This window comes from Diprion similis, chromosome 13, assembly GCF_021155765.1.
Source record: "Diprion similis isolate iyDipSimi1 chromosome 13, iyDipSimi1.1, whole genome shotgun sequence".
NCBI classification, from domain to species: domain Eukaryota; kingdom Metazoa; phylum Arthropoda; class Insecta; order Hymenoptera; family Diprionidae; genus Diprion; species Diprion similis.
In genome coordinates, this window is record NC_060117.1 from 6039309 (window position 1) to 6291570 (window position 252262).

The 252262-nt window shown below is 37.9% G+C and overlaps 13 protein-coding genes and 1 long non-coding RNA gene across 25 annotated transcripts; 4 read left to right on the forward strand and 10 right to left on the reverse strand.

Annotated features, from left to right (window-relative positions):
- Window positions 1-26244: 26244 nt before the first annotated feature.
- Window positions 26245-34716, reverse strand: LOC124413966 (kinase suppressor of Ras 2). Its single transcript, XM_046894789.1, has 16 exons — window positions 34396-34716; window positions 32499-32639; window positions 32203-32350; window positions 31798-32058; window positions 30882-31035; window positions 30523-30707; window positions 30099-30362; window positions 29514-29644; window positions 28887-29010; window positions 28594-28805; window positions 28326-28502; window positions 27912-28097; window positions 27623-27756; window positions 27371-27508; window positions 26819-26948; window positions 26245-26611 (listed from the first exon to the last, which is right to left on the reverse strand). Exons 1-16 carry the CDS (start codon window positions 34546-34548, stop codon window positions 26459-26461), a joined length of 2691 nt encoding a protein of 896 aa, XP_046750745.1. The 5' UTR covers window positions 34549-34716; the 3' UTR covers window positions 26245-26458.
- Window positions 34717-35614: 898 nt separating this feature from the next.
- Window positions 35615-60544, reverse strand: LOC124413988 (peptide transporter family 1). 2 transcript variants are annotated; one of them, XM_046894823.1, is made up of 10 exons: window positions 60411-60544; window positions 58790-58836; window positions 39834-39912; window positions 39317-39545; window positions 38896-39170; window positions 38618-38700; window positions 38060-38479; window positions 37676-37907; window positions 36466-37055; window positions 35615-36182 (listed from the first exon to the last, which is right to left on the reverse strand). In XM_046894823.1, the coding sequence occupies exons 1-10, from the start codon at window positions 60448-60450 to the stop codon at window positions 35994-35996; spliced, it is 2184 nt and encodes a 727-aa protein (XP_046750779.1). In that variant the 5' UTR covers window positions 60451-60544; the 3' UTR covers window positions 35615-35993. The 2 variants fall into 2 exon arrangements, with proteins under 2 accessions (XP_046750779.1, XP_046750780.1); XM_046894824.1 differs by lacking the exons at window positions 58790-58836; window positions 60411-60544 and adding an exon at window positions 44891-45132.
- A 3620-nt stretch (window positions 60545-64164) lies between these two features.
- LOC124413826 (solute carrier family 15 member 1-like) lies at window positions 64165-71391 on the reverse strand. Its single transcript, XM_046894614.1, is given in 15 exon segments — window positions 64165-64410; window positions 65283-65390; window positions 65453-65639; window positions 65641-65781; window positions 66028-66168; window positions 67251-67603; window positions 67936-68106; window positions 69062-69139; window positions 69816-69989; window positions 70063-70145; window positions 70234-70508; window positions 70650-70736; window positions 70893-71034; window positions 71130-71211; window positions 71344-71391. Coding segments are annotated over 15 exon segments (2316 nt in total).
- A 1302-nt stretch (window positions 71392-72693) lies between these two features.
- LOC124414063 (E3 ubiquitin-protein ligase NRDP1) lies at window positions 72694-76452 on the forward strand. 3 transcript variants are annotated; one of them, XM_046894941.1, is made up of 4 exons: window positions 72694-72811; window positions 72908-73048; window positions 74167-74760; window positions 74933-76452. In XM_046894941.1, the coding sequence occupies exons 2-4, from the start codon at window positions 72959-72961 to the stop codon at window positions 75200-75202; spliced, it is 954 nt and encodes a 317-aa protein (XP_046750897.1). In that variant the 5' UTR covers window positions 72694-72811; window positions 72908-72958; the 3' UTR covers window positions 75203-76452. The 3 variants fall into 3 exon arrangements, with proteins under 3 accessions (XP_046750897.1, XP_046750896.1, XP_046750898.1); XM_046894940.1 differs by lacking the exon at window positions 72694-72811 and having other exon boundaries at window positions 72833-73048; XM_046894942.1 differs by lacking the exon at window positions 72694-72811 and having other exon boundaries at window positions 72836-73048; window positions 74167-74754.
- Window positions 76453-77542: 1090 nt separating this feature from the next.
- LOC124413936 (laminin subunit alpha) lies at window positions 77543-102546 on the reverse strand. The gene is made up of 22 exons (XM_046894747.1): window positions 102302-102546; window positions 99502-99648; window positions 96466-96873; window positions 96156-96369; window positions 95409-95618; window positions 95020-95292; window positions 90147-94811; window positions 88769-88995; window positions 86759-87518; window positions 86373-86650; window positions 84805-84992; window positions 84078-84618; window positions 83637-83767; window positions 82709-83546; window positions 82048-82591; window positions 81678-81767; window positions 80782-80985; window positions 80520-80686; window positions 80158-80400; window positions 79852-80011; window positions 79443-79670; window positions 77543-78326 (listed from the first exon to the last, which is right to left on the reverse strand). The coding sequence occupies exons 1-22, from the start codon at window positions 102515-102517 to the stop codon at window positions 78061-78063; spliced, it is 10998 nt and encodes a 3665-aa protein (XP_046750703.1). The 5' UTR covers window positions 102518-102546; the 3' UTR covers window positions 77543-78060.
- A 3739-nt stretch (window positions 102547-106285) lies between these two features.
- Window positions 106286-111569, reverse strand: LOC124413971 (solute carrier family 66 member 3). Of its 3 annotated transcripts, none has more exons than XM_046894801.1 (5): window positions 111527-111569; window positions 108610-108865; window positions 108055-108277; window positions 107312-107432; window positions 106286-106559 (listed from the first exon to the last, which is right to left on the reverse strand). In XM_046894801.1, the coding sequence occupies exons 2-5, from the start codon at window positions 108753-108755 to the stop codon at window positions 106426-106428; spliced, it is 624 nt and encodes a 207-aa protein (XP_046750757.1). In that variant the 5' UTR covers window positions 108756-108865; window positions 111527-111569; the 3' UTR covers window positions 106286-106425. The 3 variants fall into 3 exon arrangements, with proteins under 3 accessions (XP_046750757.1, XP_046750759.1, XP_046750758.1); XM_046894803.1 differs by lacking the exon at window positions 111527-111569 and adding an exon at window positions 109530-109569 and having other exon boundaries at window positions 108610-108857; XM_046894802.1 differs by lacking the exon at window positions 111527-111569 and adding an exon at window positions 109411-109525 and having other exon boundaries at window positions 108610-108864.
- LOC124413970 lies at window positions 111085-118711 on the forward strand. 3 transcript variants are annotated; one of them, XM_046894799.1, is made up of 7 exons: window positions 111085-111281; window positions 113187-113311; window positions 114262-114471; window positions 115126-116904; window positions 117535-117703; window positions 117912-118307; window positions 118574-118711. In XM_046894799.1, exons 3-6 carry the CDS (start codon window positions 114355-114357, stop codon window positions 118304-118306), a joined length of 2460 nt encoding a protein of 819 aa, XP_046750755.1. In that variant the 5' UTR covers window positions 111085-111281; window positions 113187-113311; window positions 114262-114354; the 3' UTR covers window position 118307; window positions 118574-118711. The 3 variants fall into 3 exon arrangements, with proteins under 3 accessions (XP_046750755.1, XP_046750754.1, XP_046750756.1); XM_046894798.1 differs by lacking the exon at window positions 111085-111281 and adding an exon at window positions 111481-111639; XM_046894800.1 differs by lacking the exon at window positions 111085-111281 and adding an exon at window positions 111754-111884.
- A 2583-nt stretch (window positions 118712-121294) lies between these two features.
- Window positions 121295-123670, reverse strand: LOC124414265 (ubiquitin-conjugating enzyme E2 G2). The gene is made up of 4 exons (XM_046895274.1): window positions 123420-123670; window positions 123244-123325; window positions 122492-122610; window positions 121295-122408 (listed from the first exon to the last, which is right to left on the reverse strand). The coding sequence occupies exons 1-4, from the start codon at window positions 123460-123462 to the stop codon at window positions 122149-122151; spliced, it is 504 nt and encodes a 167-aa protein (XP_046751230.1). The 5' UTR covers window positions 123463-123670; the 3' UTR covers window positions 121295-122148.
- Window positions 123671-124414: 744 nt separating this feature from the next.
- LOC124414264 (dnaJ homolog subfamily B member 6) lies at window positions 124415-148024 on the forward strand. 4 transcript variants are annotated; one of them, XM_046895270.1, is made up of 8 exons: window positions 124415-124837; window positions 139976-140067; window positions 142909-143018; window positions 144452-144562; window positions 145766-145945; window positions 146189-146447; window positions 146607-146696; window positions 147208-148024. In XM_046895270.1, the coding sequence occupies exons 2-8, from the start codon at window positions 140003-140005 to the stop codon at window positions 147374-147376; spliced, it is 984 nt and encodes a 327-aa protein (XP_046751226.1). In that variant the 5' UTR covers window positions 124415-124837; window positions 139976-140002; the 3' UTR covers window positions 147377-148024. The 4 variants fall into 4 exon arrangements, with proteins under 4 accessions (XP_046751226.1, XP_046751228.1, XP_046751229.1 ...); XM_046895271.1 differs by lacking the exon at window positions 124415-124837 and adding an exon at window positions 125250-125362; XM_046895272.1 differs by lacking the exon at window positions 144452-144562 and having other exon boundaries at window positions 124426-124837.
- An 86-nt stretch (window positions 148025-148110) lies between these two features.
- On the reverse strand, window positions 148111-151686 carry LOC124414266 (acyl-CoA-binding protein homolog). 2 transcript variants are annotated; one of them, XM_046895276.1, is made up of 4 exons: window positions 151533-151686; window positions 151369-151428; window positions 150460-150574; window positions 148111-149464 (listed from the first exon to the last, which is right to left on the reverse strand). In XM_046895276.1, the coding sequence occupies exons 2-4, from the start codon at window positions 151381-151383 to the stop codon at window positions 149325-149327; spliced, it is 270 nt and encodes an 89-aa protein (XP_046751232.1). In that variant the 5' UTR covers window positions 151384-151428; window positions 151533-151686; the 3' UTR covers window positions 148111-149324. The 2 variants fall into 2 exon arrangements, with proteins under 2 accessions (XP_046751232.1, XP_046751233.1); XM_046895277.1 differs by having other exon boundaries at window positions 151525-151684.
- Window positions 151687-152987: 1301 nt separating this feature from the next.
- On the reverse strand, window positions 152988-155443 carry LOC124413881 (acyl-CoA-binding protein homolog). The gene is made up of 3 exons (XM_046894671.1): window positions 155312-155443; window positions 154164-154278; window positions 152988-153149 (listed from the first exon to the last, which is right to left on the reverse strand). Exons 1-3 carry the CDS (start codon window positions 155324-155326, stop codon window positions 153016-153018), a joined length of 264 nt encoding a protein of 87 aa, XP_046750627.1. The 5' UTR covers window positions 155327-155443; the 3' UTR covers window positions 152988-153015.
- Window positions 155444-159878: 4435 nt separating this feature from the next.
- Window positions 159879-242943, forward strand: LOC124413791. The gene is made up of 13 exons (XM_046894563.1): window positions 159879-160254; window positions 162407-163822; window positions 164685-165193; window positions 165639-165790; window positions 238666-239223; window positions 239308-239405; window positions 239504-239606; window positions 239696-240047; window positions 240130-240243; window positions 240332-240493; window positions 240647-240841; window positions 241400-241716; window positions 242241-242943. Exons 1-13 carry the CDS (start codon window positions 159991-159993, stop codon window positions 242450-242452), a joined length of 4452 nt encoding a protein of 1483 aa, XP_046750519.1. The 5' UTR covers window positions 159879-159990; the 3' UTR covers window positions 242453-242943.
- Window positions 234723-236994, reverse strand: LOC124413792. The gene is made up of 4 exons (XR_006929904.1): window positions 236984-236994; window positions 236655-236953; window positions 235437-235568; window positions 234723-234933 (listed from the first exon to the last, which is right to left on the reverse strand). It is a non-coding gene; the product is annotated as an uncharacterized LOC124413792 (long non-coding RNA).
- Window positions 242944-244257: 1314 nt separating the features above from the next.
- On the reverse strand, window positions 244258-246456 carry LOC124413784 (transmembrane emp24 domain-containing protein 5). Its single transcript, XM_046894555.1, has 4 exons — window positions 246077-246456; window positions 245056-245252; window positions 244630-244696; window positions 244258-244498 (listed from the first exon to the last, which is right to left on the reverse strand). The coding sequence occupies exons 1-4, from the start codon at window positions 246272-246274 to the stop codon at window positions 244268-244270; spliced, it is 693 nt and encodes a 230-aa protein (XP_046750511.1). The 5' UTR covers window positions 246275-246456; the 3' UTR covers window positions 244258-244267.
- Window positions 246457-252262: the final 5806 nt, after the last annotated feature.

The window sequence follows — 252262 nt, forward strand, 5'->3', positions numbered from 1 at the left end:
GTCATACGGATCGATTCCGAGACAAAAGATTTTTCGGCCAAAAAAAATCCAAGGCTAACCCCTTTGCATTTTTGGCGAAAATTTCGACGACTTTGAAAAGTGCTGCAATTGATTCTTTAGGGTACTATTCCGACGTGATTTTGCGAGAGGAATCGATCAATCGCAGTCCCGATACGCTGCGAGCAACACCTGCAAAGTTACAGCCGAAAAACTGCAGATTTTCATCGTCATTTCTCTGCTGCTGGTCCTAGGCTATTTTTCATGTGTTTTCTGAGTTCCTGGGCGTCGAATTAGTCTAAAAAGCGTCATACGGATCGATTCCGAGACAAAAGATTTTTCGGCCAAAAAAAATCCAAGGCTAACCCCTTTGCATTTTTGGCGAAAATTTCGACGACTTTGAAAAGTGCTGCAATTAATTCTATAGGGTACTATTCCGACGTGATTTTGCGAGAGGAATCGATTAATCGCAGTCCCGATACGCTGCGAGCAACACCTGCAAAGTTACAGCCGAAAAACTGCAGATTTTCATCGTCATTTCTCTGCTGCTGGTCCTAGGCTATTTTTCATGTGTTTTCTGAGTTCCTGGGCGTCGGATTAGTCTAAAAAGCGTCATACGGATCGATTCCGAGACAAAAGATTTTTCGGCCAAAAAAAATCCAAGGCTAACCCCTTTGCATTTTTGGCGAAAATTTCGACGACTTTGAAAAGTGCTGCAATTAATTCTTTAGGGTACTATTCCGACGTGATTTTGCGAGAGGAATCGATTAATCGCAGTCCCGATACGCTGCGAGCAACACCTGCAAAGTTACAGCCGAAAAACTGCAGATTTTCATCGTCATTTCTCTGCTGCTGGTCCTAGGCTATTTTTCATGTGCTTTCTGAGTTCCTGGGCGTCGAATTAGTCTAAAAAGCGTCATACGGATCGATTCCGAGACAAAAGATTTTTCGGCCAAAAAAAATCCAAGGCTAACCCCTTTGCATTTTTGGCGAAAATTTCGACGACTTTGAAAAGTGCTGCAATTAATTCTTTAGGGTACTATTCCGACGTGATTTTGCGAGAGGAATCGATTAATCGCAGTCCCGATACGCTGCGAGCAACACCTGCAAAGTTACAGCCGAAAAACTGCAGATTTTCATCGTCATTTCTCTGCTGCTGGTCCTAGGCTATTTTTCATGTGTTTTCTGAGTTCCTGGGCGTCGAATTAGTCTTAAAAGCGTCATACGGATCGATTCCGAGACAAAAGATTTTTCGGCCAAAAAAAATCCAAGGCTAACCCCTTTGCATTTTTGGCGAAAATTTCGACGACTTTGAAAAGTGCTGCAATTCATTCTTTAGGGTACTGTTCCGACGTGATTTTGCGAGAGGAATTGATTAATCGCAGTCCCGATACGCTGCGAGCAACACCTGCAAAGTTACAGCCGAAAAACTGCAGATTTTCATCGTCATTTCTCTGCTGCTGGTCCTAGGCTATTTTTCATGTGTTTTCTGAGTTCCTGGGCGTCGAATTAGTCTAAAAAGCGTCATACGGATCGATTCCGAGACAGAAGATTTTTCGGCCAAAAAAAATCCAAGGCTAACCCCTTTGCATTTTTGGCGAAAATTTCGACGACTTTGAAAAGTGCTGCAATTAATTCTTTAGGGTACTATTCCGACGTGATTTTGCGAGAGGAATCGATTAATCGCAGTCCCGATACGCTGCGAGCAACACCTGCAAAGTTACAGCCGAAAAACTGCAGATTTTCATCGTCATTTCTCTGCTGCTGGTCCTAGGCTATTTTTCATGTGTTTTCTGAGTTCCTGGGCGTCGAATTAGTCTTAAAAGCGTCATACGGATCGATTCCGAGACAAAAGATTTTTCGGCCAAAAAAAATCCAAGGCTAACCCCTTTGCATTTTTGGCGAAAATTTCGACGACTTTGAAAAGTGCTGCAATTGATTCTTTAGGGTACTATTCCGACGTGATTTTGCGAGAGGAATCGATCAATCGCAGTCCCGATACGCTGCGAGCAACACCTGCAAAGTTACAGCCGAAAAACTGCAGATTTTCATCGTCATTTCTCTGCTGCTGGTCCTAGGCTATTTTTCATGTGTTTTCTGAGTTCCTGGGCGTCGAATTAGTCTAAAAAGCGTCATACGGATCGATTCCGAGACAAAAGATTTTTCGGCCAAAAAAAATCCAAGGCTAACCCCTTTGCATTTTTGGCGAAAATTTCGACGACTTTGAAAAGTGCTGCAATTAATTCTATAGGGTACTATTCCGACGTGATTTTGCGAGAGGAATCGATTAATCGCAGTCCCGATACGCTGCGAGCAACACCTGCAAAGTTACAGCCGAAAAACTGCAGATTTTCATCGTCATTTCTCTGCTGCTGGTCCTAGGCTATTTTTCATGTGTTTTCTGAGTTCCTGGGCGTCGAATTAGTCTAAAAAGCGTCATACGGATCGATTCCGAGGCAAAAGATTTTTCGGCCAAAAAAAATCCAAGGCTAACCCCTTTGCATTTTTGGCGAAAATTTCGACGACTTTGAAAAGTGCTGCAATTAATTCTTTAGGGTACTATTCCGACGTGATTTTGCGAGAGGAATCGATTAATCGCAGTCCCGATACGCTGCGAGCAACACCTGCAAAGGTACAGCCGAAAAACTGCAGATTTTCATCGTCATTTCTCTGCTGCTGGTCCTAGGCTATTTTTCATGTGTTTTCTGAGTTCCTGGGCGTCGAATTAGTCTGAAAAGCGTCATACGGATCGATTCCGAGACAAAAGATTTTTCGGCCAAAAAAAATCCAAGGCTAACCCCTTTGCATTTTTGGCGAAAATTTCGACGACTTTGAAAAGTGCTGCAATTAATTCTTTAGGGTACTATTCCGACGTGATTTTGCGAGAGGAATCGATTAATCGCAGTCCCGATACGCTGCGAGCAACACCTGCAAAGTTACAGCCGAAAAACTGCAGATTTTCATCGTCATTTCTCTGCTGCTGGTCCTAGGCTATTTTTCATGTGTTTTCTGAGTTCCTGGGCGTCGAATTAGTCTAAAAAGCGTCATACGGATCGATTCCGAGACAAAAGATTTTTCGGCCAAAAAAAATCCAAGGCTAACCCCTTTGCATTTTTGGCGAAAATTTCGACGACTTTGAAAAGTGCTGCAATTAATTCTTTAGGGTACTATTCCGACGTGATTTTGCGAGAGGAATCGATTAATCGCAGTCCCGATACGCTGCGAGCAACACCTGCAAAGTTACAGCCGAAAAACTGCAGATTTTCATCGTCATTTCTCTGCTGCTGGTCCTAGGCTATTTTTCATGTGTTTTCTGAGTTCCTGGGCGTCGAATTAGTCTAAAAAGCGTCATACGGATCGATTCCGAGACAAAAGATTTTTCGGCCAAAAAAAATCCAAGGCTAACCCCTTTGCATTTTTGGCGAAAATTTCGACGACTTTGAAAAGTGCTGCAATTAATTCTTTAGGGTACTATTCCGACGTGATTTTGCGAGAGGAATCGATTAATCGCAGTCCCGATACGCTGCGAGCAACACCTGCAAAGTTACAGCCGAAAAACTGCAGATTTTCATCGTCATTTCTCTGCTGCTGGTCCTAGGCTATTTTTCATGTGTTTTCTGAGTTCCTGGGCGTCGAATTAGTCTAAAAAGCGTCATACGGATCGATTCCGAGACAAAAGATTTTTCGGCCAAAAAAAATCCAAGGCTAACCCCTTTGCATTTTTGGCGAAAATTTCGACGACTTTGAAAAGTGCTGCAATTAATTCTTTAGGGTACTATTCCGACGTGATTTTGCGAGAGGAATCGATTAATCGCAGTCCCGATACGCTGCGAGCAACACCTGCAAAGTTACAGCCGAAAAACTGCAGATTTTCATCGTCATTTCTCTGCTGCTGGTCCTAGGCTATTTTTCATGTGCTTTCTGAGTTCCTGGGCGTCGAATTAGTCTAAAAAGCGTCATACGGATCGATTCCGAGACAAAAGATTTTTCGGACAAAAAAAATCCAAGGCTAACCCCTTTGCATTTTTGGCGAAAATTTCGACGACTTTGAAAAGTGCTGCAATTAATTCTTTAGGGTACTATTCCGACGTGATTTTGCGAGAGGAATCGATTAATCGCAGTCCCGATACGCTGCGAGCAACACCTGCAAAGTTACAGCCGAAAAACTGCAGATTTTCATCGTCATTTCTCTGCTGCTGGTCCTTGGCTATTTTTCATGTGTTTTCTGAGTTCCTGGGCGTCGAATTAGTCTAAAAAGCGTCATACGGATCGATTCCGAGACAAAAGATTTTTCGGCCAAAAAAAATCCAAGGCTAACCCCTTTGCATTTTTGGCGAAAATTTCGACGACTTTGAAAAGTGCTGCAATTAATTCTTTAGGGTACTATTCCGACGTGATTTTGCGAGAGGAATCGATTAATCGCAGTCCCGATACGCTGCGAGCAACACCTGCAAAGTTACAGCCGAAAAACTGCAGATTTTCATCGTCATTTCTCTGCTGCTGGTCCTAGGCTATTTTTCATGTGCTTTCTGAGTTCCTGGGCGTCGAATTAGTCTAAAAAGCGTCATACGGATCGATTCCGAGACAAAAGATTTTTCGGCCAAAAAAAATCCAAGGCTAACCCCTTTGCATTTTTGGCGAAAATTTCGACGACTTTGAAAAGTGCTGCAATTAATTCTTTAGGGTACTATTCCGACGTGATTTTGCGAGAGGAATCGATTAATCGCAGTCCCGATACGCTGCGAGCAACACCTGCAAAGTTACAGCCGAAAAACTGCAGATTTTCATCGTCATTTCTCTGCTGCTGGTCCTAGGCTATTTTTCATGTGTTTTCTGAGTTCCTGGGCGTCGAATTAGTCTAAAAAGCGTCATACGGATCGATTCCGAGACAAAAGATTTTTCGGCCAAAAAAAATCCAAGGCTAACCCCTTTGCATTTTTGGCGAAAATTTCGACGACTTTGAAAAGTGCTGCAATTAATTCTTTAGGGTACTATTCCGACGTGATTTTGCGAGAGGAATCGATTAATCGCAGTCCCGATACGCTGCGAGCAACACCTGCAAAGTTACAGCCGAAAAACTGCAGATTTTCATCGTCATTTCTCTGCTGCTGGTCCTAGGCTATTTTTCATGTGCTTTCTGAGTTCCTGGGCGTCGAATTAGTCTAAAAAGCGTCATACGGATCGATTCCGAGACAAAAGATTTTTCGGCCAAAAAAAATCCAAGGCTAACCCCTTTGCATTTTTGGCGAAAATTTCGACGACTTTGAAAAGTGCTGCAATTAATTCTTTAGGGTACTATTCCGACGTGATTTTGCGAGAGGAATCGATTAATCGCAGTCCCGATACGCTGCGAGCAACACCTGCAAAGTTACAGCCGAAAAACTGCAGATTTTCATCGTCATTTCTCTGCTGCTGGTCCTAGGCTATTTTTCATGTGTTTTCTGAGTTCCTGGGCGTCGAATTAGTCTAAAAAGCGTCATACGGATCGATTCCGAGACAAAAGATTTTTCGGCCAAAAAAAATCCAAGGCTAACCCCTTTGCATTTTTGGCGAAAATTTCGACGACTTTGAAAAGTGCTGCAATTAATTCTTTAGGGTACTATTCCGACGTGATTTTGCGAGAGGAATCGATTAATCGCAGTCCCGATACGCTGCGAGCAACACCTGCAAAGTTACAGCCGAAAAACTGCAGATTTTCATCGTCATTTCTCTGCTGCTGGTCCTAGGCTATTTTTCATGTGTTTTCTGAGTTCCTGGGCGTCGAATTAGTCTAAAAAGCGTCATACGGATCGATTCCGAGACAAAAGATTTTTCGGCCAAAAAAAATCCAAGGCTAACCCCTTTGCATTTTTGGCGAAAATTTCGACGACTTTGAAAAGTGCTGCAATTAATTCTTTAGGGTACTATTCCGACGTGATTTTGCGAGAGGAATCGATTAATCGCAGTCCCGATACGCTGCGAGCAACACCTGCAAAGTTACAGCCGAAAAACTGCAGATTTTCATCGTCATTTCTCTGCTGCTGGTCCTAGGCTATTTTTCATGTGTTTTCTGAGTTCCTGGGCGTCGAATTAGTCTAAAAAGCGTCATACGGATCGATTCCGAGACAAAAGATTTTTCGGCCAAAAAAAATCCAAGGCTAACCCCTTTGCATTTTTGGCGAAAATTCCGACGACTTTGAAAAGTGCTGCAATTAATTCTTTAGGGTACTATTCCGACGTGATTTTGCGAGAGGAATCGATTAATCGCAGTCCCGATACGCTGCGAGCAACACCTGCAAAGTTACAGCCGAAAAACTGCAGATTTTCATCGTCATTTCTCTGCTGCTGGTCCTAGGCTATTTTTCATGTGCTTTCTGAGTTCCTGGGCGTCGAATTAGTCTAAAAAGCGTCATAAGGATCGATTCCGAGACAAAAGATTTTTCGGCCAAAAAAAATCCAAGGCTAACCCCTTTGCATTTTTGGCGAAAATTTCGACGACTTTGAAAAGTGCTGCAATTAATTCTTTAGGGTACTATTCCGACGTGATTTTGCGAGAGGAATCGATTAATCGCAGTCCCGATACGCTGCGAGCAACACCTGCAAAGTTACAGCCGAAAAACTGCAGATTTTCATCGTCATTTCTCTGCTGCTGGTCCTTGGCTATTTTTCATGTGTTTTCTGAGTTCCTGGGCGTCGAATTAGTCTAAAAAGCGTCATACGGATCGATTCCGAGACAAAAGATTTTTCGGCCAAAAAAAATCCAAGGCTAACCCCTTTGCATTTTTGGCGAAAATTTCGACGACTTTGAAAAGTGCTGCAATTAATTCTTTAGGGTACTATTCCGACGTGATTTTGCGAGAGGAATCGATTAATCGCAGTCCCGATACGCTGCGAGCAACACCTGCAAAGTTACAGCCGAAAAACTGCAGATTTTCATCGTCATTTCTCTGCTGCTGGTCCTAGGCTATTTTTCATGTGCTTTCTGAGTTCCTGGGCGTCGAATTAGTCTAAAAAGCGTCATACGGATCGATTCCGAGACAAAAGATTTTTCGGCCAAAAAAAATCCAAGGCTAACCCCTTTGCATTTTTGGCGAAAATTTCGACGACTTTGAAAAGTGCTGCAATTAATTCTTTAGGGTACTATTCCGACGTGATTTTGCGAGAGAAATCGATTAATCGCAGTCCCGATACGCTGCGAGCAACACCTGCAAAGTTACAGCCGAAAAACTGCAGATTTTCATCGTCATTTCTCTGCTGCTGGTCCTAGGCTATTTTTCATGTGTTTTCTGAGTTCCTGGGCGTCGAATTAGTCTAAAAAGCGTCATACGGATCGATTCCGAGACAAAAGATTTTTCGGCCAAAAAAAATCCAAGGCTAACCCCTTTGCATTTTTGGCGAAAATTTCGACGACTTTGAAAAGTGCTGCAATTAATTCTTTAGGGTACTATTCCGACGTGATTTTGCGAGAGGAATCGATTATTCGCAGTCCCGATACGCTGCGAGCAACACCTGCAAAGTTACAGCCGAAAAACTGCAGATTTTCATCGTCATTTCTCTGCTGCTGGTCCTAGGCTATTTTTCATGTGTTTTCTGAGTTCCTGGGCGTCGAATTAGTCTAAAAAGCGTCATACGGATCGATTCCGAGACAAAAGATTTTTCGGCCAAAAAAAATCCAAGGCTAACCCCTTTCTCCTTACTAGCCAGGACCCCGCCGCTATACCTAGTGGCCGACGCGTACGCGCGTACATTTGGTAGGGTGCGGGAACTGCTATCAACCGGAACGTGGTCTCCGGGCACGCACAAGGCGGTTAGAGATGAAGAACTGCGCGTCGTCCACGAAAGATGGAAGACGTACCTCGGAAGCGCAGTGCTCCCCAGCGAGGGGTTGAGGTTGGCAATTTTAGCCAACTGGTCGGGATGGTTCGAGCGGGCGCACGGAAGCGCGACATTCCGTGTGACCCAAGTCCTAACAGGCCACGGCTACTTCGCTGAGTTCCTCCACAGGATAGGGAAGGCGGAGCGGTCGACTTGCTGGTACTGCGGGCGGGAGGAGGATACGACGCGACACACAGTTGAGGTCTGCCCAGCGTGGGAAATCGAGAGGGAGGCCCTACGGCGTGCCGTTGGGGAAGACCTAACCCCACCTGGCCTGATAAGGGCTATGGTGAAGTCAGGGGAGGAATGGGCGGCGGTAGCCAGATTCGCGGAACGGGTTATGACGGCCAAAGAGAAGCGGGAACGGGAACGCCAGCGGGCACCGCGTGACTAGGGCTAAAAGCGAGTAGGCACACGCATGAGGCAGGTCAAGACCTGAACGGGTAGGGGTCCAGACGGGCTGGCGGGACGGGGCACCGGCCGGCCTCCACCCCGTCCCTCGGTAACGGGGCCCTGAGGCGGGTGAGGGGAGGGGGGAAGCGCGGGGCGACATAGATGGTGTCAGGATAGAGAGTGTCACGCTGTCAGTCGATAGGAGTAGGATAGGGTCGCCCCGGCCATGCTTCCTCTTCTTCTTCCTCTTCCTCTCCTTCTTCTTCGGCCTCCGACGCCCTGGGACGGTGGATGGAACGGCCGCGCCGGACCCATTACTACCTCGTACTCGCGTGGGCGGGGTGCTCGGTCAAAGCAACACGAGCACTAAGTGGGGGTCACCATACGCTGAGCGGCTCCGCTGAGCGGAGCCCGGGCTACAGCGCTGAACAGGGACCATCCACCATCGGGCAGGGACGCATTCACCGATGTTTTATCGGTGGATTGGGGAAGGCGAAAATATATTAGGATATGAAATACGTATGTGAGCGTGTGTGTGTGTGTATGTGTGTGAATGTATGAATGTATGTATGTGTATGAACGTGTACTATATGTATATATATATATACATAGTGGGGTGGGACGGGAGGCGCAACTCCCAATTAGGCGTTAGAGGTAGGTCCGCACGAATGCGGAAGGTGCCGGGGGGCTCCCCGAGGTTATGCCTCGTGCGGTTCCGGGGAGTCCCCTACCCGTACCAGGGTGGCCGCTGGTTTTTTAGTGGGTGCGAGTCCCACACTACCCTGGAGTTTCTTGCGCGAAACTCCAGGGTGTGCATAAAGCATTTTTACCAGCGATAACAAAAAAAAAAAAAAAAAAAGGCTAACCCCTTTGCATTTTTGGCGAAAATTTCGACGACTTTGAAAAGTGCTGCAATTAATTCTTTAGGGTACTATTCCGACGTGATTTTGCGAGAGGAATCGATTAATCGCAGTCCCGATACGCTGCGAGCAACACCTGCAAAGTTACAGCCGAAAAACTGCAGATTTTCATCGTCATTTCTCTGCTGCTGGTCCTAGGCTATTTTTCATGTGTTTTCTGAGTTCCTGGGCGTCGAATTAGTCTAAAAAGCGTCATACGGATCGATTCCGAGACAAAAGATTTTTCGGCCAAAAAAAATCCAAGGCTAACCCCTTTGCATTTTTGGCGAAAATTTCGACGACTTTGAAAAGTGCTGCAATTAATTCTTTAGGGTACTATTCCGACGTGATTTTGCGAGAGGAATCGATTAATCGCAGTCCCGATACGCTGCGAGCAACACCTGCAAAGTTACAGCCGAAAAACTGCAGATTTTCATCGTCATTTCTCTGCTGCTGGTCCTAGGCTATTTTTCATGTGTTTTCTGAGTTCCTGGGCGTCGAATTAGTCTAAAAAGCGTCATACGGATCGATTGCGAGACAAAAGATTTTTCGGCCAAAAAAAATCCACGGCTAACCCCTTTGCATTTTTGGCGAAAATTTCGACGACTTTGAAAAGTGCTGCAATTAATTCTTTAGGGTACTATTCCGACGTGATTTTGCGAGAGGAATCGATTAATCGCAGTCCCGATACGCTGCGAGCAACACCTGCAAAGTTACAGCCGAAAAACTGCAGATTTTTATCGTCATTTCTCTGCTGCTGGTCCTAGGCTATTTTTCATGTGTTTTCTGAGTTCCTGGGCGTCGAATTAGTCTAAAAAGCGTCATACGGATCGATTCCGAGACAAAAGATTTTTCGGCCAACAAAAATCCAAGGCTAACCCCTTTGCATTTTTGGCGAAAATTTCGACGACTTTGAAAAGTGCTGCAATTAATTCTTTAGGGTACTATTCCGACGTGATTTTGCGAGAGGAATCGATTAATCGCAGTCCCGATACGCTGCGAGCAACACCTGCAAAGTTACAGCCGAAAAACTGCAGATTTTCATCGTCATTTCTCTGCTGCTGGTCCTAGGCTATTTTTCATGTGTTTTCTGAGTTCCTGGGCGTCGAATTAGTCTAAAAAGCGTCATACGGATCGATTCCGAGACAAAAGATTTTTCGGCCAAAAAAAATCCAAGGCTAACCCCTTTGCATTTTTGGCGAAAATTTCGACGACTTTGAAAAGTGCTGCAATTAATTCTTTAGGGTACAATTCCGACGTGATTTTGCGAGAGGAATCGATTAATCGCAGTCCCGATACGCTGCGAGCAACACCTGCAAAGTTACAGCCGAAAAACTGCAGATTTTCATCGTCATTTCTCTGCTGCTGGTCCTAGGCTATTTTTCATGTGTTTTCTGAGTTCCTAGGCGTCGAATTAGTCTAAAAAGCGTCATACGGATCGATTCCGAGACAAAAGATTTTTCGGCCAAAAAAAATCCAAGGCTAACCCCTTTGCATTTTTGGCGAAAATTTCGACGACTTTGAAAAGTGCTGCAATTAATTCTTCAGGGTACTATTCCGACGTGATTTTGCGAGAGGAATCGATTAATCGCAGTCCCGATACGCTGCGAGCAACACCTGCAAAGTTACAGCCGAAAAACTGCAGATTTTCATCGTCATTTCTCTGCTGCTGGTCCTAGGCTATTTTTCATGTGTTTTCTGAGTTCCTGGGCGTCGAATTAGTCTAAAAAGCGTCATACGGATCGATTCCGAGACAAAAGATTTTTCGGCCAAAAAAAATCCAAGGCTAACCCCTTTGCATTTTTGGCGAAAATTTCGACGACTTTGAAAAGTGCTGCAATTAATTCTTTAGGGTACTATTCCGACGTGATTTTGCGAGAGGAATCGATTAATCGCAGTCCCGATACGCTGCGAGCAACACCTGCAAAGTTACAGCCGAAAACCTGCAGATTTTCATCGTCATTTCTCTGCTGCTGGTCCTAGGCTATTTTTCATGTGTTTTCTGAGTTCCTGGGCGTCGAATTAGTCTAAAAAGCGTCATACGGATCGATTCCGAGACAAAAGATTTTTCGGCCAAAAAAAATCCAAGGCTAACCCCTTTGCATTTTTGGCGAAAATTTCGACGACTTTGAAAAGTGCTGCAATTAATTCTTTAGGGTACTATTCCGACGTGATTTTGCGAGAGGAATCGATTAATCGCAGTCCCGATACGCTGCGAGCAACACCTGCAAAGTTACAGCCGAAAAACTGCAGATTTTCATCGTCATTTCTCTGCTGCTGGTCCTAGGCTATTTTTGATGTGTTTTCTGAGTTCCTGGGCGTCGAATTAGTCTAAAAAGCGTCATACGGATCGATTCCGAGACAAAAGATTTTTCGGCCAAAAAAAATCCAAGGCTAACCCCTTTGCATTTTTGGCGAAAATTTCGACGACTTTGAAAAGTGCTGCAATTAATTCTTTAGGGTACTATTCCGACGTGATTTTGCGAGAGGAATCGATTAAACGCAGTCCCGATACGCTGCGAGCAACACCTGCAAAGTTACAGCCGAAAAACTGCAGATTTTCATCGTCATTTCTCTGCTGCTGGTCCTAGGCTATTTTTCATGTGTTTTCTGAGTTCCTGGGCGTCGAATTAGTCTAAAAAGCGTCATACGGATCGATTCCGAGACAAAAGATTTTTCGGCCAAAAAAAATCCAAGGCTAACCCCTTTGCATGTTTGGCGAAAATTTCGACGACTTTGAAAAGTGCTGCAATTAATTCTTTAGGGTACTATTCCGACGTGATTTTGCGAGAGGAATCGATTAATCGCAGTCCCGATACGCTGCGAGCAACACCTGCAAAGTTACAGCCGAAAAACTGCAGATTTCCATCGTCATTTCTCTGCTGCTGGTCCTAGGCTATTTTTCATGTGTTTTCTGAGTTCCTGGGCGTCGAATTAGTCTAAAAAGCGTCATACGGATCGATTCCGAGACAAAAGATTTTTCGGCCATAAAAAATCCAAGGCTAACCCCTTTGCATTTTTGGCGAAAATTTCGACGACTTTGAAAAGTGCTGCAATTAATTCTTTAGGGTACCATTCCGACGTGATTTTGCGGGAGGAATCGATTAATCGCAGTCCCGATACGCTGCGAGCAACACCTGCAAAGTTACAGCCGAAAAACTGCAGATTTTCATCGTCATTTCTCTGCTGCTGGTCCTAGGCTATTTTTCATGTGTTTTCTGAGTTCCTGGGCGTCGAATTAGTCTAAAATGCGTCATACGGATCAATTCCGAGACAAAAGATTTTTCGGCCAAAAAAAATCCAAGGCTTACCCCTTTGCATTTTTGGCGAAACTTTCGACAACTTTGAAAAGTGCTGCAATTAATTCTTTAGGGTACTATTCCGACGTGATTTTGCGAGAGGAATCGATTAATCGCAGTCCCGATACGCTGCGAGCAACACCTGCAAAGTTACAGCCGAAAAACTGCAGATTTTCATCGTCATTTCTCTGCTGCTGGTCCTAGGCTATTTTTCATGTGTTTTCTGAGTTCCTGGGCGTCGAATTAGTCTAAAAAGCGTCATACGGATCGATTCCGAGACAAAAGATTTTTCGGCCAAAAAAAATCCAAGGCTAACCCCTTTGCATTTTTAACGAAAATTTCGACGACTTTGAAAAGTGCTGCAATTAATTCTTTAGGGTACTATTCCGACGTGATTTTGCGAGAGGAATCGATTAATCGCAGTCCCGATACGCTGCGAGCAACACCTGCAAAGTTACAGCCGAAAAACTGCAGATTTTCATCGTCATTTCTCTGCTGCTGGTCCTAGGCTATTTTTCATGTGTTTTCTGAGTTCCTGGGCGTCGAATTAGTCTAAAATGCGTCATACGGATCGATTCCGAGACAAAAGATTTTTCGGCCAAAAAAAATCCAAGGCTAACCCCTTTGCATTTTTGGCGAAAATTTCGACGACTTTGAAAAGTGCTGCAATTAATTCTTTAGGGTACTATTCCGACGTGATTTTGCGAGAGGAATCGATTAATCGCAGTCCCGATACGCTGCGAGCAACACCTGCAAAGTTACAGCCGAAAAACTGCAGATTTTCATCGTCATTTCTCTGCTGCTGGTCCTAGGCTATTTTTCATGTGTTTTCTGAGTTCCTGGGCGTCGAATTAGTCTAAAAAGCGTCATACGGATCGATTCCGAGACAAAAGATTTTTCGGCCAAAAAAAATCCAAGGCTAACCCCTTTGCATTTTTGGCGAAAATTTCGACGACTTTGAAAAGTGCTGCAATTAATTCTTTAGGGTACTATTCCGACGTGATTTTGCGAGAGGAATCGATTAATCGCAGTCCCGATACGCTGCGAGCAACACCTGCAAAGTTACAGCCGAAAAACTGCAGATTCTCATCGTCATTTCTCTGCTGCTGGTCCTAGGCTATTTTTCATGTGTTTTCTGAGTTCCTGGGCGTCGAATTAGTCTGAAAAGCGCCATACGGATCGATTCCGAGACAAAAGATTTTTCGGCCAAAAAAAATCCAAGGCTAACCCCTTTGAATTTTCGCGAAAATTTCGACGACTTTGAAAAGTGCTGCAATTAATTCTTTAGGGTACTATTCCGACGTGATTTTGCGAGAGGAATCGATTAATCGCAGTCCCGATACGCTGCGAGCAACACCTGCAAAGTTACAGCCGAAAAACTGCAGATTTTCATCGTCATTTCTCTGCTGCTGGTCCTAGGCTATTTTTCATGTGTTTTCTGAGTTCCTGGGCGTCGAATTAGTCTAAAAAGCGTCATACGGATCGATTCCGAGACAAAAGATTTTTCGGCCAAAAAACATCCAAGGCTAACCCCTTTGCATTTTTGGCGAAAATTTCGACGACTTTGAAAAGTGCTGCAATTAATTCTTTAGGGTACTATTCCGACGTGATTTTGCGAGAGGAATCGATTAATCGCAGTCCCGATACGCTGCGAGCAACACCTGCAAAGTTACAGCCGAAAAACTGCAGATTTTCATCGTCATTTCTCTGCTGCTGGTCCTAGGCTATTTTTCATGTGTTTTCTGAGTTCCTGGGCGTCGAATTAGTCTAAAAAGCGTCATACGGATCGATTCCGAGACAAAAGATTTTTCGGCCCAAAAAAATACAAGGCTAACCTCTTTGCATTTTTGGCGAAAATTTCGACGACTTTGAAAAGTGCTGCAATTAATTCTTTAGGGTACTATTCCGACGTGATTTTGCGAGAGGAATCGATTAATCGCAGTCCCGATACGCTGCGAGCAACACCTGCAAAGTTACAGCCGAAAAACTGCAGATTTTCATCGTCATTTCTCTGCTGCTGGTCCTAGGCTATTTTTCATGTGTTTTCTGAGTTCCTGGGCGTCAAATTAGTCTAAAAAGCGTCATACGGATCGATTCCGAGACAAAAGATTTTTCGGCCAAAAAAAATCCAAGGCTAACCCCTTTGCATTTTTGGCGAAAATTTCGACGACTTTGAAAAGTGCTGCAATTAATTCTTTAGGGTACTATTCCGACGTGATTTTGCGAGAGGAATCGATTAATCGCAGTCCCGATACGCTGCGAGCAACACCTGCAAAGTTACAGCCGAAAAACTGCAGATTTTCATCGTCATTTCTCTGCTGCTGGTCCTAGGCTATTTTTCATGTGTTTTCTGAGTCCCTGGGCGTCGAATTAGTCTAAAATGCGTCATACGGATCGATTCCGAGACAAAAGATTTTTCGGCCAAAAAAAATCCAAGGCTAACCCCTTTGCATTTTTGGCGAAAATTTCGACGACTTTGAAAAGTGCTGCAATTAATTCTTTAGGGTACTATTCCGACGTGATTTTGCGAGAGGAATCGATTAATCACAGTCCCGATACGCTGCGAGCAACACCTGCAAAGTTACAGCCGAAAAACTGCAGATTTTCATCGTCATTTCTCTGCTGCTGGTCCTAGGCTATTTTTCATGTCTTCTCTGAGTTCCTGGGCGTCGAATTAGTCTAAAAAGCGTCATACGGATCGATTCCGAGACAAAAGATTTTTCGGCCAAAAAAAATCCAAGGCTAACCCCTTTGCATTTTTGGCGAAAATTTCGACGACTTTGAAAAGTGCTGCAATTAATTCTTTAGGGTACTATTCCGACGTGATTTTGCGAGAGGAATCGATTAATCGCAGTCCCGATACGCTGCGAGCAACACCTGCAAAGTTACAGCCGAAAAACTGCAGATTTCCATCGTCATTTCTCTGCTGCTGGTCCTAGGCTATTTTTCATGTGTTTTCTGAGTTCCTGGGCGTCGAATTAGTCTTAAAAGCGTCATACGGATCGATTCCGAGACAAAAGATTTTTCGGCCAAAAAAAATCCAAGGCTCACCCCTTTGCATTTTTGGCGAAAATTTCGACGACTTTGAAAAGTGCTGCAATTAATTCTTTAGGGTACTATTCCGACGTGATTTTGCGAGAGGAATCGATTAATCGCAGTCCCGATACGCTGCGAGCAACACCTGCAAAGTTACAGCCGAAAAACTGCAGATTTTCATCGTCATTTCGCTGCTGCTGGTCCTAGGCTATTTTTCATGTGTTTTCTGAGTTCCTGGGCGTCGAATTAGTCTAAAAAGCGTCATACGGATCGATTCCGAGACAAAAGATTTTTCGGCCAAAAAAAATCCAAGGCTAACCCCTTTGCATTTTTGGCGAAAATTTCGACGACTTTGAAAAGTGCTGCAATCGATTCTTTAGGGTACTCTTCCGACGTGATTTTGCGAGAGGAATCGATTAATCGCAGTCCCGATACGCTGCGAGCAACACCTGCAAAGTTACAGCCGAAAAACTGCAGATTTTCATCGTCATTTCTCTGCTGCTGGTCCTAGGCTATTTTTCATGTGTTTTCTGAGTTCCTGGGCGTCGAATTAGTCTAAAAAGCGTCATACGGATCGATTCCGAGACAAAAGATTTTTCGGCCAAAAAAAATCCAAGGCTAACCCCTTTGCATTTTTGGCGAAAATTTCGACGACTTTGAAAAGTGCTGCAATTAATTCTTTAGGGTACAATTCCGACGTGATTTTGCGAGAGGAATCAATTAATCGCAGTCCCGATACGCTGCGAGCAACACCTGCAAAGTTACAGCCGAAAAACTGCAGATTTTCATCGTCATTTCTCTGCTGCTGGTCCTAGGCTATTTTTCATGTGTTTTCTGAGTTCCTGGGCGTCGAATTAGTCTAAAAAGCGTCATACGGATCGATTCCGAGACAAAAGATTTTTCGGCCAAAAAAAATCCAAGGCTAACCCCTTTGCATTTTTGGCGAAAATTTCGACGACTTTGAAAAGTGCTGCAATTAATTCTTTAGGGTACTATTCCGACGTGATTTTGCGAGAGGAATCGATTAATCGCAGTCCCGATACGCTGCGAGCAACACCTGCAAAGTTACAGCCGAAAAACTGCAGATTTTCATCGTCATTTCTCTGCTGCTGGTCCGAGGCTATTTTTCATGTGTTTTCTGAGTTCCTGGGCGTCGAATTAGTCTAAAAAGCGTCATACGGATCGATTCCGAGACAAAAGATTTTTCGGCCAAAAAAAATCCAAGGCTAACCCCTTTGCATTTTTGGCGAAAATTTCGACGACTTTGAAAAGTGCTGCAATTAATTCTTTAGGGTACTATTCCGACGTGATTTTGCGAGAGGAATCGATTAATCGCAGTCCCGATACGCTGCGAGCAACACCTGCAAAGTTACAGCCGAAAAACTGCAGATTTTCATCGTCATTTCTCTGCTGCTGGTCCTAGGCTATTTTTCATGTGTTTTCTGAGTTCCTGGCCGTCGAATTAGTCTAAAAAGCGTCATACGGATCGATTCCGAGACAAAAGATTTTTCGGCCAAAAAAAATCCAAGGCTAACCCCTTTGCATTTTTGGCGAAAATTTCGACGACTTTGAAAAGTGCTGCAATTAATTCTTTAGGACACTATTCCGACGTGATTTTGCGAGAGGAATCGATTAATCGCAGTCCCGATACGCTGCGAGCAACACCTGCAAAGTTACAGCCGAAAAACTGCAGATTTTCATCGTCATTTCTCTGCTGCTGGTCCTAGGCTATTTTTCATGTGTTTTCTGAGTTCCTGGGCGTCGAATTAGTCTAAAAAGCGTCATACGGATCGATTCCGAGACAAAAGATTTTTCGGCCAAAAAAAATCCAAGGCTAACCCCTTTGCATTTTTGGCGAAAATTTCGACGACTTTGAAAAGTGCTGCAATTAATTCTTTAGGGTACTATTCCGACGTGATTTTGCGAGAGGAATCGATTAATCGCAGTCCCGATACGCTGCGAGCAACACCTGCAAAGTTACAGCCGAAAAACTGCAGATTTTCATCGTCATTTCTCTGCTGCTGGTCCTAGGCTATTTTTCATGTGCTTTCTGAGTTCCTGGGCGTCGAATTAGTCTAAAAAGCGTCATACGGATCGATTCCGAGACAAAAGATTTTTCGGCCAAAAAAAATCCAAGGCTAACCCCTTTGCATTTTTGGCGAAAATTTCGACGACTTTGAAAAGTGCTGCAATTAATTCTTTAGGGTACTATTCCGACGTGATTTTGCGAGAGAAATCGATTAATCGCAGTCCCGATACGCTGCGAGCAACACCTGCAAAGTTACAGCCAAAAAACTGCAGATTTTCATCGTCATTTCTCTGCTGCTGGTCCTAGGCTATTTTTCATGTGTTTTCTGAGTTCCTGGGCGTCGAATTAGTCTAAAAAGCGTCATACGGATCGATTCCGAGACAAAAGATTTTTCGGCCAAAAAAAATCCAAGGCTAACCCCTTTGCATTTTTGGCGAAAATTTCGACGACTTTGAAAAGTGCTGCAATTAATTCTTTAGGGTACTATTCCGACGTGATTTTGCGAGAGGAATCGATTAATCGCAGTCCCGATACGCTGCGAGCAACACCTGCAAAGTTACAGCCGAAAAACTGCAGATTTTCATCGTCATTTCTCTGCTGCTGGTCCTAGGCTATTTTTCATGTGTTTTCTGAGTTCCTGGGCGTCGAATTAGTCTAAAAAGCGTCATACGGATCGATTCCGAGATAAAAGATTTTTCGGCCAAAAAAAATCCAAGGCTAACCCCTTTGCATTTTTGGCGAAAATTTCGACGACTTTGAAAAGTGCTGCAATTAATTCTTTAGGGTACTATTCCGACGTGATTTTGCGAGAGGAATCGATTAATCGCAGTCCCGATACGCTGCGAGCAACACCTGCAAAGTTACAGCCGAAAAACTGCAGATTTTCATCGTCATTTCTCTGCTGCTGGTCCTAGGCTATTTTTCATGTGTTTTCTGAGTTCCTGGGCGTCGAATTAGTCTAAAAAGCGTCATACGGATCGATTCCGAGACAAAAGATTTTTCGGCCAAAAAAAATCCAAGGCTAACCCCTTTGCATTTTTGGCGAAAATTTCGACGACTTTGAAAAGTGCTGCAATTAATTCTTTAGGGTACTATTCCGACGTGATTTTGCGAGAGAAATCGATTAATCGCAGTCCCGATACGCTGCGAGCAACACCTGCAAAGTTACAGCCGAAAAACTGCAAATTTTCATCGTCATTTCTCTGCTGCTGGTCCTAGGCTATTTTTCATGTGTTTTCTGAGTTCCTGGGCGTCGAATTAGTCTATAAAGCGTCATACGGATCGATTCCGAGACAAAAGATTTTTCGGCCAAAAAAAATCCAAGGCTAACCCCTTTGCATTTTTGGCGAAAATTTCGACGACTTTGAAAAGTGCTGCAATTAATTCTTTAGGGTACTATTCCGACGTGATTTTGCGAGAGGAATCGATTAATCGCAGTCCCGATACGTTGCGAGCAACACCTGCAAAGTTACAGCCGAAAAACTGCAGATTTTCATCGTCATTTCTCTGCTGCTGGTCCTAGGCTATTTTTCATGTGCTTTCTGAGTTCCTGGGCGTCGAATTAGTCTAAAAAGCGTCATACGGATCGATTCCGAGACAAAAGATTTTTCGGCCAAAAAAAATCCAAGGCTAACCCCTTTGCATTTTTGGCGAAAATTTCGACGACTTTGAAAAGTGCTGCAATTAATTCTTTAGGGTACTATTCCGACGTGATTTTGCGAGAGGAATCGATTAATCGCAGTCCCGATACGCTGCGAGCAACACCTGCAAAGTTACAGCCGAAAAACTGCAGATTTTCATCGTCATTTCTCTGCTGCTGGTCCTAGGCTATTTTTCATGTGTTTTCTGAGTTCCTGGGCGTCGAATTAGTCTAAAAAGCGTCATACGGATCGATTCCGAGACAAAAGATTTTTCGGCCAAAAAAAATCCAAGGCTAACCCCTTTGCATTTTTGGCGAAAATTTCGACGACTTTGAAAAGTGCTGCAATTAATTCTTTAGGGTACTATTCCGACGTGATTTTGCGAGAGGAATCGATTAATCGCAGTCCCGATACGCTGCGAGCAACACCTGCAAAGTTACAGCCGAAAAACTGCAGATTTTCATCGTCATTTCTCTGCTGCTGGTCCTAGGCTATTTTTCATGTGTTTTCTGAGTTCCTGGGCGTCGAATTAGTCTGAAAAGCGTCATACGGATCGATTGCGAGACAAAAGATTTTTCGGCCAAAAAAAATCCACGGCTAACCCCTTTGCATTTTTGGCGAAAATTTCGACGACTTTGAAAAGTGCTGCAATTAATTCTTTAGGGTACTATTCCGACGTGATTTTGCGAGAGGAATCGATTAATCGCAGTCCCGATACGCTGCGAGCAACACCTGCAAAGTTACAGCCGAAAAACTGCAGATTTTCATCGTCATTTCTCTGCTGCTGGTCCTAGGCTATTTTTCATGTGTTTTCTGAGTTCCTGGGCGTCGAATTAGTCTAAAAAGCGTCATACGGATCGATTCCGAGACAAAAGATTTTTCGGCCAAAAAAAATCCAAGGCTAACCCCTTTGCATTTTTGGCGAAAATTTCGACGACTTTGAAAAGTGCTGCAATTAATTCTTTAGGGTACTATTCCGACGTGATTTTGCGAGAGGAATCGATTAATCGCAGTCCCGATACGCTGCGAGCAACACCTGCAAAGTTACAGCCGAAAAACTGCAGATTTCCATCGTCATTTCTCTGCTGCTGGTCCTAGGCTATTTTTCATGTGTTTTCTGAGTTCCTGGGCGTCGAATTAGTCTAAAAAGCGTCATACGGATCGATTCCGAGACAAAAGATTTTTCGGCCATAAAAAATCCAAGGCTAACCCCTTTGCATTTTTGGCGAAAATTTCGACGACTTTGAAAAGTGCTGCAATTAATTCTTTAGGGTACTATTCCGACGTGATTTTGCGGGAGGAATCGATTAATCGCAGTCCCGATACGCTGCGAGCAACACCTGCAAAGTTACAGCCGAAAAACTGCAGATTTTCATCGTCATTTCTCTGCTGCTGGTCCTAGGCTATTTTTCATGTGTTTTCTGAGTTCCTGGGCGTCGAATTAGTCTAAAATGCGTCATACGGATCAATTCCGAGACAAAAGATTTTTCGGCCAAAAAAAATCCAAGGCTAACCCCTTTGCATTTTTGGCGAAACTTTCGACAACTTTGAAAAGTGCTGCAATTAATTCTTTAGGGTACTATTCCGACGTGATTTTGCGAGAGGAATCGATTAATCGCAGTCCCGATACGCTGCGAGCAACACCTGCAAAGTTACAGCCGAAAAACTGCAGATTTTCATCGTCATTTCTCTGCTGCTGGTCCTAGGCTATTTTTCATGTGTTTTCTGAGTTCCTGGGCGTCGAATTAGTCTAAAAAGCGTCATACGGATCGATTCCGAGACAAAAGATTTTTCGGCCAAAAAAAATCCAAGGCTAACCCCTTTGCATTTTTAACGAAAATTTCGACGACTTTGAAAAGTGCTGCAATTAATTCTTTAGGGTACTATTCCGACGTGATTTTGCGAGAGGAATCGATTAATCGCAGTCCCGATACGCTGCGAGCAACACCTGCAAAGTTACAGCCGAAAACCTGCAGATTTTCATCGTCATTTCTCTGCTGCTGGTCCTAGGCTATTTTTCATGTGTTTTCTGAGTTCCTGGGCGTCGAATTAGTCTAAAAAGCGTCATACGGATCGATTCCGAGACAAAAGATTTTTCGGCCAAAAAAAATCCAAGGCTAACCCCTTTGCATTTTTGGCGAAAATTTCGACGACTTTGAAAAGTGCTGCAATTAATTCTTTAGGGTACTATTCCGACGTGATTTTGCGAGAGGAATCGATTAATCGCAGTCCCGATACGCTGCGAGCAACACCTGCAAAGTTACAGCCGAAAAACTGCAGATTTTCATCGTCATTTCTCTGCTGCTGGTCCTAGGCTATTTTTCATGTGTTTTCTGAGTTCCTGGGCGTCGAATTAGTCTAAAAAGCGTCATACGGATCGATTCCGAGACAAAAGATTTTTCGGCCAAAAAAAATCCAAGGCTAACCCCTTTGCATTTTTGGCGAAAATTTCGACGACTTTGAAAAGTGCTGCAATTAATTCTTTAGGGTACAATTCCGACGTGATTTTGCGAGAGGAATCAATTAATCGCAGTCCCGATACGCTGCGAGCAACACCTGCAAAGTTACAGCCGAAAAACTGCAGATTTTCATCGTCATTTCTCTGCTGCTGGTCCTAGGCTATTTTTCATGTGTTTTCTGAGTTCCTGGGCGTCGAATTAGTCTAAAAAGCGTCATACGGATCGATTCCGAGACAAAAGATTTTTCGGCCAAAAAAAATCCAAGGCTAACCCCTTTGCATTTTTGGCGAAAATTTCGACGACTTTGAAAAGTGCTGCAATTCATTCTTTAGGGTACTATTCCGACGTGATTTTGCGAGAGGAATCGATTAATCGCAGTCCCGATACGCTGCGAGCAACACCTGCAAAGTTACAGCCGAAAAACTGCAGATTTTCATCGTCATTTCTCTGCTGCTGGTCCTAGGCTATTTTTCATGCGCTTTCTGAGTTCCTGGGCGTCGAATTAGTCTAAAAAGCGTCATACGGATCGATTCCGAGACAAAAGATTTTTCGGCCAAAAAAAATCCAAGGCTAACCCCTTTGCATTTTTGGCGAAAATTTCGACGACTTTGAAAAGTGCTGCAATTAATTCTTTAGGGTACTATTCCGACGTGATTTTGCGAGAGGAATCGATTAATCGCAGTCCCGATACGCTGCGAGCAACACCTGCAAAGTTACAGCCGAAAAACTGCAGATTTTCATCGTCATTTCTCTGCTTCTGGTCCTAGGCTATTTTTCATGTGCTTTCTGAGTTCCTGGGCGTCGAATTAGTCTAAAAAGCGTCATACGGATCGATTCCGAGACAAAAGATTTTTCGGCCAAAAAAAATCCAAGGCTAACCCCTTTGCATTTTTGGCGAAAATTTCGACGACTTTGAAAAGTGCTGCAATTAATTCTTTAGGGTACTATTCCGACGTGATTTTGCGAGAGGAATCGATTAATCGCAGTCCCGATACGCTGCGAGCAACACCTGCAAAGTTACAGCCGAAAAACTGCAGATTTTCATCGTCATTTCTCTGCTGCTGGTCCTAGGCTATTTTTCATGTGTTTTCTGAGTTCCTGGGCGTCGAATTAGTCTAAAAAGCGTCATACGGATCGATTCCGAGACAAAAGATTTTTCGGCCAAAAAAAATCCAAGGCTAACCCCTTTGCATTTTTGGCGAAAATTTCGACGACTTTGAAAAGTGCTGCAATTAATTCTTTAGGGTACTATTCCGACGTGATTTTGCGAGAGGAATCGATTAATCGCAGTCCCGATACGCTGCGAGCAACACCTGCAAAGTTACAGCCGAAAAACTGCAGATTTTCATCGTCATTTCTCTGCTGCTGGTCCTAGGCTATTTTTCATGTGTTTTCTGAGTTCCTGGGCGTCGAATTAGTCTAAAAAGCGTCATACGGATCGATTCCGAGACAAAAGATTTTTCGGCCAAAAAAAATCCAAGGCTAACCCCTTTGCATTTTTGGCGAAAATTTCGACGACTTTGAAAAGTGCTGCAATTAATTCTTTAGGGTACTATTCCGACGTGATTTTGCGAGAGGAATCGATTAATCGCAGTCCCGATACGCTGCGAGCAACACCTGCAAAGTTACAGCCGAAAAACTGCAGATTTTCATCGTCATTTCTCTGCTGCTGGTCCTAGGCTATTTTTCATGTGCTTTCTGAGTTCCTGGGCGTCGAATTAGTCTCAAAAGCGTCATACGGATCGATTCCGAGACAAAAGATTTTTCGGCCAAAAAAAATCCAAGGCTGACCCCTTTGCATTTTTGGCGAAAATTTCGACGACTTTGAAAAGTGCTGCAATTAAATCTTTAGGGTACTATTCCGACGTGATTTTGCGAGAGGAATCGATTCATCGCAGTTCCGATACGCTGCGAGCAACACCCGCAAAGTTACAGCCGAAAAACTGCAGATTTTCATCGTCATTGCTCCGCTGCTGGTCCTAGGCTATTTTTCATGTGTTTTCTGAGTTCCTGGGCGTCGAATAAGTCTAGAAAGGGTGATTCTAATCGATTCCGAGTCGAGAAATTTTTTGCACAAAAATTCACTAAAAAAGCAAGGCTAACCCCTTTGGATTTTTGGCAGAAATTTAGACGACTTTGACAAGTGCTGCAATTAATTCTGTGAGGCACTATCTTGACGTAATATCGCGAGAGAAATCGATCGTGCGCAGTATAAATGCGCTGCGAGCAACAGATCAATAGTTACAGCCAAAAAACGAAAGACGCATTTTCTCAATTTTTCAGCTGCCGGTCTTTGCGTCGTCATTCCTCTGCTGTTGGTCCTACGCTCTTTCCTTGTGTTTTCTGAGTTTTCGGGCGTCCAATTAATCCAGAGGGGGTCAGACAAATCGAGTCCGAGGTGAAAAATGCTCGGCTGCAAAAATGACCAAAAAAGTAAGGCTTACCCCTCTGGATTTTTGGCGAAAATTTCGACGATTCTGAAAAGTGCCGCAGTAAATTCTTCCAGGCACTATTCCGACGTAATTTTGCGAGAGAAACCGATTGAGCGCAGTCCGAATGCGCTGTGAGCAGCAGATGATGAGACGCACCCTACAAATTATTATTGCATGAGGAGAACAGCTCGACTGACGAGGTCTTTCAGGAACAGGGATTTCATCAACAGATTGACTGCTTCAGAGGATTATGCCTGCGTTCTCGCGCATTCCTTTTTGCTTTATATGGTTTTGTATTCGGTTGCTCACATGCTACTTTCGATTAGAATGAAGCAAATTTGATACATTCTAGCGTATATCTGCCCCTGGTATCAGGACAACATCTGATCCGAGGAGGTAGGCCAAAAACAGCGACTGATCTATCGATTGCTTGCGAGGTTGAAGCTGTGAGTCTAATATAAATGCATGCCGGTCTACTCAAAAGGGCTTGTGATCGCTTGCTTTCATACTACAATCATTTTTATAATGAGGCGAATCGGAGAAATTTCAGCTTACATCTGCTCCGAGTATCAGGAAAACATCCGAGCCGAGAAGGTGGATCAAAAACACGGACTGAAGGATCGATTGCTCATGATGTTGATTGTTAGCTCTACATGCGTGCCTGTTTGCTTTAAAGGGCATGCGGTCGTTTACTTTCATGCTATTAATTATAATTGAGGAAATCGGAGAAATGTCAGGCTAAAACTGCCCCGGTATCAGGCGAACATCTGTGCCGAGGATATCTCTTGAAACAAGGACTGATTGATCGATTACTCGTGACATTGATGATGTGCGTCCGAAAAAAGGATTGTCGGCATTCAGGTCATATCAATCTCAACTAGAAAGAGTTGTATGTGTTAATATTTTGTTTTATTATATTTTTCTTAGCATTTTACAGAGTTTGGCTTTTCAGATGCAAGTTTTAGATATTTTCGTCGATTGGCATTCGTGGTGGATATATTTGGTGTAATAGAAACGTATAATTATCATAGAGTCGAGGAAGGAGATTTCTCAAACAACACCAAATCAATAAATCACAAATTTGAGCCACCTGAGGGCGCTTTCCATATCTATACATCTTTAAAGCTTATGACAATATTCTCTTTCACAGATGGAATACAAATTTCAATAATGTTCTCGACATTTTTAATGTCCGTGGAAAGTAATTGAGTTACTAATTCAGTTCCGATTATCTGAACAAAATAGGTTTTTATATTTCTTGTCCACATGCCGCAAATCATGATTGTAATGGCTCCAATTTTCGTACTTTGGTTCGATAGTGATTCCAAGAAAGATTACCACATTTAAGCGCGATTTTTATAGATGCTGAAGTGCAGATGAAAAATACACAAGAACACGAAAATCGTGAAATGGAAACTTCAGTGAGTAATAAAATGAAATGAAAACGATGAGAGCAGAAGGCAAAAACGGCTCAGTTGAGAACGGCAATAAAACAATCAGTATGAGGCAATTATGTTTTAATAAAGGTCTTTCATTTCATTTACTGCCATTACAATAAATGAAATGATGAAATAAATGACGAATAAGTCTCTCGTTGAGTCGCAAAAAATGATTTTGCCATGGTTATGCAGATGATAAAAGTAGTCACTATTTTCATAAATGTAACAATTTACAAGATTGTAATGCCACCTACTTAAAAGAATTTAACGTATAATAATTAATAAATGTTTACGTTTAAAAAAATAAATACCTATGTATTGTGATATACCACACTTATATCCACAGGGATCGACTTATGTTTACAATATGACTTACGGTCTGTGCAAAGAAGTTATATTTTTGATTTCATTCATTCATTCAACTAGTTAACATTCCATTCGAATCAACGTCTATCCAACTACAAGCCATGTAATCGTTTATGTAACATTAATATTATACTCTCGACACTTTTCGTACGGTAGCGATAAATTTTTTTTTGGATGATCGTGGCTTGGGTAAGTGGCTGTTTAATTTGTACTTTTGTGAATGTATGTACCATTTAAGCATTCCATTAATCCTTCGTGATAATGCATACTTGTATGAAAAAACACTTTGAAACTGAGGGTACTTACGATATTACTTATCGTAAGTACCAAATTCCACTACTAAAGGAATTCTTTCACACTCCTGTATATCTTTACTATGTAGGGATATGCTATATTTTTTCATTTTCACTGATTTTTTTCTTTCATCAAAAGATCCTGTTCCGTTATTGCACGTTTCGGTAAATTAAAAATATGGAATGAGTAATACATTCTGTTATTTTCACTTTGCATTAAGAAAACGTGAAAAAAAATAAATAAAACTGATTCGGTAATAAGTGCGTAGAGATTTACATACATTGCCGGAATAAATTTCATGCAAATGATAACTAATTGAATTTAAAATACAGATTCCGCAGAGCGAGAAAGATGAATTGGATGAGAGGGGCTTCGAGCCAATCTTTTACGGGGCAGCTTCTCTAGCGTCGTCAGCAATTTTGCAAACTCTGGTCGATTTTCCGAATGATATGACCAACAGAGTATCAAAATGTCCTGAAAAAATACCAAATATGTACAATAAAACTTGATTTGTAATAATTTGAGATTGTTGGTTTTTTCCCTACAAATTACTGATTGATACTCTATTTATGGGTACGGAATTAGAAGTAAGGCAGACGTATGTGAAAAAATGTTGGACTGCTCAGGTCAGGTTCCAGATAATTAGACAATTATTACGATTAGATAAGAATGCAATCACACCTTGACATCACGCGATGCTTGAAGATTGGCTAAGGCTTGCTTCATTCCTTTACCAACTTGCCAAATGATGGCCTCAGGAGGTTGTCCTTTAAACGGCCACTCTCCACACAAAAGTTCATACCAGACGGTTCTAGAGAAATTTGACATCATTCACTGGTGCATAATTATTTCTCAACAACAAAAATAAATTATGATTTTCGGGTGGGTCATTGTCATTAGCAATAGAACAACAGAGGTTTCTCAATTGATCTCTTTAGGGCAAAGGAAAAAAAATTAAAACAACATTCCAGACTGCTAATAACATTATTGAAGTTCGTAACTGAAAAACGAGAACTATTTATCTGGGAAAAAAAAATTGATACATAGCACTTCATTAACCTGAAGGATATTGGGAGATTATTAGTGACTTATAGGTTCAGAAAACGTGTTCAAAGTACTTTTCGATTGGATCAGGATTTCAAACCGGGTCTTTCACTGATCAGGCGAATACTCTAGCCACTTTGACTTGCTTAAAATTTCAATTTGAAAAGCTGAAGTGAGTATAGTACGTACCCAAAAGCATACACGTCAGAAGCGCATGAAAATGGCAATTCTTCTTGGTCTCTGTTCTGCTGCGGTCTCAGTCTGCGAACTACTTCAGGAGCCAAGTAACACAACCAACCTGGTGGTATACTCAATCCATTGCCCTTCCTACGATATAAAGTAGGTATATATATGTAAACAGAAATGAAATTACTAAATTTCAGAAAATTATCACAATCTAATTTACTTTGCGTGATTTGCTGTACAAAAGTATTGCCTTACCTATTCCCATAACATAATTTAGTCACACTAAACAGTCCAAAATCTGTTATAACAACTTTGCCATTTTCTAGGAATATATTTTTGCTTTTCAGATCCTTATGAACAATGCCTCTAGCATGAAGGTACCCCATACCCTGTAACAAGTTGAAATACGTTGATACTTTCATAAACAAAAAAGTTTTCAATTTTTGGTACCCATTTTACTTTTATAATTCAATAAATATTCAACAACTCTTTTGTTTTTTCTTAAGTTAGATAAGCTATAATCATGTTATCTAAGATAACTCACCTGTGAAATCTGCTGGGCAATAATAGTTGTTTTATTCATATTAAATTTATCCTTCCGTAAATGAATATGAGTGTATAGAGTCATGCCTTTGCTCATACTAGTTACTATTGCTAAACGTGGAGGCTTCATACAGGCACCCATAAATAGAACTAGATTTTCATGTCTTGTTTTTCGGAATGTTGCTACCTGCAAAACAGAATTTTTTACATCAATATCAACGTCTGATACAAGGGTGAAATGTTACAGGTTCGTTACAGACAAAAATGAGAACAGCTCTCGGTTTTATCTTAAAATTAGTGTGGAACTTCGCATACTTTCCGATAGGTACTAAATTCTCAGGCCTTCTTCTGATTTTATAATTTTACTCATAGAGAATAGCCAAACTTCGATCCGTTAATACATATAATTTTTTACCTCTAGCTTGAATGCTTCCAGAGTTTTGTCATCATCAAGGTAATAATCCATATTGAGGACTTTGATTGCTACATCTCCGTGCCAGTTTCCTCTGTAAACTGTACCGAATCGTCCAGTCCCAATAGGTTCTCCAATTTTAAGTTCATCATATGGAATGTCCCATTCTCTCATGGAGAGCTAAGCCGATAAAAATTAATGAAAGTTTGCATTTCAGCGCCTAGAGAAAATTTTAATATGAGCTTGCGTTTCTCCACGAGATCAAACTTACACTGTTTTGTCGTGGCCAACGACTATCACCAGGTTCACCGTCAGACACTTGAGAGTCTTGAGAATCAACGCGTACAGGAGTTCTCTCCGAGTCAGTGCTGACACTTCCAGATCCAGAAACACTAACAGTTCTCTCGCTATCGCTCGACACATTTGTACCTTCTAGGCGATGTGTTTCTAGCGTCACGTCTTTTTCGTTGTTCAGAGTGACATCTGCAATTGATGAATAGCATAACATTAATAAAAGTAACAAGGTTTACTGTAATTTTATGAAAATAAATCTCATTCAATTACCTGGAAAGTTGAACTGTTGTTTAACAGGTGCTTGTGGAGTTTGACTAGTATTAGCAGGGTGTAATGCTGGACTAGAAGGTGTCGAGCTATTACAGCTCGAAGTGTTTGAACTAGAATCAGCACCCTGAAGAAAAATTTTCATCTAACTTTTCTCCTCGAAACAACATACCAAAACATACAAATATGCCTGTTTACATAATGACTACAGAAGAGAGAATTTCATTCAAATGGTGGAGTTGAAATTTTAGACAGTAAAAGTTTGCGACTTTTCAATTGCCAATATATAAGTTTCAACATTTGCCGATTAAAGCTTTCATCGCTTGAAACTTCGAACCTACCCTTTACTCAATATCGCGTGACAGTAAACTTTTACAACAGTACAATAATTATTTGAATCGTACGAATTGCATCCACACCATAATTAGAAAGGCAAAATTTACCAAATTTTATTCATAAATATTACTCACGTACGGTGAAATAAATAAAAAAAAAAACAACCTAATATCTCAGTCATTAATTTTGTCACCTAATCGAGCATTTTCACATTCAACTAACGATGGACCGAGTCCTTTGGATATTTTTCACAATTAAGAAAAAATAAAAACAACAGAAACACTAGTTACATACCTGAAAGGGTATATTCATTGAGGAATGAGGATGCGTACGTTTCCGATTGAAAGGAGCAGATATAATTGTATTATGATGGTTTGTAGATGTTATCCCAGGCCTGGTTAGTACTGGAGAAACATTCGTCATAGCTAAAGATATTGTATTTTTTTAATTGCGAATGAATAAATGCGATTCATTTTATAACTATGTTATTAACAGTTTAATAGTACCTATGCTAAATAAGAAGTAGATATGGATAATTTAATACCTTTTTCATCAATTTCACGCACTTGATAGAATATTTTACATTATACCAATAATTACATAAGTCACTGTCGAGTTTACAAAAACTTTGTTAACTCAACACACATTGTTGAACAAGAAACTGAGGATATTTTGATAAAGTATTGATTTTGTATAAACGTGTAATTTATGACGAAGTAGATTTGAAAGTCTGATTTGTAAATGATTCCCATGAGGAATTAGACACGTTTTCAATGCCGGATGTGCTACAACATCTCAATTCATGATTAGGTAAAAGAATCGATTAAACCTGAAACCTATGAGGGACCTGCGCTGATGTAATATTATTCTAATACTTACCATCGGCCTGTATAGTTCGTTTGAATTCATCAAACAGTTTTTGAGGAAGACCGCAAGACGGTGGAACTTTAGACTCACAATCTCTATGGCATTTATATTTGCATTCCTTGCACTTAAGACCCGTGCCAATGAACATTTGTTTATCACAATAATCACAAGTGGTCATCATTTTAAAGGTTTTAGTAAAGCGGTGAGCAATAACATGACCCATGCCACGAGTCACTGTCGGCGTTCGCGGAGACTTTGGCACCTGAAGACTCGTTACTGAAAATAATAAAAGAAAATCTAAAAATCTTAAATGTTTTGAGAAGTATATGAATTCTGGGAATTTATATTTCGACAAACAATCATTCAATTTGATTGGGGATCGTTTTATGAGAAAGTAAGTAGATCAATCTGTAACGAAGGTAGAGAATTATCTAACCTGTAGCCTTAAAGCTGTTATCGTCACTGTTAGCGCTGGAATAGGGTGGCGAGTTTATAGGACTGTCTGTGTTACTGTTACCCAAAAGAATGTCTCCAGTAATATCTGCGCTACTGCTACGAGGACCTGGCTCAGTAGACAATCTTGCTCTAGTAGTACTGCTACCAACGGTTGAATCCGCACCACTGTTACAACATTGGCACGCCAATTAAGAAAATCGAATTAGCAAACAAGTTATAATTATTCTTAGTGTTAACAGTAGAAGTTGTAATTAAAAGTGTATGAAAAGATACATTTGTCTCCAAGATGATCAGTAGATAATTATAATGCTCTACAGTATATTTAAAATAAAGTACAACCTTGACGCTGTTTCCCCATTTTCCAAACGATTAGCCAGCTGTGATTCGTGTGATTTGGATTTAGTTAGCGGAAAGACTTCAGGTTGTGTCACAGTACTTTGTAGCCCAGTTTGGTGTCTCTTGCAGGGAGGAGGCGTCGTCGGAACTCTGGCGTCTGAAAGAACGAGAAATTTTCATAATCACGGAGCGTTTCACATTGCTTAAGGCGGTGTATGCATGAGTAGATAGCTCGTAAGGTGTGTGAATTTGAGGAATTTATTTCTCAACAACCGAGTAAACCGTTCGATCAGGATTTGCTTTGTTTAAAAGTATGCAAATCGAGCTTCGTTTTTATGTATTTTTTTTTATTACACTGAATCCAGAGGGAATATTGTCATCGACAATAACGTCACTTTGCTCACTGATGAGTTTCGTGGTATCTGTGATACCTCAAAAATGTCTGAACCGATATACTCAAATTTTGGAGATAGTATGCTGGGATAGTTTATCCTCTTTGTCCACGATACTTTTTTTTATTTCTTCCAATAGAATAGCGTCCATTTGAAGTTGAATGTCTATTGATTTTTCGTCCGAAGTTAGCGAAATTATATTGAATTACAGGAAAACTATGGTTAGAAAAACTAAGCAATAGCAGTAAAAAGGATAAACAATCCAGAAATGCAATCTCCAAATTAGAAGTAAATTGGTTGCGCACTTTAAGTGAGACATCGTGGGTATTATTGTCAATAACAATGCTTTGAGTACTAATTGAGTACGATACAAAAATGTAGTACACAAAGGTCGATCCACACACTTTTAAATTAAAAAAATTCTGATCGAATTGAATAATTGGTTATCGGGGTAGAAATTGCCGAAATTCAGCGCTTTAGGCGTACGTAGTCCCTTAAAATGACAGAAATTAGTTGAAGCAGCTTACTGCGGCTCTGTCTGTTCAAAAGAGGCGTAGAGGGAGGTGTTGTCATTGACAGAGAACTTATAGACGACGCTTGGCCCAATGTATCGCTGTTGAGATTATTGTTATTGTGATATGGAATGCTATCTTCGGAGGGTACGGAAGAACGCATGGTACGAGAGCGTGCTGAACGAGGAGATGGTCCGCCTCGTAAATGATGTCTGTCCCAGGAATCCCAATACAGAGCCATCTCGCTACTTTCCATATCACCCCGCAAAAGAACGTCTGTAACACAATTGAATTACGTTAAATAAAATGTAAAAAATATATCCTTGTAAGCTAATTATAGTGCAAACGTCGAGTGATTTCATCACTTATACACTGTAGTGTTAAACTTTGTATTAACAACACAAGAACAACGAAGCTCACCCATGTAACGATGCAGATTGTGTAACGCCCTGCAGAGCCTACGAAGTTCTTCTTCGTGACGCACGTTGTTCTCGCCCAGCATACTACCCAATTCATGCTCCGATTTTTCTTTCAGCGCTTCCAGAGAACTCGCTTTCGAACAAACCATCTGTAATTAGATAATTTGTATATTTATCTGTGTAATTTGAACAAGAGTGGGTCAATTTAGCGTTACTTTTGCGTTTATACTAGTAACGATCTATAGTATATTTAATAGAATTGAAAACTGCTGAATATAGTTTTGCAATTAATAATACCTGAATTGATTCTTGCGTTAGGCCAACAACTCGAAGCCATTGTTGTAGAGATGGATATTGCCTCATTTCCACAGGCAAACTCTCGACAGCAAGCTTAGCCTTCCTCACAAGTTGTTTGGAATATAACTTTATCAATTTTCCCTATTGACGAGAAAAGATATCATTAGATTATTTGTTATACTTTTTATTGTATACATATCTTTAAATAATCATGTTTATAACGCAGCTTTAGCCAATTTTATAACACTTTGATCGAATATTTGTGTCTTGTATACTAAATGCGTAGTCATCTTTAAGCTTTTATCTTTCCGAAGAATATTTTGGCTCGAAAATTCGATATAAAAATATTTTAATAATCTAAGAATGAGTTTGGTATCGTAAATATTATTTTACAAAATTATAACGAACATAATCATGAAACTCAATGTTGAATACGAAATTCTTAACGACAGTTGAAATCTGAGGAAAAAGTTGAAAGGTATTAGTATAAATGGATTGAAAAATAAATAAATAAATAAAACAGAATACATAAAAATATGCATTTTCTTTCATTTTTCACTACGCTTAGCTTAGATTAACTGGATGAGAATACCAAACTGATAGCAAGTTTGATGGTTTAATCGTTGTCGAAGTTTGAAGTATTGCATGGAATTCTTTCAGGAGCTTAAAACTTGAACTTGAATACGAAGTAGTGAGTATTACACAATGTGCTTGAAATATGACGAATAACTGGAGTTTTACTCAGTGAATTCTTTGGAGGTGTTCTTAAAAAATAATTTTTATTATATATTAAAGTGTAACATACATTTTTGCACTTGTAACAGTAAAAATCATAATAACTTCCAGGTTTCTTATACTGCGCGATACTTTGTTTGTACCCTTGAATATTATTTTGAAAATTATGTCATCACCGAACGGTAGAATAAAAGGAAATTAAAATGCTTTGAGAAAAATGCTATAGATGGAAATCTTCTGAATTGAAAAAAATCAATTTTTATATGCTGACTCTATTTCGTTGACTTTGTCATCAAAGTTTATGAGGCATAGAAAACATTATATAAATATAATATCAATCTTGTTCTAGATATTTGTAAAATATAGCGAAATCAATTTAAGGACTACAAGAAAAAAACAAACGCAAGATAATTTTTCTGAATATTTTCATGCCACAGTAATTTGATCCTGATTGTAAAATTTTAGGACTTAATTCCGATGAAATGATAACGAAACTTTGCAGTACGTGACTGAATCATTAAACTAATTGAGTCAGGGAAATGTAAATCGCAAAGAATACATTCAACTAATACTCTTTTTAAAATGAAAGAAATTAGTAACTATTAAATAATAGTAGTTTCATCAATTTCCTGTAAGAGGAAAATTGACGGTTCACAAGCTCCTAAGCGTTACTTTTGATATGAATAAATTTTCCGTTACTTAATACATAATTCTATCCTGTGAATAAGGTATACGTTAAGAAATAAAAAGAAATTCAAAACACAGCAAGCGGCGATGTATTTAGAATCACTGAACGCTGTGAGACTTTTGTTTAAATGAAAACAGCGGATCAACAATCACATCTATGTTTATTGACAGTTTGTTTCCAAGAATTAAATGATAAGGCTTGTCATATCATGTTGTCGAGAATTATTGTACCCGCCTGTATTAAAATCAGTGCGATACGATTGATGAATTTCAAATAATTGCAAGTATTTTTTTATTAGAAAATTGGAATATTCGAGGCGTGGAGTAGCAGGAAAAAGGAATAGTTTACACATTTTATATTCCCTGTAACAAGCTGAGCGGATTGGAGCAAGACGGAACATGAATAGGCGAGTAGTTTCGGGAAATTAGAGAGACGAGGGGCGGCCAATTTCATGTGAAAAAACGCATCGGGTACCTCCAGAGTACGTATTTCTTGCTGTGTTAACTCCGCGCTGGTAGAGCACTGAGTCCGTAAGCCTTCGAGCCGATCGGCCCAGATGTCAATCATGGATTGATCGACATCTAGGGCTCGCCGAATGTCCTGTTCGGCCTCCTCGCTGTCCGCCATGAGAAACGGTGACAGCTTCTAGTCTCGGTCACTGAACAACTTGTTATTTCACCAACATAATATCCCCGACGCAAAGCCCCTATCGAATTCAATATCACAGGTATCGTAAGTAACCAAACCACTTATCAACATTGACAGCCATCTTGGCAGCCTATCAGTGACGTCAGAGATGCCCGGCAGTTGTATTTGTCGTATGCCCCCCTCTCCTGCCTTGAGCCTCTTGTCGTCGACGGTCAAAGTCCACTGAATGCGTTCGCAAACTCATCGTTTTCTGACTTCAGGCATAGCGAAAGGCCTTTTTTATCGACCGAGTATACTGTTTCTTGTTTTTTTTTCACTAGTGATCGACTGATGTATGGAATTTGATCGAAAGACTTTCCGATGTTCTGGAAATAACGACGAGTAAAATGAGATGCTGTAAACATAATTTGAAGCGATGTTTAAGTTAGGGAAAGATAATTGCGATTTATGATAATTTCGTGAGTGAAGAACGTTCAGCCAGGCATTTTCATCGTCGCGTGGACGACACAAGACCAATATTAAGTTCACTTGTTAGTTTACTAATGAGTACAAAAAAAAGAAGAATGAGATTTGATTCACTACGTGTTTGCGATGCGTTAAGCATTGTGTTTTTGTTCAGCGTCATTGAACATGGAATCATATTATAAATAATTTTTTTTTTCTGCAAGTGCATTACTACAGTTTTCGTATAGTATACAGTTTTCATGATATACTATAAACACTGTGAACGAGTTCACGTTCATATTTATTACTCTAAGATATGGTTACTATAAAGTATTATTTTAAGGTCCGTAATGTGACGTCTTCTCAATAATTGATAAATATACACGCTTTTCATCTTTCTTCAAAAAATAATATTAAAAGAGGAAAATTTTTGAAGAGCGAGTTTTTCAGACTGGGGTTCATCACGTGGGTTTTCTCGAGTCCCCGGTGATTTGAATTGTGTCGATGAAAATTGGGCCCACCCAGCTTAGAGAGCCTCATAGAAGTATGATAATCTAGGATCCGAGTTGCGCGGAGACCAAAACGAGATTCTGCACATGCGCAATGCGTGCTTTTCAAAAAATTCAAATGGTGGATACCATTCGAGAAAATGAAAAAGTAGCCTTGATATGTAGGCTCTTTAATGCTAATAATATAACAGACGAAACCACATGTATAATTACTGACGATTACTGAAATGTTATAATTAAATAATCGTTGACCTAATGTTAAATAGATAAATTTTATTTACACGATGTAACGAACTGATCACGCGTGTATAAGGATATGTATAAAGGCATAAAATTTATTTACAATTATAGAACGTTAAGTCTAAAATGGGGTGAAAATATACAGCAGCTCTCGTTCATACAGAACACGTTTTGTAAATAAAAGATATCCTCAAGTGTCTCACAACCAGCCTGGCTTGGGGCCAGAACAAATCACTTGCTGTCATCGCCTTTGAATGATGGGTTCGTTGTACCAGACTTTTCGTTAAGAACAATATCTCCATTAGGAAATTCTCCATTCTCATCTTCCGGAATCTCGACGTACTTGTAAAACCAAGCCAAAATACCAAATATTAACATGTCTACAAACATGAGGCCGGCGAATAGGAAGAATTCATATGCCTGTAAAATAAAACGAAAACGGTTGTTATAACGTAAAGGTATTATAGACTTACACATAAAGAAGCTCAAACTCAATTTGAAAAAGAATCAGTAATAGTTTGACCATTCTTGGACACATGGTACAGACTATTGGGTAGTATTATTAATGAAATTGGAACAATGTACAAGTTTATGTGAAAATTTAAACACGATAAACTTTTAAAAGGCCCTTCACGACATTATAAAATGGATGGAAAAAATATCGTGTTCATGGTATTAACGTAAAGTATCCAACTATTCTTACCTGACTATCGAAAAAGGCTATTTCAGCAACGATAACGACGATAAGATTACCAAAGGCAACCGTAAGAAGCCAGCAAGCCTGAAGCAAAGCTTTCATGCTGACCGGCGCTTGTGTGAAGGCAAACTCAAGACCAGTGATAGAGAACATAACTTCTCCGAGAGTGATCACGATGTACTGTGGCAAAAGCCAGAGCATGTGCATGGAGTTTGGTTCGGTGATCGTAGTGGTGTTAGCAGTAGCGGAACTGAGATCATTCACGTAAGCTGTGACGGTGTAGATACCTCCGAGCTTCAACACTACTGAGGATTCTACCAAGGTCTCATTCAAATATATGTCATAGACACCAGGATCAAGTTCGGTAAGATCAGTCGCGTTGAACGACGATGATACCTCCAAAGACAGGGCGGTTTTCGAATTTTCAATAAAGCTTAGATTAGCCTTATCCCCGAGCGACGCGTTGAGATAAACCAAAGCTCGGACAGCCGGATCTCCACTCGTTGTCTTAGACACGCTGTCCACGTAGCTATCACTTATTCCATCTTTCGTTACGACCCATGAAGTGGCAGTAGCTTCAGTTCCAGAAATGGTTCCTGAAACGTTTCATGTACATCAAGTAATCGTATATCAGGTTATTACGTAAAAACATTACATGGCTAATTCATCGCGTGGTAAATTCGCCTGCATTTATGCAAATCAAAGTAATCTTTGTCAATTGAGATTTGTGTCATTGTTCACGATTGGTCGACTCCTCACACCAACCAATCGTAGTCCAAGAGAAACAAATGTCGATCGTTAAAATGTACTCTCAGTTGCCGGAATTCAGGCGGATTTCAGTAGAATGTATCTTGAATTGCAGAAATGCAGGCGGATTACCTTTCCGGGGAATTATTCCGCAAAGATACATGGAGAGAAGAAACAGAGCAGATTTTACCGAAAACTACAGAAGAAGTAAGACACATCGAGCTTTTTGATAAAAAAAAATACCCATACCAATTATATTTTTTACTACAAATGTAGCATTTTTACTCTGCACACGGTGGTTTTCACTGTTTCTGACGTACATTCTGCATTTTACGAAGTATATTTTACCAGAAAAACCTGACGTGTCCCTGTTTTCCTGCAGTTTTTAGTAAAATCTGCTTTTTTCTTATCTTCGTCTACGAAAGGTGATGTGGCTCTTTTATAATATATACAAATAATCTCCACTCACCACTCACGGCTCCGTTTAATGTATCTGTCACGCCGAGACTCGAACATTCAGCGAAATTGGCAGTGTACGCTAGACTAACATTACCGCTGGCCTCAACGTACTTATTTTCCCAAACGCCCAGGTTATCCAGCACAAAAGAATCATCTTCGACTGACATTATGATCGGACAATTCAAGGTGTTGAAAACTCTGATTTGCGCCAGTCCAGACGAAGGAAGCACGGGATACGTTGACTGAAATGTCATAAGCAAATCTGAAATTGTACATTCTTGCACAGTTCTAGAACTGGGTTCATAATTATAATTGACCCAGTACGTAACGTTGTACTGTTAAAACTGATAATAACAAATAGAAATTTTATTGTGGGTAAAGTGTGTAAAATTACCTCTAGCTGTAACTCCACGACGGCAGAAATTATGAATGCAATCCCAGCCAAGAGTCCACCGGTGGTAAGCTTCTGCAGAGGGGTTCGCACCAGACGCAACTTATCAAGACAGGGATAAATTGCGGTTTCGAAAATCGGGATCAATATGATGATAAGCAGTGGATTGACCACTTGCATCTGGTCCGGCTTTAGAAGGAAACTGCCGATCTGGCCGTCCATTCGCGTCGCTTGGATCGTCCATCTTGATCCTTGCTGATCAAATAGGGCCCAGAAAAACGGCAGTGGGAGGAACATTTTTATCACTTGGAGCGCTGACCTAATATCCGAGATGAATTTCGGGTCGTATTTGTCATCAGCGTGATCCAGCCAGTATTCTTTCTCTTCACCTTTCTTCGACCTCCATTTATTGCCAATTCCATGCTGCAGTTAAATTTTGAGAATTCGAAACAGTCAAAATAAAATAATCACAGATCTATTTAAAATTATTGCTTTGGTTTTATGAATTATCAACCGTGTGGTTATATTTTCCACTTTTTAAAAAATATGTCATGTACTCACGCAGATACACTTTCCGACTTCTAATACCACGTTTCCTTGTGGGGATTTGATCTTGTACATTGGTTTACCAAGAAGGAAGATCACTGGAACAGAGAAATGAATATTCAGACAGGCATTTTGGTTTATAGTCTATTAATTTTGAACACTATGTGTTTGGAATACTAAAAAATGTTTTTTGAAAGAAGCTATTAATATGGACGATGTACGAAAAAAAACAGCTAAGATTTTTCTTGACAGTATAGAATCATACCATTTTATCGTTACTAAAATAAACCCACCTATGGAAAAAATCATAAGAACTGCCGGAACGAAAAACGCTAGAGAGTAGCAGGTATTGTCACCGAAGCAGGAAACATCTTCGCGAAGAATAGGAGTGAGGAAAGTCGAGATCAGCGATCCGGTATTGATCGAGAAGTAGAACAAGGAGAAAAAGGTGATCAAATATTTCTCCTGTTGCGGCAACAAAAACTGGTCACCACCAAAGGCTGCAACGCATGGCTTGATTCCTCCTGTTCCAATGGCGATCAACAGCAACCCCAACAGCGCAAATGTTCTATAAAGAAAACAGAAATTCAAGTGTTTTTCTTTATCCAAAATATCATTCGCGTACTTTGCCTATTATATTGTTTTTTCTGTTATTTATCTACCTATTCTTGGCTATTTTATAATTGACAAAAAAAAAAAAAAAACTTCACTTACCGATCGGGTAAATTCAGCGGAGGTGCGGCACTCGCCGTAAGTACCAATTGTCCAATGGCATAGATGATGCTCACGTAGAAAATGGTGCGAAATTTGCCGAGTAAAGAATCGGCCAGCATCGCTCCAATAAGTGGGAAAAAGTATGCCAACATACTGAAGACATGGTAGATCACGGTGGATGTGTCATCGCTGTAGTAAAGTTTGTTTCGTAGGTACAGAACCAGGATCGCTGTAAGGATAGTAAACGTAAAAAAAAGTACCAATCGTGAAGCAAATTGAGAATTGAATCGGTTTTTCTTTATCTTTGAACTAATATCCTACCTGGACTTGGTACCATCGTATTAGAATAGGTAAAACTTACTAATTTGTTTTCAATATAAGTTATAATAGTGTCTGATTAAATTTTAAAACATTGCTAAGAACTGGAGAGTAGGACATTTTTTTTATTTTTATAGTAAAGAAGCACACTTAAACTAATGTTATTCACTTCGTATCAAGGAGTTTTTATTATACTTACTTCGAATACCATAGTAGGAAAACCTCTCACAGAACTCGTTGAGGATGATGAAGAAAACAGACCTTGGGTACTTGAGTTTCTGAGAAAAGAAAAACATTAGAGATTTTCATTAGTTTCATTTCTCTCCTTTTTTGTATAATAAATTTATGTATTTCAACTCTTAAAGATGCTGAAATGTCCTGTTGAATCGTAGTAAACCCGTTTTTATTTGTAACGAAAGAGTTTATCGGTTTTTTGCATATACACGATTACACATTCTTGCCGATAATTATATAATCTAATTCTAAACTGGCCTTCGTTTGTCAAACTAGTTGTCGAATCTGAATATGCGCGTGTGGTAAAGCGGGTTGAAATAACTATGACATATTTTTTTTTTCATTTACATTAATAATAACAATTGAAAATGAGAATTGACCATAAAATTTCATTTGCTTACAGAAATATCTTGGCATGGGTGGCGTCATAACCACGTAGTATTTAATGTGTCGTACAAGCCATAATTTTTTGTTCAATAAATAAATAAATTATCTCAAATTGTGCGCGCGCAAACCGGTTCAATGGTTCGCTGTAATCCTACGGTTCGAATGGATTCCTGCTCACAAAAACTCTGTCTTTAGATAAATCCGTTCCTAAAACAGTTGCAGCTGCAAACCGGTTTTTGAAAGTCAAAGCTTGCTTCCTAGATAATTTTGGGGTTTTTTCTAAATTTTCCGTTTATTTGCGTTTAATCACACTCTGAAGATTACGTGGAAGTTAAAAACAACATGATCTCAAGTTTCACTGCATAGATGTCTCGTTTTTTCTTCTCCTTTATTTCACAATTCCTACATATAATTACAAAGGCTCTTTAGCAGCCTTCACTGAAAACTTTCACTGTCATATTGTGTTGCAAACTATACAAAAGGCCTCGGTGGTATATAAGGAACAACGACCCCGGAGCTGCAATTTTCCATCTAATCACATTAGCGATACGGTTTTTTACTGATCAAAACTAGAACTAGAACTGCATGAATTGGCTCCAGTATAACGCTAGCACTTTTTCTTTATACTATAATCAGTGTTGAACAATTCTGTTCATCGTAGAACAGGTTCTCATTTTTAAATTCTTCACACAGATTAACATATTGCCACTCTTTCTATGACAAAACTTCGAATTACACTTTGGGCCTGTTCGAAGACGAAAACCAAAAAGTAACTAGGAGCAAAACTTACTCACTTTTCAAAGAGAAATAAGAAAATTCAATAAAATATAGGAGGTTCACTTTGAAGAACAGCAGTTGGGCCTAGCAGGAGCCCCAGACCCAAAAACTAGGATACTCATCTGATATCCCTTTTCATATACAACAACTTTTGTTCGAAACATTTTTCAATTTAATGCCTACTTTTCGATATATTTTAGCATCTTTTTTAAATGAAAAACCTCGGACCTGAAATAGTTTGTCAGTTGAAGAGAAGAATTCAAAAAGTAGAAAAAATAATGCGTTCCGAAATTATCTCCCAGTGCTATCAACAATATTTTATTTCTTTTGCGCTACCGAGTTTGTGACTAGCTCTGTCTCTTATCTAGGGAGTTTTTAGCGCTGTCAGGTAGTTTCGGAACGCACACTTAGAAAGACCAATACTTCCAAAAAAATTAAATTTGTTTCCTTTTTGTCGAAACGATTGTCTTTTTTAATTTCCTCTTCTTCAATTGAACTAAAACACGTACCAATCAGCGAAGTTTCCTGCATTTACTAACCTACTAACATAATCGACATTCCATGGTCGAATTTTTGTAAGAATTAAAAACACCGGAGTTGAGGATAATAAATTCAATATATATCCTCCAATAACTAATCCGTTTGTTTCAATGCACGTCGTCTAACAACCGCGGCTAGAGATCGGCTGTTGGTGTCAAGGTTGTATCGTTAAAGTTACGACAGAGATCACGATACAAACTTCATTCAATACGTCATGTCAGCCTTCCATTGTTTTCATCTCGGTTACTGACCATTGCGGTCGCCGAAAACTGTCGACTCTATGTGGTGTCAGTATTCGATGTTTACACAGAAATTCACGATACAATGTTTAGTGACCTCATCTACACGTCGTATACACAAAGAAAAAGGATTTCCTGACTTGTATTGGCAAGGGAAGAATTAACAAGATTCAAATTACGATCGTATAGCAGTCCTACCTTTACCGACCGAGCAAACTTTTTCTTCCGGTATGTTGAAATTTGAACTATTTCCGTTCATTTGTTTATTCAACATGGAAAGAAAAAGGGTAAGGCTGCTCGGTCGGTAAAGGTAGGAGTACTATGTACCCTGAAATTCCTTTTTACGTCGTCGTTTTTCCAAGCGATGATAATATAAAATCTCTGCCTATTATAATAAAAAAATTGCAGAATAATTATTGTGAACTATATATAAGTATACATGTATTGATATAAAATAATATTCCACTTCTGTGACTAAAATGTAGACGTGTGAATAATTTGATCGTGTCTAGAGATTAATTGCTTTCCTTAAAAAAATCTTAGATTTAACTCACAGCGTTTCATTAGCATAATATCTTGACTTGGCTAAAATATTGCGTAACAGTGATTGCGTATAACGGCAATAATTCGCTGAATGTAATACGTTAATTGTGAAGTGTGTCGCCTACGCGATGACAGAAATTATAATACAAGCTTGAAGAACTACAGATTTCAAATAAATCTATATACGCATAGTTTGCACGTAAATTGCAAAACGCTCTTTCGCACGGTAATCCAAATGCAAATGCGTGCAACTTTCACGTTGTGACAATAAGGTCATTTTGCTTTGTGTTTGTCGATAGTATAAATTTTCATTGTATTTGTATACACATGCAGGCAAAGTGGTAAACTATAATCGCTAAAATAATCGCTCACATGCATGCAAATTCCACAAACTGCGTAGCAATTATATTGTATACAGCGTTATCAAAAATAAATCAAGTGGAATGCTCAATTATGAGTGACAATAATTCGACCGTGAAATGTTATTGAACGTATTTCAATACATATTTTTAGTAAAATTCCGTTGTTTTCGCATGTTTTCGCGCAGAGTCTGTGGTTTTATTTAACACTGTCCACAAGGTATGTTGTTTAATTGTTCAATTTTTAACGATATCATACATAGCTCGTTTCGTTCTTTCAATTGCATATTTCGCAAATTCTCTGAAACAAATTGTATTCGTAAGAAAAATAGTAAAGGTCAAGGCACAGATTCATCTTTTGTAAATATAGTTTTTGTTTCATTTTTTAATTTTTTTTTTTTTTCTTCTCCCTTCGTATTACTGAGAAACGAAGGTAAAAATCTTTCGTTTGACGATTTAAAAAGTTTCTTTAGAATTGGATAAACTGAATATTATAAAAAATTCTAATTTCGGCTAAGTCATTAATTCAAATTTGCAATAAAAAGTTTTTATAACCGTAAACGTATGTTTTTCTTCAATTAAAATTCATCTCCGTCAATTTTAATATACTGTTTTATTTGAATTTTCCATTTTTTTATTTACACTTTTTTCACCGTATCAAATAAATACATATCCGAAAAATTTGATGAAAAATCTCCTCAATTCTTATGTTATAGAAAGAATAAGTCATTGACGTTACTTGTAATCACTCAGTTCGCAGTTGGTTGAAAGTTGTACGATTAAAACGAGTCGCTTTCGTGTGACCCAGTTACGGAAGATTCGTGAGAAATAATTATCAACCGTAGTTTCTATCAGCTCATATTAGGTATATACATACATACCGTTACAGTTTACTTAGACATAAATAGCAAAAAAGCTTTTTGCAGTCTGTTTGTTTAGTTAGTTACGTTTTTTTTTTTTTTATTGTTTTTATTTCTTGTATTTATTTCTAAGCAAGATATTATTAAATTTTCTGCTTACAGCTTTGAAACTGACGCGAATATTCATAAACGTCACCTGCAATGTTATCAAGCGTATATAAAGAGAACGTTTTTACAACGTCGACTTTTATTATCTTGAACGGTACGCGTGCTAAGCGTACAGTATGAACAAAGGCAGCGTGTCAAAATATTGTTAAACATTGATAAAACAGCCTTTTCAAAGCTGATCGTGCGATTGAATTTAGTTGGATGAAATTTAAACAGTATTTGCGACGTTAGATTAATATGAAAAAAGAAATTTTTTTCATTAATTGTATATCAGTGATCAATTTTTTCAATAAAACTTCATTCGAAACGATTTGAAAAAATTGAATCAGCCCTTATCGTCTATCAAAATTGGACAAGAACTACGATCTTGGGATTGGAAAAAACGTCAATATAGATAAATTTTATGTTAGTTAGTTTACTCATATTGTGTTAAGAAGTGATTTATTACCTAAAAACAAAAAAAAAATTCCCCCCACATCCAACAATAAAATGTCGCTCACTTCAGTCGAAGGTATAATTTAATAATTTGTTATCTTCTGTTTTATTTCTTACGATATTTTTTCACCGGACTGTACGTCGCATAGAATTAGACGTTGAAGTACATACATAACGTAGATAAATTTTCACGGCTTATTTATTTCGCTCACGTTTAACGCTGCATATGTGTCAATGTGTAAATGTAAGTCAGGATCGAGTCATAACAATAACACTGCATGACGCGTGACACCGGCAGTTTGAATCTCGTGTGCGATCGTCAGGTGTTGAGAAGAATGTCTTTTGTTAAAGTCACCAGAAAATTCTAGTGAAATTTTACGAACGCAATGACGGCAAATTTCTTTCGATGAATATATTTTGATCCGCAGTTTATACAGCCTGCAGATATTACAAGGAGAAACCGATCGTGAATTATATATGTTTTGCAAAAACAATTTTGCAATCTATTTCCCAACGATATTATATACGCACGCGGTATTAACCACCTTTAATACATGGCGCAATGAAAAACCTGTTTCAAAACAACAATCAACCTGCACCGTTCGACCGTATAATTCAACCATTTGCATATTATTACAGGCATACGTTACAGATGTAAATGTGTTATAACAACAAATAGGTCAAAAAACAATATTAAAATATAAGTAACGTTACCTGTTTCGATTGACATTTTTCGATCGCCATATTTGGGCAGTTGACTAAAAAAACTCGGTTAAGAAAATATGCTTGACGAGCGATTCTAATACTTCCGGTAACCCTTTTTAACCCTGCATACTAGTACTTGATTAATTAAATCACAAACTGAGCAATAAAAAAACTTGCAAACTGATTTAAGGATTTTGATTTTCTTCCATAAACTGATTGTATTCTTATGATAAACGGATGTTTTTCGCGCAAGAATTTTTTTACGATTATATGCATTTGGGGTCGATTTATTTATTTGTTTGTTTTAGTTTTTTCTGTTTTTTTTTTTTTTTTTTTTATTGTTCTTTTTCGCGGGTCCGACTGACGCGCGAAGCGTTCCTTCACCGCGAACTCATTCGTCTGAAGTTCTGACGGAACTCTGAAGTCATATGGCACCTATTCTTCTGTCTCCCGGCGTGAGCCCAAAGATTTTTCAGGGGGGGATGTGGGATCGATTGATTCCGCACCGAAAGACGTTCATTCGGAATATAAAATGCGGAGAAGATGTAAGAATGCAGGCTAAAGAATTCCAGGCTGCTTATAAATTTCTATGTTTTGGTGTTGCGTACACGGCTATCGATAACCGGATCATTAATTGATTAATTATTAAACTTTGCTTTCAACTTACAATGATCGTCCGATAGCAGCAATAAATACCGGAATGTTATTGAATTGGATTATTTAAACTCGGCATCTCGAATTGATGAGGAGAATTGAAATTTTTTTTTATAGGTTATTCAAGATTTATATTCAATTTTTGACACATCGCTGTAAGTTGTTGTTGTTGTTGTTGTTGTTGTTGTTGTGGTTGTTGTTGTTGTTTTTTGTATAATTCGATTTCTAAGAAATGTTAATTTTTATGTATAAGGAGGGATTATAGGAGGGGTTTTAGGATCGCTAAAAACGAATCCGGTATCAAGATTTGAAAATTCAAAATAGCGGGTCCAATATGGCGGACTGTAAATATAAAAATTGATCTTATTCGCTGGAAATTTGTTACTCGGGGGTTTTCGGGGTCTTATTTAGTGATCGAAAAAACCGCTGAGAATGCATTTTCGAGCTACGCTGATCACTTTTGTATTTTCAGTCCGCCATATTAGATTCGCAATTTTGATTATTGAAAATTTCTCAGATCTGACCGCAGTTTTGAAACCAGCAACTTCGAGAAATGCTTATATCCTTAGTTTCAAGGAATTTGATCACAAGGAAACATGCATGCTTGACGTTGTGACGTTATTAAGACCTATTTTGTCATATTGATATTGGTATAACGTTATATCGTAACGATTCAAACTGGGGAAAACCCGTTACATCGCGATTTTCGAATTGTCTGAAGTGTAATAAAACCAAACACACTTATACTTCAAACTCTTAGTTCATTAAAAATCATTGTAAAATTAAGAAAATACTGATTTTTCCATCAATGTTTCGTTACGATAAACTTATACTAATTTCAATCCCGTCCTATTTTAGATTCGTAATCGTTCGACTATGCGCACGTATGAAGAATAAGAAGTTATGAGAGGCACTTGCATTGAGGGGTTGAATATTTGCGTGGTATAATAATTGATTTATTGTAAAATATACAGAGAGTACAACGAGAAGATGTGAAAAAAGAAAAACGAAACGGAAAAAAAGTTTAGGAGTAGAGGAAGCTAGAATTCAGCTGATGTGTGGGAAAAGAATCTAAGGTCTGAAGGACGTAACAAAGTGTTAAAATTGGCAAAAAAAAAAAATTTGAGTAGTGAGATGCGCGACAGAGAAGAGAAAACTTTCGATGAAATTGTTGTCTCTCAATGTTATCATCTCTTTTCTTTTTCTTTTTAATCTATTTATATTATCGATAATATTATCATATATATAAATGTCAATTCAGTCAGTGATGAAGCCGGTTAAGGCATGCACTATTTTAATACTTTTTTTCTGCAAGGCCCGAATTCTCGGTTTGATTCTCGACCGACACTTTTATTTTTTATTTTTATTTTCAATTAAAATAACTTGAATGCTAATATTACTTATTCGTAAGTTCATTACAAGAAATAAGCATTGAACATATTTTAATAATAAAAAAACAAAAATAAATAGAAGTGTTGGTTGGGAATCTAGCCGCCGACTCGGTCCGCGCAGCAAAAAAAGTTTATGCTTTTACCATTATCACCACCGCCTCAAGTGAGAATATGAGACAGTCTTGACCAACTCAGCCACTTTTCTTTTATCTTCTCAGATCTGTTTTATAATTGGTTATACAGTAGTACTATTCAAAGGTACTCTCGGAGAATTTTTTCAGATTTTTTAATTTACTCGTTTCGAAAATGGTTTTTTTTAACCCATATATCATGGAAGTTGAAGTTGAACAAAAAAACGTTTGCACAAAAAAGTTTCGTTTTTCCATTACCTATTTAATAAAATATATATTTTCAGCGAAAAAAAATTAATTTTTCTTTCTCTCAATGCGACACCTTGAATTTTACTGTCAATTACACGGTATTTGGCAGTGTATTGAGAACGTATAAAAAAAATTGGCATCTTGGAACTCGACATTCTTGCCGGGTAATAAAAATGTTTTATCGAAAAAGGTGCATTAAGGTACATCTGAGTTCCTTTTTTTCATGAACTATTTAATGGGATATATATATATATATACTTATTTAATTGTGTACCTACTGAAAGTAAAATTTAAAGACTGGGCATTAGATTAAATAACAATGAAAAATTAATTGATTATTTTTAAGGTATTGGCAAAGTTTAATAAATGTCAATATTAACGTGTGATTAAAGCAAAGCAAGTTTCATATTTTGTGTATTACGTGATTATTGATTATTATGTAAACTTTATTTGAAAAGAGCATGATTGTGGACAAAAACAGTTTTTTTGTCAAGCCTGCCCCTCCTAGGCCCCCCCCTCCGCCCCGCCCCCCAGGAAAATGCTGGCTACGCCCCTGATTATATTACGCGTATGAATAAGGAATGCGAGCACAATGAAGAGACCGAGGATAGGAACGCCGTTTATGACGGATTTTGGTTCCCTTTCTCATACAAAAGTTTTCACTTTGGAAATTGAAGAGAATTTTTCAATGGAGAAAACGGTGTATGAAATTTTGTTAATCACCCAAAATTTGAAAGATAAAAATATTCAGTTGAAATTTCCACGTTTTTCATTTTGTCAAGTTTTTTTTACAGTCATCTGAATATAAAAAAACTGCATGAAAAGGAATGTAATTCGGCCACTTAAACGCTTGATGCAATAATTTTTACAAAATGCGTAACACGCGAGAAGAATCGTATATGCAGGAAAAGATTGACGAGAAATTAATGGATCTTTGAAATAATAAATTCTTCATGGAAAATAAGGTTCCGTGTATTTAACGTGTTTCAATTCTTAATCACCATCGGTTATAACTCTCTGCGGATGGAGAAGCAACCTGCTTTCACAATTCCAGGGGTCATGCCTGATTTGGCATTTGAATTTTCTCTGGAATCCAGGTTAGAACAACAGAATCGTCTGCACGACGTTTCTCATACTCGTCAAGCATATTAGGAATGGCTTGTAAAATTCAAGTGACGTCTTAAGTCGTTTTAACCTTGAGCCAACACGGTCCTTATAACTATTTTCATTATTTACTTTATTTCTTTTTTTTCGACTGTTTAAGGTCACTAGTACTATCAAGACTAGGGATTTTCATATAATTTCATATAGTTGGTAAGTGTGAGACGTTGCAGTCAGTAGCCTGGTGTGCCTAGAAGTGCAGCTTCTTTCTCCAAAAATGTTTCTCTCTCGTGGTGGACTGGACTTAAGTAAGATGTGTACCAACGGCGCCAAAATACCCTAGATCGGTGGTGATTAATTGTTGTCACGTTGAATCTGCTTGGGAAAAAAATGAGCGGGACTTTAAATAACTCACATCACAACTACGCATGGTGGTATTACCGAGCAGGGTAGCGTTCACCAGAAAAATAATTCCCTAGCAATATAGGGATTTCTTTAGACAGTTGGTACACGTCTCACTTAAAGGCTTTGACCTCGAAGAAAGAAGCGTGTTGTAGGAGTTCTAGGTACATTTCTGTTCTAGTGCAATATAATATTTCCAATATTTTAGAAACGTTTCAGAAATATTTAAAGATCAAAATAACTTTTCCGGAACTTTTGAAACGTTTTAGAAATCAATGAAGTCAACTGTAACGTAGCATTTTGGATATTTTTGAAATGCTTCGAAAATATGTTAACTGCAAGATAAAACTCGAATATTTCGGAAAAATTCAAATTATTTTAAACAAAGCAACTTCATCGACACAAAAATTTTTCGATGCAATGTCGAACATTTATGAAATACTTTAAACGTTTTTAAAATGCCGGCCAACATTTTTATTACTTTGGAAAAAAATTATTTGAAACCATATATTCCCATACAATATAGCTGTGCCGACAAAATTGAATATTTATAAATAATCAGTTAAATTATTATTAGTTTGATTATTAATGAATTTTTCTTTAGTCCTTCGATAGAAAAGATAATTATATGATAATACAAATACAATATTAAATAATTTGATATAATAATTTTCCTTACAAGTTTGACGATTTCGTTAAAAATCCGTGAAATGTATTTCACAACTTATACTGAAGAAAAATGTGAATTGAAATTGGTTTACCGCAGTATGTTAGGACCTTCATATCGTTACCGTTAACAATGCGCATAATACTTCATCGTCTATTTAATAAATTAACCTTTTTGAATTATTAATTAACTTTATTATCGACACGTGTGTATGGCTGCCGTACGAATCGAAGTATGAAGTTCATTAATTTGCTTGGCTCATTCAGGCATTTGTAAGAACATCTCGAGGCCACCGGCAAGATACAAAGACGCATCGTGTGCCGTACAACAAACATGTATTACAGACATAACAATTCGCGCACTATATTGCCGAGTTCAGGGACAAACTTAAAGGTGTGGAGGCCCTGGGGCGATAGAGAAGTGGGGGGCCCCTAATTATTTTTCAAACAATATAAACAATTTTCATTTTTACACTGTTTCCAAAAATTTCTTCTGGGACAAATACGAAAAATTCCAAATACAGTATTTTTTCAAAAATTTCAACAAAACTAAAAAAAAATAATTTTGCAATATCCGAACCGTTTGACCGATTTCATTCAAATTTTATACCAACTTTACTGTTATAATATTCTTGAAAAAAATCAGTAACATTTTTTAAAATTTGAGAGTTAGAGAAAATCGAAGATTTTTCAAAAAATTCATAATAAAATCTGACAAGTTCGACCTATCATTCCCACATTGAATACCGATCGTCCTTCCATGATACTTTGTTTATAAAAGACAAATTTTTTTTTTTACGAAATCTGAAAATTCGTGGAACATGACTTGGTTACAAAAGTTTTCCGAAAATTTCAAAATTCCGTAAAATTCTTAATTTTAATTAAAGTAATTTCGACAAAATTTGCAGTGAATTTAGAGGTTATATCGATTAATATCTATCCGGCAGAACTTATTTTTTATCAGAAAAATGATTTTTTTCACATTTTGCCTACCATTTGTTAGCAAATTTGGCTTAAAATTTTTTTTTTGTGGAGCCCCTTTTGCCCTTCCCTAAACCGGCCCTGGCCGAGTAGAGTGAGTATCGTCGCAATGCAGTGGCGATAAGATCGCGAGTACATGCATTAATTGCAATTTTCGCGTATGACATATAAATAAAAATTTTCACTCTATCGTACACATAAATATATATATATATAAATTGATATTCGATGTAGATGTATAAAAATTATTATTGCATTTCAATTTGAGATATTAGCAGAATCAACATCTGAATTTTTTTCTCTTCAAATATGATTAGACACGTTAATTATACAATTACGTATAATGTTATAATTATTTATGATTATCGAATAGAGATAAATTTCATGCCAATAATAACAATTAGTTTGCGCGGATAATTAAATAACAATCAATTACATCTTTGAGGTTGGAAATCGAGAAAAAAAATTTTTGGACTTACTTCAATTGGTTTTTTCGTCGTAAAATCGACTTTGTAGTTTATTTCTTGCAGAGGAATCGCTTCATAAAAAATATCCGAAGGATCCTTTGAACCGTTTCCATGCTGTTTCACGCTTCCCCGTTTATCCACGACAACTTTCAGATCGTCTTCCAGATTTGCTTCCGAATAATGGGATTTCATTTTCTTCTTTTAGTTTCTCTAAATTTTTTGATTTTGATTTTTTTTTTTTTTTTTTTTTTTGTTTTTTCTACCATTCTTAACCTCGTGTGCAATATGCATTTAACTGAGATAATGAACGAAGAACTGTTATATGATTGAAACCAAGATTTACGGTGTTTAACGATATATTTAACCTTATATAAGTTACAATTTATTGTAAAGAATTTTCCATTAACGATGAATTATTCTTAGACAAATTGTAGCTAATTAATTTATCCGGTGTTTCGATCATAGCGAATAAATTTAAACATTTTATTCAGATCGGAAGAATTATTGAAATAATAATTAAAAAAAAAAAAAAGGGAATATTTTCACAAAATTGAAGGTATTAAATTTTCGAAAATAATCGGCATAAGCGGTGTTTCCGGAAAATTTATAACGCGCAAATGAAAATCATTTTTTTTTTTCAAATCTCTCGGAAATTTTCTTTTCCAATCCGTATTAAAAAAATAATTACGTAAATACTATACATTTTATATAGTTGTTCAAATTATCCACGTTAATTCGATTATTGATCGAATCTGTTAAAAAAATAACTGCAAGCAGACGAAGATCTCTCCACGATTGATGATATAAGTATAGATATTAAAGCATATAATAAAGAGTTTCTCCGGCTCGTCAGCAGATGTGTTGCAAATTCGATAAATTTGTGATTCGCAATCCAATTAGCATAACCAAAAATGGTTGAACGAGGATAAACCATCACACCTAGATTAACATTTTCGAAAGTAACTGCACTTTTGCAAATGATATATCGCTTAGTGATCTACGAATTCGAATGTTTTGTCAATAATAATTATTAACCCACTTTCTATATTCTTTCACGCTGATTTTAAAATAAAATCCCGCCCACTGATTTTATGCGTAGTTAATTTTGCTGAAAAAATATTGACAATATCTTTATTTTTTATTTCACTCATTAAATTCACCTACCGGTAGTTATTATTTTTATTTACTATTTAACACTATAATTTTCCGATCAAAATGAAAAATTTCTTTTCTTGTAAATATTCTTCAACCTTACCGTTATTTTCGCTAGCTTGTTAAACAAAGACTATTTAATTTATTACTTTTTACACTCGGACAAAATGTTACGCTGCACGGTTAAGAATGGAATAAAAAAAAGAACACATCGATTATAATTGCATAATATGTATATATATATATATAAATAAATATCGCGAGCCCACTGGTTAATCGGTACACACTAAAAATCCAACAACGCGAATCGGAAGCTCGTCGAATATTAAATGAGCCAAATTATTCGTGCAGGTTGATAAATCAGATATTAGAATTGATTTTAGCGATCGCAATTATCTCATTGTAAGATTAAATGAGTTGAGAAGCAAGACATCGTCTGCGACAGTGATGAATGACAAAAAGCAATGTTAATAACTCCGTAACAAGCTGAAAGTGTTTAAAAATCGGAACAGCCGGCAAGGATCAACTTATGATTTATTTACAATAAATTGAAAGCATTTGCACCTCGGCGTCGTCACGGAATCGAAATTTCTTAATTATTCCCGGTGATTTTCGTGCCAATTTTGTACGTCTCGTTGTTTTACTCATCGTGTAAAATTGCCGTAAAAAAATTTTACTGCGTCATTTATACTTGAGACTCAGCTTATCATAATTAATGTGAACGCTCAATTATAAAATATTTCCTATCTTTCCTATCTTTCCTAATGTTGGCCATCGCTAATTACTTCGTTTTTTATCAATTATACTCAAATGATGAATTACCATAAACGTCACTTTCAGGTGAGAATTGTAAATTGTAATTGAACGGAAGACAAAAGAATTAATAATTGTAATTTTCAATTCATAGAATGAACTTCTGATTATAAATCAAAATTTTAACTGCAGTATTCAACGAGATTACAATTACAAATAACAAACGTACGTTGTAGTACGTGTTTTTAGAAAAATTTCCAATTACAAATTACGAATGTGCATACTATTTAAAAAGATTCGTAGAATCAAATGGATCCCCAGTTTGATAAATTTTTAAGGGGGGATTATGATCTAGAGACGATTTGAAAAAAAATTTTGTTTGCGCCCCTGTTTTTTGAGCTTTACCAATTTTTTAGAAATAGTAAAAAATTTTTTTTTTTTCAAATCCGTACTTCCAACCACAGAGAAATGTACACAGAACATTTCCACTAAATTTCAAGTAAATTAGTTCATCAGAACTTCAGATATTATATCAACCCTATCGAAAAAAGTAGTTTCTGAACAATAACTGTTACTCCGAAAATAATTTGAATTTTCAAAAATCCTCTAAGGGTATTATTCTTCAAGGTCTAAACTTTGAAAATATGGAGCAAAAAAAAAAAAAATAGACTGTTTCAAATTTCTAGTCTAGAATATCTCCTTAACCATTTTGAATCAATTTAAAACGCGAAGAATTTTTATTTAAATCTTCCTTTACAATTCCAGTATTTTATATATTCATATTTTCAAAGTGATAGTCGAAGAATATATATAATATTAATGGAAGTAGTGAACAGTATTGATTTTTGACCTACCAACCTCCTTATTTTTTTTTTTTTTTTTTTTTTTTTTTTTTTTTTTTTTTTTTTTTTTTTTTTTTTTTTTTTTTTTTTTGGCCAGCATGGCAAGGCTGTATAGGTATGCTTCATTCACAGAAGACTATTCGTTAGAAACATCAGCAGTAATTTTCTCCAAGATGATGATAATAACCTATTTCATACGGGATCATTGAACTCTCAATTGTTTGTCTCAAGCTCTTCCTCGTGTATGTACATTTAAACAGTGTTGCCAGATGGTCCGTGTGATTTCCCCCTATTTATAGGCACTATTTGGTTCCCCCCCCCCCCCCCCCCCCCCCCTAGAAAATCCCTCGAAAAAATTCCCTAAATAACCTCCATCGCCGTTAGGCTCTTTTACGACAAAAAATCTGCAGAGAGAGATTGATTGATTGATTGATTGGTTATATTTAATGCCGTGGTAATACCATGAGGCAAAGGAAATTTGACATTACAATTGTCTTCGGTAGGGCGTGATATGTCCATCTAAGCGCAGGTTGAAGATGAATCTAATCCATGGATTGATAAGCTTCTGCAGCATGCAGTTTCGTTCTCTCGTTAGATAGATCGTTATAGACCAGGGCAGCAATAGTCCAAAAGTGGAAAAACAATTGATTTGACGAGAGATGCCCTTAATTGTTGCGATAACTCACCCTTATGGTATTTGAGTTTAAACAACGTAAAATTTACTCTGCTGCTCGTAACTGATTTTACTAATAAATGCACTACTGCCTTGGATTAGCAAATTCGATTTAGAGAGGTTCATTCAGTTTGAGACTATTGTCATAGTAGCATAGTTGGAAATTACTCCTACATCATGAATGATTTTTCTAATACCCGCGTTTATCTCAGAAGGTAAGCAAGCTTAGATAAATTTCTGTATCATCAGCGAAAATCATGTGTTATGAATACTTTAAGTCGGTAGCGATGTCATTAATAAATAGTGAAAAGAGAAGGAGACCAAGTATGGATCCCTGATCGAGGCACACCTGTAGAAGTCCTTAGCCAATTTGAGCAATTCCCACAATTCTCAACTACTGCTTGAGTTCTGCCAGTCAGATAAGAAAAAATCCATTTAAACACATTAATCGAAAAACCCAGTGAACGCAGCTTTTTAAGCTTTTTTTAAATGATCAATGGTGTCGAAGGCTTTGCTAAAATCAAATATCACAAGAATGGTTAGGCGCCCCTCGTCGACCGCGCGTCTCACGTCGTGACAGATCCGCATTAAGGCAGATTGAGTACTAAACATAGCTAGTCTGTACGCGGATTGGCGCAAGTCCAGAATGTTGTGGGTGTTAATGAATTCTCTGATTTGAATATGGACCAGCTTCTCAAAAATCTTCCCCAGAGAGAGAGAGAGAGAGAGAGAGCGACATTATTTTTTTAAAGCTCTTTTCAAAATTTATACATTCAACATATAATACTGTTGACTATAGTGATCATCATACTAATAATCTATTTCATCAAGTTATCTCTTACTTTTCAGTGTCGCCACTGCATTTAATGGCGACAGGATTCAGTTTTTCATTAATCGATAGATTAACTTCAGACGATAAGCTTTGATCTCCGATAGATTATTGGTTATTTTAGTTAACGTTACATGAAAATCCGGACGCCATAAGCAGAATGCAGAAGCTACTGGAATTATCGCTTTGCAATACGCCATCTGGTGGAAAAAAATCAAACTAATGCAACCAGGCTGACACAGCTGACCATTGACCGTGTTTTTTTGTGTTTGGATAGTAGAACAGTTATATTATTGTCAGGGGCGTAGCCAGCATTTTTTCCTGGGGGGCCTAGGAGGGGCCGGCGATATATATATATATATATATATATATATATATATATATATATATATATATATATATATATATATATATATATATATATATCGCATTAAATAGTTCATGGAAAAAAGGAACTCAGATGTACCTTAATGCACCTTTTTCGGTAAAACATTTTTATTACCCGGCAAGAATGTCGAGTTCCACGATGCCAATTTTTTTTATACGTTCTCAATACACTGCCAAATACCGTGTAATTGACAGTAAAATTCAAGGTGTCGCATTGAAAGAAAGAAAAATTAATTTTTTTTCGCTGAAAATATATGTTGTATTAAATAGGTTATGGAAAAACGAAACTTTTTTGTGCAAACGTTTTTTTGTTCAACTTCAACTTCCATGATATATGGGTTAAAAAAAACCATTTTCGAAACGAGTAAATTAAAAAATCTGAAAAAATTCTCCGAGAGTACCTTTGAATAGTACTACTGTATAACCAATTATAAAACAGATCTGAGAAGATAAAAGAAAAGTGGCTGAGTTGGTGATTTTTTTTGAACGACTTTTTTTTTCAGTCCATATTGAAAATTTTGTTCTATGTGTCGAACGAAAAATTCCCTAAAAGTTATGGCTCTTAATATTAATATTAAGTACTCGCCCAGGGCGTGAAAAGATTTCCCATATAAAATAAACGTGAATCGTTTTTCTTTTTAAATCTCTACAACAGAGCGGAATTTTATGATATGACATTGGTCTTGGTCGCAAATTACGCAGAATTGAACGATCTTCAAAAGTGTTTAGAACGGCGTAAGTGCAACTTACATTTGTGAGGTGGTACAGGGCACTAAAGTTGATTTTTACCCAAGATTCTCCTTTTTCGTTGTTATCTCCGAAATGATTAACTGTACCAAAAAAATGTAAAAAATAACTTTGTTGGAAATTTGATTTCCTAAAAGAAAGGTCCATTAGACCAAAATGCTCAGATTGATATTTCTTGAGATATCGGAATTCAACTTACTTGACGTATAAAATTTTTATGTTCTATTGAATTAAACGTTTTAATCTAATATAACCAATAAACATTATGGTTTATTGAATCAAACGTTTTGAATTACTAATATTCCAATGAAATAGATCGAATGGATCGAATCGAATCAAAAAAAAATCAAATTCCAATGCAATATCAATAATTTAAAACGTTTGATTCGATAAACCATAAAAATTTTATACGACAAGAAGTTAAAGTTCGATATCTCAAGAAATATCAATCTGAGTAATCAGGTCTACAGAACTTTTTTTGTAGAAAATTGAATTTCCAACAAAGTTCTTCTTCACATTTTTTTAATAAAGTTGATCATTTCGGAGATAACAGCGAAAAATGGAGAATTTTGGGTAAAAATCAACTTTAGTGACCTGTACCATCTCACCAGTGTAAGTTGGACTCACGACGTTTCGGACACTTTTGAAGATCGTTCAATTCTGCGTAAATTGCAACTAAGGCCAATGTGATATCATAAAATTCCACTGAGCTGTAGAGATTTGAAAAAAAAACGCTTCGATTCACGTGTATTTTATATGGGAAATCTTTTCACGCCCTGGGCGAGTACTTAATATTAATATTAAGGGCTATAACTTTTAGGGAATTTTTCGTTCGACATATAGAACAAAATTTTCGATGGGGACTGAAAAAAAGAAATAGTCGTTCAAAAAAAATCACCCTAGTCTATACCTATAAAACCCACGGCAACAAGCCAAAAAAATAAGTGTCGATTATTACTTAATGAGTTTCCGATAGCAAATATCGATAAGATTATTATGTATAGATTGTAGAATGAAAACGAAGAAACACGAAAGAAGAATAAACGGTTGCATGCCGCTCCGTAAATCATCCATATGCATACATCCAGAGATGCTTGTTAGTATTGAATATTTACTGCAAGTCTGCAAGTGCAGAACAATTTTTCATGAATTTCAACCTCCCTGATTCATTATTCACACATCATTTCTCATAGAAAATTTCTGGTGAGTCCAATTTCCAATCAGAGTGAAAGTCGAAAACTTCTTTCATTTTATCAGTAATCAAAGACGATCTTAAATAAACCTGAATTGATACTCTGTCTGATTTTCCTGCTTCTGCCTCACTTGATATTACGTATATCGAATAGAATTTTGATGTACATGATTTATTTGTATTAATTATACAGTAGATAACATCTTTTTTTTATACCCTATTGGATGTACTTCTCACACCAAAAATTAATTCGTTTAAAAAAATATCGTCTGAGGCGGAGGGGATACAATTTTTGGAATCTTATTGCAAAGCCTCATTTTCAAGCGCTTGTAAGTGTTTCCTTATGAAAGAAACAAAATTTTACCTGAAATATTTTTAATTGTTTTTTTTTCTCCAATTTTCAGTCAATTATGATTATTTGAAAGTGTATTAAATGTTTTATAAACACGTCCAATTCACACAACTTACTGGCGAAGACTTTAAAGACTCTACCTACCGGTAACTCTGTAGAACTGTGTTACCGATATTTGTTCACCTTAGTGTTAGGCAACCTAACATACTGCGGTGTTTACTTGAAAACACCCTGCATGTGTGCGAAAGTTAAAATTTCGCAAAGTATATTTATTTTTGACAAGAAAAATAATCATTTTTAAATATAAATCGAGCAACGCATGCTTGCAGATAATTATAGAACAATGCAATCGTTGCATTTGTTCATTGTTTATTCCTCGATACCGAGTTGAGGAGGAATGTATGCATACCTACAAATATCATTTATCCCTGATATCTCATTACCGAGTTTATCGTCACGAAAAGCTCGTTAATCTTTCTCACTGACTTATCTGATAATGAAGTAAAGTTATCAAGCGGATGATTCACGAATCGATTATTTGAGAGAATTAAATATATACTTTGTCAATTGACGCTTTAATCAACCTATTGGCCTGTTTTAGGCAATAGAATTGTTCCAGATCGATGAATTTCGTCTTTTTTACTGTTGGATTTATGTTATCTATTATTTCATCTAACTAATTTTATTAGATACAGTTATACTCTCTGTGTGTTATAAAATATTCTACATGTTACTAGACTTCCGTTTTCACCATATTCGTGATATAAATTACTTGTATCGACAAATAAAAGTGATCCATTCAAATGAATGCGATTAATGTTATTAATTTAGCCTACTCAATCATTTACCCCAAATAAGTTTCCAGTTTTTCGGTTTTCCTATCTTTGTTTGTGAATATTATTTTTCAAATTATATACAGAAAAAATCGATCAAGCTCACCTCTTCGGATGTTTCTGGATCGACGTTTGGATCAGTGGCCACAGCATCTGAAATAAAAACATCGATCTTTGAGAATTATCGAAGACAAATTCCAGCAGTAATTAAAATTTGAAAGAAAATGTTTTCGACTGTCTTAAAATAATTCGAACCGTTGTTTATACCTTAGAAAACGTAGAAAAAAAAAAAAAATTATCTCATTTTTTCATATTTGAAAACAATTCTCACGAGTTTGTAACTAATTGTGAAACAGACAAGCCAACATTGGCGGTTATTTTTAAAAGATCACCTGTGACTCCCGAAAAACCTAATCGATTCGTGTCTATTGCTTGAAATGTTGAATGAACTGTAATGACGAGATCATTTGGGGTCAACGGCAATCTAATACATAAGAAGCCGAAAGAGGATGAATGTCGAATCAATTGTGGCTGAAGAGCATTGCGTGCGTGACGTCTGATCAGGTTATAGGGATGAGAGATTCATCAGCACGTTCCAAGAAAATTTATGCTCTGGAGTACGATTAGAAACTTGACGTTTGTATCTCGTATTTATTGAAAGAATAGTAAGAAAATTTTTTCCTACAAAAAGCAATCATAGAATCTTAAATCTCAATAACTCGTTGATCTCGCTCCAAAAAATGATTTTCGAGTACTTGATCCTACAAATTTTTCATGAAATCTACACAGAACTAATTTTTAATGTTAGTACCTAAAAAATGAATACGAAGATCGAAAAAGTCTAGCTTCCATCGCTGTAGTTATAATATAATTTGCAGTGTTGAACAAGAGTTTAAAAGAATTCAATATCATTCGGTCCAAATGCTTAATAAAGCTTTATATTTCGACTCCAGTTATAAAACTGGGTTACATACCAATCAAGCATTTTATATATATCATATACGACATTCCCAATTTAATAGTTCACAAATTGAATACACGCCTGTTACAATTCTATGTGACCCTAAAAAGCTCTCTCGTTTTTATTCACTTTGTCGCTTAACAGAGTTACCAGTAAAAGAAAAGCAACAACGAAGCAAAAGAAAAAAAAAAAAAAATATGTACATTTCACAATTTATAGTAATTATAATATATAATAATATAGAATAATCTTATACAAGGATTTCGTGTCACTCGATTCAAACGGTTATTGAATTAGTTGACTGATTGTAATAAAAATTTTATGATCATTGTAACTTCTCGATAATAATCAAAGTACCGAATAGTGTTTATACGTTCCGTTGAACTAATATTTGGCCCAGAAATTAATACACTAAACGTTATAATTAAACGTTACTATACGAAGGAAAGTAAATATATATATTTTTCACAAAATCAGGTTTCAATTAATAACCGATAAAAAATATTTCCAAGTTCAATGGGAATTCTATTTGCTGTGACTAAATTTGAAGACTTGTTCCCAATGAACTAAAAAATATTATAACGTATTAAAATCATGCGATTGCTATACTTTGTATTTTTTTTTTATTATTTCTAGTTGTGCTTACTATATAATACAGTCCCAAACTACTTTCGTCTTTTACAATAACCGAAAAACATTAATAAAACTAATTTTATTTTTTGAAATAACAAAAATTAAAATTTATAAAAAAAGTTTTCCGTCGTACCTTGGCTGGGTCCAGGCGGATTTTCCTGTTCTTTACTCATATTCCTCGAGTACTGGTATCGGGGTTTCCTGTCTTCGGTTCCCTAACTTTTCCAGCACTCTCGTCTAGTTGCCAACTAAGTAACTAACTAACCCTATTGTACCTGCGGCCCGTTCATCGTATCGCTTCATTATCTCGGTAATATCTCTATAAATCATACTTCTCGGCCTATCAAAATGACAATAAGACGTTTTTATCAGTAACGAGCCGCTCAAGTTGTGACGGCCAGCTTTTGTTGTAGAGTGAACTGAATGCTACATTCCATCAGAAAAGAAAGCTTCCAAAATTTACTCAGTGAATTCAAATAAACCAGAAAACGTATCTTGATCCTAGATCAGTGCCTTGTCAATGTCACTTTTCAAAAATCGAACAATCTTCAGAGATGGATTTTGTATGCAGAAAAAAATCTACGATCAAATCAGGTAAGCCCGTATTCGAAACTGTCGAGACAATGTTTGTAAGCCAATTTGAGCATTCATACGAAGGTCAAGTAAATACTCACTGGGATTTATCAAATATTGTATTTTTTCGTCATAACGGTTACGAAGAATTCTACAAAATTTTCACATTTCAGTTATTATTCAATTACAGTCTGCAAGATGGCTCAATTATGAATATTGCATACTACGGATTTTTTTTGGAAATGGTACACAGCCAATTTAACTACCGGTATTCGCCAGCATTTATGCAATTCGGAGTACATTTTACCGATTGACATTTGATTTATGGACCATGATTTAAAAAAAAGATAGAGTGAAGAATAAACCGATCGTGGATAAGATTACAAATTTCAATTGGTAATATGTACCTGAAATTGCATAAATACAGGCGAATTTTGTTAAAATGTATCCTGAATTGCATAAATGCAGGCGGATTTTGATAATATGTATCCGAAATTGCATATATGCAGGCGGATTTTGATAAAATTTATCCTAAATTGTATAAATGCAGGCGGATTTTGATAAAACGTATCCTGAATTGCATAAATGCAGGAGGATTTTACACAATAAGTGATTACCCTTGTGAAAAATCGACGAATCAATTCGATACAACTATTATTACAATTGCATAAGGTTTTTGAAATTGAATGCGACAGCTTTGAATCATTTCTTGAGGTAATAACTAAAAATTCATGTTAACGGTGTTGGAAACCGTCTGACATTAGCTTCACGTAGTCATGGAATTCATGATAATGTTTCAAACCATTAATGCGTTCGAGAAATTGGATGAGTTTGATAGTTTAGAGACAGGCACAAAAACGTGAATCTATTATGCGGATAGTTTGCGATAAGACTTACTTTCAGACTTTGTCACAATCCACGTTTCTGCAATACTTTCGAGACGTTTTACTCCACTTTACAAAATTGCGTCACGGTCATATTTACATGGTTGACTACAAAGTTCCGCAGCATTCATGAAACACGCTTATGACCCGTTAATTCCGAGCAATAACCATAAACTTCAATCTCAAACTCGTTTGAAACGTTCCCAAAACTTTGTCGAAACAGATTTCACGTCTATAGAAGATTTTGCACTGAATTTTCTGCAAGATCATCGAACTACACAATATACTCATCAGAAAATGTTGGTCAAATCCGATTGAAAATAAATTGATAACCCTAGTATTCAACACGAATAATACAGATATAATAAGATAAGATTTTGAACAGACGATTTTATCCGCTAAAAATGTCGGGTTAATACAAACGACTACATCTCTATATGGATATATGTATTCGATAAGGCAGGGCAAGACCGGAATACAATTAATCCTATTGGGTAAACCACTCCAAGAAGCAATTAAGTGAACTAGAATGAGCTTGGACTACCGTAAACCCTGAGTAGAATTTTTTTACAATTCCATAGAAGTCATAGAAACTGAAATACTTCATAAAAAACATGAAAATGAAGAATGAAGTCTTTTTCAAATGGGAGGAATTGTGCGAGTTGACTGCATCCAGTCATATTTAACTTATTGGAATGAATAATATTGTTGAACCTGAATTTTTGCACACCGAATCGCGTATTTCGAAAATTGCGTAAGATTTGAAAAAACTGCGAAGTCAGGCTTTACGTGTTTTATTGTTTTTGCTCTTAAATAATCTTAAATAATCGATGAAAGCTCTCGACATCGTATCAAGTCTAAAATTGTTCAAATATTTTTACATGTTTTGGCGAGATAAGATTCGTTTTGTAACATGAAAAGGCGTTACTTTGAAAACTGCAAAGACAAAGAAAAGAAACTTTCTGCTAATAAAGATGGAAAAACATTTGGTTAAAAAATACGTCTACTTGCCGATTGATTTGAAGATGATAAAAAATGAATCCCAAATCGTCGTTATACCCGTTTTGTGCTCCCAAATTTCTAACTAAATCAAAAACTGAAATGACAAGAAAAAAATAGACGCATCGTGTTGTCGTAGGGAAAATTGATTGTCAGACGAAATCATTATTTTTCGATAATTAATCAGATCTTATATTTTCATTCGACTGTTCCAATTGATCGCTTTGCAGATTGTGAGTCGATTTACTTGTGACTATTATAGTTATATTTCAATTATAGTGTGACAGGAAATTTCAGACAAGCTTGGCGTTATTGACTGCAATAAGTCTGCGATTAGATTGATTGACAGGAAGAAAATTTTCAAATCTGTACTTGCACATTCCGCACATCATAATTTTTTTTAAAGTCAACGTATAACTGACGGATGTCAATCAATAAATGATTACACAGCATATCTGCAATGCAACTATCTTCGGTCACTTTGATAAAATACATTCGCGATTATTTGAACCTTGGTCAAATATTAAGTGAAGCTATTGTCGTCAGAATGATAATAATTCTCCAAAATTGAAAAAAAAAAGAGATTATTGTTGTCTTGAAAATGAGAGAATGTAAAAAATGTAAATACTGAGCGTTTTTAAAAAAAGGGGCTATTGATAAACGCCAGATTTTTTTTTTTATCAAACCTAAATTCTACTTACAAGATTTTCTTACGTCTAGTTTTTTATTCTCATCTTCGGCCCTCGGTATATAAATTTTTTTAACAAAGACTAAAAGGTCTATGGCTTATCGGTAAGACAACTGACCACGAAACGATTCCAGGGCACAAAGATATTTATGATGGGTTAATCTGAATGCCAGAAACTTAACTTCTGTTAATCCAAATACGATAAGTAGGTGCATGTGTGTGTATGCATGTGTCTAATAATATGAAGTAACAGCCTTTACTAGATCGATGTAAAATATCCGATTATGTGAAACATAGAAATCGTTGATAAGTGTCAGTTAAATATTAATAATGTCACACACCCACACACGTGACAGCTTCAGATAATCTTCAACTCTTATACACGATATCTTTGTCACTGGTCATTAACTTGTCATTATATACTGTATAAATATTTCTCCTCACGGATATGACGGCTTGCTTGAAATATATAATTGCACAATATCTGGATGTATTATTTGAGTGGGTACATATGCACTTGAGATTGTTGTACTGTGATTAGAATAATCCTACGTTACGGTGAGATGACAAAACTAAAGGTCGACAAAATTTAGCAGATATAATTACAAGTGTAAATTATAATGAAATATTAAAGAACATATTAAATTACAGGTAATTGCAGATCTTTATTCGTTTTAAAAATCGCTTGTATGATCGGTTTTTGTTATTGCACGACTGAGTTCTGTGTTTTAAAATCATCCTGATTACCATTTGCTAGATTTCGAAGTCGACGCTGCGATAGTCGTCAAAGTCACGGAAGGACCACGAATGTACGAAGCTATAAGGGTGGGTTTCAGAAGGGGTAAGACTTCGGGTTTTTCGATAGTTTTGCTGTTCAACGTCGAGCTTGAATCAGTTTCCAGAACGACGAAGTTATATCTTCCCACCATCGCGGTAAACGTCACCATGTTTACGAGGATCAAACCGGCGAACAAAAAGAATTCGTGGGCCTGTTTGTGATTGATAAAAAAGAAGCTTCAGCAGTGTGAAATTTAATTACGGAAAATATGATGTATTATCAACCCTTCACGTGGCTAACGTGGACAAAACCGTTCAACTTATCGGTATCTCGGGAACTTTTCATTGTTTAATAATTTTTACTAATTAATTAATCAATAATTCCGTAATTCTAACTATAGGAATATCAAGTAGACATCTGAAACTGATTACCTGAATTTTTTAGAAATTTTTGAAAAGTCCTAAGTGGATGAAATCGTCTATGTTGGCCGGTAACGTGAGGATAAATAAGTCAAATAGTAAGAATTTTGGCAAACTGTACAAAAAAGCGCTCATTTCGATGTACAGATTAAACAAAGTTGAACGCACTCTAAATTATAATCATCGAAGTACAGGACTTACAGTATGCCAATTAGCGTAACACAAAAATAACTTGAGTACTCATGAGATAACAGTGCGTGTTTTGATTTGGAAGCCTTGTGGCATTCCGATATCGATATAATGTTTTTATAATTCGATAGATCTCGTACTATGATTTGCAAGAATAGTCGAGGATAGTTAGCTCGAAAGGTACAAAATATCTACAAAACGGATGGGCGAGCTAAATTTTTTCAGGATAAGTAGAGGGTCATTAGAGAGGCCCAAAATTTGGCTTGCCCATCAATTTTGTCATTTTCAAACCCTGACTATCTTGGACTAGAAGGTAGCATATCAAGTCCAACATGCTACAGTTATTATACTGACAATATGCGATCGTTCTCGAAGTAATTGAATCAAGTTTTGACTCGTGACCTTTTCTAAACGGTATTAATAAACGAAGAAAGATTGACTCTCGCTTCTCAAATACGTCAGTCAATTAACGTACCTGACTTCTGAATAAGCGTGCCTGCGTGATGATGATTACCATGAAATTACCAAGTGCTACACTGACGTACCAAGCAGCAATGGTGACAGTCTTCATGCTGTTTGGAGCCTGAAGGAAACGTCTTTGTTTACATCCAATCAGTTAAATTGCAAAGTCAGTAAATTCAATACCTGAGTGAAGGAGAATTCTAATCCGGAAATGGCGAACATTACTTCAGCCATGGAGATGAAGAGGTACTGCGGAATCAACCACAACATGTGAATTTTGTTCGGTGGCGTCATTGTGAACAGCTTGTGAAACTGCGAAATCAGAGTCGTGTCAGTATCAATCGACAGTGGGTTTAGGTATCGAGGTTCAGACTGTCAATAAGTAACTCACGACAATGTCATCGAGGTATTCTCTCAGCACCAGCGTATAAACAGCTCCCAGTTCAAGGTCAACGACATCTCCGTCATCCGCGTCAGAAGTATCGTTCCCATAATGGACGGAGTAGTGAAATCTGTAATTTATAAAAGTGGGCAAAAGGATATCAGCTACCACAAAAATTCAGTAACCGTGTTGCTCATATTGTATCAGTCATATTTTTCGACTGGATGATGATCATGAATGTACTTTTACATCGTTAAATTAACTTTCACGTTGTTGCAATCCTTTTGTTTCATGATTGACACAATTTCAATTGTGTGTATTCACGTGATTTCGCTATTGGAAAGGGGGGAACGTGAATTGGAATTGTTGCACTCACGATCCAGGTTCCAACTCGACGTATGCAGACATTGAAAGGGGATCATCGTTCGGTACGAAATACATATCCTCCAATCCACTGTCACTCTTCAATGAGATCGTGACGTTGGTCAAGGTCCTGGATCCTCGCAAGAATATCGTACTGTTGCGTGATGAAGGAAAAAACAACAGAACTGTCACGTTTTTTCTCTCCATTCTTTGACCCGCTTCGACAATTTATTGGCAAAGAGTAGTTCAGTCTTAAGGTGCTTATAAAGATCCGTTGTAACACCTCGAAAACGCGGGGATGCAAAACTCCTATACCGCTCAAGCGATCAGAGTGAAACTTGGGCAGTTAATGCCTTATTTTAGCAAAAAGTGGAGCGTCTTTTTACTTTTTCAAAATTTTGAAAAACATTTGACAGATTAGTTACCACCCACAGAAATTGACCAAATTTTCTCAGTTACACTGAATGGATCGAACTATCCGGTATGATGCCACTCGGCGGTGATGAAACACACATTTTGAGTCCAGTTCCATGAGATTTGATGGTGAAATGACGAAATGGCAGCTGATCTGGTTTTCGATTACGAAGTACACCGAAATCTCATTTTGGCGACATTTGTTACCGACCTTTCATGCCTGCCGGTAATTTTTTACCGATATTACACGCATATATTACCGACATGCGCGTAATGTCGGTAACAAATGTCGCCAAAATGAGATTTCGGTGTACTTCGTAATCGAAAACCAGATCAGCTGCCATTTCGTCATTTCACCATCAAATCTCATGGGACTGGGCTCAAAATGTGTGTTTCATCAGCGCCGAGTGGCATCATACCGGATAGTTTGATCCATTCAGTGTAACTGTGAAACTTTCACCAATTTCTGTGGGTGGTAACCAATCTGTAAATTTTTTTTCCAAATTTTGAAAAAATAAAAGACGCCTCACTTTTTGCCAAAATAAGGCATTAACTGCCCAAGTTTTACTCTGATCGCTTGAGCGGTATAGGAGTTTTGCATCTCCACGTTTTCGAGGTGTACGGCACTTCTTTATAAGCACCTTAACTAGTGCTGTTCGATTGATCGATTAATCGGCAATTTTGATTAATCGACGATTTGGGTTGACCTTTTTTCCGATTAATCGATGAATCGCACAGCACCGGTCTCAACGCAGTCAAATCTCTGTGCGCAGATCCTTAAAATAATCCCGATTTGATAACGGAAATGGATATTCGTTTTACCGAACTTTAGGTCGGCCGCTAAGAGACTTCTTGAACTCATCAGCGTCGGCTTCAAATACTTTCAAGTCTCTTTCTACCAAGCCAATAACGAAAGTATCGACTTGAGACTCCGTGGCAGTGACCACAATCGTTAATGTTGGATTTTCCAATTCAACTCCCCAGCATAGCGGCGGTGCAACCAAGTAAACATCGTATTTGGTTACGTTGTGGGCTGTGACATTGAAGACCTTCCTCTCACCGGCAATCAGAGTTATGTCCGACTCGAAAGAAGCCAAGAAACCGACGTCACACTGAAGCGTGTTTATAAAATTCAATGTCGCTTCGCCTCTGTCCGGTAAAACTGGATAAGTTTCCTGTAGATTAATACGTTAACCATCATTAACCAAAACACACCTACTATACACAATGTAAACATTATAATTGTAGCTTCCGAAACCACAGATAAAACGCTGCAACCGCACGTCCACGTGACGAGGACCTTTGATAAGTGTGATTAATTATCAACGTCGAGTCGTCGTGTAATATATTCAGATTACGCGAGAACAAGATCGCAGATAATTTCTTGGATATTCGTGTCTCGGTCAAAAGTGAGACAGTCGTTGGAGGCTGATTATATAATCTCTCTCTCTATGCCTCAAAAAATGAATAAACAATAAGTTAGTGAATAAACTAAGCTGGAGAGAACCTCTAGTTTTAATTCCAGACAGCCACTGGTTACGAATGCTAAACCAGCGAGTATTCCACCGACGATCATGCGATGTAAAGGGGATGAAAGTAGACCTCTTCCTTCAAACCATGGATAAACGCTCTTATCGAAGAGTGGAATCAGCATTAACACCATTGCCGGATTAATCACCTGTAATCAACATTAGCATTGAATTATAACGACTCTATCCGTATTATTTGTCACGCGACAGATTCAATTTGATCCTTAATCTATACAAACATTCCAAAGCAATTTAGTGTCCACGATATATTCTAATAGTATATTACATTAATATAAATTATCACAGGCAATTGACAGATATTGCTGATAAGTCGGTAGAAAAAAGGGTTTTCAGACGTATCACGTGAAGTTAAGTTATCTTTACACCTGTAATTCAATTGGTCAATGCTACTTTTCTACGTTTATAACGTTTCATCATTATTACAATACGCCAGACGTGTTTCGGTTTTACGTACAGAATATAGAACATATTATTTAGCTTGTATTATTCATAATTCCGTTATCTTGCATCACGCATTATATGCATCTATAATGAAATCCTTATATTGCGTCGTTGAGATATAGCTTCAATAGTTATGTCACGTTGAGTCCACATCGTTTTTTCATCTAATAAATTGACACGGTTACTCATGACTCGACAACAATTAATTAGGTGAGAAACACGTGCTGCATTCCATGTCAACTCAACAAACCGTTAAGAACCTGATTTCTATATTTTCACTCTATCGTATCAAGTCTTAAATTTTTAAAAACTCTAAAAAAATAAACCATAGTTTGAGCAGATTTCAGAAATTAAATAATTTTTCTACTACCTTTACTACCGGAAGAACTTTGTTGAAAAAATTGATGAATTTTATTACGAAATTCAATTACTGTCATTAATTCCTTTCAAAATTTATACTCTTTTTTATCAATACAAACCACTTGCAGAAATGAAATTTAGATAAAAAAAAAAAAAGTTATTCATACCTTTTTCGAAATTAGCTCAAAATTATCGTTTATCGTTTCTCAACGTCTTAATCCTTCGACAAGTTTCAATAATTATATCTATTAATAGGTATGTATATACAAAAGCAAAATTCACCTGCATTTGATCAGGCAGCAGCTGAGTCCCCAGAAATGCACCGTTCATTCGTGAGGCTTGGAAAGTCCACCGAGACCCCTGCAGCCTCAATTTGAATTCAGACTGATCAGTTAGTATTTGTTCAAATTTTCGGTATAAAAAATAAGAAACTGTTAAATTTACCAAATATAGCGATCAAAAACGGTGCCAGAAATGTAGATTGTTAATTTAAATAATGGGATTTTATTTGATAGATCGAATTCTTGTTGTGACCATTTTTTGTTCTCAAATCAATCAATAATATTTCTTCGACCCAAAAATAGCTATTTATGTGGCATGCCCGTAAACCGCCTGTTTTTTGGCAATGATAAAGATTTCAGAACGAGCTGAAGGTGAGCCGGAAGCGATTACTGAAGTTATCCGAACCAAAAACGGTTTACGGGCATGCCACATACAATATTTTTTACGGTATGGGCATTGAAAAGCAAAACGAAGAGTGAGGTTATGTCGCGATCTGTTCAACGAAGCTACTTTATTCGGCAGTTCGGGATGCGCACTTCGAACTGCGCATAAAAACTGCGGAATAAAGACTTTATTCCGCAACTTTGTTCGCTGCCGTATAAAGCGTCACTTTACGGAACGAAAACTGCCACAAAAAGTGGATTTTTCAATGCCCATGCCGTAAAAAAAAACATTTATTTCACTATATTTGATCACCAAGTTTGGTGAATTCAACAAATCTTTTCTCTGTGTATTAAACGGTTTTCATTTTCACCTGTTGATCGAATAAACTCCAAAACAACGGCAGGGGTATGTACAGGAAGAGAATTGCCAGAACTATCTTCACTTCCGCGATAAGTTTCGGTGGAAATTTATCGGCAGCATAATCTAGCCAGTGATTTTCACGCCGGTGGGATTTCCTCTCAACGAATCTTCGCTTCGCTGCAAACTGGATGCAAAAAGTATTTTCGGTTTCAAGTATTCGGTTATAAAGTTATAGTATAGATAATTTCCGAACTCACCGTGACGCAGTTGATGAAATTCAACATGATGTTTTCCTTTGGGTACTTCAATCGGTAAAGTGGTTTACCCAGTAAGAAGAGAACTGTGATCAAAAAGTGATTGAAACAAAATTTTCAAATATACTTTCGAACAGTTTTTTTTTTTTTTTTTTTTTCTAACTTGTCGCTTACAGAGCGCAGTGACCATGAGGGCAGCAGGAAACCCAAATCCTAGAGCATAACACGTGTCATCTCCGAAGCAAGTGAAAGCTTTGCGCAGTATCGGCGTGAGCACCATTCCCATAAAACCGCCAAAGTTTATGGTGAAATAAAATATGGAAAAGAATTGCTGCAGTCTCAATTGCTGCTGAGGGAGGTGAAACTGGTCTCCGCCAAAAGCTGCTACGCATGGTTTAATGCCTCCTGTACCCCATGCGATCAATATCAGCCCAATGTAAGTCATCGCTCTGAAAAATTGAGAACACAATAAAATTATGTTTATTAATTAAAGAGGCTTTGAAAAACTATTGAAAGCATGATGAAACCTCAAATTGGTATTCATTGAAATCCGGAAGAACGAGTTTAGAATAAAGCGAGTAGGAACTTACACTGGACAAATGGCTATTGGCGGTGTCGCAGCAAAGCACATCAAGATATTTCCAATGGCATATATTACCGAAAAGTAAAGAATGGTCCTGAAAAGATTAAATACATTAAATAAAGATAGATTCATAAATTGGATTTAATCTTTAATTACACTCGTTGGCTTGAAGAATTGAGAAATTGCTAAACCCAACCATGGAATAAATTGAACCATGTGACATTACATAGAATATATAAGATTCTGATACCTGAATCGGCCCAAGTAACTATCGGCAAGGATCGCTCCAACAACTGGGACAAAGTAGCACAGCATAATGAATACATGGTAAATGACGGTGGCTCCATTTTCATGAAAAAGTAGTACGTTTCTTAGGTAAAGGGACAAGATGGCTGCGATAGAAAGGAGCGAGAATATTTTCGATTATCAAAACGGCACTGATATGAGCTTGACTATTTACCTATAACGAAATACCTGAAGAACTCACTTCTTAATCCACAGAACGAAAACCTTTCGCAAAATTCCGTTGCGATGATGAGAAAAATGGATCTCGGATACTTCGATGAATCCTGAAATTTTACAATTCATTGTAATGAACAGTAGTCTGTACAAAATAAAAATAAAAAAATCGTGTGACTAGCATTTATATTCGTCTGGTAAAGACTTTTTCAATCATAGGTATGATTTGCGGGGAAACGTACAGGTTCGATGGAGGATTCTTTGGTTTTAGACAATTTTCTGTACAACATTTCTGTAGATACATGTACAGTGCTTTTTGACCGAAGTTTTTTAAGAGCAGTAAATAAAATATATTTACCACCACAATGTCACCTATTCAAAAGATATGAATTACGGGTTATGTGCATTTGAAAAATATCGAGAATCGAACTTCAGTGGTTACGAAAATAAAAGAAAACCGCCACTAGATGCGATTCATTAAGCCAAATTCGTTATGAATCGTCATATTTCAAGTATTTTCAAAATTCTAAAGTTTGGAGAAATGTGGGATTTATAACTCTGCTTTAATACTACTAAATAATTATGTTATGATACTCGAAATTCAATTTCAAAACGTAATATTCAAGATTCGTGTATTACTGTGAGAATCTCACAGTTAATTAATTCCGCAGAAAATGTATAAAATGCTTAACAAATCATCAGAATAACAATTAATAGCACCAAATGTGCGAAACAATGAGTTATATAATAAGATAACTCCAGTACGAATCGACAAGTTTAGAATTGTATACGACGAAAAAATAATACAGTAAAACGATTGAGAATAAAACTGGTGATCTCACCTCAGAGAAACATCAGAATATTTCGATATATAGTTATTATAACAGGATAATAAGTTTAAAATTTACTGAATAGCGTCTGCCGGTCTTACGTCGAGCACGTTTCGCCTAGATCTGCGATCTGATAACGACGCTACGCACCTACAGATTATAAATCAAGGAGGGGGAAATTCGTGACAACATATGTCGTGAAATTGTGAGAAATCCGTTACAAATATACTTACAAAATTAGTCTCGGTGTACATCGGCGGCGTAAATACGTAACGGTCAAATCGTGATCGTCATTTGTTTACCGTTGAAAAAATTTCAGTCGCAGGCATATCGGGTGAAAACGAAACTCTAGGTGGATTTGAACTGTTTACTTGACGATTACTTACCAAAGTCAGCTCTACGGACCGAGTTAATTACGAAAAACCATTGAATTAATTACAAATTTGCTCAAATTCAGGTCCCGAGCACGTTCGAATCGAACTCTTCGACGTCCCAGAATGCCGTGAATACCATGAAAATAACGCTGAAGCGGCGACGTTTGCGCGGTAAAACGATCAGCGACATCTGGATTCGAATTATGGAACTAATTTTCGATAACTAAAGCATGTCGGTAACGTATCCGCAAACGTCGAGCCATGCATCAGTAGTTTTATATACTGCTAGTAATTAAAGTAAGTATTAGAATCGCCGTTTTAGGCAGCTCAAAAATTAGTTCTAAGACCCGTTTTTTTCATCAGTGGATGCATCACCAACTTGGTGTTATGAAAAACGCCTGAAAATTTGTCGTGTGAATGCAGAGGCAGCATGAATTCATACACGTCGAGACTTGAGTACACAACACATGTGAACACACACATACCTTGGAGCTGTCACAATAACGGTAGGCATTATTGCGCTTTCAAAACGTCGCTATCAAACGCTTCTCACCTTTAGAATAATTTTCTTATGGTAATAAATTCGACCCTCTTGTCGACAGAAACAATAAATCGAAGAAGCGAGAGCCGTTGGTGAAGTCGGAAGGTGTGAAATGGGCTTCGAAGTTCATCGGTTTCAAGGCGAGGTCGACGAAGAACTTCTTTGCCCGATCTGCTCCGGCGTTTTGGAGGAACCTGTTCAGGTACTCGTCACTCCGATCGCCCGCATTCAACTCTGATCTTCTAAATATTAAAATATTTTCACAACCGTTCGACTCGTCGTCAAATTTTTACCGAGTTTTCTCACCCGAAAGGCGAAACCTGAATTCAACGAGGTTAAACCTAACCTCAAGTCGCCTATTATTCATACATCACAATATCACAGGGCCTCTAATTCTCAGAAGAAACCTGGAAACGGGGAATCAATTTTGTATAAATTTTGCGTGATTGCTTGCATTTTTTTTTCCTGATCGCTTTCATCAAAGTGATCAAACAGAAATATTCGTTCAGTGTGTTGTTTCTCTATCAGTTTTAAACCGATCGATTCACAAATTATAATTACTTACCTGTATTTTATGCGACTCGTTTTGTTTGGCTATAACATATATTTGACTCAATTAACTTGAAAGTATTCAGCCACTAAACTTCTGAGAATTATGAGGCGATTAGTTATTAAAAGAAATGCAGAAATCTTTTCTAAATCTAATTTTTGGTCAAATAATTTTTCTATAAGTTTCCAACAATTTCTTTGGACAATTGTTTGTAAATATTATTATCAACAATCACAATCAAATATAGTAAAATCTAGAGAGGCGTGATCGCTTTCAAGTTTAATGAAGTTCGTAATTTTGCTGAAGTTGATCAAAACTGAAGAAATTTTCAATCCTAAAATGACAAAAAGAACAAAATAGTTAAAACCTTGGTAAAAACTCATCTCCTTAAAAATCTGCCTAAATAACTGTGAAATAGACTATTTCAGTGTGAATATTTTGAAATTCTTACTCTAAGAAGTTCGAATTCGCAGTCTCAATCAGAATTTCTCACAGATCTGTTGTCGAAGAAAAAATTCTGGGCAAAATCAAGTGCACATATTTTATCAGAAAAATGTTGATCAACTGTTTAAAATGCAAGAAATTTTCTCTACCTAATTTATAACACCTACTTATCGATTTTCTGGTATTTACCATTCTGATAAGATTGATATATTTTCGAAGAAACGTTTGCTAATATTCAGACATTTGATTTTGACCAGAGTTTTCATTCTTACGTAGCGAGCACGTAGAAGGGTTATGGGTTCTGGTAGGTAAGTGATGTGTTACAGGCTCAACTCTGCGAGCATGCATTTTGCCGGGCTTGTATAAACGAGTGGATCAACCGCCAACCGACCTGCCCTGTCGACCGAGCGCCGATAACGTCTGCGCAGCTGAGGCCTGTACCTAGAATCCTAAGAAATTTGCTTGCTCGATTATGCATTGGCTGCGACAATACGATATATGGATGCCAAGTTGTTGTAAAATTGGACTGCCTTGTCGCACACCTTGACGAATGCGAGTACAATCCAAAACGGCCAATGCCATGCGAGCAAGGCTGTGGATTGATAATACCGAAGGACGAGCTGAAGAGTCATCATTGCATACGAGAACTTCGCAGCCTGATACAATCGCAGCAACAAAAGTTGACCGACATGAAAAGAGAACTGGGAGAACAACAGTTTCAGATTAATGAACAAAAACGGGAAATACACTTGCTCAAGGACTTTATGAGAGCCATGAGAGTCTCAAATCCGGCCATGAGAGCTATCGCCGATCAAATGGAACGCGACGAGGTTGTCAGATGGTCCGCCACGCTTCCTCGTGCCAGAGTAACTAGATGGGGGGGTATGATTTCTACACCTGATGAGCTGTTACAGGTAAAAGTAAATCGAAACAATTGACTTATTTTTATACATCGCTTCATTATTTGTTATTCCTAATAAAATTTACTGCCTGCTTTTTAAACTGAGATGAAAAATGTTTATGTTCATCCTAGTTTTATTGCATTAAATGTTCCTCTTCTATGATTATTCAGTCGATATCGTTTCCTTGCAGACAATGATCAAGAGAACACTATCAGAATATAATTGTCCGCCGCATGTGATTGATGAACTGATGGAAAATTGTCACGAAAGAAAATGGCCACCTGGATTAAATTCTTTGGAAACAAGGCAGAGTTCTCGGCGTCAGTATGAAAATTATATTTGCAAAAGAGTACCTGGTAAACAGGCTGTGCTGGTGCTTCATTGTGATAACACGCATATGCCGGAAGACATGATGGTAGAGCCAGGTTTAGTTATGATTTTTGCTCACGGTATTGAATGAACAAACTGAGATAAGAATCTGCGTCGAAATTTTACAAAAACTGTTCAATATGGAAAGGAATTTTAGTTACGAATGAATTTCGAACACAGTTTCCTTTGGTGTAAAAAAATCATTACCAATCAGCTCTTGTCAATGTTAAACAAACTAATGAATCGGAGGTGAACGATACTCTGAAAAAAATTAATCTGTTGTATAAAATGCACAAAAAGCTGCAGGTATCGAAAGTTATTTTCGAGGCGCAAAACTGTTGACTGTACAGAAGTGTTGTACAGATATTCTTGTGAGTTGTTGAGTGATATTTATGCTTTTTTACTTTACCAAATACCTTCTTCATCCGTGAATCCAAGGTACTAAAGGTATAACGAGTAAGACATAATAAAAAAAACAATCGTAAGAATTCTACTACTGAAATAGTGAATATATAAAATACAAGCCATGGTATCGAAGCAATTTCTCAGTGAATGCTGGGGTATTTTGTAAATGTCCTATGAGATGTCGATATACTCGTCGATATGTAGGTAATATTTATCGACAAACTGAAATCGTCGTTAGATCAATTTTTATGAAATCAGTTTAGCCACAAGTTTGAGGTTTAATTTCATTTTTAAATATCTCCACCTACGATTAAATCCTAAATAAAATTTGTATGATAATTTAGTCGTGATCAATGTATTATATATAATTATACTAACGTGACAACCAAATCAAGACTGTATATTTTTATAAATGATTCTATTCATTGTTCAATTCCGCGATAAGTTATTGTTACTGGCAATTAGTTATTATCGCTCTGTCATAATTATTGTCTATACACGGAGTCTGCAGCACAGGCTTTTAACTTATGATGAGAAAAAGTTGCCTTCTAGATTTACTGCTTATTAGAATAGGGCTGACGTATTGCTGTTACATTTGACAAATTGCTCTGTCATTCATTCAAGATCGCAAGCAACATTAAAATACGGACTGTCTATGCATATATAATACATGAGTAATATCCTGGCATTCTTCGATTTTGGTGTAAATTTTTTATGCATAGTTTATGGTCAAGTGGAGTTTCAACTGCAAACAAAGGTGCAGATGTTTAAATTACGACTCTGGATCACATGTCAAATTGCTCCACTGCGCCCTGACGATATAATTTAAAATATTGTAAAGTCAAATTTATATCAAGTTAAGCGTGAGAAATTTGTAAGAAAATCTGACGATCCAAGGACCCCAGCTTAGCAAAACTAACACAGCACGTCTGCAAAGCCTTCGCGTAATAATTTAAAGAGAGTTTGTACAGATGTAAAATTGTTAAAAATAATTAACACGTATTTCTTTACATCGGTCTAGTATGATTTTCTATGAGTATCCAGTTTGTCTTTTATCATTTTCCCCGGAAACCAAATTTCATGCGGATTGATCAATAATTAATGATTTCCAAAGTTTGAGGATTGAAAGTTGATGAAAGATTGTTAAACACCTTGAAACTAGAATAATAATACCGAATAAAAAAATACATTTCAATTATTTCGTTTACTTTACACCTTTGCAAAGTCTCGTCAAAGTCTGGATATGCAGGCCTTGCAGACATTCTTGTAAACTAACATGCCCCATACATTTTTGTACTCTTTTCAATCTTGACCTCGCCAGCTGACTAATTATCAATATCTTCTAACAATGGAAGTCAATATTTCATTACGCTTTATTGCTTTGAGTTTCTTTTGAAGTTCTCTGATCGTAAGTATCGAAAAATTTGTTAAATACATATCCTAACTTGAAGTTGTAATTAAAAGAAATGTGATATACACAAGTTTCACATCACGACTTATTTTAGCAGTAATTTTATATTTTCATTAATGTTGATATATTTAAACTGACAATTCATCAAAAAATTAGGAACCCGTACGTTAAACTTAGTTTTAAATACTAGAGATTTCTGTATGATGATTAAGTGAATATATCATCATTTTTTTGTTACTTATCGTACAATAAAATCAGTAACATTATTTCTCAGCATTCTATTATTTCCTTTATCACTTGAAGTTCTGACCAGGTATTAATTACTAGTACAATGAATATATGATAAGAGCCAAGAATAAATAATCTGTGACACATTAAAACGACAAAATGTAGTATATTGATTGGAATAAAGAAAGACGTGCATTGCATGCACTGCAAAATTATTCATAATATATTGCTCCATGCGTCAAATGAATTTTTTATACCATGTTAAAAAAAAAAATATACCGGCAAATTGGATAATCTGGAATAGAACCAAAACATCGAAAGTTTGTTTTTGGCAAAACAACGAATCATGTTTGATGCAACGTCACCTATATTTATACTTTTGTAATATTCAGTTTGATATAGTAAAAACTATACCCAATACATGTGTAATTTAAAAATTTCTTTCGGTTTGTTTATTTCACAGATATATTATTACGAAGAACATAATAAAAGATTAAAAAAAGAAAAACATTAAAACAAATACAAGTAAAATTCACCAGCCATTATAGCTGGAATTTTAATGGCATTACAATGAAAGTCGAACAATCAACTTGATATCGCCTGTTGAATACAATACACAGATATAAGACTATCAACTGCTCAATGTAAATTGAAATGCTGTCAAAGGTTGTTTCAACAAATCTAAGAATGAGAATTATCGTTCTGGTTGTTTTAAAATCATAGAATTGGATCACTAGTACATTGACTTCATGAAAATTGTTTATAATGACGTAATGACGTTGATTTCAATAAACGAAGCATAATTATGTACTCAAATAATTTCCTACATCATTACCCGAATGTAATTTAATTTTTGGTACTAGCATATAGCGTACGCTCTAATTTACTCCACCATATACAACGACTTAAATGGTTGGACATATGCCTGTAATTACTTGACCATTGGCACGTGATGGGTTCAAGGTAAGAGGTACGTTATTGATTATAACATTGTTGATGCACCCCACGTATTGCTTATGACTTTTCGAACCTCGAGCTATGGATATCCTTGGATGGCCACCAATGAAGATTGGTAGTTTCGATTGAACACCATTTACGTTTCTAGAACCAGTACCAGGCGGTGCGGATTTGTTATCGACCGATAGAAGCACCGCATTCTTTTGTCTCGTAGCTGAAAAACACATAGAAGTTGGATACACAAAATGAAATTGAATGAAAATTAACATTGTCAGAAAAACATGGCTAAAAGGATATCGGCATTAAATCAAGTGTCTAAAAGTGCATTCCGGAGTAAGTTACTGGAACTAAAACATTCACCATGGAACAAAGACAGAGCTGATCCAATTGCTAGTATACACGTTATCACTATATCTGATTTCGAAACGTAGCTAGTATTGGGATTGTCACTTTGCAATGCGGCATCTGCCGGGGAAAAATCAAACTAATGCAATGAGGCCGATACCTGATCGTTGGTCGTGTTTTTTTGGGTGTGGATGGTAGGACAGGTATATCGTTGATTACTTTTCATTAATTTATGCGACACAAGTAATTTAAAGCTTCAAGAATTACGATTTGCCTTCATTAAAATTAAAAACTTAGGTTATGTGGTAATAAAATGGCGCAGACAACCGGGCTCTGGCTCCATTAGGACTTTTTACAATACCTATATATGCGTATTAATCATTAGATAATTCTTCTATTCAAAAGCGAATATCGGAAACAATCAGAATGTTTAATTCTTCGTGGTCACACGGGGTAGAATCAACTCGCCGATCAACTTTTGGCCTAAATCCGATCAAACAGCATCATGCGGGAAGAAAAAACTTTTTTGGACCGCGCACTATATTACGCTACTATTTTTTTTCTCGAAAGTATCACAGCTAAGGAGTATCACCTCGAAATTTTAGTTAAAAGTACAAAACATTGACAAAGTTATGATTTTCTTCAGTGAAAGTGTCCTTTTACCGTATTGACCTCTTTATGATTTTTTTTTAAACATGTTACGATTTGATTTCTTACGAACCGACTTTTCGTACGTAATCTAGAATGCTTAAAGCATGTTCCATAATTTTTTTATCCACATCGGGCTGATAGATATCTCACGATCAATTTTTCAAACTGATTGGGTTTAGAATCGACCCAGTGTGACCACCGTGATTAAATTTGCAAGAGTTACCACAAAGGGTTAACAATCATGCTGCAATATAACAGTATGAAAGTTGCATCATGCTGTAGCTGCTAGAAATATCTACAAACTACTCGATGTAGAAGAATAAGAACAACTTACCGCGAATGCTGTGCCAATTTCCATCACATAACGAGTTGCGATTTGGCAGTTGGAACGACGTCTGGATGATTCCTCGTTTTGTTCTAACGACGAACCTCACGGTGCCATTGTCCATCTCTAGTACTATGAAGTCACGTTTACCGTGAGTTGACAATAAATGTCCAGAAGTTGTGCGTGGTTTGATATTCATTTGTATGTCGATTACGCCACTGAACTGATGTTTATCATCTGAAAAATTTTAAATAAAACTAGTTATATTTATGCGAATAATTTTTCTGACAGTATCAGTGTAACTCAATAATCTATCGAAAAATTTCAGAGTTACCGAAAAATACAAAAACTAAAATACATCTTGCGAATACATAAATTGACAGTTTGATGCTTTTATAGGTATTTTTAAGGCACTTACCGTCTCTATAGTAATTTGATCCATTGCCTGGATAGAAGAACAGACCAGGTTCGACGGACTTGGAGCATGGAATAACTCCAACCTTCGTCGTTGGGTCACCTACTGGGTTTCCATTCATCATGAAACTTTTCAAACAGCCGCTGAACGTGGAATTAATTCCCTGAAACAAAAAGTAAACAAGTATTAGGTAAAATTGTTATAGCATAAATTCCTGACAATGAATTTCAAGGAGTAATATATTTTAAAAAGAAGTCGTTTACTAAGAAACGATAAATCGGAAAGTCTATCGCTCTTAAAGTAACTTACCGTGGATCTGAATATGTTATTCGATAACATGGGTTGGAAGCCCCCGACATAAAATGGTGGAACGACATCCATCATTTGAGCATCTCCCGTAGAATTCTGTCGTATTATTGGCTCATTGTCAATAGCCAACTCTCCAACATTACCTCTTCTCTTGAATACGATTGTGTGCCATTGATTATTGTTTGACTTTTTCTCACCAATCAACAAAGCAGGTCCACTGCCACAATCGAATTTATAATGAACCTGAAAAATGATATAAGTTCGTTATGCATAGTACGAAGTTGTAATTGCTCAAGAAATAATCGAGCATAATTTTTCACAGCAAATAAAATATTCTAAAAACAAACACAATGTCTAATTACCTTGCCTTCCTTGAGGTACACAGCAATTAAGTCCTGCTTACTAAGGTCTGTGCTGTAGAATATTATACCTTCATTCTCCACCGTTTTGAAATCAATTTGTATATTGTAATCGTTCCTGTATCTGCCACCAAGAGAGCTGTATTCAAATCTGCTGTTTGTTTTGGTACCTATCAAAGAATCGATGGTCATTCGAGAGTTTCATCGAGCACTTGTCACTTTGGTGATTATAAGAGTTTGAAAAGTTCTATAAATCCATACTTACCAAATTGCCATCCATTATTTACATCAGGATCGTCGGCAGGATATTGTGGCAGGTGGCATTCATTACTTGTCCGTGGTGCCGCGGTTGTAATTGGTTTCGGAGTAACTACTATTGGGATTGATGTTGTCGAAGTTACGGGACCGACTGTGAGACGGCCTTCAATATTATTGAGTCCTTCATTGTCTTCGACTGCAATGTTCACATCTGAAAAAAATAATCCATGTATTCAGATGTTGGGGAGGTTAACGATAAAAACCGCAAGGTATGCTGGCCATATTGTCTAATAAAAAATGACTCTGCAGGCAATTCAATTTACTCGATCATTGATATCACGATGATAAATTCACGACTTGTAATAAATCGAACATTTACGTACGAGCAAATTAGTGACCAACTAATAATTGAAAATGCAACTATTGACTGTAGTAGAAGTTGCATTGAAAATAGGTATGAATATGTCATATCCTATAATTGATCATCATAATTTTAAAATGGTTCAAATTTCTCACCATAGCTCGTAGAATTTCCCTCACGTGTGTATACGACTAAAACAATCACGGCAAAGAATGTTCGAAAATTTGTGTAGCTGAGCATGACTTCTTCACTCGTAGAAATTATAAGGTTACTGAATGGACACAGTGCCTTTCTCCGTTATTATCGGTTTCATTATTCTTTAAGGTCAAAGTTTCATCTTAATCTTAAGTATATAATATATATATATATATATACGCACACACATATGTATATATATCATTTCCACTATTGTTCATATCAGTCTAAACAAGATACAGGCGACCTGGTCATGATTGTGCGTCTAGAATGAGGGTTGAACATACCATTATCCTTCAAACAATGGAGATGCGAATTACCTATCGTATGTATAAAAAGAAACTCACCTGGACGCTTCGGAGGTTCTGGAGATTCTGTTTCTGGTTTCAGAGTCCATGTTTCGTCCGGTGGTGGTGTCTGAACAGCTGGTGGCCGTGCTGAAAAATCGAATAGAGTATACATTTAAATCTGGTAATTATCAAGTATCAATTCTCTTTACAGAGATTAACGGCCGCACATTATTCTGATGATACAAAGAGCAAACACCACGTAGCAGATACATTTCTCATACGTATACCGTATGTAATTGCTGAAACCTTGAATCGGACAGTCCGCGGCTTCCAATAACAATAATTAACTGATAAATTAATAAATCTGTAATAAATCAAAGCTATTTCTTCGATAGGACGATACTACAAACGCATTTAATATACTCACATGGCTGATCACCACCCTTGCATTTGCCGAGGAATGCACTCGGCCGATCCGTCGTGTTTGCATAGTTGATAATGATGCCATTCAACGTCGTGTCTCCGATGCAACCCACGAATGGTAGTGTCGATAGGCTTCCCTGTTTCCTGACATCGTAACCTGACGGTAATCCTCCGATGTACAAGCTACCGTAGAGAATGTGCAAAGGAGGTGGTGGTGTGTCCGTGCTATAGCTTTCGGTGTCATCAATGTCCAGTCTAAGACCGGTATCGTCATGAGTAGCCGTCACGACGTGCCATTCATTGTCATTGAATTTGATGCCATCCTTGCTGGTGCTGAGCTCTTCATCTTGGCTTCTTATAAACAGTCGGCCATCCGTCAAGGACATCATACTTATAGCCGACTGGTCATCATTCGTGGCGTAATATATGAGTCCTGATTTGGCAGAAGTTTTGAACTTGAGGTTTATTTGCAGAGAATTCGGTGCCGACGCATTATGCCATTTAACGTATCCAGGATTGCCTTCTTCGAATGAGACAAGACTCGCGAACTGAAAGAACAACATAGATTTTTATCCAACAATGTTGGATTAATTGTTTTCTGCTTTCATTGACAATCACACGAATATTTTTTGGCCTCCAATGAAAGCGTTACACGGAATTCTTACCCTGACTGGACATCCGGACGTGACACCAAACGCTTGAGTGCTACGGCTGAGATCGACTGGAGTATCGGATATGACGACTTCGTCAATGCAACCCTCGAAGCCTTCCGTTGTAACGGATGAATAAGAATGCAGAGTAGGATGACCCCCAAAGTATATGCGTTCTTGGGACACGAAGGTCGTTGATGCGCCCTCAACTTCACCCCGCACTTTACCAAAATTGTCGATTTCAAGAGTACCCTGTTTGTGTTGTCGCAGGGCTTCCAAAGTGTGCCAGTTTCCATCGTTAAACGTGTTCGTTGTTTCCAGAGCCGCGGTTCTTTGGCCGAGATTGTACTGGTAGAGTACACGTCCATTCTTCATTTCCAACGACAAGAAGTTTCTTCCGTTCACCATCAAGTACATCAGACCATTTTCAGCGAAAGTTTTGAATTTCAATTTTATACTGAACTTTTGAGCGTCCATAGATAATTGGGACTGCTTTATACTGATTATTGCGTAACCGTTGCCGTCGAATCTGTACCCGGTACTTGGTTCAAAGTTGACCAGCTTGTCTCTTTCCATAGCTCCTTGCCTGTTGTTTTCTCCCCAAACGAAATTCCAGAATGACACGGGTATATCGCCGATTACCAACTCTTCCATTTCACCCTCGAACGAAGCAGAAGTAACTGCTTTTTCAGTTTGGAATTGTGACGGATATCCTCCAACGAATAGCTTTGATTGATCCTGATCCAAGTTGAATATGGAATAGGAACCGGGAATCACTTGTTCTTTGATAAATGATTCAGCTTTGCCCTCGCCGATATCTTCCCGTATGATTAACTTTATATTTGTGCCAGTCCTGTTGGAGAAATTATTAGTTTTCCAATTAGGCATCAATTGTATGCTATATATTGAACAATAGAAGAAGTAAAATATCTCGTAAGCTCACCGTTCGATTATAACTTGCCGCCAAACATTGTCAGCGACATATTTATTACTTATAATTTTTTCTGGTCCCGATCCAAGATCGACTACAAGCACAGGGTAGCCGTTTTCCATTAAAAGTGCCATAAAGTCGTTCTGTAGAAAAAAAAGCATTATTTCACCTTCAATTTTCGTTTTTATCACATTCAATGCATTATAGTCATTCAAGCATTAGTGGTTCATGAGGTTGAAGTTGGTACCGTCACTTTAACTATGCTTGTTCAGGAAAATGGTTTAACCTTAGAATCATCCAAAATTCATCTAATAAATTATCACAAATAAAACATGTTCATATTTTAAAAAGCCAACTCCTTGAAAATCTGTCTTAAAATTGTACAAGGATTTATGCCACGATGTTTCGTTACGTTAACGTTACTAACTTCAACATGTTAGTGGTTCAATTTACCGTCTTAGAACGAGATTGTTCGCTCTTTTGTTCATTTCCTAAGAAAAACAGGAAGCCGTTAGTCTGAGCAGTTCTGAAATATGCTGATATCTTAGTGGACGTTGCCAAGAGAGGGAGACTCTCAGGATTCTTCAGTTCCAACGTTGTATTCCTGTAGAAGGTCAGACCAATCTTGAACCTATCAGCTAATTCTCTTGCATTTGCAATACTGTGCTTGAGGTCGTCAATTTTTTGCTGCAACATCTTGCCCGTCGTCTCAATTGATCTTTGTTTGCTTCCAAGGCCGTTTATCAAATTTGTAATGTTCGGAACGATTCTGTTCACAACATCCAATTGTTTATTCGCCTGCGATGTATCGTGAATCGAATCCTCCATATCCTTTGAAAGTTTTTTCGCATTGACAAGATCTTCCGGTAGTTTTTCGACAGTTCCTTTCATGTCATTGATCGCACGCTGTGTTACATCTTGTACTTTATCAGCCTTATCCATGAATTGCTGAGCCAACGGTGATGAAGACTCGGGTGAAATTCCCTTGAGAACACTGTGGGAAAATTTATATTAACTTATACACACATCTATTCAAATTGCTATTCAAATCTATAATAATAATACTTTTGCTATTACAACGTAAAATTCTTATTATTAGGCACAATTTCGTGAGTCTATGACTAGTGAAATATCACTTGGAAGCGTTTTTAGGGGACACTTGTAATTATTTAATTATTACCTCTCTATACGGTCTAGCTCTGCTGTGTTATTACGATTTTGGACATCTACAATGCTGACATCATTTTGCGCCTCAATTAAATCATCCTCAAGTGATCCCTCAGTTTGATCGAGAGCGTTTTGAGCCATATCCAACAATTCCTGTGACCTGTTTTGAGATATTAATGTTCTTCCTCCAATTCCGTGAGACTGAAACAGTTTCATTATCGTACATACATTTACTCCTTGGCCTTGTGTAAAGGATTCCGAAGAATCTTTATGGAAATTGGCTCGATTTTTAAACCGATCAAAAGTTCTCATGGACGCAAGTCCCATAAATCAGTAGTTCTCGAGATACAATCTTCGGAAGAAAGGTGTCCAGATTTTTTGATGGGGGACTTGAAAACAAACAGACCACTCAAAAATTTGACGATTGATTCTCAAAGATGGGCAGGAAGCTGTTATTGATTCTATATCAATGCATTGATTTCATCCATGAAGTCCCTGGTTTACTGGAAGCAGGTGCAACGTCAGATTTCGCCTGAAGAACGAGACCCTCCGGCTCTTGTGAATCGGTTGTGCAGTTATTGAGTGACATATTTGATTTCAAGTCCCCCATTATTGATTCTTGGGACTTGTGTTCATAAGAACTTTCGATGGCAAAGATATGTACTATAACATACTGAAAATCCAGCTAATTTGGCCAGCAGCCAAGTTCCATAAGGATTCTGCGAGGTCCTTTAAGGTGCTTATAAAGAAGCGTTGTACACCTCGAAAACGCGGAGAAGCAAAACTCCTATACCGCTCAAGCGATCAGAGTGAAACTTGGGCAGTTAATGCCTTATTTTGGCAAAAAGTGTAGCGTCTTTTTACTTTTTAAAAATTTGGAAAAAAAATTTACAGATTTGTTACCACCCACAGAAATTGGCGAAATTTTCACAGTTGCACTGAATAGATCGAATTATCCGATATGGTGCCAATCGGCAGTGATGAAACACACATTTTGAGCCCAGTCTCATGAGATTTGATGGTGAAATGACGAAATGGCAGCTGATCTGGTTTTCGATTACGAAGTACACCAAAATCTCATTTTGGCGACATTTGTTACCGACCTTTCATGCATGCCGGTAATTTTTTACCGACATGACACGCATACATTACCGGCATGCGCGTAATGTCGGTAACAAATGTCGCCAAAATGAGATTTCGGTATTCTTCGTAATCGAAAACCAGATTAGCTGCCATTTCGTCATTTCACCATCAAATCTCATGAGACTGGGCTCAAAATGTGTGTTTCATCAGCGCCGAGTGGCATCATACCGAATAGGTCGATCCATTCAGTGCAACTGTGAAAGTTTGGCCAATTTCTGAGAGTGGTAACCAATCTGTAAAATGTTTTTCCAAAATTTTGAAAAAGTCAAAAAACGCTCCACTTTTTGCCAAAATAAGGCATTAACTGCCCACGTTTCATTCTGATCGCTTGAGCGGTATAGGAGTTTTGCATCCCCGCGTTTTCGAGGTGTACAACGGGTCTTTATATGCACCTTAATTGGGAAAAATCACACCGCAGCGATAAAAGTGATCACTCACAAGTTGCGTAGCATTATTTGCAGCTTCAACAGCATCTATGGCCGCTTTGTAAGCTCCGCTAATCGTTTCTGAGATATCCTTGTAAGCAGAAGCAGCTCTCACAGCGCTTGTGTTTCGAGTATCGGTAAGTATGCCATCCAAGTCGAGAGAATATTGGTTCAATGTTTCAGCATGTTTTGTCGCGTTCTTAACCAAGTCGAGAACCTCTACTAAAATTTGGTCATTGCCATACGTAGTTTCGTTCAATTTTGAACGAACATCCCGTTGGGTATCCTCTTCTGTAATACAGGTTAAATCCTTTATGTAAAATATTCTTCCACTTTTCGCACAAGCCTTTACTACTTATTTGTAATGAATAAAATTATTAAACCAAATAGTATACTTACTAATTGTATTGATAAATTCAATAGCCTGGTTCAAAAATCTCGTTGCATTCTCGTTCATTTCTTTTCCAGCATTCAGATCGTCTTGGGCTTCATTGGTGGAGTTTTTTACTGTATCAAAGTTACCAGTTTCTTGGGCTATTTTATTCTCCAAGTTCAATTTCTCAGCAAGATTGGCACTTACTTGCGTCTTCTGAGTATTAATAAACATATCGTCTATCTTTTTGGTCAAGTTTACTACTTTTTCATTCAAACCCATAACGACTGTACTCAAATTAGTTACGGGAATATTATTCTGTTCCATCTCTGTCAACAAAATGTTAGCACGATCTACTTGATCGTTTGCTTTATCGCGAAAACTGCGGAACGAAACATCCTGAATTTTTTCAAGAATATCTTTGGCTTCCTTCAATGCGTTATCAACTTTTGGCCCCGTACCCTGTTCTATATTCAACGCCAAGTTTTTCACTTCTTCTACAATCACATTCACCCGGTCTATCTCTTCAGCTGCATCTGTTTCCAACAATTTCATCTGCACCGACGTACTCTTCGCCCCCTCTGCCCATTTCTCGCTATTATCAGATATGTATTCAACCTTGCGTCGTTGGTTTTGCACATCTTGATCAAGTTGAGATATTTCCTCTTGCAAAGGCACGAAGTTCACTCGGCTCGGATCAAGTAGCTGCACTTGTTTGTCCAGTTGATCGACTGTATCGTTTATGAATATCAGACGGCGATTCGTGAAATAACCTTCTGCAACGGTCTGAAAATATTTGCAAAAAAATTACACCGTCGTAACTTTTTTCTAAGATGATAAATAAGGGTTTAGAATACCTGTGGAATCATACCTAGTTGCTAAAACCTCACACGGAACACTTACCTCTAATCGACGTACCATGGATATCCATTATGGATATGTGATACTTCTATAAGACATCCATTCTAACCGGAATGAATTATATTAGAGCTCTATTTAGAGATCCAAATGTCTGCTTGTCATGCATTTAGTAGAACTCTACTAGATATTGGCACAGATTATTATTAGAGATTTCATGAATTTTGTGGTGAAGAAATTTAGATCTCCGATTGAGGTCCTTTCTATCCATTATGCATGTGCACCTCGATCATACAAGATCTTATAGATCTATTATATACAAAGTTCTGCTAAATATCCACATAGATCTTCATTAGAGACGTCATGAATTTTGAAGGAAGAAATTGATACATTTAATCGACGTTATTTTTATATCATCTACTCCCGTTTGTTCTACCCTAAACAAAAGACCCAAAGTCTAGGCAATATATATAGACTACTACGTACTCAAGGACAACCAAGTACATAAATATCGGATGAAATACGGATTAAGTGAAAGATCAGAATTGATGGGACCTTATGTAATTTTCAGCTCTCTTCTATAGCGAGAGAAGCGAGCGACCATTGTCCACCTGGTGGTTGTTTATGGTACCTCTATTTATATGCATGGATATTCGTAGACATTAGGGTGTTTCAAAAAAAATGCGTTTTTTTTTTTTTTTTCTTATGGTTTTTTGTAGAGCGTGAAATTTCCTACAAATCTCTTTTTTCAGATTGTTGTTACGATAAACCGTTCCAAAGTAATAAAAATTCAAAAATAAAAAAAAAAGTTTCCCGTGTTATTTAAATAGGAAATAAAGAAATGGATAGAGGTAAACCTTACTATTGATATTAAGAGCTCATACTGGTGCCAAAATTTTTGGTTTTAGGTATACTATCAATTTTTGGACACCGTAAGAAAAAAGAAAATTCGTCTTTTGATGAAACACATCACTGGCTTTAATATGACTGTAGATATTGTCGATTTCTGTACATGTCCATTAAATATCCACCATGGATATGGGTCTTTTATGGAGATCAAGATCCTGTATGGAACTCTAATAGATGGAGTGTTCCGTGTGGTACAGATTTCAATTACTATATAAGCTTGATCAACTTTCTAATGCATATATCAGTGGTAAAAAATATGTGTATCTTACTTTGAATTCTTGAACAATAGGAGTCAATTGTTCAGCAAGACGATCGGAGTCATCGAGGAGATCGTGAGCGCAAGAATCACATTGGAAGCATCCTTCTTGCTCAATAAGTACCCAACGGGCCGGACATTGATCACACTTATCCCCTATCACTCCTGGAAGACACTTGCAGTGACCAGTTTCGGCATCGCAAGATGCGCCGATGGAATATTCCGTATTACATTCGCACGCTGGAAGTAAATTTGTTCCTTAATTGAAATTTCATGAAATCAAACTTGCGATATGTTAATTTAAAAAAATTCTGACAAGTATGTACGAGTAGGACTCGCGTCCTGTAATAAACTATTTTCGGACTTTTTATTTAACTTGTGATATGGGATACCTTGCATCTCTCCAAATTTCATGATTCTAGATCAACGGGAAGTTCCTATAGGATTTGATTGGATCAAAGTATGTGATATTAGGGTGGCACAAAAAACCCAACTATTTTTTTTTTTTTTCACTCTCGTGTGACAAAATGTTAGTTTTTGATGTTTTAAGAGCCCATTCCAAAGGACAGCTCAAAAAAAAATTATAAGAGGTCGCTCCAAATTTTTTTAAATGTCAAATATCGGAAAAAAATTAAATTAAAAAAGTTATATATTCAGTATTTTGTTTGATTTTTAATTCATGTCGTGGTGTATTGTTATCGATTAATTTCTTACTAAATTGAAGAAAAAAAATGTATGAAATTTTAATGTGAATATTAAAAGGTCGCTCGAAAAGATGTAAAGAAATGCACCAAAAATTGAAAAAAAATTATGAGCGGCCTTTCAAAATTCAAATTTTGAACTGAAACTTTCGGAAACTTATTTTTTTTTTGTCTATAAAATTATACCGTAACGAGGAAAAAAATATTTAAAAAAAAATCGATTTTTGACGATTACTGACCTTTAAAAAAATGTGGGGCGACCTCTTAAATTTTTTTTTTTTCAACTGTCCTTCGGAGTGGACTCTTAAAACACAAAAAACTAACATTTTGTCACACGAAACTCAAAACAAAAAAAAAAAAAAAAAAAAAATAGTTGGTTCTTTTGCGCCACCCTAATGTGACATAAATGACCCTATCTTTAGATTTCATTGACTTAGAAGCTTGAATTTTATACACTTGCAAGGTACCATAGATCTTAGTATTTCATATCAATTTCATTTTCTTATCTCTAACAGTTCCAGAGAAAAAGGCTCTTGACAAACAGACAGACAGACGTATAGACGGACAGCAAAGTGATCCTAAAACGGTCCCGTTCTTACCATTTGAAGTACGGAACCCAAAAAATTGCTAAAGTGTAGGCAGTGCATGGTGATGGAAGGGGGATTCGACAAATTCAATACTATAACTCACATTCGCAGCCATTCGGTCCGTAATTCCAGAATCCGGGAGTACAGCGGTCACATTGCCTGCCGGTGACTCCAGGCGCACATCGACACTTTCCAGTGTCATCGTCACACTGGCTACTGTAAGATGCAACTCCACAATCACATGGCTGACACCCCTGGCATGACTTGAAGCCATAATGGTTATCGGCACAACGGTCGCACTTTTCTCCAACGACATTCGGGTGACACTCGCAGCTTCCGTTGTAATTGTTGCACTTAGTCATTCCACAAGTGTCACAAATGCAGCTTTGACAGTCTTTGAGTTGTACCGCATCGCCATAGAAGCCTGGAGCACAGAGATTGCACGCCTGACCATAAGTGTTGTGTAAACATGCGAGACATGTTCCGTCGATGGAGTCACACGAATGCTCGTCTTTTGGATCGATGTTTCCTGAGCACTGGCACGGTTTGCAAAAGTCACCCACTTCTTGTGGTCTTCCGTAAAAACCAGCCGCACATGATTGGCAGCGGGCGCCGTAATAACCTTCGAGACAATCGCAGCTGATCTTGTCACCTTCTTCGTTTACCTGGCAACCCTTCGCGAAGTTATTAGATGCTATTGGCAATGGACAGGCACAAATGTGACAGTCACCCGGACTGCCGACAGTGGCATTACCGTAGTGACCAATTTCACACGACTCGCAATGGTCTCCAGTTGTGCTGTGCTTGCAGTCGTAACAACGACCCGTGTTAACGTCACACGTGTCGGAGTGACCGTTACATTGACAAGGAACACAGTAGCCACCGTGAGGTCCTAAGGATACTCTGTAATAGCCTGGGGCACATTCTTCGCAAGAAAGACCTTCGTAATTCGGAGGACAGTGACACTGCTCCACACTACTGGCTATTACGTTACTGCTAGAAGAATATGTCTCTGTAGCATCGTCCAATGTCACGTATGACAACCATATCATAACACTTGGTTGCCAGTATTTAGCACGTATGTAAATTCCTTGCAAATCTTCCAGAACGACCATTATTTGCTCCCTCGTCGCGTCCAGATCATTCAGTGTCCTGAAATTGGATTCCACTATCTGCACCGAGGCTTCGAAATCCATTGAAGACGGAGGCTGTTCGTCTCCGAAATAGAGAAGATACGTGTTTGCTCCGTATAAAATAACGTCTGCACCTCCCACAGCATCGCCGAATAGGCTGGTGGTGTAATAAATAACGTATCTTAGGTAGCCACCGTAGGCTGTTAACCTTTTACCGAGGTATGTGTCTGGCGCTGAAAAGTAGATGGTGTTTTCGAAGGTTTCGTTATGGGTCAAGCTCAGGAAAATTTGAGAATTATTCTGATTGACTGGAACGTTTTTCAGTATCGTCGTGTTACCAACTTTTTCGTTTATTAGCGTCACTTCCCAGTTACTCATGTCTGTTATATGAGTCTTGTAAAGTGAGGCCGATGAACAACGGGTCGTTTTACCAAAGCAGAAGCATTTTGTACAGCCATTCGGGTTGTTTAGTTGAAGGTCGAAAGTACCCTCTGCACACACGTCGCAACCAGACTCTTGAACATTTGGTTTGCAGAAACATTCGGCCGTTTTTTGGTTGCAAATTTCGGCAGTCGTCCCCCGGGTGTCGCATTCGCATTCAATGCAGTAAGGAAACTCAGCGTAACCAGGCTTGCATCTGTCACATTGGCGACCAATGACATTCAGCTTGCAGTTGCAGTTTCCATCGTACAGATTACACTGTAAATCGTTTTCAGTCACTCCGTTCGGGTCACAGTTACAATCTTCACAGCCTATAATCGGATCGAAGCCGTAAGTTCTTGGCTTACAAACGTCGCAACGTTCCCCGCTTACGTTTGGTGGACAAATGCACTCTCCAGTTTCAGGAGCGCAATTCGCAGTACTGGGACAATTGCACGGTTTGCAATCAGGGAACCCGTAAAAGCCGGTTTTACAAATGTCACACTGTCTACCGATGACGTTTGGTCGGCAAGGACATTGACCCCCGAATTCTTGACATTCGAAGCTTAACGTTCCTTCGACATCGCAGTTACAGGGTTGTGCACCGTTGTTGTAATCGGCGGTCAGTGAGAAAACGGAATCCCGACAGAAGCCGTCGTCCGTAATATTGATGTGGAAATGGTTGGTCCCACATTTCTTTATGAACTCTTTAGTTTGATCGAATTGGATCTTTTGCAAAATCTCTTGCACGCGTGGACCAGCCGGAATTACCAATATGTAGTCCAACCAGACGGCGTTATTACCAGCACCTTTTTTGAATGTGATCATAAAGTTTTCTATCAGTTCAAACTTTGTCTCGCCGTTGGATTGGTGCACAATGCTACGACAACCACTGTTGCTTGGACAATGTGGCAAAGGTATTTTGGCCTCGTAAAACTTTCCGTTTTGAACTAGCACATCCAATTCGAATTCCGGATGATCCGGTTGGAAATATTGTACAACAAAGACGTATTCACCGGGTTGAGGTACTTTGGCCTTGATGTCTATCATGGTATTGTCGTTGCTAAGATAGATCAATTTTGTAGAGTTGTCATACATGCCAGGAGGCCTGCTGCCCACTTCCAAAACCTCATTGTCCACTTCGAACTCAATGTGTTTCGCGTCAGCAGCTTCAGGGAAGATTCCTTGCACACACTTGCCACCTTTGCGGACGCAGACAGATTTTGGTTTTATATAATCCAGAGACCAGTTCTCGTAAGGAACAGCGACGATGGATATGATCGCACTATCCGTGTATGGTTCTGCAGATAAAACGACGCTTACGTAATTGGATGGAAATTCTAGAGGAGTGACTCTGTCGTATTTGTCAGTCATAACTTGTCTGCATGGAGAGGTGTATCTGCACGGATAAAGTATCACTTTTCCATTGTACGATGCGTTCGCTTCGATGAGGACACTCGCTATTTGATCGTTCGAACTTGGCGTGATGTAAGTTACAACTAGAATGTAAGCTCCGGGTTTTGATATCCGTATGTCGTAATGTATTTCCCGTTGTTTATCGTTGATTAGTGCAACACGTTTCTCACCAAGTTCATTGAGAGCTGTCCGGTCAGTGAAGTATTCGGTCAGCCGTTCTCTCTGGTTATCCTGAATTAAATGGCCTGCGTCTCCTCGTACAGTATCGAAAGTCGACAAGCTTGGGTATCCAAAGTGTCTGCAGAGTCCGTTATAACCTATTTCGCAAGGTCGCTTCACCTCCTGAGTCAGAATAGTAGCTTCGTAGTAAGCTGCCGGTAGAAGAACGAAGTAATCGAGGAGTAAGCTCGACTTTGTTGAAATGCTGATGTCCCAACGACCAGGATTCATTACCAAGGGTGACGGTACTGTCCCCGAGGATCCAGCGACTGTTACAAACATCGGTTTTGAAGTTGGCTTAAAGACGACCGTAAATTTCTGCTCAGTGTCGTAGGAGTGCTCAGGAGTGATTTTAATCAACCCAGAAATTGGATTGGGGTTCAGATTGATGTACCGTAGAACCATGCGATACAATGTTGACTTCTGAATGTGCACATCCTGTATGATTTCATCTTGGAGTGGAGAGAAGACGGCGTATCCTTTCCAACTATAACCAGGGAACAAGTCCTCAGCGAAACCATAACGGACTGGATTGTTGCTCGGTGTTCTAGCGTCTTCAACTTCATACTGGAATTGATGCAAGGTAGGGAAGTAATGGGCTTGCAATGGCTTGTTGCACATGCGTCCGGTTACTCGAGGTCTGCAATAACATTGTCCCGATTGTTTGTCGCAAATTGGATTTATCGAACCACCAATATCGCAAGCGCAATTATCACATCCGAACAAATTGTACTCTTGCAGATTGTACATCCCGTCTGAACAGTAGGTGCATCCCCTGCCAGTAACTGCCGTTTTGCAAATGCATTGACCAGACTTCGTGTCGCATTCACCAATCCCTGCAATTGTGCCAGGAATATTGCACTGACACTCTTCACATCCTTGCGGGTTTCTCGGTTGTAAATTCCAGAATAACGGCTTACACTCGTTACAAATTCTGCCCGCCACCCTAGTTTTACACTGACAGAGTTCTCCAATGGGCACCGAACCGCATCCTTGGAATGTTTCTATCACACCGGCTGGGTCGCAGTTGCATCCTTCACAGGTTGGGAAGTTGTAGAAGCCTTCTTTGCACTTGTCGCATCTCAAACCGTCGAAGTTCTCGTGACACTGGCACTTCCCTTCGGCGTCACACGAGAGACCAATCGCACCGTGATTGTCACAGTTGCAAGGTAGACACTCCGGGTATTTGTAGTACCCTGGACTACACTGGTCACAAGTTTTTCCCGAAAAGTTCACGTAACATGAACACGTTCCTTTTACGTCACATGAAGTGAACGGAGAACCGTTGGTACTGCACTTGCATGGTTGGCAATTCGGGTATCCGAAGAATCCGGTCATACATTTGTCACAACGAGGTCCGTCGTAGCCCTCTTTACACAAGCATTGCCCGTTGGTCTTGTTGCAGATTTCGTCTTGGGTGCCTTGCACGTCGCAATCGCAAAACCTGCACGAGGGGTAGTTGAAATAACCGTCCTCACAAACGTCGCACGCTCTTCCAGCATAATTATTTTTGCACGTACAGTTTCCGTTTGTCACGTCACAAACATCGTCGGTCGCTCCCAAAGAATTGCAGCCACATGCTAAAAAAAAGGAACCTTTAGGTTATTTTAAATGGTCTCTAAACCTAAACGCATTCTTTCAATGGCACAGTTCGAGAAGATTCGATCGAATTGTTATAGTTGTTAGCGTATAACATAACTCTTAATAGAAAATGGTTAATACAAATGGGACCCCACGTCTGGATACATATTTAATTTACAGTGTTGTTATCAGTTTTGTTTTACGCACGCAGACAGTCAGGGAAGTTGTAATATCCTTCTGCGCAGAAGTTGCAGTAATGTCCTGCATAGTTGTCCTTGCATGGGCAACGTCCGTCCTTGGCCTCACAGTGATAACCATCCGTTCCTTTGAGATGACATTCGCAGGGTCGACACTTCGGATAACCGAAGTAACCGTAACTGCATTCCGTACAATCAGGAGCCACGTATTCCGGACGACACTCGCATTTTCCTGAACCTTCAGCACAGTTTCCAGTGGAGAACGATAAATCACAATTGCAAGCTACGAAGAAAGAGGAAAGAATTATTATTGTGGTATGAACACCATACTTGATACACTAGAAATAGTCCTTGTCTGTTATGGAATCGGGTCCATTGATTTATTTGATATTAACTTACGCTGACACACATCAGTTTCATTGAGATGTTTCTCGAACGGTTTGTAGAAGCCTGCCTTACAGCGGTCGCAATTTATACCCTCTGTGTTGTGTTTACAGTTCTGGCACACGCCACCTCCTTCATAGTTCCCATGGATATCCAGTGACAAATGTTGTTCATCGATTTGAGGGTCATATTTACACTCGTCCGTATGACCGAAACAATTGCAAGCTGATAGAGACACAAAGTATTCATTTATATACATAAATATTTCATATTATTAACAAGGTAGGTATATCAGTTCGATCTCTCCGATTCGATTTCTTTTTTAATACGTTACAGTAGACTAAAAACTAAGCGACACGTATTTTTTTTTATCTGCCATTAACCACTTTAAGGGGGTGAAACCACCCACCAATGTAAGGAATATTAAGGAGCGATTTGGCAGTTTTACCCATAAGAAAAGTTTTTTTATAACGAGAAACGAAAAATGTAATTTCCTCAATTATTAAGAAAAAAAAGACTGCCAAATCGCTCTTTAACATGCCTTACTTTAAAGGGTGGTTTAGACACCTTAAAGTGTTTAATGGCAGATAAAAAAAAATACGTGTCGTTTAGTTTTTAGTCTACTGTAACATATTACAAAAGAAATCAAATCCGAGAGATCGACCTGAGATACCTTCCTTATTAGAGGACATAAATGATTGTGCGATACACCAAACAGCTGATAAGCTGTATATAAAGTCAAGAATTCGGAGAAAAGCTCACGTTCGCAAATGAATTTCTTTGACGCTGTTGATATTCGCCATTTTTTCTGTTCGAAACCCTTGCAACACGACGCGCACTGAGGTCCGCAGGTGTTGTGATGACATCTGCAGAGAAGCTTATCGGGAATGTTTGGATCCTGAACATCGCAAGTGTCCGCATGACCGTTGCACATACAGCGTCCACCTATACTGATATCTTTTATGGAGTAGAAATACTGGAAATAAGATGAAATTCATGTCAGTACAGTGATTTAGAAACCTCAAGAGTCAGGATAACACAAGTGGTACTGATCAAATTTATCAATACATACACGCCTGGTGACTGTTGGATCCTGCCGAGCGACGGACATTAGATGTCCGAGCAAGTTCTTCGTCCTTAAAAACCGGAATCGAACGTTGGTGGCTCTGGTCCATTCCTGGAGTACCGAGGAGTTGAAATAATGGTTGGCTGAAGGTCTGTCGGTCAAAGTTGAGAATGGAATCTCTCCGCCTTCCAAGGGAACCAGTTTCGAATATTCCGTGGTGCAGATCACACTGTCGTCCCTTTTGATTCCTTCTCGACTATTCACGCCAAAATATGTCAGACAGTCGTTCTCCGAATCGGAAAAGTACTGCCATGGCGACCACGTCTTTCCGTAGTCCTTAGACTTTTCTAGTGCCCATAGTCCAGGACGAGGGGAGTTACCCATACGGATGTAAACGTATGCGACGTGGAATTCCTAGAACACGTAATAGTTACAAATGTAATAAGCTAACAATCCTTAAAGTTGTACACATAAAAATGAATAAAAAATACTTCAGTTATTGGTAGCGCCCTTTAAATATTTTAATATGTCCTCCAGGTTTTACGAGAATTTTTTTTTCACTATTTGTCAGAAAATTTTCGAGTGGCACTTTGAAGAAAAAGTTAAAAATGAACTACTCTAATGTTTATATATGTGTGTATAAGACTTTTCACTGTAAAGGACATAATCTTGGAAGCGATCCGTTTTTTGTAAATAAAATATGACCTCTTAAAATATGATAAGATAAATAGAATCTGAACATTTCGTTGGTTTTTCAAAATCTGAACATTATTTAACGTCTAAATGAGCTGTCTGGGAGTTGGCTGTTGAAATCTAAACATTAAGTTGTATTTTATACTGTTATACAAGTAAATACAACTGCAATTATGGCTAAATTTAACAATAAACTGCAAGTGAATTGATGCTGATGTATATTTTTTTAAACTCATTTCTTTAAACACACGATATAGTTTGTTATTCTCAATCGAGGTTCGTTGAAGTCGACGTTATCACGTATCTGCAGTAAAGGAAACGCTTGGGAGATAGTCTGCTTCCCATTTCATGAGTTGATTTCCGACGCCTACACATCGATAAGCCCGATGTGGCAGCAATGACGAAAACTGAATGATGATTCCAGCCATTTCATCAATTCCAGAAATTCACTCTGTCTGCAATTGTTAAATCTAAATCTAGGTATAAGCAATTTTTTTTTTGTTTTTGTCAACAGTGTGGGTTTTAGGTACCCGTGCGATTTACGTAGTTGAGACAAATTTTAAAAATGGATTTTGAAAAAAATGCGCAAAAAACCTCCAGCAATGTTTTTCGCCTCAATGATGGTGAACGAAAAATGATTTTATCCAACTTCGAACAAAAAAGTCATAGGAAACCATCGATATGAGAAAAAGTTTCATAATCAGAACATTCAAAATCATTGAACGATGGTGTTTTGATATTATTCACCCTAGAGATCTGTACAAATGTCCTAAAATTTATTTTACGAATAATTATCTCCAGGATGTGTATAAAAATAGATTTGTTTAAGTACAGTACAAGAGATGTTCACCAACATCAGTTACATTTGCACGTTATAGCTGTGAAAAAAAAAACCGCCAAATTTCTTAAATATTTTTCAAACGATTCGTGAGCTTCGGAAAAATACCAGATTTTAATCGCTTCGAACGTTTTAATTATAAAATCTTTTCTCAAATTGTTGACACGATTTTATCCTGTGCTATTAAAATTTTTCCACGTGCATTTCTATCACACAGTAGAGACGTTGTTTCAATCTAAAATTGCTGAATATTTTTCAAACAGTTCTTTTTATTCGTACGGTCCAGCCAATCAATCCTTAGTATCGTTCTTATACACCATCCAGCTATATGATAACGAGACAAAGATCACTTCTGTGCTCCTCTCTGACTCCCGTTTCATCTGAAAGAATATTATACGCGGCCACAGGAAGGGCCAACGCTCGTGGCAAACGCGATACAGTTCAATGATTATCTCTGTATATATGCAGAAGCCTTGCTTCTTAGTAATTCTTTCTCCTGAGCTGTATAAGCATGAATGAGCCGTGTCAGTGATAGTATTAAATGAAGAAGATAAAGTCCAAGTGTCTGATGAAGTACGTTGATGCAATATACCGTGTGTCCACGAGAGAAAAGTTCGAATTTTATTGGCCAACAGTTACCGACGCAATACCAATCGCGACTGTCAGAAAATGTCCCTAGCAACCCACAACTAAGGCTGATAATTTTATTGACCGACAGTTGCTCGTGGTATAAGTATACATGGTGTGCCTAGGAGTGCAGCTTCTTTCTCCAAAAAAGTTTCTCTCTCCCGCGGGACTGGACTTAAGTAAGATGTGTACCAACAGCGTCAAAATACCCTAGATCGGTGGTGATTAATTGTTGTGACGTTGAATCTACGTGGGGAAAAAATGAGCGGGACTTTAAATAACTCACACCACGACTATACACGATGGCATTACCAAGCAGGGTAGCGTTCGCCTGAAAAATAATTCCCTAAAAATATAGGGAATTCTTTAGATCATTGGTACACATCTCACTCAAAGGCTTTGACCTCGAAGAAAGGGGCTTTTCGTAGGAGTTCTAGGCACACCGTGTATACTCACACTATCCAGTTACCGCCCGGTTGAGCTGCCGACTGTCAGAAAATGTCCCTAGGAGTCCATAGCTAACGGTGGGCTCCTAGGGACATTCTCTAACAGTCACGATTGGTATATATTGCATTAGCTGCTCAATCACGTGGTAACTGTCAGCCAATAAGATTCGAACGACTTTCTTCATGGACACATGGTATAAATATTATAATTATATACATAACACATACGATCATTAAGATCACCGACAAATGATCCAGCAAACTGAGATGAAGTTAAAGTTGGTAACTAATCAGGTCCTTTTTTTATACACAGTTCAACTCATAATCTTCAAAAATGGCGGTGACTGATACGTTTCTTTTTCTTTATACTTTAAACAATTCTTAAAGGACAAATACAGATGAATAATGCTTAATGTTAAGATGACTTGACGTTATTACCTGGCCCAAATTGATGGTGAGATTTACTTCGTTGTACTTCATTCCACGAGATAATGGCGGAGATTGCCACCATGTTTGAGTGCCATCGACGGCATATTCTGGAGGATGTCTCTTCAACGGATCGTTTGGATCGCAATAATCGCATACCTGTAAAAATGTGGATTGATAGTTAACATCGTTCCTAACCCCATAACGATTATCATTCATCTGTTTTTTATTTGCTTTATTATTACTTTTTCAGGAAAGGAAATACTCGTATTTCCCTCCATTAAAAATTAAATACGTCAAAAATAAACCGACGTGGTTATAAATAAATAATATTGTCAACGTTGTGAAATATTTTAACTAGGATAAGTTTTGTGAACTAGAATCGAGATAAGATGTCAAGACTCGGTGTAACGGGTTATTTGAATGAATCTCAGGCTAAAAAACTTCCAACTCGAATATGTTCGACGCTTCGTTATCATAACGGGTCAGTTCTATCTTCCCTTATCACTTGTGTTCGTCCCCTTCGACCTGCAAGTCCCCATTTCTCATACGCGTTACATCAACGCTTCAAGGGGCTTAAAATTTGGCTATTTTAACGAGTGATGTGAGAAATATTCTCAAACATTCCTAACTTCAAGATGCATAAAGAATTTCATGTATGAAAAAACGAATAATTTTCACCACAAGTTACAACAATTCTCAGCAAAATGTGCAATTTTTTACAACAAATTAAAGGCCTGTTTAATTACTGCGTTTTTATTCAACTATCGTTATTGTTATCCTCATATCAGCGTTGAAGTCTCTAAAAATAATTTCAATTTTTACAATTCGATTTATTTTTCATCCATATTTTCTACCCATTTTTCAATACAGTTTTTAAGTTTCCAACTGAACACTCGTCGAAATTCTGAGAAAACTAAACTTCCATTGAAACCAAATGACAGTTGATCACTACGGCCAACTACTAGATGCGATATTCAAAGCTGAAAGAAGGAGATTATCCTTCCGGATTACGTTCATACTTAAAAGCAGAGAATAAGATGGAATTTTAAGGTTTTCGACGACCATACTTCTTATATATATATATATATATACCTGCAAGCCCTAAAGACAGATCAACCCAACAGATTTTCGAGTTTTAATTCCCATAAGCTGGGATACAGATTGAATTTTAAGTTGGCAGTGCCGATCATTTATACCGATAACAATGCATTTTTTTTTTTCTTTAATAATAATTATTCTTTCCTACATAAACTCTTTTTTCCGAATCTATTAAATTCGTTAAAAATCCGACAATGCTGGAGAGAATTTAGTTTTGAAACTGCAGCAGCACCATGCGACCAATTTAGACTCGGAAATTTAGTTCACTTTCGTTCTGGCGAGAATATAAGTTTATTTCTGAAAGCCCGAGGGAAGTCTAAAGTTCCAGCTGCATACGCACGCTTGAATATCACATCCGTTACGAGCTGAACGAGATATTTTATCCTGATTCATTGATTTGTACAGCGATATTTCAATAATAATAATAATTGAACAACTCCAAAATGAAAATGAAAAAACAAAGCTATTTATGGTGGTTTTTTTTTATTTTTTTTTATTATTATTATTATTCATTTAATCATTCAAACTGTGAGAAATTTTTTGCTCATTAGTGCAAAACAAAAGAAAAATGGTAAAATTATTCAGCAAGCATTTGGAATTGATTTTCGACAAGTTGTTTGCACAACTTTCAATTCCTCAAACAAAAATTGAAACGGAAACTTTTCTTAAGAAAAATTGTTTTTTTAACCCGTCGGATCCATTTTCGACGAGACAACTTTTTATATTTGATTTTTATTAACAAAGTTTTGGATTTTTTTAATCGAAATCTGGAACAAATTATCAGTCGTACTTAAATCTACGGATTTTCTGCACTAAATGAAAAACGCTTTCCCAGAAAAGTTTAACCTCCAGCGCAATATTTGAATTACAAAATCGATTGTATAATTAAATAAGATACTGGAATTATAAAAAAAAAAGCTTAGATGTACCGATGATTTGTTTCAAATCGTTTCGAATTGGTTAGAAAATTATACAGTGACTGATTTTATCGAGAAAATTATTTTTTTACTTTTTTTTTTTTACGCACGCCTAGCTCGTAACAAAATGAACGAAAAATATCGCTTTGCAGAATCTAATTTTGATTAATTTTAAAAATAAAGAGGATAATTGAAAACGGCTGCAAGTTTCATGAAGTGAAAAAAGGCACTTTTAGCATTTTTCAATTCTCTTTTTGAATCGAATAATACTTTTCAGCACGAATTTTGAATCTGGATTCTAGTTGTAAAAATTTCATTTCTTCCACGTAACTAATATAATAAAAAATATTTATACCACATAAAGTTTGCTTTTCTAGAAACCATAAAGATATTTTGGTTTTTAAGAAAAATTATCCATTTTCTCAAACATATATTATAAACGAAAATCAAACAAACTTTAGTATTCTCATTGAAATTACTTCTATGCATAAATAATAACTAATCACAAGTCAAGAGAAATTTTTCTTTCAAAAGAGCCCCAAGTTTATATTTAAATAAACAAAATTTTCATTCTATACGTCGAATAATAACAAAAATCTTTATTAATTACTTATCAACATAAAAAAAAAAAAAAAAAAAAATAGAAAATTAAACTTTATAAATAAAAAAATGAAGATTTTAATTATTATTTGATCTATGAAATGAAAATTTATTTATTTAAATAAAAACTCGCCAAAAATAAAACGTCTAACCCGCTGAACGCTTTTACCCCGCGCGGGAAATCCCCGGCTTACCTGTCCCTGTATCAAGTTAATGTCTTCGTCCTGATCAGCGTTGGCGCCAACAAGTTTACAATAGAGTTCCGGCCCCGGAGTATCGACACCGCAAGTTGCAGTAGCGCTAATTTCCCGTCCTTCCGCCAAGTTGAAGTACGGCGGTGTAAGGATTTCGCCCCGGGCCAAACCGGCTGCGAAGGCAAGGATGACGAGGCCCTGGGCCTGCAGGATCATCTCTGGGCCTTGGGTCCCCGCAATTGAAGGTGACGGAAATCGCAATCAGCGATTACTGCTAACTAATCTGTCAAGGATTTCACCCACTGTCCTTCTTCATGTGCGAATTATGATTTATGCAACCCTCTATCCTCCTTGGCCTTCTTCTTGTTCAAAAACGCAACGTCCACCCCCTCCTCCTCCTCGTCCTTCTTTGTTTTTTAAACCCTGATTATCTACCTCGACGATACGTACGATTTCTATGACAATTGTATTAAATTGTTTTTTCTATATCGCCGAGATCGAGCCAAGTCGACGGTTCGGCACGGACTGACTCGCTGCCGGTCATCTCTGGGGTTTCCTGCGGGTGGGGATGATGCTGGGGAAACACGGGAGACGCATGGCTTCATGGTATTGCAGCAAATTCCCGGCTGGCTAGCATCGGGCGCGAGATCTCGACTCCCTTTCCACTACTCTGGCCTAACTTCCTGCTCAACTTGGTCGTTTTTTGAGAATAAGATGAGCTGAAAAAGTTGAGGGAAAAAAGACTCGCCACATACCTCAAAAAGGGACTCTCTCTCGAGACTATAGGTTGTTGTATAACTGAGAAGATAGCTGCTGGGCTTCGATAATGGAACATAAAATAAAATCATCTGCATTTATGGATAGTGAAGTTGTCGGAACGATTCGTGATAAGAAAAAACCGTTGTAACTCGATTTTGGAATTGTTTGAAATTTAGTGAACCGTATTAAAACAAAATCTTAGTTTCTTTAAATTCATTGTAAAGTTAATAAAATACTGATTTTTCCCCCAAACTTTCGTTCCGATAACGTTATTAACTTCAAACATGTGGTTCTATTGTATTGAAGTTAGTAACGTTATCGAAACGATTCATGATCAGGAAAAACCGTTACATTGCAATTTTGGAATTGTCTAAAACTCAGGAAACCGTTATAAAACAAAACACACTCATATTACCAAATCTTAGTTCCTTAAAATTCATTGTAAAATTAAAAAACTAGTGATTTTTTTCCCAATATTTCGTTCCGATAATATTCCTTCAACCTTCCAATATAACTTCAACCTCACGCTGTCGAAAAATTGTCGATTGTTTACATTCCGATTGTTTACCCTTACATCAAAAATTACGCAATTTCCCTTTATGAAGGTGAATTGCATCGAAAACATACGGGGTAAATTTTTTGCCGCAACTTTCAACAACTAATAATAATTGTTAGAATTTTTTCAACACTCTGATTTGTTCAATTTGCATGACGTTAGGCGTACAGTTAGATGTAGTAGAGATTAAAAAAAATGTTGTATCGCAACTTCATAGAAAGCGATTTGAGTATTTTACGATACTTTGAAGGCCAAATACTTTATTCCATGTGTTGTCCAACATAGAAGAACTTTGGATTACAATTTTCTCGCTATTTGATAATTCGATTAATCAAAAAACATTGTAAATATATCACATCATGACAGGCTAAATTAATAATGACCAAAAATAATCGATTTTCAATGAAATCGATGAAGTCGATCGTTTAATTGAGTTTGAAAAATAATCGAGTATAATCGATTATTCTATCAATTTTTATCGATTTATTCCAGTCAAGTGCCATTATTTTTTTGAACTCGATTAATCGACGCATCGATTATTTTTAGCTCAGTGGCCATCGATATGCTAAACGAAGAAAATGAACTGTGACGACTTGGTAAAAATTGTACAAACCATTTACTTTTGATGTTTAGAAAAAAGAATCGTAAAAATAAAATTATCCTTTTCTCAATATAAGAGTCGACATTCCGTTGAAACTTTTGAAAGTTCGTTCTACTTGCCGACGAATAACGAAGAGAAGAAATCCTCGTGCATCGCTAATTACACAGACACTTGACGTTTCTACGTCAGTCAGAAGAGCTTATTTAATTAGCAGAGCACACGTCTGAGGATTAGCGAATTATTAGAGTATTAACCCTGCACACATAGGTATATAACTATATTAAACTTAACTTGACGAAAAAATTTTGCCCTGCATGTAACGCGAATTCAATTATACAGTCTGCAGTATTTACTCTCTACTGAATACTGCTTTACAAATTTACATAATATATTTATATGTTCGTTTGCAAATCATATACAACAATAGAGAAATGATTTTTCGATCTCTACAAACTGATTTCACTGCGTAGATCTGATTTCACAATCGTAACAAAATTTATGGAATTTTGGTGCCAAACTTTTTCTTGGAGATTAATAAGCCATTTTGTTCTTTGCGCGCTATAAAATTGACAAAACTTTTTACTTGAGTGAAAATAATGTTTGGTAAGATGATTAACCTTAAAATTTCGGTCATTACGATCAAATTTTTTTTCTTACCTAGTTATCTAATATCGATTTTGCGATGTTTTTTTTTGTCTATAGTTGTCTATTAATTAGCGAAACAAATGCTAGCGAAAATCCTGCTAGTTTAAACGATGTATTATATCTATTAGTGCGTTCCGAAATCAGTTGGTAGCGCTTAAATTCCCTAGGATAGAGACAGAGCTACTCACGAACGCGGCAGTACAAAAGAGATAAAAGATTGTTTGACAGTATTGGAAGCTAATAAGCGGTAATTGTTCACTGACTAATTCCATCGAAATGCAGCCCTTAGAATTGAAAATGCAGAAAGGCTCATATTGCTTGAAGAATTTTCCAAAAAGAAGAGAAACGAAGTAAAGAAAACAATTAACCGTGAAGAATTTTGAAAAGAAAATACTTTCATTGGTTCATCGACGGTTTCTGACAAGCATTGTTTAATCTGGGATCCAAATTTCTGGTAATGCGAGGGATGTTCGCTGCGTGAGAGTCGGAGAAGATAAGAAGAAGAAGAAGAAAACGCGTTAGGCATCAGGCTGGCTGCCAGATGTGGGCGTCGTGTTCTCGGTTCATTTTCACGAAAGATCATTCCCATATGCGATGTGAACACGTGTGCGTGGCCTCCGAAGCCTATGGTCGAATCCTTGCGCTCTTTTAAGTACGGCTCAATTCTCGACCTCAAGCATAGCAAAACCTCTTAAATATTCCCGGAGGAAAAATATATGCATGGGGTTGAGTTTTGACTAATTTGTAGGTTAGGATGGCTCATTTTTTAACTTTTTTTTTTTTCAACCTACTACTTGAAAAATTTCTGACGAATGAAAAATATTACAACAATTGGTATAGAGACTTCTAAATGTTTTCTACCTGCTTCAGGTTTCACAATTTTTTTTTCCCTCAATATTTGATGCAAATTTTTCGAGTCACACCTTAGAAAAAATGTTGAAAAATGATGAACCTTCATTGCTTTCAATTTTAATTTAATTATTATCTTGGTTATTCGTATCGATACACATTAGAACATTGCATTTTATTAGATAGCTATACATTTTTGAACATTGGGTAGAGACTAACAATTGAGTTCAGAGATTTAAGTACTTTTAGTATAAAATTAACAAACTAAAATAAAATGGAAGCACGTCGCTTGCGGTTGAGTATACATATTTCATTTGCATTAAAATATTCTTTTCTTATGCGAAACTAGTTTTTTAAAAAAAATTCTGCATTGTTCGATGGGCGATTTTGCAATTGCAAATTACACGATCGATTTCCGTACAATATTAATACTTAATGCGAAATCATAAGCAAATATAAAATGAATAATAAATAATTCGACAAACAAATAGTTAATAATATCAGATACATGCGTCAATAAACACGTAAAAATGTATTGAAAAATAAATAACTCATGCCCAAGTATCGAAAAATTTACGTTTTCGTAAAACGAATACACATTCGTATGTTAAGGATAGAAATTATACTTCTAGTCGCACGTTGCAATCGGCGAGTCTTACAACTGTGAGTCGGTTTATTATCACAGTTAGTATAATATTCAAAGTTAAAAATAAATCAATCTTGCTTTATAACTGGTCGCCTGTAATAAATAGCAGAGAGCATAATGCTGCCGCTTAGCGATACGGAGATGATGAAGTTGCTCAACAAAAGAAGATCGGCCGAGTCCATCCATATGGTAAAAACCCTTGCTGTAAAAATATGTGAATTATTTTTTAGTTCACAGCAGGAGTTGAAATATCGATCATTATTTAATTTATATAAAATTATATATTAATTATTTTGTATAATATATAATTAATTAATTTATATAAAGAATAATAAAACAATATTTAACGAGGTATTGTAATCTCACTGATATATTCGTTTGATTTGTCTTATTTATAATAAAAGTCAACTGGCATATTATAATTTTATTAATAATTTATATTGTGCAAGCATTTTTCTCTCAAGAAGTTTGGCTGACATGAGATTGTGAAGTTAAATTTCTTGACAAGATCAATCATTCTTTATAAACTTGTCAGATTTGTTTAAATTGATCATTAAAAGCAAGTATGATAATAATAAATTTGATTTGCAGTAAATGAAATTATAGCCGGGAAAAAAAATGGTATTTTTTAAAAAATGATTCATCCTTGCACAAGTTTTTGAATGCATGTAACTATTTTAATTTTACAACTTCTCAATCATAATATCGACGTATATTGTAATAAATAATATCCGTGTTCTACTTCTCGCGTAATAATCAACATTCACGGCAGTGTTAAGGATATTCAAAGACAATAAACGACCTTATCGACTTCCGGTATGACAGGTTTCTGTAATCACCGATCTGATGAGTCGACTTGTATAATAAAAACAATTCAGCAAGCCGCGAGCGTTTCTAATCGCTTGCTACTATAGTTCTAGGAGTTTAAAATTTTAATGGTAATGCAATACTCACTCAGGTTAGTCAATGTTGAAATAACCCAGGTTAGGACAGAGATTGATTCGCTATTTTTCGCCCGCAAGATCGCTGCCAATTGCGCTATTTTACTGGAAGCCGAAATCGGCGTACACATCGGCTAAAAAATAAATAATTTTGGTAAACATTATACGCGAAGAATGATTGGGTATTAATTTAGAAGTCTAGCCACGTGTAAAAAAATGTTAAATGCTCAGATTTTACTTCTAAGGAAATATAAATGCACAATAATGATTGCATGTTTGTTTTTGCCTAGCCTTGAACCATTTAAAAACCATAAATTTTACTCAAACTGTAACTGCAGAAACTTATTTGAATAATTGATAAGTAATGTACATAGGATGACGTGGAATGCGCATGGGACGTACAGTCAAGTTAATAAGTGGTTGAAACACTTCATTCCTTCAACAACTTTGGAGAAAATGTATTATTCTTCACCGAGAATCCACGTTCATTGGCCAATTTTGATCAGCGATAGCTTAGTCTAATCGTAAATTAATTTTCTATGGATCATCATTATAGCTAGTATTCGACAGAAAAAACTGTCTCGTACAATTTGCAGGGAATTTATTTTGAAAAAAAAAAAAGATGAGTTATTTTTAATTAAAAATAGTAATACTTTTGAAGACGTTGGTTTAGTCACGTTTTCGTTTCGACAAATTGATAGGCTGAGTGTACATTCCATGGCATGGATTCTTAATGACATTGTAGATTCGACCAACCGCTAGAATCGTTAAGGCAGTCTTGGGTACAATTTGGAGCAAAAAACAGCCGAAAATGAAGAAGTATAGAACAGCCAGCAAAAATGAGCTCGCGTTCAGGAGATCCAAATACAATAGCACCAGGTATATGATAATGAGGTCCTGTAGCAGCAGAACCGGATACTCCAAATACGACAGGAATGAATATTCGTTCGTATAATTGTAACTGGTCATCACTGTGTAGCTGAAAAGAACCGGTAGAATATTATATGAGAACTCGACTTATGAAACAGTCTATATAATTAGCAATAACTTTGCATGTGTGAACGGAAATTCTCACACAAGAAAGTTTTACTGTTCAAAGTGTAACAGATAGTGTCATTTTTTTCCAATATATCGAGCCTAAGTTATTAGTTCAATACTTGTGAGAAAATATTTGAATGTTTTAATTTTTTTACTTCATCACTGAATTTTCTAGAGTAAAAAAATTGTTGGCTGTGCCGATACTTTTGGGTACCTGTCATTGAACCAAATTTCGTATCATGTTACCGACCGGGAATTTAGTAAGAGCAGTACCTTGTAAGTTCCAAGGCCAATCCTAGAAGCGAGATTCCTGCAGCCGACTTTAGCTTATATAAATTCATTATTTGCGGAATCTTCTGCACTAAACACATCAGTATCGTGATGACGCTGAGAAAATCAGCAAATAGTTGTAAATACATTGTTGCGGTTGAATGTTGCAGTCTTTTTCTGTACAATGATACAGTCCTGGAACTCGAAGGCCTTTTTGTGGATACCTCAGAACATCACATTTCGACATCCATCTCGAATCTATAAAAACAGTTGAAATCATAATTTGAATTATCCTTGCCATCATTTTGTTTGACTTAAAATAGCCCGTAATACCTTACGAATACTGAGAAGCACAGTACAGCCAAAATAAAATTGCAAGTGTGACAATGGCGGCCATATTAATTGTGCGCGTGCATTTCAATTCAACTGTCAAATATTTTAAAAACTATTTCTTGTAACGTTAATAATGTTAATATCAGACAGATTTGTGTTTGATTTCAGTTATTTCAGGCAAACTCAAACATTAAAATTTAAAGAATTATTTCTGCGTCACAAATTTGAAAAATACGTTTTTGATTTTTGTTTTCAATCCATAATGGATTGCGGATCACCGTCTATTATGAACATATTTTCTTGAGAGCCTTTCAACGGTACTTTAAATTTATTTTATACTGTACAAAAACAACAGTACAAACACGTTTTTCAACAACACTACAGTAGTATAGATATACTTATGAATAACACAAAATAACTGCTGGATTAACGAATCGCGGCTTAACAATTCTATAACATTTTTCCTCCCACCTGCAATATTCAAAGTTTACACTGTCCATCAATCTCTTGCGTTACGTTATTCAAACAGGTTCGCAAAACCAGCGCGATTGCGACGCGTCTACTAGTCAACTGAGAAGCGGTCCCACAACACCTAAACAAACTATAATCGCATTACATAAATAGATGTGCGTAGACTACGGCTGGGGACAAACTGTTAAGCGAGCTAGAATAGCTCTCGGCAATTCGTTTGGTGCCTGGTAATCGCGCCAAGGTCGGATGCTGGGAGCTTCATAGTTTTTAACAGGAGCGCAACTAGAAATTCTTGTAACCTACGATCTTCTTCTTATAGAGTGTGACTAAATAATATACACCTTGTAGTCTTTAGTATATCAATAATCTATTTATTCAATAATATTATTTAAATATAACAAGAGCTCTACGCATAACCGTATCTTACATCAATTATATTATCACAAAAAAAAAAAAATATCCTTCTAAGTTTCAAAAACATGTTTGAACCCTTATGACTTTCGTCACACTCGTTTCCTTTCAAGTCCTATGTTACGTATATTGCAGAAGAATCTGAATCTATTTCTGTTTATATAATTGGATCACACCCATGATATGTGCGAATGTGTAACAGACGGAAGATGTTCGATAGAGGATTTAAAGTTGTGGAAGCAAAATGTGTAGCTTTCTGTAGAACCCTTGTACCTTTCTTTAGCTACGCCAGTGCAAGCAGGCTCTATGAAATGCGGATATCCTTGAGCAAGCGCGACTCACGACTGTCAAATCGCGGCTAAGAAACATGCGCGCGCTTTATTCTGCGCAGCCGCTGAACGTAATATCTTTGAATTAGACTCGTAATCACGCAACGCGGTGCTGCAGGCCGAAGCATAGATCAATACACACGCCCGGTATTGTTTAATTTAGATGTTAAATATTTATCGAAATGACAAGACTTGATTGGTCTGCATTAATCTGATTTTATTTTTTCTTTCTTTTGTTTTTTAACGAGGTACAAGTATAGGTCCTGAAAAATGCGTACATTTATTAATAATCACAGAGTTTCATGTATATTTTCAGATTCAGACACGAGTTCCGAACTTAAACAATCTTGGTACGTGTCAGTCTCAATTGTCCATACCTGTGTTTTTGAGAACAATCGAAATTTGCCCATTTACAGTTAGGCATCGATTTTACAGTGTCTGGTTTAATTAATGTTGCGAATTTAATCGCGTTGGAGAATCCTGTCGAAAAAAGCGATAATAGATCTCGCATTGCATCCTTCATCGTGAATTGAACTAAATTCGTTGGAAGAATTAGAATTAGTATGAAACAAAGTTAATAAAAAAATATACAATATAACTGCAAATAATATTTACGAATTTTTCGCAAATTCAAATCGTTGCAGGATTTCATGGCGCCTTTATTTGCGGTTTAATCTAACGATATGCAGAAATAATTTTACTCCGTCGATAGCTGACACTGAACGATCAGATTAGTCTGATCCAACAAAATAAGCCAAAATGTCATTTCATATTAGATACCTAAGTGGCTGCAATTGTTTAACAAAAATATTCCGACACAGATTGCCACAAAACGTCGATCTATGTAGAAAATCGGCATTACGGTGATCGACTGTTGCGTGTCGGTAAAGTAGAATCCGGTAATTCAGTCGTTCTATCCGATGCTGCTGCCGTCGAGTCTTTGAACAGAAGGAACGGGGGAACAGAACCAATATGGAGTAAGTGGGATGTGAAGATCTGCGTTGTCTTTTAAATATTGATTTGTGGTGAATAGGGTGAACGAAATGTTCTCGCCGAAAGAATTAATCGAGCTTTCAATCGTGCGGGGAATTTCATCGGATGTAAATAATGCTCTCATGGTGTAAAACCGAGGTATGTTCCCAACTTTTTACACAACTTTATTATTCGGAAACGTCAAACTATTCGCAATTACTACCAATCTCACAAACATCGACCGCGCGCCGGGACATTAAACTCATTATATTTTAAAACAAGGCATGGTGATCCCTTTTAGCGGATATGTTTTAATTACTGGCAATGCACGATATATATATCTGTCAGAGTCAGAGGTCAGTGGATTCTGGGCTGTGGCTTTAGCTTTGGCCGGTCATCCTTACCTACGTTTCACGTCTCTTTCAATCACTTTCGATTCGCTAAGGAAACCTCCATTTCTTACTACCATTGACGAGGATAAATTGCTTGTACATACATACATACAATGTACGATCACGTAAGAATTGTGCTCATCGCGATTTTCCCTCTCTCTCTATCCCTTCCCTTCCCTTCCCTCCTCTATTCTATTCCTCCAATGCTGACAAATTATTCCTCTTCTGTTGTTCTACAGCTTAATGTCACTCGTCTGACGGAATAATGTTTTGCATTCCAATTAATAATGACTCATCGCTATACCGTCTGCACAAATAAATTTTTTCTCTTCCAAGTAACTCTGTCTTGCACAGTTGAAAAAAATACTACGTAAGTATCACTTCTCTTGTTCTAATAGAGATCCTATAAGTTTTGTTAAATATAGTGTGTTTTGTGAATATCGTTTAAGAAGTTTTATCATTTCTTTTCATAAACAATATTCCTGCTTTTTATTGCTCTTTCACATTCTTAGTTTACAATCAAATTTATCTTATATATTATACAAAAATTGCCTGATAAGTAATATGATATATAATATCACGGAACTTTGTTAGGATGTTTTTAACTTAGTTGCGACGTTACGCGTGTGATTCACATCCTGCCTTTCGATTGATCAATTTTAAGGAAACTCCTTTTTAGGTCAGAATCTATCGCATTCGGGTAGATACTTTGCATATAATTAAACAATAGAACTTATATTAATTAGTCGATAATCATGCAGGGGATCTTTTGTTATAATAAAACCTGATCGTTGCCAATTGCGCTATTTTACTGTATGCCGAAATCGGCGTACACATCGGCTAAAAAATAAATAATTTTGGTAAACATTATACGCGAAGAATGATTGGGTATTAATTTAGAAGTCTAGGCACGTGTAAAAAAATGTTAAATGCACAGATTTTACTTCTAAGGAAATATAAATTCACATTAATGATTGCATGTTTGTTTTTGCCTAGTCTTGAACCGTTTAAAAACCATAAATTTTACTCAAACTGTAACTGCAGAAACTTATTTGAATAATTGATAAGTAATGTACATAGAATGACGTGGAAGGCGCATGGGACGTACAGTCAAGTTAATAAGTGGTTGAAACACTTCATTCCTTCAACAACTTTGGAGAAAATGTATTATTCTTCACCGAGAATCCACGTTCATTGGTCAATTTTGATCAGCGATAGCTTAGTCTAATTTATGGAATTCAAATTTGTGGAAATTCACGTAGTATATAAATGTCTGATGTAAAAAGACATTAATTAAGAAACATATTAGATTTTTATTTCATCTGAACTTGCTATATAAAGATATGAAATTCAATGTCAGTATATCTGTTTCATTTTCTAGATCATCTTTACTTGAAGCATTGATTAACATTTTGATGCAGCAACTTCTTCCAACATTTGCGTGCGTTGTTTGAATTAAATTTACGACAGAAGTCGTACAAATTGTTTCACGAGAATCAGATCGATGGAATAAAATGCTTCTTTCGACATTGGGAAAACAAACGATAACATACTTTTGATTTCAATTAATCCCAGGCAATATTAAAGAGAATTTTTATTATTGAAACCGATTGTGAATTAGGTTTCAAATTTATAGTGCTATTTTTCATTTAAATTCATTATTTGTTTTTAGATCCTCATGGCGCACGCAAGTTGTACCATTGGATTTGCAGATGTGAAAGCGAGAAGACTGTCTGCAGTTTGTCATGACTGTGTTTCAAAAGGGCGAGACCTGAGCTTTGAAGTTTTATAAGAACGGTAACGCTAGCAATTACAATAATTTTATCATCAACGAGTGAATACGGCAAATATTTACAATTTATTATCACCTATCAGTCTCTACCTGTACGATGAAAATTTAAAACAACAAACACTTTCATCCCGGAATTTTTTGAATAGGTGATTTAATATCTTATTAGAATAGGAAACCGAGATTTGTACAAGAATTTATTTTGTCTCGCAAACTGAAACTTGAAGTACATTTTGAATGTCATCAAAAATATCAAAAACTTTGTGTTACGATTAGCGTAATTGAATAATTTACCTTGGAAAAAACACATGACACTCGCACAGCCGAATTACTAAATATAGCAATTCCAAACGCTTGATATAAAACAGTATTAATCAGCTACAAACATGGCGATGAATGTGAGGAGCAAAAAAAAAATAAAACATTAAAAAGAAATGTGTAAATTGACTGCGACAGATACACTTGAAATAATATCGGCAACATTCAATTCCTTCCAGTATTTACGAGTAATGCTGACTGAAGAATTCCAAAGACGAACTAGTCTAATGAAGCTTAGAGACATTTTAAACAGTTCAACGTTCAATGATATATTTCATGAATTTTTCCCCGGAAATTAGAATTAATGTTTCTTGGTTGTTAAGAAATGTTTGGTTTTTACGTTGTTCTTCTTAATGTGGAACTTCCGGTATTTTAGATTTTCTGTACAGAAAAAATCAACTCTGACTTGGCGTCAAGGAGTTTTTCCACACATCAGGAATTTACAAACAAGTTGATCAAGTTGATCATTTTAACGATATATCTGTACATCAAAAGAAAAAACTCATATAATTTAAAATTCTAAGTATAATATTGGCTTCTATTCGAATGTATTGTACCGTAAGAAAAACATTTAACGAATTCTTTTATGTATATATATATATTATCAGTTAAATATTACCTAATCATATTAAATTTACAGATGGAAAAATGGATGCAAAAGGAGTTATGAAAAAAACAGTAGATTTGATCTGGTAAAATTACTTGGAATCGTATTAGGTGTTGGGAATGTGAAATGGACTCCCCGCCGTCATGCTCGCTAAGTGCCACTGGGCCACTGAGTGATCTGGGCAGCAGTGGACTTGGAGGTTCGATATCCAGTGATTCTGTGCGAGCACATCTTGCCATTGAGGTAAATAGTTGGAATATCGATTCGAATTTATCCTTCGTCTTCATCCAGATAAATCTGCTGCAATCGATATTCGTGTTATTTGTTATCGGTATAAAAATGGAATAAACTGCTTACCGAATCATAGACAATTCCATTCGGAGTCGAGGCAGTGATGATAATTTTATGAAGTCAAAAATAACTTTGACAAAAAATGTCTTCCTAAACGAAAAATTTGGATTCTAACTATAAAATTGTTTTTAACGCTCTAACTAAATTTTATTAAATTTTCCCGAATATTTCGTACTTTCAAAAAACTTCTCGCCTCAAAATGAAAGAAACAAAATTATTCACACCTGCGTCATATTTTTTTTTTTTTTTTTCCTCACCACCTTTAAACAAAATATTTTCTTTCAAACCAACATTTATTTTTTCAGCGTTTTGATTATCTTTTTTCGATTATCTAATTGAAAATTAGGATAATCCCATGATTTATAGAGATTTCATACTGCGTGAAAAATTATCATTTGTCTTATCCGCAAAAATAATTTATGCAAACAATTTTATCATCCTTATTATCTGGATAATAATTCAATAATAATTATCTTCTAAAAAACTGTCGTCACAACAAGACTAAACGAATTCTCACAAATAACGTTCGATTCCCTTGGTCAACAGATGTTGGAGAGCGACGTGGAAAGTAAATCGTTATCCCAAGATTCGTTTGATTATTCCGATGGTATGTGCGGCGAGAATTTCAACACTTTAAAAAAGGGACCCGGCTGGGCAGAGATGGACGGTAAATTGGAGGTGGAGGTTGTCGAGTTGGCGATCAAACCTCCGCCTGAATTCCAAGACAGCCCGTCTCCACCTGACTCCGTTGCATCGGCAGCGCCTATTCTTTGTTACGCCCGTTCAGCGAGATGCCCAGCGCCTCGATGGATGGATAAAATGGCTGAAATGTTGACGCAGCTGATAATGGAAGAAGCTCTAGTCATATCATGCAGGATATCCTGGCCCGAAGGCCGGATAGCGCCAGGGTCAAACCCCGTGCCGATAGTAGCAACAAGTGCGCAAACCTCTCGTCTACTTTGGACGTCGGATATGCTGACTTTTTCACCGCCGTGTCAAGGATCGGTGGCAATAACGCCGTACAGCACGTTGAATCGTCCGAACTCTCGCTGCTCTCTATCGTCTTCGCGCTTGTCCAGTTCTCACAACTCGTTAAATACCTCAGGATTAAACCACAAAGTGGACGATAGTAGTTTCATAACGTCGGCAATGTCTCACGACGTTTTAACGACTAGTGAAATAAGTGATATGTACAACGTGCCGTTTGACTCCGATATTTATACCGTGCCGATAGACATGGTGCGACCTTTGCACGAACTTAGAACTCCTCAGAGACCGAAAAGGCACAGGCACCACAGAAAGAGGCGGAGAAACGTATCGGCCAGTTCCCAGAGCGAATTAGAAGCGCACATTCAACAGGCAAGGCAGTATTGCGCAAAACCGCGCGCCATCACCCACGTCATTAAATCGCAGCGATTACTGACAGAAGTTTGTTGCAAAGACGCAGCCAACGGAAAGCGGCACAGCGTTCCGGGGACTTCGGGTCGTCATCCGCCTCACTCGTCCAACAGCCAGGCGCATAATATCGGCGAACCTATTCACATGACGCTACACGAAGTGCGACAGTATTTGCAAACGTTATATTCAAGCTCCAGTGATTCTAGTGAAAATAAAATAAAACGTGATAAAATACCTGCGAGTCAAACACCTATACATCTAGCAGTGCCAAAGGGTATTAATATTAATATTAACAATAACAATAGATATAGCAATCCACATACGGACTCGTTGACGGATACACCAATTTCTAATAAACCGAACAACGGTCTAGTTAATAATAATAATAACAACTCTAATTTTAGAAAGTATAAAAAACAAAACGCGTTCGCCAATATGAGAAATAAAAAGGTCAAAGACGAACAGCAGAAGGATAAGTCTGACACGGAAAGGGAAAAGATTAAGAAGTCGCAGCGCAACTTTTCCTTAAATTTAAAACAAACCCTTTGTAATATCTTTAGGTTTAGGCGACTCGGCTCGCCTGAACATTTTGTAGGTAAACGAAATAGCATCGTACAAGGTGATATCGTTGAGGAGGAGGAGGGCATCGACTCCGATCAACATATCAATAACAATAATACCACCACTACCGAGGTTGACGGGGCTCCGCAAAAGTTACCTTTTTTTAAACGCGCGCTACCTCCTCTGCCTAAAAGCAACGGACAAGTCGGAGTAGAACAAGCTGAGGATGCGCTCGCAGCGATGGTTGCCAAACCCGAGTCTCCGGCTCCTTCGCCTCTGGTGCCCATTGATCCGTTGAAAGACGACGATGATATCGCCGAAGATACAAGCATGGATTTCGCTGCTAGTATTGAAAAAGTGAAGGATGTAAGTAATTTATAAGACTGTGAATAGGTTTTTTTTTTTTCATATCGGTACATTATACTGAATTTCAAAAGGAAATCCTTGAACTGCGAAGTAACAATTTTTTTTCTTAAGAATACATCGTCTTCTACACTAAACATTAGAGTTAAAAACTTCAACCTAATTAGAATCTCTGAGAAAATATAATAATAAAACATTTTTATTTGCCATAAAGTTTTGTATAACGACGATAATCTGAGGTATAAATTTAATATTTGGGTATTAAATAATTCAATTACTTTTTACATTTATATGACAATGTTATAAAGAGCAAATTTTTACATTTTTTTATGAAACAACGTTACTCTCAGGACTACAAAAGAACGAACGTTTTTTTGTTGTTCTTTTCAACGTTTTTCAAGAAAGCAAGTTTATCGTTAAATTAACATTGACAAAAATCTAACAATAAACTAACATCGAGACAATCAAAACATGTAAAACACACTCCTTGAAAGATACGGTACCATTCCAACGTAAAGTGATTAAGAATGCCCTGAACAATTAGGTAGATAACTTTTTTTCTTATAGATTAAATTAAACAATATTATCTGGTATTAATCATGGAGTAAAAACGATTTCACATTTTATTTATAGTATGGCTGGTATTGGGGACCGATATCTGGGGAAGCAGCTGAGAAAATATTATCCAACGAACCGGATGGATCATTCATTGTACGCGACAGCAGCGATGACCATTACATTTTTTCATTGTCGTTTAGACTAAACAGTTGCGTCAGGCATGTTCGAATAGAACATGATCAGGGTGAGTGCAGTATTTAATGTTTCTCTTTGCTTAGTTTTTATTTTCCTTATATCGATTCCTAGAACTTTAGATAAAATCTGATTGAAAAATTAACCGGTAAATCGTTGCGTACTTTTTTTGTTCTTTAATATACGTTATCCAATCTTAAAAATATGTTAAAATACTTACATTCAGTATTAATGTGAATGTAACGTTTATACAAATGCAGGTAACTTCAGTTTTGGCAGCTGTACCAAATTCAAGTCGCACACAATTGTCGATTTCATCGAGAATGCGGTAGAACACTCACGCAGTGGGCGTTATCTGTTTTTTCTTCATCGACGACCTGTGTTAGGTCCCATGCGTGTACAACTCCTTCATCCTGTGTCGAGGTTCAAACAAGTTCAAAGCTTGCAACACATATGCAGATTTGTTATATTAAAAATGGTGCGCAGGGATCTAATTCCCACCCTGCCTTTGCCTCGTCGCCTCATTGACTACCTAAGCACGCCGCATTACTACAGCGAACAGCTTGCCGAACAAGACGATCGCGCCGAATCACCAGTCAGTTCTTCGACCGGCGAATTAGAGAAGATTTGTTTTACACCGCAGGCTTTATCGTGAGGTATGTACAGCTTTTTTCAAGATCTTTCCTCTTCGTCTTTCACATGCTTTATTGAGTATATGGAAGATTGATTGCGGTGCAAGAATTCTTCGAGTTTTAACATTTATTTTTCAATTATCTCAGGCATAAGATAATTACGTGAGAATATAGAAAGTATTGTTATGAATTTCAATTTGATAGTTGCTCTGTTTTGTTCTTTCAAATTATTCAAATACATTTTCTCAGGTAAAATAGATTTTTAACAGAGTATAAATAATTCTTTTCAGACTTTGCCAGAAACTTCTTACCGAGGAAAAAAATTTAACTCCAACAAGCCTTCTCGTAACAAAAATTAAATCTGTGTTCAGCAGCTAAAGCTATGCTGAGGATTCGCGATTAATTTTTTTTTTCCTTTCTGCCATACGAAATACATAATCTCGATTTATAACTTACAATTATTCTTTGGAGTCACAAGTTATATACAATACAAAAACAAAAACAAAGAAAAAACAAGAAAAAAAAAAAGGAGAAGGAGAAGGAGAAGAAAGAAACGAAAAATAATAACAAAAACAAAAATTAACTATCATTAAACCTAAAAAACGAATATTTGTGTCAATAATTTTATTAACCAAGTGATATTTCTGTAGCTGGCCTGTCCGTAAAATCGGCCAGTCCGTTAATCAGTCCAAATTGTTCGTGTTTATACGTAAAAAATAAGATGCAAAATGTCCATGAGAGAGTATAAATAGTACTTTTGTCCCAACGAGCTTACAGTAAATTTATTGAAACAATATTCAAGACTGGTTTAGTCAATTAATCAATGAATGAGCTAAAAGTTCAATAAATATTGCCATCATCACCATTTCGCTTTCAGGCTGTTATTCGTTCGAATTACTTGTTAATTTTTTGAAAATAACGTAACACTGAAATACTGTTTTATTAAAAAATTTTGCCAAAATTTTTTACATTGGCTTAAAATATTTACTAGAACAGGATTGAAAATATTTTTGTTTCATTTTGTCACTGTTTTAACCAGACATCGGTTATCGAATGCTTTCGGTACCTTCGTATTATTTTGAAGAAAAAGTTATAACGGAATCTGAGATCAACAAAAGGCAATATATCAGGCTTGAACCATTGAATCGCTCATTTTGGGCTGCGACATATCTCAAAACTGGAACAATACAGGCCTGGCTACATGAATAGAATCTCGAAAATTTTAGTCGCTACAATTTGATGCTGTGCAATATGTACAAATAATGACTTGCATTCTTTTCGCGTGTAATACGAAGCCTCAGGAAAATGTTGTGATTGCATAAACCCTAGTCTTGCCCTGTTTATACTTTTTGTTGGTGGTTCGATGAGGTCACGACGCCGTTGTACTTCATCGACTTGATTATTAACAACGCTAAATTATCGTCCCTGAAAAACCCAGGTGCCTCTAGTCTGTACACGGGCTGCAATTTGTCTGATTTGTTAACGATAACCGGCCTCGTTGTTACTTGTTTAGTTTTTCTGATAATAACTTGTATATATGTATGCATCAAAATGTCTTGTTATTGTAATTTTAATGTATTATTTTATCGTACATTATCGAATTTTAGTTATTCATTATTAACATTCCTGTAATTTATGTTTATTAGCCTATATTTATTTATTTCAACTAGAATGTAATTGGTTGATGTAACAATAAATTACATTCATCCATCCAAGATATAATACAAAATGACGACGCTAAAACACAAAAACAAACATCGATAGTACCAGGACTTATTTATTTCTTTTAACGCTGTAAGTTTTAAACTTGAATCTTATCCATCGGAACCGGAATATTAATCACTTCCCATATTTCTTATAAACAACAGATCACAGGTTGTACTGGTTCGTGACTTAATTGTTACGGTAATAATCTTTGAATCCCTGCCACAAACTAGATAAGTCCTTGTGCTATCCTTTCTTCCTGCGGTAACCGCTGATTAATCTGTATAATGTAAATTGCATATAATATCAATGCAGTACTGATTATTTCACTTTAGCAATGAAGAATGTATCGAAGAATGTGAAACGATAAGAAAAAATTTCCTCGCATCACTAATTTATTGATTTCATTAGTAAGATACAGTTGTTAATAGAATATTCTCATTTCAAATATTTAATTCAATACTTTTATTTACGTGACAGGCAAATATTTTTCAATTTCGTGACATCACTTGAGTAAACGAAAAGAAAATTAATTATATTCAAATATTCTTGGAAATCATCTTCAGCTTATTTCATCTTAGTGTTGCTGTGTATCATTACTGAAAAAGGAGGAGAGAAAAAAATATTTACCACGATTTTGGAAATTATCTTTTATCTCATGTAATTACATATTCTTTTTTTTTTTTTCCAATAGTCACACCTCATTTATAAATACACGATGTGCGTATTTGTATGTTCAAATACGTTTCATGGTGCTTCTGGAATTGTTATAGAACTACTTGACTAGATGAAAGAAGAAACACCTGTCTTGAATCGAACAGTTTTCTTCAATCTTCTACATGCGCTACTACCATTATTTTCTTTGTTCTCTTTCACACGTGAACCATGTTCTTATGTAATTTATTTGAATGTAAGAAATATGTGAAAGTTACAACTGTATACGGGCCTAAAACGAGAAGTTGCAAGAGCTTTGTACTTTTATATTATTAAGAAAAAACATGTTGTCTTTTTCAATCCTGCTAATAGGGAAGTTGCGTAATAGGTATATCAATAGCCGAATTTTTCATCGAAATGTATGCTTTGAATCTGAAAAAAGTCATACATCGATCAATATTTGAAATATTTGTCCATATGATTGTGGAAAAACGTTACGAAATTTGGTTTTAAAAATCTTATTCATTCGAAAACAATCTACAATCAATTTATTATAGATGGTCAATTTCGTCAATTCCAACTGCCAAATAGATCGAAGATAATAAAATTAACATTGTGTCTTTAATTATGCATCTTCCCTATTCTGTCTGAGCGACTGTTATAAACCTATAGTGAAAAGCCCCTTTTATTGAAATAGAAATAAAAAACCTTGTAAAACCACTGCGGTACTTGCACATCTCTTACGTATTAATATATTGCATAAGCCTTAGAAAAAAGAAAACTTTGAGTGAAATTTAGAAAATAAAAGATTTCCTGCCGCAGAATCGAATACATAGGGAAACAAATTTCATCCCAAAACAGCAAATCTGGAATTGAGATGTGTTTACGAGTCTCACAAATTTTAAATTAGATAAATTAGTTTACCTAATTCATCAATACAATGTATAAATCAAATATATCGTGCAACGAAAGTTGACTTCATAACTCTAACTAAAGATGGCACTATCGTTGGTTTGACAACAAGCAATTTGACAAATTTTTCAATTCACATTGAACAATGATTAATTCCTTTCAAGGAAACAAATAATTGTTACATGACGGACAGACCAGCCGTATAATTATTTACTTTGTTTAATACATGTTATATCATGTTCGAACAGTCTTTTTTCGATATACTTACCTACACCTGGAATTTTGTTTTTAATAGTTTTGTGCTGAATTTGAAATTGGTATCTTTGTTCAGATTTTTTCGGAGCCATTCAAATTGAATGGATCAAGCAAATTCGAATGAAACTTGTTTCATTCGAATTGCGTTCTTTACTGATCATTAAATACAGATCGACAGAGGGAAAAAAATATATCACAGAAATAACACAGTTTTGAAAATCTGAATTCCATATTCAACGTTTTATGTACAATTATTTCGATAATCTAACAAGCAGTAAATAAATTATGAGAACAATTGGGTGAACATAGATTATATTCGATTAATTTTGATGATACAAGACTATATTGGAATTCCAAGAGTTTTTTTAACTAGCTTCTGAGCAATTCTCTCAAATTCAATGCGATCTTCTCTCCACATTTTCGCCGCGTCAACGTTAGCTCCGCTCTCATCATTAGGCTCTGCCAACATGCTCACGACGCTCAATAAAATTTTTTCTACACTCTGCACAGGACTCCATCTTTCCGCGCTACTTTCGTAACCCATCGGATCATCTCCCGGCGCATGAAGAATGCTAATGCAAACTCTTCCATCGGCATATACTGTGGATTTAAAATTTCATCAACATTTGACACAATTGCGGACTTTTTTTTTTATGTATTGAATGAATATTTCTGAAACTTACTGTTCGGATGAAACATCTCACAGGTGAATTGCATCTTTGGAGGACTCAGGGGATAATCAGGGGGAAAAATTAACTTTGCTGGAAATACTCCGCCTTCAAAGCAAGTTCCTTCGGGTCCGCTGCATAATTCAACTTTAATATAATTTTCAATATAATAGGTATTTCATGTGCATTATTACATTTGATTCATGAGTTTTGAAATCTTGAAAATCTTTAGTCATGAAATTTCAATTTTTATCCTCAAATTTTTTTATTAAATCCCAACTTAATGAGCAATTAACAGAACGTATTTATTGTTACATATTGAAGTGAGGCAAATTATGTTTCTTACTATTAGAAATACTAGAAATGTCCAAAATTCCAATGTCAAAGTTTAAAATTTTTCATATCGCAAAAGTAAATTTTTCTGTTGATCAATTTTTAATGTTTGATGATCTAACTCAATTAATAAACTCGTAATAAAAAATTGCCGATAATGGAGGGATTTTTCGATTTCCGAACATTATACGTATCGGCAAAGTCGAAACAAAAGTTATTTTTGGCGCCAACCTACGGAAAAATTTGAATGTTTAAAAAATATGGCGCGCAGCGGTAAAATTGTTTTTTTCAGTGCTAAACTAGCTCGTAGGCCTGTCTCTGCTATGAAATACAGCCAACGCAGCAATTTCAGTTCAAATGAAAGACATCTAGTGACAGTTGTCAGTTTCGACCTAAGTAACAGACATGATGAAAAAAAAGTTCGGTTGACTCACGTGATCAAAGCTTCCCATTCGAAAAAATTTTCCTCGTTAATTGGTCCGGCTATTATTCCTTCTGGAGGATTCAGGGTCAATTCTGAAAAATATTCAACAATTTTGAGGTTATGTAGAATATATTTGACGTTTATTGTATCAGCGTATACTGTGAAGGACAGAACAGATTCTCTCACGTTTGTATTCTGCCATTAAACGTCTAAGAGCAGAACCCGCCATAATTATTTCTACAAATTATTTCCTCAAATTAACACAAACACAGCCGATTCGACATGTCACTTATGGTAATTTTGGGATACTTTCGTTGCTGCTGCAGCCGCTACACTTTCCTAACTCCTACACTGATATCCAAATCCGTCTTATCCGCCAATCAAATGCTGCGCCCTACCGGCTGGCGTATAAAATGTTGAAAAGTGTAGCGGCATTGGGTAAAAAGACTTTTTCATTGGTACTGGTTTTCGATCATACACAGCATGTGTTTCAAAACGCGCCGCCAGCGCTAAAAAATCAAGAAAACAGAGACAGAACTCATCATCGAATCATCGCTGCAACAGCAATAAAAATTAGGTAATTTTACCGCCAACTCATACGTCAAAAAGTGCATGAAAGTGTAGTAGCGGTAAAAAGACCTTCAGTATCATTTTTACGCCGTTAACGTATCATCATTTCGAACCAGCAAACTCTGCGAATGGTTGGTTGCTCGACTCGTTACGAAAATACGTAACTAATCGGCCCTCCAATACGAATATTGCAGAAATTAAATGAAGAAGCGAGCTCTTTTATTAATTATGCATCATACAAATGAAACGTTGACTCGCTGGAGAAGTGCTACAATTTTTAAAATACTGAAGTCAAATTAGGTGGAAAAAAGTCTCAACTCAAGTTAAGACGTTTTTAGCATTGGAAAAATGTTTCCAAACGACAAAGTTTCTCGAATCGGAGATTTTATTATTTCTTTCGGCTTTGCTACATTGTCCAAAAAGTTATGAATAAATATGACAAACGCATGTTAACAAATTTGGAAATGTAAAAAGAGCTGTAGGCGAAGTGTAGCATCAAAGTCTGGCGGTAGTGGAGAGACTTTGAAAAAGTCTTTGTGTGGCGTGCGGGTCGCGACACAGCCGAACACGCTCATCGCTGACCAAGCAAGCCATATTATATGGGTTTAGTGCTGGATTTCAAGCGTTGAGCGTTTAGTTCGACTCGGTGAGCGTTGCCCGCCGTTTCACCGTTCGCCGCTCTCAGTTGCCGAATATCGAAGTGTTAAGTCGCCATCTTGCGTATCGATCGGAGTGGTGATGCTTGTTTGTTTGCAGCCAACTTCACTCGGGTGTAGAAATTTCTCTACTTTTGTGTAGTGTGAGGTCCTCCGCCGTTTGTGCCCTCGATGTGTGCTGCTCCGTGATAATAAGGAGAGAGAGAAAAAAAAAACGAAATAAAAAAATAAATATACACATAATAACACTAGTGTATACGTAATATCGACAATAGAAATCTAAAGAAAAAAAAAAAAAAACTCATCAATTTCTTCTTTCAAAATTAATCCATCAGTGTGTTGTATACTTGTAATAATAACCTCAGGAGCCACTTTCCGGTAAGTAATTTACAATAAGAACGTTGAAAAATCTAGCTTGCTATTAACGAAAACTAAGTAGAACTCCATCGACACGACGAAATCCTTTCCCAACTAATGCGAAAAGAAGGGCCGCTTTACTCCGACCCGAGAAAGAAATCGGCAAACTGGTTTCCGATTAAATGAGGGTTAGATTCGTCCGATTATCACTTACTGCTGCTAGACACATATTCTCTAAACCTTTCATATGTGTGATGTAAACGCGATATTCGATAGCGTTCAGACCACGTAGCTGTACCCTCTATGTGTGAATGTGTGCGTGTCTATATTCACGTCGAAAGATGTGAGATACGTCATTTTTCGTTGATAAAGGAATCGCATTATCGGTGTGTTCACAGTTGAGTCTTCGAAACACAGGCGTTATTATAAAATTAAATTGGCATACAGATGCCTGAATGCGTAACAAATATTAACATTTAACGCCGGACTGACTAATAATAAAACGAGCCGTGATCGCAAGTGGATGTCTCCAATTACTCGTCACAGGTAAGCCAATTTTACCAGGAACGTTGCCTTTACTGATTAACTCGTTCTCGATCTCTTATTCCGCAACAAGGTACGCACTTTTCGCCATGCCTTTTTCAGGGCTGTGCCAATTTCTTTACGGCATTCATCTATATCGTACTTACACACGTTTTCAGTCTCCACAGGTGACTACTATCAGGGCGATGATGATTCTCCGATGTGCAACATCTAACTTGTGGATTTTATGACTCATGATTATTAATCTTTGCTTGTTCAGAGCCCCACAGTTTTGCGTACGTTCGCACAGAGCTAGCTTAATCGATGCCCTGATGTTAATCAGTTATTTAACCCGATACATCGCGATGAAATCGGAACACGTAATTAACGGCTTATGAAATATTCTATACGTACTGCTGCAGCTGTTCGCTCGTTAATTACAATAAATCTATGGTTCAGTAGTCGATACGATTGTGTAGACACATATACGTACACAATAACACAACTTTTTAGGTTATAAAGTGTGCTACTGTCGAGTAGCAAAAAAGAGTATTTTTCGCCATCGAGTTTCCAATCTACAAACCCGACTAGCCCGTGCAATTCATCGCTTGCACTTTTTCTAAACACACTGCATAACACGGGCAGCAAAAAACGCGTACTTATTGATCGAACGGCATGAATCTTGCATGCCACTCAAGGCAACAAGTCGCAGCAATCGCAGATATATGCGATCGTTTATTGCGGTCTGCCTGCGAAAGCTCTCTTTGTTAGCAAATTCAATGTTACTCTTTGTGTCGATATCGATTGTCGAAAGGATCGAATACGAGTTTATCAAACGTCTACCTACCATTTATCGACTAATGAAATCTGCACAAATAAAATATATTTATAGACATATGCTTAATTTATATTATTATATTATACCGGAACACCGAGAGTCGGTCAATTGATTAATTATCGCACATGTATGTACCGCCATCGACACGACACGGAATAGCTATTCTAGCGGTCTTCAAACTCCATATACGTGTTACAAACGACCGTTAAGATTACTGTTCATCGTTCATTTGTTAATCGGGTGACTTTTAACGATGAAACAACAACAGTATATATGTATACAGAAAGGAAAACAAACATAGACTTTAGGCGCGAGGTTGAGGTTAAAGCATAACGTTATCGTAATAATTCACGTTTCGGAGAAAACGTTATTTCCTCATTGTGGAATTTAATGGAGGAAATTATAACAAGACGAAAGAATTTCATGTTTTAAAAACTTGCCCACTTTAACGTAACTTTAAAATTACAAAATAGTCACTTTTTTTTTTCCCCACAATCTTTCGTAACGCTAAAGTTACTAACTTCAGCAGCCTAACTATTACGACATTAAAAAGTAACTAATTATTATCGCGATTTATGTCATGCTTGACTGTTTTACGTAAACTTAGGCTCTACGAATAGTAGTAGTAAAAAAAAAAAAAAAAAATCTTTATCACGAATTTAATCACCGTCGTTATGCACCAACGATGACTAACTGAAATTAATTATTTTGATTTTCCTTTCACCAATTCACGTGGTACTTAGTCCAGTTTAATCTTAAAATCAATCGGACGGAATTTCCTATCTGCGTGCGTGCGTGCGTGCACGTTTTTTCACCGTGACACACGATTTCTTCCAGCTTCCAACGATCGTTTCAATGTCGATGTATGTACATACATATATATATATATATATATACAATATGCGGTTTCGGGATTGAATAATTTAATAATACAAATTTACCGACACAATCCACCGTGTGTGTGTGTGTTTTTTTCTTTATTTCTTTATAATATTCTCATAACATTCATTTATCTCATGAACCAGAAACGGTATTGTTTGTCCAAGTCGCGGGCGGAAATCGCTCGATGGTCAAGCAACGGATGTATAATCATAAGTTATGGGTAAATGACGAATAAAAGCCACGAGAAACGGACTCGCAATAGTATCCTATATACAGACATACACAATACAGGTACATACGGATGTATGTATATACATAAGTCGCCTCGTCGTGAAACCATGAAGTAACAACATTTCTAGATTAGGCTCTGCGCTCCAAATATACAAATTATCTTTACCCACGTATATGTATTATAATGTTCATGATGCATAAAATATACTAACAGTGACTCATATCATATATTGTAATATATATGTATATATATATGTATACATATAAAGAGCTCAGCGGAACGATATCGTTTCGTATAATATTTAAATTTGGAAAAACTGCTATAGATATTAGTTTGTTATAGAGTTGGAAACGGAAACACGCGGGGATGTTATATATATATATATATATATATGAATGCATGTATGTATAAGTGACGATACACGTGCAGAAATGTACGGGCAGTATATCACTGAAATCACACTGTTGGCAAAATCCTTTCTTTCGGCATGGCTGGCCAAATATGTACTGTGACGTCACTGGCTAACTTGTGTGCGAGGAGGACGCCCACATCCACCACCTTGTGCTTGCTTGCTTCTTTTCGCGCGCTCACTTCTCTCTCTCTCTCTCTCTTTCTCTCTCTAATTTCGCGGTCATTTGCGAACCCTAAACACGACCCACGATATTGGAAAAATAATGAGGTGGGGATAAAAATAAAAAAAAAAAATAAAATAAAAAGAAGAAAAAAAAAACACGAGGAAAAAAATTAAATTCGATCCAAATCGTCACACGATTCTTATATATCGGGTGTACATATATGTAGGTATATAGAATGGTATATAGAATATAAAAAATATATATATATATATATCTGAATCAATGATAGTTAAACGGTTTTGGTTTGTTTTTTTTTTCCCCCTTTTAAATTGGGTAGTTCTTTTTTTTTTTTTTTTTTGTCACCACTTCTGAAACCTTATATTATTGGTACTCATATAATCAGTACTAATAGACTCTTGTTGTTTTTGATTCTATTTTTATGATTCTCTGCTCTGCACGCATACTACTTCGTTAAACTATTCATTCGTTATATGTATATATATAACCTATCGCAATTACACTAATTCAACTGTTAGGCATGATGCATTGTAAAACAATATGAATATCAGATTAATTGGTTCTATTATTATCGGTTATATGATTCGGTAATTAATATGTATGTACTAGTATCGTGAAACTTTACGATTACGTATTGTTTGTAAACGAAAGAAAGTTTTCTTGGTACTCGTATAAATGATATAATTAAAAAGAAAAAAAACAGTAATAATAATATAATTTCAAAGTTAATAACTTTGTTATTTGTTGTTGTTGTTGATGTTTCTTTATGAAATCAAGGATTTTTGTTAAATTTTAAATCAATGCACGCGCTATCGTTTGAAGAAAATTAAATTTGGTACAATGCGTTTCTATTTTTTTTTTTTTTTGTTCTTCATCTTACGAAATTACCTCAGAGTGCACGTCTGTGAGACAACGAGTGTAAAACTATATATAATAAAATATAATATAAAACGTCACTGTAAAGCTGTCTTGTTGAAAAAAAAAAAAAAAAAAAAATATTCATTTTATCTTTGAGACGTTTTATTGTGTGACCCTGAAGCTGTATTGATTGATACCATTGAAGTAATCGTCGGGCGGGCTGTGCGTGTCTTGTATAAATTGATTCAGTGTGTTAGTGGATTTGAAACGGTTGGTGTAATGTCATTTTACAAGAAATCTTTTCATCGCGAGTATTTTTTTTTCTTTTATACTTATTTAAATAATATAGGTAAGGAGAAAATTATTCGCGTGAAACGTATATTTGATCTCCGGTCACGATTACGGTATGAATATTTAATCGCGTAATACGAACGGAACGGAATTCGAATTCACTTTCGGCCCGAAGATGTTTTTGCGAGACAATTTGTTGATTGTGAACTTGAAAATAAAAAAGTTGAAATCGTGTCGAGATTTATTGCGCATCTCGGTCTCTCCTTCGGATGCAATTTTCTTCGGCTTGGCTTTTGATGATATCAGACGGATGCTTGAGAAAAATATTAAACTTGTCGTTCGGTCTTTTCAAGTCTTTATTTGTTTTTTTTTTTTTTTTTGTTTTTTTTTTGTTTTTTTATTTCAGTTCACCGAAAGGATTTGGTAATCTTACAGAAACGTTTACCTTGATTCGACAAAAACTCACAAAGCCTGCAAACTGTTTGTGCCGTTGAGCAAAAGTCGATTTATTTGAACTAACAAATCATTTTTTCATGCCTATGTATGTATGTATGTATATATATATAAGACTATTTATGCACGCCATTGTAATTCTTGCCAATGGTGAAGCTGTTACAAATAGATATCGTTGTCAATGCTAACTGTTGTCAAAGGTCGTTGTGTTATAAGTATACGACGACGAACACCGGTGTCAAAATATAAGTTTTAACAGGTGTTAAAAAAAAATGAAAGAAAAGAAAAGAGAAGAAAAAAAAGCTTGACAATGAATTGTAGCGCCACTTCTTTCGTAATACGAATAGTTGAACCCGTGATTGCATATCGTTCATGATGTGAAACAACAACAGCATCTCTTTCGTCCAATGATTTCTTTGTCCGAACACTGCATTTTAGCAATAAAATTGATAATTATTGAATGTAAGGATTTTTTTTTATACACATTAGGGTGGCGCAAAAAAAAACCGACTATTTTTTTTTTCGAGTCTCGCGTGACAAAATGTTAGTTTTTCATGTTTTAAGAGCCCACTCCAAAGGACAGCTAAAATAAAATAATTTTTTTTAAGAGGTCGCTCCAAATTTTTTTAAATGTCAAAAATCGTTAAAAAATGAAATTAAAAAAATTATATTTTCAGTATTTTGTTTGATTTTTAATTCATGTCGTGGTGTGTTGTTATCGATTCTTTCTTACTGAATTAAAGAAAAAAAATTTACGAAATTTTAATATGAATATTAAAAGGTCGCTCGAAAAGATCTAGAGAAATGCACCAAAAAATGGAAAAAAAAATTATGAGCGACCTTTCAAAATTCAAATTTTGAACTGAAACTTTCTTCTTCTTCTTTATTTTTTTTTGTCCATGAAATTATACCGTAACGAGAGAAAAAAAAATCGATTTTTGACGTTTCAAAAAGTGTGAAGCGACCTCTTAAAAATTTATTTTTGAACTGTCTATTGGAGTGGGCTCTTAAAACATCAAAAACTAACATTTTGTCAAACGAGACTCAAGAAAAAAAAAACAGTCTGTTTTTTTGCGCCACCCTAATATACATATGTATACATATATATATTTTATCCATTATGTGATAACGGAATATGACAACGACGAAGAAAAAAACTTTTGTTCTAACATGAGATTATTTAATAATACATATGTTTGATGAAAGTTTTTTATTTCACCGTTAATTAATTAACCCTTTGAATTCACGCTGCGAGGCTCAGCGTTCCACCTTTTTTGCAGCTTTTCATTCATTAAACTACTTTTTTCATAACAACTGTCGGGTTTTTTGATCCACATGGTCGCTGAAATATTTCCGAGTCTAAAGAAAAATACAAAATTTATTTATTTATTTATTTATTTATTTATTTATTTATTGAAAAAATAGCGCATGTAAACAAATGGTCGAAATTCGAATACCAATTCTTACACGAACTTGATACACACCAAAAAGTTTTACAGGTTATTTTCATAATTTTTCTTCTTGTTTTTCTTTGTCCGACATATTGGATCCGCGATTTTGAATTTTTGAATTTCGAGTTCAGATTCATAATCAGCGAGCCCATGCATGAAAAATTTCAAGTCAATCACTCGTAACAAAAAATATATACATGAAAGGGTTAAAGGATATTTGTTGCAAACGAAAAAATCATTCGATCTTCGTTTTGATGAATACCAATTTTTTCCGACTACCGATCATTTACGAAATCTGATCGATGCAGGTGGACCAAATTTTTTGGTTGGATGAAGTAGGCACCTCACGGTAATTTTTTGGAAAAAAAAAAACTAACGCAGAATGAAATTTTTTCTGTTACTTTCGAAACCGCGGTCTCGGCTACTAACAAAGCATTGCCCCTGTATTCAAATAGACTTTTTGTAAATAAATATAGATTGAAAATGCTTGGCACACCTTTATGGGTCAATACTGAAACGTATATATGCTGGTCTCTCTTGGTAGGTATGTACACTCCTGCTCATTAATGACTCTAGAGTGAAACGAGCCACGTGTATGTATGTATCTACATACATTCTACCTCTCTCACGAGCATCGTTCACGTCGGCCAACTTCACTCCAAGGATGTACAGTCAAGTAAAAAAATTGACAAAGCAAACAAGTGATTAGGACTCTAAAATTTGCAAATCGAGACCGTGGTGTGAGTATATATGGTGTGCCTAGAACTCCTACGACACGCCCCTTTCTTCGAGGTTAAAGCCTTTAAGTGAGATGTGTACCAACTGTCTAAAGAAATCCCTATATTGTTAGGGAATTATTTTTCCGGCGAACGCTATCCTGCTTGGTAATGCCACCTTGTGTAGTTGTCGTGTGAGTTATTTAAAGTCCCGCTAATTTTTTCCCCACGCAGATTCAACGTCACAACAATTAATCACCACCGATCTAGGGTATTTTGACGTCGTTGGTACACATCTTACTTAAGTCCAGTCCACCGCGAGAGAGAAACTTTTTTGGAGAAAGAAGCTGCACTCTTAGGCACACCATGTATACTCACTAGGGTGTTTAAAAAAAAAAGACGAATTTTTTTTTTCTTATGGTGTCCAAAAATTGATAGTATACCTAAGACCAAAAATTTTGGCGCCAATATGAGCTCTCAATATCAATAGTAAGGTTTGCCTCTATCTATTTCTTTATTTTCTATTTAAATAATACAGGAAATATTTTTTTTATTTTTAATTTTTATTACTTTAGAACGGTTCATCGTAACAACAATCTGAAAAAAGAGATTTGTAGGAAATTTCACGCTCTACAAAAAACGTCTGAAGATCAAAGTTCCTCAGATCAACCGTTTCAAAGATATCAGCGATAAAAAATAACACTAATCAAAAATTTCAAATATTTTCCAATAAAACTAGAAAAAAATATCATATGCCATATTTATATTATTTTTTATGTAAAATTACCTTAATTCTGTTAACCTGAGACTGTAAACTAATATAATAATAATATAAATATGGCATATGATATTTTTTTCTAGTTTTATTGGAAAATATTTGAAATTTTTGATTAGTGTTATTTTTTATCGCTGATATCTTTGAAACGGTTGATCTGAGGAACTTTGATCTTCAGATGTTTTTTGTAGAACGTGAAATTTCCTACAAATCTCTTTTTTCAGATTGTTGTTACGATGAACCGTTCCAAAGTAATAAAAATTCAAATATAAAGAAAAAAAATTTCCCGTGTTATTTAAATAGAAAATCAAGAAATAGATAGAGGCAAACCTTACTATTGATATTAAGAGCTCATATTGGCGCCAAAATTTTTGGTTTTAGGTATACTATCAATTTTTGGACACCATAAGAGAGAAAAAAAAAAATTCGTCTTTATTTGAAACACCCTAATACCCACACCACGATCGAGACCATTAACGTCGCCATTGAATCTAATCTTGCAAAAAGAATCTCTCTACCCGATGGAAAAGGAAATGGCAAATTTTATGTCACGTATTGCAAAAATTATATATAAACTATCGATTGCTGATCGTTCCAAAAGGTTCACCGATTTTTATTGTTCCGTTTTTGTTTTTCCAAAATGGTTCTTCATAATTATGACTGCGTATGAATTTTTCTAGGGTGTCTACCATTGTGGAAAATCCTTGAACTCAGTGGATTTTGTTTTCATCCTGGAAATTCTTTGAATTTTTGGTATCCTCGTTGAGTTTTGAAAAATTGTTGTTTATGTCTTTATTACGATTCAGGAAATTTGAAATTAAGGATTGATAGACATCCTGATTTTTGACAAATTACTTTGAAAAAACATGGTATCGGTATAACTTATGTATGATCATTCCAAATTTTCGGGTTTCACATTTGTTTCAATTCAAAATCCTGCCATCGTTTATTTCGTTTTTGTTCAAACTATACACTCGATAGACACTCGATGATATCGGCCCTGGGAGTGCATTGTACCTGCACCACATAGCACGTACTTCTATTTAATCTTGAGCCTGTCGTGTCTGCAGGGCGACCTGCAGACCAGCATGTAAATGTAAATACCGGTATGTGTGTACCCATGTACACACTATGCACTCATATATATATATATATATATATACCTACCTGGTCAGGTAAATACATGCTAGCGCGCCTAGACGTGGTGGATGCCTAGTAGACTGAAAAGAAACGGAATATCCATTGTTGGAAACTCGCCCACGAATTTAAACCCCACGCCTGCATGGTACAGTGTAAGTTCAGCCTTTGAGGCTTTGCTTAAATAGAGACGGAACCAGAAATCGAAATTCACTCTGTCCTCGGTGATTCATGAGAACTATTTTATGGCGTTAGGAATATCCCGCGTCACGATACCAGGAGCGAGGCTCTCGCGAGGTCTTTTCTGTATATACTTATTATTATACAGTGTGTGTAGTAGTATGGATTAACGTTTAATGTACTCATGTTGGAGCACCGACTATATATATATATATATATATATATGTGTAAACGGCTGTAAACCTCGTCCACTCTTTGACTTTGTTCATGTGCAACCGCAGACCATTGGGCATAACCCTGATGGCTTTTGGAGTGCATCGGAATATCTCGGAACATCCAAATATCACTTTGTTATACGCATACAAGTTGTTTCAGAGTAAACACCGCAGTATGTTGAGTTGCCTACTACTAAGGGGAAGAATTATCGGTAAAACAGACCTACCGACTCGTCATCACTTTAGTCGAGTTAAGTTATTATATATATTATTCACTATAACGTGACTGCGGAACTCGATCACTTAACGCTTCACAGCATAGGTTTGTTTACAACGAAACAACTGCTTGGACAAATCCACATAAATTGACAACACGAGAAAGTTACAACTCAGTCGCGAGGACTTTAAACACGCTGCCTACCGATAACTCGGTACTTCTGTTTTACCGATAAAAGGATGGGTTTTTATTACCGATAAATCGGTAGAACTGTTTTACCGATATTTCTTCCCCTCGGTGGTAGGCAACTCAACATACTGAGACGTTTATTTGGAAACACTCTGTATGCGCATAATTTGTAATGTATATGCAACTTACAAATTTTCAGACATCTTGAAAAAAGTGCGAGGAAACGAGTTTTTCAAACATTTTTCGTTATCGTAACGTTACTAACTTCATTCTCATAGATATTTTCTAGAGTTCATTTGTTTTCAATGTTAAAGCTTTGGGAAGTTGAAGGGAAAAATAAACAAGTTCAATACAACAAGATGTGGACGTATAAGGAATCAACTGTTATCAACTATATTGATGACGTTTCAGGAAGTTGAAGTAGTTCGTACGATTCCGACACAGCAAAACAAAGTTTAATTAACATATAATTAAAATTTGTTTGTTTTTATTAATAAAGCTCAACAATGTTAAAATTTTAAAACAATTATTTACTCCAACGGATTGAAATATATGATAAACGTAGAATTCATTCGTTTAAACCATTAATGCTCCACGAGGTTGAAGTTCGTTCAACTCTAACGTAACGAAATATAGATCTAGGTGCATGTAGACAAAGAATTCATTTAATCCCACTAATGAAGTTTCGTCACAATGATGCTCAAAAGTTCGTACAACTCCAACGAAACTGTATGTATAGAATTCATTTTTTTTTTTTTTTTTTTTTTTTCTCAATTTCAGGAATTAAAAAATGTCAAAAATCGTCGAAAAATGAAATTAAAAAAAACTACATTTTCAGTATTTTGTTTGATTTTTAATTCATGTCGTGGTGTATTGTTATAGATTCTTTCTTACTGAATTGAAGAAAAAAAAAAATGTATGAAATTTTAATATGAATATTAAAAGATCGCTCGAAAAGATCTAAAGAAATGCACGAAAAAATTGAAAAAAAAAATTATGAGCGACCTTTCAAAATAAAAATTTTGAACCGAAACTTCCGGAAACTTGTTTTTTTTTTTGTCTGTAAAATTATACCGTATGGAGAAAAAAAAAAATTACAAAAAAAAAAAAAAATCGATTTTTGACGATTTCTGATGATTTAAAAAATGTGGAGCGACCTTTGAAATTTTTTTTTTTCAACTGTCCCTTGGAGTGGGCTCTCAAAACAACAAAAACTAACATTTTGTCACACGAGATTCGAAAAAAAAAAAAAAAAAAAAAAATAGTCGTTTTTTTTTTTTTTTTTGCGCCACTCTAATATACATGCATGTATTAATTTGAATGATCATCCGTTAGAAGAAAACTTTATTAGGGATAGACCGGAACTTGGTGGTGCAATACGTTGAACGAATATAATCATACATATGCATAACATGTGTGTTACGACGTGCTCACGCATGAAAATTCGAACAGACGTTGACTGTGATGTTGAACGAAACGGTTATTTTTACATTTCATACATCTATTTGAATTCTAGCGCTGCGTAGGATATAACCGATATAGCTTATTCAAGAAGAGCTTATTTTTATACAAGCACACACAGTTGAAAAGACTGATCAATCAATCAATATACGTAAAACTAAATTTGCCCGGAAGGTACACGTTACAGGACAGTTATATATATTTATAATATTTAAATCTTAGGTTGCGCAAAATTTCAATTTTTCATTAATAAATTGAACAGCCGAATTTATTACTACGATTCGTTTAGTTTAAATTATTGCGATCAGATCTCATTTTATTCATTCGAAATTATGGAATTTCATATCGTATTTGAAATATAATAATTTTCATTTTGGAGGTTCATAAAAATTTAGCCATTTAGTGAGGGAAGGAAATTTTTTTTTTTTTTTTTTTTTTTTTGTCATTCAACTTTCAGGCAATCGTCACGAACAAAGCTCTGATTTCTTAAAAATTATACTTGTTAACGAATTATTACAATTATTCGCCTCACAATGAGCTGTGCTCGAGTGAAATATAAAATATTCAAAATCAGAACAAAATGGATGAATAATAATTCTTGTTTGTAAAACCATTTCTGGACTGGACACCCTTTTTCAGAAAGCATTTATATACACATGGTCAGAGAAATTTAAATCAAAGAAAACAAACTTCAAGTATAAATATTTCTCGTCAAGAACGCTGACATTGGCAGTGAAATTTTTATTTCATGCTTTTCGTGATCGTAATCGTTTTCTACTCATTCGCTCATGAAATTAACAGACGTTCCATTGTAAGATGCGTTGGTAGATGGGCTGATTAACTAATTTTCAAGGTTGAGGTACTAATTAACCCTGACTACTTAGTCAATGAAATTCACGACTTAGACCATGCGAGAGTTATTCAGTCGTTTATTGTCAATATTATTATCATTATTGTTGTTGTTGTTTTTGTTTAAAATTATCACATACCTATACGTCTTTAATTATTATTGTTCCTTACTTTGAAACATTTGTTTCTACAGTCTGTGCAATTTTCATAATTCTGAATTAGTTTATCTGGCTCGCATTTCTCGTCAGGATTAGTTCATTCAAAATTTATAATATCGAAAAATTTAGGATCAAGATAGCGAGGAATGTAAAATTATTCTTCTACGCAAAAGCATCAGCTTAAATCCACTATTTTTTTTTTTTTTTTTTTTTAGTAGCGAAACGAACAATTTAGAGTCAAACGGTTAAAAAATTATTGCCATCTATTATTTACGCCATAATTATTATAATCTTCAATTTACTATCTTTATACGGTGTAAAATTATCTAATAAATATTTTATAATACTATTATTGCCTAATATCTAAATACTCGTTTATACCGACTACGAAAATAGTTATAGTTTGAAAAAATTTTTGGTGAAAAGTAAAATAATAACTAATAGAAAATAAAAAATTTACCATAATTAAACAATTATTTCAATATAAATATTTATATCGTAGTTTATACATACATTATATTATACAATATGGTAAATAAATATTTTCTATTACGTAAATAATTAACTGACGCGTTACAGTTTCTGCTGACAAAATATTTTTTTCATTACTTCACCAACAAACAACCGTTAAAAACTTTTCTCTCTCTCTCTCTCTCCCTCTCTCTCTCTCTCTCTCTCTGTCTAGGCACAGATTTATATTTATTGTCATTATTATTATTTTTATTATTATTATTATCGCTGTTTTTGTTAATGTTATTAATTAAAGTATTGTATATATATATATATATATATATATATATATATATATCTCTCTCTCTCGTTGCGGTAGCTGTTGCTGATTTGTGCGGTATAAATATTTAATTGATATATAAATAAGATTAGAAAGAAAGGTCTAATAAACGATTAAAAGTGTGCGCCGTGCAGCAGTTTGGTGATAGTTCGTCGTGTGTAGCTAGCGAAGATTCCGGAGTGACCTCCACCTCCGCTTTTAAATCTATTCTGGAGATGGTTCTTGGCTAACTTTAGAATTTTCATTGGCCCAGGCTTTGACTTTAAGCGTTTCCCACTAGGAAATATGTCGCTGCAATTACATGTGTGTTATACATATATATATATACATATACATATACACATACACACGTGTAAATACTTTGTGCGAATGGTGTGTAGGTATTATTATTATTATGTATATTAGGGTGGCGCAAAAAAAAAACCTTTTTTTTTTTTTTTTTTTTTTTTTTTTTTTTTTTTTTTTTTTTTTTGAGTCTCGTGTGACAAAATTTTAGTTTTTGATATTTTAAGAGCCTGCTCCAAAGGACAGTTCAAAAAAAAAAAAAAAAAATTTCAGAGGTCGCTCCACATTTTTTAAAACGTCAGAAATCGTCAAAAATCGAACTTTAAAAAAAAAAAAAAAATTTCTCCCGTTACGGTATAATTTTATAGACAAAAAAAAAAGCCTCCAAAAGTTTCAGTTCGAAATTTGAATTTTGAAAGGTCGCTGATAATTTTTTTTTTTTTTCAATTTTTTCGTGCACTTCTTTAGATCTTTTCCTTATTAAGCGACCTTTTTAATATTCATATTAAAATTTCGTAAATTTTTTTCCTTCAATTCAGTAAGAAAGAATCGATAACAACACACCACGAAATAAATTGAAAATCAAACAAAATACTGAAAATATAATTTTTTTAATTTCATTTTTTGACGATTTTTGACATTTAAAAAAATTTGGAGCGACCTCTTAAAATTTTTTTTTTTTGAGCTGTCCTACGGAGTGGGCTCTTGAAACATCAAAAACTAACATTTTGTCACACGAGGGTCGAGAAAAAAAAAATTGTCGGTTTTTTTTGCGCCACCCTAATGTATATACATATGTATTAAAGACGTGATAATCCGTTGCTGTTGCAAATTCACCGTATAATATAATCTCGTTTTTTATATGGGGTATTCCACGCCAATTCGACCGGTGTTAAACCCCGACGATCTCAAAATCGTTTCACATATTTTTTTCCAACATTCTAGTCGGTAAAAAACGTGGCTTGAATTTTTTTTTTTTTTTTATCAAAAAGTTAATTTTTTTTTCATCAATATTCGAAGTCGATCGCGAATGCCCGTTTTTTTTTTTTTTTTTTTTTTTTTAATTTTCACAAAAATTTGAAAAAATCTAGTGAATCACACGAACCACCACCCCCCCCCCCCCCTGTTAAGGAAAACGTGGGCCAACTTTTTATTCCGTTTTTTTTTTCGGCACCTAATTCGAAATTTTGAAATTTTTTAACTTGAAATTATCTTTATTAACTTAAGTGGCGCATCATCGAATTGGTGATGATCTTATCGGTTTTTTATCGCACATGTTAAGCACAACTTAATTAGTACAAATTCATCACCGTTATGCTCTGTTCACGTCAGTTTTAAATTCAAGAGAATAAAATGCTGCAAGTTTTGTGCCGAGGTATGTACAATAACCGATTCGTGTACACACCTAAATTTGTACCTTTAATTGACTCAGAAAAAAATTCGAGGAATCTAAATTGAGAATGCGATATACCGATCTCATGGTTGAATCTTGGTTGAAGCTGTGTAGCACGGAATTCCCGAAATTTCATCGTTATTTTATGAAAGCAGGAATAATCACTCGACGATTGGCTCGCGGAATTCAAAATTGGAAATAACGATGACGTGTACAAAAATTTTTTTTTTTTTTTTTCTGGGTGGCTCATTTTTTAACTTCTTTCTTTCTTTTTTTTTTCATTTTTCGTTTAAGATGCTCTAGTCGAAAAATTTTACAATCGACAAATATATTGAATATGTGATAATAATTGCACTGCAATGTTAAGTTAGTAGCGTGAATTTAATTCATTATACATATATATAGGTATATATAATATCTATAAGCAGATGATTTTTAATTATGCCCGAAGTAATAAATTTTCACTTTCGTCCTCGTTAATTTCTATAAATTATTAAGGAATTGTCGTGTTGAGAACAAACAAAAAATATACGTATACATATATTTATATATAGAGACAAATTTATTTCCGTTAATTATACCCGTTTCATTGTATTTACGATTGTTGTTGTTGTTGTTATTATTATTATTATTATTATCACTTATCTAGCAATTTTTTTTTAACACATCAACAGGTGGTTGCCTAAGAATTAACTGTTGCGATGGTTGACTATTACCGGATCCTCGACGTCTCACGAAGTGCCACTGGAGCCGATATAAAAAAAGCGTGAGTATATATATATATATATATATGTATCGTATATTTCTATGTACCGTTGATTAAATTTTTTTTTTTTTTTTTTTATATATATATGTATATATAAATTTTTTTTTAACCATTCAATAGCGATATTTCACCCTTTCATTTTCATTTCGTTTTTTTTTCCGTCACGGTCTTTATCTTTCAGCCGGCAATTATCGATCGTCATTGAGAAACGAAGATATTTAAATAATTCTCATTTCTTAACTACGTACGACTAAAGACAATTCTGGAAATTTCTTGAATCATTATAATTATCTTCTTTTCTTTATTTTTTTTATCTTGAATTGTTATCGAAATAACGTGATTGTTACACACACCCCCCCCCCCTCTCCGACGTCCATTCATCAAACTTTTATTCGACGAAAATAATTGAAAAATCATTTTGAACGGGAAAATTGTGCTGAAATTTTACGAAGGCTCGAATATCCGAGAGAAATCGAAATCAGACTAACTGTAAATAAAAAAAAAAAAAAAGTAATTCTAAATATTTCTACGTGTTTATAATATTTCTAAAACTATCACCATCCATTCCAATGACTAAGAAATTACGTTTTTTATTTTTATTCAAATACAGCTCCTTTTAATTAATAATTGATTTTGATTTTTTGAACTGATTGCGAAACAGTATTTTTTTTTCAATTTGTCGAAATTTAATTATTAATCTTTGAATAAAAACTGTGCACTTCCCGTTATAAATAATTTTTCGTACACTTTTAAAAATTCATAACAAAATAGCTTCGTTTTTTCTGATTTTATAAATCTATACTTATATATACTTACTCAGCGCTTCTGGAAAAAATAAGAATTGGGTATATAGAGTGTTGAGGATAAAAACGAATTTATATACATATATAGAAACCACTGACGGAAATACATAGTGAACATTTGACTAACTGTGATCTCTCGACCGCATAGTGATGCATTTATTATTCATACCGTCTCGGATGATCTTCCGTGTGATAAAACCCGAACATCCAGGCTCTCTTACGGAGGGCTCTGACCCGTTTCACGGCCACCGAATAGTCATAGAGAAATCAGAACCAGAAATAAACTTTTCCATAACTGTTACGTACGATTCTGGTTTAAAAAAAAAAAAAAAAAGAAAAAAAAAATGGAAAATGAAAAATGGAAAAAAATAAATAATCCGGTAATGTAAACTACGGAATTTCTATCGTACATGTGAAATATCTATATCTATATGATATTATACCGTGTGTCTATGAGGAAAGAGTGCACAATCGTTCGAATTTTATTGGCTAATAGTTATCGCCTGATTCAGCAGCCGACGCAATACCAATCTAGACTGTTAGAAAATGTCTCTAGGGGCCCACAGCTAACGGTGGGCTTCTAGGGATATTTTCAAATTTTATTGGCAGACAGTTACCGTCTGATTGAGCAAAAAATGTTCCTAGGAGTCTACAGCTAACGGTGGGATTCTAGGGACATTTTTAAGTTTTATTTGCCGACAGTTATCGCTTAATTTAGCAAAAAATGTCCCTAGGAGTCTACCGTTAGCTGTGGGCTCCTAGGGACATTTTCTAACTGCCGCGATTGGTATTGCGTGAGGTGTTAAATCAGGCGGTAACTGATTTAAAGAAGAAGTTTCTAGAAAATTTCAATAAAGCATCTATAGTTCTAGTGACGGTTTGAATTAGATTCTTGAAATTACCAGAAAATACGGAACAAGTAACTTTTTGGTATGATTATAGTTGTTATTATTATGCATTTTCTGGTCAGTGGCAATGTTAAATCTGATTGTTTAGTTCGATGCAATTTTTCAGTTGAATATCGGCTTTAATATCAATGTATTATTAAAGTAGCAGTAAATAATCGCAAAAGTTACGTTAAAATATGGTTGAAAAGTAACAATAATCGAAAAAATAAGCTCATTTTCATTTTGTATCCAGAGTTATGTTTTTCGCTTATGGTGAAAAATGAAAATTAATAATCTTAAGCTCAAAAGAGTCGAGAATTTCCAAATTACATAACGAATTTTGCAATAATTATACAATTCACGATCGTAATCAATCGTAATGTGAAAGTCGAAGATTAAATTATTATATTAGGAATGCCGAAGCGCTAATACCAAGGGTACATTGTATAAAACCTGTTTCGTTTTCAACGCTCGGATTCAACGTCCCGAAACTTGATATTTGAGCTTCGCTTTGAATTCCGCTTGAAAACAGTTTTTTTTTTTTTTTATATACATATATTATTTCATAATTAAATTTATTAGATACCAGTTTTAAAAAAACTAAAAAAATATTTTTCTTAGCTAAGAGCTGTGGGATATGTTTTGTTTTTTAAACTCAAATACTTAGTTAATTATCGTGAGTATTCGGTGTAATATTTTGAAAATTCTATCGTAACTCGGATATTATATTGTAAAGTAAAGTTTCTACTTTTGTGTATTTTTAGCAATGTTTTATCGTTCCGTTTGATTTCCTTTCCTCACCTTGATTACGATTTATTGTGCAAGAAGTTTGGGTCCTTGATTATCGATAAATATTACCGATCACTTTTGTATTAACTTCTTTACCGAGGGAGTTGCCTTTCTTATCGACAGATGATACAACAGTTTTGCCTGCGCGCGCCGATTCGATCGGTTCTACTTCATTGATAAGAATAAGGCAGCTGCGTGATAAGTTAATAGATTTCTCTTGTACTGAAACTTTTTTATTTTGTTTCTCCTAATGGCTTATGTCGTTCGAATTGAAAAAAAAATTCATTTACTCGATGTGTATGAATAGTTAATTTTATTTAAGTTTACTGAAATAATTTCATAATATATTAATATTGTTACAGATACAGAAAATTAGCACTAAAATGGCATCCCGACAAGAATCCAGAAAATTTAGACGAATCAAACAAAAAGTTCAAGGAGATCTCGGAAGCTTACGAAGTTTTAATCGATGGTAATATTTTTATATCTTTATAAAATTTTATTCAAACTATAATTAATTATTACGAAGATCTTATTACTTGTATGAAATATATTTCATATTTCACGGCTATCAAGAGTCACTCGCTTGGCATGTAATTTACGTTATAATTTGTCTTGTCACTATAGTCATTTAATTTATTATATATTACTGTACAGCTAATGTGATCGTTTCGATAAATCTCTTTGTACAAGTAGAAGTAAAAGATTCTGTAAAGTACATCCTCATTTCGATATGAATATCAATGTGTAATCGAATTTCGGTAACTGCCTAAACTGTCACAACAGCTTCATCCAAAACAAGCTTTGCGCATTTAGTCATAGCACATCCATCGCTGGTAGATTTGGCACAACTATAAAAAAAAAACAAAAAAAAAAAAAAACTTTGCAACATCATCCATGTGCACTTTAATAAAAATTTTATTTTGTTAATTAGTCAACGTTCACTCATTTATCAAATTCTAGGCAGCCTTCGGAGATGGTCATTATAAATTTTAATTACACCGACTCCGGATAGCGAGACGTTTTTTTTTTTTTTTTTTTTTTTTCATCATTTTTCATTTTTCTTCGCCGTTCCTTCGTCGAGATAAGGCTAAGAAATCAGTGTACTACAATGATCGAAAGAATTCCGTTTCAATTATTTGTTCAAATTTTTTGCTCAAACCTGCGACACTCTCGGAAAAAGGATCCTCAAATTTTGCAACTTCTTTTCTCTCGGTACGATTCTATAATTTTCGTAGCTCCTTATTCCACTGGTTGTATGTACATAGGATCCTCGTTAGAATTGAAATTAAAAGAAAGAAAGAAAAAAAAAAAAAAAAAAAACAAAAAAAATTACAATGACAAATTACTGCATGGTTGTGATAAAACATGTGTCTCTGGTGACATAAGTACCAAGTATGTAATACGTAATACGAAACTTGAATTGAAAAAGAAAAAAAAAAAAAAAATAATAATATCGGAAGTAATCGAGGAACAATTCAGTTAAAATTAGTAAACAACGGTTTTTTTTTTTTTTTATCACATTCGCATAATTTACTCAGTATAATCGTTTTTAATTATACCCTGATTATTGAAATACTAACAGATTAATTAAATCGTACATTTATATATTGAACGTATAGTCTGTTGTTTATGTATAAATTAATTGATAAGATACAACCGCGTGGTTTTATAGGTTTCATGTTTATTTTAACGTCTCTCTTTTTTTTCTTTTTTTTTTTTTTTTTTTTTTTTGTTTCGAAGGAAATCAAGTTTCCGTTTTGAATCATGTGTACAATGCTTTTGTATAAAATCAATCGAGTCGAATCGACGAGAGAGAGAGAGAGAGAGAGAGAAAAAAAAAAAAAAAAAAAAACCACCTCTGTTTGTTCCCGGATTGTGATGTGACCTGATATTGGTATCCAGATGCGAAAAGAAGAACGTACGATCAGCGATTGTATCAGAAGGCGTCATCAAGGCCAGGCCGTGGATTCACCTTCAGGACTTTCTTTGACTCTCCTTTCCAGCGATATTTTGGTACCATTGATAAAACAAAAAAAAACAAAAAAAAAAAAAAACACACACACCTTAAGAGTGTCTCCAGAATAAGAGATCCCTGAAACATCGTCTTCCCATCAAATGATATATATCTATATACACATACACCTATATTGCTAATGCTAAAACTGGTTTCTCAGCCGTCATTATTATTCAGCCTATGGTAAAATTCGAGTTTTTAGGTGCTGCTGCTGATTGTACAATTTTAATTTTTTTTTTTTTTTTTGTTTGGTTTTTTCTGCCTTTTTTTTTCATCCAAATCTTCATTACAAAAATATACTGTATATATTGCCTGCACAGAAATTTTCAAGTTATATTTCAACTCCAAATATTTTTATCTGTAAACTCTACGACGGTATTCATAAAACAAAAATTGATATTAATTTTCCACCCATGAGTTTTGTTTTTTGTTTTTTCTTATGTTTTACAAAAAAAATCATGGATTTTTCTCGTAAAAAATGAGTATAAAAAAGATAAAAAAAAATTTATTTTTGTTTATTACCAGAATTTCAAAGGAGAGTTTTTGCAAAAAATATTCATTCTAAGGTTCTACAGAAATTTTTTGGGACGGGTGGGAAAAATAATACCAATTAAATTTTTCTTGCTTACTTTAAAATCATGTTGAAAGCGTCTTGTCTAGAATCACTTCGACATCATTTGAAACTAGATTATATTTCTTCAAATTTTAATTGAATATATTCATTTTGTATACAAAATATTGCGTAGGCCGATCAAAAAGTTTTACTCTAGTATTATTTTAACGGGAATTCCTTCCACCAAATAATCCAACGGTCGTTACCAGAGAGGCACCCCATCACAACTAGCAACCTTGCCTTCTAACAAAACTGCGCTGCCTGCATTTTCGCTTTTTGGATGAGATGAAGTGATTTTTTATTAATGTGTGTGACTGAAACCAAAGAGAAGTTTTCCTGTAACCCATATTAAAACGGAACGCAACTTACAAGAAGAATTAAATGCTTTTCATCGATCTCAACGTTAAACTGTTTGTAAAAAATCATCTCACGTACACAATGGTACTGGACTACCAATTTATCAATCTCCAAACCCCATCGTCGTCGTCTACTAACAGCCCGCAACCTGCATTTGCTTTTGGATTCGGAGTGAACAAGCCGCTATAAGAACTGCATGTAAACATAGTTTTTCTTGTGTTTATTTTTATAGAAAAGAAAAGACGCGTCTACGATCAGTTCGGAAAGGAAGGTCTTCACATGCCTCCCGGCAGTAAAAGGCGTCACGAGGATGAATTCGACAGACAATTTGGCGGTCCGTTTGTTTTCAGAGATCCTGAAGATGTGTTTAGAGAATTCTTTGGCGGAACACCATTCGAGGATCTATTTGCTGGTAATTACTAATCACATAATTTAACCAATTTAAACATCTATAATTTCTCCTTCGTTGTTATATATTTCTTAATAATTTGCCATTTTTTTCATAACTCTGGAAATTGTTAAGAATTATTCAACATGTTCTGGTTTTGCGCAGAAAAAAAAAAACCAGTAATACTTGATTCACTTTCTCTAATATCTTTGTAAGGATTTTCAATGCGATATACATTGTATTGTAATCGATATTTTCACTCTTAAGGTTTTCACGGGGGCGGCACACGTCGCGGACTTAACAGACACAGTCATCCGAGCAACAACAGCCTAAGCGCACCGTTCTTTGGACCACTGGGACTCAGTTTGGGACCACATTTGCAGGATGTACTCGGAGCCAGAGACGGTAGTTTCACATCGTTTAGTACATTTAACAGTAGCTTCGGCGGGCCGAGCGGTGGAGCAGCTGTGAAGAGGACGAGTACATCGACGAGGTTCATCAATGGAAAAAAGATAACAACGAAAAAGCAAGTATTTCCGTACAACGGAAACCCAATAACTTTACATATGAGATTTTTGTTGAGCATTATATTTGTAATCAACTATCGAAGTGGAAAAATTACTGGCGATAACCTTATTAGCTGATTCTCTGCTAATGGAAAGTATTGTTTCTAAATTTTTTACAGAGTATGCGAGAATGGGAGAGAAACGATAATGTCCTACGAGAACGACGTGTTGAAGTCAAAGACAGTGAACGGCGTACCACAATCTATAACGTACAGTTAAATTGAATATTCCCCATTCGTTAGATCTCTGTCCAACGGTTGCACAAACTCCCCTCCCCCTCACCTGAATCATTAATTAAAAAATTTAATAACCACCCTCACTGATGTATTAAGTTATAATACCATTCTTGCTGTTAACAATAATGTGGCAATGTTTGAGCATTGCAAGACGTCACGCAGTATTAATCCAATTATTAGGATGATTTTCATCCGTATCCCAAAGCCATTTTGAGGCGAAAGTCTGGAGTTCTTTGTGTTCCTCTGATTTTTTACCAACTAAACATATCATATCGCTCTCAGACTAATAATTTTAAGCGTCGAACTTAATATTATAATACGGAGATGCATACTAACAACACTTATTGACCAATCTTGCAATGTAAGAACATCACTTTCCTTCGGCTTGGAATTAAAAACTTGCGGTGTTATTTGTGTCGAACGTTTTTGGTCGTTTTGCAAAGAATACAAAAAACAATTCTTGTCAATGTCAATATTTTGACAGGTGTGAGGGGCCGTCTACGAGTCGTCGGATTACAGAAGAATCCAAAGGTGCAAGTTTCAATCATAATATAAATCAAGATTCGTCAAAGTATTCGAATGATTTGAAATCCAAGAAGAAATCGCCGATAACTTCATGTTTGAATATGAGAGCACAGAAAAATAAAAAATGAGTAACCAACGTCTGCCAATATACCTATTTAGTTCATAGAGTTGTCTATAAATTTCCGTGTCTCTATAATAATTATATATTATCCAAAAGATGAATTGAAATTGACGTTAATTGTTTACATTTCAATTTTCATCTTATTCTTGTTTGGTTACGAAGCGGGCAATCAGGGAAAGTTGAAGTTTAGCAAAAGTAAAGAATAAAAATTATTAAAGTTTTGTTTGAGAAAACGATGGTGAAAAATATTTGAATGAAATTCTGAATAAGGAATATTCGAATTGAAATGAAATTGCACGATGTCATCCGAGCTTGACATATCCGTAGTAATGAAATTGTAGAAACCGCGACGTATTTCTAGAATAAAATTGAAAAGCTAGTATAATTTGTAGAGAACGAACAAAAAAGAAAGAAACAAACAAGTGACAAGAAATTGTCTGAAAAAAAAAAAAAAAATGATACATCGATATTTATCTGCATACAGATTGCTGTTACGTATGATGAGTATCGATTTGATGAATAATTGTTTGTTAGACGTTGGCAATGTTGCTAGATAAAATAAAAATTGAATCTATGAGAACAGCCTATGCCGTTAAACGAATTATAGCCAATGCTACGAATATAGTAAGAATGAAACTAATTTATAACGATTAAAGAAGAAAAAAAAAAAAAAAAAAAGAAACAAACAAACAAATGTATCGAAAGAACGTATGTTGTTGTAATGAACTTCGCGACGCTCTAACCACACTACACATATATTATAAGTTACACATAATGAAATAACACCCATTCTAATTTTAAATATCCTACGTTATAATATCTAGATAAATATTCAAATAAATTATTCTTAATTATTTTGTTAAGGAAGGTAAATTTTAATCGTGAAAATCATTCGTTCGGTGTGTGCGTCAGGTATAAATGATGATACAAAATAAAGCGAGTATCCCTTATTCTTAGCTTATATAATTAAAAATCCAAGCCCAGTCTGCCCTTTAAAACTGTATCGCCCACTGTACGTTTTTCTTAAGCAATTAATTGACTACGTATGTGTATATAATGATAAGACAAAAATGTTAAGCTTCTGAAAAATACACTACCATTATTCACTATTATTATCCTTTCATTAACAAATAATGCGAGTTTTAAAAGAATACGTAAAAATTCTTTCTACGGAAATGTTCGACATGAAACGAAATTTAATTCAAAGTCTACGGCCCGATGTAAAATCCTTTGTTTAGAATTTGAAAGTTCAGAAAAAATTTTATTTGCACCCTATACTGATCGCCATATTTTTTCCAACCTGTTTCCGGTACTCTGGCATTATAATGTTAATAATTGTTGAAACAGCGGTAATTAATTTCCACCCTAAAAACGAATCTATATTACAACTGTTGGCAATTTCGAAAGTATCCTCGAATGTCGTAACGATTTAATGCGTATTTCGGTTAACAAAGGTGATAATGATTCACAATATCATCAGCGAGTGTAAATCATCTTTTATTAAATCATTTTTAGAACCCCATAATAAATATAATAGGTAATATATTTAAGTATATTTCGGTTTGTTACATAACGTTGACGTAACGTTTAATTTATAACATTATGCGTGTTATAATTTAACCCTTTCTACTTGGTATTAGGCATGGTAACTATCAAAACATACCATATACATATTGCACAATTTTAAATACGAAACATTTCCATACGGATTATGTAAATGATCCGCGAAATAAATAGTGAGAGTTTTGAATTGATAACAGCTCTAGCTGGGGTTCAATAATTATGCGGACATATTATTTGTGCGTTGCGTGAAATGTTTGTTTGTGTTTTACAAGTGTTTTTTCATTTGTTAAAAAAACAAAAAAAAAAAAAAAAAGTGAAAAAAGTAACAAAAGAAGAAATTGACATCCAACTATGTAGATAACGCATAATTTTATAGAAAAAAAAAAAAGGTTTTATTTTTTGCCAATAGAAGCGACAAGCGATGCGACTTTGGCGATGTATTTTTCCTTGGCTTCGTCCTGACTCATTCCTTTTTTCTGTTCCCAAGCATCCCACTTCGCTTTTCCTTTGAAATCAAGCATGCCTGGTCGGGCTGAAAATTTTTGAGAAATTATATAAAGTGTAGTAACTATTTCTTAAAACACAATTCATGACAGAGCAAATGCGTTATTTTTGAGATTATATCTATTCAAAATTTCGAACAGTTTAATGGTGGCGGTAAATATCGAGGTACATACATATACTACACTAACTAGGTCGTATTTAATTATAAAAACTGTTTTTGATCGCATATTTTACTCTACGCGAATTTAATATCACGAAATGGAGGTCTAACAGCTTGCACGATCGTTTCTGTACCTTGATAATTGGTATAAATGCCTATTTAATACGATCAGCTGATTACTGGCGCCGACGCCATATTGTACTTAGGTACAGGTATAGGTCCTGGAAAATGTACAGAGCTTAGATAGATTCTGACACGTTCGATATCCCTGGAATTTTCCGACCTACGATGTTGGTTGAGCACCGTTTGCACTACCGGGCGTGCGCTGCAGATTCTTTTTTGTTTTGCGCGCAGTCGGTAGAGCAGTAGTCATCCAACACCGTATTCGGGTTCCTAGGGATATCGAACGTTTTAGCATCTACCTAAACTCTAGGTACTTTGCAACATTAAATATAAATAGGCTTTGAGCCGTTGTTTTTTCTGTTTTTTTTTTTTTACTTCTGATTTAGAATTTATGTCGAATTTTCGTAAGCCACAATTATTTGTGATTTACTTAACATCTGCGAGAATTTTCTCGCAGTTATTCCCGAATAATGAATGATTCTTGTTGCATGAGAATTGTCAGATACCTTACACACACAGTTAATGAGTTGACTATCGTTTTAGCATGAATTGTAGAATCGAAGTCTATTCGTTGCTTTCATACTTCCAGCATATTAATCGCTCACGATTAGCGATAGTGTATACGGAGTTGAATTAAATTTTTGGAATAATTGAAAATATCAAAGCATCGAGTAGATCCATGGACTTAAATATTGGCGGGAATAAAATCAGTTTTTAAATTGTATTCGTAATGTAATTACTTGTATTGATGTCACCAACGCTTGCCTGTTTGAACAAGGCGTAAATTTCCAAAAGATCAGCATCGGCAGGCTGAGAAGCCAATTCGGTGACTTCTTTAGCAGCTGCATTAAATTTCTGTGGAGTTGAATCATGAGATTGCGATTAATTAGTGAAACTTCAGCTGGCCTTTAATTGTTCCAATATTATTAGCATGCCTTAAACATTATTCACAACGTTTCTCATTTCAAATCAAGGTTCAACAACGTTTCGCATTATCATTCGCATCTTTATGTATCATTTCCATGACCATTTTTTTTTTTTTTTTCCGTACGCGTTCATTAAACTCGCCTCAAAGGTCACATTGAGTTAAATTATACGTGACTAAAAATACCCGCATTTATCGTTAGTCTCCAACATATTTTTTTTATCGCGTAAAATACCCGAAGAGAATGTTGAGTCTAATACTTGCGATAAAAATGGAATGATAAGTTGACCAATCGCAGGTAAAAGAAATTTTTTGTGACAATTATGGGTAGATATTTTTGCCTCCGGCTTTAAATTTATCTTTCTCCAGATAAACTTCTTGACCGGCAATCTGATTAGGAGTTAAGTTAATGATAGTCATTTAACTGGAGAGTAAGTTTTAGTCAAAAGGAGAATCCAAAGAGAAAAAAAACATCACTGGTTAGAAAAAATTCAAACGGTATTATTTTGAAAACTAATCGAATGTGTGATATATATATATAAATAACAGATGTATCGATTACTACGAGGTTGAAGTTAGTAACGTTACAAAACAAAACGTTGAGAAAAAATCATTTATTTTCTTATTTTTACAACGAAAATTGCGAAACAACGGTTTTATATCAGCATCAATTGTTTCGATAACGTTACCAACTTCAACATGCTCTGCTGCAAAGGTAGCTTACCTCGTCTAAAGACATCTTTCAGCGAAGTTAGTTATCTGATTGAATCACAGATGGCTCTACCTACGAGAATAAAATTATCAACAAATATACCGTGGAAGGTACAATACATACATAATTTTACAATCGAAATTAGTATTTAAGAAAAATTAACCCTGCCTACTCACCCTTCGAGTATGCGAGGGAAATTTTGAAATTCAAGGTCAACTCGTAAGGTGATTTTTAAGGAGAGACAAAAATCGGCCTCCCGCGTTGTCGACTACACTTGACTTAACCGTTGGCTGGCTGCGGTGAAGTGGACTGTGAACTTGGGAAGCGCCTCTACAATCGTATCGTGCGTTCATTTCGCTAGCAGCCATCTATAAATTCGAATCACATAGTGGGGGAAACGCCGCGTATATACTTAAGTTGACGATCATTCAAGAGGCATTGCGCTTGACCTTGATTTTTCTGTTGGTGAAAAATTACTTCTGTAACTAGTTTTTTACACCTCATTTTTCAATTTGAAAATCTAATAAACAAAACAATGATGTTTTTGTTTCTCTTTCAATTATCACCGAGTATATGGGATATGTTGTACTTTTCTTTAGTACATTTTTCTTTCTCTTTTCTTTCATCGTAGCCTCAAGATGGCTGACCGGTCCGAAACGTTGAAGTAAATTACTATCATAACGATCATCTTCGACGAATTTTCTTCGTTCATCATTCATTATGATCGTCGTTATAATTATACTAATGAATATAATATCGATGTCACTGGGGACTTTAAATCGTCCGGAATATCTGAAATACGTGGAAACAACTTGGGAAACAACTACGATTAACGTTATTCGACGAACTGCGCTATTACGAAACGAATATCAGTTTTGAACCTGTAAAGCGTTCAACAGTTATCGAATGGAAATATAAACGCGGTTCGACAAATTTCAATTTGATATGTTGAACTTGTCTAATCCCATTCTGTTTCACGGTTTTCCAACTTTTCATTCAGCATCTTTCATATCCGAATTTCAAAGATTTCGATCACGAATAGTTGCGCGCTTACATATTATTTTGTTGGGTGGTGCAAGGTAAAGATATTTAAAAAATTCGGCTATTTTCGTTTCTCTGCAAAGAAATTAATCACAGAATTTTCACCTCTTCTAAGCCTCCTGATTATAGGTTTGTAATCTCAAAGCGATAGGATTACACTATCACGTCAGATTATATCCACGTGCATGTATCGTTATCACCATTCCACGCAACAAACTCGATACAATTATCATTTTATAAGATTACTGCATTAATATGCAGACGTGCTTAAATATACATTTTTTTAGTCACTTTATCACTTTTACGTGATAATTCAAAATTAAATTTCTTTCACTGCCGTAATTTTATTCCGCTTGTCGTTATAACATTAGATATCAATAATTTTTATTTTTATAATTTATCCGCACTTTATAGTGTATACATACATGTGTGATTATCCACGACAGTTTAGCAGAGATTAAGTAACATGTAGATAGTGAAAAAGTAGCGATACAGGAAATTCGTCCGAGTTTCTATACCCATGATTTCATAATATAAAAATTTCTACTCATTCAATGTATCAATCCTCTTTCCTGTTAACAATATTATTATTATTATTATGATTACGGTTACTGAATTCTATTTGTACTTCGCTAACACAGTGTCAACGAATTTAATGTACGCTTCTTTAGCCGCATCCTGCGATGTGCCTCGTTTGCTGTCCCACGCGTTCCATTTTGCCTTTCCTTTGAGGTCCAACAAACCTGGCTTTGCTGTAATTGAAGAAAAAAAAAAATTATTGATATAATTAAAATTGTTCTGTTGTAGATGCTCTTTTACCCCGACGATCGTTGGTAAGAAAAAAAAGTAAAGTTCACTGCAGATGAAAAGTAAAGGACAGGTGAAAAATGACTAAACATTACACAGTAAAGTAAGAACCGATTTTTTTTTTTTTACAACTCGAAAGAGAAAAAACAATTTTCCTCAAGTATTTTTCAGTTTATTTAAATAAATGGTCTTCGTAGCCATTTAAGAACTCTGTAATTGTTGATTTGATATAAAGTCTATAGTTTTTTTTTTTTTTTTTCTGGAATAACGTGAAATTTTTATGACTCATGACGAATGTGTTCATTCTGCTGTATTTTACTTGCAGTTAACGAATCGTTAAATTAAATTAGAGAATCGATTGAATGATTTAATCATGTGTTTTACTTGGCGAGAAATTTTTTCAGAATATAATTAAAATTGTTACTATTATCTGCATGTATATCCTATTATTTAACTTTATATACAACGGATTGTCGTCCTCGTAATTAATTACACACCATTTATTACGACGAATACGATTGTACTTCGATCGTTATATAATCCATTCGAGGCAAACACATTAATCACACTTTATCACTGTGCAAAAAAAAAAAAAAAAAAAAAAATGTTTATACCTACGTAAGGATGAATTAATTATTTTTTGGCATGCAATGTATCATAATGATTATACATTTTTCTTTTGATCACAAAATCCGAAACTGAACGTCATATACATTATAAAACACACACACACACAAGGCTTTGAAATCACATCTTCTTTTTGCATTAGAAAAAAAGTACACGCGTCGAGTAGGTACATAAAAAGTGAAAAAAAAATTTCACATACGTCGTCCTTTGGACTAGCATTTTAAACTTTAATTCTTTATCCTTGTAACTGTAGTCTTATTTTATTTGCAGACGTTTTCATAAATTATGTGAACTAAAAAACGGGGAATTGAATACTTCGCTTCTATACTTACGGGTGTTGTTGTCTCCTTCGGTTCCTTGCTTGAAGAAAGCGTAAAGTTCCAAAAGTTCGTCGTCGGTCGGTCGTTTCGTTAGAGATTTTACGGCTGCGGCGGCCGATTGAAATTTCTGTATGTAACAAGCAATATATCGAAGTATGTATTAGAATAATAAGAAAAAGAATTACTCGACGCAAAAATGTGCGATTTCAATATCGGGTGTTCTTAGAAATATTTTCACACATTAATTACAGGTACGAGGTTCAACGATCAAGCCTATTGCTGTTCCTTCGATTGGAAATATTCTAATCACTCTGGCCATTAAGTGCGGACCTTTCACTCACTGTTAGGAAGAACACCATTTTTTCCATTTTTTTTACCACACATCCGGTCGGCAACTCTACGGTCCGTTCTCATTACATTCGATTTCAATAAGTCAATAATTCAATGGCCTCGCTTGATATAATATGTTAATATCGAAAATCAGTTTCGTAGCTCTGAAAGGAAGAGTTAGTATACGTTACCATTATTTTTAACTATTTCGATGTAACTTGATCTTGGCGCAACAATAAACTGATGTTAAGGTATTACTTTACTTAGAAAATGTAGGAAACTATTGACAAATATAATCATACTGAATAACTATTCATATTGAAAATTTTCACGTAATCTCAACAATCTTAAACCGTCGTTACAACGATACTGATTTTCTCAGTATAGTCACACAAACGTATAATTCAAATTATGAGTAACTAGGCAAGATATTTGTGCAAAATGTTACGTGAAATGAAACTGCATACTTCATGTAGTTTTTCTTTCATTTTCATAGTTTGCAAATTTCTAATAAAGCAAGTTTAACGACTTATTGTTAGCGATAGGAAATCCGCGTAAATAATTGCTGTGCATTTGAACAATATTATTTAATTGTATAACAAAGTTTCACAATGCGTGCAGATCAATTGTCAAAAATTAAAATTTTCCGAGTCTTAACACCATAATCGGTGAAGTGGATAATCATAAGTAATAATCAAAAGCTCGTATATTGTTTGGAAAGTTGATAATTTTCGTTTCTCACTACGGGATTGAGAAATCTTCAAATCACATTCAATTTTGTGGCACAATTATACGGATTGGTAATTAATAATTATATTTTAGTCTCTCACCTCATCTAGCGACATTCTGAGTTGTGTGAAATCTTCGGTGGTTGAGAGTAGACTGACCGAGTATTTCGCCGTCCCCACTCTTTAATAGAACAAAAAGTCCGAATGCCGTCTCAGTGACGGGATACAGTTTATCCACGCGATCAAAAACATTCAAACACGCGGAAATTTTAAAAGCGAATAATTACGCAATTTCAATTTTTTCATTTTTCCTATCAAGTATGATCATTACTCACTGTAATCCAATAGTCTGGGATTTTTACATTCCTTATTACGTGACTGGAAAAATTCACCAGCTTTCAAAATCTAATACATACCACAGAGATATTATAATCAAGGGTTTTAGCTAATGATTAATTATTTGAGTTAAGTTTATTCTAGAAACGAGTTCCTCTATCTTACTTATGTTAGAAATGGAATCGGTATATACATGTTATACACAAATACATGCAGACAATATACTTCACCGCACGCTACTACAAGAGGTGACCAAAACCCGCAATATTGGCTTTATCACTTCAATATGATTATGCCTGGAGCATAATTTTATAATTCGTTTTTTGCTTTTGTAATAAATTTTTTTCCGGTACACAACCGGACAGCATAAGAACATCATAAAATAAAATGGATGTAAAGTTGCAGTTTAAAAAACAATAAGGCAGCGTTGAAAATAAATTTTATAGACAATATTTGACCGCTCGTCTGTTTCTCCTCTAACGATAAGCTGGCGTTAAATTCCTACTTGACCGATCGAAATAACTAGTATTATAGCTTTTCGAACGTATTCTAAAAGAATACTTAAAATTACTTTGTTTCTCGTTACGGATCGTTTGTTGTACAAAGCTGAATAGTAGAATTTAGGAGACCATTTTAGTGACGTCAAGCAAAAATTTCTTTACGCAAAAACATGGCACCTCTTTTTCGTGCTATTCTTATATGTTCTGTATTGTTGAAATCTGCATAGGTTGAGGAGCGGAAAGTTGCGAGTATTCCAAAATTATTATAGTTGGATACTTTAGAATACGTTAACATTAATTTTGATTCTTAATACTAAGTGCAGAAATGCAGATACCGTGCAACGATTATTTCTATATTTCCATATAGTCATGCCATTCGTTGAGAAAAATTTAACAAGTTTTAAACTTCAAGATCGAAAAGACCATGTGGTATAATTTTTGTTTACGATTGATTGAAAAAGTAGGTATTAAAAAACAAAAAAAAAATAATACCACAGTAAGATTCTGATTTACCGACGTTTCGAAATTCCTCAACAAGTAGGTATAGTAAACTTTTTAACCTGCAATTGAATTTATTTACATCTAAAGTTAATTCGAAGTTCCATATAAAGACGATGTAACGTTCATTTAGAGCAGCTGTGCCTAGACACGTTGAGAAACCTAGTCAACTTCTGGAATTTCAGAGCCTTAGAGAGGCCTATAAAACTGGTTTTCCTAAAGGCGAAGAAAAAAAGGACAAATTTCTATTGAACTTCCAAATATAATGTTCAATTAAGTATTAAAATAATAAGGAATAAACTGTGTGAAGACATCTGGTCAACTAGTAAAAAAGAAAGAGAACAAAAAAAAACCACGATTGCGCACACAATTTTCCAAGAGTTTCAAACCGTCCACAAAGGAATCTGCATCATCGACGATGACTGTTTGTACGATCTGGCAATCCGAGTTATGCTCGAGTAATTGTAGACCTCGGTTGACGATGAAGCGAGTTTTTTATCGAATACCGCAATACGATTGCCGGTGGCTGAATCACTCCGATTTGTCTGTGTATGATATTTGTATATGAGATTACGACTCATATGCGAGCGTCATCCTACTTCAGAAAATCATTGACTCAGTTCCGTTCGATTTCGTTGCCGTTTTTCAGAGTGGTGAGGGTTGTTCTCTTCAATTGATGTCTCAAGTTTTAAGTTAGAATAATTTCACGGCAGAATAATATCTGTTCAGAAGTACGCTAACAGTTCAACTTTGTACCAGTGCTCGTCTCAGCAGCTGGGACTGTATAATTCCGAAATCGAAGAACCGTTACTTTAAAACTCCTTTATGAAACTCGTTTTTATACCCAAGTATAATATTACGACTCTAATGTAATGCACGAAGCTAGGAAAACTTTTCATCCGACGATTTATACCTGCATCAACAAATTTCTTCAACCTCATTCAAATCTTCTGGTACCGCCGGAATATGTGGGTCGTGGTAGAAAAGCAAGAAACGGTTTCTCGGTCCCGTTCATTAATTGTCTACAATTACAATGATCATTCTTATAATCATGCGAAATTTCATAACTGTACCCGTAACTCTCACGATTATATAACATTGTATAGTTACTGAATTTCTGGAAAGATAGTTGAAAAAATGTACCCAAAATTCCAGGTTTTTCCAAACAATTTATCAAGTTTCAGCTTTTTCGAAATCCCAAGGGTCCTCTGTTATTCGAATTAGAGAATTCGAAGAGTTTGGGTCTTAAATTAACTTCGAAACAAGACCCTACGAGTTTTCGATAAATCTTAGGAAACTTGTTATCTTCAGACATTTCATTTACCATAGAAGCAACGAAATTCGAAAATGACGAGATCGAGGACAAATTTCGAAGCATCGATTAATCGAGTCCAAAAAAACAATCGAACATGACTCGATTGAATCGGTAAAACGAATCGATTACCAGATTATTTCATATTTATTAAAACAGTGCATACGAGACCAAAGTTTCGTAATTCAAAACATTTTTCAATGTAAAATGAAAACATTCTTTTTATCTTTCGTTAATTATATCAAATAGCTACTTAGCAACTAAGACAACGATAATAATTAACACTTCAATCCCATAAATTGATATTGTATCGCATCGTTCGTTGGAGCTGTAAAAAACAAAAACAGATCGCATGGAAATGCTCAATCGATTATAATCGATTAATCGAGTTTGAAAAACAATCGATTAAAATCGATTAATCGGGTAAAAATACTCCATTATTTTTCGTCATTCTTGTCTGATTGCGTATGAAGCGATCACGGCTGATTGCGCGGCAGGTAATTGGTGTCGAGAACCGCAAGTTCTCCTTGCTCACCTGCGTTGGAATGCGGGAATTCTTCAGTTCCCTGACGCACCACTTTCCGAAGGCGAAGATTGCCGAGTGAATCGTCGGAGACACCCGAGCTGCTTCACTGACTAGGCGCACAAATTGCTGAGACAACAAAATACGAGTCGCGCGCGCACTTCTGTCTCACGGGTCCGTTTCTTCGTTCTTCTTTCGTCGCTTCAACTTCTTCTCGTTTTTTTTTTTTTTTGTTTTCTCATTTTTTTGTATCTTTACGCTGGTACCCATCATTCCGCGAATACCTAAATCATATCGTCCGCAACCGAGATCCTAAAGGATCGCGAATGTAGATCATAAATAATGACAAACAGTCGCGTTTTAAGGTTTTGAACACGTGTCACGCGCTCCGTAAACTTTGCTGTGTAATAAATTAATCTTTATTAAATTCTTTTTTTGTTTTATTTTTGTACATTTTTTTTTTTTTCACTATTTTTCTTTCATATGTATATACATATGTATTTGTGTAATATGTTTGTACATGTATGTATAGATATACGTAAAAATATCTAACTGTACTTCTGGGATTCTCGCACCAGTATATACGCAACGTTTTCAAGGCACAGTTGATACATTCATATGACGTGAAGTGATCGTACAGTGACAAAGTTTTTAATATACTTCCGACACTCGCCCAATGGTCGGTAAATAATCGTAATTAGTAAGCTATCGTTAAACAGTCGTCAGTTTTCCTGATTATTATACTCAAAGTCTTAGCGCAGCAGGAACACTTGCGAATTCGATGAATACGTATTGCTAAACGATTTCTCAGCACTGTAAGAAATTGTAAAGAAATTTTCGGGAAATTCACATCGTTTATACTATATATACGTGGATTTTAAAAGTTTTGTCTTCACTTTGTGTGCGTGTGCGTGTGTGTGTGTGATTGTGTATAATAATCGGCATTGTAATATGCGTGACGTGTGGTCGTTACGATCAAAGTGATACTATATACGTATCTATCGTGGGTGCGAATCGTGTATTGATTTGGAGAATCGACTTGAGGTCAATACTCATTGTCAGTTTTCCCAAGTCTCTGAAGTGCGCAAGGATTGCGCGGCGGGAAAAAACGGTGAAAATTCGAAGCATCGTTATAAACGAACTGCGGCATTGCACCCTAAACTGCAGGCGTATTTTCATGTAATACGCGCGATTACGGCCGTTGGCACGAGGCTAATTCTTATCTGAATTTAACATATACCTAAACGTATAAGAGTACAAGTCTACAAGTGACACACCTTCCTTATAGCTTGACGACGGTGCTGAATAAGAAGGGAGTGCAATGATCAATGGAAAATTGAGGAAATTCAAAAGTACTTGTTACGTAAGATGGTCATCGTAGTTTCACGTGGTTTCGCAGGGTCATCGAATACACATTATTCCAAAGAAAGAATTCGGAGATAAACGTTGAATTTTCACGCCGCCAGATTACAGCCGGTTCGATATCATCGTTATATATATATACATATATACACTTATGAGTGGAAATAATAAGAGGAAGAAATACGGAGACGCAATAATACACGATATATTGTAATATATGACTGGAATGTACGCCTAGAGTGACTGAGAAATGAGTTATAGATCACCGACTGCGAATCGGAGCTTTCTTCACAGGAATCTGCAGAGTGCTTCGACGAAACCTCATGAACCACCGGATAAGATCGTGTATGCTACGCTAGACTGTTTGGCCTTGAAGAGAGCCAGGCTGCCTTTGCAATTGGTGCCTATTGACAGCAATGATAGCAATGCCTCGGCTAAGACAGCTGATAAAACCGACGCCGGTAGGAAGGCGGCCAATTCTGGGAAGACGTCGTCTCGACGTCCAAGTTTTAAAGTAAGTCCCATGGGTGTAATAACAACACTGCCTTATACACGCTGAGAGAAATTTTATTTTTTTACGGTGATGGGAAATATTTTCTGAAATTGGTATAGATCCCTACAATCACGGCTTATATGTTGATTTATTTATTTATTTATTTCATCAGATTGCTTAGATTTTCAAATAAAAAGATAAAAATGATAATAATCATGACTAGAAATTTTTATAGTTATATACACAATCGCATATCTACGTAAAGGATGCGTTCCGAAACTAGCTGCAGTGAAAAAAACTCCCTAGGATAGAGACAGCGCTAGTAACAAACTCAGGAGCGCAAAAGAGATAAAAGACTGTCGACAGTATTGGAAGATAATTTCGGAACGCACTCACAGTATATTCTTAGTTTGAAAAAGAATTTTTATCATCCTGTAAACATAATCGAAATGTAGCGCGGAGTGAGCGTTGGAATGAAAAGATGACGAGAATTTCAAGTTTTTATGTCATGCACATGCATATAACCACACGCGGAATACCTTATAGTATAGAAGAGTTGTTTTCGATTTCAAAGCACGAATGCCGATCGTGTGTGAATATATATAGTATACGCAATATACATCAGTATTCACACACGTATGTACGTGTAATGAAAATGATCGTACTTCAGCTTCGATCGGAACTTATACAGGTACTCGTGTAAGACATGGAACGCGATTTTCTCGTGCACGTGGATCGTATCATCGCGTGTTGTATAAGTCGAACAGACACGTACCTATCTATACATATAATTGTATGTACAGGTGTATTTTTGTAGATGACATTATGCACAGTTCCACACCGAAGAGGGAAAGCGAATCGTTTTGTCACCCACACAAGCGTTTGTGGTTTATTAAAAGAAATAATACACTCAAGTCGAGGAGACGCGAATTTGTAATTTGAACATATTTGTGCACGTCTATTTTTTCGCACAATAATTATGCTTGTATGTACGTAATGAGTGGGACTGAACGTGGTGTGAGTATACATGGTGTGCCTAGAACTCCTGCGACACGCCCCTTTCTTCGAGGTTAAAGCCTTTAAGTGAGACGTGTACCAACTGTCTAAAGAAATCCCTATATTGTTAGGGAATTATTTTTCCGGTGAACGCTATCCTGCTTGGTAATACCACCATGTGTAGTTGTGGTGTGAGTTATTTAAAGTCCCGCTCATTTTTTCACCACGCAGATTCAACGTCACAACAATTAATCACCACCGATCTAGGGTATTTTGCCGTCGTTGGTACACATCTTACTTAAGTCCCGTCCCGCGCGAGAAAGAAACTTTTTTGGAGAAGGAAGCTGCACTCCTAGGCATACCATGTATACTCACACCACGGGACTGAATTCCGTTGACCTCTGGAGCTAAAGGAGAGGTAAACGAACAAAAAATCACACCGCGAAAATTGAGTGGTTCCACACTTCAACTCCATCTCATACATTATTATACTCATGTCTAAAGAGTTATTTGAATATCTTTGCGGGTGTCCGATTTTCGAACGGCACTCATTGCATGAATTTATAATTATATACCGGTTTTGTATTTCCAAAAATATAAATGAGAATGGCAAAATTCTTATGGTCGAGAAAATAACCTTTATTAATTAAACGAAAACTATGAGAATATTTATTCCATTTTTTTATTTGAATCATATTTTTATAGAAACATATCTAAAAAAAATTTTTTTAATCACTATCATGGTATTTAATGGAGAAGCTAGTCGCGATAAATTTACAGTCAATATCAATAACAGATCAGGGAAAGATGAAAGTACTGGAAATACGAATGAAATAATTAAAAGAAATTGCGTTTGTGGAATTTGCATACTAGTCAGAAAGACATTTTTTATTTAGTACAGACAATCACAAAACAATTCGTTCAACAGGACTGCTTCACAAACATTATGTAACATTATACACTCTAAACAAGGAGAAAATGATGTTAGTCACAGAGAAAACTGTAACGTCTCAGTGTTCTTTTATTTCCGGTTCAGTAAGAGAAACGGTAAGTTTCTAACCGGAAAATTCGGAATAGATTGGGAGACCTAGTTTTGTACATATATGAATCATCCGGTGGCTAACCGTGGTTGCGATATTTCTATTCGTATTAAAATTGAGGTTTCGAATTTGCGCAGGTTCGATCCGGGTCAAGTTTACACTGGAAACAGCGACATAAGGTAAACGTCGTGACCGGTAAATTTGAAAACACGCCGAAGGAAAGCGGCGGCAGCAGGCAAAGTTTGCTGTCAAAAAATGGGAATACCGTCAAAGTGCCATATTGTAAAAACGTGTCAAAAACACTTCCGGAACTGCTGAACGAGCTTCTGGAGCCTGAGGTGACCACGTCACCAAGTCCGGAACTGAGTAGCAATTCAAACAAGCCAGAGAAACTTAATAGCCATATTCGTAAAAGAAATAAGACTGATTCGCGGAAACAGACGAACAGGGAATCCGGATTCGTGAAACACGGATCCAACTCAAGATCTTTGGGAAAGTTACGGAACCACGATGGAAACTGTTCAAACATACAGTTGCCTGTAGGATCACTTAATGACAGTGCTCATTTATATACTTTGTCAAACGAGGCTAATGAGCCGATGGAAACTGGTTATTCTATAATCAAATTGCCCGAAAGTAACCCACTTAATGTATCTGAAGGAGTTGAAAGGCAAGAAAATTCGTCGGAAAATGTGGAGAGGAAAAAAACTTGCACTGTTTTACCAGTGGCTGGAAAATTCTCAAATAATAGAACAGACTTGAAGTCTTCGAAGCTGAAGAGCCTGTCCCGGGAAGAATTGAGGAATGTTAAAATATCCGAACCAACAGATTTCGTCCACGTCGCCTCGGTGACGAATCCGAAATTGATAGTTGAAAAGAACAGATCGAATTCTGCGTCGACGGTGAGTCAGAATCGAATTTCCTTGACGTTACCGATCAGTTTGGACGCTGATGAGCAGAACAGAATCCAGTCGATGACGAAAAACTGGTGCAGTAGAAACCTGACGAACGGGGGAGAGCTGAAGAATGAAATTAAGGTGAACAGCCATAAATACGTGCCGATGAGCCCCGCCGATCTGAGCAGAAAAAATGTAAAATCGAAGACCGCGTTCTTTGATCAAATGAAAAGCGATGCGACCGTGGCGGCGAAAAGGGAACCCCTGAGAAGGCTGCAGTGCACGAATGGAAACGTGGCCGACCGCCAAGAATCCGAAAGGGAGAAAGTACCCGAGCAGCTGGGCAACGCAACTGCGACGGTGGTGAAAACGGGTGAAAACGAGGCCGAGGAGAAAATTTATGAACTGATGGCTGACGTTCCGTCAAGACCAACGCCGAATTCAAGCTTCCTGTGGAGCAGCCAGCAGATGAAAATCTCGAAATCACTAGCCAATCTAGCCAACGGAACAACTAGCCAGCGAATATCTTACAAGTCGAACAAATTCCCACTCGAGGAAAGACAAGCCTCGGTTGACTCCAATCCCGACGATGAGTACGAGGAATACGAAGAGTATGACGAATATGACCACGTGGGACCCTCCAGAGAATCTGCCGAAGTAAGTCACAGTTGATAATCCAATCTCAAGGGGGACCCTAACATTTTAACCCAAAAAATAGTCCTCCGTCATTAACCCAAATTGGTCACACCTCACTAGAATCGCCCTAATTCGCCCCCAGTTCCAAAAAACTGATAACCTACCTCAACAATGAGTTCCAAAATTACTCTACAAGAAGTTTGAGAAATTTTGGGCTGTAATTCACCCAGAGTGACCAATTAGGGTTAATAGTCATTGCCTGTATTGTCTATGAATTTGCAAACGGTTTTTATGTGTGTTGTGTTTTTCGTACACAAAGTACCCGTTTCTATGATAGTAAAGTGAGTCTGCAGCAAATGCGCAAGCCCGGAGTACAGAAAAGGCCATTTTTAGATCCTGCGCATGCGCTGTCGCAAACAAATCTGAAATTACGCGACTCTAACCTCAATTTCGTAATTCGTCAAAAAAAGAAAAGCGTAACACACTCTTGTTACATAAGGAATCGTGTGCAGCAATACCATTTTTGTACTTGAAAATTAGAGCCAGACCCTGTTTAACCAGAAAAATATTTCGCCAGTCCATTGGAATGCTTTGAGATAGGTTTTGATTTTTAGAGACAGTTGAATCTCCTGATGTTTTTCGAAAATAAGAATGAGACAATTTTTTATCCAGAAAAAGCTTATCACGATATATCATTTAGATTAATTCTTTGAAGTAAGTTTTGGTGGCTAGGCATGGTTGAATTTCTTAACATTACTCATTCCGGGTAATTAGAACACTGTCTTTACTTGGCAACTTGATAGTAGTAGATGTGAAAAATGTATCCAACTTGTAATTGCAATCTGACAATGAGTAACGATTATTCTGTTTCAATCTTCCTTAGAAGTACGATTACGACGACGTGGGACCAACGCTTGTGGAAGAAGTGACAGAATTGGAAGGAAACGAGGAAGACGTTTACGACGACGTGATGCCACCAAGTTATGCATCGATAGGAGAAAACACGTCGCCGAGTGGCACAAGAGCTAAGAGTGGTTATCTTGCGGTTCGAAATCTTGACGGGGATCGTTTCTCACCGAAAATGGAAGCCTCGATGATAGTTCCGCCGAAGGAACAATTTGTCAGAGAAGCATTGTTGCAGCAAAATGATAAAGTTAATGGTGAAAACCCTTACTTGTCCATTAACAACGAATACTCAAGTCTCGAAGACGTCTCCTGTGATCATGACGTCTACGATGACGTTGATCTTCCTCATCAGGAACGCGTCAATAGCTTATACGCTGGCTCTCTATCGGGATTGAATTCTACCAGAGATGAATCCGAGTGGGAAGATTTGGATGAAACGTTGCCGCCGCCACTTCCTCTTCCGTTACCTCAACGAAATGGAACAAGGTAAATTTTAACCTGTGTTTTTATTTCTTTTCAACGACCTCTAAAAACTCCATTAGTAGTATCCCTACATTTGTATTTTGGGATATCTGTAGCTTTAGGGTGTTAAAGATAAATCATTTCACTTTATCGATGAAAGCAAACGAAACACGTCATAAGTTTTAGGACAACTTATGAAGTAAAATGCAAATCATTTCTAAAGCAACTATATTTGGATATAACATTCTAAATGCAGTTTTACCATAAAATTGTTTCAAGTGTTTTCGAATGTGGGAACTTTCGCAAAATAAAGCGAAAATATGATATTGAAAAATTTGATAATTTCACAGGTCGTCATAGTTCTGAGCACATTTTACTTCTGAAATTTTTCACTGACTGCAAATTCATTCTTTTATTTTAATTGCTGCATCTGTTACAGGAATGATCGTTTTTTGATTGCATTTTTCAGCACGAAGGGGGGAGAAGATGTTCAGGTGACACCTTGTAAGAAAAAGTTGGGACTGACTTGGTCGCACAAAGTACGAAGACAACGGTCCAAAGCGTCGCGAGAAAATTCAGCACGATCTTCAGCCCAGAATACCTGCGACCACACCTCAGTCGGTAAGCAGAAACAGTTCCTTTTCTCACGTATCGTCCTCTAATTTTCGCATTAGTTATTCACTTCACGGTGATATATTCCTGCTTCCCGATTGTCTCTGTTGTTATTATACCTTCTCGACTTTCGTACGCATCAATAACACAAAGTAAATACATAGTGTGTATAATTACTTATCCATTTATTAACTTTCGGATATTCTGGTGGACAAGGTTAACTAATTTACTATCGCATTTTGTTTAAAAATATGTGTTAGTCATTTGTTACTGAGGAATAATAACACGTGTAAATGTGCTTGAGGTAAAATTGCATGTCGATAACAAATAATTGGTAAAAATTTAACACTTCATATTAGTTTTATATCTCAATAAAAGAATCCTTGTTTCTACGTTAATTTTGAATTTTTCCAAAATCATTTATTTCTATTTTGTGGAAATTCAGATGTGAATTTTCACTAAAATTGTTTTCGGTAATTAATTACATAGGATAAATTAACTAAATTAATACTTCTGTGTAATGAATATAATAAATTTTTCTCGTGACGGGCTCTTTCACGTCATATTTGTTTTTTTATTATTAAATTTACATAATTTATGTTCTAAGGCAAGCAGAATTTCTAGATACATCAATTGTATGCAATATATATATATATATATATATATATATATATATATATATATATATATATATATATATATATATATATATATATACACGTCAACGAAGAGACAAAATCAAAAAGATTATGAGTTATAAATTATAATTTCCTCTAATCTTCTTCTTTCTTATATACATCTCTAATCGCTTCTTATGTGTGTTCAGCTATCTATGTGACCTGTTCAATGTTTCATCTCGATGTTATCATGTGTATGCATACGTGTAAAATGTGTAATGACGTATTCACACGATAAAATAAAGCTTTACTCTACTCTTATACTATTCTATACTGTTAATGACATCTATTCGAATCGTAATCTAATCTATTTTATGTATACTTCAATCTGTTAACAGCGAGACTGCATGTTTGTGCATGTATCTATGAATTGTGGATTATTATTCATATGTATAACATCGTTTTGTTCTATTATCTTATCTCCCAAGTTGCACTTCCTTCCCCTGGTTATATTTTTATATTTTATCACATTCCTGTCATATCTGCTTTTCATATGTTTTTAAACAAAATTATCACTCCAGAAGTACTGAATATATACAGAATTGCTAATGGCGTGCTATCAAAGAATTTTGATACAGGATAAATGAATGAATTCTCACTTTGACTATAATCTTTATTAGTTAGACTAGTTCAACCAAATCATTCTCGTAGAGCAAAACAAGAAATACAGTAAAACGATTTGTGGGATTGAAAACAGACGTACCAATACTTTTTTAACACTTCGATATATTTATAATTGTATGTCTGAATGATATTACGTGCAATTGACGTACTTAAGTGTGAGAATTTAAGGTATTCTGATGCGTTGGATTATACAAGGCCTGTTGAAATTATTTGAAAATGATTTCAAAGTATGAGCATGCCGTAACGACAATTATATCTGACCGGTAGCCGTAGATTGTACAGTAATTATTGGCGCGTGACTCATCGATTGGCACGTGCATGGAGATAGTTGTATCCTGCCTGTGAATGCAGTGCTCCTTTTGATCGCGCGCTGGACAATGTTGGACTTTTAAACTGAGAAATTGAACAACGGTAAGGTTCAGATTGAGGTAGGTCGGATATGAGGACCTTGAGGGAGATTCAGTTCTGTAATCGTTGCAATGACAAATGCGAGTCGATTGTGTGTTACAACAAATTTGTGTGAGATTAAATTTGAGTGATGGGTTTGGTGGTGTTTCGGCGGACAGCTGTGTGTCATGAAATCGATTTTACCGGCTTGTTACGATTCTTTTGAACCTGGATTACTCCAAAAAACTGATTGACAAGGAAACAAACATTGGAAGCAGATGATTAGGAAATTAAACAAGATAAGAGTGATAGTATGATGTGGATTATTTGCACGTTCTGGGTGGTTCCATTCGTGCGGAAAAGATCTTTGAATAAATTCTCGGACGAAATAATTTTTGCACAAAAAAGTAGAAAAATCTATACTTAAATCGATTTTGGATGATTCAATGACTAAGGGTTCCGAATATTGTTGCGGGAAAAATCAATTGCGTAGAATCCCATTACGCTGCAAGCAACGCCTGAAAAGTAAGAGCCAAAAAACTCGTGATTTTCATCGACATTTCTCTGCTAATGGGCCTACGCTATTTTGAATGTGTTTTCTGAGTTCCTGGGCGTCGAATTAGTCTAAAAAGCGTCCTACGGATCGATTCCCAGACAAAAGATTTTTCGGCCAAAAAAAAATCCAAGGCTAACCCCTTTGCATTTTTGGCGAAAATTTCGACGACTTTGAAAAGTGCTGCAATTAATTCTTTAGGGTACTATTCCGACGTGATTTTGCGAGAGGAATCGATTAATCGCAGTCCCGATACGCTGCGAGCAACACCTGCAAAGTTACAGCCGAAAAACTGCAGATTTTCATCGTCATTTCTCCGCTGCTGGTCCTAGGATATTTTTCATGTGTTTTCTGAGTTCCTGGGCGTCGAATTAGTCTAAAAAGCGTCATACGGATCGATTCCCAGACAAAAGATTTTTCGGCCAAAAAAAATCCAAGGCTAACCCCTTTGCATTTTTGGCGAAAATTTCGACGACTTTGAAAAGTGCTGCAATTGATTCTTTAGGGTACTATTCCGACGTGATTTTGCGAGAGGAATCGATTAATCGCAGTCCCGATACGCTGCGAGCAACACCTGCAAAGTTACAGCCGAAAAACTGCAGATTTTCATCGTCATTTCTCCGCTGCTGGTCCTAGGCTATTTTTCATGTGTTTTCTGAGTTCCTGGGCGTCGAATTAGTCTAAAAAGCGTCATACGGATCGATTCCCAGACAAAAGATTTTTCGGCCAAAAAAAATCCAAGGCTAACCCCTTTGCATTTTTGGCGAAAATTTCGACGACTTTGAAAAGTGCTGCAATTAATTCTTTAGGGTACTATTCCGACGTGATTTTGCGAGAGGAATCGATTAATCGCAGTCCCGATACGCTGCGAGCAACACCTGCAAAGTTACAGCCGAAAAACTGCAGATTTTCATCGTCATTTCTCCGCTGCTGGTCCTAGGATATTTTTCATGTGTTTTCTGAGTTCCTGGGCGTCGAATTAGTCTAAAAAGCGTCATACGGATCGATTCCCAGACAAAAGATTTTTCGGCCAAAAAAAATCCAAGGCTAACCCCTTTGCATTTTTGGCGAAAATTTCGACGACTTTGAAAAGTGCTGCAATTAATTCTTTAGGGTACTATTCCGACGTGATTTTGCGAGAGGAATCGATTAATCGCAGTCCCGATACGCTGCGAGCAACACCCGCAAAGTTACAGCCGAAAAACTGCAGATTTTCATCGTCATTTCTCCGCTGCTGGTCCTAGGATATTTTTCATGTGTTTTCTGAGTTCCTGGGCGTCGAATTAGTCTAAAAAGCGTCATACGGATCGATTCCCAGACAAAAGATTTTTCGGCCAAAAAAAATCCAAGGCTAACCCCTTTGCATTTTTGGCGAAAATTTCGACGACTTTGAAAAGTGTTGCAATTAATTCTTTAGGGTACTATTCCGACGTGATTTTGCGAGAGGAATCGATTAATCGCAGTCCCGATACGCTGCGAGCAACACCCGCAAAGTTACAGCCGAAAAACTGCAGATTTTCATCGTCATTTCTCCGCTGCTGGTCCTAGGCTATTTTTCATGTGTTTTCTGAGTTCCTGGGCGTCGAATTAGTCTAAAAAGCGTCATACGGATCGATTCCCAGACAAAAGATTTTTCGGCCAAAAAAAATCCAAGGCTAACCCCTTTGCATTTTTGGCGAAAATTTCGACGACTCTGAAAAGTGCTGCAATTGATTCTTTAGGGTACTATTCCGACGTGATTTTGCGAGAGAAATCGATGAATCGCAGTCCCGATACGCTGCGAGCAACACCTGCAAAGTTACAGCCGAAAAACTGCAGATTTTCATCGTCATTTCTCCGCTGCTGGTCCTAGGCTATTTTTCATGTGTTTTCTGAGTTCCTGGGCGTCGAATTAGTCTAAAAAGCGTCATACGGATCGATTCCCAGACAAAAGATTTTTCGGCCAAAAAAAATCCAAGGCTAACCCCTTTGCATTTTTGGCGAAAATTTCGACGACTTTGAAAAGTGCTGCAATTAATTCTTTAGGGTACTATTCCGACGTGATTTTGCGAGAGGAATCGATTGATCGCAGTCCCGATACGCTGCGAGCAACACCTGCAAAGTTACAGCCGAAAAACTGCAGATTTTCATCGTCATTTCTCCGCTGCTGGTCCTAGGCTATTTTTCATTTGTTTTCTGAGTTCCTGGGCGTCGAATTAGTCTAAAAAGCGTCATACGGATCGATTCCCAGACAAAATATTTTTCGGCCAAAAAAAATCCAAGGCTAACCCCTTTGCATTTTTGGCGAAAATTTCGACGACTTTGAAAAGTGCTGCAATTAATTCTTTAGGGTACTATTCCGACGTGATTTTGCGAGAGGAATCGATTAATCGCAGTCCCGATACGCTGCGAGCAACACCTGCAAAGTTACAGCCGAAAAACTGCAGATTTTCATCGTCATTTCTCCGCTGCTGGTCCTAGGCTATTTTTCATGTGTTTTCTGAGTTCCTGGGCGTCGAATTAGTCTAAAAAGCGTCATACGGATCGATTCCCAGACAAAAGATTTTTCGGCCAAAAAAAATCCAAGGCTAACCCCTTTGCATTTTTGGCGAAAATTTCGACGACTTTGAAAAGTGTTGCAATTAATTCTTTAGGGTACTATTCCGACGTGATTTTGCGAGAGGAATCGATTAATCGCAGTCCCGATACGCTGCGAGCAACACCCGCAAAGTTACAGCCGAAAAACTGCAGATTTTCATCGTCATTTCTCCGCTGCTGGTCCTAGGCTATTTTTCATGTGTTTTCTGAGTTCCTGGGCGTCGAATTAGTCTAAAAAGCGTCATACGGATCGATTCCCAGACAAAAGATTTTTCGGCCAAAAAAAATCCAAGGCTAACCCCTTTGCATTTTTGGCGAAAATTTCGACGACTCTGAAAAGTGCTGCAATTGATTCTTTAGGGTACTATTCCGACGTGATTTTGCGAGAGGAATCGATTAATCGCAGTCCCGATACGCTGCGAGCAACACCTGCAAAGTTACAGCCGAAAAACTGCAGATTTTCATCGTCATTTCTCCGCTGCTGGTCCTAGGCTATTTTTCATGTGTTTTCTGAGTTCCTGGGCGTCGAATTAGTCTAAAAAGCGTCATACGGATCGATTCCCAGACAAAAGATTTTTCGGCCAAAAAAAATCCAAGGCTAACCCCTTTGCATTTTTGGCGAAAATTTCGACGACTTTGAAAAGTGTTGCAATTAATTCTTTAGGGTACTATTCCGACGTGATTTTGCGAGAGGAATCGATTAATCGCAGTCCCGATACGCTGCGAGCAACACCCGCAAAGTTACAGCCGAAAAACTGCAGATTTTCATCGTCATTTCTCCGCTGCTGGTCCTAGGCTATTTTTCATGTGTTTTCTGAGTTCCTGGGCGTCGAATTAGTCTAAAAAGCGTCATACGGATCGATTCCCAGACAAAAGATTTTTCGGCCAAAAAAAATCCAAGGCTAACCCCTTTGCATTTTTGGCGAAAATTTCGACGACTCTGAAAAGTGCTGCAATTGATTCTTTAGGATACTATTCCGACGTGATTTTGCGAGAGGAATCGATTAATCGCAGTCCCGATACGCTGCGAGCAACACCTGCAAAGTTACAGCCGAAAAACTGCAGATTTTCATCGTCATTTCTCCGCTGCTGGTCCTAGGCTATTTTTCATGTGTTTTCTGAGTTCCTGGGCGTCGAATTAGTCTAAAAAGCGTCATACGGATCGATTCCCAGACAAAAGATTTTTCGGCCAAAAAAAATCCAAGGCTAACCCCTTTGCATTTTTGGCGAAAATTTCGACGACTTTGAAAAGTGTTGCAATTAATTCTTTAGGGTACTATTCCGACGTGATTTTGCGAGAGGAATCGATTAATCGCAGTCCCGATACGCTGCGAGCAACACCTGCAAAGTTACAGCCGAAAAACTGCAGATTTTCATCGTCATTTCTCCGCTGCTGGTCCTAGGCTATTTTTCATGTGTTTTCTGAGTTCCTGGGCGTCGAATTAGTCTAAAAAGCGTCATACGGATCGATTCCCAGACAAAAGATTTTTCGGCCAAAAAAAATCCAAGGCTAACCCCTTTGCATTTTTGGCGAAAATTTCGACGACTTTGAAAAGTGTTGCAATTAATTCTTTAGGGTACTATTCCGACGTGATTTTGCGAGAGGAATCGATTAATCGCAGTCCCGATACGCTGCGAGCAACACCCGCAAAGTTACAGCCGAAAAACTGCAGATTTTCATCGTCATTTCTCCGCTGCTGGTCCTAGGCTATTTTTCATGTGTTTTCTGAGTTCCTGGGCGTCGAATTAGTCTAAAAAGCGTCATACGGATCGATTCCCAGACAAAAGATTTTTCGGCCAAAAAAAATCCAAGGCTAACCCCTTTGCATTTTTGGCGAAAATTTCGACGACTCTGAAAAGTGCTGCAATTGATTCTTTAGGGTACTATTCCGACGTGATTTTGCGAGAGGAATCGATTAATCGCAGTCCCGATACGCTGCGAGCAACACCTGCAAAGTTACAGCCGAAAAACTGCAGATTTTCATCGTCATTTCTCCGCTGCTGGTCCTAGGCTATTTTTCATGTGTTTTCTGAGTTCCTGGGCGTCGAATTAGTCTAAAAAGCGTCATACGGATCGATTCCCAGACAAAAGATTTTTCGGCCAAAAAAAATCCAAGGCTAACCCCTTTGCATTTTTGGCGAAAATTTCGACGACTCTGAAAAGTGCTGCAATTGATTCTTTAGGGTACTATTCCGACGTGATTTTGCGAGAGGAATCGATTAATCGCAGTCCCGATACGCTGCGAGCAACACCTGCAAAGTTACAGCCGAAAAACTGCAGATTTTCATCGTCATTTCTCCGCTGCTGGTCCTAGGCTATTTTTCATGTGTTTTCTGAGTTCCTGGGCGTCGAATTAGTCTAAAAAGCGTCATACGGATCGATTCCCAGACAAAAGATTTTTCGGCCAAAAAAAATCCAAGGCTAACCCCTTTGCATTTTTGGCGAAAATTTCGACGACTTTGAAAAGTGCTGCAATTAATTCTTTAGGGTACTATTCCGACGTGATTTTGCGAGAGGAATCGATTAATCGCAGTCCCGATACGCTGCGAGCAACACCTGCAAAGTTACAGCCGAAAAACTGCAGATTTTCATCGTCATTTCTCCGCTGCTGGTCCTAGGCTATTTTTCATGTGTTTTCTGAGTTCCTGGGCGTCGAATTAGTCTAAAAAGCGTCATACGGATCGATTCCCAGACAAAAGATTTTTCGGCCAAAAAAAATCCAAGGCTAACCCCTTTGCATTTTTGGCGAAAATTTCGACGACTTTGAAAAGTGTTGCAATTAATTCTTTAGGGTACTATTCCGACGTGATTTTGCGAGAGGAATCGATTAATCGCAGTCCCGATACGCTGCGAGCAACACCCGCAAAGTTACAGCCGAAAAACTGCAGATTTTCATCGTCATTTCTCCGCTGCTGGTCCTAGGCTATTTTTCATGTGTTTTCTGAGTTCCTGGGCGTCGAATTAGTCTAAAAAGCGTCATACGGATCGATTCCCAGACAAAAGATTTTTCGGCCAAAAAAAATCCAAGGCTAACCCCTTTGCATTTTTGGCGAAAATTTCGACGACTCTGAAAAGTGCTGCAATTGATTCTTTAGGGTACTATTCCGACGTGATTTTGCGAGAGGAATCGATTAATCGCAGTCCCGATACGCTGCGAGCAACACCTGCAAAGTTACAGCCGAAAAACTGCAGATTTTCATCGTCATTTCTCCGCTGCTGGTCCTAGGCTATTTTTCATGTGTTTTCTGAGTTCCTGGGCGTCGAATTAGTCTAAAAAGCGTCATACGGATCGATTCCCAGACAAAAGATTTTTCGGCCAAAAAAAATCCAAGGCTAACCCCTTTGCATTTTTGGCGAAAATTTCGACGACTTTGAAAAGTGTTGCAATTAATTCTTTAGGGTACTATTCCGACGTGATTTTGCGAGAGGAATCGATTAATCGCAGTCCCGATACGCTGCGAGCAACACCTGCAAAGTTACAGCCGAAAAACTGCAGATTTTCATCGTCATTTCTCCGCTGCTGGTCCTAGGCTATTTTTCATGTGTTTTCTGAGTTCCTGGGCGTCGAATTAGTCTAAAAAGCGTCATACGGATCGATTCCCAGACAAAAGATTTTTCGGCCAAAAAAAATCCAAGGCTAACCCCTTTGCATTTTTGGCGAAAATTTCGACGACTTTGAAAAGTGTTGCAATTAATTCTTTAGGGTACTATTCCGACGTGATTTTGCGAGAGGAATCGATTAATCGCAGTCCCGATACGCTGCGAGCAACACCCGCAAAGTTACAGCCGAAAAACTGCAGATTTTCATCGTCATTTCTCCGCTGCTGGTCCTAGGCTATTTTTCATGTGTTTTCTGAGTTCCTGGGCGTCGAATTAGTCTAAAAAGCGTCATACGGATCGATTCCCAGACAAAAGATTTTTCGGCCAAAAAAAATCCAAGGCTAACCCCTTTGCATTTTTGGCGAAAATTTCGACGACTCTGAAAAGTGCTGCAATTGATTCTTTAGGGTACTATTCCGACGTGATTTTGCGAGAGGAATCGATTAATCGCAGTCCCGATACGCTGCGAGCAACACCTGCAAAGTTACAGCCGAAAAACTGCAGATTTTCATCGTCATTTCTCCGCTGCTGGTCCTAGGCTATTTTTCATGTGTTTTCTGAGTTCCTGGGCGTCGAATTAGTCTAAAAAGCGTCATACGGATCGATTCCCAGACAAAAGATTTTTCGGCCAAAAAAAATCCAAGGCTAACCCCTTTGCATTTTTGGCGAAAATTTCGACGACTCTGAAAAGTGCTGCAATTGATTCTTTAGGGTACTATTCCGACGTGATTTTGCGAGAGGAATCGATTAATCGCAGTCCCGATACGCTGCGAGCAACACCTGCAAAGTTACAGCCGAAAAACTGCAGATTTTCATCGTCATTTCTCCGCTGCTGGTCCTAGGCTATTTTTCATGTGTTTTCTGAGTTCCTGGGCGTCGAATTAGTCTAAAAAGCGTCATACGGATCGATTCCCAGACAAAAGATTTTTCGGCCAAAAAAAATCCAAGGCTAACCCCTTTGCATTTTTGGCGAAAATTTCGACGACTTTGAAAAGTGCTGCAATTAATTCTTTAGGGTACTATTCCGACGTGATTTTGCGAGAGGAATCGATTAATCGCAGTCCCGATACGCTGCGAGCAACACCTGCAAAGTTACAGCCGAAAAACTGCAGATTTTCATCGTCATTTCTCCGCTGCTGGTCCTAGGCTATTTTTCATGTGTTTTCTGAGTTCCTGGGCGTCGAATTAGTCTAAAAAGCGTCATACGGATCGATTCCCAGACAAAAGATTTTTCGGCCAAAAAAAATCCAAGGCTAACCCCTTTGCATTTTTGGCGAAAATTTCGACGACTTTGAAAAGTGTTGCAATTAATTCTTTAGGGTACTATTCCGACGTGATTTTGCGAGAGGAATCGATTAATCGCAGTCCCGATACGCTGCGAGCAACACCCGCAAAGTTACAGCCGAAAAACTGCAGATTTTCATCGTCATTTCTCCGCTGCTGGTCCTAGGCTATTTTTCATGTGTTTTCTGAGTTCCTGGGCGTCGAATTAGTCTAAAAAGCGTCATACGGATCGATTCCCAGACAAAAGATTTTTCGGCCAAAAAAAATCCAAGGCTAACCCCTTTGCATTTTTGGCGAAAATTTCGACGACTCTGAAAAGTGCTGCAATTGATTCTTTAGGGTACTATTCCGACGTGATTTTGCGAGAGGAATCGATTAATCGCAGTCCCGATACGCTGCGAGCAACACCTGCAAAGTTACAGCCGAAAAACTGCAGATTTTCATCGTCATTTCTCCGCTGCTGGTCCTAGGCTATTTTTCATGTGTTTTCTGAGTTCCTGGGCGTCGAATTAGTCTAAAAAGCGTCATACGGATCGATTCCCAGACAAAAGATTTTTCGGCCAAAAAAAATCCAAGGCTAACCCCTTTGCATTTTTGGCGAAAATTTCGACGTCTTTGGAAAGTGCTGCAATTAATTCTTTAGGGTACTATTCCGACGTGATTTTGCGAGAGGAATCGATTAATCGCAGTCCCGATACGCTGCGAGCAACACCTGCAAAGTTACAGCCGAAAAACTGCAGATTTTCATCGTCATTTCTCCGCTGCTGGTCCTAGGCTATTTTTCATGTGTTTTCTGAGTTCCTGGGCGTCGAATTAGTCTAAAAAGCGTCATACGGATCGATTCCCAGACAAAAGATTTTTCGGCCAAAAAAAATCCAAGGCTAACCCCTTTGCATTTTTGGCGAAAATTTCGACGACTTTGAAAAGTGTTGCAATTAATTCTTTAGGGTACTATTCCGACGTGATTTTGCGAGAGGAATCGATTAATCGCAGTCCCGATACGCTGCGAGCAACACCCGCAAAGTTACAGCCGAAAAACTGCAGATTTTCATCGTCATTTCTCCGCTGCTGGTCCTAGGCTATTTTTCATGTGTTTTCTGAGTTCCTGGGCGTCGAATTAGTCTAAAAAGCGTGATACGGATCGATTCCCAGACAAAAGATTTTTCGGCCAAAAAAAATCCAAGGCTAACCCCTTTGCATTTTTGGCGAAAATTTCGACGACTTTGAAAAGTGTTGCAATTAATTCTTTAGGGTACTATTCCGACGTGATTTTGCGAGAGGAATCGATTAATCGCAGTCCCGATACGCTGCGAGCAACACCCGCAAAGTTACAGCCGAAAAACTGCAGATTTTCATCGTCATTTCTCCGCTGCTGGTCCTAGGCTATTTTTCATGTGTTTTCTGAGTTCCTGGGCGTCGAATTAGTCTAAAAAGCGTCATACGGATCGATTCCCAGACAAAAGATTTTTCGGCCAAAAAAAATCCAAGGCTAACCCCTTTGCATTTTTGGCGAAAATTTCGACGACTCTGAAAAGTGCTGCAATTGATTCTTTAGGGTACTATTCCGACGTGATTTTGCGAGAGGAATCGATTAATCGCAGTCCCGATACGCTGCGAGCAACACCTGCAAAGTTACAGCCGAAAAACTGCAGATTTTCATCGTCATTTCTCCGCTGCTGGTCCTAGGCTATTTTTCATGTGTTTTCTGAGTTCCTGGGCGTCAAATTAGTCTAAAAAGCGTCATACGGATCGATTCCCAGACAAAAGATTTTTCGGCCAAAAAAAATCCAAGGCTAACCCCTTTGCATTTTTGGCGAAAATTTCGACGACTTTGAAAAGTGCTGCAATTAATTCTTTAGGGTACTATTCCGACGTGATTTTGCGAGAGGAATCGATTAATCGCAGTCCCGATACGCTGCGAGCAACACCTGCAAAGTTACAGCCGAAAAACTGCAGATTTTCATCGTCATTTCTCCGCTGCTGGTCCTAGGCTATTTTTCATTTGTTTTCTGAGTTCCTGGGCGTCGAATTAGTCTAAAAAGCGTCATACGGATCGATTCCCAGACAGAATATTTTTCGGCCAAAAAAAATCCAAGGCTAACCCCTTTGCATTTTTGGCGAAAATTTCGACGACTTTGAAAAGTGCTGCAATTAATTCTTTAGGGTACTATTCCGACGTGATTTTGCGAGAGGAATCGATTAATCGCAGTCCCGATACGCTGCGAGCAACACCTGCAAAGTTACAGCCGAAAAACTGCAGATTTTCATCGTCATTTCTCCGCTGCTGGTCCTAGGCTATTTTTCATGTGTTTTCTGAGTTCCTGGGCGTCGAATTAGTCTAAAAAGCGTCATACGGATCGATTCCCAGACAAAAGATTTTTCGGCCAAAAAAAATCCAAGGCTAACCCCTTTGCATTTTTGGCGAAAATTTCGACGACTTTGAAAAGTGTTGCAATTAATTCTTTAGGGTACTATTCCGACGTGATTTTGCGAGAGGAATCGATTAATCGCAGTCCCGATACGCTGCGAGCAACACCCGCAAAGTTACAGCCGAAAAACTGCAGATTTTCATCGTCATTTCTCCGCTGCTGGTCCTAGGCTATTTTTCATGTGTTTTCTGAGTTCCTGGGCGTCGAATTAGTCTAAAAAGCGTCATACGGATCGATTCCCAGACAAAAGATTTTTCGGCCAAAAAAAATCCAAGGCTAACCCCTTTGCATTTTTGGCGAAAATTTCGACGACTTTGAAAAGTGTTGCAATTAATTCTTTAGGGTACTATTCCGACGTGATTTTGCGAGAGGAATCGATTAATCGCAGTCCCGATACGCTGCGAGCAACACCTGCAAAGTTACAGCCGAAAAACTGCAGATTTTCATCGTCATTTCTCCGCTGCTGGTCCTAGGCTATTTTTCATGTGTTTTCTGAGTTCCTGGGCGTCGAATTAGTCTAAAAAGCGTCATACGGATCGATTCCCAGACAAAAGATTTTTCGGCCAAAAAAAATCCAAGGCTAACCCCTTTGCATTTTTGGCGAAAATTTCGACGACTTTGAAAAGTGTTGCAATTAATTCTTCAGGGTACTATTCCGACGTGATTTTGCGAGAGGAATCGATTAATCGCAGTCCCGATACGCTGCGAGCAACACCCGCAAAGTTACAGCCGAAAAACTGCAGATTTTCATCGTCATTTCTCCGCTGCTGGTCCTAGGCTATTTTTCATGTGTTTTCTGAGTTCCTGGGCGTCGAATTAGTCTAAAAAGCGTCATACGGATCGATTCCCAGACAAAAGATTTTTCGGCCAAAAAAAATCCAAGGCTAACCCCTTTGCATTTTTGGCGAAAATTTCGACGACTTTGAAAAGTGCTGCAATTAATTCTTTAGGGTACTATTCCGACGTGATTTTGCGAGAGGAATCGATTAATCGCAGTCCCGATACGCTGCGAGCAACACCTGCAAAGTTACAGCCGAAAAACTGCAGATTTTCATCGTCATTTCTCCGCTGCTGGTCCTAGGCTATTTTTCATGTGTTTCCTGAGTTCCTGGGCGTCGAATTAGTCTAAAAAGCGTCATACGGATCGATTCCCAGACAAAAGATTTTTCGGCCAAAAAAAATCCAAGGCTAACCCCTTTGCATTTTTGGCGAAAATTTCGACGACTTTGAAAAGTGCTGCAATTAATTCTTTAGGGTACTATTCCGACGTGATTTTGCGAGAGGAATCGATTAATCGCAGTCCCGATACGCTGCGAGCAACACCTGCAAAGTTACAGCCGAAAAACTGCAGATTTTCATCGTCATTTCTCCGCTGCTGGTCCTAGGCTATTTTTCATGTGTTTTCTGAGTTCCTGGGCGTCGAATTAGTCTAAAAAGCGTCATACGGATCGATTCCCAGACAAAAGATTTTTCGGCCAAAAAAAATCCAAGGCTAACCCCTTTGCATTTTTGGCGAAAATTTCGACGACTTTGAAAAGTGTTGCAATTAATTCTTTAGGGTACTATTCCGACGTGATTTTGCGAGAGGAATCGATTAATCGCAGTCCCGATACGCTGCGAGCAACACCTGCAAAGTTACAGCCGAAAAACTGCAGATTTTCATCGTCATTTCTCCGCTGCTGGTCCTAGGCTATTTTTCATGTGTTTTTTGAGTTCCTGGGCGTCGAATTAGTCTAAAAAGCGTCATACGGATCGATTCCCAGACAAAAGATTTTTCGGCCAAAAAAAATCCAAGGCTAACCCCTTTGCATTTTTGGCGAAAATTTCGACGACTTTGGAAAGTGCTGCAATTAATTCTTTAGGGTACTATTCCGACGTGATTTTGCGAGAGGAATCGATTAATCGCAGTCCCGATACGCTGCGAGCAACACCTGCAAAGTTACAGCCGAAAAACTGCAGATTTTCATCGTCATTTCTCCGCTGCTGGTCCTAGGCTATTTTTCATGTGTTTTCTGAGTTCCTGGGCGTCGAATTAGTCTAAAAAGCGTCATACGGATCGATTCCCAGACGAAAGATTTTTCGGCCAAAAAAAATCCAAGGCTAACCCCTTTGCATTTTTGGCGAAAATTTCGACGACTTTGAAAAGTGCTGCAATTAATTCTTTAGGGTACTATTCCGACGTGATTTTGCGAGAGGAATCGATTAATCGCAGTCCCGATACGCTGCGAGCAACACCTGCAAAGTTACAGCCGAAAAACTGCAGATTTTCATCGTCATTTCTCCGCTGCTGGTCCTAGGCTATTTTTCATGTGTTTTTTGAGTTCCTGGGCGTCGAATTAGTCTAAAAAGCGTCATACGGATCGATTCCCAGACAAAAGATTTTTCGGCCAAAAAAAATCCAAGGCTAACCCCTTTGCATTTTTGGCGAAAATTTCGAAGACTTTGGAAAGTGCTGCAATTCATTCTTTAGGGTACTATTCCGACGTGATTTTGCGAGAGGAATCGATTAATCGCAGTCCCGATACGCTGCGAGCAACACCTGCAAAGTTACAGCCGAAAAACTGCAGATTTTCATCGTCATTTCTCCGCTGCTGGTCCTAGGCTATTTTTCATGTGTTTTCTGAGTTCCTGGGCGTCGAATTAGTCTAAAAAGCGTCATACGGATCGATTCCCAGACAAAAGATTTCTCGGCCAAAAAAAATCCAAGGCTAACCCCTTTGCATTTTTGGCGAAAATTTCGACGACTTTGAAAAGTGCTGCAATTAATTCTTTAGGGTACTATTCCGACGTGATTTTGCGAGAGGAATCGATTAATCGCAGTCCCGATACGCTGCGAGCAACACCTGCAAAGTTACAGCCGAAAAACTGCAGATTTTCATCGTCATTTCTCCGCTGCTGGTCCTAGGCTATTTTTCATGTGTTTTCTGAGTTCCTGGGCGTCGAATTAGTCTAAAAAGCGTCATACGGATCGATTCCCAGACAAAAGATTTTTCGGCCAAAAAAAATCCAAGGCTAACCCCTTTGCATTTTTGGCGAAAATTTCGACGACTTTGAAAAGTGTTGCAATTAATTCTTTAGGGTACTATTCCGACGTGATTTTGCGAGAGGAATCGATGAATCGCAGTCCCGATACGCTGCGAGCAACACCCGCAAAGTTACAGCCGAAAAACTGCAGATTTTCATCGTCATTTCTCCGCTGCTGGTCCTAGGCTATTTTTCATGTGTTTTCTGAGTTCCTGGGCGTCGAATTAGTCTAAAAAGCGTCATACGGATCGATTCCCAGACAAAAGATTTTTCGGCCAAAAAAAATCCAAGGCTAACCCCTTTGCATTTTTGGCGAAAATTTCGACGACTTTGAAAAGTGCTGCAATTAATTCTTTAGGGTACTATTCCGACGTGATTTTGCGAGAGGAATCGATTAATCGCAGTCCCGATACGCTGCGAGCAACACCTGCAAAGTTACAGCCGAAAAACTGCAGATTTTCATCGTCATTTCTCCGCTGCTGGTCCTAGGCTATTTTTCATGTGTTTTTTGAGTTCCTGGGCGTCGAATTAGTCTAAAAAGCGTCATACGGATCGATTCCCAGACAAAAGATTTTTCGGCCAAAAAAAATCCAAGGCTAACCCCTTTGCATTTTTGGCGAAAATTTCGAAGACTTTGGAAAGTGCTGCAATTCATTCTTTAGGGTACTATTCCGACGTGATTTTGCGAGAGGAATCGATTAATCGCAGTCCCGATACGCTGCGAGCAACACCTGCAAAGTTACAGCCGAAAAACTGCAGATTTTCATCGTCATTTCTCCGCTGCTGGTCCTAGGCTATTTTTCATGTGTTTTCTGAGTTCCTGGGCGTCGAATTAGTCTAAAAAGCGTCATACGGATCGATTCCCAGACAAAAGATTTCTCGGCCAAAAAAAATCCAAGGCTAACCCCTTTGCATTTTTGGCGAAAATTTCGACGACTTTGAAAAGTGCTGCAATTAATTCTTTAGGGTACTATTCCGACGTGATTTTGCGAGAGGAATCGATTAATCGCAGTCCCGATACGCTGCGAGCAACACCTGCAAAGTTACAGCCGAAAAACTGCAGATTTTCATCGTCATTTCTCCGCTGCTGGTCCTAGGCTATTTTTCATGTGTTTTCTGAGTTCCTGGGCGTCGAATTAGTCTAAAAAGCGTCATACGGATCGATTCCCAGACAAAAGATTTTTCGGCCAAAAAAAATCCAAGGCTAACCCCTTTGCATTTTTGGCGAAAATTTCGACGACTTTGAAAAGTGCTGCAATTAATTCTTTAGGGTACTATTCCGACGTGATTTTGCGAGAGGAATCGATTAATCGCAGTCCCGATACGCTGCGAGCAACACCTGCAAAGTTACAGCCGAAAAACTGCAGATTTTCATCGTCATTTCTCCGCTGCTGGTCCTAGGCTATTTTTCATGTGTTTTTTGAGTTCCTGGGCGTCGAATTAGTCTAAAAAGCGTCATACGGATCGATTCCCAGACAAAAGATTTTTCGGCCAAAAAAAATCCAAGGCTAACCCCTTTGCATTTTTGGCGAAAATTTCGACGACTTTGGAAAGTGCTGCAATTAATTCTTTAGGGTACTATTCCGACGTGATTTTGCGAGAGGAATCGATTAATCGCAGTCCCGATACGCTGCGAGCAACACCTGCAAAGTTACAGCCGAAAAACTGCAGATTTTCATCGTCATTTCTCCGCTGCTGGTCCTAGGCTATTTTTCATGTGTTTTCTGAGTTCCTGGGCGTCGAATTAGTCTAAAAAGCGTCATACGGATCGATTCCCAGACAAAAGATTTCTCGGCCAAAAAAAATCCAAGGCTAACCCCTTTGCATTTTTGGCGAAAATTTCGACGACTTTGAAAAGTGCTGCAATTAATTCTTTAGGGTACTATTCCGACGTGATTTTGCGAGAGGAATCGATTAATCGCAGTCCCGATACGCTGCGAGCAACACCTGCAAAGTTACAGCCGAAAAACTGCAGATTTTCATCGTCATTTCTCCGCTGCTGGTCCTAGGCTATTTTTCATGTGTTTTCTGAGTTCCTGGGCGTCGAATTAGTCTAAAAAGCGTCATACGGATCGATTCCCAGACAAAAGATTTTTCGGCCAAAAAAAATCCAAGGCTAACCCCTTTGCATTTTTGGCGAAAATTTCGACGACTTTGAAAAGTGCTGCAATTAATTCTTTAGGGTACTATTCCGACGTGATTTTGCGAGAGGAATCGATTAATCGCAGTCCCGATACGCTGCGAGCAACACCTGCAAAGTTACAGCCGAAAAACTGCAGATTTTCATCGTCATTTCTCCGCTGCTGGTCCTAGGCTATTTTTCATGTGTTTTCTGAGTTCCTGGGCGTCGAATTAGTCTAAAAAGCGTCATACGGATCGATTCCCAGACAAAAGATTTTTCGGCCAAAAAAAATCCAAGGCTAACCCCTTTGCATTTTTGGCGAAAATTTCGACGACTTTGAAAAGTGTTGCAATTAATTCTTTAGGGTACTATTCCGACGTGATTTTGCGAGAGGAATCGATTAATCGCAGTCCCGATACGCTGCGAGCAACACCTGCAAAGTTACAGCCGAAAAACTGCAGATTTTCATCGTCATTTCTCCGCTGCTGGTCCTAGGCTATTTTTCATGTGTTTTCTGAGTTCCTGGGCGTCGAATTAGTCTAAAAAGCGTCATACGGATCGATTCCCAGACAAAAGATTTTTCGGCCAAAAAAGTTCCAAGGCTAACCCCTTTGCATTTTTGGCGAAAATTTCGACGACTTTGAAAAGTGCTGCAATTAATTCTTTAGGGTACTATTCCGACGTGATTTTGCGAGAGGAATCGATTAATCGCAGTCCCGATACGCTGCGAGCAACACCTGCAAAGTTACAGCCGAAAAACTGCAGATTTTCATCGTCATTTCTCCGCTGCTGGTCCTAGGCTATTTTTCATGTGTTTTCTGAGTTCCTGGGCGTCGAATTAGTCTAAAAAGCGTCATACGGATCGATTCCCAGACAAAAGATTTTTCGGCCAAAAAAAATCCAAGGCTAACCCCTTTGCATTTTTGGCGAAAATTTCGACGACTTTGAAAAGTGCTGCAATTAATTCTTTAGGGTACTATTCCGACGTGATTTTGCGAGAGGAATCGATTAATTGCAGTCCCGATACGCTGCGAGCAACACCTGCAAAGTTACAGCCGAAAAACTGCAGATTTTCATCGCCATTTCTCCGCTGCTGGTCCTAGGCTAGTTTTCATGTGTTTTCTGAGTTCCTGGGCGTCGAATTAGTCTAAAAAGCGTCATACGGATCGATTCCCAGACAAAAGATTTTTCGGCCAAAAAAAATCCAAGGCTAACCCCTTTGCATTTTTAGCGAAAATTTCGACGACTTTGAAAAGTGCTGCAATTAATTCTTTAGGGTACTATTCCGACGTGATTTTGCGAGAGGAATCGATTAATCGCAGTCCCGATACGCTGCGAGCAACACCTGCAAAGTTACAGCCGAAAAACTGCAGATTTTCATCGTCATTTCTCCGCTGCTGGTCCTAGGCTATTTTTCGTGTGTTTTCTGAGTTCCTGGGCGTCGAATTAGTCTAAAAAGCGTCATACGGATCGATTCCCAGACAAAAGATTTTTCGGCCAAAAAAAATCCAAGGCTAACCCCTTTGCATTTTTGGCGAAAATTTCGACGACTTTGAAAAGTGCTGCAATTAACTCTTTAGGGTACTGTTCCGACGTGATTTTGCGAGAGGAATCGATTAATCGCAGTCCCGATACGCTGCGAGCAACACCTGCAAAGTTACAGCCGAAAAACTGCAGATTTTCATCGTCATTTCTCCGCTGCTGGTCCTAGGCTATTTTTCATGTGTTTTCTGAGTTCCTGGGCGTCGAATTAGTCTAAAAAGCGTCATACGGATCGATTCCCAGACAAAAGATTTTTCGGCCAAAAAAAATCCAAGGCTAACCCCTTTGCATTTTTGGCGAAAATTTCGACGACTTTGGAAAGTGCTGCAATTAATTCTTTAGGGTACTATTCCGACGTGATTTTGCGAGAGGAATCGATTAATCGCAGTCCCGATACGCTGCGAGCAACACCTGCAAAGTTACAGCCGAAAAACTGCAGATTTTCATCGTCATTTCTCCGCTGCTGGTCCTAGGCTATTTTTCATGTGTTTTCTGAGTTCCTGGGCGTCGAATTAGTCTAAAAAGCGTCATACGGATCGATTCCCAGACAAAAGATTTTTCGGCCAAAAAAAATCCAAGGCTAACCCCTTTGCATTTTTGGCGAAAATTTCGACGACTTTGAAAAGTGCTGCAATTAATTCTTTAGGGTACTATTCCGACGTGATTTTGCGAGAGGAATCGATTAATCGCAGTCCCGATACGCTGCGAGCAACACCTGCAAAGTTACAGCCGAAAAACTGCAGATTTTCATCGTCATTTCTCCGCTGCTGGTCCTAGGCTATTTTTCATGTGTTTTCTGAGTTCCTGGGCGTCGAATTAGTCTAAAAAGCGTCATACGGATCGATTCCCAGACAAAAGATTTTTCGGCCAAAAAAAATCCAAGGCTAACCCCTTTGCATTTTTGGCGAAAATTTCGACGACTTTGAAAAGTGCTGCAATTAATTCTTTAGGGTACTATTCCGACGTGATTTTGCGAGAGGAATCGATTAATCGCAGTCCCGATACGCTGCGAGCAACACCTGCAAAGTTACAGCCGAAAAACTGCAGATTTTCATCGTCATTTCTCCGCTGCTGGTCCTAGGCTATTTTTCATGTGTTTTCTGAGTTCCTGGGCGTCGAATTAGTCTAAAAAGCGTCATACGGATCGATTCCCAGACAAAAGATTTTTCGGCCAAAAAAAATCCAAGGCTAACCCCTTTGCATTTTTGGCGAAAATTTCGACGACTTTGAAAAGTGCTGCAATTAATTCTTTAGGGTACTATTCCGACGTGATTTTGCGAGAGGAATCGATTAATCGCAGTCCCGATACGCTGCGAGCAACACTTGCAAAGTTACAGCCGAAAAACTGCAGATTTTCATCGTCATTTCTCCGCTGCTGGTCCTAGGCTATTTTTCATGTGTTTTCTGAGTTCCTGGGCGTCGAATTAGTCTAAAAAGCGTCATACGGATCGATTCCCAGACAAAAGATTTTTCGGCCAAAAAAAATCCAAGGCTAACCCCTTTGCATTTTTGGCGAAAATTTCGACGACTTTGAAAAGTGCTGCAATTAATTCTTTAGGGTACTATTCCGACGTGATTTTGCGAGAGGAATCGATTAATCGCAGTCCCGATACGCTGCGAGCAACACCTGCAAAGTTACAGCCGAAAAACTGCAGATTTTCATCGTCATTTCTCCGCTGCTGGTCCTAGGCTATTTTTCATGTGTTTTCTGAGTTCCTGGGCGTCGAATTAGTCTAAAAAGCGTCATACGGATCGATTCCCAGACAAACGATTTTTCGGCCAAAAAAAATCCAAGGCTAACCCCTTTGCATTTTTGGCGAAAATTTCGACGACTTTGAAAAGTGTTGCAATTAATTCTTTAGGGTACTATTCCGACGTGATTTCGCGAGAGGAATCGATTAATCGCAGTCCCGATACGCTGCGAGCAACACCTGCAAAGTTACAGCCGAAAAACTGCGGATTTTCATCGTCATTTCTCCGCTGCTGGTCCTAGGCTATTTTTCATGTGTTTTCTGAGTTCCTGGGCGTCGAATTAGTCTAAAAAGCGTCATACGGATCGATTCCCAGACAAAAGATTTTTCGGCCAAAAAAAATCCAAGGCTAACCCCTTTGCATTTTTGGCGAAAATTTCGACGACTTTGAAAAGTGCTGCAATTAATTCTTTAGGGTACTATTCCGACGTGATTTTGCGAGAGGAATCGATTAATCGCAGTCCCGATACGCTGCGAGCAACACCTGCAAAGTTACAGCCGAAAAACTGCAGATTTTCATCGTCATTTCTCCGCTGCTGGTCCTAGGCTATTTTTCATGTGTTTTCTGAGTTCCTGGGCGTCGAATTAGTCTAAAAAGCGTCATACGGATCGATTCCCAGACAAAAGATTTTTCGGCCAAAAAAAATCCAAGGCTAACCCCTTTGCATTTTTGGCGAAAATTTCGACGACTTTGAAAAGTGCTGCAATTAATTCTTTAGGGTACTATTCCGACGTGATTTTGCGAGAGGAATCGATTAATCGCAGTCCCGATACGCTGCGAGCAACACTTGCAAAGTTACAGCCGAAAAACTGCAGATTTTCATCGTCATTTCTCCGCTGCTGGTCCTAGGCTATTTTTCATGTGTTTTCTGAGTTCCTGGGCGTCGAATTAGTCTAAAAAGCGTCATACGGATCGATTGCCAGACAAAAGATTTTTCGGCCAAAAAAAATCCAAGGCTAACCCCTTTGCATTTTTGGCGAAAATTTCGACGACTTTGAAAAGTGCTGCAATTAATTCTTTAGGGTACTATTCCGACGTGATTTTGCGAGAGGAATCGATTAATCGCAGTCCCGATACGCTGCGAGCAACACCTGCAAAGTTACAGCCGAAAAACTGCAGATTTTCATCGTCATTTCTCCGCTGCTGGTCCTAGGCTATTTTTCATGTGTTTTCTGAGTTCCTGGGCGTCGAATTAGTCTAAAAAGCGTCATACGGATCGATTCCCAGACAAAAGATTTTTCGGCCAAAAAAAATCCAAGGCTAAACCCTTTGCATTTTTGGCGAAAATTTCGACGACTTTGAAAAGTGCTGCAATTAATTCTTTGGGGTACTATTCCGACGCGATTTTGCGAGAGGAATCGATTAATCGCAGTCCCGATACGCTGCGAGCAACACCTGCAAAGTTACAGCCGAAAAACTGCAGATTTTCATCGTCATTTCTCCGCTGCTGGTCCTAGGCTATTTTTCATGTGTTTTCTGAGTTCCTGGGCGTCGAATTAGTCTAAAAAGCGTCATACGGATCGATTCCCAGACAAAAGATTTTTCGGCCAAAAAAAATCCAAGGCTAACCCCTTTGCATTTTTGGCGAAAATTTCGACGACTTTGAAAAGTGCTGCAATTAATTCTTTAGGGTACTATTCCGACGTGATTTTGCGAGAGGAATCGATTAATCGCAGTCCCGATACGCTGCGAGCAACACCTGCAAAGTTACAGCCGAAAAACTGCAGATTTTCATCGTCATTTCTCCGCTGCTGGTCCTAGGCTAGTTTTCATGTGTTTTCTGAGTTCCTGGGCGTCGAATTAGTCTAAAAAGCGTCATACGGATCGATTCCCAGACAAAAGATTTTTCGGCCAAAAAAAATCCAAGGCTAAACCCTTTGCATTTTTGGCGAAAATTTCGACGACTTTGAAAAGTGCTGCAATTAATTCTTTGGGGTACTATTCCGACGTGATTTTGCGAGAGGAATCGATTAATCGCAGTCCCGATACGCTGCGAGCAACACCTGCAAAGTTACAGCCGAAAAACTGCAGATTTTCATCGTCATTTCTCCGCTGCTGGTCCTAGGCTATTTTTCATGTGTTTTCTGAGTTCCTGGGCGTCGAATTAGTCTAAAAAGCGTCATACGGATCGATCCCCAGACAAAAGATTTTTCGGCCAAAAAAAATCCAAGGCTAACCCCTTTGCATTTTTGGCGAAAATTTCGACGACTTTGAAAAGTGCTGCAATTAATTCTTTAGGGTACTATTCCGACGTGATTTTGCGAGAGGAATCGATTAATCGCAGTCCCGATACGCTGCGAGCAACACCTGCAAAGTTACAGCCGAAAAACTGCAGATTTTCATCGTCATTTCTCCGCTGCTGGTCCTAGGCTATTTTTCATGTGTTTTCTGAGTTCCTGGGCGTCGAATTAGTCTAAAAAGCGTCATACGGATCGATTCCCAGACAAAAGATTTGTCGGCCAAAAAAAATCCAAGGCTAACCCCTTTGCATTTTTGGCGAAAATTTCGACGACTTTGAAAAGTGCTGCAATTAATTCTTTAGGGTACTATTCCGACGTGATTTTGCGAGAGGAATCGATTAATCGCAGTCCCGATACGCTGCGAGCAACACCTGCAAAGTTACAGCCGAAAAACTGCAGATTTTCATCGTCATTTCTCCGCTGCTGGTCCTAGGCTATTTCTCATGTGTTTTCTGAGTTCCTGGGCGTCGAATTAGTCTAAAAAGCGTCATACGGATCGATTCCCAGACAAAAGATTTTTCGGCCAAAAAAAATCCAAGGCTAACCCCTTCGCATTTTTGGCGAAAATTTCGACGACTTTGAAAAGTGCTGCAATTAATTCTTTAGGGTACTATTCCGACGTGATTTTGCGAGAGGAATCGATTAATCGCAGTCCCGATACGCTGCGAGCAACACCTGCAAAGTTACAGCCGAAAAACTGCAGATTTTCATCGTCATTTCTCCGCTGCTGGTCCTAGGCTATTTTTCATGTGTTTTCTGAGTTCCTGGGCGTCGAATTAGTCTAAAAAGCGTCATACGGATCGATTCCCAGACAAACGATTTTTCGGCCAAAAAAAATCCAAGGCTAACCCCTTTGCATTTTTGTCGAAAATTTCGACGACTTTGAAAAGTGTTGCAATTAATTCTTTAGGGTACTATTCCGACGTGATTTCGCGAGAGGAATCGATTAATCGCAGTCCCGATACGCTGCGAGCAACACCTGCAAAGTTACAGCCGAAAAACTGCGGATTTTCATCGTCATTTCTCCGCTGCTGGTCCTAGGCTATTTTTCATGTGTTTTCTGAGTTCCTGGGCGTCGAATTAGTCTAAAAAGCGTCATACGGATCGATTCCCAGACAAAAGATTTTTCGGCCAAAAAAAATCCAAGGCTAACCCCTTTGCATTTTTGGCGAAAATTTCGACGACTTTGAAAAGTGCTGCAATTAATTCTTTAGGGTACTATTCCGACGTGATTTTGCGAGAGGAATCGATTAATCGCAGTCCCGATACGCTGCGAGCAACACCTGCAAAGTTACAGCCGAAAAACTGCAGATTTTCATCGTCATTTCTCCGCTGCTGGTCCTAGGCTATTTTTCATGTGTTTTCTGAGTTCCTGGGCGTCGAATTAGTCTAAAAAGCGTCATACGGATCGATTCCCAGACAAAAGATTTTTCGGCCAAAAAAAATCCAAGGCTAACCCCTTTGCATTTTTGGCGAAAATTTCGACGACTTTGAAAAGTGCTGCAATTAATTCTTTAGGGTACTATTCCGACGTGATTTTGCGAGAGGAATCGATTAATCGCAGTCCCGATACGCTGCGAGCAACACCTGCAAAGTTACAGCCGAAAAACTGCAGATTTTCATCGTCATTTCTCCGCTGCTGGTCCTAGGCTATTTTTCATGTGTTTTCTGAGTTCCTGGGCGTCGAATTAGTCTAAAAAGCGTCATACGGATCGATTCCCAGACAAAAGATTTTTCGGCCAAAAAAAATCCAAGGCTAACCCCTTTGCATTTTTGGCGAAAATTTCGACGACTTTGAAAAGTGCTGCAATTAATTCCTTAGGGTACTATTCCGACGTGATTTTGCGAGAGGAATCGATTAATCGCAGTCCCGATACGCTGCGAGCAACACCTGCAAAGTTACAGCCGAAAAACTGCAGATTTTCATCGTCATTTCTCCGCTGCTGGTCCTAGGCTATTTTTCATGTGTTTTCTGAGTTCCTGGGCGTCGAATTAGTCTAAAAAGCGTCATACGGATCGATTCCCAGACAAAAGATTTTTCGGCCAAAAAAAATCCAAGGCTAACCCCTTTGCATTTTTGGCGAAAATTTCGACGACTTTGAAAAGTGCTGCAATTAATTCTTTAGGGTACTATTCCGACGTGATTTTGCGAGAGGAATCGATTAATCGCAGTCCCGATACGCTGCGAGCAACACCTGCAAAGTTACAGCCGAAAAACTGCAGATTTTCATCGTCATTTCTCCGCTGCTGGTCCTAGGCTATTTTTCATGTGTTTTCTGAGTTCCTGGGCGTCGAATTAGTCTAAAAAGCGTCATACGGATCGATTCCCAGACAAAAGATTTTTCGGCCAAAAAAAATCCAAGGCTAACCCCTTTGCATTTTTGGCGAAAATTTCGACGACTTTGAAAAGTGCTGCAATTGATTCTTTAGGGTACTATTCCGACGTGATTTTGCGAGAGGAATCGATTAATCGCAGTCCCGATACGCTGCGAGCGACACCTGCAAAGTTACAGCCGAAAAACTGCAGATTTTCATCGTCATTTCTCCGCTGCTGGTCCTAGGCTATTTTTCATGTGTTTTCTGAGTTCCTGGGCGTCGAATTAGTCTAAAAAGCGTCATACGGATCGATTCCCAGACAAAAGATTTTTCGGCCAAAAAAAATCCAAGGCTAACCCCTTTGCATTTTTGGCGAAAATTTCGACGACTTTGAAAAGTGCTGCAATTAATTCTTTAGGGTACTATTCCGACGTGATTTTGCGAGAGGAATCGATTAATCGCAGTCCCGATACGCTGCGAGCAACACCTGCAAAGTTACAGCCGAAAAACTGCAGATTTTCATCGTCATTTCTCCGCTGCTGGTCCTAGGCTAGTTTTCATGTGTTTTCTGAGTTCCTGGGCGTCGAATTAGTCTAAAAAGCGTCATACGGATCGATTCCCAGACAAAAGATTTTTCGGCCAAAAAAAATCCAAGGCTAAACCCTTTGCATTTTTGGCGAAAATTTCGACGACTTTGAAAAGTGCTGCAATTAATTCTTTGGGGTACTATTCCGACGCGATTTTGCGAGAGGAATCGATTAATCGCAGTCCCGATACGCTGCGAGCAACACCTGCAAAGTTACAGCCGAAAAACTGCAGATTTTCATCGTCATTTCTCCGCTGCTGGTCCTAGGCTATTTTTCATGTGTTTTCTGAGTTCCTGGGCGTCGAATTAGTCTAAAAAGCGTCATACGGATCGATTCCCAGACAAAAGATTTTTCGGCCAAAAAAAATCCAAGGCTAACCCCTTTGCATTTTTGGCGAAAATTTCGACGACTTTGAAAAGTGCTGCAATTAATTCTTTAGGGTACTATTCCGACGTGATTTTGCGAGAGGAATCGATTAATCGCAGTCCCGATACGCTGCGAGCAACACCTGCAAAGTTACAGCCGAAAAACTGCAGATTTTCATCGTCATTTCTCCGCTGCTGGTCCTAGGCTAGTTTTCATGTGTTTTCTGAGTTCCTGGGCGTCGAATTAGTCTAAAAAGCGTCATACGGATCGATTCCCAGACAAAAGATTTTTCGGCCAAAAAAAATCCAAGGCTAAACCCTTTGCATTTTTGGCGAAAATTTCGACGACTTTGAAAAGTGCTGCAATTAATTCTTTGGGGTACTATTCCGACGTGATTTTGCGAGAGGAATCGATTAATCGCAGTCCCGATACGCTGCGAGCAACACCTGCAAAGTTACAGCCGAAAAACTGCAGATTTTCATCGTCATTTCTCCGCTGCTGGTCCTAGGCTATTTTTCATGTGTTTTCTGAGTTCCTGGGCGTCGAATTAGTCTAAAAAGCGTCATACGGATCGATCCCCAGACAAAAGATTTTTCGGCCAAAAAAAATCCAAGGCTAACCCCTTTGCATTTTTGGCGAAAATTTCGACGACTTTGAAAAGTGCTGCAATTAATTCTTTAGGGTACTATTCCGACGTGATTTTGCGAGAGGAATCGATTAATCGCAGTCCCGATACGCTGCGAGCAACACCTGCAAAGTTACAGCCGAAAAACTGCAGATTTTCATCGTCATTTCTCCGCTGCTGGTCCTAGGCTATTTTTCATGTGTTTTCTGAGTTCCTGGGCGTCGAATTAGTCTAAAAAGCGTCATACGGATCGATTCCCAGACAAAAGATTTGTCGGCCAAAAAAAATCCAAGGCTAACCCCTTTGCATTTTTGGCGAAAATTTCGACGACTTTGAAAAGTGCTGCAATTAATTCTTTAGGGTACTATTCCGACGTGATTTTGCGAGAGGAATCGATTAATCGCAGTCCCGATACGCTGCGAGCAACACCTGCAAAGTTACAGCCGAAAAACTGCAGATTTTCATCGTCATTTCTCCGCTGCTGGTCCTAGGCTATTTCTCATGTGTTTTCTGAGTTCCTGGGCGTCGAATTAGTCTAAAAAGCGTCATACGGATCGATTCCCAGACAAAAGATTTTTCGGCCAAAAAAAATCCAAGGCTAACCCCTTCGCATTTTTGGCGAAAATTTCGACGACTTTGAAAAGTGCTGCAATTAATTCTTTAGGGTACTATTCCGACGTGATTTTGCGAGAGGAATCGATTAATCGCAGTCCCGATACGCTGCGAGCAACACCTGCAAAGTTACAGCCGAAAAACTGCAGATTTTCATCGTCATTTCTCCGCTGCTGGTCCTAGGCTATTTTTCATGTGTTTTCTGAGTTCCTGGGCGTCGAATTAGTCTAAAAAGCGTCATACGGATCGATTCCCAGACAAACGATTTTTCGGCCAAAAAAAATCCAAGGCTAACCCCTTTGCATTTTTGTCGAAAATTTCGACGACTTTGAAAAGTGTTGCAATTAATTCTTTAGGGTACTATTCCGACGTGATTTCGCGAGAGGAATCGATTAATCGCAGTCCCGATACGCTGCGAGCAACACCTGCAAAGTTACAGCCGAAAAACTGCGGATTTTCATCGTCATTTCTCCGCTGCTGGTCCTAGGCTATTTTTCATGTGTTTTCTGAGTTCCTGGGCGTCGAATTAGTCTAAAAAGCGTCATACGGATCGATTCCCAGACAAAAGATTTTTCGGCCAAAAAAAATCCAAGGCTAACCCCTTTGCATTTTTGGCGAAAATTTCGACGACTTTGAAAAGTGCTGCAATTAATTCTTTAGGGTACTATTCCGACGTGATTTTGCGAGAGGAATCGATTAATCGCAGTCCCGATACGCTGCGAGCAACACCTGCAAAGTTACAGCCGAAAAACTGCAGATTTTCATCGTCATTTCTCCGCTGCTGGTCCTAGGCTATTTTTCATGTGTTTTCTGAGTTCCTGGGCGTCGAATTAGTCTAAAAAGCGTCATACGGATCGATTCCCAGACAAAAGATTTTTCGGCCAAAAAAAATCCAAGGCTAACCCCTTTGCATTTTTGGCGAAAATTTCGACGACTTTGAAAAGTGCTGCAATTAATTCTTTAGGGTACTATTCCGACGTGATTTTGCGAGAGGAATCGATTAATCGCAGTCCCGATACGCTGCGAGCAACACCTGCAAAGTTACAGCCGAAAAACTGCAGATTTTCATCGTCATTTCTCCGCTGCTGGTCCTAGGCTATTTTTCATGTGTTTTCTGAGTTCCTGGGCGTCGAATTAGTCTAAAAAGCGTCATACGGATCGATTCCCAGACAAAAGATTTTTCGGCCAAAAAAAATCCAAGGCTAACCCCTTTGCATTTTTGGCGAAAATTTCGACGACTTTGAAAAGTGCTGCAATTAATTCCTTAGGGTACTATTCCGACGTGATTTTGCGAGAGGAATCGATTAATCGCAGTCCCGATACGCTGCGAGCAACACCTGCAAAGTTACAGCCGAAAAACTGCAGATTTTCATCGTCATTTCTCCGCTGCTGGTCCTAGGCTATTTTTCATGTGTTTTCTGAGTTCCTGGGCGTCGAATTAGTCTAAAAAGCGTCATACGGATCGATTCCCAGACAAAAGATTTTTCGGCCAAAAAAAATCCAAGGCTAACCCCTTTGCATTTTTGGCGAAAATTTCGACGACTTTGAAAAGTGCTGCAATTAATTCTTTAGGGTACTATTCCGACGTGATTTTGCGAGAGGAATCGATTAATCGCAGTCCCGATACGCTGCGAGCAACACTTGCAAAGTTACAGCCGAAAAACTGCAGATTTTCATCGTCATTTCTCCGCTGCTGGTCCTAGGCTATTTTTCATGTGTTTTCTGAGTTCCTGGGCGTCGAATTAGTCTAAAAAGCGTCATACGGATCGATTCCCAGACAAAAGATTTTTCGGCCAAAAAAAATCCAAGGCTAACCCCTTTGCATTTTTGGCGAAAATTTCGACGACTTCGAAAAGTGCTGCAATTAATTCTTTAGGGTACTATTCCGACGTGATTTTGCGAGAGGAATCGATTAATCGCAGTCCCGATACGCTGCGAGCAACACCTGCAAAGTTACAGCCGAAAAACTGCAGATTTTCATCGTCATTTCTCCGCTGCTGGTCCTGGGCTAGTTTTCATGTGTTTTCTGAGTTCCTGGGCGTCGAATTAGTCTAAAAAGCGTCATACGGATCGATTCCCAGACAAAAGATTTTTCGGCCAAAAAAAATCCAAGGCTAACCCCTTTGCATTTTTGGCGAAAATTTCGACGACTTTGAAAAGTGCTGCAATTGATTCTTTAGGGTACTATTCCGACGTGATTTTGCGAGAGGAATCGATTAATCGCAGTCCCGATACGCTGCGAGCAACACCTGCAAAGTTACAGCCGAAAAACTGCAGATTTTCATCGTCATTTCTCCGCTGCTGGTCCTGGGCTAGTTTTCATGTGTTTTCTGAGTTCCTGGGCGTCGAATTAGTCTAAAAAGCGTCATACGGATCGATTCCCAGACAAAAGATTTTTCGGCCAAAAAAAATCCAAGGCTAACCCCTTTGCATTTTTGGCGAAAATTTCGACGACTTTGAAAAGTGCTGCAATTGATTCTTTAGGGTACTATTCCGACGTGATTTTGCGAGAGGAATCGATTAATCGCAGTCCCGATACGCTGCGAGCAACACCTGCAAAGTTACAGCCGAAAAACTGCAGATTTTCATCGTCATTTCTCCGCTGCTGGTCCTAGGCTATTTTTCATGTGTTTTCTGAGTTCCTGGGCGTCGAATTAGTCTAAAAAGCGTCATACGGATCGATTCCCAGACAAAAGATTTTTCGGCCAAAAAAAATCCAAGGCTAACCCCTTTGCATTTTTGGCGAAAATTTCGACGACTTTGAAAAGTGCTGCAATTAATTCTTTAGGGTACTATTCCGACGTGATTTTGCGAGAGGAATCGATTAATCGCAGTCCCGATACGCTGCGAGCAACACCTGCAAAGTTACAGCCGAAAAACTGCAGATTTTCATCGTCATTTCTCCGCTGCTGGTCCTAGGCTAGTTTTCATGTGTTTTCTGAGTTCCTGGGCGTCGAATTAGTCTAAAAAGCGTCATACGGATCGATTCCCAGACAAAAGATTTTTCGGCCAAAAAAAATCCAAGGCTAAACCCTTTGCATTTTTGGCGAAAATTTCGACGACTTTGAAAAGTGCTGCAATTAATTCTTTGGGGTACTATTCCGACGCGATTTTGCGAGAGGAATCGATTAATCGCAGTCCCGATACGCTGCGAGCAACACCTGCAAAGTTACAGCCGAAAAACTGCAGATTTTCATCGTCATTTCTCCGCTGCTGGTCCTAGGCTATTTTTCATGTGTTTTCTGAGTTCCTGGGCGTCGAATTAGTCTAAAAAGCGTCATACGGATCGATTCCCAGACAAAAGATTTTTCGGCCAAAAAAAATCCAAGGCTAACCCCTTTGCATTTTTGGCGAAAATTTCGACGACTTTGAAAAGTGCTGCAATTAATTCTTTAGGGTACTATTCCGACGTGATTTTGCGAGAGGAATCGATTAATCGCAGTCCCGATACGCTGCGAGCAACACCTGCAAAGTTACAGCCGAAAAACTGCAGATTTTCATCGTCATTTCTCCGCTGCTGGTCCTAGGCTAGTTTTCATGTGTTTTCTGAGTTCCTGGGCGTCGAATTAGTCTAAAAAGCGTCATACGGATCGATTCCCAGACAAAAGATTTTTCGGCCAAAAAAAATCCAAGGCTAAACCCTTTGCATTTTTGGCGAAAATTTCGACGACTTTGAAAAGTGCTGCAATTAATTCTTTGGGGTACTATTCCGACGTGATTTTGCGAGAGGAATCGATTAATCGCAGTCCCGATACGCTGCGAGCAACACCTGCAAAGTTACAGCCGAAAAACTGCAGATTTTCATCGTCATTTCTCCGCTGCTGGTCCTAGGCTATTTTTCATGTGTTTTCTGAGTTCCTGGGCGTCGAATTAGTCTAAAAAGCGTCATACGGATCGATCCCCAGACAAAAGATTTTTCGGCCAAAAAAAATCCAAGGCTAACCCCTTTGCATTTTTGGCGAAAATTTCGACGACTTTGAAAAGTGCTGCAATTAATTCTTTAGGGTACTATTCCGACGTGATTTTGCGAGAGGAATCGATTAATCGCAGTCCCGATACGCTGCGAGCAACACCTGCAAAGTTACAGCCGAAAAACTGCAGATTTTCATCGTCATTTCTCCGCTGCTGGTCCTAGGCTATTTTTCATGTGTTTTCTGAGTTCCTGGGCGTCGAATTAGTCTAAAAAGCGTCATACGGATCGATTCCCAGACAAAAGATTTGTCGGCCAAAAAAAATCCAAGGCTAACCCCTTTGCATTTTTGGCGAAAATTTCGACGACTTTGAAAAGTGCTGCAATTAATTCTTTAGGGTACTATTCCGACGTGATTTTGCGAGAGGAATCGATTAATCGCAGTCCCGATACGCTGCGAGCAACACCTGCAAAGTTACAGCCGAAAAACTGCAGATTTTCATCGTCATTTCTCCGCTGCTGGTCCTAGGCTATTTCTCATGTGTTTTCTGAGTTCCTGGGCGTCGAATTAGTCTAAAAAGCGTCATACGGATCGATTCCCAGACAAAAGATTTTTCGGCCAAAAAAAATCCAAGGCTAACCCCTTCGCATTTTTGGCGAAAATTTCGACGACTTTGAAAAGTGCTGCAATTAATTCTTTAGGGTACTATTCCGACGTGATTTTGCGAGAGGAATCGATTAATCGCAGTCCCGATACGCTGCGAGCAACACCTGCAAAGTTACAGCCGAAAAACTGCAGATTTTCATCGTCATTTCTCCGCTGCTGGTCCTAGGCTATTTTTCATGTGTTTTCTGAGTTCCTGGGCGTCGAATTAGTCTAAAAAGCGTCATACGGATCGATTCCCAGACAAACGATTTTTCGGCCAAAAAAAATCCAAGGCTAACCCCTTTGCATTTTTGTCGAAAATTTCGACGACTTTGAAAAGTGTTGCAATTAATTCTTTAGGGTACTATTCCGACGTGATTTCGCGAGAGGAATCGATTAATCGCAGTCCCGATACGCTGCGAGCAACACCTGCAAAGTTACAGCCGAAAAACTGCGGATTTTCATCGTCATTTCTCCGCTGCTGGTCCTAGGCTATTTTTCATGTGTTTTCTGAGTTCCTGGGCGTCGAATTAGTCTAAAAAGCGTCATACGGATCGATTCCCAGACAAAAGATTTTTCGGCCAAAAAAAATCCAAGGCTAACCCCTTTGCATTTTTGGCGAAAATTTCGACGACTTTGAAAAGTGCTGCAATTAATTCTTTAGGGTACTATTCCGACGTGATTTTGCGAGAGGAATCGATTAATCGCAGTCCCGATACGCTGCGAGCAACACCTGCAAAGTTACAGCCGAAAAACTGCAGATTTTCATCGTCATTTCTCCGCTGCTGGTCCTAGGCTATTTTTCATGTGTTTTCTGAGTTCCTGGGCGTCGAATTAGTCTAAAAAGCGTCATACGGATCGATTCCCAGACAAAAGATTTTTCGGCCAAAAAAAATCCAAGGCTAACCCCTTTGCATTTTTGGCGAAAATTTCGACGACTTTGAAAAGTGCTGCAATTAATTCTTTAGGGTACTATTCCGACGTGATTTTGCGAGAGGAATCGATTAATCGCAGTCCCGATACGCTGCGAGCAACACCTGCAAAGTTACAGCCGAAAAACTGCAGATTTTCATCGTCATTTCTCCGCTGCTGGTCCTAGGCTATTTTTCATGTGTTTTCTGAGTTCCTGGGCGTCGAATTAGTCTAAAAAGCGTCATACGGATCGATTCCCAGACAAAAGATTTTTCGGCCAAAAAAAATCCAAGGCTAACCCCTTTGCATTTTTGGCGAAAATTTCGACGACTTTGAAAAGTGCTGCAATTAATTCCTTAGGGTACTATTCCGACGTGATTTTGCGAGAGGAATCGATTAATCGCAGTCCCGATACGCTGCGAGCAACACCTGCAAAGTTACAGCCGAAAAACTGCAGATTTTCATCGTCATTTCTCCGCTGCTGGTCCTAGGCTATTTTTCATGTGTTTTCTGAGTTCCTGGGCGTCGAATTAGTCTAAAAAGCGTCATACGGATCGATTCCCAGACAAAAGATTTTTCGGCCAAAAAAAATCCAAGGCTAACCCCTTTGCATTTTTGGCGAAAATTTCGACGACTTTGAAAAGTGCTGCAATTAATTCTTTAGGGTACTATTCCGACGTGATTTTGCGAGAGGAATCGATTAATCGCAGTCCCGATACGCTGCGAGCAACACTTGCAAAGTTACAGCCGAAAAACTGCAGATTTTCATCGTCATTTCTCCGCTGCTGGTCCTAGGCTATTTTTCATGTGTTTTCTGAGTTCCTGGGCGTCGAATTAGTCTAAAAAGCGTCATACGGATCGATTCCCAGACAAAAGATTTTTCGGCCAAAAAAAATCCAAGGCTAACCCCTTTGCATTTTTGGCGAAAATTTCGACGACTTCGAAAAGTGCTGCAATTAATTCTTTAGGGTACTATTCCGACGTGATTTTGCGAGAGGAATCGATTAATCGCAGTCCCGATACGCTGCGAGCAACACCTGCAAAGTTACAGCCGAAAAACTGCAGATTTTCATCGTCATTTCTCCGCTGCTGGTCCTGGGCTAGTTTTCATGTGTTTTCTGAGTTCCTGGGCGTCGAATTAGTCTAAAAAGCGTCATACGGATCGATTCCCAGACAAAAGATTTTTCGGCCAAAAAAAATCCAAGGCTAACCCCTTTGCATTTTTGGCGAAAATTTCGACGACTTTGAAAAGTGCTGCAATTGATTCTTTAGGGTACTATTCCGACGTGATTTTGCGAGAGGAATCGATTAATCGCAGTCCCGATACGCTGCGAGCAACACCTGCAAAGTTACAGCCGAAAAACTGCAGATTTTCATCGTCATTTCTCCGCTGCTGGTCCTGGGCTAGTTTTCATGTGTTTTCTGAGTTCCTGGGCGTCGAATTAGTCTAAAAAGCGTCATACGGATCGATTCCCAGACAAAAGATTTTTCGGCCAAAAAAAATCCAAGGCTAACCCCTTTGCATTTTTGGCGAAAATTTCGACGACTTTGAAAAGTGCTGCAATTGATTCTTTAGGGTACTATTCCGACGTGATTTTGCGAGAGGAATCGATTAATCGCAGTCCCGATACGCTGCGAGCAACACCTGCAAAGTTACAGCCGAAAAACTGCAGATTTTCATCGTCATTTCTCCGCTGCTGGTCCTAGGCTATTTTTCATGTGTTTTCTGAGTTCCTGGGCGTCGAATGAGTCTAAAAAGCGTCATACGGATCGATTCCCAGACAAAAGATTTTTCGGCCAAAAAAAATCCAAGGCTAACCCCTTTGCATTTTTGGCGAAAATTTCGACGACTTTGAAAAGTGCTGCAATTAATTCTTTAGGGTACTATTCCGACGTGATTTTGCGAGAGGAATCGATTAATCGCAGTCCCGATACGCTGCGAGCAACACCTGCAAAGTTACAGCCGAAAAACTGCAGATTTTCATCGTCATTTCTCCGCTGCTGGTCCTAGGCTAGTTTTCATGTGTTTTCTGAGTTCCTGGGCGTCGAATTAGTCTAAAAAGCGTCATACGGATCGATTCCCAGACAAAAGATTTTTCGGCCAAAAAAAATCCAAGGCTAAACCCTTTGCATTTTTGGCGAAAATTTCGACGACTTTGAAAAGTGTTGCAATTAATTCTTTGGGGTACTATTCCGACGTGATTTTGCGAGAGGAATCGATTAATCGCAGTCCCGATACGCTGCGAGCAACACCTGCAAAGTTACAGCCGAAAAACTGCAGATTTTCATCGTCATTTCTCCGCTGCTGGTCCTGGGCTAGTTTTCATGTGTTTTCTGAGTTCCTGGGCGTCGAATTAGTCTAAAAAGCGTCATACGGATCGATTCCCAGACAAAAGATTTTTCGGCCAAAAAAAATCCAAGGCTAACCCCTTTGCATTTTTGGCGAAAATTTCGACGACTTTGAAAAGTGCTGCAATTGATTCTTTAGGGTACTATTCCGACGTGATTTTGCGAGAGGAATCGATTAATCGCAGTCCCGATACGCTGCGAGCAACACCTGCAAAGTTACAGCCGAAAAACTGCAGATTTTCATCGTCATTTCTCCGCTGCTGGTCCTAGGCTATTTTTCATGTGTTTTCTGAGTTCCTGGGCGTCGAATGAGTCTAAAAAGCGTCATACGGATCGATTCCCAGACAAAAGATTTTTCGGCCAAAAAAAATCCAAGGCTAACCCCTTTGCATTTTTGGCGAAAATTTCGACGACTTTGAAAAGTGCTGCAATTAATTCTTTAGGGTACTATTCCGACGTGATTTTGCGAGAGGAATCGATTAATCGCAGTCCCGATACGCTGCGAGCAACACCTGCAAAGTTACAGCCGAAAAACTGCAGATTTTCATCGTCATTTCTCCGCTGCTGGTCCTAGGCTAGTTTTCATGTGTTTTCTGAGTTCCTGGGCGTCGAATTAGTCTAAAAAGCGTCATACGGATCGATTCCCAGACAAAAGATTTTTCGGCCAAAAAAAATCCAAGGCTAAACCCTTTGCATTTTTGGCGAAAATTTCGACGACTTTGAAAAGTGCTGCAATTAATTCTTTGGGGTACTATTCCGACGTGATTTTGCGAGAGGAATCGATTAATCGCAGTCCCGATACGCTGCGAGCAACACCTGCAAAGTTACAGCCGAAAAACTGCAGATTTTCATCGTCATTTCTCCGCTGCTGGTCCTAGGCTATTTTTCATGTGTTTTCTGAGTTCCTGGGCGTCGAATTAGTCTAAAAAGCGTCATACGGATCGATTCCCAGACAAAAGATTTTTCGGCCAAAAAAAATCCAAGGCTAACCCCTTTGCATTTTTGGCGAAAATTTCGACGACTTTGAAAAGTGCTGCAATTAATTCTTTAGGGTACTATTCCGACGTGATTTTGCGAGAGGAATCGATTAATCGCAGTCCCGATACGCTGCGAGCAACACCTGCAAAGTTACAGCCGAAAAACTGCAGATTTTCATCGTCATTTCTCCGCTGCTGGTCCTAGGCTATTTTTCATGTGTTTTCTGAGTTCCTGGGCGTCGAATTAGTCTGAAAAGCGTCATACGGATCGATTCCCAGACAAAAGATTTTTCGGCCAAAAAAAATCCAAGGCTAACCCCTTTGCATTTTTGGCGAAAATTTCGACGACTTTGAAAAGTGCTGCAATTAATTCTTTAGGGTACTATTCCGACGTGATTTTGCGAGAGGAATCGATTAATCGCAGTCCCGATACGCTGCGAGCAACACCTGCAAAGTTACAGCCGAAAAACTGCAGATTTTCATCGTCATTTCTCCGCTGCTGGTCCTAGGCTATTTCTCATGTGTTTTCTGAGTTCCTGGGCGTCGAATTAGTCTAAAAAGCGTCATACGGATCGATTCCCAGACAAAAGATTTTTCGGCCAAAAAAAATCCAAGGCTAACCCCTTCGCATTTTTGGCGAAAATTTCGACGACTTTGAAAAGTGCTGCAATTAATTCTTTAGGGTACTATTCCGACGTGATTTTGCGAGAGGAATCGATTAATCGCAGTCCCGATACGCTGCGAGCAACACCTGCAAAGTTACAGCCGAAAAACTGCAGATTTTCATCGTCATTTCTCCGCTGCTGGTCCTAGGCTATTTTTCATGTGTTTTCTGAGTTCCTGGGCGTCGAATTAGTCTAAAAAGCGTCATACGGATCGATTCCCAGACAAACGATTTTTCGGCCAAAAAAAATCCAAGGCTAACCCCTTTGCATTTTTGGCGAAAATTTCGACGACTTTGAAAAGTGTTGCAATTAATTCTTTAGGGTACTATTCCGACGTGATTTCGCGAGAGGAATCGATTAATCGCAGTCCCGATACGCTGCGAGCAACACCTGCAAAGTTACAGCCGAAAAACTGCGGATTTTCATCGTCATTTCTCCGCTGCTGGTCCTAGGCTATTTTTCATGTGTTTTCTGAGTTCCTGGGCGTCGAATTAGTCTAAAAAGCGTCATACGGATCGATTCCCAGACAAAAGATTTTTCGGCCAAAAAAAATCCAAGGCTAACCCCTTTGCATTTTTGGCGAAAATTTCGACGACTTTGAAAAGTGCTGCAATTAATTCTTTAGGGTACTATTCCGACGTGATTTTGCGAGAGGAATCGATTAATCGCAGTCCCGATACGCTGCGAGCAACACCTGCAAAGTTACAGCCGAAAAACTGCAGATTTTCATCGTCATTTCTCCGCTGCTGGTCCTAGGCTATTTCTCATGTGTTTTCTGAGTTCCTGGGCGTCGAATTAGTCTAAAAAGCGTCATACGGATCGATTCCCAGACAAAAGATTTTTCGGCCAAAAAAAATCCAAGGCTAACCCCTTCGCATTTTTGGCGAAAATTTCGACGACTTTGAAAAGTGCTGCAATTAATTCTTTAGGGTACTATTCCGACGTGATTTTGCGAGAGGAATCGATTAATCGCAGTCCCGATACGCTGCGAGCAACACCTGCAAAGTTACAGCCGAAAAACTGCAGATTTTCATCGTCATTTCTCCGCTGCTGGTCCTAGGCTATTTTTCATGTGTTTTCTGAGTTCCTGGGCGTCGAATTAGTCTAAAAAGCGTCATACGGATCGATTCCCAGACAAAAGATTTTTCGGCCAAAAAAAATCCAAGGCTAACCCCTTTGCATTTTTGGCGAAAATTTCGACGACTTTGAAAAGTGCTGCAATTAATTCTTTAGGGTACTATTCCGACGTGATTTTGCGAGAGGAATCGATTAATCGCAGTCCCGATACGCTGCGAGCAACACCTGCAAAGTTACAGCGGAAAAACTGCAGATTTTCATCGTCATTTCTCCGCTGCTGGTCCTAGGCTAGTTTTCATGTGTTTTCTGAGTTCCTGGGCGTCGAATTAGTCTAAAAAGCGTCATACGGATCGATTCCCAGACAAAAGATTTTTCGGCCAAAAAAAATCCAAGGCTAACCCCTTCGCATTTTTGGCGAAAATTTCGACGACTTTGAAAAGTGCTGCAATTAATTCTTTAGGGTACTATTCCGACGTGATTTTGCGAGAGGAATCGATTAATCGCAGTCCCGATACGCTGCGAGCAACACCTGCAAAGTTACAGCCGAAAAACTGCAGATTTTCATCGTCATTTCTCCGCTGCTGGTCCTAGGCTATTTTTCATGTGTTTTCTGAGTTCCTGGGCGTCGAATTAGTCTAAAAAGCGTCATACGGATCGATTCCCAGACAAAAGATTTTTCGGCCAAAAAAAATCCAAGGCTAACCCCTTTGCATTTTTGGCGAAAATTTCGACGACTTTGAAAAGTGTTGCAATTAATTCTTTAGGGTACTATTCCGACGTGATTTCGCGATAGGAATCGATTAATCGCAGTCCCGATACGCTGCGAGCAACACCTGCAAAGTTACAGCCGAAAAACTGCGGATTTTCATCGTCATTTCTCCGCTGCTGGTCCTAGGCTATTTTTCATGTGTTTTCTGAGTTCCTGGGCGTCGAATTAGTCTAAAAAGCGTCATACGGATCGATTCCCAGACAAAAGATTTTTCGGCCAAAAAAAATCCAAGGCTAACCCCTTTGCATTTTTGGCGAAAATTTCGACGACTTTGAAAAGTGCTGCAATTAATTCTTAGGTACTATTCCGACGTGATTTTGCGAGAGGAATCGATTAATCGCAGTCCCGATACGCTGCGAGCAACACCTGCAAAGTTACAGCCGAAAAAACTGCAGATTTTCATCGTCATTTCTCCGCTGCGGTCCTAGGCTATTTTTCATGTGTTTTCTGAGTTCCTGGGCGTCGAATTAGTCTAAAAAGCGTCATACGGATCGATTCCCAGACAAAAGATTTTTCGGCCAAAAAAAATCCAAGGCTAACCCCTTCGCATTTTTGGCGAAAATTTCGACGACTTTGAAAAGTGCTGCAATTAATTCTTTAGGGTACTATTCCGACGTGATTTTGCGAGAGGAATCGATTAATCGCAGTCCCGATACGCTGCGAGCAACACCTGCAAAGTTACAGCCGAAAAACTGCAGATTTTCATCGTCATTTCTCCGCTGCAGGTCCTAGGCTATTTTTCATGTGTTTTCTGAGTTCCTGGGGCGTCGAATTAGTCTAAAAAGCGTCATACGGATCGATTCCCAGACAAAAGATTTTTCGGCCAAAAAAAATCCAAGGCTAACCCCTTTGCATTTTTGGCGAAAATTTCGACCGACTTTGAAAAGTGTTGCAATTAATTCTTTAGGGTACTATTCCGACGTGATTTTGCGATAGGAATCGATTAATCGCAGTCCCGATACGCTGCGAGCAACACCTGCAAAGTTACAGCCGAAAAACTGCAGATTTTCATCGTCATTTCTCTGCTGCTGGTCCTAGGCTAGTTTTCATGTGTTTTCTGAGTTCCTGGGCGTCGAATTAGTCTAAAAAGCGTCATACGGATCGATTCCCAGACAAAAGATTTTTCGGCCAAAAAAAATCCAAGGCTAACCCCTTTGCATTTTTGGCGAAAATTTCGACGACTTTGAAAAGTGCTGCAATTAATTCTTTAGGGTACTAATCCGACGTGATTTTGCGAGAGGAATCGATTAATCGCAGTCCCGATACGCTGCGAGCAACACCTGCAAAGTTACAGCCGAAAAACTGCAGATTTTCATCGTCATTTCTCCGCTGCTGGTCCTAGGCTATTTTTCATGTGTTTTCTGAGTTCCTGGGCGTCGAATTAGTCTAAAAAGCGTCATACGGATCGATTCCCAGACAAAAGATTTTTCGGCCAAAAAAAATCCAAGGCTAACCCCTTCGCATTTTTGGCGAAAATTTCGACGACTTTGAAAAGTGCTGCAATTAATTCTTTAGGGTACTATTCCGACGTGATTTTGCGAGAGGAATCGATTAATCGCAGTCCCGATACGCTGCGAGCAACACCTGCAAAGTTACAGCCGAAAAACTGCAGATTTTCATCGTCATTTCTCCGCTGCTGGTCCTAGGCTATTTTTCATGTGTTTTCTGAGTTCCTGGGCGTCGAATTAGTCTAAAAAGCGTCATACGGATCGATTCCCAGACAAAAGATTTTTCGGCCAAAAAAAATCCAAGGCTAACCCCTTTGCATTTTTGGCGAAAATTTCGACGACTTTGAAAAGTGTTGCAATTAATTCTTTAGGGTACTATTCCGACGTGATTTTGCGATAGGAATCGATTAATCGCAGTCCCGATACGCTGCGAGCAACACCTGCAAAGTTACAGCCGAAAAACTGCGGATTTTCATCGTCATTTCTCCGCTGCTGGTCTTAGGCTATTTTTCATGTGTTTTCTGAGTTCCTGGGCGTCGAATTAGTCTAAAAAGCGTCATACGGATCGATTCCCAGACAAAAGATTTTTCGGCCAAAAAAAATCCAAGGCTAACCCCTTTGCATTTTTGGCGAAAATTTCGACGACTTTGAAAAGTGCTGCAATTAATTCTTTAGGGTACTATTCCGACGTGATTTTGCGAGAGGAATCGATTAATCGCAGTCCCGATACGCTGCGAGCAACACCTGCAAAGTTACAGCCGAAAAACTGCAGATTTTCATCGTCATTTCTCCGCTGCTGGTCCTAGGCTATTTTTCATGTGTTTTCTGAGTTCCTGGGCGTCGAATTAGTCTAAAAAGCGTCATACGGATCGATTCCCAGACAAAAGATTTTTCGGCCAAAAAAGATCTAAGGCTAACCCCTTTGCATTTTTGGCGAAAATTTCGACGACTTTGAAAAGTGCTGCAATTAATTCTTTAGGGTACTATTCCGACGTGATTTTGCGAGAGGAATCGATTAATCGCAGTCCCGATACGCTGCGAGCAACACCTGCAAAGTTACAGCCGAAAAACTGCAGATTTTCATCGTCATTTCTCCGCTGCTGGTCCTAGGCTATTTTTCATGTGTTTTTTGAGTTCCTGGGCGTCGAATTAGTCTAAAAAGCGTCATACGGATCGATTCCCAGACAAAAGATTTTTCAGCCAAAAAAAATCCAAGGCTAACCCCTTTGCATTTTTGGCGAAAATTTCGACGACTTTGGAAAGTGCTGCAATTAATTCTTTAGGGTACTATTCCGACGTGATTTTGCGAGAGGAATCGATTAATCGCAGTCCCGATACGCTGCGAGCAACACCTGCAAAGTTACAGCCAAAAAACTGCAGATTTTCATCGTCATTTCTCCGCTGCTGGTCCTAGGCTAGTTTTCATGTGTTTTCTGAGTTCCTGGGCGTCGAATCAGTCTAAAAAGCGTCATACGGATCGATTCCCAGACAAAAGATTTTTCGGCCAAAAAAAATCCAACGCTAACCCCTTTGCATTTTTGGCGAAAATTTCGACGACTTTGAAAAGTGTTGCAATTAATTCTTTAGGGTACTATTCCGACGTGATTTTGCGAGAGGAATCGATTAATCGCAGTCCCGATACGCTGCGAGCAACACCTGCAAAGTTACAGCCGAAAAACTGCGGATTTTCATCGTCATTTCTCCGCTGCTGGTCCTAGGCTATTTTTCATGTGTTTTCTGAGTTCCTGGGCGTCGAATTAGTCTAAAAAGCGTCATACGGATCGATTCCCAGACAAAAGATTTTTCGGCCAAAAAAAATCCAAGGCTAACCCCTTTGCATTTTTGGCGAAAATTTCGACGACTTTGAAAAGTGCTGCAATTAATTCTTTAGGGTACTATTCCGACGTGATTTTGCGAGAGGAATCGATTAATCGCAGTCCCGATACGCTGCGAGCAACACCTGCAAAGTTACAGCCGAAAAACTGCAGATTTTCATCGTCATTTCTCCGCTGCTGGTCCTAGGCTATTTTTCATGTGTTTTCTGAGTTCCTGGGCGTCGAATTAGTCTAAAAAGCGTCATACGGATCGATTCCCAGACAAAAGATTTTTCGGCCAAAAAAAATCCAAGGCTAACCCCTTCGCATTTTTGGCGAAAATTTCGACGACTTTGAAAAGTGCTGCAATTAATTCTTTAGGGTACTATTCCGACGTGATTTTGCGAGAGGAATCGATTAATCGCAGTCCCGATACGCTGCGAGCAACACCTGCAAAGTTACAGCCGAAAAACTGCAGATTTTCATCGTCATTTCTCCGCTGCTGGTCCTAGGCTATTTTTCATGTGTTTTCTGAGTTCCTGGGCGTCGAATTAGTCTAAAAAGCGTCATACGGATCGATTCCCAGACAAAAGATTTTTCGGCCAAAAAAAATCCAAGGCTAACCCCTTTGCATTTTTGGCGAAAATTTCGACGACTTTGAAAAGTGTTGCAATTAATTCTTTAGGGTACTATTCCGACGTGATTTTGCGATAGGAATCGATTAATCGCAGTCCCGATACGCTGCGAGCAACACCTGCAAAGTTACAGCCGAAAAACTGCAGATTTTCATCGTCATTTCTCTGCTGCTGGTCCTAGGCTAGTTTTCATGTGTTTTCTGAGTTCCTGGGCGTCGAATTAGTCTAAAAAGCGTCATACGGATCGATTCCCAGACAAAAGATTTTTCGGCCAAAAAAAATCCAAGGCTAACCCCTTTGCATTTTTGGCGAAAATTTCGACGACTTTGAAAAGTGCTGCAATTAATTCTTTAGGGTACTAATCCGACGTGATTTTGCGAGAGGAATCGATTAATCGCAGTCCCGATACGCTGCGAGCAACACCTGCAAAGTTACAGCCGAAAAACTGCAGATTTTCATCGTCATTTCTCCGCTGCTGGTCCTAGGCTATTTTTCATGTGTTTTCTGAGTTCCTGGGCGTCGAATTAGTCTAAAAAGCGTCATACGGATCGATTCCCAGACAAAAGATTTTTCGGCCAAAAAAAATCCAAGGCTAACCCCTTCGCATTTTTGGCGAAAATTTCGACGACTTTGAAAAGTGCTGCAATTAATTCTTTAGGGTACTATTCCGACGTGATTTTGCGAGAGGAATCGATTAATCGCAGTCCCGATACGCTGCGAGCAACACCTGCAAAGTTACAGCCGAAAAACTGCAGATTTTCATCGTCATTTCTCCGCTGCTGGTCCTAGGCTATTTTTCATGTGTTTTCTGAGTTCCTGGGCGTCGAATTAGTCTAAAAAGCGTCATACGGATCGATTCCCAGACAAAAGATTTTTCGGCCAAAAAAAATCCAAGGCTAACCCCTTTGCATTTTTGGCGAAAATTTCGACGACTTTGAAAAGTGTTGCAATTAATTCTTTAGGGTACTATTCCGACGTGATTTTGCGATAGGAATCGATTAATCGCAGTCCCGATACGCTGCGAGCAACACCTGCAAAGTTACAGCCGAAAAACTGCGGATTTTCATCGTCATTTCTCCGCTGCTGGTCTTAGGCTATTTTTCATGTGTTTTCTGAGTTCCTGGGCGTCGAATTAGTCTAAAAAGCGTCATACGGATCGATTCCCAGACAAAAGATTTTTCGGCCAAAAAAAATCCAAGGCTAACCCCTTTGCATTTTTGGCGAAAATTTCGACGACTTTGAAAAGTGCTGCAATTAATTCTTTAGGGTACTATTCCGACGTGATTTTGCGAGAGGAATCGATTAATCGCAGTCCCGATACGCTGCGAGCAACACCTGCAAAGTTACAGCCGAAAAACTGCAGATTTTCATCGTCATTTCTCCGCTGCTGGTCCTAGGCTATTTTTCATGTGTTTTCTGAGTTCCTGGGCGTCGAATTAGTCTAAAAAGCGTCATACGGATCGATTCCCAGACAAAAGATTTTTCGGCCAAAAAAGATCTAAGGCTAACCCCTTTGCATTTTTGGCGAAAATTTCGACGACTTTGAAAAGTGCTGCAATTAATTCTTTAGGGTACTATTCCGACGTGATTTTGCGAGAGGAATCGATTAATCGCAGTCCCGATACGCTGCGAGCAACACCTGCAAAGTTACAGCCGAAAAACTGCAGATTTTCATCGTCATTTCTCCGCTGCTGGTCCTAGGCTATTTTTCATGTGTTTTTTGAGTTCCTGGGCGTCGAATTAGTCTAAAAAGCGTCATACGGATCGATTCCCAGACAAAAGATTTTTCAGCCAAAAAAAATCCAAGGCTAACCCCTTTGCATTTTTGGCGAAAATTTCGACGACTTTGGAAAGTGCTGCAATTAATTCTTTAGGGTACTATTCCGACGTGATTTTGCGAGAGGAATCGATTAATCGCAGTCCCGATACGCTGCGAGCAACACCTGCAAAGTTACAGCCAAAAAACTGCAGATTTTCATCGTCATTTCTCCGCTGCTGGTCCTAGGCTAGTTTTCATGTGTTTTCTGAGTTCCTGGGCGTCGAATCAGTCTAAAAAGCGTCATACGGATCGATTCCCAGACAAAAGATTTTTCGGCCAAAAAAAATCCAACGCTAACCCCTTTGCATTTTTGGCGAAAATTTCGACGACTTTGAAAAGTGTTGCAATTAATTCTTTAGGGTACTATTCCGACGTGATTTTGCGAGAGGAATCGATTAATCGCAGTCCCGATACGCTGCGAGCAACACCTGCAAAGTTACAGCCGAAAAACTGCGGATTTTCATCGTCATTTCTCCGCTGCTGGTCCTAGGCTATTTTTCATGTGTTTTCTGAGTTCCTGGGCGTCGAATTAGTCTAAAAAGCGTCATACGGATCGATTCCCAGACAAAAGATTTTTCGGCCAAAAAAAATCCAAGGCTAACCCCTTTGCATTTTTGGCGAAAATTTCGACGACTTTGAAAAGTGCTGCAATTAATTCTTTAGGGTACTATTCCGACGTGATTTTGCGAGAGGAATCGATTAATCGCAGTCCCGATACGCTGCGAGCAACACCTGCAAAGTTACAGCCGAAAAACTGCAGATTTTCATCGTCATTTCTCCGCTGCTGGTCCTAGGCTATTTTTCATGTGTTTTCTGAGTTCCTGGGCGTCGAATTAGTCTAAAAAGCGTCATACGGATCGATTCCCAGACAAAAGATTTTTCGGCCAAAAAAAATCCAAGGCTAACCCCTTTGCATTTTTGGCGAAAATTTCGACGACTTTGAAAAGTGCTGCAATTAATTCTTTAGGGTACTATTCCGACGTGATTTTGCGAGAGGAATCGATTAATCGCAGTCCCGATACGCTGCGAGCAACACCTGCAAAGTTACAGCCGAAAAACTGCAGATTTTCATCGTCATTTCTCCGCTGCTGGTCCTAGGCTATTTTTCATGTGTTTTCTGAGTTCCTGGGCGTCGAATTAGTCTAAAAAGCGTCATACGGATCGATTCCCAGACAAAAGATTTTTCGGCCAAAAAAAATCCAAGGCTAACCCCTTTGCATTTTTGGCGAAAATTTTGACGACTTTGAAAAGTGCTGCAATTAATTCTTTAGGGTACTATTCCGACGTGATTTTGCGAGAGGAATCGATTAATCGCAGTCCCGATACGCTGCGAGCAACACCTGCAAAGTTACAGCCGAAAAACTGCAGATTTTCATCGTCATTTCTCCGCTGCTGGTCCTAGGCTATTTTTCATGTGTTTTCTGAGTTCCTGGGCGTCGAATTAGTCTAAAAAGCGTCATACGGATCGATTCCCAGACAAAAGATTTTTCGGCCAAAAAAAATCCAAGGCTAACCCCTTTGCATTTTTGGCGAAAATTTCGACGACTTTGAAAAGTGCTGCAATTAATTCTTTAGGGTACTATTCCGACGTGATTTTGCGAGAGGAATCGATTAATCGCAGTCCCGATACGCTGCGAGCAACACCTGCAAAGTTACAGCCGAAAAACTGCAGATTTTCATCGTCATTTCTCCGCTGCTGGTCCTAGGCTATTTTTCATGTGTTTTCTGAGTTCCTGGGCGTCGAATTAGTCTAAGAAGCGTCATACGGATCGATTCCCAGACAAAAGATTTTTCGGCCAAAAAAAATCCAAGGCTAACCCCTTTGCATTTTTGGCGAAAATTTCGACGACTTTGAAAAGTGCTGCAATTAATTCTTTAGGGTACTATTCCGACGTGATTTTGCGAGAGGAATCGATTAATCGCAGTCCCGATACGCTGCGAGCAACACCTGCAAAGTTACAGCCGAAAAACTGCAGATTTTCATCGTCATTTCTCCGCTGCTGGTCCTAGGCTATTTTTCATGTGTTTTCTGAGTTCCTGGGCGTCGAATTAGTCTAAAAAGCGTCATACGGATCGATTCCCAGACAAAAGATTTTTCGGCCAAAAAAAATCCAAGGCTAACCCCTTTGCATTTTTGGCGAAAATTTCGACGACTTTGAAAAGTGTTGCAATTAATTCTTTAGGGTACTATTCCGACGTGATTTTGCGATAGGAATCGATTAATCGCAGTCCCGATACGCTGCGAGCAACACCTGCAAAGTTACAGCCGAAAAACTGCGGATTTTCATCGTCATTTCTCCGCTGCTGGTCTGAGGCTATTTTTCATGTGTTTTCTGAGTTCCTGGGCGTCGAATTAGTCTAAAAAGCGTCATACGGATCGATTCCCAGACAAAAGATTTTTCGGCCAAAAAAAATCCAAGGCTAACCCCTTTGCATTTTTGGCGAAAATTTCGACGACTTTGAAAAGTGCTGCAATTAATTCTTTAGGGTACTATTCCGACGTGATTTTGCGAGAGGAATCGATTAATCGCAGTCCCGATACGCTGCGAGCAACACCTGCAAAGTTACAGCCGAAAAACTGCAGATTTTTATCGTCATTTCTCCGCTGCTGGTCCTAGGCTATTTTTCATGTGTTTTCTGAGTTCCTGGGCGTCGAATTAGTCTAAAAAGCGTCATACGGATCGATTCCCAGACAAAAGATTTTTCGGCCAAAAAAAATCCAAGGCTAACCCCTTTGCATTTTTGGCGAAAATTTCGACGACTTTGAAAAGTGCTGCAATTAATTCTTTAGGGTACTATTCCGACGTGATTTTGCGAGAGGAATCGATTAATCGCAGTCCCGATACGCTGCGAGCAACACCTGCAAAGTTACAGCCGAAAAACTGCAGATTTTCATCGTCATTTCTCCGCTGCTGGTCCTAGGCTATTTTTCATGTGTTTTTTGAGTTCCTGGGCGTCGAATTAGTCTAAAAAGCGTCATACGGATCGATTCCCAGACAAAAGATTTTTCAGCCAAAAAAAATCCAAGGCTAACCCCTTTGCATTTTTGGCGAAAATTTCGACGACTTTGAAAAGTGCTGCAATTAATTCTTTAGGGTACTATTCCGACGTGATTTTGCGAGAGGAATCGATTAATCGCAGTCCCGATACGCTGCGAGCAACACCTGCAAAGTTACAGCCGAAAAACTGCAGATTTTCATCGTCATTTCTCCGCTGCTGGTCCTAGGCTAGTTTTCATGTGTTTTCTGAGTTCCTGGGCGTCGAATTAGTCTAAAAAGCGTCATACGGATCGATTCCCAGACAAAAGATTTTTCGGCCAAAAAAAATCCAACGCTAACCCCTTTGCATTTTTGGCGAAAATTTCGACGACTTTGAAAAGTGTTGCAATTAATTCTTTAGGGTACTATTCCGACGTGATTTTGCGAGAGGAATCGATTAATCGCAGTCCCGATACGCTGCGAGCAACACCTGCAAAGTTACAGCCGAAAAACTGCGGATTTTCATCGTCATTTCTCCGCTGCTGGTCCTAGGCTATTTTTCATGTGTTTTCTGAGTTCCTGGGCGTCGAATTAGTCTAAAAAGCGTCATACGGATCGATTCCCAGACAAAAGATTTTTCGGCCAAAAAAAATCCAAGGCTAACCCCTTTGCATTTTTGGCGAAAATTTCGACGACTTTGAAAAGTGCTGCAATTAATTCTTTAGGGTACTATTCCGACGTGATTTTGCGAGAGGAATCGATTAATCGCAGTCCCGATACGCTGCGAGCAACACCTGCAAAGTTACAGCCGAAAAACTGCAGATTTTCATCGTCATTTCTCCGCTGCTGGTCCTAGGCTATTTTTCATGTGTTTTCTGAGTTCCTGGGCGTCGAATTAGTCTAAAAAGCGTCATACGGATCGATTCCCAGACAAAAGATTTTTCGGCCAAAAAAAATCCAAGGCTAACCCCTTTGCATTTTTGGCGAAAATTTCGACGACTTTGAAAAGTGCTGCAATTAATTCTTTAGGGTACTATTCCGACGTGATTTTGCGAGAGGAATCGATTAATCGCAGTCCCGATACGCTGCGAGCAACACCTGCAAAGTTACAGCCGAAAAACTGCAGATTTTCATCGTCATTTCTCCGCTGCTGGTCCTAGGCTATTTTTCATGTGTTTTCTGAGTTCCTGGGCGTCGAATTAGTCTAAAAAGCGTCATACGGATCGATTCCCAGACAAAAGATTTTTCGGCCAAAAAAAATCCAAGGCTAACCCCTTTGCATTTTTGGCGAAAATTTCGACGACTTTGAAAAGTGCTGCAATTAATTCTTTAGGGTACTATTCCGACGTGATTTTGCGAGAGGAATCGATTAATCGCAGTCCCGATACGCTGCGAGCAACACCTGCAAAGTTACAGCCGAAAAACTGCAGATTTTCATCGTCATTTCTCCGCTGCTGGTCCTAGGCTATTTTTCATGTGTTTTCTGAGTTTCTGGGCGTCGAATTAGTCTAAGAAGCGTCATACGGATCGATTCCCAGACAAAAGATTTTTCGGCCAAAAAAAATCCAAGGCTAACCCCTTTGCATTTTTGGCGAAAATTTCGACGACTTTGAAAAGTGCTGCAATTAATTCTTTAGGGTACTATTCCGACGTGATTTTGCGAGAGGAATCGATTAATCGCAGTCCCGATACGCTGCGAGCAACACCTGCAAAGTTACAGCCGAAAAACTGCAGATTTTCATCGTCATTTCTCCGCTGCTGGTCCTAGGCTATTTTTCATGTGTTTTCTGAGTTCCTGGGCGTCGAATTAGTCTAAAAAGCGTCATACGGATCGATTCCCAGACAAAAGATTTTTCGGCCAAAAAAAATCCAAGGCTAACCCCTTTGCATTTTTGGCGAAAATTTCGACGACTTTGAAAAGTGCTGCAATTAATTCTTTAGGGTACTATTCCGACGTGATTTTGCGAGAGGAATCGATTAATCGCAGTCCCGATACGCTGCGAGCAACACCTGCAAAGTTACAGCCGAAAAACTGCAGATTTTCATCGTCATTTCTCCGCTGCTGGTCCTAGGCTATTTTTCATGTGTTTTCTGAGTTCCTGGGCGTCGAATTAGTCTAAAAAGCGTCATACGGATCGATTCCCAGACAAAAGATTTTTCGGCCAAAAAAAATCCAAGGCTAACCCCTTTGCATTTTTGGCGAAAATTTCGACGACTTTGAAAAGTGCTGCAATTAATTCTTTAGGGTACTATTCCGACGTGATTTTGCGAGAGGAATCGATTAATCGCAGTCCCGATACGCTGCGAGCAACACCTGCAAAGTTACAGCCGAAAAACTGCAGATTTTCATCGTCATTTCTCCGCTGCTGGTCCTAGGCTATTTTTCATGTGTTTTCTGAGTTTCTGGGCGTCGAATTAGTCTAAGAAGCGTCATACGGATCGATTCCCAGACAAAAGATTTTTCGGCCAAAAAAAATCCAAGGCTAACCCCTTTGCATTTTTGGCGAAAATTTCGACGACTTTGAAAAGTGCTGCAATTAATTCTTTAGGGTACTATTCCGACGTGATTTTGCGAGAGGAATCGATTAATCGCAGTCCCGATACGCTGCGAGCAACACCTGCAAAGTTACAGCCGAAAAACTGCAGATTTTCATCGTCATTTCTCCGCTGCTGGTCCTAGGCTATTTTTCATGTGTTTTCTGAGTTCCTGGGCGTCGAATTAGTCTAAAAAGCGTCATACGGATCGATTCCCAGACAAAAGATTTTTCGGCCAAAAAAAATCCAAGGCTAACCCCTTTGCATTTTTGGCGAAAATTTCGACGACTTTGAAAAGTGCTGCAATTAATTCTTTAGGGTACTATTCCGACGTGATTTTGCGAGAGGAATCGATTAATCGCAGTCCCGATACGCTGCGAGCAACACCTGCAAAGTTACAGCCGAAAAACTGCAGATTTTCATCGTCATTTCTCCGCTGCTGGTCCTAGGCTATTTTTCATGTGTTTTCTGAGTTCCTGGGCGTCGAATTAGTCTAAAAAGCGTCATACGGATCGATTCCCAGACAAAAGATTTTTCGGCCAAAAAAAATCCAAGGCTAACCCCTTTGCATTTTTGGCGAAAATTTCGACGACTTTGAAAAGTGCTGCAATTAATTCTTTTAGGGTACTATTCCGACGTGATTTTGCGAGAGGAATCGATTAATCGCAGTCCCGATACGCTGCGAGCAACACCTGCAAAGTTACAGCCGAAAAACTGCAGATTTTCATCGTCATTTCTCCGCTGCTGGTCCTAGGCTATTTTTCATGTGTTTTCTGAGTTCCTGGGCGTCGAATTAGTCTAAGAAGCGTCATACGGATCGATTCCCAGACAAAAGATTATTCGGCCAAAAAAAATCCAAGGCTAACCCCTTTGCATTTTTGGCGAAAATTTCGACGACTTTGAAAAGTGCTGCAATTAATTCTTTAGGGTACTATTCCGACGTGATTTTGCGAGAGGAATCGATTAATCGCAGTCCCGATACGCTGCGAGCAACACCTGCAAAGTTACAGCCGAAAAACTGCAGATTTTCATCGTCCATTTCTCCGCTGCTGGTCCTAGGCTATTTTTCATGTGTTTTCTGAGTTCCTGGGCGTCGAATTAGTCTAAAAAGCGTCATACGGATCGATTCCCAGACAAAAGATTTTTCGGCCAAAAAAAAATCCAAGGCTAACCCCTTTGCATTTTTGGCGAAAATTTCGACGACTTTGAAAAGTGCTGCAATTAATTCTTTAGGGTACTATTCCGACGTGATTTTGCGAGAGGAATCGATTAATCGCAGTCCCGATACGCTGCGAGCAACACCTGCAAAGTTACAGCCGAAAAACTGCAGATTTTCATCGTCATTTCTCCGCTGCTGGTCCTAGGCTATTTTTCATGTGTTTTCTGAGTTCCTGGGCGTCGAATTAGTCTAAGAAGCGTCATACGGATCGATTCCCAGACAAAAGATTTTTCGGCCAAAAAAAATCCAAGGCTAACCCCTTTGCATTTTTGGCGAAAATTTCGACGACTTTGAAAAGTGCTGCAATTAATTCTTTAGGGTACTATTCCGACGTGATTTTGCGAGAGGAATCGATTAATCGCAGTCCCGATACGCTGCGAGCAACACCTGCAAAGTTACAGCCGAAAAACTGCAGATTTTCATCGTCATTTCTCCGCTGCTGGTCCTAGGCTATTTTTCATGTGTTTTCTGAGTTCCTGGGCGTCGAATTAGTCTAAAAAGCGTCATACGGATCGATTCCCAGACAAAAGATTTTTCGGCCAAAAAAAATCCAAGGCTAACCCCTTTGCATTTTTGGCGAAAATTTCGACGACTTTGAAAAGTGCTGCAATTAATTCTTTAGGGTACTATTCCGACGTGATTTTGCGAGAGGAATCGATTAATCGCAGTCCCGATACGCTGCGAGCAACACCTGCAAAGTTACAGCCGAAAAACTGCAGATTTTCATCGTCATTTCTCCGCTGCTGGTCCTAGGCTATTTTTCATGTGTTTTCTGAGTTCCTGGGCGTCGAATTAGTCTAAAAAGCGTCATACGGATCGATTCCCAGACAAAAGATTTTTCGGCCAAAAAAAATCCAAGGCTAACCCCTTTGCATTTTTGGCGAAAATTTCGACGACTTTGAAAAGTGCTGCAATTAATTCTTTAGGGTACTATTCCGACGTGATTTTGCGAGAGGAATCGATTAATCGCAGTCCCGATACGCTGCGAGCAACACCTGCAAAGTTACAGCCGAAAAACTGCAGATTTTCATCGTCATTTCTCCGCTGCTGGTCCTAGGCTATTTTTCATGTGTTTTCTGAGTTCCTGGGCGTCGAATTAGTCTAAAAAGCGTCACACGGATCGATTCCCAGACAAAAGATTTTTCGGCCAAAAAAAATCCAAGGCTAACCCCTTTGCATTTTTGGCGAAAATTTCGACGACTTTGAAAAGTGCTGCAATTAATTCTTTAGGGTACTATTCCGACGTGATTTTGCGAGAGGAATCGATTAATCGCAGTCCCGATACGCTGCGAGCAACACCTGCAAAGTTACAGCCGAAAAACTGCAGATTTTCATCGTCATTTCTCCGCTGCTGGTCCTAGGCTATTTTTCATGTGTTTTCTGAGTTCCTGGGCGTCGAATTAGTCTAAAAAGCGTCATACGGATCGATTCCCAGACAAAAGATTTTTCGGCCAAAAAAAATCCAAGGCTAACCCCTTTGCATTTTTGGCGAAAATTTCGACGACTTTGAAAAGTGCTGCAATTAATTCTTTAGGGTACTATTCCGACGTGATTTTGCGAGAGGAATCGATTAATCGCAGTCCCGATACGCTGCGAGCAACACCTGCAAAGTTACAGCCGAAAAACTGCAGATTTTCATCGTCATTTCTCCGCTGCTGGTCCTAGGCTATTTTTCATGTGTTTTCTGAGTTCCTGGGCGTCGAATTAGTCTAAGAAGCGTCATACGGATCGATTCCCAGACAAAAGATTTTTCGGCCAAAAAAAATCCAAGGCTAACCCCTTTGCATTTTTGGCGAAAATTTCGACGACTTTGAAAAGTGCTGCAATTAATTCTTTAGGGTACTATTCCGACGTGATTTTGCGAGAGGAATCGATTAATCGCAGTCCCGATACGCTGCGAGCAACACCTGCAAAGTTACAGCCGAAAAACTGCAGATTTTCATCGTCATTTCTCCGCTGCTGGTCCTAGGCTATTTTTCATGTGTTTTCTGAGTTCCTGGGCGTCGAATTAGTCTAAAAAGCGTCATACGGATCGATTCCCAGACAAAAGATTTTTCGGCCAAAAAAAATCCAAGGCTAACCCCTTTGCATTTTTGGCGAAAATTTCGACGACTTTGAAAAGTGCTGCAATTAATTCTTTAGGGTACTATTCCGACGTGATTTTGCGAGAGGAATCGATTAATCGCAGTCCCGATACGCTGCGAGCAACACCTGCAAAGTTACAGCCGAAAAACTGCAGATTTTCATCGTCATTTCTCCGCTGCTGGTCCTAGGCTATTTTTCATGTGTTTTCTGAGTTCCTGGGCGTCGAATTAGTCTGAAAAGCGTCATACGGATCGATTCCCAGACAAAAGATTTTTCGGCCAAAAAAAATCCAAGGCTAACCCCTTTGCATTTTTGGCGAAAATTTCGACGACTTTGAAAAGTGCTGCAATTAATTCTTTAGGGTACTATTCCGACGTGATTTTGCGAGAGGAATCGATTAATCGCAGTCCCGATACGCTGCGAGCAACACCTGCAAAGTTACAGCCGAAAAACTGCAGATTTTCATCGTCATTTCTCCGCTGCTGGTCCTAGGCTATTTTTCATGTGTTTTCTGAGTTCCTGGGCGTCGAATTAGTCTGAAAAGCGTCATACGGATCGATTCCCAGACAAAAGATTTTTCGGCCAAAAAAAATCCAAGGCTAACCCCTTTGCATTTTTGGCGAAAATTTCGACGACTTTGAAAAGTGCTGCAATTAATTCTTTAGGGTACTATTCCGACGTGATTTTGCGAGAGGAATCGATTAATCGCAGTCCCGATACGCTGCGAGCAACACCTGCAAAGTTACAGCCGAAAAACTGCAGATTTTCATCGTCATTTCTCCGCTGCTGGTCCTAGGCTATTTTTCATGTGTTTTCTGAGTTCCTGGGCGTCGAATTAGTCTAAAAAGCGTCATACGGATCGATTCCCAGACAAAAGATTCTTCGGCCAAAAAAAATCCAAGGCTAACCCCTTCGCATTTTTGGCGAAAATTTCGACGACTTTGAAAAGTGCTGCAATTAATTCTTTAGGGTACTATTCCGACGTGATTTTGCGAGAGGAATCGATTAATCGCAGTCCCGATACGCTGCGAGCAACACCTGCAAAGTTACAGCCGAAAAACTGCAGATTTTCATCGTCATTTCTCCGCTGCTGGTCCTAGGCTATTTTTCATGTGTTTTCTGAGTTCCTGGGCGTCGAATTAGTCTAAAAAGCGTCATACGGATCGATTCCCAGACAAAAGATTTTTCGGCCAAAAAAAATCCAAGGCTAACCCCTTTGCATTTTTGGCGAAAATTTCGACGACTTTGAAAAGTGCTGCAATTAATTCTTTAGGGTACTATTCCGACGTGATTTTGCGAGAGGAATCGATTAATCGCAGTCCCGAAACGCTGCGAGCAACACCTGCAAAGTTACAGCCGAAAAACTGCAGATTTTCATCGTCATTTCTCCGCTGCTGGTCCTAGGCTATTTTTCATGTGTTTTCTGAGTTTCTGGGCGTCGAATTAGTCTAAAAAGCGTCATACGGATCGATTCCCAGACAAAAGATTTTTCGGCCAAAAAAAATCCAAGGCTAACCCCTTTGCATTTTTGGCGAAAATTTCGACGACTTTGGAAAGTGCTGCAATTAATTCTTTAGGGTACTATTCCGACGTGATTTTGCGAGAGGAATCGATTAATCGCAGTCCCGATACGCTGCGAGCAACACCTGCAAAGTTACAGCCGAAAAACTGCAGATTTTCATCGTCATTTCTCCGCTGCTGGTCCTAGGCTATTTTTCATGTGTTTTCTGAGTTCCTGGGCGTCGAATTAGTCTAAAAAGCGTCATACGGATCGATTCCCAGACAAAAGATTTTTCGGCCAAAAAAAATCCAAGGCTAACCCCTTTGCATTTTTGGCGAAAATTTCGACGACTTTGAAAAGTGCTGCAATTAATTCTTTAGGGTACTATTCCGACGTGATTTTGCGAGAGGAATCGATTAATCGCAGTCCCGAAACGCTGCGAGCAACACCTGCAAAGTTACAGCCGAAAAACTGCAGATTTTCATCGTCATTTCTCCGCTGCTGGTCCTAGGCTATTTTTCATGTGTTTTCTGAGTTCCTGGGCGTCGAATTAGTCTAAAAAGCGTCATACGGATCGATTCCCAGACAAAAGATTTTTCGGCCAAAAAAAATCCAAGGCTAACCCCTTTGCATTTTTGGCGAAAATTTCGACGACTTTGAAAAGTGCTGCAATTAATTCTTTAGGGTACTATTCCGACGTGATTTTGCGAGAGGAATCGATTAATCGCAGTCCCGAAACGCTGCGAGCAACACCTGCAAAGTTACAGCCGAAAAACTGCAGATTTTCATCGTCATTTCTCCGCTGCTGGTCCTAGGCTATTTTTCATGTGTTTTCTGAGTTCCTGGGCGTCGAATTAGTCTAAAAAGCGTCATACGGATCGATTCCCAGACAAAAGATTTTTCGGCCAAAAAAAATCCAAGGCTAACCCCTTTGCATTTTTGGCGAAAATTTCGACGACTTTGAAAAGTGCTGCAATTAATTCTTTAGGGTACTATTCCGACGTGATTTTGCGAGAGGAATCGATTAATCGCAGTCCCGAAACGCTGCGAGCAACACCTGCAAAGTTACAGCCGAAAAACTGCAGATTTTCATCGTCATTTCTCCGCTGCTGGTCCTAGGCTATTTTTCATGTGTTTTCTGAGTTCCTGGGCGTCGAATTAGTCTAAGAAGCGTCATACGGATCGATTCCCAGACAAAAGATTTTTCGGCCAAAAAAAATCCAAGGCTAACCCCTTTGCATTTTTGGCGAAAATTTCGACGACTTTGAAAAGTGCTGCAATTAATTCTTTAGGGTACTATTCCGACGTGATTTTGCGAGAGGAATCGATTAATCGCAGTCCCGATACGCTGCGAGCAACACCTGCAAAGTTACAGCCGAAAAACTGCAGATTTTCATCGTCATTTCTCCGCTGCTGGTCCTAGGCTATTTTTCATGTGTTTTCTGAGTTCCTGGGCGTCGAATTAGTCTAAAAAGCGTCATACGGATCGATTCCCAGACAAAAGATTTTTCGGCCAAAAAAAATCCAAGGCTAACCCCTTTGCATTTTTGGCGAAAATTTCGACGACTTTGAAAAGTGCTGCAATTAATTCTTTAGGGTACTATTCCGACGTGATTTTGCGAGAGGAATCGATTAATCGCAGTCCCGATACGCTGCGAGCAACACCTGCAAAGTTACAGCCGAAAAACTGCAGATTTTCATCGTCATTTCTCCGCTGCTGGTCCTAGGCTATTTTTCATGTGTTTTTTGAGTTCCTGGGCGTCGAATTAGTCTAAAAAGCGTCATACGGATCGATTCCCAGACAAAAGATTTTTCAGCCAAAAAAAATCCAAGGCTAACCCCTTTGCATTTTTGGCGAAAATTTCGACGACTTTGAAAAGTGCTGCAATTAATTCTTTAGGGTACTATTCCGACGTGATTTTGCGAGAGGAATCGATTAATCGCAGTCCCGATACGCTGCGAGCAACACCTGCAAAGTTACAGCCGAAAAACTGCAGATTTTCATCGTCATTTCTCCGCTGCTGGTCCTAGGCTAGTTTTCATGTGTTTTCTGAGTTCCTGGGCGTCGAATTAGTCTAAAAAGCGTCATACGGATCGATTCCCAGACAAAAGATTTTTCGGCCAAAAAAAATCCAACGCTAACCCCTTTGCATTTTTGGCGAAAATTTCGACGACTTTGAAAAGTGTTGCAATTAATTCTTTAGGGTACTATTCCGACGTGATTTTGCGAGAGGAATCGATTAATCGCAGTCCCGATACGCTGCGAGCAACACCTGCAAAGTTACAGCCGAAAAACTGCGGATTTTCATCGTCATTTCTCCGCTGCTGGTCCTAGGCTATTTTTCATGTGTTTTCTGAGTTCCTGGGCGTCGAATTAGTCTAAAAAGCGTCATACGGATCGATTCCCAGACAAAAGATTTTTCGGCCAAAAAAAATCCAAGGCTAACCCCTTTGCATTTTTGGCGAAAATTTCGACGACTTTGAAAAGTGCTGCAATTAATTCTTTAGGGTACTATTCCGACGTGATTTTGCGAGAGGAATCGATTAATCGCAGTTCCGATACGCTGCGAGCAACACCTGCAAAGTTACAGCCGAAAAACTGCAGATTTTCATCGTCATTTCTCCGCTGCTGGTCCTAGGCTATTTTTCATGTGTTTTCTGAGTTCCTGGGCGTCGAATTAGTCTAAAAAGCGTCATACGGATCGATTCCCAGACAAAAGATTTTTCGGCCAAAAAAAATCCAAGGCTAACCCCTTTGCATTTTTGGCGAAAATTTCGACGACTTTGAAAAGTGCTGCAATTAATTCTTTAGGGTACTATTCCGACGTGATTTTGCGAGAGGAATCGATTAATCGCAGTCCCGATACGCTGCGAGCAACACCTGCAAAGTTACAGCCGAAAAACTGCAGATTTTCATCGTCATTTCTCCGCTGCTGGTCCTAGGCTATTTTTCATGTGTTTTCTGAGTTCCTGGGCGTCGAATTAGTCTAAAAAGCGTCATACGGATCGATTCCCAGACAAAAGATTTTTCGGCCAAAAAAAATCCAAGGCTAACCCCTTTGCATTTTTGGCGAAAATTTCGACGACTTTGAAAAGTGCTGCAATTAATTCTTTAGGGTACTATTCCGACGTGATTTTGCGAGAGGAATCGATTAATCGCAGTCCCGATACGCTGCGAGCAACACCTGCAAAGTTACAGCCGAAAAACTGCAGATTTTCATCGTCATTTCTCCGCTGCTGGTCCTAGGCTATTTTTCATGTGTTTTCTGAGTTTCTGGGCGTCGAATTAGTCTAAGAAGCGTCATACGGATCGATTCCCAGACAAAAGATTTTTCGGCCAAAAAAAATCCAAGGCTAACCCCTTTGCATTTTTGGCGAAAATTTCGACGACTTTGAAAAGTGCTGCAATTAATTCTTTAGGGTACTATTCCGACGTGATTTTGCGAGAGGAATCGATTAATCGCAGTCCCGATACGCTGCGAGCAACACCTGCAAAGTTACAGCCGAAAAACTGCAGATTTTCATCGTCATTTCTCCGCTGCTGGTCCTAGGCTATTTTTCATGTGTTTTCTGAGTTCCTGGGCGTCGAATTAGTCTAAAAAGCGTCATACGGATCGATTCCCAGACAAAAGATTTTTCGGCCAAAAAAAATCCAAGGCTAACCCCTTTGCATTTTTGGCGAAAATTTCGACGACTTTGAAAAGTGCTGCAATTAATTCTTTAGGGTACTATTCCGACGTGATTTTGCGAGAGGAATCGATTAATCGCAGTCCCGATACGCTGCGAGCAACACCTGCAAAGTTACAGCCGAAAAACTGCAGATTTTCATCGTCATTTCTCCGCTGCTGGTCCTAGGCTATTTTTCATGTGTTTTCTGAGTTCCTGGGCGTCGAATTAGTCTAAAAAGCGTCATACGGATCGATTCCCAGACAAAAGATTTTTCGGCCAAAAAAAATCCAAGGCTAACCCCTTTGCATTTTTGGCGAAAATTTCGACGACTTTGAAAAGTGCTGCAATTAATTCTTTAGGGTACTATTCCGACGTGATTTTGCGAGAGGAATCGATTAATCGCAGTCCCGATACGCTGCGAGCAACACCTGCAAAGTTACAGCCGAAAAACTGCAGATTTTCATCGTCATTTCTCCGCTGCTGGTCCTAGGCTATTTTTCATGTGTTTTCTGAGTTCCTGGGCGTCGAATTAGTCTAAGAAGCGTCATACGGATCGATTCCCAGACAAAAGATTTTTCGGCCAAAAAAAATCCAAGGCTAACCCCTTTGCATTTTTGGCGAAAATTTCGACGACTTTGAAAAGTGCTGCAATTAATTCTTTAGGGTACTATTCCGACGTGATTTTGCGAGAGGAATCGATTAATCGCAGTCCCGATACGCTGCGAGCAACACCTGCAAAGTTACAGCCGAAAAACTGCAGATTTTCATCGTCATTTCTCCGCTGCTGGTCCTAGGCTATTTTTCATGTGTTTTCTGAGTTCCTGGGCGTCGAATTAGTCTAAAAAGCGTCATACGGATCGATTCCCAGACAAAAGATTTTTCGGCCAAAAAAAATCCAAGGCTAACCCCTTTGCATTTTTGGCGAAAATTTCGACGACTTTGAAAAGTGCTGCAATTAATTCTTTAGGGTACTATTCCGACGTGATTTTGCGAGAGGAATCGATTAATCGCAGTCCCGATACGCTGCGAGCAACACCTGCAAAGTTACAGCCGAAAAACTGCAGATTTTCATCGTCATTTCTCCGCTGCTGGTCCTAGGCTATTTTTCATGTGTTTTCTGAGTTCCTGGGCGTCGAATTAGTCTAAAAAGCGTCATACGGATCGATTCCCAGACAAAAGATTTTTCGGCCAAAAAAAATCCAAGGCTAACCCCTTTGCATTTTTGGCGAAAATTTCGACGACTTTGAAAAGTGCTGCAATTAATTCTTTAGGGTACTATTCCGACGTGATTTTGCGATAGGAATCGATTAATCGCAGTCCCGATACGCTGCGAGCAACACCTGCAAAGTTACAGCCGAAAAACTGCAGATTTTCATCGTCATTTCTCCGCTGCTGGTCCTAGGCTATTTTTCATGTGTTTTCTGAGTTCCTGGGCGTCGAATTAGTCTAAAAAGCGTCATACGGATCGATTCCCAGACAAAAGATTTTTCGGCCAAAAAAAATCCAAGGCTAACCCCTTTGCATTTTTGGCGAAAATTTCGACGACTTTGAAAAGTGCTGCAATTAATTCTTTAGGGTACTATTCCGACGTGATTTTGCGAGAGGAATCGATTAATCGCAGTCCCGATACGCTGCGAGCAACACCTGCAAAGTTACAGCCGAAAAACTGCAGATTTTCATCGTCATTTCTCCGCTGCTGGTCCTAGGCTATTTTTCATGTGTTTTCTGAGTTCCTGGGCGTCGAATTAGTCTAAGAAGCGTCATACGGATCGATTCCCAGACAAAAGATTTTTCGGCCAAAAAAAATCCAAGGCTAACCCCTTTGCATTTTTGGCGAAAATTTCGACGACTTTGAAAAGTGCTGCAATTAATTCTTTAGGGTACTATTCCGACGTGATTTTGCGAGAGGAATCGATTAATCGCAGTCCCGATACGCTGCGAGCAACACCTGCAAAGTTACAGCCGAAAAACTGCAGATTTTCATCGTCATTTCTCCGCTGCTGGTCCTAGGCTATTTTTCATGTGTTTTCTGAGTTCCTGGGCGTCGAATTAGTCTAAAAAGCGTCATACGGATCGATTCCCAGACAAAAGATTTTTCGGCCAAAAAAAATCCAAGGCTAACCCCTTTGCATTTTTGGCGAAAATTTCGACGACTTTGAAAAGTGCTGCAATTAATTCTTTAGGGTACTATTCCGACGTGATTTTGCGAGAGGAATCGATTAATCGCAGTCCCGATACGCTGCGAGCAACACCTGCAAAGTTACAGCCGAAAAACTGCAGATTTTCATCGTCATTTCTCCGCTGCTGGTCCTAGGCTATTTTTCATGTGTTTTCTGAGTTCCTGGGCGTCGAATTAGTCTAAAAAGCGTCATACGGATCGATTCCCAGACAAAAGATTTTTCGGCCAAAAAAAATCCAAGGCTAACCCCTTTGCATTTTTGGCGAAAATTTCGACGACTTTGAAAAGTGCTGCAATTAATTCTTTAGGGTACTATTCCGACGTGATTTTGCGAGAGGAATCGATTAATCGCAGTCCCGATACGCTGCGAGCAACACCTGCAAAGTTACAGCCGAAAAACTGCAGATTTTCATCGTCATTTCTCCGCTGCTGGTCCTAGGCTATTTTTCATGTGTTTTCTGAGTTCCTGGGCGTCGAATTAGTCTAAAAAGCGTCATACGGATCGATTCCCAGACAAAAGATTTTTCGGCCAAAAAAAATCCAAGGCTAACCCCTTTGCATTTTTGGCGAAAATTTCGACGACTTTGAAAAGTGCTGCAATTAATTCTTTAGGGTACTATTCCGACGTGATTTTGCGAGAGGAATCGATTAATCGCAGTCCCGATACGCTGCGAGCAACACCTGCAAAGTTACAGCCGAAAAACTGCAGATTTTCATCGTCATTTCTCCGCTGCTGGTCCTAGGCTATTTTTCATGTGTTTTCTGAGTTCCTGGGCGTCGAATTAGTCTAAAAAGCGTCATACGGATCGATTCCCAGACAAAAGATTTTTCGGCCAAAAAAAATCCAAGGCTAACCCCTTTGCATTTTTGGCGAAAATTTCGACGACTTTGAAAAGTGCTGCAATTAATTCTTTAGGGTACTATTCCGACGTGATTTTGCGAGAGGAATCGATTAATCGCAGTCCCGATACGCTGCGAGCAACACCTGCAAAGTTACAGCCGAAAAACTGCAGATTTTCATCGTCATTTCTCCGCTGCTGGTCCTAGGCTATTTTTCATGTGTTTTCTGAGTTCCTGGGCGTCGAATTAGTCTAAGAAGCGTCATACGGATCGATTCCCAGACAAAAGATTTTTCGGCCAAAAAAAATCCAAGGCTAACCCCTTTGCATTTTTGGCGAAAATTTCGACGACTTTGAAAAGTGCTGCAATTAATTCTTTAGGGTACTATTCCGACGTGATTTTGCGAGAGGAATCGATTAATCGCAGTCCCGATACGCTGCGAGCAACACCTGCAAAGTTACAGCCGAAAAACTGCAGATTTTCATCGTCATTTCTCCGCTGCTGGTCCTAGGCTATTTTTCATGTGTTTTCTGAGTTCCTGGGCGTCGAATTAGTCTAAAAAGCGTCATACGGATCGATTCCCAGACAAAAGATTTTTCGGCCAAAAAAAATCCAAGGCTAACCCCTTTGCATTTTTGGCGAAAATTTCGACGACTTTGAAAAGTGCTGCAATTAATTCTTTAGGGTACTATTCCGACGTGATTTTGCGAGAGGAATCGATTAATCGCAGTCCCGATACGCTGCGAGCAACACCTGCAAAGTTACAGCCGAAAAACTGCAGATTTTCATCGTCATTTCTCCGCTGCTGGTCCTAGGCTATTTTTCATGTGTTTTCTGAGTTCCTGGGCGTCGAATTAGTCTGAAAAGCGTCATACGGATCGATTCCCAGACAAAAGATTTTTCGGCCAAAAAAAATCCAAGGCTAACCCCTTTGCATTTTTGGCGAAAATTTCGACGACTTTGAAAAGTGCTGCAATTAATTCTTTAGGGTACTATTCCGACGTGATTTTGCGAGAGGAATCGATTAATCGCAGTCCCGATACGCTGCGAGCAACACCTGCAAAGTTACAGCCGAAAAACTGCAGATTTTCATCGTCATTTCTCCGCTGCTGGTCCTAGGCTATTTTTCATGTGTTTTCTGAGTTCCTGGGCGTCGAATTAGTCTGAAAAGCGTCATACGGATCGATTCCCAGACAAAAGATTTTTCGGCCAAAAAAAATCCAAGGCTAACCCCTTTGCATTTTTGGCGAAAATTTCGACGACTTTGAAAAGTGCTGCAATTAATTCTTTAGGGTACTATTCCGACGTGATTTTGCGAGAGGAATCGATTAATCGCAGTCCCGATACGCTGCGAGCAACACCTGCAAAGTTACAGCCGAAAAACTGCAGATTTTCATCGTCATTTCTCCGCTGCTGGTCCTAGGCTATTTTTCATGTGTTTTCTGAGTTCCTGGGCGTCGAATTAGTCTAAAAAGCGTCATACGGATCGATTCCCAGACAAAAGATTCTTCGGCCAAAAAAAATCCAAGGCTAACCCCTTCGCATTTTTGGCGAAAATTTCGACGACTTTGAAAAGTGCTGCAATTAATTCTTTAGGGTACTATTCCGACGTGATTTTGCGAGAGGAATCGATTAATCGCAGTCCCGATACGCTGCGAGCAACACCTGCAAAGTTACAGCCGAAAAACTGCAGATTTTCATCGTCATTTCTCCGCTGCTGGTCCTAGGCTATTTTTCATGTGTTTTCTGAGTTCCTGGGCGTCGAATTAGTCTAAAAAGCGTCATACGGATCGATTCCCAGACAAAAGATTTTTCGGCCAAAAAAAATCCAAGGCTAACCCCTTTGCATTTTTGGCGAAAATTTCGACGACTTTGAAAAGTGCTGCAATTAATTCTTTAGGGTACTATTCCGACGTGATTTTGCGAGAGGAATCGATTAATCGCAGTCCCGAAACGCTGCGAGCAACACCTGCAAAGTTACAGCCGAAAAACTGCAGATTTTCATCGTCATTTCTCCGCTGCTGGTCCTAGGCTATTTTTCATGTGTTTTCTGAGTTCCTGGGCGTCGAATTAGTCTAAAAAGCGTCATACGGATCGATTCCCAGACAAAAGATTTTTCGGCCAAAAAAAATCCAAGGCTAACCCCTTTGCATTTTTGGCGAAAATTTCGACGACTTTGGAAAGTGCTGCAATTAATTCTTTAGGGTACTATTCCGACGTGATTTTGCGAGAGGAATCGATTAATCGCAGTCCCGATACGCTGCGAGCAACACCTGCAAAGTTACAGCCGAAAAACTGCAGATTTTCATCGTCATTTCTCCGCTGCTGGTCCTAGGCTATTTTTCATGTGTTTTCTGAGTTCCTGGGCGTCGAATTAGTCTAAAAAGCGTCATACGGATCGATTCCCAGACAAAAGATTTTTCGGCCAAAAAAAATCCAAGGCTAACCCCTTTGCATTTTTGGCGAAAATTTCGACGACTTTGAAAAGTGCTGCAATTAATTCTTTAGGGTACTATTCCGACGTGATTTTGCGAGAGGAATCGATTAATCGCAGTCCCGAAACGCTGCGAGCAACACCTGCAAAGTTACAGCCGAAAAACTGCAGATTTTCATCGTCATTTCTCCGCTGCTGGTCCTAGGCTATTTTTCATGTGTTTTCTGAGTTCCTGGGCGTCGAATTAGTCTAAAAAGCGTCATACGGATCGATTCCCAGACAAAAGATTTTTCGGCCAAAAAAAATCCAAGGCTAACCCCTTTGCATTTTTGGCGAAAATTTCGACGACTTTGAAAAGTGCTGCAATTAATTCTTTAGGGTACTATTCCGACGTGATTTTGCGAGAGGAATCGATTAATCGCAGTCCCGAAACGCTGCGAGCAACACCTGCAAAGTTACAGCCGAAAAACTGCAGATTTTCATCGTCATTTCTCCGCTGCTGGTCCTAGGCTATTTTTCATGTGTTTTCTGAGTTCCTGGGCGTCGAATTAGTCTAAAAAGCGTCATACGGATCGATTCCCAGACAAAAGATTTTTCGGCCAAAAAAAATCCAAGGCTAACCCCTTTGCATTTTTGGCGAAAATTTCGACGACTTTGAAAAGTGCTGCAATTAATTCTTTAGGGTACTATTCCGACGTGATTTTGCGAGAGGAATCGATTAATCGCAGTCCCGAAACGCTGCGAGCAACACCTGCAAAGTTACAGCCGAAAAACTGCAGATTTTCATCGTCATTTCTCCGCTGCTGGTCCTAGGCTATTTTTCATGTGTTTTCTGAGTTCCTGGGCGTCGAATTAGTCTAAGAAGCGTCATACGGATCGATTCCCAGACAAAAGATTTTTCGGCCAAAAAAAATCCAAGGCTAACCCCTTTGCATTTTTGGCGAAAATTTCGACGACTTTGAAAAGTGCTGCAATTAATTCTTTAGGGTACTATTCCGACGTGATTTTGCGAGAGGAATCGATTAATCGCAGTCCCGATACGCTGCGAGCAACACCTGCAAAGTTACAGCCGAAAAACTGCAGATTTTCATCGTCATTTCTCCGCTGCTGGTCCTAGGCTATTTTTCATGTGTTTTCTGAGTTCCTGGGCGTCGAATTAGTCTAAAAAGCGTCATACGGATCGATTCCCAGACAAAAGATTTTTCGGCCAAAAAAAATCCAAGGCTAACCCCTTTGCATTTTTGGCGAAAATTTCGACGACTTTGAAAAGTGTTGCAATTAATTCTTTAGGGTACTATTCCGACGTGATTTTGCGATAGGAATCGATTAATCGCAGTCCCGATACGCTGCGAGCAACACCTGCAAAGTTACAGCCGAAAAACTGCGGATTTTCATCGTCATTTCTCCGCTGCTGGTCTGAGGCTATTTTTCATGTGTTTTCTGAGTTCCTGGGCGTCGAATTAGTCTAAAAAGCGTCATACGGATCGATTCCCAGACAAAAGATTTTTCGGCCAAAAAAAATCCAAGGCTAACCCCTTTGCATTTTTGGCGAAAATTTCGACGACTTTGAAAAGTGCTGCAATTAATTCTTTAGGGTACTATTCCGACGTGATTTTGCGAGAGGAATCGATTAATCGCAGTCCCGATACGCTGCGAGCAACACCTGCAAAGTTACAGCCGAAAAACTGCAGATTTTCATCGTCATTTCTCCGCTGCTGGTCCTAGGCTATTTTTCATGTGTTTTCTGAGTTCCTGGGCGTCGAATTAGTCTAAAAAGCGTCATACGGATCGATTCCCAGACAAAAGATTTTTCGGCCAAAAAAAATCCAAGGCTAACCCCTTTGCATTTTTGGCGAAAATTTCGACGACTTTGAAAAGTGCTGCAATTAATTCTTTAGGGTACTATTCCGACGTGATTTTGCGAGAGGAATCGATTAATCGCAGTCCCGATACGCTGCGAGCAACACCTGCAAAGTTACAGCCGAAAAACTGCAGATTTTCATCGTCATTTCTCCGCTGCTGGTCCTAGGCTATTTTTCATGTGTTTTCTGAGTTCCTGGGCGTCGAATTAGTCTGAAAAGCGTCATACGGATCGATTCCCAGACAAAAGATTTTTCGGCCAAAAAAAATCCAAGGCTAACCCCTTTGCATTTTTGGCGAAAATTTCGACGACTTTGAAAAGTGCTGCAATTAATTCTTTAGGGTACTATTCCGACGTGATTTTGCGAGAGGAATCGATTAATCGCAGTCCCGATACGCTGCGAGCAACACCTGCAAAGTTACAGCCGAAAAACTGCAGATTTTCATCGTCATTTCTCCGCTGCTGGTCCTAGGCTATTTTTCATGTGTTTTCTGAGTTCCTGGGCGTCGAATTAGTCTAAAAAGCGTCATACGGATCGATTCCCAGACAAAAGATTTTTCGGCCAAAAAAAATCCAAGGCTAACCCCTTTGCATTTTTGGCGAAAATTTCGACGACTTTGAAAAGTGCTGCAATTAATTCTTTAGGGTACTATTCCGACGTGATTTTGCGAGAGGAATCGATTAATCGCAGTCCCGATACGCTGCGAGCATCACCTGCAAAGTTACAGCCGAAAAACTGCAGATTTTCATCGTCATTTCTCCGCTGCTGGTCCTAGGCTATTTTTCATGTGTTTTCTGAGTTCCTGGGCGTCGAATTAGTCTAAGAAGCGTCATACGGATCGATTCCCAGACAAAAGATTTTTCGGCCAAAAAAAATCCAAGGCTAACCCCTTTGCATTTTTGGCGAAAATTTCGACGACTTTGGAAAGTGCTGCAATTAATTCTTTAGGGTACTATTCCGACGTGATTTTGCGAGAGGAATCGATTAATCGCAGTCCCGATACGCTGCGAGCAACACCTGCAAAGTTACAGCCGAAAAACTGCAGATTTTCATCGTCATTTCTTCGCTGCTGGTCCTAGGCTATTTTTCATGTGTTTTCTGAGTTCCTGGGCGTCGAATTAGTCTAAAAAGCGTCATACGGATCGATTCCCAGACAAAAGATTTTTCGGCCAAAAAAAATCCAAGGCTAACCCCTTTGCATTTTTGGCGAAAATTTCGACGACTTTGAAAAGTGCTGCAATTAATTCTTTAGGGTACTATTCCGACGTGATTTTGCGAGAGGAATCGATTAATCGCAGTCCCGAAACGCTGCGAGCAACACCTGCAAAGTTACAGCCGAAAAACTGCAGATTTTCATCGTCATTTCTCCGCTGCTGGTCCTAGGCTATTTTTCATGTGTTTTCTGAGTTCCTGGGCGTCGAATTAGTCTAAAAAGCGTCATACGAATCGATTGCCAGACAAAAGCTTCCACGACTAAAAAAAACCTTAGCCTAATCCCATTGGATGTCTGATGAAAAGGTTGACGATTCATGATGAAGCTGGAATCAGCTTGCCGAAGCATTATATTCACGTTCATATGCGAGACGAATCGATTGCCGACGGTCTCGACCTCTTGGGACTAACAGACTCAATGGAACAGCTCAAAAATATTAAATATGCTTAACGTTGTTTATAAATATGGGGCAGGAACATGAAGAATTCATAAATCCAAATAGGCACAGAGTTTCGTTTTAATTGATTTCCAGCATATTCATCACTTATCCATCCTACTTACTACTTCTTATACAAGTGTCCGTGTGTCAGTGTATAGTACATGAAAAAGTTGCCAAATCATATTCAAGCGAACGAAAAAAAATTATGAAAAATGATAGAACGTATATAATTCAATAATAAAGCTGTCTATTATATCGAGATTAAGGAGTAAAGTACATATCAACTGAAGCAGGATCTGTGAAGTTGTATATGAGACTGTACTTAATATAGTTAGTTAGTATATGATAAGTTCCCCCCTGTGCACAGGTGCAATGCATCTTCGCAGGATGCGATATGTACAATATTGCCTCGTATAATGTATTTCGAATTAGAATAAGTAAATCATCAAATTCCCATTCGTTTTGTTTGTATTTCCTCAGCCGGTGGTCCTACGCTCTTTATTGTGTCCTCTCTTCGTCGGTCCTACGCTTTTTTCCGTGTCCTTTTTGCATTGATCCTACGCTCGGTTTCGTGTTCTGTCTGCGTTGCTGAATGACGGATTGATCGAATTATTCCTTGCCCAAGATCATATGAGCCTTAGAACTTGCACAAAATCTCATCTGAGTTGGCAGTGAAATTAGGAAGATGCAGAGAAAAGCTATTTTTGGATTCCCAAGCTGAATGTCATTTTGATGAGATTCATGTCCCGTTCAAAGTTGTACGTTTCGTGCTGTTTGTCCATACGTGTGTAAGGCATGTTGTGTTAACATTGGTTTAAATATACAGCTTTCAATGACAGACAGCAGATCGATCATCGACTTTGACACAAAAAAATTCATTCATGGCATGGCAGCATTGCACATGCAGTATTTCCTGACACTTTGCGTCCGCATGCATAAATCGTTATCATCAGAAAATCGATTATTTATTGTCTAGTTGATTTTATAACGTGGGAGAATATCTTTGGTTCGCGTGAGATTAGAAACTCTGGTGTGAATCATGTTTTAAAGCCACTTAGAGTCGACGTGCCTTATGTAAATACCATCCTTTTGGTTCTAAATTTTTCGCCCTACTGATTAGTGATGAGGTTTGTCTCTCTCCGTGACAAAGTCACTCTGCTGACCATGACGGTCATGACACAGTGCGTGACACAGACGAGCACAAAGTAATATTATAGATGTGTTGAATGATCAGCACAAGAGTCACGCGCTACATGTACCAAGTAAAAGTTTGTACGTGTTACGCGTGACCATGACCACCTAATCACGACGATGACCACGATCTTCACAATCAACTTTCCACCAATATCGTGTTCGTACTTATTTATGCATAATGGATACGGATTGCTACGCGTAATTCGTTGAAAATAAAATTCCTAAAATTTCGGAAAGGCCGAAGCGGAAATTAGGAAATCGATATTCAATATTTTGTGTACCAAATTTACGTGATCGGCTTACTTTGATGAATTTTTATTAACTTATATCGTGTATGTAGTAGATCAATTATCGCGGCTATTAAATTTCGAGGAAACAATTGATCATCGATATAAACGACGCAAGGAGATGGAATTAAATTTTTCAAGTAATAGCAATACTAACAACCAGTAATTTTAGTTTTCTGCAATTACCGACTGGATTCAGACCGCGATCCATTTGAACGAGTCGGTAAGTGTAGAAAACTGTACCTTCAGGCCCATTTCGCCCACCGAATATATCGCGCATGCGTATTTAGTCGGTATTGGAAATCCTTACCTTATAGATCAACAGGAAGCAAAAAGATCCACCTTCTCCCAAAATTAGCCTCAGCTTCAGGCCTGTATCTAGAAATTAATTACATATGTTCATATATATGACGTAAGTCCCTATATTGTATGGCGTTAACACTGCAGATGGGCAATATAAACGAGGTGAATTATTTTTCAGATATTTTTTTATTTCTGGACGGTGCTGAATATCATGAAAATTCACGCAATGTTTTTTGACAAATGTTTAAAGCTGCCTGTATCAAAGCTGGACAAACTTATCTTTTGCGATGGTCAATTGCTCAACTCGGAAGGGGTTTGATCTGATATATTATTAATGGAAGGGTCATACATTACTGAAAATGTAACAATTAAGGCAAATGTTTCGTTTCAAATAAACGGATGAAACAAAATGGCTCCTTAGAAAGATGTGGACAACTTCATTGGAACTAACAATGTGTAAGATTCAACTAATATCTGAGGCCAAAATCACTCTACACATGTACTTATTGCCAGTGCAGTGAACTGATCGTGATAAAAATGAAAACGAGTTTGATTAAAATTTATATACTATACTATACCGTTAGTATTCCCAAGCTTGCATACTTCTGTGAGCCTCATCTGGTTTTTAATCCGGTTAGCCTCAAGTTGCGTGGGATGGGACGTCTCGCATTCCCATGATATTATAGTCAGCGAAAGCAATTCAATTTTGCCTGCACAATGGAATAATTATGCTTCAGAGCAAGCTTATGCCATACTTTTTTTCTTCATATGTATGGTATACTCCAAGTACATACGTAATAGAAATGGACACCTAACGCCCACCTGGAAACTCACACACATTAGACCATGACTATAAGCATGAAGAGTGAAATTTATTTACCAGAAATTAAAACTCAGTTTGCTTTTTAACACTTTCTTTATTCTGATTATAATCGTTTCTAAAACGGCGGAATCGCACTTACGTGCAAATAGTTGCACCTCATATACTACACAGCGTGTGCAAGAGAGAGTTTTTACATCAAATACCTATACCTTTAACAAAGTAATCGATTTACCTGCTAATCATTCACGTGTAAAGTTATGTAAATTGAGTTACGGAATTAGCATAAAAATTATTAGCATATGATGATGATGATGTTGGTACCTTCACATACATTCGTGTACCTTTATTATATGGTATCCTTACACTAATCTTGTACCAATAATCAGTTGCAAAAATTCATGCTTTACATTCTAGAATGCACTGGAGAAGTTGTGACTTGAAAAAATCAAAGATTATAAACAAAAAAAAAAAAAAAAAAAATTCTGGTGCAGGAAAAACCAATGTTCCCTACTGTCAGAGGTGGCTGAGCAAGTACTGATACGAATACGTACAACACGAATCACGTTGTAGTGTTCGTATATGTATAACTTGAGTAGAGAGACGAAGTGAAAGCGCGCGATATCGCGTTCTCAGTCGATTCTGAGCCTCGAAGCTAAACGTGCGTCGTGCCGGTCCTGAGGTTTTAACATTCAAGTTACACAGTAAGGTATTCAAGTCGCGTCCTCGGAGGCTAGCGCGACGCAAGACTGGGACAAGGCTGGTTGTCAAATTAATGAAAAGAAATTGAAACGTTGTGCGTGATGAGTTGATAATTTCGTAATGAGGGAAAGCTTAAAGACATTGTCTCGGAGGCCGAATACTCAGGGTAAGTTCCTCCTTGGATAAAATCGAACTCCTACTTGCGGATACTATCGTATACACCATGTATATATAATATATATATATATATATATATATATGTGGATTCATATACCTGCATCCACACGATGTAGTCTGAGGTGTGGTGAGATCATGCCGTGAGTTAACCTTGAGATTCGTTTCAAGTCGCTGTCAGCCTTGGTACCGGATCGGTATTGCTGCTTGGTTCCCAAGAGAGAAAATTCATCCTCACTAATTCGGATCGTGATGCAGGCCTTTTGAAGGATGAACAATTCGAATGCGGCCTAATTCAGTTGAGACTTTTGCTTCCTGTTAGAGACGAACTAAGAGAGGTGCAAGAGTTGTCCTGTTACGTTACCGAAGGTCTTTTACTTCCTCATTTAATTTTATAGACTGCACGTTCAATTTCATCGCTTTTCAAACTACGACGATCGCTTTCAATTAAACTGGTATTTTATGATGACCAGGTCACGTGACCGCTCGTTTATTTATCATTGGTATCCGGTAAAGGACCTTGTCAAGAGGTCTCGCTTGATTCCGCATGGACATTAATATAATACGGCGTAACATTATAATTCTTTCCGGATAGCTCAGATCAATGGTAGAACTTAATGTGACGTCTTTGACTGGATTTCATTATAGTATTTTATAATCAATGCTGTTAAGTGTAACTTGTTAATCTGTGAACGTAACTGCCTCTTACAATTACTGAATAATATACAATTCATGTAGTCGAATAATTAGAGACTGACGATTTGGAATTGGAAAAGCAAGTGGAAAGAATTGTAAAAACTGTTTTAGCCCTGTTTAAAATTGATCTACTTTCAATCTACAAATTTTAAATTTCGAGTATTTATAGTATAGCTGTTGAATAGCATGTTTAAAGTATTGTTTTTGCACCGTAACCCAGAAATGACAATGGACCTACAAATGATTGATTTTGTCGCCTGTAAGCTGTTTTCCACGCAGTACAAAGGCTAAAAAAATTGTTCAAAAGATGCGTGCTAGTCGACCTAAAAATGTTAGACTTCTTTCAGACGTATTTCACATGTTATTTGCGGCTTTGTGCCTTGTGAATTTTGCCTCTATTCGCCAGAATTTGCGGCTGTAAAAATTGCTCCCAAGTTGATTGTTGCCTGTGGTTACCAAGTCCTCAAAAATGGATATTTAATTCTTTTTTCACTTGAAGGAAATATGCGCGTAAAAAAAAAATGGTGCTGTCTAAGTTTACAATTAGCATATGTAAAGTTGTCGGCTATATATATCGTCTCACAATCTCAATATTATAAGATCTTTTGCTTTTCAGCATATTCATTGGTGTATAATCGTTAGCTACATTCAGTAGAATATATCCACCGTTCCGTGACGTAGTTTGCAACATGCAAAGAACTGGGATGCGATACCCAAACCTGTATAGCGTTCGAAAATATCAGGAAATTGTAACTTATTATGCTTACTTTCCACTTGAAATCGCTGACCACGATGGCAAGATGAAAAGTAATTTTGATTCGATCTAATAATAAGTGCATTTTCTAGTCTATTCAGATATTCCTAAGCATACCTATATAACTAAATATGTTGTAGGCAACGTTGCAGAACACAAACTATTGAAGACAGTTTTATGATTAGTAGAGTGAAGAATTGTTGAAGCTATATGACTTCTTTCATTTTTTACTAATGCAATTGAATTTCAAGCTGAATGTCGTTGCGATTTCATATTCAACGAAATTCAATTTAACTATACGAAAGTGGAGTGTTCGCTATAAAATATGTATAGTACGTTCTAGGTATAATGGACATAGTACTGTATAGTAAGTCTATATAACAAGCTAACTTAATTCGATGCTTCAAGTATCGTCCAAGGGTGTGTACTTAACTAACACTTACTTAATCCTCATGCTTTTGTAAATATTGTTTGACTTTCTTTCCGACTTTTAGACTAAGGAGTACTATTTTTCTGTCTTGCTTATTGGATAAGATTTCCTCGTATCATTCTCGATTCAATAACTCTATTCATAAATTAACATCCCTGTGTTAGGTAATTATACAGATAAATTGTTTACTTCTCTCAGTGGATAATCCTGGTTATAATATTTTTCAATCAGACTCAGGATCCGATAACAGCAACTACGAGTCTCTCTATTCGTCGCAACTCGATGACTTTAGTTCGGACTCAGAAACCGAGAAAGAAAATCCAGAAGAGAATGGTTTTTCTCCGGATAGAGATGACGTTTACTTGGAAGCACCTTCTCGGCCAACGCCACCGCCGCCAAGAGAGGCAAGTCTGACACAAACTTTGGGCCGAAGAATGAAGTTGTTGCGCCGTACCTGGAGCCTCACTAAAGGGAGTTTGGGAAGGATTCGCAAAAAAAGTGCTGGCGAGCATGAAACCATTTACAGTGAAACCATCCCGAAGGATCCGAGTGCTGGAAACCAAGTCGGTACCAATACTGCGGATCACAAAAAGTACTTCAGCTTCAAAAAACATTTTCGCAAGAGCGTAATGGGGCTGTCAACCTTCTACTTGGACAACAATGAGAATAAATTTAACGTAACTTATGCCAATGATAAGGAGAAAATTTATAGCAATGGGAATTGGTCGAGTGGTGAATCCAAGAGCTGGCAAGACGATGACTCTGTACAGTCCCAAAACAGTAATACAGGTGTGTAATAATTAGCGGGAACCTTCAAATTTTTTGGATTATCTTTAAACGTTGATGAGATTTTTTATTTACCTCAAATTACAGACCGATGTAGTCTTCTCGCCGAAGAACCTCTCTATCAATTTTATGCTGCTGCCGCTGCCAGAGTTGCCTTCGAATCTGACTCCGACGGCTATGAAGAGGTAAATTGTATTTCAATTTCATTTCTGATGACTAACAGTTTCGCTCGAACTTCGCTTTGGAAGTGATCGAAAAGTTCTCATCTTTGTCTTCTTCGCAGGTCGAAGGTCTAATTCCAACACAAGCGACCACTGATCTCGCAAAACCCGGTCATAGAACCCTTTGGTGTCAAACGCCTCAAGTTGTGAATAACGGTCTTCATCGTGAGTTCCAGTACTACAACTAAATCAAGCTGATTATAATGTGTCAACACTTAGTGGTCCATGTAATTAATCGCATTGTTTAATCGTAGAAAAACTTACGGCCGAAGAGCGGAAACTACAAGAAGCTAAATTTGAGATCCTCACTTCGGAAGCCTCGTATTTGAGTTCACTGCGCGTTCTTGAAGAAGAATTTGTAAAGAATGCTGAATTGAATTCAGGAATCTTGTCCACGACGGAAAAAGAGAAACTTTTTGGTGGGGTTCCTGGCATTCGAAAAGCTTCTGAAAGGTTATTGGCTGATCTTGAAAATGTTTGGATGGATGATCCAATGATGTATGGCTTACCAGATGTCTTGTTCAAACATGCAAAGAGGTCCTGCAATGTCTATGTGCAGTACTGCTCCAATCAAGTCACCATTGATACAACTCTAAAAGAGTTGAGGTAAGTTGATTCTGATTGTGAGACCAAAAAATGCCAGAGTCTGATCGAACTAGTTATTTGTAATATTACTTCTTACTTACAGGGGAAGAAAGGGTTCCAAATTTCTAGATATTCTATTTCGTATTGAAACACATCCTGCCTGTCAGAGTTTATCGCTACATTCCTTTCTTATGTTGCCCATGCAACGAGTTACAAGGTACTGAATACAGTGATTGACGTTAACATTATAAGTGTATTAATGAATGAAACACACGATTAATTACCGTCATTTTTGCATATCGTAGACTGCCTTTGTTAGCTGACGCAGTCTTGACTAAACTGGGAACTGATCATCCTGAGCGCACTTTGTGGGAAAATGTTTTAGCCAGCTTGAGCAGGGTGGTAACAGAGTGCAACGAAGGGGCGAGAGCTGCGGGAAGACAAGTTGAAATGGAAGCATTAGCAAGGTATGCGAAATGATGTTGAACTGATTTTAATTAAGTGTAGTAATGGCGTAATTTTCAGTAATTACGGTAATTCATCGTACAATGTTGAACTATGAAAGTTCGACACAATGTTGAACAATCATTCAAAATTCAATGTTGTTATCCTCGTTTCAGAAAGCTGGAGTATTCGCCGAAGTTAACACCAATAACATTAAGGGACAGATATTTAATCAGAAGCGGTCCAGTCATTCAACTCTCGCCTAAAACAGACGGTGATTACAAGTTGACTTTCGGAAAGAGACTCACTAAGACTTCGTTGCATCTTTTCTTGCTGGTGGACTACCTTTTGGTTACCAAACCGAAATTAAGGTGATAGAATAATAGATGAATAGATTTATAAATTAATCTACCGATGTCTCTAATGGTATACTGCTTAAAAAGTACACATAATCCACTGGAAGTTTATTAGAACTGAAAAACATTTTACTGAATTGAATAATCTAACAACTTGATTTTAGTCGATGACATTCAGATATGCTCAAAACGGTTGGTCATAAAATTTACCGCCATTTCGGGCCTTGATTTGATCTATAGTTTGTTACTCTAAAATAATGTGAAATCTGTAAAGAAACTATAGTAAATGTACGTTTGTATTAGTCTTTGATATACCAGGCTGAGGCGATTGGAATTTGAAAGTAAGATAATTACATAATTCAAGGTGAAGATGATTTTTCAGTTTTATGTAAATATGAATCGAGAATCATTGCATTAAAATTCAATCCACCCAAATTTATTATCTAATGATTACCTTGGCGATCACAAATTTGGTACAGTCAAGAAAACTAGAGACCAGACTTTTCGGATACAGTGAAGCCTGTGTGCTGTCCAGCTGTTTGATTAATGCTTAAATTTACTTTCTTGATTTAGCTCTCACGATGAAACGTATACGGTGATTGATATATGTAAGAGGAATTTGGTCACAATGGAATCAGTTACGGAAGATTCGCCGTGGGCTGGTCGTCACGCAATGATGTTAACGTTGCTTGAAAATCATATGGGACGTGAAGTGGAATTTGTTTTGACGTGCGAGAGTGACACAGAGCTTATGCGGTGGATGGATGTTATCAGTCCACCAAAATCTAGTCTTATCGGTGAAACGCTGTACGAAAGTTGGGACTGTCCTCAAGTAATGGCGTTGTATTCTTATGCACCAGTGCAACCGGACGAGCTCGCTTTACACCCTGGTAAATTGATGATTTATATGAATAGTTGAAAGTATCATTTGTCTCTGAATTTCTTTCTCAAAGAAACACAAATTTTAGGTCATGTCAGAACTTTTTCAGAGAAATTTTTCGCCTTGCAACAGACGACGTCTTCGAATTTTTGAATTCCGAGGACGCCGTCTAGTATGGCGGTAAATGTACGTCGACTAGGTCGTATTTAATTATAAAAATAGATTTTTAGCGCTTATTTTAATCCACATTGACTTAATGTCACGAAATGAAAGTTTGACGGCTTGCACAATGGCTTCTGTGCCTTGATATTTGTGAAATTTATTCAAATCGATCAGCTCTATCAGTTCTGACGTCATATTGCTAAAACCAAGATGTCGACAAGAGTATGGTTATGAAATATAATTAATTAACTTCTACGCCTTATTTCTTCAAGATAACTTGGTTGCAGCTAATCAACCTTGCGATGTTGGCATAGACATGTTTCTACTTCAGAATCTACGAGCGATTACAATTTTTTGATTTTTACTTTACAGGAGACGTTATAAACGTTCTACGAAAAATGGCGGACGGTTGGAATCACGGAGAAAAACTATTAGACGGCGAGCAGGGTTGGTTCCCCGCAAATTACACAAAAGAAGTAGCCTCTGAACATGTTCGTGCAAGAAATCTCAAGCAAAGACATCGTCTCCTGGCTGTAACCGGGAATTTGCTTCAAAAGAGAGGCAGAAATAGCGTCGCACACTGACTCAATGATGAGAAAAAAAAAAAACATTCCACTTAAATGATTATACTTAATTAATTCTTATATAAATGTATATGCATATGCATACGTTATTGTACAGTAAATACCTGTGATATGTTTGAACAACGGGAGAAAAATTTCATTTGATTTGCCAACTTTGTTCCGGTTGTAAATCGAGACAGAGGTAATAGAATGCAGGAGCATTATCAAATTAAATTATGTAAATCCGATGGCTGTAGGAATTCGTCGACCTTTTGATCAAAGGTGTTTACCGACTAAATATTATACTCGAACCAAGTTTACGCTGAGCAAACACTGCTTTGTAATACTCGAGCTGGAAGGTTGCCAGCACACATATTATTAAAGTACTTGACAATTTGAAAGCTTATACTCTATATATTATAAATGTCGGACTTTAGTGCTCAAATACATAGTTAAATCAAAAAGTTTTACATTGTACATAAAAAAAAATAAAATAATATTTATTTATCGTAGCTAAGTCCTTAACTTGTATCATTCCACCTATCCTACTAATTTACACCATATGTAAATACTAATAATAATTAGTCCAACTAGTAGCATCCGTAAAAATCCAGTACCTGAAATGTATGGCGATTTTTCCTTGCTAGTGGACTGGATTTTCTACAGAAACTCAAAATCGTTAAGAAATACTGAACGTTTAAGAAAGACTGAATCTGGTGATTAGCTAAGCCTACGTAAAGATGTATAAAAATAAGAGAAGAAATTACTTAGAAACCCGTGCTTATCAAAAGTAAGTGAACCTTTATTAATTTTTCAAAAAGTTATAGACATATGCAAATATTCAACATCATTTTTACAATTATAAATTTAGATTTCGTACATATATATTTGTATACCCACAATTGAGGCTCTACATACCTATACCTACGCATATAAGAATCATCTGTTACTAAACTTGGGGCGCGTTCTAGTAAAACGAAGATTTTAGATCCGCATGTGCAAATCTTAATCCTTCGATCATCAGACCTAGAATCTGATAATTTAAGATTTCAATACTTATCCTAGTAGTGGAGAATTGTTAATGACAACAATTGTGAAATGGAAAATGTTTTCAATTCGATTTACTTTGACCAGTCTCGTAAACGTTTTTTGTTTCTTTAAGAAGAAGCTTGAGTTATTTCAAAGTAAATACAACTTGTTTGTATCATATTAATTTCACAGTATTCTAGGGATAGATTAACGGGGAGGAAAATTCAAGAGTTATGTATAATGGATATTGGAAGTAAAATTGGAGGCGTAGCACGTACAAATAAACGTAATAAATTTGTTTCACCAGTAACTAAAGTGTTAAGATCATAAAATGCTCAGTAAAAGTTTGTTTTAGTACAAGAAATTTCATTAGTAGGTTTATTATTGAATTAAAAAATCTGAACATCTGGAATGCGATGATCTAACGTTACGTATAATCAAATCATATTGTTGATTTTAGCTTCAGTGAGGTTGTTTTTTTTTTTTTTTTGTTTTTTTCTTGAACGGAATAACCGTAGGTACGTATCGTGGGCATAAGAATTGGCACCAGTTCTTTTGTCAATCTAATGAGTAAGAGTTGATACTTAGATGTTATTGTAATCTAGTGTAGTTTCAACTATTTGCCGTTTCAAGCATACGTATATTATAAAAATTTTACGTAGACACAGAGCTCAATAGATAAATATGTAGATCATGTTCAGTCAAGTATGCAAAGAGAATCAAACGGCGTAAATACATTCTGGTATAAAACACCGTGAATTCTTATTTCTACACTGTTTCAGTCGTTTCTTTTTTTCTCGGATATATTTATATCCGTACTCTCGAATTTCCAGATGGCTTCACTTCAAATAATCTCCTTACGAAGTAAACTTGCAAAGTCGTCGTTGCTGTTATCACTAACAATTGTGCGATTGACCAATTTTGAACATAGGAATTATTATCCAATAATAAATTTATGTCTCTGGCCTCTCGACTTCGACTCAAGTGCTGAATTTGCAACATCTCGTTGATATTCTTCTCAACTCCAACAATAGTTCTCTGCAAATGATTAATTATTTTTAGTAAGAAAGAGAGGGTATGAAGTATAAACTGTAATTAATAGTTTGTATAATATCATCAACCACTAAAAAATAAAAAGTAAAGTTATGTATTCTTAGTGAATATCTTACCGTGAAATTTTCAACGGATAGATTCAACTCGTTGAGTTCTTTTGTGAATTTATCCCATTGATCGTATCTGCGCCAAGTATAAAAAAGGAGTGATTATCGACAAATGAATTATAAAAAAGTGTCTCGGTTAAATAATTTTTACCCACATAATCAGGATTTGTATATTCAAATTCTTTTCAGCAACTTTTAAATATGCCTGAAGAAAAACTGTGATATTTGTGATAATAATTATATACGAAATATAAGATTTAATTCTAATTGCCGATTATAATTTCAAACTGTTTAAAATTTCCTGTTTATTTTCAATTTCACAATGGAGTAGCAACACTGAGTTTCCTAATGAATAACAATGATTGGTAATAAATACATGCAGCCTAAAAATCATAGGATAATCATTAATTCAGCAAGTCAACATCATCAACTTACCTTATCACAGTTAGATAAAGATTAACCAGTTTGGATGCGAATCTGGAGAATTGATTATCGATACAAACACTGTAGTAACCTCCAGTGGCAGATTGATCCTGATAATCAGCGCTTGTTCGCCATTGGTAAGGATATACTATCTGCCCTGTTGGATTCCTAACAGCAAAGCCTGCCATTCCGTCTCCGCCTCTCAACACCTGTTTGGAAAGAAAGATAATTTATTAATAAATGATCGCACATCATGTGAGAAAGATTTTTCTTGTAGCGTCTTATAAATCTATACCATACATAAATTCAAGAATGTATTTCCACGGCTCCAAATTTAAATTGAATCAAAAAATCACTTCGAGTAGTGGAGAAAATTAATAATATTTAAATCATTTTTTATTCAATTAATTAAACAACTATTCTACATCATTCCGATGATTCCCTAAATTTAATCTAAAAAATATTCTACTTCTACTTTACTAACGAAAGTGTTAAAAATTTTGGAAAAATAAACTTTTAAGTGAATTCAAAATTTTCATTTGAGATATAGTTATTTCTAAATGATGATATAATTAATTACATACAATTAAGTGAATAGTTTTAACCTTAATTAAAAATATATTGAACTAATTTATGACCATCTACAGTCCATATGGCCGAAATTATATCCTGAATAATGTTTAAATTAGAATGGAATAAAATTTTCCATATTATAATATTTAATGATATTTTAATTATTCTAGTAATGATGATACTTGTCATTACTCTTGAATAAACTTGGAAGATTTTCGTGTAATTTAAAATTTTATTCATCAAGTAGGACGATAGACAGACAGTGAGCATGTTGGATGACAAGATAAGGAAGCTGCTAGTATCATTGAAATCAGTATAAATGTAGTATAAAGTAGCATATATTCACGCATAAAGTATATAAAGCATGAAGATAAGATAATAACGAAATAAAATTAAAGTTGATAACGATAGTTAGAAACAGAAATTAAAAATAAACAAGATAATAATGTGTATATCGCACCTGAAAGCTGACATAAAAAGTTGCTCCCGGATTGACATATTGAAAGTAGCAGTCTTCTTTGCCGGGATCTATATGGACTTTATAATCCATAGCAACAGCAGGAAGGGTTTCGTACCATGGCTTGGTAGTTTCTGTTTGTGCTATAGCGAAAAGGGCACCAAAAATCAAGATATCCAGAGCGAAATACATCGCGCACATTTACCGGAAATAACTCGAGACTCGTGTACGAAGATTTTACTCCAACAAGTCATCCCCACTCCGGAGGAGTGAAACTGCTTTCGCTGCCGTCCGAGATCGCAACATTTTTCTCGACGGGCCGAAAAGCACCGCTATCAACAAACGGTAAACACTTTAGACCGGACTCGCAGAGATACTTGATAAGTGAAATACACTGGCTGGCTGGCAGGCAGGCGGCAGCTAACCGCTGCCGGCTTTCACATTTCACACACACACACACTTACTTACTTAAACAATAGTTATATTTTGTAAGTTATTTCTGCGCATGCGCACATCGTTGAGGACTTTCTGCGCATGCGCAAATCACCGATATTTGATTAACATGGTGGTTATACTTATATATGTCCATAGGCATGCATAAGACGTTATATTGAAAATCAATTTATATAAGAAGATTAGAATTGCTACTCACTATTCTCTTATTGTATCAAGAATTGGATCCAATATTGTTTTCAGCATTATATTGATAATTTTAAATTACCCAAGAACCCTTGCGAAGGGCACGACTGAACCGAATAGGCAAACTTGTAACTGATTTTTGATGGCTAAATTATCGATTATTAGTATTTAGTCGAAGGTGAATTTATACTTTAATTACTCTAGCTGTCATTTTGTTTGACCTGAAATAACATTTGATATCTAACGAGCTCCGAAAATCAATGTAGAGTCGAAATAAAATTACAAGTGCTTCTAACAGCGGCCATTTTGATTCTGCAAAAGAGTTCGAATCCAACTGATTAATTTTTTAAAAACAGAAAAAAAAACAATGTTTTCGAACGTTATTTCGCAATATACATTTTTAACGAAGTCATATTATTTTACACAAGTACGGGAATCTGATATTGGTAACAACCGTAAGAAATTATTGTAAACACATTTTATAATTTATTCTCATTTGCATACTGCACACAGTGATCTGCGCAACCAATTATTCATAAATGAAAAATATATTAGAACAGCAATTATCTACGCTAAAACGTAACTATTGTACAACGAAGAAAATCTTCTGTGTTTGTAAAATATATACTTTTTCATAGTCTGACATAAACAGTAGTGCGCCAAATTTATTAATTACATATATTATATAGTTTTTATTCTTTCGTTTTATACGACGTTTATATATAGTTCATCATGTTGTGTGCGTATTTTACTGAATTTGTTCATGTCTTTTTTAATTTTTTTTTTTCAAATTTTTTTTTTCTCTCTCTCTTTATATTAGGTAATAATTCATTATACTTTTGTACGGAACTTTGTCAACGCTTTACATGTTAGCTTTCTTTAAAATACTGGAAAATAAACATTGTCACAGCTATGAATATAAGTGTACATATTATACGTGTGAAAAGCTACTTCATATTTATTTATATCACTGCTGGAGACCGTAAATAGTTAATTGATACGCAAGATCTATAATGTTCGCTTGCTGTAATAATGGCGATTTAAAATTTAATTACATACATAATATTTATATATGTATATATGATTATGAAACACTGCGTTGAAATTTACAATGGTCATTGAAGCAGTGATAAAAATTTCAATTCAAACTATCGAATTAAAATTTGACTATGTTTTATAACTGGTATCACAACAGATTGACTGTTTTTCTTTAAAGATAATTTTCGTACAGTGCTTAAAATTAATTTTTTTTTTCTGTTTTTTCTGTTTTTTCTCCCTCCAACCACAACCTACAGCTCTGAACAACTGTTATATACTCCAATGGAACGGATACGGAACAGCTATTATTGTTTTTTTCATTTTTTACTCTTCATCTTTCTCTATAGGCTTTCACAGCTGTTGAAGGCTTATATGGTTTTTTTTTTTTTTTTTTTTGCTTCGCTTCAATTATGAAATGATATATTATTCATCGATATGATATCTTCATTTACATCGAAGAAAGCATTACTTTAGGTAATGTGTATCATATCAGAACAGAAACGGTATAAATTTTTTTTTTTTTTTTTTTTTTTTTTTTTTTCGATTTTATCCTCGGGATATATAAAAATTATACTTCGATAGTTTAGTTATTTTCTTTTTTTTGCTTTTTTTTCTTCAAATTTAAAAAATGGCAGATGTCGATTCAATTTTTCGAGTACCGATTTTTTTTTTACAGATATTACATTAATCGTACGTACATTTATAGATAGGTAATATCATAGTACTTTGTGAAATATATCAGACATTGGCCAACTATAGTTTAGCCGGTAGATGTTGGTGCCTCTAATATTGAGTGCATTCATTACATAAACGTGTTAGAATTTCATTGAGAAATTTGCCTACACTCATCCATATAGGGCTATGGCTCAAAATTATATCAAAGTTTAAGTTTTTTTTCTTCTTAGTTTTGTTCGTTGGCAAATGAGTCTTATGCAGTATATATCATAACATAGATATACATGTATAGTCTTAGAAAGATTGGGTTGTAAAGAAAACTTGTGAAATGTATTTTGTATGCGAAAAAGTAAAACCTTCGGTTTCCAGAAATGTCCATATTGCAATTCACTATTAAGATTTTCTTAGTGCTATAAACATATTATATTGCTGATAATCAGGAAAAATTTTAACGGTTCATCGGTGTACATAACTGTATAGCTATGGCACCTTAATTTTTTATGGCATGTTCCGAATATTAATATATTTGTGAGACAGATCGTTGCCAATTTATCGTCAACGAATTTGAAAATGACGTTCTTGTCCCATGTTTTTTTTCTTTTCGTTTTCAAAAAAGAGGCACCACTTAAACATATTCGTACATATAGTTATACTACATTCCTTACATCCACTGCGAATCACATGGCTCGATTAAAAATATACATATACTCATACATATATATATATATATGATATATATATGATATATACATATATGTCGTTGTTGCAAACTTGATTCAGTATACATTCTGCCAATAATAACATCTATATTGTCCATTAAAATTCAAGCAGGATACCTTTTCTTGTTTGCAATTAATTATCGTTTGTGTTGCGAATATTATATTGGCAATTTCAAATATCTGACAACCTTTCGATCAAAGTTTGGTAATGAAGTTAAGTACGTTTCAAATATTCTCAACAGATGAGGCCTTAGAATTTTTTTTTCTATCTATGCATATGTCGTCAAAATTATTAACTCAAAAATTCTAGTCTTTGAGTGTGAGTTGTCAGAAATTTCGCTTCGCATATTCTTATTCAAAATATTATTTGTACAAGGCAAATATGTTTCAAGATTATAATTTGTAAGTTTTCTATGACAGTTATATATACTGGCATTTGTTTTCACAAGTCGTTTATTGTTTCTTGTTTCTATTTTTTTTTTTTTTTTTTCCCCATTAATGACTTGAATTTCGGCCAGATAATTTATTTCTCCACGGTGTGAATTTCAATTATGAAATATCAACAGTATGCATTTTTATACTTCTTTATTGACTGAAAATAATTTTTATTAGGTTCAACCTTTGACGTAATTATTGTGAAAGAAACTTTGTACTTGAAGATTAATATTTTTACTCCGACTACACGGATACAACCGAATAGAAATCAAAACTATTCTTGTTTTGCTTTGTAAATTTTTAAATGATTTATCCAAAAGTAGTATTGTTTAAATCAAACTGAACAGAAATATTTGAGCCAATATTATTGTTTCGTTTATTTGGCAAGGTAAAAAAATGTGTGATGCACAATTCGTTTTGTACCAGCTGCATGCAACGAAATATTCAACAATCACTTTCCGGTCAGAATAGTCTTATTGTCGCACAATTAAGAAGCTTCTAATAATATTTCCAACAACAATCAGTAGTTGATATAATAACAATTTATCATTGCAATTAATAAACACAATATATACGACACTAATTTGTTAAAAATATAATATGCAGCATAGGAAGATCAATACTGTGTCCAAAGAAACCATTGATTGTTGTTATATTTTTGCTGTTATTTATGAAGCTATAAAATCTTTGTTTCTATATAGTCAACTGAATTAGAGATAAAGAAATTGTAATTTTTAAACATGAACGATAATTCGTATTTTCACTACTCCATAAAATAATGAATAACTTCATAATCATTAGACATTATTAGGCTTAATAAAAAATCATTTGCATAAATTCTGCAATTCCTCTTCTAAAATACTGAGATACTAAGGCTTGTGCTTTGTATTTTTACGTTATTCAGTCAGAACGGAAGATTAAAATTTATCAGGAAGAAGCAGGTTGAAATTCTGCCTAGATTCTCATCAGTTAGATTCAAGTTCCCACAAAATTTGATTATATCGGTGTCGTATACCCTATTAAATGGTTGAGCTGTTCGAAAGTATGATGAATGAAATTTTTTTTTTTTTTTCCTGCTAAGCATAATAATACTGTAAATGAAATATAATTTGATTCTTATTAAATTCATTCGTACATATCTTTTTGGGCCGAAAAATGAAAAAAAAACATCTGAGGTACTAGTCAAACATAATCTTTCGTACTTTGATAAAAAAAAATCAACATATTCATAAACGACCCACGTCAATACACAATATTAATTGCACTCAAGGCAAGGGCATCGTTCAAAATGCAAGCGATGGTGGATAATGAAGTGTACAAATTTTTTACCAACAGCATTCAAATATCTGCTATGAGTGTATTAATTTTACGAGTCAATTCTTATGACTCCCAATGCTCTTGCCTGCAATTGTTCGCGTTGTACGTGCCACAGCTTTTACATATGCACATACATTACATTACGATATATTATATAATGTATTTATAGTATATATTTCACAATTAAACACTAATGTAGGCCATGGCATATATATATATATATATATATATATATATATATAATTATTATTTTTTTTTTTTACTCCTCTTACAATTTAAAAGGGTCTGACGGATTTTAGCTTCTAGTAAAATACATTATTTTTTTTTTTTTTTTGTTTTTTTTTACTTCCTCTTTTTACATCAACAAACTTATCTATTATTTTAATAAATTGGTGGATAACTACTAATCATATCCTAGAGTACGCTATGCAGAAAGATTCAAGGGAACGTCAGTATGAATCATAGCCGATTCATTTTTTCTATGTAACACGAACGCAATATTTACAAATTTGTATACTGTTGACTTTTAGGAGATAAATTTTCAATTGCTAGAATTTAATTAACTGTGAAATCGTATTTCAGTTAGTTTGCTCATCATTTTGTTCCGCGTAAAAAAAATACTGATTGATAGCTACCAAGTGTCGAAATTAAATTACAAATGCCAGCGTTGTTTGACATTGAATAGAGATTTTTATCCGAGAGATAATTTCTGCAGAAACAATTCAAAATTTGTAGAAACGAAAAAAAAAAATTTTTTTACACCGGTTAGCGAAACGGAGCAAAAAAGATTGCCTACGATTCACCCTTGATAATTTTATCTTTGGTCACAAATCCTTAAGACTTACTATAATTTGCAAAACTTTCGAAATTTATTATCGAAACGGAAAAACAATCGTACTTTGGTTAATCAGACCCTCACTTGCATGCCAAAATGCAAATATATGAAAGACAATATTGTCTTATGTGTTAATATATTATTCTTGATTCAGAATAATAATCGTTCGTCAACTGACGCACAACACACTTCACTTATTGAAGCTCAAGATCACAAGGTTTACAATAAAATAACGATAAATAACTATAAGTAGTACAGTACGGTAATAAATAATTCTAAAAAAACCTACGAGAAGATAAAAAGTTACGTTATAATATAATTAAATCGTGCACAAAATCATACACGCATATATAAAGTCGACTCTATGCAATACGTAATTACGTTTCGTTCTAATTATCCAGATCATTTTGTATACGACTTAGATTTGCATCGATCTTTTATTTTGGAGTAGTTTGTTGTTTTTTAGGAAAACTCAAAATCGAATATATTGTCCCGGTTTCCAGTAAGTGTAATTAAATATTTGACGATAGC

Bases quoted from the DNA above. Each gene is read 5' to 3' on its own strand.
- LOC124414266 (XM_046895276.1), bottom strand. The intron at 149,465-150,459 runs GTAATTACATTA...AAAAATTTTCAG, and splicing joins CGTTGGTGACATCAATACAA to CCCGACCAGGCATGCTTGAT.
- LOC124414264 (XM_046895270.1), top strand. From the start codon at position 140,003: ATGGTTGACTATTACCGGATCCTCGACGTCTCACGAAGTGCCACTGGA. The intron at 140,068-142,908 runs GTGAGTATATAT...ATATTGTTACAG, and splicing joins GGAGCCGATATAAAAAAAGC to ATACAGAAAATTAGCACTAA. The intron at 145,946-146,188 runs GTAATTACTAAT...TTCACTCTTAAG, and splicing joins ATTCGAGGATCTATTTGCTG to GTTTTCACGGGGGCGGCACA.
- LOC124413971 (XM_046894801.1), bottom strand. From the start codon at position 108,755: ATGTATTTACAACTATTTGCTGATTTTCTCAGCGTCATCACGATACTG. The intron at 108,278-108,609 runs GTACTGCTCTTA...GGTTCTTTTCAG, and splicing joins TTGGCCTTGGAACTTACAAG to CTACACAGTGATGACCAGTT. The intron at 107,433-108,054 runs GTTGGTCGAATC...TTTATTTTTTAG, and splicing joins CTGCCTTAACGATTCTAGCG to CCGATGTGTACGCCGATTTC.
- LOC124413966 (XM_046894789.1), bottom strand. From the start codon at position 34,548: ATGGCGGACAGCGAGGAGGCCGAACAGGACATTCGGCGAGCCCTAGAT. The intron at 32,640-34,395 runs GTACCCGATGCG...TCTCGTCAATAG, and splicing joins AAGAAATACGTACTCTGGAG to GGAAAATTGATAAAGTTATA. The intron at 31,036-31,797 runs GTAAGCTGCTTC...TCGTTCTTTCAG, and splicing joins TTTGAACAGACAGAGCCGCA to ACGCCAGAGTTCCGACGACG.
- LOC124413970 (XM_046894799.1), top strand. From the start codon at position 114,355: ATGGACTCCCCGCCGTCATGCTCGCTAAGTGCCACTGGGCCACTGAGT. The intron at 114,472-115,125 runs GTAAATAGTTGG...CTTGGTCAACAG, and splicing joins GAGCACATCTTGCCATTGAG to ATGTTGGAGAGCGACGTGGA. The intron at 116,905-117,534 runs GTAAGTAATTTA...TTTTATTTATAG, and splicing joins GTATTGAAAAAGTGAAGGAT to TATGGCTGGTATTGGGGACC.
- LOC124413936 (XM_046894747.1), bottom strand. From the start codon at position 102,517: ATGATCCTGCAGGCCCAGGGCCTCGTCATCCTTGCCTTCGCAGCCGGT. The intron at 83,768-84,077 runs GTAAATTGAACC...TTTTTTCTACAG, and splicing joins AACAATCTCGTTCTAAGACG to AACGACTTTATGGCACTTTT. The intron at 79,671-79,851 runs GTAAGTGCCTTA...AAAATTTTTCAG, and splicing joins ATCAAATTACTATAGAGACG to ATGATAAACATCAGTTCAGT.
- LOC124414063 (XM_046894941.1), top strand. From the start codon at position 72,959: ATGGGCTTCGAAGTTCATCGGTTTCAAGGCGAGGTCGACGAAGAACTT. The intron at 73,049-74,166 runs GTACTCGTCACT...GATGTGTTACAG, and splicing joins TTTTGGAGGAACCTGTTCAG to GCTCAACTCTGCGAGCATGC. The intron at 74,761-74,932 runs GTAAATCGAAAC...GTTTCCTTGCAG, and splicing joins ATGAGCTGTTACAGGTAAAA to ACAATGATCAAGAGAACACT.
- LOC124413881 (XM_046894671.1), bottom strand. The intron at 153,150-154,163 runs GTAAGTATAGAA...CTTCAATTACAG, and splicing joins CGAAGGAGACAACAACACCC to CAAAGCCAGGTTTGTTGGAC.
- LOC124414265 (XM_046895274.1), bottom strand. From the start codon at position 123,462: ATGGCGGGTTCTGCTCTTAGACGTTTAATGGCAGAATACAAAC. The intron at 123,326-123,419 runs GTGAGAGAATCT...AATATTTTTCAG, and splicing joins TTTAATGGCAGAATACAAAC to AATTGACCCTGAATCCTCCA. The intron at 122,611-123,243 runs GTGAGTCAACCG...TGAATTATGCAG, and splicing joins GAATGGGAAGCTTTGATCAC to CGGACCCGAAGGAACTTGCT.
- LOC124413784 (XM_046894555.1), bottom strand. From the start codon at position 246,274: ATGTGCGCGATGTATTTCGCTCTGGATATCTTGATTTTTGGTGCCCTT. The intron at 245,253-246,076 runs GTGCGATATACA...CTTTCCAAACAG, and splicing joins CTTTTTATGTCAGCTTTCAG to GTGTTGAGAGGCGGAGACGG. The intron at 244,499-244,629 runs GTAAGATATTCA...AATCATTTGCAG, and splicing joins TATCCGTTGAAAATTTCACG to AGAACTATTGTTGGAGTTGA.
- LOC124413791 (XM_046894563.1), top strand. From the start codon at position 159,991: ATGAGTTATAGATCACCGACTGCGAATCGGAGCTTTCTTCACAGGAAT. The intron at 163,823-164,684 runs GTAAGTCACAGT...AATCTTCCTTAG, and splicing joins CCTCCAGAGAATCTGCCGAA to AAGTACGATTACGACGACGT. The intron at 239,406-239,503 runs GTAAATTGTATT...TCTTCTTCGCAG, and splicing joins ACTCCGACGGCTATGAAGAG to GTCGAAGGTCTAATTCCAAC.
- LOC124413988 (XM_046894823.1), bottom strand. From the start codon at position 60,450: ATGAGTAAAGAACAGGAAAATCCGCCTGGACCCAGCCAAG. The intron at 39,546-39,833 runs GTAAGTATAATA...CTATCCTTACAG, and splicing joins TTCCTACTATGGTATTCGAA to CGATCCTGGTTCTGTACCTA. The intron at 36,183-36,465 runs GTAAGAATAGTT...TTTATTTTACAG, and splicing joins TAGCCTTTTTCGATAGTCAG to GCATATGAATTCTTCCTATT.